Source organism: Anguilla rostrata, chromosome 7, assembly GCF_018555375.3.
Source record: "Anguilla rostrata isolate EN2019 chromosome 7, ASM1855537v3, whole genome shotgun sequence".
Lineage (NCBI taxonomy): Eukaryota > Metazoa > Chordata > Actinopteri > Anguilliformes > Anguillidae > Anguilla > Anguilla rostrata.
The window spans coordinates 2,808,642-3,027,143 of NC_057939.1; the positions used below are offsets into that span (position 1 = coordinate 2,808,642).

Sequence of the window (218,502 nt, forward strand, 5' to 3'; positions counted from 1 at the left end):
ATGTACACACACACATACACACACCTACCTCCCACCTGTACGTACACACACACATACACACACCTACCTCCCACCTGTACGTACACACACACATACACACACACACAAGCACATACGCACGCACACACACACACACATACATACACACGAACACGCACGCACGCGCACACACACATACATACACACGAACGCACACACAGACACATACATACACACGAACACACACACGCACACACACGAACGTGCACACACGCGCACACACGCACGCACACACACATACGCACTGATCTTCTTCTTTAGGCACCTTTGTTTTGCGGCCTTCCAGAAGGCCCACCGCCTTCGCGGACCTTCCGCCTCCTGCACAGTTCCGGTTATGTCCCCCTCGCTCTTTCCCTCCTCCCTGCCTTTCTCTTCCTTGCTGTCGTCCCCACCTTTCTGTTCTTCCTGCTCCCGCTCGTTCTCTGGATCGCGCTGACGCTGGGTCTCTCTGCCTGTCCTCTCACATGACCATGATCTTCTGCAGTTCAGTCAAGATCTCCTTGTGGTGCTCATATAGGGCCTTTCTCCAGCCCATCCATCCTCTTATCCATCAGCTGAATTCTTAGCAGGAACTGCGCTACCGTTTTCAGTAGATTAGCCTCCTGCTCTGTCCCAGTCTCCTAAGAACGGGATAATATGTACTGATGAGTACAGGGCATTTAGCCAATCTGGGCTACTGATCGAGTTTTGTAAGGTCTGCAAATGTAACCATTTTGCTGATAATTATGATTTATGTAAATTAATTTGGATCTATTTTCTTTTTTACTACAGCACTGAAAATAAATGTTTAGGATAACGGACTGTGTCTTGGGCAATCTGGATTTTCAAGAAGCCTTTTAGCTGCCATGTTGCATGTTAAAATATGCTACTTGCTGTTGAATCTCCACCCTTTCCTGATCTCCTGCCTTCCCCTCCGTCTCCATTTTTCTCTTTCGTATTTGTTTTGTATCTCTGATTTGTTAGTCTACTGTGTTCCCTTTAAGAACTGTGTGTAGTTCAAAATGGTTGGTGCAGTGGCCCTGTAGAAACTTCTGCCATTAGGTATAACATGCAATAGACGCATACTGCCCTCTTCTGGATCAAAAGGGAAATGAAACTTCATTACTGCCCGGTCAACACGCCAGGAGTGCTATAAAGCAGTAAAATGGCTGAATGATAACTGTACATTTGTTTGAAGGGTGCACGTGCAGCAGAAGTGGCAAGCTTGTGTCGTTGGTGAACTTTTGGTGCCTCCGCAGTGTCTCCTCGCTCAGTTAAGTACGCTGGCGTTTTACCACGGAAGACCAGCTGAGCTTGTCGGGGCACATTGCGGAAACTCCCCGGTCCTGCAGATACTCCCTTCACAACGTCAGTCAGATCCGCTCCTTCCTCACCCAAGAGGCCTCACAGCTGCGTATGCAAGCCCGTCCCTTACACAAAAAACCACATGTTCAAAAACCACATGTCCAAAAACCACATGTGAACACCCAACATGTCAAAAGCACACATGTGAACTATAAAAGCAATCCCACTTATGAAATGGGAGTGGGAAAAGGTAACCTGTGGTATTTCATGTCACATGTTTTGTTCTCACGTGTAAATAGCCAATCATTCCATGTGACATTTTGACAAACAAGTTTTATTCTGTGAAAGCAGTTGACTGCGTTCTTTTCATTAAGCTCCTTCAAAAATAGCTGATTTTAGATTAACTCATACGCACACAAGGCTTGATGGTTAACCTAGCTTGACTTGATCTACTGAAGCACCTGACAAGAGTGGTGAACGTGTAGGTTTCACCAAACATCGCCACATCGGCTGAGTATGTGGCCAAAAAGCCTCTGATGTCCTCCAACGCCTTACCCATCAGCCTTTGCAATGTTTCCGGAGCATCCTGAAGGCCCAAAGATAATCACAGTTAAGTCATTGAAGCCGAAGGGCGTTTGAAAGGCTGCGAGCTCATTGGCCTTCTCACTCCTTGGCATCCTTCACTGGGGTCCAGGGTGGAGATGAATTTGGCTCCCAGTCAGCTAACCTGTCAATCAGTAATTACATAATATTTACCTAAATGTTGTGTTTTATCTGCAATCTAATTTTGCATTTGTAAATTAGTAGGCCACATATTTCACTGCACACTGAGGGACAGTATAATCAGGGTACACACTTCAACAACATGAAATCATTTCTCGGTATATTACACTACCACCCATCACATGACATTACATACAATTTGCGATATTACTCACATTATCCTGGAACACGTGGATCTCTGCTAATATTGCCTTCTTCTGAGCCTACGTTCTGCAACACCGCTCAAAGTTGCACGTTGTCAGGAAGGGGAAGAGCATTGCATCTACTCAAAGGAAGAAAGTAATTCTATTTACTGTATTGCTGACATGTCAAACAACTGCCACACGGTGGCGACACAGTTCCACAATCTGGCTCTTTGTTCAGCAAATGGTCATGGAATTGGACTTCTTTTTAAAGAAGCGTAGAACAAATGCCCACGTCAGAAAATAAGTCATTTGAGCATCATATCCCACTCTTAATACCTTTTATTGTGTATTTCTTATCCATACAAAGGTTTACAATGGTAGGAATTCCCAAAGTTTTACATCAACCATAAAGATCATGCTACCAAAGTATTAAATTTGTACAAAAATACTTTACAGTTTGTAGTACTTGTTCATTATAAATAAAAATACAGTTTTGAGGGACTTGAATGTGATATTGATTTTTACCTTTATTGTACAATTTATATGGTACTTAGTTTCATTGGCAGTGCTAAAATCCAGTGAAATGTCTCAGTAGAAATGCGTATCTTATAGATAACAAATTAAGGTGCATTTGGTTGTACAGATATGTAAGCCATGTCACCACCAGTAAATGGTTAATACTTCAATAAATTATTTGTTAAAAAAAGTAAATGCAAAAAGCAGCAGTTGTGTGTGTAAACTAATGGCAAGTAATCAATTCATGAGTAGTCCTGGGTAAATAAGATAAGACAAATTACCTTAAATGTAAACAGGTGGGAATAAACGCATCGCAGCTAAAGTGGACCACAACTAAAGTGTCTTCAAATGGTAAAAATGGAATAATCACATTCCTCTGCAAGGCCTCCTACTCACTAGCAGTTTTAGTTCAGAAAAGGTTTCGATCGTTGCTCCGAGGGGTTTTAAACTAAAATGTTTTTTTTTTTTGCAAACCCCTGATAGTGCGGACTTGTCAGGTTTAGAGGAGCTGAAATGGTTTTTCGAAACAGGTTTTAATGCTAGTGCGTACGAGGCCCAGATCTGAATTGAAGCAGTCCCCTTGAAAGTAGGTGTGGATGAGAGGGATCCAGTTGATCCGTTACGGGTTTTAATGAAAGGGATCCAGTTGATCCGTTACGGGTTTTAATGAAAGGGATCCAGTTGATCCGTTACAGGGTTTTAATGAAAGGGATCCAGTTGATCCTTTACGGGTTTTAATGAAAGGGATCCAGTTGATCCGTTACGGGTTTTACTGTCTGCAATGAGGGCAGATGAATGGGTGTTGACAACAAGGATAACATCACTCACTGAAAGCCACTATTTTACACAAATGTGCTGGAGTGTTTGTTTTAAATTAGTTTTATTTTTTGTTTCCTTTGTGTGTTTTACTGCTGTAAAAACCTGTACGAAGAGTGAAATTATCCCAGATTCACGTTTAATTTTTATGCTTCAAATAAATTTTTTTGACAGTTCAGAAATTTTCCCCAACCCTGAATGCCAGTGAAAACACACAAGTGCCATTTTACAAATGACCCATATTTGTATAACAGCCTTTTGGGGCTCAGAAACACAATGAAACGTACAGAAACATACCTTTTTTTTTTCTTTTTTTTTTTTAAACAACGCCAGTTTCACATAGATTAGCATAATTGTCCATACCGTATTTACTCAAAGCAGGGGAAAAGTAGAAAGAAGAAAAGCAGAAATGTTTAGATTTAGGTTTTCATGTTCTGGTTGACTAGTTCATGCTTGTGTTGTTTTTTTTTTTTAAAGAGTTTTTGTGACAAGAATCAGAGGTTTGTTTTTCATTTCTTGATTTTCAGTGGGAACGTTGATCGGGATCACCACAATTGTTCGGGAAAGAAGTACAATAAACATGTGCACAGACGTCCTATTAGAAAATCTTCTGAGACACAGGGGTGTTCTGGGTAATTAGTGTCCGTTACATGCCCTTTTCCAGTCACCCCCTCGTCCCCCTGATTTAAAAAAAAAAAAAAAAAGACAAACTTGATTTGTTTTTCCTCTCTAAAGAGAAGCAGGCAGCACTTTTAGTGCATCAGTTTCAAGTCAACTCAACCTCCATATTCAGCGAGGGTTCACGTGTGTTTTCCACACCCTCCCTCGTTTTCATTTGAGATGAAGCTACTCGACCCTCAACGTAATGGGCCTTCCCCGTGCCCTTCGCCCTGACCCCTCGTTGGTTTGGGTAAGGCTGCCCCCCTCTCCTCTTGGCACCTTGACACCTCGACCGCAAGGTCACAAGATGGACGCACAGCATCCTGCAGATCTGCTGAAAGGACCCTGAGATTTCTAGCCAAGCAGCAGACCTCCAGTGCAGTGCATGCTGGGATTCCGCTGCCCGTGAACGCTGCGTTCTTTCCTGCATGTGCCATTTTTGTGCATCGCAGGAAAAATCGAAGCCTGAAGGACTGATTTTGACTTTTCATTTGAAGTCTTCTAGACTAACACAGATGGCTCACTTTTCTTTTCTTTTCTTTTTTAATTCACCAAAGTACATCACACAAGCTCCCCAGATCATTGTCCACATTGCATAAATATTGTCATTATTGTCACACAAATCTCTGGTCTATTCCTAAAAACTGAGCTCTTTGCAAACTTGGGATAAGGTGCAAAAGTACCAGTGCCACCTGCCCTGTCAGGAGTAACCAGAGAAAATGTAATAATATTTAATAAATTTAACCTACATTAAGCAGGGCCCGAGCACATCTCCAGTGCTGGAAAAATGGAGTCCGTATGGAAAGTAATTTGTGTAACTGTGTATTCGCTTCACACAATTCAATACATTTCATGATGTAACTGAAATACAAATTCAATTGTCTTCACATATAGCCAGAAAAAAAAAATCCTTCCGTTTCCCACACCTTTCAAAAGGAAAATAGCCCAATGTAATGATCATACATTATTCTGCCACCCTGTGATAAACCCTCTTATGGGTAGATTTGTCAGATGTAACGCATTTAAAAATGGGTGGAATCAGACCACAACATCACAGGCAACAGACCAGAGCAGGACCCGGACTGGATGGGTTTTTAATGCAGGTCACCTCCCAGGCATACACATATACGCAGTATTACCTTACATTACGTGTTGGCTTGTGTTTCAGGTTGCTATTTACACACATCTGATGTCATGTGTTTCCAGTCATACTTATGAGGTTTGGGAGTTATGTGCATCCAAAAAAAAAGTCTGCTTTGAGAGATTGATCGAACCTGGCAGTAATTATTGCAAGGTTGTGTAATTTTATGAAGTCTGAAAGCTAGGTTTTTAAGCATTGCAGTGATGCTGAGGCATAGAGGCATCTCACGGTCAGATATGCCTCTATGAAATAGGACAAGCCACGCTTATTCATAATAAGCTTATCACAAGCTTTTTTTCCCTTTTGGCCAGTATGCTGAGTTCATGTACAGGTAAGCCTGACAGAAACCATTTGCTAAGCTCGACTGGAACGAGGACGGCATTAAAAATGAGTTCCAATCCCAGGGTTTGACGTGCTACCGCGAGCCGTTAGCTGTGTCCCCCGCGTCCTTCCACAAAGCTTCTGACCGCTAGCGCACTTCAAACGTCAGCGTCACTGGCTGAATGAGAATCTGTGAAGTACTGCAGGTATTCTCACGAGCGCAGTAATCCACAGGCCCTCTCGTGAGCGTCAGTTACGGATTTAAGTTTGACTCGCTGAGAAGGAGGGAACGCAGCTCAGAAACGTGTCATCCTGTGTTACGTCCTGCGACTTGCATCTGAAAGAAACGGCGACAGATTCTCCCTGTCAGAACACAAGCGTCCTCAACCCCAGCCCCTGCACAGAAAACAGACTCACAGACCCACCCCCCCTCCCTAATCAGCACTCACAACCTCTTTCAGCATCTTTTTTTTTTGCACATTAACCGCCCGACATGATTGAGATTTCCGGCTGCAGATCGCGAGGCGTTTTCTTTCTCCCTGCGACTGCCCTCTCCCCTCGCTGAATGTGCACTACTGGCCACGACGACTCACCCGAAATGGCCCGACCAATTTAAACGGAAGGGAACTTGAAAACCGGCTGCCTGTGTGGTCGTCCTCATTGCCAGTGCTGAACATGCCTTGTGATAATGTGCTTATCGTGTGCTGTACTTTTCTGTCATTAGTGGGCGACAGACGGGCAACTCCTTCGTAAAGTAATGCCAAAGGAAAAGTATAAATTGGACCTCATCCTTCCGGAAGCCTTGTTCTCGGTAAAATGCTGTCCTCCCAAGCCTTTGCATTCTGGGGAATGCCTTGGGAAAGACTAACGGACACAGACTCACTCGTGGGGAAAGTGCTGGGCCGTTTCCTCCCGGTGACTGCTTTCGTTTTTCCTAAATTACTAAAAGGGACAGGATCAGGAATCGTTTACGTTCACAGGGATCCCTCTCTGTGTGCTCTCCTGGGGTGAGCTGGCAGCAGTACTCTTACACACCAGCAGCTAGCTGCACCTGCTCGGTCCCTTACGGGCAAGGGAAGGACACATTTCTCCCAATTAAGATTTCTCAGGTCTTGTGACATCCGTACCATATTCCTGCACATCAGACAAACGCACACACACACACACACACACACACGGACACACACAAAGCATGATTAGTCCAACGTCATATGCAAATGGATAATTCTCACATTTGCATTATTGTCCAGCCGTATGAAATAACTAATGATGGCACTGTTTGTTCCTCCCTTGTAGATTCTCCCAGAGGTCTTCCTCAGCTCTTCATCTCCTGAATGGTGGCTGGGGGGGGGGGGGGGGGGGACGACACCATTACAGGAAAGTGGGCGGGAAATGGGTCTCATTGGGTCATCAAGGGGAGGGGGAGGGGGGGGATCTCCATCACCATGGCTTGTTCTCTGGTGTTTTGGGGGTAAATTTGGTGAGTGTGCTCCAGCCCCCAATTATACCCAGAGAAACTGTGCCAGAGGGTTTATATTAGCACCATGGGGAACAGTCCTGGGGTGGGGGTGTTTTGTTTTAGGGGGGGGGGGTGGGGGGGTGTTTGGGTGCCTGTCCCACGGCTCCAGCCTGCACACACCCCCCCCTGCTATAAGGTCTTGGTGGAGTCTCTGACCTCCAGTTCCACTAGCCTGGAGTTCATCTGGCCGTTGCCATGGTTTCCGGCCTCGGGCCAGTCCACCAGGGCCTCTGTGGGGAGCTGGGACAGTTCTACAGCGGGCGGGGGTGCCACGGGGTCCCGGCTGATCACCAGGTCCAGCTGGTTCCCCGACTCCGCGATCAGCGGGATCACCAAGCAGGAGTCGAAGTCCCGGGTCCGGATGTGGTTCACCTGAGAAGGAAACGTGGAACGATTACACTTTTCTATTTTTATTGTTTTTCCCCAAATTTACTCATAGCACTGCATGTAATATCGCTTTATGATAAATGTATTTCTTAAATAGGACTGAATTCTCCTTCATATTTTATTTTCGATCCTGTCAGACAACTTGGGAAATAAACTCAATTTTAAGCCGTAGATTTTACGTAATTTATACCTGTATTTTTCCCAATTTGGAAATATCTTAATTTAAGTGTACTAATAACTAGATAGTAGTTAATTAGACCAGTATCAGCTAAACTTGAGAGTAGAAGACAATGATTTTTTAACTCATTATTACATGTGGCAGTAGTTCATCCGGAGGTATGGGGGATGACCTGAGTTTACACTCATTCTAGTGAACTCCTGGGACTTTCACGCAGTTCTATTAGCACCTTTCTGCAATTCCCCAAGACTTTTTCACTTCCTTTCGCACCCTTGCGACTGCGCAGGGCCTGCCATCCATTTGGAAACTTGTCAAGTTGTCAAAGAAAATACAAACAAAGTTTTAACAGTGCAATAACATTTACGTAAAACTGTAAGCATTGTGTATTTTAACATCTTGAAACGCAACGCATAGTGTTAGCAACTGTACTTTAGCTAATTATGTCATTTGCACCTAGTTGTAAACTCTGGTACTTTTCAAAACAAGGACAGACTGCTTTTAGCTTTTGTCCTCAAAAGATGACTACAAGTCTGCCTGTAATGGAAAAGAAGAAAGTCGCACGCCCAGGTTCCTCCTTGCTGTTTATATTAAACCAACATTTTGAGACTCGCCTTCATTTGAAATATTAATCTCTTGGCTTAAAAACATGCCATTATAAAATGTCCTTTTTGCATTGCTTTAATTGTGTTCATTTTTATTTGCATTTCACTTGACAAATTTTATTGAGGTCAAATTACTTTAGTGAAGTCTTCAATTAAATTATGAACTGTAGTTCCGTCACCTGGTAATACGTCACTAGAAGTATACACCATAAAGCCTGCACAACGCTGTTACAATCATCACATAACACCTGCCGTTATCAGCGCTGACAGCCAATTACAGCTTATAACAAGTGTCATACCACCGCCATAACGCATACAGCAAATTACATCCAGCAGGTTTCAAAATATGTGTTATTAAGTGATTGCGGTATACATTATGTCAGTGTAACAGCATTTTTGCGAGCTGTAATATGCTGTCAATGCTGTTTATGCTCAATATAGCATTTGTTTTCCAGCTTTTGGTAAATAAATAAATGGTAAATTGGAGCATAAAGAGAGAGCAGCGTTCTCTTTATTTGTAATAATCTGATCGTCAGTCAGTCGGCTCCTCCTGAGGTCACTGGGTGTGTGCCCTCTCTTTCTGCATGGTACGCGTCACACCGTGCTTATGACTGTGTAATGCTGGTGTGTAGTTACGCCATAAAGACACATTTTACTCAATCTGTATTTAAAGCAGGCGATGGTCATGGAAAATGTATCCCTCTTAAAGTGGATCACGCAGTTTCTTAAAAAAACACAAAAATGTTTTTTACAAGAGTAATCATAAGTCACTCCTCAATGGTAGAGGGCAATGTGAAATGTTAAAATGTTTTTATGTAACTGGTCGCATTTGTGTCAGACACATGATCAAAGCTTCCACTGAGATTCTTCTGGACTTGCTAAACCTAGGGAATGTGACACGTGATGCACACACAATTGCCTCAACAAGTAATATTGTGCCAAATAAGTCGCTAAGCTAGTCGTTATTAAAAAGTTTTTAAAACATTGTTCAAGCATACACAGCGCTCAAAGCACAGAGACCATTTGAGAAGCGTGTTCACACAGGAAGGCTGTTCTGACGGCAGCTGACAGAACCAGACGGGGAACTCTGCGTTCAGCTGCTGAGGCTCGTGTGAAGTTCAACGCTCATGCTAAAGGAGACGGACATTACACCCAGCACTGCTACATTGAAAGAAATGGCACATTCTTGCGAGACGGTTTAAATTTATTGCCTCGTTGTTTAATGCACCAGGGCTGAGTCAGACGACGTCGCAAGTGCCAGTGAGCATAAATATCGCCCTGTCACTCTTATCTTGCGCCTGATTAAGTGGTAATTGACTGACTGACAGAGACGATTGCCGTAATTAATTGAATGATTGTTTGACTTGTGGCCTGAAGCAGGGACTCTGTCAGCCCCCTGGTGACGCAGGACTAAAACACACCCAAGATCTCCTCTCGACACAGAGGAAGCTGCCGCAGTGTTGGATTCTGGGTAATGCAGTCGACGCTGACCGGCGAGCACCCAGGCGGGCGGTACCTGTAGCAGTCTGTCGAAGGCCTTGAGCCCGCCCACCTCGGCCGGTCCGCAGGGGCGGATGTTGTTGATGTAGACCCCCTTGTCCAGGAGCCCGTCGGACACGCTGAACCCAAAGTCCTCCACGTCCGTCTCTTTGAACAGCGTCACCTGGGGAGGGGACAGCCAGCGAGGGGAACGCGGTTGGGCTCAGTACAACCCGAGACAGCCACGCAGAGCCCCTGTCTCTCTAAAGCACTGAGCGTGACGTCGAGCCTCAGCCTACAGACAGTAAGGCCTCGGGAAGAACGGGAACCAAGCAACTGTTGCCATGGAAACCCCTCCCTCAGGAAAACAGCCCAACTGACAAACTGAGCACAGAGCCCATCCCAGCAGGTTTTGGCAGATGGACGTCGCCCTCTAGTGGCCGTGCCGAAATCGCAGGGACCCGACCTGGGTCCGGTTCTCCCCCCGCATGCCCCCCGCCCCCCGCCCCCACCCTTGCGTACCTTGTGCAGCTCCGTGGGCACGGGCGACAGCAGGTCCTTCATCTCCTGCCTCATCTTCCTCATGGCGAAGGACTTGCGGCCCACGTCGCTGGGCAGGGTGTTGCTGCGGCTGGCGGGGGCGCTGGGGGGGCGACTGGTGCTGCGCTCCTGGAAGCTGGACTGCCGGCCCAGGTGGCTGCGGGGGCGGGGCGCGGGGGGGTCGTGGTTCAGACTCAGGCTGCTGCCCGACATGATGGTGGCCTAAACGAGGGGGGGGCAGGGGGGGGGGGACAAAATGCTTACGCAGGCAACCACACACGCAGCCACACAAACCCTCCCTCTCAGAGCAAAAATTACATTATTTATATTTATTATTTAGCTATTATTATATTCTTATTTTAATTATCTTAATTGAAATTCGCTAAATGTCTTATTTAATATTTTTCATATTTCTATATTTTAATGTATTTTTTTATGTGTATTTTCTATTTTATCTATTCAGGGCACAATGCTCTCATGCACATTAAAAGGAAAATAAAAAAAAACCCTCTTGGTTCAGTGACAGCTGGCCCATAATAATTCTCTCATAAGCATTTGTTATTTTAATGTTGTAATATTTTTTTGTGTGGTGACTAAAGTTTTTTTTACTGGGGGCAGTAACTGTGGTGTGTGGATTTTATTACCATTCTTCAGAGCGTCTCTGTCTTGCACTAGCATTATTTATTTGGATGAGGGTGCATTTTGTTCTTTAGTATTTTAATGTTTGCACACAGCCACCGATTTATGGGTGTCGCAGACTTAAAGATAATCACGCGTGCTTTACTGCTGGCCAGAATGCAGCTTCGGGAGGAAAACTGGCTTATTAAATCATACCGTGCATTAAAATAAACAGCGCTATTAAAATAATTTTAGATGAACCCTGACCCAGCTACAGAGGAGATGTAGCTCCAGTTGTATATCAGTGAAAAGTGTGCCTCTCCGTTTAATGCTTACAGTTTTTAATCAGTGATTCAAAAAAAAGAGAACCTATGTCTTTTATAATAAAGAGTTTGAGAAGACATAAATTAGCATGTTACTTCCTGGTTCACATGCAGCGTCATAAAATTGGGCGTTAAATCTGAGGAACACATGACCTTTTTATTTGCAGTATTCCAAACCTATATTCACATGAACCACTGAACAGTAACCAATATGCAACAAATGGTGTGCGTGCCCTGCGATAGACTGGCAACCTGCCTAGAGGGTTAATTCCTGTCTCTCGCCCAATGCATACTGGGATAGGCTCCAGTCCCCCCACAACCCTGACCAGGAATAGGTGGGTTAGATAATGGATTGATTGATAGATATTGATGGATGGATTGGATGGTTGGATGGATGGATGGCAGTGGATGGATGGATTGATGATGGTGAGGATTTGATGATGGATGGATGATGGCAGGGGTTTGATATTGGATGGATGGATGGCAGGGGTTTGATATTGGATGGATGGATGGCAGGGGTTTGATATTGGACGGATGGATGGTTGGATGGATGGATGGAGGGAGGGATGGATGACGGGTTTGATGCACGCTACCTCCAGCTCCCTCAGGATCCCGGATTGGCCGCAGGTCTCCAGGTCCTCCAGCGCTTGTGACCAGAAGTTCTCCTCCTGGTCTGGTTCAGTCCCATCATGCCCCACGGTGAACCTGCGGGGTGGGGAGTGGGGGGGGGGGGGGGTGATTGAGAGGAGCGAGTTTAACATCACGGAAAGGCCGACGAGGGGCACCATACACTGATCAGGGCGACGTGGGGGGGGGGGGGGGGGTCAATGGTCAGCGCAGGCATTGATTGGTGGTGGGGTGCTGACACGCACACAGAGACACCTGGAGGGTTTGGACACACTGAGATGGATGCGCCATGCTGGGCAGAAGGCATCCCGGTGGAGGACTGGCTCTGAGACACTGAGAGGGGCTGTCTGCCGTTAGCACGTTAGCACGTTAGCAACGCCTCTGAACCTCACCTGCTATCTGTGATAAAGCCGGTGGGTAGCGATGTGGTTCTGCAGATGCCAAGGAAAGAGAGTCTTTGATCAACAACATCAAAGAGGCCAACCCAGAATAACCTCACAGACAGAGACACTGACCTCACGGGACTCCACAGGCCCACAAACCCGGAACACAACAATTCAGCAATAGCTACAGGAATTACCCTGGGAAGAAATGTTTCAAAAGGGATTGAATAGTATGGTGAATACGCTTATTTTTACTTCTTTTTTAACTATCCTTGTTAAAAGATAGACTCAGTTGTGGATGTTCTCAGGCTGATCACTGTACCCAGCAGGAGAATATATCTCTTTTAGAGGGTATACAGCAACAATGTTGAATGAATACACAAATAAATGGTTAACAACAAATTAAATTTCATTTTCTAGCAGACAGGAAAAGCAGTTTTTGTCACAGTTAAAAAAAACAAAACATTCCTATTTTTTGCAGAAAACAACCATTTGAGTTTAAAAAAAAATAAATTAATGCACACCTATTAGACATGCATTGACATGGACCATACAAAAAAAGTGTGTGTGTGTGTGTGTGTGTGTGTGTGTGAGCGTGTGTGTATGTGTGAGTGTGTGTGAGCGTGCAAGTGTGTGTGTGTGAGTGTGTGAGTGTCTGTGTGTCTGTGTGTGTGAGCGTGTGTGTGTGTGTGTGAAGCATGCAAGTGTGTGTGAGTGTGTGTGCGTGTGTGTGAGTGTATGTGAGCATGTGAGCGTGTGCGTGTGTGTGTGTGTGTGAGTGTATGTGAGCATGTGAGCATGTGTGTGTGTGTGTGTGTGTGAGAGAGAGTGTGTGTGTGTGTGTGTGTGAACCCCGCGGAGCAGGAAGCAGTGTGTAATTACACCTCTGACTGATTAATTAGGGCCCTGTCGGCTGACTGATGCAGCCGGAGGAGAGGTGTCAGCCCCCCCTTACCCCCCCCGCCATTGCATCTTGGGCTCATTACCATTAGGCTCCGCCCCCCCTTACCCCCCCGCCTTCATCTGGGCTCATCCATTAGGCTCCGCCCCCCCTTACCCCCCCCGCCTTCATCTGGGCTCATCCATTAGGCTCCGCCCCCTACCGCTTACCCACCTCTCCCCCTCCTTTCATCTGGGCTCATCCATTAGGCTCCGCCCTCCCTTACCCCCCCGCCTTCATCTGGGTTCATCCATTAGGCTCCCCCCTCCTTACCCCCCTTACGGCTCATCCATTAGCCGCCTTACCCCCTCATCTGGGCTCATCATTAGGCTCCGCCCCCCTTACCCCCCCCCGCCTTCATCTGGGCTCATCCATTAGGCTCCGCCCCCCTTACCCCCCTCCCCCGCCTTTATCTGGGCTCATCCATTAGGCCCCGCCCCCCCATTACTCTGCCTTCATCTGGGCTCATCCATTAGGCCCCGCCTCCACCCGTCGGCCAGAGAGCTACAGTCTTCAGAAGACGGCATGTGCAGCATACACACAGAGTAATAAAGCTACAGTGGAAGTAAATGCTTGTTCTTTAGGGAACAAATTCATCCAATGTGACCCTGAAAGTAGAATATTGTTCCATTTGGGTGCTAATACATACTTTTTACAAGCAAAAGTAAGGTACAACTGAATAATTTACTGCTGACTAGGGGTACAATTTTATGTGCCTATAGGGTACCAGCCCAGTGACCGGTGTTTGTACCTCTATAGTAACTTTCATAACTTTTTTTCTGAGAGTGTAGTTGTTTCTCGCCTCTATGTGCACAGACTACAAATTAACCATTTATCTGTCTTTATACCCATCCTGGCTTCTAACCATCCATCCATCCATCCATCCATCTATCCATCCATCCATCCATCCACAAAAGCCAGGATACAGACTTTTAAAAGGGTAAAGAGGTGGAATAAATGTTTCTGTGGCTGTAAAGCTAGGGCACACCAACATTCCACATTTAACTTCTAAACTTGCCCACTGCAGGCAGAGGGCACGGTGCTGGGGGTCTGCTGGTGCTGCTGCAGGTCAGGAAGGACCGCGCGGGGGGAGGGGTCAGGTCCAGCTCTTTTGGGGGGGGGGGGTGCACCCACGTACCCGCTGGCGATGGGGCGGTCCCAGTCATCGTCGCTCAGGCCCAGGTCCTGCAGGACGTTGCTGCTCCTCTGGAGGGCGCTGACGGGCGAGGGGCTGCTCCGGGCCTTGGCGCTTCTCCACTCGTGGCTGTGGAAGCTGTACCCCGAGGCCTGGTACCCCGGGACTGACCCCACACAGAGAGAACCCACACACTTAAACCCACAGACTGACCCCACACAGAGAGAACCCACACACTTAAACCCACAGAGAGAACCCACACACTTAAACCCACAGACATAAACCCACAGACAGAACCCACAGGCTTTACCCACAGAGAGAACCCACAAGTGTAAACACACAGAGAAGAGCCCCAGAGCATCTGCTCCACCAATCACTGGGCTGTGCTGTGGTGAACATCCCCAACCAAACACTTAACAAAGAAAACATGTTTTTCCCCACTTAGTGAGGACAGCAACTCCCATAAACGGACGGCAACAATGTATCTCGAATGCTCCTGCCTTATTGTTACATCAAAGTGAGCACATCTGAAGATACAACGTTGCAGTCCATTCGTGGGATCTGAAGTCCTCACTAAGTAGGGAAAACATGTTAATTGGATTTTTGGCATATCACGAAAACAGCACAGAAATGGAAACTGCAAGTAGACTTGGGCAAATCAGCATTACACAAAGTCAGGCTTCTCCAATTACAGAATTACAAGAAACTGATTACAGTGCACTTTTTAAGTTGGCTCAACTCAGGCTCTGTGGATTACAGATTCTAAGCTCTGGTGACGGGACTGTTATTCTGGCAGAGCCCCAGATTTCTACAGCGCAACACCGCCATTTCATCAAGGCCAGGAGCACGGGCCAGAACTCAGAGAGGCGCGGCAGGTTAGCCTAAGGCTTTCAAAGCAGGAGCATTCAAGCATTACTGGGAACACGAGACAGAGGGGAGAAATGGCCCAAAAAACAGTGCGGGGTCTGTTTACTGCAGACCTTACGCGTTAGCACAGAACAAAATAACGCACCGTAGGAGAGGCAGTACACCCTGTCGCCCACTAGGTGGTGTTCTGATCTTCTGTTCAGACTGGAAACACTCTGACAGCACAACCACCATATAGGCAAAAGGCTAATTTTAGGATATGCATTAGGGCACTTGAAACGTTACAAAACAATTTTGGTATTTTAAATCCTGTTGCTGTACCCTAGACATTTTGAGCCCGAAATTGTTTCAGGAAAATGATCAGTTAGCTATGGCAAAAGGATAGCAGCGATCGCTACCATTAGCGTAGCTTCCCCTGCAACCTCTTCCCCACATTGAACTGCCCATTCATGGAATTGAACTGACACTCATCATCAGAAACCCGTTTGGTTTCCTTCTTCCAACTCGATCTTAAAGAGGAACATCCACGGCCACCGTGAGCCGTGATTTTTTTTAACTACAATTGTTGTGCTTCAAAGCGCTCAGCCAATCACATTTGCTAAAAATAGCTGCGGGGGCGAGTATAAATGATTTATGCTGATATGCGTCGTCTCTCTCTCATCCGCTCGCTCGGCACACCTGTGAGAAGCGCTGACACGCGATGCCCCGGCTCCAGGACGGCTGCCCGGCCCTGTTCGTTACGGCCCCCGGCTTACTATGCCAGATATCATTCCACCGCGAACATGGCGGCAGCGTAAAGAACGGGTCTGACGCCAGTGGGGACCGCCAACGACTAGACGACGCGGCGCCATTTACCACGGGTGTGATGTGTGTGTGTGTGTGTGGGGGGGGGGGGGGAAGTCACTGTCATCCACATCACAATTCATAACCCAAAAACAAAACAAAACCAAACAAAAAAAAAAGGGCAGTGGTGTTGGAATTGTTGCCCGATGGCGGGAAGCTTCCTTTTGTTCGCCATGAGCACCGCGGCTTGCCACGACCGCCATCGCGGGGGGGAGGCGGGTTAGCATTCCGCGCGCGCCGCGGGGCTAGGGCCAGGGCCGCCGAACAGCAGGGGCCGCGGTCGCTCTCTAATCGCCCCCGGCAACGCAGCGGAACCGCTAAACGAGGCCAGGCGATTGGCTGAGTCAGCCCGCTGGGGAGTCAGGCGGAACCTGCGTCTCCGCGGGTTACGGGTGGGCGGGGTTTCATTTGCGGCCGCGATGGAGTGCGGGTGGACGATATTGTGACACTGCCATGATGGGGTGGAGGGGGGCGGGGGGGGGGGGGGGGCATGTAGTGGGGATAATGAGAAGAGAAGGGAGCAAAGGAGAGAGGGAAGGAGGGAGTGAGGCAGTGGGAGAATGTTCTGGAAAGGCCCCATTGGTCTAGTACAGGGGTCTGCAGCCCTGGTCCTGGAGAGCCACAGACTCTGCTGGTTTTCATTGTTACTCTGCACTTAATTACGCAATTAGAGAAGCTGATTACACAGTTACCTCACTTCACCTGGGTACTTGAGTCTGAATTTCTGAATTGAGTGCTGATTCTGAGGTGGAAACAAAAACCAGCAGAGCTCACGGCTCTCCAGGACCAGGGTAGCAGACCCCTGGTCTAGTGCGTGCGATATACACTGTAATACAGCTAAAAGAGGGTGTGGCTGCTGCAAGGGTTTTTGGGATGGGAGGGTAACGGACGTGATTAACGCTCGTTAGTTAACGCACAGGTTGCAGTTCGCTCAGAGACTCAGAGACTCAGAGACTCAGAGAGTCAGAGAGTCAGAGACTCAGAGAGTCAGAGAGTCAGAGACTCAGACACTCAGAGACTCAGAGAGTCAGAGACTCAGAGAGTCAGAGAGTCAAAGACTCAGAGACTCAGAGAGTCAGAGACTCAGAGACTCAGAGAGTCAGAGAGTCAGAGACTCAGAGACTCAGAGACTCAGAGACTCAGAGACTCAGAGAGTCAGAGACTCAGAGAGTCAGAGACTCAGAGACTCAGAGTCAGAGAGTCAGAGACTCAGAGACTCAGAGAGTCAGAGAGTCAGAGCGCAGCCTCACCCGGGTTACTGGCGGCAGCGTTGGCGGAGGAGCAGTCCCAGGACTCCACGGTGCTGTCCTCGCTGGCGATGCCGGCGGCGTAGAGGTCCGGCAGCTTCCCCGGCTTCGGCAGCGTCTGACCCTCGTCCTCCATGTCGTTCAGCTCGGACATGTGACCCGAACCAGAGGACGGCTTGGGGCTCGCGACTGCAGGGAAGAGAGGAGGGCGGTCGGGCGTGTGCTCATTAATGTGCACAAAAATGGGTGTCCTCACTTACCCACAGACTACCTTAAATAATCCCAGGTTCCATTTGAATATAAGATGAATGGGCTTGCCACATAATACATAGTCCTTATTGTACAATTACCTGATAGTACAACCTCCCTGATAAATATACTTTAATTTACACTGTCCCTGATAAATATTCCTGATTGTATGAGGTCCCTGATAAATATTCCTGATTGTATGAGGTCCCTGGTAAATATTCCTGATTGTATGAGGTCCCTGGTAAATATTCCTGATTGTATGAGGTCCCTGGTAAATATTCCTGATTGTATGAGGTCCCTGGTAAATAAGTAAGTTCTAAACTAACTTTCTCCGCTTATTCGTCCAGCTGAGAGAGAGGAAGCCCCAGAGGGCTCGACGCACACGCCCGCTCGAGCGTGTCAGCGGCACGGAGCGGAGATACAGAGCGGAGATACAGAGTGGCGGTACAGAGCGGAGATACAGAGCGGCGGTACAGAGTGGAGATACAGAGTGGAGATACAGAGTGGCGGTACAGAGCGGCGGTACAGAGCGGAGATACAGAGCGGAGGTACAGAGCGGAGGAACAGAGCGGCGGTACAGAGCGGAGGTACAGAGTGGCGGTATGGAGCGGTGGGACTCACGCTCGCCCTGCTTCTTGATCTTGAGCGTGACGGACTCTCCCGCCATCTGCAGCAGGTGGATGGCCTCGCTGAGCGGCTTGCCCTTCAGGCTGCTGCTGTTGATGGCCAGGATCCGGTCCCCAACGTGGATGGCGCCGGTCCTGCTCGCCGCGGTCAGAAAGAAAATTGGGGTCAATTACCGGGGCGTGAAACGCAACCTTTTGCACGCAAAACCCTCAGAGCGCGTGCGGCAAGAGCGGGAATAACACACAGAGGTGGAGATATGCACCCGCGATATGAAAACATAATTTTGTTATTTCTGTCGCTGACTGTCTGACTTCAAAGCGGCTGAATACCAAAAGGTTTAAAACAGTGAAGTCGATGCGCAGGATCAGTACTCAAAGCTGGATTCCGGATTGAGGCCGTTCTGCAGATTGTTGTGGGGATTTGTATTTCAGAGCCCGCCTGTCATATTTAAACACTGATAAATCTGTTTTCAGTGGTCCTGAGAGGCACATTCACATAGCAAACGAGAAGCAGGAACAGAACACCAGCCCTGAACTAGTCCCTGCTCTGTTTCTTACTTAGCCATTCTGAACAGGACGGCTGCTGCACACAACTCTAAGCACCCATCACACCGGCACTGTATTAGCGCACAGCTTCCATATTACACACAGCCCATCTGCTACTCCATGTAAATATTGTTCAGAGATATTCTCACGTCAAAATATTAGTGCCAGTCGGCCAGAACTGTCGCCTTTAGAGTCACGCAAGCACGAGGAATATGTCATCTGAGCCGTAAATTATCAAACCAGTTCAGCGTGAAGCGTTCACAAGCGTCAGGGTCCTGATTACTCTCAAGCACGCTGGAGTTACTGTCCATCTGCTAACCTCCGGTACATTTTTCAACCCCAAAGCTGCGCTACAGCCATCTTCCCAACCGAGGGACAGAGTTCTGTCACCGGTTCTATTTTTTCCCCTTAATTTTTCTTGCTTCATTTGTTTCCAGATATGATTTGCCATTGTAATAAAAACATTGTGGGAAGGTTATTTTTTGCGTGGTACTGATCAGTCGTAATGTCGTGCTCATTCGTAATGTTTGATTCGACCCTGTAATCAGACTCCCTGATGAAGGCTGTAATGTGGGCCTCCAGGCCTCCAGGGGGCCTCAGTGAGTCACCTCTCTGCCAGGCCGCCCTTGGTCAGGCTGGAGATGATGATGGGGTCGAAGGGCTCCTCCGTGCCGGAGATGGTGATGCCCAGCGGGCCGCCATAGCGCTTCAGCTCCACCGTGTAGATGATGGCGCCCGAGACTTCCTGTTCGTCTGCACAGAAACACAGGACACGCGTTACAGCGCTAACAACGCTAGCAACGCTAACAGTGAGAGACAGAGACTTCCTGTTTGTCTGCACACACACTGAGTTCATGGGTGGAAGAAACACACGGCAGGACTTTTACTCTCTGACCCCTGGATTTTCCATGTCTGCCTGCAAGTCATCCTAGATACAGGAGTCAGCTCAGCATATAAACAAATATAAATTAGGTTACATTTGAGCCGTTACAAATGTTGACATTAAAATACTTATTTTATATGAGTCACACTTCTTCAAATTAATTAGATATCCTTGAGCACTGCAAATAACTATACCCAATGGTGGGTAAAATCATTACCAGTACATAACACAATAACGGTAGAACACAATATATAACATGGTCTTTATTAATAAAGTTTACTTTTAAATTATGGCTACGGGGCTAAAAAAAAAAAAGGGCAAACAAAAAATGAATTCACAAGGACGTCGGACAAAGACGGACTAGCTCAGATGCATTCTGGTCCCCTAAGAGCAGACGTTGCTGTGTAAATCTGAGCAAATCACCTAATTAAGCTAATCACATAATTAAACAAATTAAGAAATCGATCGTATTGGCTAAACTCGTGCCCTCCAGCTCGCAGAAGGGAATGACAGGCTGACGTGCGTTTGGACTGATGCACTACCGGGCGTGCCAGACCCAAAAAATGCTGATTCTGGACGAGCATCCATTTTCTTAATATAACGGTTGCATTTAGGATTATGAATGCATATGGCTTATGCAGCATTAGCTGCTGGAGACAGAAATGCCAGGAATCAGGGTGGAAGTTTAGGACCAGAGAATAGACGTCATGGTTTCATTTTTCATCCTTTTGCAATGTTCATTTTTGACCTTGTTATAGGGCGGGGATTGGTGGTCGGGGGGGGGGATGGGGGGGCACAACACTTTCTTGTATCATCAGCAGTAAGGTCTGTGTGTCTTTTGGAAGCTGTCGTACTCTAGGCATGTCCCTTCACAAAGCGTATGATAATGGGGTGGCTTCGTAAAGGAGGGCTTCTGTTAATGAAGGGCTTTGTAAATTGGGGCTTCAGAGATCAGGCCTACCGGAGTTGTCCTCGTCCTTGCGGATCTTGAGCTTGACCAGGTCCTCGCACTGGTTGAGGATCTGCACGGCCTCCTCCATGGAGCAGTTGTCCAGGCGGATGTTGTCGATGGCCAGGAGCTTGTCCCCCAGCTCCAGGGTACCGGTCCTGTCACAGACCACCACAGAGAGACAGGCAGGGCTTTAGGGCACAGGCAGGGCGTTAGGGCATGAACATACACACACGTGCACACATACACATAAACACACACAGACATACATACTCACAGGCTCACACACACACACACACATTTTACAGACATACAATATAAAATGAATGTCTCAACATTAGAACAGAAATTTAGGGCAATGTTGGTAAGCATCTATTGCCATTACACTAATACTATGACTATATTGTCCTCTTCTGAGCTGCTCTGAATTATAGCCATCATTCTAAGCACATTTTCCCCCCCGTTAATGAATAATAAAAAAAAATTTAAAAACCAAAAGAAAAAGAAAGCTTTAATGAAGCGCATTCATATTGTTGTTGTTCTTGTCACGCCCGCGCCTCTGATCTCATCACTGTTCATGCGCTGCAGTGCGCTGGATCCCGCACGGCGGTGTGAAACCATACCTGTGTGCCACGCTGCCCTTCTTTATGTCTGAGATAATGAGCGCGTCCCCCGGCTTCCTGTTGGACGGGGCTGGGAGGAAGAGGGAGGAGGAGGAAGAGAGAGAGAGAGAGAGAGAGAAAGGAGAGGGAAATGTGACAAATGTGAGGCTCAAAATGGCCGCCTGCCTGCTGAGGGGAGAGTGTGGCTGCCTCGCGCTCTGTGGAGTTTGGCGCTCACACTGCTCACTGTGGACAGCCGAACAGCCTCTGGGGCGACTCTGTGTGCGCTGCTAACATCAATCACCACACCACGGACAGCACAGCACTTCGCCCCATTGAGACGTTCGGTATCGGCTTTTACGAAGCTTCGTTTTTTTTTTTTGTTTTGTTTTTTTCTTTCCTTCTTTTGCTCGAAAATTTGGACGGTCGAGTTGTTTTACGAGCCCGTTTTTAGTGCAGCGATATTTCCTGTGTCAGTTAGGGGGAGAGCGGACAGGTACACACATGCTCTCTCTCTCTCTCTCTCTCTCCCCTCTCTCTCTCTCTCTCTCTTTCTCACTCTCTCTCTCTCTCTCTCTCTCTCCCTCTCTCTCTCTCTCTCTCCTCTCTCTCTCTCTCTCTCTCTCTCTCTCTCTCTCTCTCTCTCTCTCTCTCTCTCTCTCTCTCTCTCTCTCTCTCTCTCTCTCCTCTCCTCTCTCTCTCTCTCTCCAGTCTCCAGGGCCCCTTGTGTTCGCTGAGGTCCACCTGGCCGAGCTGCGGGGTTATTGCACTCTGGGGGAGTAAATTTCACACACGGGCGGAGAGGGGGAGGAGGTCACTGGGGGGGAGGGGGTGGAGGAGGTCTCTGGGGGGGGGGAGGAGGTCTCTGGGGGGGAGGGTGGAGGAGGTCTCTGGGGGGAGGGGGTGGAGGAGGTTGCTGGGGCGTGACGACACACGGGCGACCCTAAAAGCTGAAATCCACCGAGGCACGGGACAGTCGCTTCCCGACGGGGGGGGTCGGCAGGAGAAAGCACAGCCCTCATTTGGACTGGAGACTGTGGGGGGGGGCTTCATGCTCTGGAACTGTGTCTTAGCAGGACATGCCACCCAGAAGTCCCGTGGATAAGGGAGAGGCATCTATTAAACAAATAAATGTTTTTAATGTTCAAATCAAACTATTTACCTAACGAACTGGAAAAAATAAATAAATCAAGAAATATCATGTTCAAACCATCAAAAGAATTCAAATGATCGTCTTTTTTCTTGGTTATAACAGCGAAAGCGGTCCAAACGGCAGCGAACGTTTCTGTGGGATCAGAGCGAGGGCCTGCACTATGACTGACGGGTGCTGTGTGCTGAAGCAGGAAGTGGGTACGTGCAGCTTCAGCAGACTGAAACGAGATCTGAGAGCTGCCAAGGACACCACCTGGGGCTGCTGTCAATCACTGTGCCGTCAATCAATGTTCTGTCAATCACTGCAACATTCATTCAACCAATCAGACTCTCAGAGGCCCGGGTGCGTAAGCTTGAGAACGCATCAGTCAGGAGAGCCACTGACTTTTAATCTGGATATGCACAGTCTGATGTTATCACATTGGGATTGGTTAAGCACAGTATGATGTTATCACATTGGGATTGGTTAAGCACAGTATGATGTTATCACATTGGGATTGGTTAAGCACAGTATGATGTTATCACATTGGGATTGGTTAAGCACAGTCTGATGTCACCGCCTTGGGATTGGTTAAGCACAGTATGATGCCACCGCCTTGGGATTGGTTAAGCACAGTCTGATGTTACCACATTGGGATTGGTTGAGCACAGCATGATGTCACCGCCTTGGGATTGGTTGAGCACAGACCGATGCCTCCACTTTAGGATTGGTTAATTGCAGACTTGCGTCATCACCCTGGGATACTTTAGAGGAGATGTAGTGAACTGTGACTAGTCATTGGTTTATTGTGGCAGCCAACACTACAGGCTGTTGGAGGACGAGGCAATAGCAGCAGAAGAAAGCTTTGTCGTCCCAGATAGCGTGTGTTCTGTTCTCTGCTCAGACCTGCTTCAGTGCAGGCCCACTGAATCAACAAATTATCAAATTCAGCCAATTCCCTCATCAGGCCAACACCGGTTTTTTGCGACACAGAAACGAGAACAAAGGGCCCCATTTTGTAAAACAAGAGCGCTTAATCTCCTCTATTGTCTGTGAAATCACTGGTGCCAAACACCTTGCTAGACTATGAGCTATGCTGCAGTCAGTATATATATATATATATATCACTGAGACATCTGTCATCTACTATGACTTCATTAGAGAGCTTTGTAGGCTGCTGGGTGGGTCATTTGCATAAGCGACTACTTTAACGCATGGGCGGACCCCAAGGGCCAGGTTTGAATCTGACTGTGCCAATGGCGGCTCTGTCTGGTAGCCCTGCAAGGGTGAAGGGTGGTAATTGGTGGCAGTGTTGCGTCGACTCAACTGACAAAATGAGACAATTGTAAAAGATGCTACAATAAGAACAAGAGACTTTGCAGTTATGGATCAACACACAAACAGGCAAGACCAAGACCATTATTCATGTTTAAACATGCACTTTCATAAGATACAGAAAACAGTGTTCAAATGCTGCATTTTGTGTTGGAGAGGAAGATGAAGAGCTGAAATTTTTACTTAAAATCCTCCAAGGTCAGGGGTACTTTTAAAAACTTGTAAGTTAAAATGGCAGCACCACACAAGCCTGTTTGCACATTAAATATTTTTGCCACTTCGGGAGGGGGGGGGGGGTTTCATTGTGTATATTTATGTTGCAAAAAGAGCATCTGCCAGGCTCACTGTGAGCCTGAACATTCTGGCTTTCTGGAGGAGTAACCAGACATTCACACATGCTGAAAAAGGAATCCAGGGGATAGACGTTGGACGCGAGTAGGCTCCAAACATCTGCCTGAGGGAATAGATCATTGCGATCGGCGACATTACGCCAGATCTTGGCCCCTTCCAGAGTAAACAGTGCAAGATTGCTTCCAAGGACAATGACTTTGCCGTGAAAGACTGAATTTGCATGACAGAAGAGCTGGAGTTGCCTCATGTATCTACTCACTACTCTAAGGCATTCTAACATGAATAAACAGTAACGGAAATTGAGTGGGAGGCACATGCTCAAATCACAATGGTTTTCACTCGTATGAAATCTACGATATGTTGGCTTACATCTACAAAGCAACTGCAACAGGAACTGTAAATCCCTGCAATGATGTTAACACCAAATGCAAACATTGAGTTAGATCACAGACAATTTCAAAGCACTTATTTCCCTTTACAAATTAATTCTAAGCACTTAATTTAGCTGATTGGACAGCCTCTGTGCCGGTCTGGCCCCCAGAGAGAGGAACAATATTGTCCCCTGCACTATCTTTCAGTTAGATACTCCAGGGTGGGGGCACGGGCCCAGAATGAAGTCACCTTTAGAAATCCTTTCTTACACAGCCTAGGACACAGGAGTTTTGTCAGTCTAGTCAGGGCATTAACCCTTTGAAGAGTAGGTCTTTATGGAATGTTTGTTTTTCCCCAAAATTCTAAGTCAGTGTTCTAGAACTTCCTTGCTTTCAGTCACCAGTAGTGATTGTGACATCAGCATTAGAACGTTCAGTTGAGAACAATCTCATCGCATGTTTGTGACCTCACACCTAAAAGGGTGACTGGTTCTGCAATGCTCCCTGTACGCCATGACAGGCATGCGCCTTCGGAACCCCAATGGTATAGTCGGGGCCCAGAATGTCCCATAATGGCTGAAAGGAAACCGATAAACCGATAAGCACACTCACAGCTGATGGTGATGCCCAGCTCAACTCCTGGCTTCTTCGGCAGCTTAACGTGGAAGGTTCCGCTGCTGGGGATGACGGACTCTGGAGGGCAGAAAGAGATGGAAGAGGGGGAATGGGGTAGTAAAAAAGAGAGGTACAGGGTTGGGCAGCCCTGACATAAACTATCCGCCGACAGGCACCTGGAGAAACAGGTGATTCTAGTCCACAAAATCAACGGCTCTAATTATGTCCTGAAAACCGTAGCAGGAAGGATTAGCAAACACAGCTTTCGAGGGGCGGGGCTGTACCTGCCACGTCAAACTCAATCTCCATGGTGACCTTGCTGGTGATGCTGGAGTCACGCAGCAGCTGATTGGTCTCCTCCAGAGTGCTGTCTTCGGTGGGGATGCCGTTGATGGACAGGATGCGGTCTCCGATCTGAAGGATCCCACACCTGGAAACATTACCTGGTCATTAAAACTGTCCAATCAGCTCAGGGGCACGTCGGTTACACAGGATCTGGGCTGTTTCCTCAAAGGCTTCTTCGCTTATCATCTTCTTCAAAGGCATCCTAACCATGGCGAGCTTGTCCAGGTCTCCTAGTCTACTCCAAAATGACCTCTTAAACTCCTCATCTGGACTCCAGAAGTACCTCTTCAGTACTCCAGAGTAACATCTCCCTGCAGGTACCCCCCCCACCCCCGCTGCTCCCTCACCTCTCCGCGGGACTGTCCGGGTCCATGTAGGCGATCAGCGGGGGGTTGCTCAGCGTCTCCGTGGCGAACACCCCCCCCTGCAGCTGGATGCCGAAGCCCATGATGGAGTCGCTGACCAGGGTGACCTGGGTGGTCTCGGTGTGGACCACCTGCCCGGACAGGCCCAGGGTGCTGGACGCCAGGGACACTGCAGGGTGAGAGAGAGCCAATGGGGGGGGCATTCAGTCTACTGCTGCTTCCCAGTAACAGAAACGGTTACAGAAACAGGCTACATTTTGCATTAATGTCCACCATTTAAAAAAAAAAAAAAAGTCTCAGCTGCATGATTTTGAGGGTAAACAGCATCTTCTAAATAACCCTGTTGAGTAGCAATGTGGCCAATACCGCACTGCAACCTAGATACACTTATACTTGTATCAGAGTATAAGAAACGGTGTGTCCTAATGTACTGGGTTGGACTGGGAGCAATATTCGTTAATGCGTCTGTGGCCTGAAGGGGAGTGGGATTTGGATTGCGACCCTGGCCCAAGTTTCCCAGGTGGGCCATGACTGTCCCACACATTAATGAATGACATTGAGAAAGAAGACCACAGCACCTCCCCGACCATTCTACACAGCACCTGGGCTTGTGCAATGTTACCAATGACCTCTCCAAAACCACAGTATCAAGGGAAAGCAACCTACTTTTTCCAAAACTCTTCAGAATCGATTTCTCTCAATCTTTGAAACCAATGCCTGCCAAATGAAAGAACATCTCCTGTGTAAATTTTATGTAAATATGGCATGTCCCCAAAAAGAACATTGCCAGGCAACATTCAAGGTCCCTCGAACGCAATCCTGTCTCACTACTTCACAATTTCTCACCTCCATTCTCCTCCAAGGATTCTGCATCAAACTGGTCGTAACAGACAGCGGCAATATGGATGGCTCAGTCATATCTATTTTCCTCCCAGTGCTGAATGAATCACAGTGAAACTTCTTATCCTCGGCGGGATAAGGACATCCTGAGCTCCAGAAATGAGTTCGTTGGAAGTGCAGTGCTCTCCACAAACGTAGGACGTGCGTAGGACGGGATTATAAATGTGTTACCAACAGTGCGGAGTCAAATTGCTACCTTTTTTTTCTCCATAGAAATCAAAGTAGGGAAAAGCTATCATGAAGACATTATTGCACCAACCAAATGAAATAAAATAAAAATCACTGTTGAAGTTCTCCCTGAGGCTTGAGCGGGCTGTGGGTAGCGCAGACGACCCAAGGGACCTGCGAGACGTTGATTTCCTTTGATGTGTTTTTTGCGCTCCGTCTGAATTTCTCTTCGGTAGAAAGAACCGCGTCCCCACCTGACGCTTAAATCGGGAATGACGTCATGTTGCGGTGAGCGGCAGTCGGCGCAACTGAAATATTAAACGCTGCCCTCGGGAGGGTACGCATCCTGACGGGGGTCTCAATCAGGACGCGAGCAAAATAAACAAAATAAACAAAGAATGAACTTGAGGTAGTGCTCCTGCAAAGCAGTGAAGATGACTCAAACGATAAGAGCGGGAGGGATTTAGGGAGCCAAAACAGGAAATGGCTGTGTCCTTGAAAGTCTCTTAAAAGTCCCAGCAGACTGTACTTTTTTACCAGGCCTGGCAAAGAAAACAAGCAGCATCACAGATAATCATGAATCTTTCTCAGGCCTGTGAGCCGGGAGGTTAGACTGCTGCTCTCTGTGGGCCAGAAGTAGAGGTCTCCAAAGGTGCCCCCCCAAAACTCAAATATGACCCTGGGACCTGACCCAGAACCCAAGCCGGAGTGGATTTAAAATTCAAACGTGTTTCTTGGGTATAGGTAATGTTGAATGAAATTGAATGAAAATTCAGTAAGACCCCTCAGGTCCAGGTAAGAAAATCAGGTATTAAATGGATCGAGTACAACTTTTTAGACCCATCAAGGCCACTCTGGTGAATTTTCAAACAAAATCATGTTTTTAAAAAGAATTATTTCATATTGCTTTGTTCCAGAACAGGAATATTGCATTGCCTAGGATTCACTTACAAACAAATTCAAGTGTGTTTTGTAGTCCACTGGCATCTGTGTGTGAACCATAATTCGATAAAAATGACAGAATGATTTCATATAGTCACAGGTTTCACATATTACTCCAAATCAACCGATCTGGACTTACTTTTGAATCAAAATGATTGAATGAAAAAGGTGAGTAACAGACAACCATTTTGAAACAATGGAGCCAATTAACACAGCAAGCGTGTGCATCGCCCCCTTCCACTCAATCCCTATGGGCCTATTGGAAACTGAGGCTGGGCAAACAGGAAGTGGACGTACAGCAGCTCTTGTGGTCCTTCTTCTTCAGCTTCCTCCTCATCATGGTGCCGCGGGGGCTGGTGGGGTACAGGTTGCGGGGCAGGGTGTTCACGTTGAGCGAGCTGAGGCTGTAGGCGCTCATGGAGGACGGAGAGAAGGAAGAGCCCAGAGCTGGAGAAGGAGAGAGGGAGAGGTGAGACACAGGGATGGGGACGGGGATGGAGGGTGAGGGGGGGCGGTACAGCACAGTGGCCAATGCCTGCCTGTCATCCAAACACAGCACTGTTCCCCCCTCACGTGAACGAGCACAACTGTCCCTCAGTGTGCCAGCACTGTGTCTCGTGATCGACATAAACCCTTTGAAGAGCGAAGTCTAAGTCAGTTTTCTAGAACTCCATCGAGTTTCAGTTACCAGCAGGGATTGTGACATCAGCGTTAGAATGTTCAGTTAAGCTGACTGAAACCCACCCATCCCTGGGCAATGCCAGCACACAACTGTGCATCACCCTGTGCCACTGCTGGCCACAGCTGGCACTGGAATGTCCCGGATTCCAAACCCGACCACGGGGCCCCATCCATGTACAAAAACGTCCTGGCGAAAGTTCCAGCTTCATTCCAGCATGCTTTTAAACTAGTCCAGCAAGCTTTGGAAATGGTTAAGCTGTAAGGCAACAAGATGGTGGGCCAGCTTGATTACAGACAATAAGACCATCACCAAATTCCAGATGGAGTCCACCTGGAGCAGAAGCTGGTCACAGGTAAGATTCCATCACCAGGTTCCAGCCGGAACTTCCCCCAGGGTGCTGCCCAAACAGGAAGAGCCACCCCACAACCTGGCCAGAAATTCGTATTTACACAAATCCATCAGAACTATTTATTTAACCTGCCACTTCACCCGCCTCTTGTGTTCTATTAAACTGCCTCAGCTCAGCTTACATTAATTGAGTTAATGCACTCATTTCATCTGAGTTCCGTTAATCCCACGAAGCCTCTGGGTGGTGCGCTCCTACGCTCACGTGCTAGGCTGCAGTCGAGCCGCAGAATGCAGCGAAACCTCAGACGGCTTCAGAATTAATTACCACAGTCTGGCGGCTTCCCAAACGGATCACAAACACGCCCACCCAAGATCACACCCCCTGAAAACACTCGTGCTCTGTGCTCGCTTGAGGAAATCAAATCCGAGGACATTTCTCGAAACGTTGTGAAGAACTGCGTGTGATGGGAAGACAATGGTGTTGTTTTTTTTACGGATGACTGGCAGTTAAGCAGCAAGCTGAGAGAACGGAGCAGCCATGGATTCTAAAGCACGAACAGAGCGACAGGCATTTTAATGGATCTCGAGCAAGCGAGCGTCGTCCTTGAAAAGCAGCGAGCTCCAGGGCAGGAAATCAATAAATGCAGAGGCCAGAACATACATACAGATATACACACGCAGGATGCAGAGATGGTGTGAGGTAAGAGAACACTCTGCATCTGCACAATCTTCCCCACACAGGACAGAGGGCTTTTAATTAATCTCAGTGGCTGACTGATGAATAAGGAATCAGGAGAGATATTTAATTTAATATTTTCATATTTTATATTTAATTTAGGCCCATAATCAATCCAAATTCAAGGTAATGTAAAAAAAAAAAATCTGTGCTTGATGTATGAATATAAATAATTTTTTAATGTAAAACAGATACCATACAATGTCTAAATCTGTAACCCAACAAGGCACTGGGATGGAACAAAAGCCTGACTTTACCTGCGGATGATGTACATACAGACTTTGCCTGTGGATGACACACACACATACAGTACGCACTCTATTTGACCCTCCTACCCACAGCGTTTCAAGGACAACACACAAGCCGCAAAACTCTCCACCGTTTCTTTTTCACCAGAAGAACCATATTTCTTCAAAAACGTAAAGTGGAAAAATAAAATAAATAAACGACCAAAGCAAATCAGCAAAGGAAAACGGACAGAGGCGGTACGGGATGAGCAGTGAGGAGGAGGAGGAGGAGGATGAGGATGATGAGGAGGAGGAAGAAAGGGAGGAACGTTACTAAAGCTGTTTGGAGAGGATTTCTGGTGTTTGGACGCCTGGCTCCGGGCGTCGGGGTGGTAGGTGTTATAGTGCTGGTAGGGGAGGAAGTTGCTGTTGCTGTTGGTGCAGGACTCCCAGGGAAGCGGCCTGTTGCTCCGCTGCACCTTGACTGGGGCCACAGGCCGACGGACGGACGGCAAGCGAGAGAGGACAAACCCAGGGACATGCAAAGGGAAAACACAACACACACACACACACACAGGCACATCGCACACACCACACACCACACACAACACACACACACAACACACACAACACACACACACAGGCACACCACACACCACACACACACACACACACACACACACACACACACCACACACCACACACACACACACACACGACACACACACACACACACACACACACACGCACAACACACACACACAGGCATAAAGAGTGAGAACCAGAGAGAAAGGAAAGGCAACTACAAGACCGGAATAAAAGGATAAAACACCAAGGCAGGAAAACTCCGCGGACAGGAAATGGAGTTCCCTGAAGGAGGGCAAGGGAAGGCTGACCATCATCACCAGAAACCTGACATGTACACATTTCATAGATACGAACACAAACACACCTAGTCCAGCTTTTCCCAAATTTGCAGCACACAAAATATTACAGTTTAGAGATTGCGGAAATAAATTGAAAACAATTCCATGACAAAGAACTCACATAAATGTATTTATTTATATTAAACTATATAAGTGTAGGGCAAAGTGGAGTGCAATTATTGATCATATTGACCTGAATGACAGTATGTCAGTATTCTGTTAGGGTCTCGGCTGCTGGTGCCAGGGAACATGGCCGTATTCCCGCCTGAATGAGCCCTAAATGCACAACACTGTCCCTCTCCGGGGTGCAGTAAACACACGCGTGCAGAGGGAAGGTCTCAGACGCGACCGTCCGCCCCGCTCCCGCGTCTCTCTCTCTGACAGCTCAGACAGGACAGAAGGGAAGAGCCCCAGACCCTGCAGCTCCATCGATCGCCGCGCTTCAGGGGGCTTCATTTCAGAAGCGCTTTTTACACGGCGGATGTTAACCGAGCGGAGGAGGCGCAGCGATATCCCAGCAGCCCCGTTTCCTGGTCTGCCCCGCCTGACCGCGGCTTTAGGAAGGCCGCGCCGGTGCTCTGGGGGTCCGCTGCGATTAGCGTCTGAACGGAAGGTTCTGGAAACCCTGAGGTAATGAGAACCTCGCCGGCGCCGCTAGCCTTCCCTCTGGGCTCGTACTGCTTTTAACGGCCGAGGTTTTTACAGCTGACGGGGGCGGGGGGGGGGGGGGGGGTATGGGAACTGAACGTCCCATTACTGCACTCATTCTACCCAAATCTTTTTTTTAAAAAACCAGGTTGTGAAAGATCGGCTGGAGTGTCGTGCGTGTGTGTGCAAATGCTTTATGGATGGTGTGTGTGTGTGTGTGTGTGTGTGCGTGGGTGTGTGTGTGCGTGTGTGCGTGTGTGTGCGTATGTGTGTGTATGTGTGTGTGTGCGTGTGTATGTGTGTGCGTGCGTGTGTGTGTATGTGTGTGTATGTGTGTGCGTGTGCATGCGTATGTGTGTGTATGTGTGTGTGTGCGTGTATGTGTGTATGTGTGTGTGTGTGTGCGTGCGTGTGTGTGTGTGTGTGCGTGCGTGTGTGTGTGTGTGTGCGTGCGTGTGTGTGTATGTGTGTGTATGTGTGTGCGTGTGCATGCGTATGTGTGTGTATGTGTGTGTGTGTGTGTATGTGTGTGTGTGCGTGTGTGCATGTGCGTGTGATCAGTACTGGCAAACAGGAAAAGCCCAATCACCCCAATCAGGCATTAAACTACCTGGCAGTGCACAGCCTGCAGTGTCTCTTATTCAGTATACCCCTCTGCTGGCACCACAGCAATTGGCCAAAGCAGCTCTGAAGATCACACTGGGTACTGGACTAGAGGCCTGACTAAGCACTTTCTATCAAACACTAGTCCAATAACCCCCTACCAAGGTCGACAAATCTGTCTGGTCGCGAGTACTCCAGTTCAGTTAGGAGTGTGGAACTTCGCCCAATCGGAGTTCCGTTCAGAAACCTCGGCTCTTGGCTCGTGCCCCTCAAACGGCCAAATTCACCATCCTGCGCGGCGTCCAAGCCCTCTGAACTGCCTCCATCGCATTATGATTTCATTTTGCGTTTTCGCGGCTTGAAGAACATTTGGAACGCGCTCGCAGGAGATCGATGCGGAGGTAGTCGAAGACTCAGTGACATCATCTCTTCGAGGAAATTAAGGCATCCCTAGCCTTCTAACCAATCACACAAAATGGAGCCATCAGATGCTTGACGTCAACTCAATCTTATCATAATATTATTGTCACTGGGACAGAACTATTTTCCGGTCTGACGTACCACTGTACTCGTATAAATTAAAACGCTTATACAACATTTTAAAACATGCTGCCATTTTTCACTGGTCACATTCCTTAGATTGTCCATTACGCTCTGTGTGTGAAATAGGTGAATAGCGAGTGATATTATACAGTTTTACAGTGAGTCTGCAGTTCTGGCCTCTGACCTGCGACCTGCGACCTGTGACCTTTGACCTTTGACCCGGGGGCGGGTGAGGGCGTACCTTGCTCGGAGCCCTTGAGGGCGAGCCGGGTCTGGTGGTGGGGCAGGATCTCCATCTTGACGTGCTCACAGGCGCTGGCCAGCAGCTGGGTGGCCTCTGCCAGGGTGCAGAACTCCATGCTGGTGCCGTCCACCGACAGGATGTGGTCACCAGCGTGCAGCGCCCCGCACCTGTAGAGACGGGGAACCCCACTTCCTGTCAACGCCCCGGCGAAGACACGCCTCTCCCAGGAGACCCGGGTTTGGGTTTCCTGGTCCCTGGTTACCTGTCGAGGGGGTGGAGGAATGCCTAGGGACTGGTTACCTGTCAGTGGGTGGGGGGTGGGGTGGGTGGGCAAGTCTGGACCCTGGGTACCGGTCGGGGGTGGGGGGGGCATGTCTGGGCCCTGTTACCTGTCGGGGGGGAGCGGAGTATGGGCACGTCTGGGCCCTGTTACCTGTCGGGGGGGGCATGTCGGGCCTGTTACCTGTCGGGCGGTGGGGGCATGTCTGGGCCCTGTTACCTGTCGGGGGGGCATGTCTGGTCCCTGGTTACCTGTCCGGGGGGGGAGCGGAGTATGGGCACGTCTGGTCCCTGGTTACCTGTCGGGGGGGGTGGGGGGGGGATGTCTGGGCCCTGTTACCTGTCGGGGGGGGCATGTCTGGGCCCTGTTACCTGTCGGGGGGGCATGTCTGGGCCCTGTTACCTGTCGGGGGGGGGGCATGTCTGGGCCCTGTTACCTGTCGGGGGGGGGAGCGGAGTATGGGCACGTCTGGGCCCTGTTACCTGTCGGGGGGGGGGGCACGTCTGGTCCCTGGTTACCTGTCGGCGATGCTGGCGGGCTTGACCTTCTCGATGATGACGACCTGCTTGTTGCAGTACACAGAGGTAGATAACGCCAGACCCAGGCTGGACCCCATGGACTTCACCACCTCCACCAGGAGAGGCCCAGAGGCCGTGGCTATCGAATCTGCGTTCACAAACCAAATCAGTTTTATTTTGGATAAAAAAATAAAAAAATAAAAACATCACAAAGACACTTTACAAAAGCAGCAAAACAAAAACCTGGAGCAGGTACATCCCCAGGCCCCCAATTTACTCAACGAGGTGGGGGGAATACCCTACCCTCCCGAAGCCCCCTCCCGGGATCGCTTGCCTGCGCGATCTTAGGAAATGACCCCTCTGCTCCTCCCCCCGCTGCGCAGCTGCAGCATCATGGGGACTGAGCTCCTCCCTCCGCTGCGCAGCTGCAGCATCATGGGGACTGAGCTCCTCCCTCCGCTGCGCAGCTGCAGCATCATGGGGACTGAGCTCCTCCCCCCGCTGCGCAGCTGCAGCATCATGGGGACTGAGCTCCTCCCCCGCTGCGCAGCTGCAGCATCATGGGGACTGAGCTCCTCCCCCCGCTGCGCAGCTGCAGCATCATGGGGACTGAGCTCCTCCCCCGCTGCGCAGCTGCAGCATCATGGGGACTGAGCTCCTCCCCCCGCTGCGCAGCTGCAGCACCATGGGGACTGAGCTCCTCCCCCCGCTGCGCAGCTGCAGCATCATGGGGACTGAGCTCCTCCCCCCGCTGCGCAGCTGCAGCATCATGGGGACTGAGCTCCTCCCCCGCTGCGCAGCTGCAGCATCATGGGGACTGAGCTCCTCCCCCCGCTGCGCAGCTGCAGCATCATGGGGACTGAGCTCCTCCCCCCGCTGCGCAGCTGCAGCATCATGGGGACTGAGCTCCTCCCCCCGCTGCGCAGCTGCAGCATCATGGGGACTGAGCTCCTCCCCCCGCTGCGCAGCTGCAGCATCATGGGGACTGAGCTCCTCCCCCCGCTGCGCAGCTGCAGCATCATGGGGACTGAGCTCCTCCCCCCGCTGCGCAGCTGCAGCATCATGGGGACTGAGCTCATAACGGCAGCACATGAATAAGAGAAAAGTAGCGGGAGCTCCCCCGGGTCCAGTAATGCCCCATAACCACGGCAACAACGGCAGTTACTGCTGCCCGGGCCAATTATCCTGCAGGACCACGAGGACCGTGTGGAGAACGGGCGATGCAGCGGTTGTAATGGGAAACTGCCAGCAGCGGGGCCCAGCACTGTATATTAGTGGGGAAATTAGGTGCTACGGGGGTGAAGAAAATGATCTTTAATAACCCCTCTGACTATTTACAAAAAAAATAAAAACAAATATTCTTTTGATTCATATTGTTTAGAAAAGCATACAGTCCCTCAGAGGCTTGTTAGCTAGAACAACAGGAGACAGTTTTTAACCTTTAACAGGATCTCAGCCTGTTTCTACTTCTACATAAACCGAGGAAATACTTTGCTGAATAGCCCAGTCCAATAAGCATTACTAATTACAATCAATTTTATTTTGTAGTAACATTTTATGAAACACACAATTATTCAGCATTTGCGAATTACACAGATTATTTGAATTTGTGATCCACTGACTGTTCTACGTGCCAGCATTCAGTAGATATTGATGGAAAGATCAATTAGTCTGATCTGCACATATCCTTTATTGAAGCTATTTTGAGCAGCATCAATACATTGCAGGTTATTTTGAGCATCAATATAGTGCAATAAAATATATTGTCAAGATTTCATTTTTGAAATATTTGGAAGGCTGTAGGTTTGAATCTTGGACGAGGAGGCTGTTGTACTCATGAAACTAAATGGGTGCACTTCGTTCTTTCCTGGATTATAAAGTGGTAAGGTCAGGCAGGCCAAGGCACATTGGCAGGGGAGTTTTGTTAGCTATCAGGCAGAGCCATATAATCGATTATCAACTAAATAATTGAACAAATAAATAAATATCCCCCCACACCAAACCTTTCACACCGAGGAGAGACAGATTAACACCCCCCCCCGCCCCCTCCCCCATAATCTAAAGCAGTGTCAATACACCTTATGAAAAATAAATCAGCCAGAGATTCATCATTACTTATTCATGAGGGAGGCTGCTTCAATCACAAGGACACCTCTGGAAGGAGGAAAATAAATAAATAAATAAATGAAACCCGGAGCTCCCTGATTTATACCCGCCAAGGTGTCCGTGTGAGAAACACTGCTGAGCGTTCACGTGGACAGCAGACCATCCGAGCGTTCACACAGACCATCCGAGCGTTCACACAGACAGCAGACCATCCGAGCGTTCACACAGACCATCCGAGCGTTCACACAGACAGCAGACCATCCGAGCATTCACACAGACCATCCGAGCGTTCACACAGACCATCCGAGCGTTCACACAGACCATCCGAGCGTTCACACAGACCACCGAGCGTTCACACAGACCACCCGAGCGTTCACACAGACCATCCGAGCGTTCACACAGACCATCCGAGCGTTCACACAGACCATCCGAGCGTTCACACAGACAGCAGACCATCCGAGCGTTCACACAGACAGCAGACCATCCGAGCGTTCACACAGACCATCCGAGCGTTCACACAGACCATCCGAGCGTTCACACAGACAGCAGACCATCCGAGCGTTCACACAGACCATCCGAGCGTTCACACAGACCATCCGAGCGTTCACACAGACCATCCGAGCGTTCACACAGACCATCCGAGCGTTCACACAGACAGCAGACCATCCGAGCGTTCACACAGACACAGACCATCCGAGCGTTCACACAGACCATCCGAGCGTTCACACAGACCACCGAGTGTTCACACAGACCATCCGAGCGTTCACACAGACCATCGAGCGTTCACACAGACCATCCCGAGCGTTCACACAGACCACGAGCGTTCACACAGACCATCGAGCGTTCAACAGACAGACCATCCGAGCGTTCAACAGACACAGACCATCCGAGCGTTCACACAGACCAGTCCACCAGCGTTCACACAGACACGCAGACCATCCGAGCGTTCACACAGACCATCCGAGCGTTCACACAGACCATCCGAGCGTTCACACAGACCATCCGAGCGTTCACACAGACTACCGAGCGTTCACACAGACCATCCGAGCGTTCACACAGACAGCAGACCATCCGAGCGTTCACACAGACAGCAGACCATCCATCTCCCCCCCCTCATCCTCAGTGTCTGCTGGGCCTACGCTGTGTTTGGGCTGCAGAGGCTAAGCTGTTTTTTTGGGGGGGGGGGGCAGCCGGACTGAGAACTTGGAGGCCTCTCAATCTTGATTTTTGTGACCGTATAATGGCTGCGTTTATTTGTTTTGCCTCTCTGGAAAGAAATGCCACATCTCCACTCGGGTTCCATTTAAACCCCCCCCCCCCCAAGGCCACATTTCTGTGCCATAACAGTGCAGGGAATTCAGCGCACCTGCGGACACTGAACGCAGTCCCTTTTACTTGTGTGACAAACAACCCGCCAATACAGGCGCTTCCAAATTGATTCTTTATTGGGATAAAAACCAACACACTGAATCGCTCAATCCACAGTGTCATGTCTACAGAACGAGCTGTGATCACGTGATTATTAAAAAAAAGCAGTCCAACCGTAACCAGGGAGGGAGGGAGGGAGGGGGGCAGGGGGCGGGGCCGGGGGCGGGGCGTACCCATGACGGACACGTCGTACTCGATGAGCAGCGTGGCCTCCTGCCCGCACTGCTTCAGGATGCTCATGGCCTCAGAGTGCGTGGCCCCGGGGAGCCGGATCCCGTCGATGCTCAGCACCCGGTCCCCCGGTTTGATGGTCCCTTCCCTGTTAGCGGAGACAGACGCACTGTAACACATATCACACGGATCGACCGCCTCTCTAAGGGATCCAGCCAGACATGTGGGTCCACTTCATTTTGACAGTTAAGAGGATAAACATGGATTGCACGTCTGAATACAATGTGGAATACAATGTTCAACTATTGATCAATAGTAAAAAAAAAAAAAGAAAAAGAAGTCAAGAAAATGAAGAAAAATGGTCTAAACAAATAAATGTGCTGTCTCATGACAAAACTGCAGAAGAGACCCAAAAACTTATGAGACCCAGCAAAACTGATTTGCTAATATTGTATATTTCAGCGCAGGTGCCCCTGGAGTAACGGCTCCAGCTCGGGGGGGGGGCAAACAATATTGTGTGCGGGGGACACCGAACTGCGAGGAGGGGGGGGGGGGGGACCGGAGGACTCCCACACAGAAAGAGAAATGAAATTACAATTCAGAAACATTAATAATGACAGAGCTTCACATACACAGCTGAAGAGAATCGATTTCACAGAAGCAGCGCAAACAAATCATATACTCAATTTGTGACTCTCGGATAGGAAACAGGCCAGAGATGGATCATTCACTGGGACTGATGACAGGAAATAAATTCCAGTACTGGAGCTAGAGTAGGGCTAAGTTACTCCAGGACTGGAGTTAGAGGAGGGCTAAATTACTCCAGAACTGGAGTTAGAGGAGGGCTAAGTTACTCCAGTGTTGAAACTAGAGTAGGGGTAAATTACCCCAGTTTTGGAGTCTGACGATGGCTAAATCACACCAGCATTGGAACTTGGCTAATTTCCTGCAGAACTGGAGTCAGAGGACTGAGATGATGGACATTTTATTCTAGTCCTTAAGTGAGACGGACTGTGGTATAGTGCAAAATGACCATTAAATGAGATGCCCATTTGTATTTTTAACTGAATAAGAATAATGTCATCGTGGTTCTCTTGTCAAACAGTTTTTATTTATTATTATCAGAGTGGCTGATGAGGGCTACAGGCTGCACCTGTGTGCTGTCCGTCATCCCAGCCTTCAGCTCACCTGTCCGCGGGGCCTCCTGGACGGACGGTCGATATGACGACGGGGCGGGACTTGTTCCTGTCCTCGTGGGACCCCCCTGCGGGGGAACAAGCAGAGTGGTGTCACCGTGGAGACCGTGCCCTTTACGAAAACAATCACGCACAATCTGCCTTTTTTATTTCAGTTTAAACTATTTCAAATGCCAACTACGATTTTCACGCGTGAAAACAAAACATGTGCCTTACTGTAAAATAGCATATGTTACCCTTTTCCCACTCATCTTATATTTGGGATTGTTTTCATAGCTCACATGTGTACTCTTCACATGTTGGGTGTTCACATGTGGTTACTGAACATGTGATTTTTTTTCGTAAGGGTAGGTAGACATCCCAGAATTATCCATCATATCGCACAGCATTACCACTACCTTTGCTTTTCAGTGATCGGTATCATGGGATATCCATGCTACGCTCATGACAAAAAATACAAGATGGCCAAGCAAACATTTGCAAAATGACCTTTATGAAGGTTAGCATGGAAGGCAAATAACTGACACCGGCTCGGAATGGATGGCAGTATAAATATTTGTGCAGTCCCAGCCTGCCGGGACGGCATCATTATTTCACTCATGCAGAAACAGCATGATGAATAAAACATGAGTAAAATATACTACTGTAATGAATTGATTTTAAAAAAAAATAAAAAAAACAGCTGTTGGCTATCTTTGACCTTCAAAATGCTTCTTTCCCTCTATCAAGAGACTTCTCTGCAGGTAGCGTTTAGGCTAGGTGTTTCATTTTAATGAAACGGATTCAGGTCAGGAGAAAGTGGCCAAACAGACGGAAACAAATGGAAATTTGGTGTAGAAATGCACAGGAAACAGATCTTTTTCCCCCAGATAATCCCCCTTCTTAAAGTCAGGAGGAAATTACAGTTTGTAAATGCTTCCTGCAGAAGCTCTCCTTAGCCTATCAGAACACCCCCCTGTGCATCTGCAGTGACAGAACCCCCCGCCCCATGCCCCCCCCCTCCCCCCGATGCGAGGCCTGCGTGTTCTACGCACCTCGCAGGACGAAGCCGAAGGAGTTGCCCTCTTTGTGCAGCGTGACCTCCACCGTTTTGAACACGACCCCGGAGCCTTGGAGAGCTGTAAGGAGAGCAGAGAGGCCCCGCATTAAGGGTCATCCGCCGCTCGGGCTCACACACCCCATAGCCAGTTACCCAGGGAAGGCACAGCTGTGCCTGAATACCACTCAGCTGCCAGAGAGAAACAAACAGTCAAAGCAAACTCTCACTCCCTTACAGACGCACCTGCTATAGACACAATGTACACTCACAGAGTCCCTCACAGATGCACCTGCTATAGACACAGTGCACAGTGTGCACTCACAGACAGTCCCTCACAGAGGGCAGAGGCACTCACAGACAGTCCCTCCAGAGGACAGAGGCACTCACAACAGAGTCCCTCACAGAGGACAGAGGCACTCACAGACAGTCCCTCACAGAGGACGGGCACTCACAGACAGTCCCTCACAGAGGACGTGGCACTCACAGACGTCCTCACAGAGGACAGAGGCACTCACAGACAGTCCCTCACAGAGGACAGAGGCACTCACAGACAGTCCCTCACAGAGGACAGAGGCACTCACAGACAGTCCCTCACAGAGGACGGCGGGCACTCACAGACAGTCCCTCACAGAGGACGGCAGGCACTCACAGACAGTCCCTCACAGAGGACAGAGGCACTCACAGACAGGCCCTCACAGAGGACAGAGGCACTCACAGACAGTCCCTCACAGAGGACAGAGGCACTCACAGACAGTCCCTCACAGAGGACAGAGGCACTCACAGACAGAGTCCCTCACAGAGGACGGCGGGCACTCACAGACAGTCCCTCACAGAGGACGGCGGGCACTCACAGACAGTCCCTCACAGAGGACGGCGGGCACTCACAGACAGAGTCCCTCACAGAGGACGGCGGGCACTCACAGACAGTCCCTCACAGAGGACGGCGGGCACTCACAGACAGGCGGCAGCTCGTACTCCACCTCCAGCACCACCCGCTCGCCCACGTTCTTCAGCAGGCTGATGATCTCGTCGTGGCGGAATTTGGCCAGGTTGATCCCGTTTACCGACTTAATGTAGTCCCCTACGTTCAGCTGGTCGCTCCTACGGGAGGGACGGGGGAGAGAGAGAGGGAAGGAGGGAGAGAGAGAGAGAGAGAGAGGGATTGGGTTGGAATGAGAGTTTAAGAATTGTGCTCTGATGAGGATGTTGCTTAAAGCATCAGTGTGCAGTGTGTGGGAGCGTTTGTGTGTGTACGTGTGTGCATGCATGAGTGCAGGTGTGTGTGTGTGTGTGTGTGTGTGTGTGTGCGCGTGTGTTTAAACTACGTGCACCCTACCTTATGGGCTAGCAAAATAAACACCCCAACCACGCTTTGCTGTCGAGCATGTATGTGTCTCATTGACAGGATCCTACACAAACTGGCCCAATTTGCATGAGAAATAACACCTCCACAGGACTGCATCTGCTCCGGGTCATAATATGTGAAAGCAGGCAGGAGTGATGCATGCTGGGAAGGCACAGTACACTTAGAGAATACAGAACCATTTTTTCAAGAGATTCCCAAGTTGTGAAGAAACAATCTGAAACATTGATTTAGGAGCTCCACCTGCAGCCAGAAGTTTGCAGGTGAGAATCCTGGCAGGTAAACCAGGATGATTTGGGTTCTGGCCTCACACTGTTCCTGGAACACCCTTAATTCAGCGCATATGAAATAAATCTAACAGAGAAAATGAATAATATGTGAAATATAAGCAATGCCTGACCAGATTATATCTGGTTTCAGCACTTTCAGAAGTGGTATCAAAGTGATTTTGTCATTCTAATGCCATTTCGCAGGCAGGGCAGCCTTATTAAATGAGTGTCACTTACAGATAAATGGCTCCAAATGAAATATAATTTTGTCCAATCAATAGGAAAAATCACTGGGCTGATAGCACTGACGCAGCAGCACTGACGCAGCAGCACTGACGCAGCAGCACGGACGCAGCAGCACTGACGCAGCAGCACGGACGCTGCAGCACTGACGCAGCAGCACTGACGCAGCAGCACGGACGCAGCAGCACTGACGCAGCAGCACTGACGCAGCAGCACGGACGCAGCAGCACGGACGCAGCAGCACGGACGCTACGTCGCAGGAAACTTTGCGTGAGCAGGCAGAAACGGTGCGAGCCTACGAAAAGACATCTTCGTGCAACCTCTGTGGTAACCTTGTGGTGCCCAATCACGTGCAGCGGAGGGCAGAGATTATGCAGATTTTTATTTTCCGACCAATCACGGCACCTGCTGATTTCACTAATTAGCTCCCTCCTCTCTGGCTGAAGGCGTGTTAATTAGCGAACTCAGCGGGTGTGCTGATTGGCTGGAGTGAAGCCCTGCGTACTCCCGGTGCCCGGTGGCACACGCTCGGGCACCGTGGCGCTGAAACGGCGCGCGGGGGCGGGGGCGGGGGCGGGTACCTGGCGGCGATGCCCCCCTGGCGCAGGTTGGACACGCGGGGCTTGCCGTCCTTGTCGATGCCGCCGGAGACGGTGAGCCCCAGCGTGGTGCCCTCCTTCTTCATCAGCTCCACCATGCAGGAGCCCCGGAACTCCTCTGTGGGGGGGGAGAGCCGGGGGTCAGGAGGCGCAAAGGACAAAGGTCAAACCGCCATCTTTCTGTCTCCACGTCCTGCCATGGCGACGGCAGCTCTGAGAGCGCCCTCTGGAGGGCAAGACTCATAGTGCCGTTTGGAGGTCTGCTCTCATACAGCCAATCAGAGGACAGCTCTCATACAGCCAATCAGAGGACAGCTCTCATACAGCCAATCAGAGGACAGCTCTCATACAGCTAATCAGAAGGCTGCTCTCATACAGCCAATCAGAGGACAGCTCTCATACAGCCAAATTGGAGACCTGCTCTCATACAGCCAGTCAGGGGGTGGCTATCATACAGCCAATCAGAAGGCTGCTCTCATACAGCCAAATCGGAGACCTGCTCTCATACAGCCAGTCAGGGGGTGGCTATCATACAGCCAATCAGAGGGCTGCTCTCATACAACCAGTCAGGGGGTGGCTATCATACAGCCAATCAAAGACCTGCTCTCACACAGCCAATCAGTGACCTGCTCTCATACAGCCATACAAAGACCTGCTCTTATACAGCCCCAATCAGCACCATTACACAATCTCCCTGCACCATTTCTGCCTGGCTTGCAGACTCATGTACAGGTTCACGCCACAGCTCTCAGCTGCACAGGATCCCCATGCTCTGGGTTTCTTCCTGTGTGCTGCTGCTTATTATGGATTTATTTATACATCAGGGACAGCATGATGCCAGAAACATTCATCCCATGCAGATGATCTGCACTGCACCCAAAGCAACAGGAGGCTAATTTCCATAGGCAGTCCAGGCTGACTGCATGGGACACTGCACATACAGTACGGAAGTATAAAATATTCACAAAACAACAAAACAAAAAAACTGAAAATAAGGACAGAAGCCATTACAGACAAATATTCCAAACAAGAAAAAAGAAAAAAAACCATTCCAAACATTCTGCATAGTGACAAGCACACTTGCACAGGAAGTCACACTGAAATTATAGTGCAGCAACAGGGGCCACAAGTGTCTTTTGTGTGGGAGCAGAAACTGAGCATCCTAATAGCAGTCCTCTGACACGCCTCCCTCCTGTAAGAGAGACAAACAGACAGCATCCCACCACACATACATATATACTGGGGAAGGAGGGGTGCAAGCGTAGCGCCGCAGATCCCAAACGAAGCCCCAGGGGCCCCCGTTAATCTCGGCGGGGGGTTTACGGAGCGACTCTGACTCCGCGTCCATTTCACCACCGGGCGGAGAGGGAGAAGGACAGCTCTGCACGCGCTCAGACCGCAGGAGGCAGCTCGGCACAGCGGGGTCGGGGCGCGGCTGTTCGAAAGAATCAGGGAATAGCGCTCTCATCTCGCAGCCAGACCCGCGTTCAAAGGGCCGCTTTGTGATTTCGGTTGGCCAGGGGCGGAGACCACTCTCCTGACAACGTACGCATTTCAGAAGCAATTCCAGTATGGCTGCGTAATACCTGAATCTGAAAATGACATCATACATTGTACTCAATATGTAATTCATACAAAACACAAGGGGGGGGGGGGGAGTCATTTTAGCCCCTTCTATTTCCTTAATGCATTTCAGCTGCAGTGTCTGTTCAGGACAGAGTGCTGTGTAAGCTGCAGTTTCAAGCCAAAGCGCTCGTAACGACGAAGTTTCCTCACCTTGGCAACACAACTGAAACGCACGGGAAAATTCTGCAAAAAAAAACCAAACAAAGAAAAAAAAAAAGAATAGGTCATCATGCATGAACGTACAGTTTAGTGCAAAAGTATTGGGACTGAGACAGTTTTTGTTGTTTTGGTTCTGTACTTGTGTACTCCAGCACATTTTAAACACAACCATGAATATGAGCTTAAAGTGCAGACCGCAGGCTTTGAGGGCCATATTTACAGCCGTATCAGGCAATCCCTGTAGGAATCACAGCCCTTTCACACACAGCCCCACAGTACAGGGGAGCCAGTGACAGCACGGGTGCACATTCTGCTGTTTCTCGCCCAGCTGAGTCTTTGCATCATTAGTTCACGCTCAGGAAAGCTAACAAAAGGCCTAAAGTTGATTCTAGGCGAGTAATTTGCATTTTGGAGTCTGTTGCTGTCGTCTCTCAACAGTAGCGTCTGGATATGAGCGTCTGCTAAATGCCTGTAATGTAATGCAATGTCAACACGAAGGCAAAATAAGCGTCAATGTTAGTAAAGCAGGCCATCACGCTACCTATGCATGCACGCACGCAGACATGCACACGCGCGCACACGTGCGCACACACGCTCACACACGTGCGCACACACACACACAGAACGCGCACGCACACGCTCACACACACGTGCGCACACACACACACAGTATGCGCACGCACACGCTCACACACACGTGCGCACACACACACACAGTACGCGCACGCACACGCTCACACACACGTGCGCACACACACACACACACGCATGCACGCACACACGCTCACACACACGCACGTTCGCACACACACACACAGAACGCGCACGCACACGCTCACGCTCACACACACACAGTACGCGTGATGCCACTTCCCCGAGGCCGCACACACTGAGCAGGGGGGCAATGCCGTTCACCCAGAACACAGCGACAGAGACAATGCAGAGGATCAAAAAAGCCATTAGCATCTGCTAATGAGTGTGTGTGTGAGGGGGGGGGGGGGCATAGGGGGGAGGAAGGGCTGGGTGCAATGCAGGACAACAGCATCCCGCTCAAAATTAAAGGAATAATTTAAAACCTGCATGAGGCTGACTGGTTTATTAATTTATAATAATTTATTAATATAGAACTACTTTGATACTACTTTCAAAATGATAATTTAATCTAATTGCAACATGGTAATTATAATATAACATTTATTGTATAAATCTATAGTGTAATAACTCAGGACCAAAATAACACTTATTATTCTGAAGCAAAATAACACAGCAGGTTATTTTAGTAAGGAATGCACAAGACATGGAAAATGAAAGCGTGTGCTCAAATTTATACCTGGACCTCTATCATGAATGTGCTTTTAGTGAAGACCATTTGAAAAATGGCACCTTTAATTATTCAAGGATTATGCAGAACGCTGGGGAAAAGGGAGACTCAATTAACGCTTTTTTTGGGAGTCAGTTGATGAGCAATTTTGGGAAGCGGCCAGAAAAGGTGTGTTTTCAGGTGCAGTAGCCACTGAGAAGACTGGAGTAATAGTGAAAAATGACGCTAGTAGCAGCTATCTGACAATGATGAAGAACCGACCGAATTGCCATTGGAGGAAAAAAAAGATGAAAACTTTATCAAGCTTAATCATGAAATAGCTATTCCTATTGTCTGAGAGTGTGTGTGTGTGTGTGTGTGTATGTGTGCGTGCGTGTGTGTGTTCATATCAAAAACGTTCACAAAGCCACTATATTTCATTATTGAAAACTTAAAATAAATGAAAGAAGCATGACTCAGCAGCAAAATGAAGATAAAACAATGTCAGGAGCTCCCAGCTGTAGCTAATGAGATCAATTATTCATAAGGCTTACAATTTACTCCAGTGTTTCAAATGCACACCGTATATATTAGTCAAAGGGAAGTAATACACAAGCATTTTATTACTGTTCCATCAAATCCGTATCCCAGCATGCCCCCTGTGCAGCTGGGCTCCTTCCGAACAGGAAGCTCTAAAAGCGGCGCTCAAGCGATCGTCTCTGGGGGGGGGAAGTCCTGCTACCTTCTGAGCAGGAAGAAATACGTTCTGTAAACACAGAATGACGGTCTGCCACGCTGGGATCACACAACCGGTTTTATGAATGAGCGCTTTGTCAAAGGCAAAGAAGACAACGTGTAAGAGACACAGTCGGAAACATTGTAAATGCTGCACAGCGTAATTGAACGAAGCGCTTCATGTCTACTACAGTATGAATGTAGGTCGGGATTTCTCACACCCTAGAAAAATTGGCAGTGAATTTCATTGACCGTGAGTACTTTCTGTCATTTGTATCATCTGTCAGTCACATGACTTAATTTGGGGGTGTGGCCTTTGAACATATAAATGTGCCCGCTTGGAATCTGCTACAGTTATCCAACATTGATTTACCCAATGAGCCACGAACTGCTATTCCAGCACCGTCCAGTGAGCCCTGTCCTATAAGCCTTACACTAATTCATTTTGTACTAATATATTTACATTCATCTGGAGGGTTTGACCAAAATTACATTTGTACTTTTGTAACAGTCTAAGAGTCTTTGATTCAGCCTGGTCTACAGTGTTGACACAGTCATCACATTATTAATTTTGAGACACTGTAACCATCAGCTTCCCCGTTAAACATTAGGCAACAGGAAAATAGGAGCAGTGCATCAAACGCATTTCCATTTTGGAGGCCCTGACTGAACTTTCAATCATTTCCCAGTCGTTTCTGCGCTGTAATTGAAAGCAGAATGGCACTTCCATTGCCACGGGCAAGTCAGGGCCTTGAGGAAGAGAGCGGAGTCCCATAGCGGGTTCACCCATGCATGACTACAGACTGAACTAATGGCTCGCGGACGTTCGTGGTGCTGCGGTTTGACACAAAATGGCGGAGGGCCTCACAGTTTCCTGCATATTCAAGACACCACAGAGACTGCGAGTCGAACCGAAGAGACAAACAAAGGAACCCCCACGGCATATATATCCGAGTACCCTTTAAATCCAACCGAACAGCCATTACGAAAACAGCGAGAATGATGCATGGAACAGTACGTTTGAGCACATTAGGAAAAACCTTTAACATCGCCAAGTGCTGCATCTGGAGGGGCTGCAAACCCCCGGGTATTTCAGTTCATTGGAAACTGAAGCAAGAGCAGCTTATTTTCAGGACTTGGTTTAAATGTGCCTCCTGTTGAAGACTAAATGAGCTAAGAGGTCCACTCATTCAGATGCTTTCCCTTGCTGTGTATTTTCAATGACTGTGTGTCAATGACTTCCTGGTCTGAGAGAACATTCTCCCGGTCTGATAGAAAGGTCCCACATGTCAGCACCCCTCGCCCTGCACCCCCCCCCCCCTTCCCCCACTCCCACACCCTCCCCTCTGGTCCAACAGCTCCCAATCTCATGCAGTATTACGCCCCCAGCTGCGTATGTTCAAGGGAAGTATTTTGACAAATACAAAAATCTGGCAACCCTACACTGCTTGCCTGTGGGGTGGGGAGGGGGGTTTGCTCTGATCTGGCACCCAGCGTTCGGGACATGCGCTCTGCGGAAGGCATTCTGTGGGGTGGGAGTGTGGAAAGCATCAGGTATGCAAACACACATGAGTGTAATCATGCCTGGAAAGGAACAGAGCCTTATGCTGCAGAGATCTTTATGCAAAATGATGATGGGCTGGCTTCTCCTGTATCGTTTAATTATGCCTTTCTCACACATCTGATTCTTGGATGAACCCCCTGCACCCCATCCCCTTCATCTTCTATCTTCCTCCAGCTTTGTTCTCCTGCTGGCGGCAATTAGTGCCCCAGTGATTAAAGAAAGCCTTCCTCCGCGTAACAATGGGCTTCGAAACGGGCAGCCGTGCGTTCTGCCGCTCTGCCAGCTTTTAAAATCAACGCTCCCTCCATTCCAGCTTCAGCAATCTGCACGATTCAACAGACACAACCTGCAATTATGCCTAATTACAAACTCACATCTCCTGTTTTGTGTTCGTCTTATAACTGCATCGACCGCATACAGAACAAATAAAACACACCCTGACAGAGAAAAGGGAAATCATCCACAAGATAATCAGCTCCTGTCTGCCAGTGTGACCCATGGTGGCACATCTTAGTAACTGAAGCAACCATTTCAGGCTTGCTTTAATTCTTGCACAGTTTGGGATAATCTTCTTCATAAATATCCCAGCCAAGGCCCTCTAACCACACTGAACTCACGGATAGGGCTTTCCACACCCGACCGTCACTGGTGCCGAAATTGTGAAAACAGGCCTCGCAGTACACGTTCTTACGAAGACGCGGCGCGTAATGCAAGTGTTGCCATCTTATAGTGGGTCTGATGATAGGCTGGATCACTTCACACATTTACAGGCTATTCCCAATGGTTCATTCACATGCATGTGTTTTACTGTGATGCTACACACTCAGGCCAGATAACGACTGAGTGATAGCCCAGAGCTGGCCCAGAGCTGGCCCACAACTGGCCCACGGATACCACCATAGAACGATGCCGACGGGCCCATCCGAATCTGGCTGCCAGAGCGCAGCCTTGATGCGACCCTGTCTCAGGTGAGATATGCACCTGGGCCGCATTTGGGCCAGAATCCAAACGCTGTAATGAACCCATAAATGTGTCTGGGTCCAGTTAGGCCGGCCCGTCGGCCCCAAACTGAAAGGCCGCTCCAGTCCTTAAATGTGATTGGTTGCATTTGGGCTCATCTTGGTGCCGCTTGCTGATGCCATAAAGGTCCCTTAAGTGCCTAAAATCAACCAAATTTGGCCCGGAATCATCTGCTATCTGCACTCAGCCAGAGTCACTGCTCTTGGCACTGAAGAGGGGGAAAAAAAAATGAAACTCCAGGGTGATTCACAATTTGAGAATTAGCTCAGGATCCACCCCGGTGATGGTCTGCATCAGATAAAGCCAAACAGTCAAAATCACACACTTCTCTCCATGCAGGTAAAAAGATTTTTTTTTTTTAATTTCGAAATCACCCAGATATCAGATTAGCTACAGAAGCCATGTTGTGCCGTACAGACGCACTGCGTTGAACTGCAGCACAAACGACACCGATTCCAGCGCCTAAAACCATCCCACTAACCCAGGAGACATGGCACTGGAACGCCTGTTTGGTACTGGGTTGCCAGAAGTCTGGTTTTCGACCACGTATATCTGGTTTTCAATTATTTCTACAGGTCCTGACAGGACAACGTAAGGTCCGGTTTGAGTAACAGATGGAAGGAATTGACCGGTAATTTATAACGAAGTAGCACGTCGTTGACTCCCCGGTCTGATAGAATAGCATCACCCGATCTGACATCCAGAACCGAAATAATATCCACCCCCCATGCCCCCTCACCCCCCTCACCAACCCCCCGCCCCCCCCCGACCACATTTGCAATTACACTTCCAGCTGTGAATGGCTGGTTTTGACTATTTCTAAATCTGGCAAACCCTATTCTGGTAAAATTGCTATGCATGACTCAGCTTTGATGAGTGATTAAACTAACTGCAGCCTTTAGGGTCTGGCCTCACAGTGCTTGAATGTGAGGGTCATGTTCGCATATTCACAGCACTAGAAGTCTTTGTGTTGCTTCTGAACTCACAGGGTGTCCCACGCTTCACTTGCCAGGCCTTAATTATTCTTAGGCCCGAGAACACTTGAATGGCTAGGGAACAGAATTAATAAGCAGCTTCATAATTTTGATTTGATTGTTTCGTGGTTGAGTTTGGGTCATTCAAATTAAGGACAAATGCCCAGGAGGACGAAAAACCACCAGCTTTTAAAAAATTGACAAAAGGACAAAGCACACCACATTTAGACTGAATTGAAATGCTGTAAAAGTTCAGACTGTGGGGTAAACTATAAAGGCTTGATGTGCTTCATGTCGTTGATGAAATTCACATTTCTCTGAGGTTAACAAGGAAAAAATGTATTTCAAAATTTCTTCGACACAGTATGAAAAACTCATTTTACAAAATGTATCTGAAATGCCGCACGACCGTATCAGCTGATGAATAACGTATTGAGAAAGAACACTACTCTACACATTTGCAGAGGGGGGGTTTGTTGACTTTGTACATCATTTTATTCATGATTCTGAAATAAGGCCAGAAGACACCTCCTGGGATGAACCTTTCACTAAAGGGGGTCCTTCCAGGTTGGGAGGACTTTCAACTGGTACCACTGGTTTAAAAATCATTACTCAGGAGAAAACCATACTAATCTGCTATAGGGCCACCCAAAATGGGCTTTAGAATGCAATGGAACAAGACACAAATACATTCACACGTGTGCCTGCAGCCTTTGAGTCCCTCAAAGGGGATCTTCAAAGCCACAGGGCTAAGGGCTGAGTCACAGAGGCAGCCAGAAATTCCATTTTTAAACGATATTTTCTTTGACACTGCAGTGTCGTGATTTATGTTCACTACTTTCTACCGTCAGGTGCTGAAATCGGACGAGCCTCGACACGAGAGCGCCGTTACGTAAAGGGTTGCCCCGGCTGACGAGAGTGGACAGAGCACCACAGGGAAAGGGTCAGGGGGTCAAAGGTCAGGGTTCAGAGGTCAGGGGTCAGGGGTCAGGTGTCCTTACCTGAGATACTCTGTCTCCTGACGGCCAGTGCCCCGTCTGACGGCCTGGAGAGGCTGGCGGATTTTGAGTACGGCCCCTCATCTGGAGAACGCAAGGGAACCAAATGTCAGCCATAGGAAGACCAGGCACACCACCCGATTACATCATCAGGCGTTTTCACCAATGACCACGGGCAGTCAGGGTTACAGCCTCCTTATGGCAGAGAGAGAGAGATGCTCCACATCTCCGTCTCCACAAATTCAGGTCACTTTTAATCTGCAAAGCGCTGTTCTGGTTTTTACAAAGACAGTCACAAAGAGGCTTTACAGAGGAAAGAGAGAAAAAGGAAAACAGGACAAAAAAATCAGATCTGAACCCCCAAAAATGAAATGAAAAAGTGAGGGAAAAAAAAAAAGAAAAAAATTCTCAAGAGGGAAGAAAAATATTCAAACATTGGCAAGAAAAAAGTCCCCAATGGGAAGAAAGCTTGTGAGGAGCCTGGCTATAGAGGGGTAGCCCTCCTCCACAGGCCTGGTGCCAATAGGAAAGCGAGGCTAATGACTTTAGGGTCATTATAACTGGAGGGAAAAGAGCCATCACTCACACCACTCACTGAGGTGGACAGGCACTCTGGTCATGGCAGTGTACTGAACTCAGTCTGTAGAGTGTGTGGACAGATATGAGTATGCAGAAGTCTGCAGTCATTCAGCACTTCCAAACACAGAGCTGAGGACGGAGATCTGCACATTTCTCACAGAGATAGTCATCTTGACAACACTTGCCTGAGGAGGCTTTTTTTTTTGAGGTGCCAGAAAAATACATGTGGTGACTCCATATCTCCTGGAAAGAGTACATCAGACCTGACAAAAACTGCCAGAGGCTATGGTCCTCCTGAGGCTATGGACTGGCTATAAAGAAACACAACCTCCACAATGACCACTTTATATAATGTATACCTCTTAACCCTTTAAAGGTGTAAGATCACAAATGTGTGATTAGAATGTGGTCTTAACTGAACATTCTAATGCTGATGTCACAATCACTGCTGGAAACTGAAAGCGATGGAGTTCTAGAACACTGACTCAGTGTTCTTTTTTGAAAAAGATTCCAAAAAAGTGGGTTAAATCAATCTCTTTTATAACTGTGCTGCAGGTCCACTACAGTCCCTCGACACAAAATTAGCGAAACTGAGTTGGACAAGTCATAATTTGCTACCCCCGCAGGTTACCACTAGAGTCTGACATTGCACCTTGTCTGTGAAAAATAGGGCCAATGATCTGAGGCTTTCTGAATCCCTGCAGGGTTAAAGAGTAGATCCCATTTAAGAAGTATGTCATACGGCGACACACTACCATCCACAGGGCTTAAGAATAGTTCACAACTATGCGTAGAACACATATATCCACATATTTCTCCATATGACACTGGCTCTGTCCGGCTTCAAGATCAATTGTGTGCTACAGTGGTGCCCAAAAGTGTAGTTATGGTACAGTGAAACTGGTTATTTTTGCAATATATTTGGATTTCAGATCAAAAGATGAAGATAATTTTAGATTTGAAAGACAAGAATATCCTTTTTGGGGAGCACTGTTGTCTTCTCAGTATTTAAAAGGGCTTGTCATCTTTGCACAAGCTTTTTAATGCCAAGTGCAAACCAACCTTAATGAAACCGTTAGTTTTTGAACCAAGGAGTTAAATCAAAGGAAGAAGCCTGGGCTCAGCATGCAGGTACACCCTGACACAGCACACCAGAACCACACGTACATCAGAAACTACCCTAATCATTTAATCAATGGCAGTCGTTTGATGTCGGAAGTAGGAGCACAACGTAGAATCCAAAGGTGGAGGAAGCCAAGGATCGGTGCTTCCTGTGAAGGCAAAGAAAATAAAATGGCCGAGCAGCAGGGTGGGTAAGCCTGGCGGCTCTGTTAACGAGCCCGCCCCAGGATGCAGTTAAAACACCGTCAAGCGCAGCGGCAGCTCAAGAGGAACTGAGGCGCCGGACAGCTGACGCGTTGCCGGAACATTCCAGGAAGGTCACACACCAGCGCTGTGAGGACCTCACACGACAGATCCGGCCCGTCTCACTAGGCTGTTCCAGCGGTGGAGCTGAGGCTGAGGGGGGTGGATGGGGGGGGGGGGGGTAGCGCTCTGCGACATCGTTGCCCTGTCCTGAGTCTCGGGGTGCTGCTGCATCTGACTGGGCTCGGCGTCAGTCAGCGTCCCAGCAGAAGACAGGACTCAGAGCCGTCTGGAGAGGGCAGTGAGTCAGCATTATTATGGCAGGCGCGAGCGAGAAAATAGACGTGCCCGGTGAATATGCTTCACAGGCTGTTCAGAGATCTCGGCTGACAGCTTTTTAAAACATTCAGTCAAGGTCAGTCATATTCGGTTTTTCTAAGGATTCTAAAATCAAGATAATGTACAGTACCCTACATGCTGGAGCATCCCAGTTTAGATAGTGACCTCTTCAGTATACCTGTATGCTATGGCTATAGAAAACGCACATGGATAAAACCATAGTGGAATGAATGCTTACTGTAAGATGTGCCCTAGCATTCTTATTCATGCTAACACAATTTCAATTCCTTTTTTTTTCTTCCATTTTCCACTTTCTCTAGAGCCGTGGAAATGTCCAAAATAGTGTATGTAACCTACATTTTTTAACTGCTAAATTTTACCTAAATGTGCTGAGGAGCCTTTGTGAAGAATGCTTTGAATGTTTATGAGAAGTAACTTCCATCAGAGGGAGGGGGACTGGGGGGGGGTGCTCATGCAGGATCACCCCTAAAGAGCCCGTCCTCCATCTGAGCAGCTGCACTCAGGGAGGTGGCATAAAAGCAGGCTAATGGAGGTGGGGGGGGGGGTTGCATGGACCCCCCAGGACACAGCACTGGCTGAATGCGACATGGAGAACATTCATGCATTAGCGCTGGGAGAGGAGGGGAAGAAAGTGTGTGTGTGTGGAAGAGAGAGAGAGAGAGAGAGAGAGAGAGGGAGGGAGGGAGAGAGAGGGAGAGAAGGGAGGAGAGAGAGAGAGAGAGGGGAGAAGGGCGAGAGAGAGAGAGAGAGAGAGAGAGAGGGGGAGAGAGAGGGAGAGAAGGGAGGAGAAAGAGAGCGAGAGGGAGAGAGAGGGAGAGAGAGAGAGAGAGAGAGAGAGAGAGAGAGAGAGAGCTCTGGGCTTTTTTCCCCCCACATCACTCTCTGGTGTGTTTCAGTCCCCTTTCAGAAAGTGTGTGTGTGTGGAGAACTCCTCCATCTCCATGATTCAGGGAAAAGCCCTGGGACACTGGGGTGGGGGAGGGGGGGGCGGATGGGGGGTCTGAGTGCTCGCTGCTGTACGGTGCAGGGGCCTGACAGGCCCCCGTTGGGGTTACGAGCGTTTTAAGCTCACGTGGGCGACGGGCCGGTGCTCTGTCTGCACGCCACACTGAGCACTAGGAGCGGAACAGAAGAGCACACGCTGTAACAGCTGAGGGGAGTGGGGAGTGAGACGCCAGTACAGGACTCATCCCGCCCTCTCAGGACTCATCCCATCCTCTCAGGACTCATCCCGCCCTCTCAGGACTCATCCCATCCCCTCAGGACTCATCCCGTCCTCTCAGGACTAATCCCATCCCCTCAGGACTCATCCCATCCCCTCAGGACTAATCCCATCCCCTCAGGACTCATCCCGTCCCCTCAGGACTAATCCCATCCCCTCAGGACTCATCCCGTCCCCTCAGGACACATCCTCGTTCCTCGATGGTGGAATACAAATAAAAACACAACTGGTACTTAAAATTCAAATTCACCTAGTTTTTAAACCAGACATACAAAACTTCACCTCCTTAAGTTTTACAATTGCTATGTTAATGCTTGTGATATAATACAAGATATATAATTCTTACCTACTTTCAAGAGTCTCCATTGACTTTATTGGAACTCCAGCTTCTATGAGACCTTATACTGACTTAATTCAGATGGATCAATTGATACAATTGTACATGCTAAGCGTCCGAAATACTGACATGCTCCAGGCATAATTACAGTTAATTACAGTAAATTCCCACAATAAAATCTCTGCTCCAATCCAAGATAAATTAAAGGGGAATAAAACAATGGGATGAAAAAAGCTTGGGGCGAAATATTCAACACAAACATAAAATATAATTCAGCATAACGTCAGAATCCCAACTGTTGAGTTACATTGCATTCCAGTTACAGAAGAACACCTATAAATCCTACCAATAATACTTGCGCGATGTGTGAAGCCAATACTGTCAGTACTGGGCCTGCATCTCTGCATTGGCTTACTGTACATAAATGGAAAAACTGCAATGGGCATCATAGTCACTGCAGATGAAGGTGCGTGCTGTTCACACTGGTGCATTGTGGGTAGGAAATGAGAGCATGGCTCGAGCCTTCTGGCTGACACCAGGAAATTAGGAAAGAATGATCCATGACTACTCTTAAATCAGCGAAGAACACCAGGAAGATGGAAGACGTGACAAAAGTGTCTCCTTGGTTCTGCAAGCCCTCAACCCATCGTTTGTCACATCGCGGGAGCCTGCATTAAAAATGTGCATGTTCAGTTTCGTTTTACACTTCCCCCCCCCCACAAGGACACGTCTCTCAGAGGCTTGCCTGTGGGGGAAACGGCCCCAGCGCTTGCAGGACAGGTGCAGCGGTTTTTAATGAGCTGCGGAGGACGGGGGCCCAATCGGAGCTCGCCCAGGTGGCCCGCGGATCGACCAAATCTCCGCTCCCTTTCATTGGGGTCAAGCAGCCCTCGGGGTGGGGCCGGTGCATTATTAAAAAGGAGGTGATGTACGAGGGCTTTAAGGGAAAAGGGAAGAGGACGTGGAGCACTTGCATACTGAGTACTGTTAAGAGCGTGCTGCAGGCGCACAGCAAGGGCCCTGCGTTTACAGCAGCCAATTACAGGACCCCAAACGCACGCGTCTGATGATGACATCAGGGAGACGATGCAATAATGCATCAATCGTTAATTCAGCACAGTCCTCCAAATATAATTACGAGTTTGACGTTAACACAGGGAACGGAACTGAAGAGTATTCTGGAGGTACATGTTGTCAGCAGCCTGTATGTGCCTCCAGTCTGCATGTACTCTCTGCCTATACCCCACTGTCTTACCTGCCGACTGTTCGCTAACACAGAAAGAAGGTCTTGGGTTAAAATCCACCAGGGAGCTTGCATGTTCTCCTCGTGTCCATGTGGGTTCCCTCCGGGTGCTCCGGTTTCTTCCCACAGTCCAAAGACATGCAGGTAGGCTAATCGGAGACTCTAAATTGCCCCTAGGTATGAGTGTGTGAGTGAATGGTGTGCGTGCCCTACGATAGATTGGTGGCCTGTCCAGAGTGCATTCCTCTCTCTCGCCCAATGCACTCTGGGATAGGCTCCAGCACCCCCCGTGACCCTGACCAGGAATAAGCGGGTATAGATAAAGGATGGATGGATTTTATTATTATAAAACCCACACATTATTTGTATGTCACAATACAATTTGATAAGATAATCCACTAGATGAGAATGATTTGTTTCCATATCACTGCAGCAGCTAATCATATCAGACTAAATGATAACATTTTCAAAATTGCCAGAGCTTGTTGGCTATCTTTCTGGAGTGACTTGTGCCTAAATTCTGTAAGGTGTTATTCTACTGGCTCATTAAAAATAGTACCATCCTGATCATATAAATGAAATGCACCATTCAATGGCTGCAGAAATGCCTTGCAGGAATAAAAACTGCTGATATGGACATTAAGTCCGGCAGTGAGCTGGCAGGACACTGAGAAAGGGCCAAGCCACAGACAAACTCTCCAACCACCAAATGACCCGCAATTATTCTCATTATGAACACGGTTTCATTAAAATAGCCGAAACATGGCTGTATGTACCACCCATTTGTTTTAATGAACGTATGAAAACATGGGCAGCTTTAGTTTCTGTGAAGTATATTGGAGCGTATTTCCCTCTATCTAGATACTGCTCACTAACAATAGTATAATATAACACATTACAGCAATTCCACGTGTAACTCTGGAATACTAATTCGCACAAAGAATGTAGAACCTTTTCCCAAATGAATTTATTTCCTCAGAGCAGTTTCCCCTCATTGGAATGGGCACCTTCACCCTGGATGGGTGCCTGGTGGAAAGTGGGGGGGGAGGTGTGGGGGGGGGGGCAGGCTGTAAAAGAGCGGTTTGATTCACTGCTGGAGCTCACGGCCCCCCATACATCATTCAGCCTGTCGTGCAGCGTCAGATCCCCAGGACCCCTAAATCTTCCCCCAGCCGTCAATCATGCGCATGCTCCTCCCCTTTTATGAGAGTTCTGCAGGCAGTCGGGTTGTTCTGTGAGGGGGGGGGGGCAGTGCGGATTAGAAATTCTGGCTGGGGTGGGCAATATGATCATCTTATATCTCCGCTGGTACAATTTCCCACTTTTCATTCAAATCCTGGACTTAAAACATTTATTAACAAGGGGGACTCTGGGTTAACAGAGTTGCTTGTTTTGAAAAGCCTTCAACGGCTGTAAACATATTTCAACCAGCGGCGATGAATTTCATCACTGTACTCAAGTAGGATGCAGTAAACTACATGTTATCCAGGATCTTATTCATATTCAGCATGAGAAAATACACTTTCAAAACAGATGTGTTAAAAACAGCACGTAACGTGTCTATGACACACCTCCATGTCTAGCTAGGCAAACACACTTTGCGTTAGGCTACCTTCCACATAGTCCGTGTTAGAAAGACTCCCTTTGCAAAAAGTTTCACTTATGACACAAAATGTGTTGAAAGTATCACAAAAGGAGTAACACATAAATTGTGTTGGACATTAACAAATCTTTTTTGAAAGTGTAGCGATGTGTCCGAGTGAATCAGCAGTAAATGATGCTGATACCTGCAGCACATTTATGTGCAAGTGTATCTGTAAACAATGCACAATACTGTGCTACAGTACACACACACACGCGCACACACACACTTCAATGGTCTTGTTTCCTGAACAGCATAATAAAGCATTTATTTCCGCTGGGTGCTTTTAAACAAAGGCGTTGTAGCTGAACGATATTTACTCAGATGCACTCCCATCTTCTATGCACACTATGCCATCAATACAATTTAACGAGTACATTTCAGCAATTCCAAACTGCTCCAAGTATGGACGACCAGAAATACACCTTTATTAACTCTTCGCAGTATTTCGCGTCAACATTTTGAAAGAGACAGCTACCATTCTCAAAAACAGCCCAAAAAGCGATGTTCTTGGAGGGATGTTTTCTGGACTGAGCGTGCGGGGATCCACGTTCGTCGCACAGGTAAAGGTGACCCCGCTGGCGAGCGAGGCGCTTTTTTGGGCGAGGACTGAAAGTGGCGCGGTGTCTGAAATCGGGTCTGAGAACAAGCGAGCAGACGCTCCGCTCTGCCGCTCCGCTCGTGCGAACAGATCAGCCGGCTGCGAACACAAATCACGTTTTATCTCCCATAAAAAAAAAAAAACTGCAGCGGATTGGAACGAAGGAGGAAGGCGCGAGAACTGGAGGAAACGAGCGAGAGGAATAACAAGTGAGCGAGCTCGTCGCAATCTCTCGCCGCTCCGCGCGGAAGATCCGGGGCCAGGGGACCGCAGACGTCCCTACGCGACGAGCCGTTATGGCTCTGTTTACTCCAGACAAACCGCTCGTCAACGGGAAATAAAACCCTCCTGATCCTGATTATGCAGCTGGCATTTTACTGCCTCGCATTATGAGGAACACAGATTTACAACGTGTAAGGCTGGAAACGCGCTCGGTTTAAATTGCGCGAACGCGCGTGTGCAAAATGGCCGTCGCGCGTATCCTGCCGTCATTCAGAGCCTCCTTCGGCCACGTCCTCAAAAATTCACGCTGCGCGTCCGCAAGGTGCAGTACCAGGGTTATCCACAGGGGCAGTGTACATTTTATGCCCAGTGACGTGACTGACGCTAGGAAGCCAGGAAGGATGGATCATTTGAAGACAAAGCCATGATTTTTCCCCTAGTGGACATACCTTTTAAACCTCCAGTCAGACAGAAAGTAAGCAGGCGAGTATGAGAACAACGTAGCCCGGGACGCGACCCCTAAACCTGCACGGAGCGCGTGATTACTCGAGTGTGTTTCCACCCTAAGCACACAAGGGTTAGAAACCGTGGTTTCCAGTTCCTTGTGAGCCACGGGAGTTTATGACCAGATGGGTTTTGTTTGTTCTTCGGATAAAGTATCAGAAGACAGGATGCAGTTTATCTCCTTCTTTTACCTTGTCCTCCATTACTCTTGCTACAGTATGTTTAATCAGCATTGCAGGCGTAGGCTACACGTGTCCTCCACTTCGTAAGTGACTGGATAAGAGGACCTGCTGAATTATGCAGCGTGAGGAATGGGGCCGTCGTACACAGGAGCAGCAGAGTCACTCCAGGATGGGCAATTTTAAGCACTCAGATGTTGCCGTGCAAATGCTTTAAGGCACCAACGAAACGTCCCATCTACTTAGCAGGGCAAGCAATAACTAAAAGCTTCCTTGAACAGAGCATTATTAAACATTGTGGATGAACATCTGACTTTATTGTTGTTGACTCCTGAACAGGAGCCTACGGATGCAGAATAGGAATGGAAAATAAGAATATTTAATAATTCATTTTCTTAACCGTCCTATTGTCCCCTCTGGGTCAAAAATGACAGCGATGAAAATCCCTCAGATTGATTTTTTTTAACTTTTCAGCATGCTTTGGAGGGGAACCACGGATGTCCACACTCTCCTGAATCAGCAGTGGGGTGCATGCAGGTAGGTTGCTGTGGTTGCAGATAATTCCAAATTAGAGAAGGGGTTGGACACGTGGGACCCTCATGGGCACCTAATTTATATTTTGAAGAATAAAAAAAATCATCGTCATTATTATACATTATTACATGAAATACCGTCCATCTTAATGTAGCAGGACAGCGGCTCACTAGCCAAAAAACAAACACAAACTCCAACCTGTACATAAACTTTTCAAAGCATGGGAATAAATGGCAAATCAACTTGGTCCTTGTGGAAATGACCACCATCTTGAAAAAGGCAGTGCAGGAAATGCATCACACCACTTTACAAAGACATCATAAATAGTTACAGAGCAGACACTGCGGCCTGTGACTGCATGGACTGACCTTCATTATTCATATAGAGCCGAACAATCATGTCACAGTCTAATACTTTCCACCTGAATCTAAAACCAGTCCATCTTAGACAAAGAGACCTTGTATTCTGTACTTCGAAAGTCTGTCAAGAGTAGAACTGCATTTTCCTGCCTTACATTGTCTTGTGCAGACCAGAGAAAAAGCATGCTAGTACCTGTAGATGGTGGGGTTTGAACAGGATCAGGTACAGGGCATCATTTGCATGCATAAGAATTCTACAGTATGTGACTAAATGCCCACTACAAAGGCCTAGGCAACAGCAGGCAGTAAAATTCGGAAATTACTCCAGAACCAAAACGGCAGCCTGTTAATTATTATCCACGATGATCATTAATCTAAAAAAAAAAAAAACTTGCACTGCAAAGTGTTTACTTTCTTGCAAGCTGCCATGTCAGCGACTCCCTAATGTAGTTGTGATTAAGGGCAGGTGCAAGATTAAAGCCCCAGCATTTCGTGAAATACAGCGATGCGCTCTCTTGCCAAGGAGGTATTTTAATCATATGGTAATAATTTCCGTCCACCATTTTATTCTAAATCAATTCCCGCCCTCACAGCTTTACCTATAAAATATATACGACGGAGTCTATCCGTTTCCCTTAATCCGTCATCTGGCCTCTCCACACTTTCACTTCGCCCAAACTAACTTCGGACATTCATTTAAGGGTTATTTTATTACCCGCTTATCTGGTTATTATGGGTATTGGTTCCGTTCAGTCAGCCACTGCAGGGATTTCAGGAATCAAACTTGAGGCACTTGCTATAACATCACCATGGAAACATATTTTTCACATTTAAAAATATGTTTCCATGTAAATGTAAATGTCATGTAATGTAACATTCATATGTACCTGTAAACTGGCCTCACCATGCTGTGTCAAACACAATATTGCCTACCTAAATATGTTTTACCTGGGCATATTCATCTATTTAGGGCAGATATACAGTAGAACTACATTTCTCAATCGCAGACAAACGCTGACATCCATATTCATTGACAACTGCAGGGCAATTAAAAAGGGGGCAGTTTAAAAATGTGGTAAACTTTATTTTTTTGTTCTTTGTGAGACTGGCTCACCTTACATTTGGCTTTGCCGAAAGAAAGCATGTCCTGAATATTCTGCTCTTCATGTGGCAGGTTCACGCATTTATTGTAAGTTCGTGTTTACGCAGATAAACACAAAGTGTGTAGGGGTGATGTCACACTATAAATCAACTTGAACTCAAACGTAATCATGTAAATACACACTGCACGCAGCGCTATCTGTGATAAGTTGGCGACCTGTCCAGGGTGCATTCCTGTCTCTCCCCCAATGCAGGCTGGGATAAACCCAGGATACAGTAAGTGTGATTAGGTAATGCATGGGTGGATGGACAGAGTGCTAATAGATACTGTATAATCGGAGTGGCCTTTATTAGGAATACCTATTGGTTAGGACCCCCTTTTGCCTCCAGAACAGCCTGAATTCAACACGGTGCTGGATGTTAACGTTAGGGCTAATCGGCTGAATTTTCTGTTTTAAGGCTTTTTTTTTAATCAAATATCACTTTTAAGGTAGTTTTTTGTGATTCATTTTAATATGAATGGCGGGGGGGAAATTATTAAGAATATAATGAGACTCGAGCGACCGTGAGTAGGCGACATTGTAAGGCTCAGCACGCAGCTTCCGCTCTCCCTGTGCACTCTGACGCAAGCGATTTCTGTGTCAATGGAACAAAGCAAACGGCAGAAATTTGTTTCAGCCTTAACGTGCTCTGGTGATAATACACCATAAGTATTTATTTATTTATTTATTTGTGTTCAGGCATTCATTGTCACAGCGAGCCTTTCGCTCTCGCTCTCTTTCTCTGTGTAAAAGCGACGTCAGCTCTACTCGAAGAGACGAAGAGACCTCTCCGCTCTGCACGCCACGAGATGTTACGAGCCGCAAACGTGCCAAGCAATTACGCTGCATCAGAGCAGCTTGAAATGAAGAAGCAATGAAGCGAAGTGACAGTGCTCTCGTGCTCCGCGTTAGAAGACGCAAACCGAAACTGCGCGTGCTCGAGGAGAAAATGCAAAGTGACTGTCCACGGTTTAATTCGATGGTTTTTCTGCTTGATTGTATGGGACTTAGCATGGCAGCACCTTCACCCGGATATTCCTAGTAGTGTGGCAACCGTGCTTGGATGCAGCGCAGCATGACTTTGATTGATAGCTCTGCAGTCAGTTCAGTGGCTCTGACTGGGCGCGTGCAGAGAGCAGCAGCAGCGGTGGGAGGGAAAAGAGAGGTTTGATGCGGCGAATCACATCACGGTCCAGCAGCACTGCCAGCGGCTCAGAAAGAGAGCACTTTCACTATCTATGATAACAAGAGAACGGATTAAACCAAGAGGCCCAGTGAAGATCAGGAGGAGAATGATTCTCACTTTCAGCATGAGTAGCACACTAACATTAGCTGGCTACAACCCTGAGATGGGCTACAGCAGTGTTTGGTTGAAGGAATAATAAAAAATAAGTAAATAAAATAACAGTAGCTTTAAAACAGGTGTATAGCAACCTTCATACAGTTAAATGCAGCTCGAAGTGATTTCCAAGCATAACACAATAAAATAAAATATAAAAGATAAAATATAGGTAGCACAGAATGACAACATTTTATATAATGCAATGTGACTGTGACTGCAGCTGTGAGCTAAACTGACATGTTTCGGGGCAATCTTTCAATGACCCTGCATTAAGGCATTAGCAGCTTATTACGTCCGTGCATGTTTTTTAACCGATGTAAAATTGTTAATCCATTCAGTGACTGAATGGGGTCATTACTGATATGAGTGGGTTAGACGGCTACTCTAAGCAACAGGCTGGGCTAAAGCGGTATGATATTGACAACACTGTTGTAGGAACATGTCCGCATACATAATCAAGCAAGCAGAACAAGCAGTATACACAGGAACCATGCTGACCCCCGTGCCCCTTTCTGCAGGAACAGTAGCAACAGTAGGTGTGTTTAGCATAGTCATAAAGGTCAATAATTCAGCTTGCCTCCTCCTGGTTTTACTGTAGGGGCATTACCATTCTGAGCTGAAGCCAAGCCATACTCTATCCCTCCATACTTTGGGAAGTCATGGGAAGTTCTTCTTCAGCAAACACCTGGATTTCCGGTCTTTTAAACCCAAATTTCACACACAGATTTTCACTTTTCAGTGTATGCCATAAAATGATGGGAGTGACTAAAGTACTGGAAAGGAGTCCTCTGCAGTGGTATGAGATCACAACAGATCACAAGAGATCACAAGTGATCACAAGAGATCGCAAGTGATCACGAGGAAGCCACCAGAGACCACATTTACAGTGCTCTCCCAAAGCCATTAAAACTTGTGCTGTCCTCCAGAAAGCACTTGTGCAGTAAAAAAAAAAAAAAAAATTGAGCAAGAAGCGGTTAACATGCAGAACTGCAGGATGGTAAATTAGCCGTTTCAAATAATAATAAAAAACATGAATAAAATCAATGCGGGATTTTACAGTACCATGTACTGCAATGTTTGTTACATTTTACTAGAGGTAAAAGAGCGTGCTGTTTGTGAAATGTAGCCGTCCGCTCCAGAATGCGACATCACCCCCGAAGCCCAGATAGCAGTGCTAATACTCCTGCTTCTCTCCGTCGCAGGACAGAAGCTCAGCGGGTAAGGTGAAGACTTTAAAGCAGAAGGCCATAGCAGACCTGTCCGTCCGTTGAAATGTAGACCGTCTAACTCAGCTGACAGTTTAGCTGTTCCACCTTTGACTGCTCAGCGTGGAATAAAGAATACACTAAAATACTCATTATGTGAACCGCAGTTTCACCAGTTATATTTTAACTGAACGAATGGCCTAAATGCAAATGCTTGAAATAACTAAAACATACTTTGTGCTATTGAAGCCTTATGAGTTAAAGGAAGACAGAAATCTGATGAGAAAAAAAATGTAACATTAACATACCATGCAATATAACATGTAGCAGAAATAGAGATATTTTAATCTAAAAATGTGTAATTTTTTTTATCCAGACAGCTTACCCTCTCAACTGTCAACTGAAATAAGTGCAGTTCAAAACAGCCTTTTCATCCAGAAGAAAATGTTTGATGAGACTGGGGCATGTAACTCATTTAATCCATAGAGCCATTTAAGTGGTGCAAGCTTCAAAGATCAAGGCTTGACCTACTAACTGACTATCTGTCCAAGTTATTATATGAACTAGTGAACATGATTAATAATAAATGTTTGCCAGTTATTATTTTAAATAGTGAATATCAGGTGATGCTATGTCCTTCAGGAACTGCATAATGAATCCTGTGTACCTAGGTTAATCAGTTCAATCACATTACTTTCTATACAACGTCCATACACAAGGCTACTGGATATACTGCCAAGAAGGTTTAAAAACAAGGCAAAGGGATTTTACCGACTATGAGAATGCTTCACTGTTGGTTGGTGGAATTTAAGCATTTAATCTTTTGAAAATGATAATATTGTGATGATCAAACGGGAAAGGTTAAGCAGGGGGGTGACTGTTGTGTCAGAGTGATCTAAGTCCTATCTACTGCAGTTTGAGATAAAAATTAATCCGCAAGACCCGATGTACACTGAAGCCTTATCGCGGCGGTGGCTAAGCCAGTAGCTTCGTCCGCGATGTCAGCGTCGATAAGGAATCACTCGCGCGTAGGCGAGGCGTCCACGACTGACGGGCAACAAGGTGAACTGAACCGCAACAAGCGGAACATATTCCTCCGAACCCACGTAGAATTCAGGGCAGATTTCTGTGTTACACAAAATCCATACGGTACCTAGCGAAGTACCATCAGGTCAATAATAGCGCAGGAGACGCGGTTCTAAGCCCCCGCACTTTAAATGGAAATCCAGACAGCGAGCCGAAATGAATGATTCAGCGCCACGGTCCCATCGACTTTCTGGAACGCGAAGATAAACACTTTCTAATTGGAAAGAATCTGGATATTTTTAGTTTCCTTTTATCTGACCGGCCGCGTCTGTGCTGTTACTCAGCTGAAGCTGGAATTCAACAGAACTGTCTTCCCTGCTATGGCAATGATACATTTCAGAACATTCGTAGTTTTTTTTTTATAAGAAAAAAAAAAAAAAAAAAACTATTTCAAGGGCACAAATTCTGTGTACAGAATCCTTATTTTTAATTAAACACAGCCAAACACAATTTGGTCAGTTAATTTGTGTGATTGCTGAATCTTGGTGGTGGTGAACATCAAGTCAAACTGTTGCTTGAATCCAGGCAAAAGTCTCCTCATAAATATGATTTTGCCATTTCAGAACTGAAAGAATATTGCTAGTATGGGGAAGCAGGCTATGCAGTAGAGAATAAATCACATACACAGCAGCGAGTAACCAACGCAAGGAAGCAGCCATGTATAGCCCTGTTGATTTCTTTCATAGCTGCAGCCTGCAGATTCTTTCACACACACACGTGTGCACACACACTCAAACACCTCTCCCACCAGTAGAAGTGGGTTAAAACCATCCCCGATTATGCATATTCAAAGGTGCCAGCCAGCACGTTTGAAGAGCAATGAAAGCAACTGTTCTGTATGAGGGTCTAATCTACAGCACATCTGTCAAACTGATCAGTGAGAAACAAGCATTTGCCAACCCCCTGTTTGCAGAAGACATTATTACCTACTATATTGTAATAAAGGCTTGCTTGAAATGGAAATAGCTTTCATTTGACACAAGTCCTTTTGAACAGCATGTGTGCTACATGTACACACGTGTAGCTGTTGATACACTGGGGGCAGCCAACTGTATTCCACCCCCCATTGCCTGAGCAGCACTGCACCATGGGAAATGGAGTCCAGGAAACAGACAGCAAACAGACCTATTATCAAATACCTATTTGTTTTGGATTAAAATCTAAAATAATTCTGTGTTCTTTTAATCATGCCTGGTGCACTTGAGCCTGCCAATAGGACGTAATGGCGGGGTTTGTACTTTTTCTGAGAGTGTTTCATAGGCTCAAATACACTAGACAAGATCAGTGAAGTGCAGAAAAGTATTTGAATCCAAAATAAACATGTGTTTGACCCCCGGTCTGTCAGAAACGGGCACGGGCGTGCCGCTGCTTGGTCTGTGCTGGGACACGGCCGTCCACACCCCACAAGGAAGGATAAAGACTTTCGCTTACCTGGAAACGGAGGGATTTGGGAACACCAACGTCAGCAGCATGGAAAGGAAAGAAGAGAGACCATTACTGACACGAAAAGGGAAAAATCACATTCAGCCTCTCCTCTCTTTCTGTCTGACGGACGACACGGCCATCGGCTAGCGTGCCTTTATCTACGCAGTAACAAACAGCGCTGTGAACGAACCGCAGCGAGCCCGTTTCTGAATAATGCAGAGGCATGCTGTGGCACCGGCCCATTGGAGACTGGCTGCGGTGCTACAGCACATTGGTGCAGTAACTGATTAAATAAATGGTGCCTGGGGTCACCAATATAAAAAAAACATTCAACGCTTTAACATGATATGATAGCTTAACATATCCCTCCCGCTTATTGGTGAGAATGAAGCTTGTTTTGGTGTTTGTGGCCGGGATGTTCACAGCACAAACAGTGTCGCACAAGATAACAAACTGATAACTGCTTGATGCAACACATCCTGCAGACCCACTGTATCTGCTTATAAGCCACAGGGTCCCCACGACTACAGTGTGTATTCCGCAGGCCTATTCGGGCCAGTACACAGTGTGGCGGTGGGGCCCGCCTCCGCAGACAACACTCGCCGTATCGCTCCTGACGCGGGTTCGCCGTGCTGAATACAAATAGAGAAATCGATGAAGTCTTCCGTAGTCGGTCCCGTCTGAGGGCATATTTATAACTGCCTTCCAAATGCTGGGCTGATGCCGGGTTTGCCAATAAAAATAAATAAATAAATAAATAAATAAATAAAAATAAACACCGTTAAGGCTCCAGTGACTGTGGTTAGAGGTAACGGAATCGCTGAATCGTCCTCCTGCGGTAATTTTGGCATCCCCACCCGCTATCTGCATATGCCAGCAACCCGAAAACACTATCAATCAGGACAGGATGCACAGGTGCAGAACGAATCTGGCCTCAGGTGATGAGCATTTCAGACTTCTGAAGCACGGACAGATTGGGGCGGTTATCTCTCTCGGCACAGCCCTCACTGCCGGAAGACAGAAGCCTGAGGCCTTCAGAGGCTGGGCGGGGCCTGTGAGGCCTTCAGAGGGTGGGCGGGGCCTGTGAGGCCTTCAGAGGGTGGGCGGGGCCAACACACGTTTCGTTTTACTACTTTTGTGTTACTTTCAGCACATCCTGTGTCGGAGTTACTGGCCGAGGCTTCCTTTCGGGTAAGAAGAGTGTCTACGGCACAGGTGTCTAACTCCAGTCCTGCAGGGCCACAGTGTCCTAATTGTTCCAAAACTGTCATGTGACCTCAAGAATCATAGTAAAAAACTGTCCTCATTGGTCAGCACAAGATCTTTTCAAACCCTTTCTGGGAGGTTGTATAGATATATAAAGACAAAGATATTCAATATATCAACTAGATAAACCCCCCTCTCACCTTTTATTCTTTTGTTAGATGTTTGTAAAGGTCAGTGGTAAAACTATTTGCAACAAAACTGCCATATTTGGATTCAGAGAGAATTTGTTCAAACCTCCTAGAATCGAGTGCTCTTTAGGGTTCACAATCCTCTGTCCTAAAGCCCACACAAAATCCTCCTCATCTGACAGAAACCGAACATGAACCCAGAACAAACTGAATCATTATTAGGCCTTTCAACAAAGAAACCTAACATGAACCCCAGAACAAACTGAATCATTATTAGGCCTTTCAACAAAGAAAGCAAACTGTGAGAGTTATTAGTTCGCTGGAGAACCAGGGGCAGATCAGGACTGAGCACAGGCTCAGCAGGCACACTACTGCAACTGAAAAAGGCTGACGCAAAAAAAAAAAAAAAATTATAATCCTGACTAAATGATTACACTGTGTATGATCACAGCAAGACAGCAGAGGTGGCTACAGAGAGATACTTCCTCCTACACCTTGGAAAAGATTTAAAAGGGAAGGATACAGGGAAACACCAAAAAATTGCTGAGAAGTTTTTTAAAAATGTATTTATTAAATGTGTCTGCAAAGCAACAATCTGGCTGGTATTTCACAAAACAGAATTGCTGTGTTGGCTGGATATCTGTACCGAGTAAAACCCGGAACAGCTCTTTTTACTTCAGTCCATGTTCCAGAATCGGGAGGGTTCCAGGTTTTACTCAGCGCAGACATCCGGCTTACTCAGTAATTATACTTCCTGAAACAGGGCCCTGGTTCATTATATATGACTTTATAGTAATATTTATTTGCAGAATTACTGTGAATTTCACAGCTGTATACTGAAAATAGTTTCTAGATTAAGGGCACAGTGAGAAAGGGAGACCAATGGCCTCCAGGTCACCAGAGAGGGAGATTTTATCACTAGTGAAGGGGAAAACCAACCAATGGGGCATGTGAACCGACTGATTGTAAACAGATCCAGTATTCGGAGCTGCATGAACCATGAGCTCCACATTGGCATCCGCACGTGAAAACAGATTAATTTTTTGTTGGTCTGAAAGTGCCGATTATTTCAGGTGGGTTGTGTGAGTCTGCATAACAAACAAGAAAATTATGTGTTTTCATCCTGATGCAACGCATTTCAAAAAGGTAATTTCCAAATTATCTATCATCAGTAAAATAACATGACTGAAACGTCCGCTAGCACATTGCACTGGCACATTTTTAGCATATTTGTATGAGAAATTCATACTTGTATATTTGCAAAACATCTTCGCATTTGTTTTCCTTCTGAGAATGCACCTCTAGTGTTAAGCAGTGCACGTATCATTTTTCCCTTCAATTTTGAAATATGATTTTTTTTTTTTTTGCAGCAACCAAACCACTATTCATGACTTGCTGGAAGGCGCAGTTTCGAGTATCCTCTCCTTCCTGAATAAAAATGTGAATTTAGTTTTCTGCCGTGCTTTACTGAGGAAATTGCACTCAGACACGTTGTGTCTCTGTCATTGCGCCATTCCAAATGCTACTGAGTTGTGGAAATATGATAAAAAGGGCAAATTATGGGTTCAAACTGCCGAAAACGTTGACACTACATCACCCGTATTTTTTCCACAAAGCAGGCTGTCATTAAATATTTCTGTTTTATGTGTTGTTATTAAAATGATTCATTTCTTCGAGTTTGAGTGTGAACGTGTGTGTGTGTGTGTGTGTGAGCATGTGTGTGTGTGAGAGAATGTACATTTTTTCTGAGGACCTCAGCAGGTTCCTCAGCTGTCTTGCTGATCTGTGAATGCAGCCCTCCGTGTCTCAGCAGAGCCACCAGCTGTTTTACCCACAGCCCCAGACTGGGGGGGGATTTGATGAAGGGGGCCACCTATGAGCTAGGTACGAGCTAGCTGCCAGATATGAGCCAGCTACCTTTTTTTGTCAAATATATATTTAGAAAGATAACTTTGTGGCTTCGGGTCGATCAGATTTATCCTAATTAAAACCATTTCTAAGAGAGTTACTCGGTGAGCACGCCTACGGAGAATAGGCGAGTTTAAATAGCTCACTCCATTGTGTTAGCGGGCTAGTTTACAGACTTCAGCCCAAGTGCTGTGTCTATGACACCAACCACAGTCAACGTTCTCCAATTAAAGTGTGTGCGCATTTGGTAGGCTGTGCATGCGTCAACCTTTTTTTTTTTTTTTTTAAGTGTTTTGACACTTTTGAACTTCCTCCTGTGTACAAACACTCCTATACCCTGGGCAATGATTCATAGTTTTGACATGATATCACTAACTCTGAGGACTGACTGCGGTGTATAATTTTGACACCTTCACAAGCTGAGGCAAAGATCGCATCACTTTGAACCTTGCCTTAGGAACACCTTCTTCGCTATCCTTCCATCTTCTATCCTTTTTTTACCTTTGCTTTCGTCTCAGCCCTCCTCTTCCCCCTCTCCTCCACCCACTCCTGCTGTCACTGTACACCGCAGACTGCAGAACTTTAAAGTCACAGTGAAATGGAAGTCAGAGCAGCTCCAGCTCTTGCGATATGACGTAAACGAGAGGGAAAGAAATCTTTCAGGAGGAATTTTTGAAGGGCAAGGAGAGACTGTCCTCCTTACAGTCAGTGAGGAGCTCCCCTCCACAAAGGTGGATTCTCACCACTCCTAAGTCTCATGGGGTGGGGGTTCAGGGGAGTTTTAAAATCCCTTAACTTTTTCAGCAGGTGTCCCCCAGGGTTCAGTCCTTAGTCCCCTCTTCTTCTGCCACTGCACTAAGTCTCTTGGTCCGGTTATGACCTCTGAGGGCCTGATACTCCAGCTCTGATACACAGGTGTCAGCGCGCATCTCTGCTTGCCTGAGAGACACTGTGCGAAAACCGTCGACCTAACGCCCGGAGTACACTGCAGGAACTTCAGCCAAAAATTTTCAGTTTTCGAGATCTTAAGAAAAGCCAAAGAAAATCCCCGGTCTGCGGTGGAGGCAGACGCGCCTCCTGCGGTCGTTTAATGTGAGTCAGGCAGAGACTCAGTCGCAGCTCTCCCGATCCAGCCTTCAGCTAGCCTGCGACTCTTGCAAGAATATCAAACGGATTTGACTTTATCACAGGTCTTCAGGCACGGCTCGTGTAGCGCGTGGCCCCCTCGCGACCATAGCCTGTGACTACGCGTGCTTTGCGAGCGTTTTATAGGATGGAAATACCAGCGATTTTTATAAGACGGTTGTTAAATGTAAGCTGCTCTCCGTTGTAAGGATCTGGTCGGGATTTTGAAGGTTGTGTAGCGACAACAAGGCTTAAAGCTGAACTAGGCCGAAACTGAGACGCTGTACTTCCCAAACATCTCCTCGCCCCTGCTTGACCTCTCACTCTCTTTGGGTGGCACTAAAATGTCACTCTCTATCTGATAGGAATAGTCTGAGAGGTGCTGGACAACAAACTGTCCCTCGAGAACAAAACCGCAGTGTTTCTGGCTTGCAGATTTGTCCTGCAGAAAATCTGGAGAGTCCACCCCTTCCTAACCACCTGCAGAGCTCTTTCTGAAGTGTTTCACTCTTCTACCAGAAGTGGATGCAAATAAATAGATAAAAATAGTAATTTCAGTGCAGGAAACCAAGAGAGAAATCCCCACTTTGGTGCAGCAAATATATATTTTCCCATCTGTGCAATCTTTATAAAATAAACACTACTACAGGGTCTACTACTGACACCCTGCTGTGAAAGACATCGCGGTTTCAAGTCTTCACATTTCCAGCATGTTAGGCATACACCAGGTTTCAAAAATACATCTTCATTGAATGTAACAGCCTACACAAAAAAGGGAAACATGACACAGTGAGCTACAGAGCTTAACAAGCTGCATGCTAACAACTAATTGCAGTCTCCAAACACCAGCAAATAATGCCACCAAGGATGCTCATTTGTCTGAACTCCGATGCACAGGCCATTACAAATACAGTATCACAAAGACAATGAAATTTCCTTACAATTCAAAGCAAATAAGCCATTACAACTGCACTGACATCGCACAGCAGTGAAGTGAGCCGATTCACTTGTTGAGTAGGTAATCAAATAATTAATTAGATCGTTGTCATTTTACAACAGATGTATAATAATGGCTCAGATGGCATGCCACAGATTTATCATTCTTCAGTTTTATTAATTTGAATATTCTCGATTACAAGTCAGCACCAAGTTAAACAGCAGCCCATAAAGAAATGGTGATGAACAGCGAATGCATTGAGTAGATTTTGAACCAATCAGAAGGCACCACTGCAGTGGAACAGTCAAAGTAAGAGAATGAGTAATTTTATTCCGCTGTTTTTATTTCATTTTTAGGCACTCCAGAGTCCAGCGTTGTGATATGTCAAACCCACACGCGTAACATGGGGGGGAAGGCGGGGGGTGTGCTGATGTAAATAACATTCTTAGTTCCACACTTCAAAACTCAGGATCATGAAACTCCTGCATTGCAAGTGTCAGCCCTGATTTCGCACTCTAAGCCAATCCTCCCCTCCCAATTATTCGCCCACTTTACCCCTCCATTTTAGGCGTCGCTTTCACTCTAATCTCCACAGCCTGTAGTCACGGAGACGGAAACGAGGGGGACTCTCACTGCGCTGGAGTTAATGTTCCCCCCGCCTGCCTGAATCCCACAATGCTTTGCACAGGAGCCCCTGATCGGCACGGCGCTTGCTGGGACGGCTTCTGAAGACGCTCAGGAGATTAAAGTCAGCGGGGACGACCCAAACCTGCGGGGGGGGGGGCGGGCTGTAACGGGCGTAAGTGGCTCACGCCATGGCCCGCGTTTGCCTCCCCGCTGCAAATTGTAAAATGTCGGCCTACATGTCCCTGTGTGTCTCCATGCATGACCTGTGTCTGCGTATGTGGCAGCGCATGCATGTGTGTGTGTGTGTGCGTGCGTGTGCGTGCGTGGTATGCCTGTGTGTGTGTGTGTGTGTGTGTGTGTGTCTATGTGTGCCTTTCGGAGCATGCGATGCGTCTGTGTGTGTGTGTGCGTGCGTGTGTGTTTGTGTGCGTCTGGGCGTGCGTACGTGCGTGTGTGTGTGTGTATGTGTGTGTGTGTGTGTGTGTGCGCGCGTGCGTGTGTGTGTGTGCGTGCATGTGTATGTGTGTGCGTGCGTGCGTGCGTGCGTGTGTGTGTGCATGCGTGTGTGTGCATTGCTCATCTTCAGTGATGAAGTGCCTCCGTGTCTTCGGGCTCTGGATCCAGTCTTGCGCTGAACTGCCTTATTAAACTATTTACTGTGCTAAATGAACCGTTTCGTTTTACTTTTCCCGGTTTTAAATATGTTTTAAAAAGAGATGTCAAAACATTTGGGGCCAAGGTGTAGAGTGCCCCTGGCGTGTCAGCACGGAATCCTTACGCAAAAATATACATCAAATCACAGATTCATGTCACGCGTACAGACATACTGCCACTCACTCAGGCCCTGGGCCTGGTCTTCTACAGAAACACTGAATGTTGCGTGAATAAATCACACTTTGTTCACTCCATGGGGTAATTCGTCCTCTGCATTTAACCCATCCTAGCTCCTTGGAGCAGTGGGCAGCCGCAGTGCAGTGCCCGGGGACCGACTCCAGTTCTGAGGCCAGTGCCTTGGTCAAGGGCAATGGCAGGAGTGTACCTAATGTATATGCAAAGTATGCATATCTTTTAGTGTGGGAGGAAACCGGAGAACCTGGAGGACACAAACCTCAAACCTCCTTCTTGCAAAGCAACAGCGCTAACCATACCATGTCATACATCATGCACACCGTGCTCATAAAAACAATCCTTGATGGGGATTCAAAAACAAATGAACAGCATGGCGTTGTGTTTCTCAAATCCTGAATACTGCACTGAACAAGACACTCTATTTGTACCCTAATATTTGGCTGGATTTATCATCGATATGTCAAGCACACTACATTATGCAACGCGTAAGAAGGATCCACATGGAAGAGCAAAGCACACGCTTATGGATGTGTGTCCCGGTTTCATGGCAGGGAAGGTAGAGGCTCATTAACCCAGCTCTTCCATGTCTTACTCAAAACATCAATTAGCTTTTATCGCCACGGGGAGGGTAACCCACCGAGAGGTTTGGGAAAATGAGGAGCTTCTTCATTAGTTGACACACACATGATCCAGATTTTCCCCATCAGATCCAAGTCATGCGTTTTTGGCTTTCAACTGTTGGCCATAATCCCTACCATAAACCTTCCCAGGAAATCAGTTCAGTTTTTAGCCTTTGATACTTTGCATTTGATCGCACACCAAGGAGCATATTAGCGCTCAAGCTAATGTGGTCTGTGTCAGCGTCGGAGGTGTACACACACAAAGTGTGCTGCTCAGAGATCAGAAATAATCTAATCCAGTTTCGAAAATGCTAATTTCCAAAAAAAATCTGGATAAACCAGGCGCATTCTGCAGGGCACCCAGGTGCATTCTGCACCAGGGGCAAACTTCACACAAACTCTTCTGAGGCACTGCTTGCCCTGTAAATACACAGCAGCCTGCGAAATCCCCATAATGCAAGAATTTCACGTCAGCTCCCATTAAGCCTGTAATTTAAATGTAAATTAGCTAGAACCTTTACCACAAGACGGACATGACATTTAAACATAGTTTATCCCCACGTTCGAGTCCATGGCTTCACACTAATTATCCCGGGGGGTGGTCTGTGAAGCGTAATCCCCAATCAATACATATACCTCATAAAGTCACCAGCGGCCTTGATGTGAAACGAAGGAAATATACCAACAGCTTTCTGTGTCAAAGCCCCAGCACAGCTGTATGCACTGCACTTTAATTCAATGAATCGCCATGTAGTAGGCATGTACAGCAGGCAAAACAAAAGTCTGTCTAAACATAAAAAAATCCTCAAGTTAATGATATACTGCAATGGCTTAAAGTACAGTCTAATACTGGATTCAGCATGTGGGGTAAATCAAAAAAAGGGCCAACTGTGGCTGAATAAGATCGCCCTCTAGTGGAGGGAAAAATGAGCAGGCATTACCAAGGAGACACTGCGGAGGGGGGTGGGGTAGGGGGTGGGGGAGGGCAAGGCAGATCCTCAGAAGGCCACATTCATAATTGTTCTTATTCAGTGACGTGAATTGAGCGTTTCTGAAAGTATGGTAGCATGAGGCCACACTCATACAGCCTTCGAGTATAACTCATTTGCCAGTGTTAAAAAAAACAAAAATAAAAAATAAAAGAACACACAACTATCAAACCGAGTGGCAGAAAGAGGGTTTGAGGGAAGAAAAAAAAAACTGCAAATATGTTGGCCCTCCAGGATTCAAGCATGACGTTTTCATCTAGAAACCCTGTTGCTAAGGTTACGGGCAGCCGTGCACAGATCTGCAGCAAAGACTGCGTGCTTCACGCAGACTCTGGCAGCCCAAAACGGTTTCCCACACTGGCGTCCCGCGGGAGCGACGAGAGCCTCCATGTGCCAGGCTGCTGCCCAGGGGAGTGCCCCGAAATGTGAAAGCACAGGTTCTGTTGGGGCAGCACAGGTTCTATGGGGTTCCACAGGTTCTATGGGGCAGCACAGGTTCTGCTGGAACAGCACAAGTTCTATAGGGTAACACAGGTTCTGTAGGGTTCCACCGGTTCTGCGGGGCCTCTTGCAAACACAGGTCCTTTACGCATTTGTGATGCTGTAAAAGGGGGGTAGGGGGGTCCCTACTTTGTACAGTTTCTAAAAATATTACTGAAATCACATTCTGCGTGCGTCTAACCAAAGAGGAGAAGAAAAGCCATCTAGAAAAAAAAGAATCAGGTCATTTATACAAGTTCCGTCTCTGAAGGCGTGAAGCCACTGTTCGAGCTGCTTCAGAGTCACTTATTTCCTTGTTTTAGCTGACAGGCCCATTGGTGGTGCTACACCAGCCTTTTTATAGCTGGCAGGCCATCAGACACCTCTGTAAATATCAAAAATATCCTTCATCACAAACAAAAACCGCCTGAGCCAGTGAATAAGATACACTAAAACTGAATATATACAGTATATATTTTTTTATTTTCACAAAAACAAAAACTGCATAGTGCAAAAAGTGCTCATACAATATTCTCAAATATGACTCTGCATAAAAGAGAGGCTATAACTTTGTGTCGCTCCAAGTGATTCTTGCTTTTTTGCTACTGATGCACTCAGCTCGCCATGATGCAGGCAAATAGTAGCAGGCTTTACCTGAAAGTTCCCAGAAGTCTAAGCCCTTTCTTCCCAAGAACAAGCCACTATCCTTACACAACACACGCAAAGTGCAAAGACTTTCAAAATTATACGATTTATCTAAAGTTTTGAAAACCCAGGCTCTGTGATTGGTGGTTTCGCTGATGCCATAAGTTCACCAGATCAGAAGTGAGCAGCCAGGGTGTAATTACTGGGACACTGTTTCACGACCCCTCATTAGCCGCTATTATCCGAGCCTCCCTCCGACGCACATAACCCGTGTTTAGGCAGCCGCTGGAGACGGAACAGATGTGACGACCAAAAAAAAAAAAAAGATAAAAAAAAAGAAACGGGAACGCCATAGTTATCACCCTCGGAATCTGGAGCATCCTGTCATCCGGGACAGTGAGGAATGCTAGGAGGGCGAGCCTACGCAACGAAAAAAAGAACGAACGACTGCCTGTCCGCGGAAAACCGCGCTCTGTTATTAGCCTCCAACGACACCTGCAACGGAACCGCATTCCGAGCGACGCATCTCTTCCGCTAAAGCGTCACGTCGGCGGCTTGATTAATGGTATTACGGTCTGCGGTGCCGGAACAAATTGCAGGACAAATATCAAACAGATCAGGGGGGCTGAGTGTTGATTTAAGTCAAAGATAGCAAAAAATTACAGGGCCAGTGTGCATTACACGTCTGCGTCTCTTAGGAGAGAAAAGCAGCGCACTTCATGTCACAACCAATAAGCAATTTAAGCCCTAAAGCTCAATTTAAACAGACACGGTAGGGCAACCAGAGGGTCTAACAGTCTCAACATCCATGGAAGCCTTGGCATTTCTAATAAAGAATTAAAGAAACTTAATGGAGATCTGTCTAATATGCTCTTTAACAATGTTGATATTTTCCATATTAGTAAAGCTATTAATAACTTCATTCTCCTGTTATTAACGCAATTGGTGATGTGTGTTTACGGTGAACGCTGGAACCGGATCTACAGTAGTTTATACATAAAGCTGAGCATATCTGCATACAAGTCAACACTGCATGTGGTTGGGTTTGAGCATATACAGACTGCAGGGTTTTGTGTTCTCAACAAATATCACAGTTTTTAATATTTTTAACATCCAACTATATTGCATCTCTGAGGGAAAAGTGACTATGTAAGCATAACCAATTGTATTTAATACTGAAATATTATTCATGAGAAACAAGTTACAGCAATACCGATCGTATATATATACAGTGTTTATCTTCTGTAAAGTCCTAAAGCTCTAGATGGGGAATTGAAAGCCATTTCGACTGTTCTTTGTAAAACATGACATTTCCTCTATTCACTGGTGCGAAGTGATTCATTGTGAGTTTGATGTAATTATGCCTCTTTGACAAATGGACTTACATCGCATCGCCGCAACGGCGGCCATTTTCTTAAGCCGTTAATCATGATATCACATCGACAAAGCGGGAATTTACACATAAAGGGAGGGACAGCATTCCCACACAACCCGGCCACCCCTGAGGGGATGATAAATCCAACGCAAGCCGAGAGCTTCGCAGGGGAGCACAGCGCTCCCAGTGTCCATTACATGACATTACAGGCATTTAGCAGACGCTCTTATCCAGAGCGACTTACACAACTTTTTACACAGCATTTGCCCACTGCATCCATTCATACAGCTGGATATACACTGAAGCGATGCAGGTTAAGTGCCATGCGCAAGGGTACAACAGCAGTGTCCTACCCGGGAATCAAACCCGTTAGGTCACAAGACCAGTTCCTTACCCACTACACTACACTGCCGTATCCCAGCTCTTGTAACGTCAGTGTTCTCAGTTGGGTCAGACAAATGATTAATTTTTAAAATAAACAAATCATGACACTTAACTAATGAGGTAAACAGTCTACACCTGCGTTCTGAAGCCCACCACCTCTGAGACCCTGCCTCTTGTTGGGGCTCGGGATCTATGACTGCAATCACAGAGATCCGAGCAACAGCCACGATTAGATCTCACTCGCATGTTTCAATTCATTTTAAAATGATTTTGCAGTTATTTGTGTCATTGTGTCATGAAGCCTTAATAACTGCATCACATTAGAAAGTGATGTGTAGTGAAATTCATCTTATATTGCCATATTTATGTTAGGAACATTCATAGAAAGCATTGCTGAACCTTCTTTGGACACAACGCACAAAGTCTGTTGTTGTTAATGGTTCGGAACTTCTATTAAACGTCCCTTCATAAGCACTACATGACACATTTATAATCACCGAGTAGACTTTCATAACGTTAATGTGAATAATCACCAGTTGGCATATGGTTTGTGTCACTTGCACTATCAATAATGACGTAGTATGCCTTATGCCCATTTCTAATAATCAGGGCTTGAATTACACAGTGACCATATGGCCACTGCCATTAATGCCCTTAATTTTGGCCTCAATGCCCTTTTATGTGGTGGCGGGGTCGTCTGGAGGAGAATGGGGAAAGGGTGCCTGTATCCGGCACTGATCCGGACCAGAGACCACTGAGTGTTAGTGATAAGAGTCCTTTGCTATGTTTTATTTAACAGAAAAGGATGATGGCTGTAGCTCTGTCAGGACCGAATGCGCTACACAGCTAATCACGCCAGTTAAACAGCCATTGGCCGTCCCACAAGTCAGCACTTTATCACAACGGTGGCCTTCAGCCAGTGAGACCCTAACCTAACCTAACCTAACCCTAACCTTACGTCCCCAAGTCAGCACATATACAACAGTAGCCTTGCCTCGTGACCTAACCTAACATACGTCCCCCAAGTCAGCACATATCACAACGGCAGCCTTCAGTCTCAGTGAGACCCTAACCCTAACCCTAACCCTAACCCTAACCCATTACCGTCCCCCAAGTCAGCACATATCACAACGGTAGCCTTCAGCCTCGGTGAGACCCTAACCCTAACCTAACCTACCTACGTCCAGTCAGCACATATCACAACGTCAGCCTTCAGCCTCAGTGAGACCCTAACCCTAACCCTAACCCATTACCATCACCCCAAGTCAGCACATATCACAACAGTAGCCTTCAGCCTCGGTGAGACCCTAACCCTAACCCTAACCCATTACCGTCCCCCAAGTCAGCACATATCACAACAGTAGCCTTCAGCCTCGGTGAGACCCTAACTCTAACCCTAACCCATTACCGTCCCCCCAAGTCAGCACATATCACAACAGTAGCTTCAGCCGGTGACCCTAACCCTAACCCATTACCGTCCCCCAAGTCAGCACATATCACAACGGTAGCCTTCAGCCTCGGTGAGACCCTAACTCTAACCCTAACCCTAACCCTATCCCCATTACCGTCCCCCCAAGTCAGCACATATCACAGCGGTAGGTTTAGGGTTAGGGTTAGGGCCTTCAGCCTCAGTGAGACCCTAACCGAACCGTGCCGAGACGCGTCTGATGGCTGGGGCATCGACCGCCTTTCTTACCGCGATTTAAAAAGGGCTGGTCACCCAACCGGAAAAAAAAAAACAAACAAAAAAAAAAAACAATTCCACAAAAAAGAAAAACAGGAGAACAACAAAGGGTAGTCCTGTGGAGAAAAATGTAGAGGACAGCAAATAATTGTATCATACTTCCTGCTTTTTCTTTCCTGCAAAGTGGATATTGACCCAAATAAAACACCGCCACCACAGTGACAGGAACAGAGCTCTTCCGTTCAGTAGAAATGTAAGCGTGGGTGTTGTAGTGTGCCTTTGTTGCGGATAGTTCCCTTCGTGAGATGACAAACAGCAGATTCTCTCAAATGTACGCAAAGTTACGTGGGAATTAGCCTGCAGACACACGCGGCACATAGCATAGCCGAGCATAGCCTTCCAGACACTTCCTGTATGTGTCGGGTCACAGATGAGCGAGGTGGTCCCCAACGCAGAGAACGACTCGAGATGGAGAATACGCCAGCAAGAAAACACTTTTCCTCAGACAAACTAAAGGACAAACAGGAGGGAACGCGAGACGGCGACACTGGGGAACAAGACCAGCAGCACGGGGGAGCGCACTCGGAGAAAGCCACCAAACACGGAAGACAAGAAACCAGGGATCACGAAGGAGCGCGGAACAAGGCCGGGGATTCACAGGAAGAGGACAAAAAAAAACCAAGCAAGACAGCGTGAACACGGCCAACTTAAATACAGAGCACAGTCGGGTGAGGCTAACGACTAACGACAAACAGGTGGGGGGAAACCTAATCAACCAATGAAACAATAATGGAAAGACTAACAAAGGAACAAGCGGATCAACCAGACACAAGGGAAACAGGTAAGGTAAGGACATAATAAGGAAGGGGAAGCTAAGTGGGGGAAAACAAGGTCAGGTCTAGGATGGGAGACCCACTGGTCTCTGGCCTCCCCGAGCCGTTTCGGTTTGCATCTTTTAATGCACGCAGAGGGCAAAAGAGAGCATGGAATGGAAAACAGGACCAGGTTAAAACCAAGTGTATGGCTGGACCTAACACACGTGATCCGGCCGACCAATGGCGTGACTACATAACTCGGCTGACCAATGGTGTAACTTCATCACTCAGCCAGTCAGTCGCAGACATTCACGTTTGTCGGGCTGGCCCCGCTGTTGCGGTCCAGCCAAAAGTATGAATCAGCAGTCAGGGAGCTGGGCTTGTGGTAAGTCAGATCCCGAACGGAATACAGCTATTCTACCAGACACCATGCTAGAATGTTTCTATCTCCGTACATGGGGAATGTCTCTCAGACAAGAGTATCTGATGCTCTGACGCGCGGAGGCTTTGCTGGGGGAAAAGGTCAAACTAACGGTAAAAATCAAAACACCATTCCTGGAGGGTGCTCTCTGAGTGACAGCTCAGAAGGGCGGGAACTCAAAAACCCCCTGATGTCTATCTCTGCCTGTGCCAGACCATCACGTCATGTAAAAAGCATATTATAAAGTAAATGGGGGGGGGGGTTTGCTTTTGTCAACTAAACCCCGAACACAAAGCAAATTTACCAATTCAACAACCGTGCAATGTTTTCATATTTTAATGCTCTGTGTGTTGTATCTTGTCTTGATTTCCATGTAAAGAGAACTTTATAAATAAAATGTAATATTATTATTATTATTATGAATGTTGTAATTATGGAGTGAGCTATTTGGAAGTATGACTGCTGTTTCTTGCCCTTCTAAGATGCCATCCTTATGTTTCACTCCCCCACTCCTGCCCATGACGCACGACTGGAGTCGAGATGCTGACGCAAACTCGTCATCGCCGAGCCGATCGCACAGCGCACAGGTAGTGACTAAGACCGCTCTCCAGAGCCAGGTGCTGCTTCCATAACGGAATTCTGGCAGTCAGTGACAGAAACAATGGTGGGTGGTGCTAGCGGAAGCTCCAGCTACATACTGCACACTACTCCCCTCCAATGAAGAGCGTGGACGACTGCAGTACAGTAACCTAGTAACCCTTTTAAGGGCATGTTTTTGGAATGTTTTTTTTCCCTCTAAATTCCAAATTCTAATTAGTAAGTCAGTGTTCTAGAATTCCAGGGCTGCTTTCAATTACCAGCGGTGACTGTTACATCATCATTGGAACGTTCAGTTAAGTTCACGTTCTAATCGCGTTTGTGTGATCTCGCACCACGAAGGGTTAAGGGGATGACGGAAGCTGTTCGGAGGTGACGAGAGGGTATGTGAATCTGAGAGAGCTTATTTTTGCCGTACTTTAACAATGCATAATTAACACTTCGTCAAATCACTTTTAATCCCCTAGCGCGGACAGCGGTGTCAGGCACAGCACATGCAGAGCCTGAGCAATTACACAGCTTTCCAGCGCCTCTTTCTCCGAGCGAAGCAGAGAAAGCGATCATTTAATGTTCCTTTAAACGAGTAAGATCACAAACACGCGATTAGAACGCCCTTGACGGAACATTCTAATGCCGATGCAACGATCGCGAATGATCAGTAATGTTAACGCCTCTCTCCATATCACCGGCTTTAAACAGCACCGTCCCTCACATCCTTTATTAAAACGCATTTCACCCATTAACAAATTTAACAATAGTCACTGATGTTTCTTCAGTCATTAATATTCATTGGATAATGGATGATTTTATTTATTTATTTATTGGCAAAGCCTTCTACATCATGCACTTCACGCAGTGACCTTTCACCATTGACCGATAGCTAGCCTCATAGGCAACACATTATGGCATTGAGAAGGACTGAGCATATCAGACGTATTTAGCCATGTTATTACCCATTTAGCCCCACCCCCATTGGTTTTACTTCTGTGGTGCCTGGCCATGTGTATGCGTGCATGGACAAAAGGTGGCTTTGTATTTTGTATTCGTTCAAGCCTGTCTAATTTAGAGCGAGCTCACCAGTGACAGGTTAACCACCCAGGTCAACAAGCACTTACAGTCACCATGGCAACAGTAACAGGCCCTTTCCGTGATGTACGTGAAACAGCAGCACAGACTGTAAACAAAGAATTCCCATTACAAAGCACAGAGAATACTGTACCACTGCCAGTACGGCTGCTTTCTGACAAACTCGTACGCACAACGGTCACATGCAGATTTAGCGACGACCATGAGCCCCCCCCCCCTGAGCAAACAGATAACAGAAAGGCCTAATGAATTATGACACATTAACCCACACCAGTCAACAGAGCATTCATAAAAAATAAAAAAAATAAAAACTCAGATCAGTGCGGATAAATATTTATGAGGAGGACAGGATATAAAATCAGGGAGCGTAATGACTTTGCTCTGTGTACCCTCAATTTCCCTTAATGGGTAAAAATGACTTTTTCCAAGGGGTATTCACTTTAGTACGGCACGGGCTTAAATTTCATTGATGGTCAATGATACCGGTCCTGCAGCGAGTTAAAAGGCTAATTAATATGCATGAGGCATGATTTGTTTTGATTGGTTGTGGTGCTGCCGCTTCACATACTTTTGGATTTGCAGTGGCACGCACAGACCGACTCGTTACTTTTCACACAGCTGGTCCACGGGGAACACGGGAAACCCACGGGAAGTAGATGTTTAAGCACCAGGAGGAGACCATGGGCGGCTAATTAAAGGAATTTATTTAAATTAAAAATTTTCCTCACAGGTACAGAAGTAGATTAACTTTAAAAACTCACAAGCTCTGCATGTCGACAGTGTGGCCTGAACACATGCACACACAGTTTCATTTTTAATCCAGTGTGCTGGAGTACAGAGCCAAAACAACAAAAATTGTGTCACTGTTCAAATATTTACAGATTGCACTGTGGAGAGAGAGAGAGAGAGAGAGAGACAGAGAGGGAGGGGGAGAGAAGGAGAGAGAGGGGGAGAGCAAGAGAAGCAGTACTTAGAGACCTGTGTCATTAAGTCATTTCAGAGGAACAGAATACAATAAAACCACTTGGTTGGGGTGGTTTCCATGGAGCCGGACGGTGACCTTGTGTGTGTGGGGGGGTGGGGGGGCAGAGAGAAAAGAGGACACGGCTGGGGGAGGGGGGACTAGCAACTCAAGTGCCCCCCACCCCTGCCCCCCCAAAGTGAAGGCCAACAGACTTCTGTGCAGAAATCAATGTTTGCTGGAGGGCAGCATCCGAACATGCCGGCGCTCTTGATTGCCTTTTTTTCTTTTCTTTTTAAAAAAATGGAGGCAGTGAAGGGTGAAGTGCACTAGCGCAGGAGGGGGCGCAGGTCCTGCTCCTGCACATGCTCAGTGCGGGCTCACACCGCACACGCTCAGTGCGGGCTCACACCGCACACGCTCAGTGCGGGCTCACACCGCACACGCTCAGTGTGGACTCACACCGCACGCGCTCAGTGCGGGCTCACACCGCACGCGCTCAGTGCAGACTCACATCCACAGGCTCACCAGCTGGGCTCCTGACCATTAGAGCTAATTCCTACCTGCCAGGGTCTGTGTCCCAGCCCGGCTTCCTCTAGGCCTCTCTAGCTGCTGCCCTGCCGGTTGCCACGGCGTTCTGATTGGACACGTGTTGACCTTCCCGAGTTCCTGCCTGCCCAGGCACTTGTTTGGGCGCTGAATATTCCTGTAACCCGCCTCGCTCCAGGTAATTACATCCGTCAGGCTACAGCTGAATTCATCTTTACTTCCAGCAGGTGTGACCCGCTTGGTTTGCTCAATCAAACGGACGCGCCGATCGAATACCTGATTCTGCTCAAGTTCAGGCTTATCTGAGCAGGAAGCAGCCGATGTTCACAGATACTGTCAGTCCGACTGTCTGACAGCTGGGGCAGCGGGAACTTTCATTAAGGATGAGGAGAAACGTTCTGGAAATGCCGTCTCCTGCACTGACATAGTGCTGGAAAGACTCTGTTAAACTTGCTACACGGAATAATAACTGTGTACTGAAATGTAACTTCTTTCCCTCGCCCCCAAATTAAAACACAATGCAGATATCAATGGGTTTTGTCAGGGGTTTTGATTTTAGGCTGATGCTGCACCATCAATTAAATGGGCAAGCAGAGTCTAAATGTAAGTATTTTGTCATTTGGTATATTATAATATAAAATGATTAATACCTAATTTTGTTAGCTATCCTGTTTAGGTGCTAGGTAGCTATCTGTTCCCACTCTTCAGTTAGGAAGGAGACTGCTTTTGTTTCAACGCATTACCACCTGACAACATATCCGGGCTAAACTGTGCAATCTAGCTTGCTGTAATTATACTGCAGATGTACTAGTAATTAACACATACAAAGCCCGTTGGGTCCCTTTGAGGTCAGGACTGGTTCTGTCTGACATATCCAAGAATATCTCTCCATTGGCACAAGCCGACATGTTTATTCAACATGTGCCTGAGCCTGTCAGTTGTAACTACTGGATGTATTTGATTGCATAGTAATCTCTCAACTCCTCAGTGTTATGTACCTAAATAAAAAAGGATACATGAATGCTATCTTGTTGGCTAACCTAAGCTAGCTAACCTCATCATAGTTCCACATAGCTAGCCAGGTGAGTATCCATTAAAAACAACCAATAAATAATAAATTCAGTAGCTTTATGGTTCCTAGACTTATCTTTCTTGGGTTTCACTCACAAAGAGATCCGCTGTGACTGCTGGACCCTCAGAAATGCAGCACATTTATTATCACTTCCAATGCCAGTGAATATTCATGAAAAAAAACAGGCTTCCAGATTTCTGAATTAGTGAATGTGCTTTACATTCATATTTTTATAGTTGAACAAAATTTTGTGGAAAAATACATATAGTATGGGACCCGTTACTCAAAAACACAAAACCATGGGAACGGGGACTTTAAAACGATCATCCGACTCAAATGATATGTGCATTATAATTTACGACCGCATCGCTCACTGTCCTAATCATTTAAAGCCCTCGATGACCTTCAGCTACGCCGCTTTTCCTTTTGTGCACAGTCAGCGGTAATCCACCGAACCTCTCAGTCACTACCATTATCAGCAGTTTCTAATGATGCGCACGCTGCTGGTCATCTTCTGGGCCAAGCACCCAGTGCCTGTGATCGGTGCCTCTGGGCCTTCTGCCTTTGCCGTGCGCTGACTGTGTTGGAACCGTGTCTTCAGTCCCCTCTCCAGCTCTTATTAACACATTTTATGCCTTTCTGAGTGTTGCCAGTTGAAACCGGTTAAGGTCTTCTGCTAGACGCGTGGTCGCATGGGGTGGTCGGTTAGAAGACTGATAATGGGTCCTCTGGAAGCTGTCATCCAATTAGGCCTGGAACCACTGTAAGGCGACAGTGCTATCCACTGCACCGCCAGGACGACGGAGCCTCTGCAGAGGCAGGACTGATTAAATGACGCAGCATAGCGTACGTAGCATGTAGCATCTGGGCTAAGTTAACACATTAAATCCGAACCACCTGCAGGCACACAACATATCTTTGAAACTCTAAAAGCTGCTATACTATTAACCGAGGAGAACCTCTGAGATACTCAAACCTTCCACAGCTCGAAAATGTCTGCAATTTTGAAAGTGAAGACAAAACACGCCAAATTTCATAATCTGAGTTCTTTCTCACATTGATAACTTGCTGCAATCTTTTGTCCCCCCCCCCCTTTTTTAAATGGTCTGCTCTCCTTTTGTAGCTATAAATATTATTTTAAGTTAATCCCCAATAATCCAACAAGCAGAGCATATTAGAACACCGTATACTTTTTAATGTCATCTGTCCAAAGAATAGTGTAGTAACTAGTCTATCTCTGTTCATAGTGTCCTGCTTCCTTTTCAAACATTCTGACTTTGTTGAGGAGGGCTGATGTCACCGCTGATGTTCCCATATTGTTTTCTTTAGCAATAGTGCTAACAGATGCCCAGTGTCTAATTTAGACGTTACACCTCTCAAGAGGAACGACTAGCCCCTGATAACTTGCGGTTTCAGATAACTTGCACCTGTCGAGTTGGCTCCAGATCTACTGTGCTGCTCCAATGTTGAAGCGTGGGCGTGATGCGATTAGCATACGCACAAAGCACAAGCCCGACTGTGCCCGAGTCTCACAACTGCAAGGGAAAAAAATAACACCGCCTGTCTGGGGCTCTCAAAAAAAAACAAAAAAAACATTACAAAGCGAGCTGAAGTGCCATGGGAAAGCCATAAATACAGCGGCGGGCTGAAGGTTCATTGCAAGCTGGAAACTATGGTGGCTGAGTTGTTTGTAAAAAAAAAAAAAAAAAAAAACAGTAAATGCAGCAGGTGCAAAAGTTTGTGCACCCTTCCAGTTGATCTGACTTGTTAGAGGCCTTCGATTAAGCCAAGTGAAGACAAGCTAGTTTTAACATTTAGTCACCCATTGGCTCACGCACATACTCAGCAACCATGGGCTTCTCTAAACCAATGACTAAGGATCTGAAATTAAAATAAACTCTTGCAAAGCAGGGGATGGCTGTAAGAAGATAGCTAAGTGCTTCCAGCTTGGAACTTCCACAGCTAGAAACATCATTATGAAATGGAAGGGGGGCTGTTGAAGTCAAGGCAAGGTCTGGAAGGCTGAGAGAAACAGGCTGGTCAGGCACATAAAGCAAAACCCACACGTCAGTGCGAAGGACCTGCAGAAAGCTTTAGCTGACACCGGTCCGCTGTGCAGTGTTGCTTACACAAACCTGATCTGCATGGAAGAGTCATCAGAAGGAAACTGCGATCTCATCACAACAGTTAAAAATGTCTGAAGTGTGCAACACAACACTTAGATAAGCCAGAGACTTTTTGGAAAATGAATATACATTTGGGGGGGGGGGGGGGGGAGAGAAGGGTTTGAAGAAGAGAACACCTTGCCACCTGTTAAGCATGGGAGTGAATTTATTATTCTTTGGGGCAGTGTGACAGGAAATAGTTTATGGTGGAAGGAAGAAGGGATTCGACTAAACATCAATACATCCTAGAGGCTAATGTCCCAGAGTCAATGAAGAACTTGACAATGATCTATAACATCAAAATCAAGCAAGAACAAGCAAAGAAATAAAAGTTAAAGGTTTTGGAACTGCCTTCACAGTCCTCAGATTTGAATCTTACTGAAAATCCGTGGGGAGATCTCAAACAAGAAGGCCTAAGAATCTTTCTGAACTAGAAGGCTTCTGCAAGAAAATGTTCCTGAAGCAAGAACGCAGAAAGCCGTCTCCGAGAAAGGTCTGGAAGCTGTGACTCTTTTCAAAGCAGGTGTTACTAAGCACTGGCTGACAGGGTAGCAAGAATTTTAAAATAGCAAATAAAAAATGAACCTCAAAACCACTAATCTGAAAGCCAGTGCAGGAGTATGAGAAAGCAATGTTGACTTGTTTGTTCAACTTGCATCAAATAAACCCAAGATTTTAACAAACTACTTCAACCCAGTGCCACTGGTTTTACTACATGGTAGCATGCTTGAAGCAACAAAATGGTGACTATTACATATTTAGCTAGCTTATGTTGCTTGCTAGTTAGTCAGATATTAGGTGATCTCAGAGATTCTAGATATAACACATTACTTGCTTACTTACTTGGCTAGTAGTGAACAAAACAAACTGATTAGCCGGCGAGCAATGTAGGTGATTACATTTCCAGTGCCTAGTTAGCACAAGAACAACTCATGAAGTCTGCCTCCCCAGCTCCCTATAAAACCTACCCAATCTGTCAGGAAGGCCGATTAATTGGCTGTCTTCCGCAAATATCTGAAAACTGACCTTCTCAGAATACACCTCAATGATTCGAGTTAATTAAAGGAAAGAAGAAAAAAAAAAAAGAAACAACAAGAGAAAGTCTCTCCCTTTATCGCACAGGCCCGGGGGCATGCGCTGATGTTGCTCCACTTACATGACTGTTGCTTAGCATATTTCTCGCTCTGGTGGCGTTTGCTTCGCGTGTGAAATTGCACTGTTGCAAGTCTCATTGGCTGAAAACGATTAAATCCGCAGAATTGATTAAACTGTAAATCGCGCGCACGTTGTCACGTGGAGCAGTGCAGCTCGCTGCTCGCTCCCTGTTCTCTCGCTTCCTTCCTGGTTCAGCACCTCCGTGGCGGACAGCACCCCGCAGCCCGGAGGGAAGCGTAAAAAAAGGCTCAGTCATTCCATTTTTACACGCCAGTCAGCATCGATCACGGGCAGCAGCTGCAAGGCATCAGGCGCTCGTCAGCATCCCTATTAGAGGCCATCTGCATCTTACAGGGGGAGCTCACGGAGGCTCAAACCGCCAACTAACGTGGCTGAGAACTAACGTTCTCTTCCGGAGAGATAGAGCCTGAGGACCAGTGACTGTGACAAGCGTGACCTCAGCTTCCTCCTCACTACCGCGAGCCCAATCTCCTCCACAACCCCGACCCCAACCCGTCCACAACCGTAAACCCAACCGCCTCCACAACCGTAACCCAACCTCCTCCACAACTGTAACCCAATCTCCTTTGCAACCCCTACCCCAACCCATCCACAACCGTAACCCAACCTCCTCCACAACCACGACCCCAACCTCCTCCACTACCGTAACCCAACCTCCTCCATAACCACGACCCCAACCTCCTCCACAACCACGACCCCAACCTCCTCCATAACCGCGACCCCAACCTCCTCCACTACCGCGACCCCAACCTCCCCCAGAACCGTAACCCAACCTCCTCCACTACCGCGACCCCAACCTCCTCCATTACTGACCAAACAGTAATGCAAGCTCACCTCCTACGTAGCGGCCCCACCCTCCTTGTTATAGTGAAAGCATTTATGAACAAACGCATCGTGGCACAGTCCACCATGACACTTGTATGAGTGTAGCGGTTCCTTGCAAGGCATCGTCGGCTCAGCCCGTGACATCCGAAGTGGTTTTTTCGCCCATTGTTCTCTTACTGATCTCACCCAGTCAATTTTTTACACTCCATCTCATTACATCGTCCCCACTGGTCCCCAGCAAGATAATCCGCTAAATTAGATGGAGATGCAAAGCAGTTGAAAGAGGGCAGTATGCGATCTACCAACTCGACAAAATGTTTTCAGGGGGTTTTCAGACTTCATTGTAATAACCGTGAGCTGTAGTCAGGAATGAAATTGGCTGTGCACGACCTCTTTCCCTATGAATAAGGCTAAGAGCAATTTTCCGCCACACCATGCTGAGATGCAAAGGAACAGAACTCTGTACAACACTACTAACTGCGAATGCTCATTATAAAATGAAAAGCAAGATCATTCAATGTGAAAATATTCAGCAACAAGCAAACTGAAGGGACTAACAAGCCTAATAACAAGTTATTTCACATATGAGTCAAGGCCAATATCAAGGGCTATTTTAACCTCTTGAGCGCTTGTGCACATGGCCGCACTGGTTTGTCAGTTCTGTTCTTACCATCGGCATGTGAGGACACATGGGTGTGTTTGGAATATCCGTAACTTAACATTCCGGATGATGATGTGACAATTGCTGCTTATATTAGTTGGCTAGTAAATAAGCCAGCTAACACTACAGAAAATGAACAACAAGAAGAACAAATAGCATTATACAACTCAAAATTATGGTATCACGAAAGCATCATATATCACTCATACCATATCATATATCTATTGTGCCATTTTGTTTTGCTTGACAAGACATGACAGCTAAGCTTAAAAGACAACACAGAGTTAATAATACTAAATTCAATATCCACATGAATCTCACATGTGTCAAACGCCAAAGATAAAGAACTAAGGAATCACTCAGCTGACCATAACCTTTGCATATTTCTGTTAATCTGTTGACAGAAAAAGAAGTAATGTGTGTGCTCTGAGGAAATGTCATGGGCTAACAGTTCTTTTTAAACTCATTCCAGAAAAAACTGACTCACCAAACAGCATTATTGTTTTTTAGGAACCTGTGCTCCAAAAGGTTAATGCACCATTAAGGAGTGAGAGTGGGTGGTAGTTCACTTGTAGAGGCAAATGAGGGCAGGGAAGCATGCTGTTCCACTGCCAAATAGTACCAGTTTGGTGGACTGAAATATCACACTAAATCAATAGTCCACCATTACATTGTTATCTTAGAATCTGTCTTTATGCAGGCTATATATATATATATATATGTCAATGTATACACCAGAAATACCTTCATATCTCAGGGGCTATAAATACTGCCAAAAAAGTCAGCCTATTTTATGACTCATTCACGGGCTCACAGTCCATTCCTTTTTGCAGCAAGTAATAGAAAAGCCACTTCTGTCAGTGCAATCCTTACAAGGTTGCATTTAATTCGATATACGGGCCCTTGTTGTGTCATCAGCTTCCCTCTTCAATCATCCTGAAAGAACATAATGGGAGAGCTTTTAAGAATATGGAGTGTATAAATTCAAGGAGGGGGGAATGTTTTAGTTTATTAAAAAGCGTACCTGTCCAGGGAAAGCCATTTGGCTTCATTTCTCTCTGGTGATTGGGCAACTTGCCATCAGATCTTTTGCTTTATTAATCCAGACCACCGGGCGAAGTCAATAGGAGAGCTCATAATCCCATTAATGCTGTATTCACATATTACACCTTCACTGTTGTCTTTTTTTTTAAATTTGGCGATTGGCATGCCGCCTCAAAGCTGATTTATATGGCCTATCACACTCTTTGATGGCTAACATTAACCCGTGCACTCTGGGTGGCTTTAAAAGTGAAACCTTCCAAGGTCAAATCCCTTCCGCCCTAAGGAAGGAAATGATGCTCTGACATAAAGCTGAAGTGGTGATACTGAGATATACCGAGACAGCGCAGGGAAATGCCCGGCCAGGCGAAACGTGCCACACACAATTACAGCAGGGTACTAAAGCATCCACTCACCAGACAAACGGCAGTGCGGTGTTTATACTGCGCATCAATCTCCAGTCCTAAATTATTTGAAAGGATCTTGAATAATTCAGGTTTAAGAACTTCCACGCACACGTGTCAAATCAGCCTGGGATGATTATAGATTCTGAATTATTTCCAAGCAATTTGCCGACAACAGAACAATAAAAAAATTTGCATAGCCTATCATATGTGTGTTAGTCTATTCCTCACTTACACAGGGCGCATTGTGTTTTGTGTATGACTAATACAGTACTGATTCTGCAACGGATAAAATTCTAATTAACACATTTACCCAACTGACAGCATATTACAGTGTGCTCTGCAACAGACTACTTAAACATCAAAAGGAAACACAGAACAGCAAATGCAATTTGAAAAAATTAATTGCACAGTGTCGGATCCGCAAAAAGTCTGAATCCGTGACATGAAAGGGCATGAAAGGCTGTAAAATGGTAAGTGGGAGCGAAGAAAATGTCTTCATCGGCTAAATTTGCAAATTATTATTTCAAAATTAACATGACGATAAAACTTGCATTCACCCTCTTGTTCTGAACTTGATGCTACTTACAGTTTTTTACTGGGAGAGCCACACTGTGAGCTTTTGTGGTCTGTATTTGTCTTTTACCTTCCCTTTTCTCCCAATTTCAAATACCAGGACTAACTAAGTAATCACGGTCTTCAATCAAGCCCGTGATACGTAGAATCACGTGTCTTTGCGCTGTGGCTAAAACAGAAAATTGCACCCACACCATCCCTTTTTGGATAAAATTGGACTCCCCTGCTGAGTGATGCCCTCCCTTTCCTGGATGATGTTGGCACCAGCTGTGCACCCCCTCTTGTGAGGCTGTTAGCCACAGTCAGCACTGACACGCTCCAGCTTTGAAGCCAGGCTGTGGGGCTTCTCATGCACTAGAACAGTGCTTTAACAGGGTGAGCCACCCAGAAGCCCCTTATCTGTCATTCTGTATGAGCGTATGAGCTTTGAGATGCACATTAAAAATTGAGGATATTTTGTAAATAGGATTCATTTCGTATTCCGTCTGATTCACTGCACTGTGATAGAAAAAAAAAGCCGCAATTAAGAATTAAATGGTAGAAATGGGAAATTTTCATGTGAAGTTGCATGTTCTTTGGTAATGTGATGTAATGGCAAAGTAATGTAGCTTAGAGTTCACCCATACCATAGCCATTTCTCAATATTTCAATGCTATTTCGATGCTTTTTAAAAAAAAAAATCCTTTAAGGAACATGTTTGCAGGAACATGGAGAAATCCAGTCTGGTAATGCGTCTGTGGCCTGTACTCTGTGCTCTAAGTTTGACATAAAATGAAATGTGACACAAATAGTGCAGTGAGTTCTGCGATTACCCAAAAAAAACTTTAAAAAATATATTTGAAAAAAAAAAAAACTTGCATTCATTTGTGAATGAATGTTAAGGACAAACGAAGATCTTTAATTTAGGCATGTTGTTTTTGAGCAGAAAAAAAACAACAAATTTCCAGGCAATATCTCATTCATATTTTATGTTAGGAAAAAATATTATTTGACTTGAACGTATAAAAATGGAACTGCCTGAACACATTGTAACTCTGGGGGAGGAGAGGTATTTTTGTTTTAATAATTTTTATGACTGATGAAAATAATCTTATAATTTATACTTTTGTTAAATCTTCCCGGCCTTTTTAACCACAGTGGCACTTCTGCACGGTACGACGATGCCTCTAGCTGAGCAGGGCTCTGATTTTAACGGACTAGATTTCCGTTATCTGATTTCTTATTGTGTACTACAGGAAGGCTGTGTGTGTAGATAACAGACAGTAGATGATTATATACATTTAAAAAATGCAAAGTGCACTTTAGATGTAGATTTTTATCGTACCAATCACAAAAAATGGTTCATATCCAAGACTAAACTGTGCATCCACCCCCCCCACCCCCACCCCCCATCCCCCCAGGGCATAGATTCCATCGGGGCCCTAAAGCCTGTCTTTGTTAAACACATCACCCGTACGCGATGTGGAGTAGCTGTGCGTGTAAGTGGGGCAGTTCTGCTCTGGGGGGGTCGTGGGGGGGGGGAAAGGGGGGGGGGCGGGGCTAAGCCCTCGCCGCGCTCCGTATAATTACTCTGCACACTGGTGCTGCTCTCGGCGGCCGGCACCATCGGTATAAATACGCACGGGCCGTCCAATCAGAGGAGCCCGCGCCGGGCCCCCACGCCGCAATGCCCCGGCCCGTCCTTCCTGTCGCATTAACCCCTCCCTCATTCTCCTCCTCAGTGCCTGGCTCCCGGGCAGACCGAATCCCCCCCCCCCCCCCCGCTCCTCCTGGGATTATCACATCAGCTGGAGGCAGGGAGGAGGCAAACAGCAGCCATTATCCCCCCCCCTGCCCCCCCCGCCCCCAGCCCGAACAACCTGGCCATTCGGTTCAGCAGGGATTCCACTCACCCCATCGGAGGCACCGCGGTGGGGGGGGTGGGCTAAAAGCAGAGCCATTACAGGACACCCTGCTGCTGAACGGCTGAAGGGAGGGCTGCCCAGCCTGGGAGCCTGATTGCAGAGGCCTTTTACAGCTCTCCGCTGCTGCAGATGGGGCTGGGGACTGGGCCACTGCTCCCTGTCTCACTCAGCCAGCCTCTTCCCCTCCTCGCTGAGTAGCAGCACTTTAGCAGGTCGTTTGAAAAGCAGCGCAGTCCCCTGGTCACAGAGAGAGCAGTGAGGACTGGAGGCGTGTCTTAGACAGACCACAAAGAGCGTCAAATTACACCCTGGACACACTTCTTTTTATTTATTTATTTATTTTTGGTTGTGTGAAAAATTTCACCAGACAAGAAATTTGCGCTATTTTGTATCACTTTTTTTTCCCCCCAAGGAGTGGTTTTCAGACCTGAAGGTCACTGACGCTGGCTGGAGAGCAGGAGCTGCTCTCTGCAGAGTGCCCGGGTTCCGGCTGGGCGGCGTGGCAGAGAGCGGGGTGCGGTGTGATTGGAAAGGCCTGGGGCTCATTCCACAGCTTTCAGCTCTCAGAGTTCTGCCTCCCGCTGCCTGCAGGAGCGCCACCCGTTCCCTTTGAGAAACACATTTCAGATACCCCTGTAAAATGTTAAGAGAGGCCGTGGATGCATTACAGCAGGCTGAGCCCAGCAGTTTTCCAGTTCGTGGATGTGCCCCACAGTCACTAGTGTCAAAATCTGGGCCGTGTCCCTGCCCTGCTCCTGTTGCCCTGTAATGCAGCTTTAGTGGCGGCTATTTGTAAAAAAAATAAAAATAAAAATAAAAAAAAAAAAAATTGATTCGGTTTGATTTGGGTTCGTTTGGCTGCAGCTGGGGCCGTTTGTGGATTTGGCCGGTAGCCCCCACAGGGTCTCAGACGGGCAATGAAGGAGCGAGGTTCAGATTTACTGCTAAACGATGCTAAATGAGACGGGGCGGCCGGTGTTCTGTTGCACCGTCCCGTTCCCCAGCACTTCCACCCCCCCCCCCCCAGATTTGTGGACCTGGAAATAGGACATCTCACCGAAACACTGCTGAGCTGGCAAAGCTGCCGGAGCTGTGTTGCGTGACCGAGGTTCACACAGGAACGTGGCGAGCCATTCGCTATTCGCTACTCACGGAACAGAGCGAAAGAGCATGAATTACTGGCTCCAAAGCCCCACAGCACAGTTAAATGAACAAATAAACTGCACTGATACTCAGGGATTTTTTTTGGAACGGGGGTGAAAAACTGTTCCATATACTGCACAGGAGGTCCAGTGACACTGGCCTGCTTTCACAAACTCTGTTGATGCAGAAAGATACATCTCTTCATATGGACGGGTTTACATTACGTGCTGCCAAAGAATGACAGAGAAGACAAATGTACCATGATCAAATGCGACAACAAAGTTTAAATCTTGTATTTTCATTCAATTTGAGATCACTGCCATTTTTAAGCCAGCACCACTGCAAATAATTTCAGCAAATACTCTTGCTACTCTGGCCCAACTATCTAAAATGGTGTTAAAAACAAGAAAGGAAAGAAACTGTCTGACCACCTGCAACCTACAACAGGAAAGTACCCACACAAAATTAAACAGACAGCAAAACATCTTAAAGGAGTCTGAAAAGGATTCTTAAAGGAGACTCAAAAGGAATCTCTCAAACTGCAGAGTTTTCAGGCTTTTAAACATTTGTGCTGTCAGGTGAACACACATCATCAGCCCTCAGGTAAAGTCCTCAATCAGCTCCACCAGCAGAACCCAGACACCACAGAACAAGAGCACATAACACAGTTTCCCCATCTGCAAACAACACAAGCACCCTAACAGGACCCAGACACAGGCACACAGACACCACAGAACAAGAGCACATAACACAGAGTTTCCCATCTGCAAACAACACAAGCGCCCTAACTGGACCCAGACACAGGCATGCACAGACACCACAGAACAAGAGCACATAACACAGAGTTTCCCATCTGCAAACAACACAAGCGCCCTAACTGGACCCAGACACAGGCATGCACAGACACCACAGAACAAGAGCACATAACACAGAGTTTCCCCATCTGCAAACAACACAAGCACCCTAACAGGACCCAGACACAGGCACACAGACACCACAGAACAAGAGCACATAACACAGAGTTTCCCCATCAGCAAACAACACAAGCACCCTAACAGGACCCAGACACAGGCACACAGACACCACAGAACAAGAGCACATAACACAGAGTTTCCCATCTGCAAACAACACAAGCACCCTAACAGGACCCAGACACAGGCACACAGACACCACAGAACAAGAGCACATAACACAGAGTTTCCCCATCTGCAAACAACACAAGCACCCTAACAGGACCCAGACACAGGCACACAGACACCACAGAACAAGAGCACATAACACAGAGTTTCCCATCTGCAAACAACACAAGCGCCTGCAGTCTTTGCATTCTGCTTGCTAACTGCACCTCTACAAGAAAATTCCATAAGGAGAACTGAGCTGAATTTTTATTCACAGACGGTCATTAAAAAGCAGCCCCCTGGTTAAGGCCTGTATCTCAAAATGTACGAGTCAAAGCTCTTCTCCTTCTCAGCGCCTTGACACACCGTTTCCATCCTATTTCCACAGTTTTTCAGAAAAAAAAAAAAAAACACATCAAAGAAAACGTGGAGAGTTTCCTGAGGTGGTCACAGCGGTAAAACCAGTAAGATTATGGCAAGATACAGAACTGAAAACAGCGCTAGGAAATTACGTAGCCTCATGACGCTAGCGGCCAGGGTCTGCGCATCCAAGCTGCACTAATGCCCGGTGATGCCTAAGCCATCAGGAGGTGTAGTCTGTCTGTACACACAGAGGGAAACTTTAAAGCAAGAGGATAACAACAGCAGTGGTTTAAACTGCAAAGATCGTTTAGATACTAATCTGTAGGTCTGGTCCCTGACTCGTCCCTGGTGGACCTGCCAATTCCGGTGCATTTTAAGGGGGAAATGATTGACAGATACACAGTAGATGTGCATGGCAGACAACTGCATGCCCTTGATTAGCCCAAGATGGAGGCAAGGTAAGGTCTTGAAAAGTGAATGCTGGAATCTCAACCACCCAGGAGCCATATGGATATTCACGTGATTAGATGTTCAACAACTGATTGTGACTGGATTTCGCAAAAGATCTCAAGCCGTCCGAAACAGAATATGACATTGCTGCTCTCTTAATGCTCTGCTATGACAAAAATCCAGAATGATTTAATTCTTAATCACGTTATATGTACATTGTTTTTTTTTTTTTTTGTTTTAATCACCCAAATGTAACAAATAACAGCTGCACATCAGTATGCACAGTGATCCGCAGTCACATGCAGTATATCATCAAATAGCATCTGTGCAAATCATCCTATTGGCTGTTGCGTAATCCTTCCAATCAGAGAGTGCGATGAATACTCTGCCTCAATGAATTGGTGCTCGATGAGGAAGTGGAAAAAAAAAAAATAAAATGTAATATGAATTTATCCTCAGCTGACGGCAACAGGAGCACAACTCTGATTTCCTGCTGCTGGTAATAAGAAGGGATAGAATGTGAAGGTTATGAGATGATAATGAGATTGGGGTGATTAATGCCATGTGCAGCTGCCTCAGTGGTGAAGGCACTGCTCTAGCTGCTGTGAAGCCCGGATGACTCAGACGGGCGCAAAGCAATGTTGGCATGGTGCGACTCCCAAACAAGGACCCCGGGGGGGCGGGTTGGGGGGGGGGGGGAACAGAGATCGGATCTGTACTTCACTTACAACCAAACGATGGGTCGGACCCTGACTTTACGGCTGGTGTAGACATCTGGCCTGATAAAGCCTTAGAACAACACAAGCATAAAACCAAATTTTAGTTTAAGGCTGTAGTGCCGTCAAGGCGAATCCTGGAACAAGCTTTGCTGGAAAATACTGTCCTTGGACAGCTGCTAGCCCACAGAGATCCTGGGCTCAGGCTAATGTGGCTAGGCTAAAGGCCCACAGAGATCCCGAGCTCAAGCTAATGTGGCTAGGCTAAAGGCCCACAGAGATCCTGGGCTCAGGCTAATGTGGCTAGGCTAAAGGCCCACAGAGATCCCGGGCTCAGGCTAATGTGGCTAGGCTAAAGGCCCACAGAGATCCTGGGCTCAGGCTAATGTGGCTAGGCTAAAGGCCCACAGAGATCCTGGGCTCAGGCTAATGTGGCTAGGCTAAAGGCCCACAGAGATCCCAGGCTCAGGCTAATGTGGCTAGGCTAAAGGCCCACTGAGATCCCGGGCTCAGGCTAATGTGGCTAGGCTAAAGGCCCACAGAGATCCTGGGCTCAGGCTAATGTGGCTAGGCTAAAGGCCCACAGAGATCCTGGGCTCAGGCTAATGTGGCTAGGCTAAAGGCCCAAAGAGATCCTGGGCTCAGGCTAATGTGGCTAGGCTAAAGGCCCACAGAGATCCTGGGCTCAGGCTAATGTGGCTAGGCTAAAGGCCCACAGAGATCCGGGCTCAGGCTAATGTGGCTAGGCTAAAGGCCCACAGAGATCCTGGGCTCAGGCTAATGTGGCTAGGCTAAAGGCCCACAGAGATCCTGGGCTCAGGCTAATGTGGCTAGGCTAAAGGCCCACAGAGATCCTGGGCTCAGGCTAATGTGGCTAGGCTAAAGGCCCACAGAGATCCTGGGCTCAGGCTAATGTGGCTAGGCTAAAGGCCCACAGAGATCCTGGGCTCAGGCTAATGTGGCTAGGCTAAAGGCCCACAGAGATCCTGGGCTCAGGCTAATGTGGCTAGGCTAAAGGCCCACAGAGATCCTGGGCTCAGGCTAATGTGGCTCGGCTACAGGGTCATTTTTGTGTTCCGCCTCACGCTGCTTCGGTGTCTCTTCTCTACATCGTTTACAGTGTTTTACAGCCCTAATGGATTACTGTGTGGCAGGAGCCCCCTGTCAGGGGACCCGTCCCGCCTCAGGGGAGCAGACGCTCCACTGCTCCTCTTGGCAGGGCCACGACATCACTTCCTGTGCTACGGTTTTGCCGCGTTGCTACGAGAGGCCCTCACATCTCTGAAGCACTGGCCGCCGCCCCAAGAAAATTTGTTGACCCCAATTTAACATCGGGCCGGGTCAACGTGGAAGCCCAGGCCCCGGGGAGCAGTCCAAACGCATTCGGTCGGGCTGAAGTGGCGCGTCGCTCGCGGGAGGGGGCGGGTGGGGGCGGGGGCCGGGGGGGGGGATACTCTGCTTCAGCGTAATTACCGTCTGAGGCATATTCCTCAGCAGCACAATCGACAGCAGACACGTACGCTTGCGGCTACTCTAAATGGGGGGGCTGTTCGGCGAAAATGCAATTTTTGCTGTTAGCAGACACCATTTCTGGCACAGTGGCTGGGATGGAGATCTATTGTGGTCGAGCAAAAATGGGTTGGGGAGGGGGGGGGGGGGAGGGGGAGGGGGGGCAGGGATGCAGACGCTGAAAACACACACTGCGCTTCGGGGGTGAATCGGTGCTGCGCTACGCTGAGCTGCGCTACGCTGAGCATCGCTACGCTGAGCTGCGCTACGCTGAGCATCGCTATTCAGCGCCGCCGCTCCAGGCCACAGACCTGGGGAGCTGAAAGAGTCGCCGCGATGGAAATAACGCTCTTAACACTGTAAACAACTCCGGGGAATCGGCCGAGGGAAATGGCCTCTTTACACGATGCATACAGTAACACGCTTTCCAGCGCTGAAATACAGCTGCGTGATTGGTGCTTTATGGTGCCAATCAATAACTGTGGATAACCACCTCAGATTTGTGAATGGTAGTACTCCACATTGTGATGTCATTGAGCTACCTGCATACGTGGGACACACGGATTCACTCACTCACTCAAGTAATGACTTACATCCCACAGTACAGACCACCCAGGACTATAAAGCAGGCAGGAGTGTTAGAGTTGCCAGATGTCTGGTTTTCAAATAATCTGTACAAGTCCCGTTTGTGGTCTTGACTGGACAATGTAATTGCTGATCCGAATAATCAATGGAAGAAGTTCTGCGTTAGCGTCTAATGAATTGGCGTATCATGACTGCCAATAACTAGCCACCTCATATGCGATTACGCTGCCAGCTGTGTGCATTTGTCCGGATGGCTGGAGCTAATGCAGCAGTAACCTGAGGAAACCTGACATAGACACGCCCACTCCGACCTAGACACACCCACCCTGACATAGACACGCCCACCCTGACCTAGACACGCCCACCCTGACCTAGACACACCCACCCTGACATAGACACGCCCACCCCAACCTAGACACGCCCATCTCCTGTGTGATGAAGCCAGAGGCCCATATCTCACCACTGAGGATTCCTCACTATCATTAGCTAAAGTCATAAAGCCAGGGTTTTGTCCACAGGGCCCAAGACCCATGATTTCAAAATAAGTACCCATCTTCTTAGGAATGTGGGCCATTTTAATACCCCAAATGAGATTTGTACAAATGCAATTCCTTTACTGCTTATAGTTTTTTTTTTTTTTTTTTAATCCCAACTGGCCACAACACGGTTTAGCAGTGATTTAAAAAGCAAACACGCTGCACCCAAATAAAAAACGAAACGCACCCCAATTAAAGGCGCTATCTTGGCTGCACTTGCAGCTGCGCCAGCGCGCCGTACATCATGTTTACTTTCTCATTTTTATTTGGGAACCGTGCCATTCCGGTGATTACGGGAGCGGTACCAAGACAATGTCCCACAGCCGCGGGGGGGGGATAAGGGGGGGGGGGGGTACCGCTCATTTTAGAGACGGAACGCTTTCTCTTTGGGAACCCCGAACGTTCGACGGCGTCAGTCCGCGCGCGCTGTGGGGAGAATCTGACCCGATTATAACACCCCCCCCCCATCGCCAGCTTTGGCGCTCAGTAGTTCAGCACCCGTAGCGCTTTTTTAAAGCTTTATAGCGCCTTTAACACAAACGTTTCACATCCATGCATTCTCCGTTTGAACAATTTCCCAGGAGCCCTTGCTGTGTACAGTCACAAAAGTCTAGCACTCCAGCGTCTTCTCTCTTTTTTTTAAATTAAAAAAATTTTTTTTTGCATAAGTTGGCAAATGTATAGTAACAATCTACGCAGTCTGGTTATGTACAGCAGCCCCCTCTGTAGGAGCAGAGTCAGTTCTCCAGGTGCTGAAACTCAAAGCTTGGTTTGTGACGCTCTCTCAGTCTCTTCCCTTCGCCCCGTTCCAGGCGTCCCTGCCGAGCGGGCCTCTTAATCGAGCCGCTGCCCCCGCTCTTCGGCCGGTCTTTAGGAGCGCTCTCGACTCCGGGGCGTGTAAAACGCGCCGCTGCGCTCTGCTGAAACGCGTCAGAATGGCGGAGTGGGCTCTGCACATTATCTGAGTCATTACGCTTTTACGACAGCGCCGGGCCGCAGACTCCACTCGGGTTAAAACCGCCATTCTTCCTTAATGTCATGAGCCTGCTTCATAAAGAGGAATGGAGAAGGATAATATTACCACTTAAAAAAAAAAAAATTTCGGTTAAGAGGAACAGTTTGATTTTGGGTCCCAGGCAGAAGAGGGGAAGATTAGGTTTGGGGGGGGGGGGAACAGACGCCGAACCTTAATTTTGGCTCACAGTTAAATTATAACATATTATTATATATTTATTTAAAAACACAGTTTGGTTTTTGTGCACAGGAAGTAAGTACATTGATTGTCAAAAAAAAAATTTTTCTTTAACTGTTAAAATTTGCAGGTAAAAATTGGCGGTGATTTTTGTTGCTATTTTCCAGCAGGCATTGCTGCTTTTCATTTTTTCTTTATTACATAACCTAAAATATGAAAAAAAAGACAAAAATAAATTTCACAGCTGGTTAAAATATATATATATATATTTCTTTCACAACTGAAAGGCTGCAGCGGAGCTTTGAGTGTTTATTAGAATCCAAGTAATTTGCATACGAAATATTAAATACATAAAATACGTTTGCGGGGTATTCCTGTAATACACCTCTGGGTTTGTTGAAGAAATCTATTGCAATGTCTACTCCAATGAAATATGACATATTGAGGCTATTGGTGACGCTGCATCAATTGTGACTATGCCACCTTGAAAAGATAATCAGGCCCTTCACCGTTGACCTTGCTCATAAAAGATTTTTTTTTTCTTTTTCATAACCTTTCCTGCCCCCAAAACAACCAGCACTGTTATCACTGCACATTTACAAAGGGGGAAAAAAGTCGCTATTGCCATTAGAATACCAGAGCCACAGACGCTCAATTATTAATAGATATTAAATATTAATATTAATATTATTCCATCACCAGTTTTCACAGAGCTCCTTGTCTTTGCCTCAAGCCTTCTGATTGGCTGAGGCCACATCACAGTAGAATGTCCAGTTTCTCAAAAGCAGTTCTTCTGATTGGCTGAAACCACATCACAGCAGAATGTCCAGTTTTTTTTTTCAAAAGCTGTTCTTCTGATTGGCTGAGGCCACATCAAAGTAGAATGTCCGGTTTCTCAAAAGCATGGAGAATGGGTAGGTATATATTCAAGTCCAACCTATCAAAATACAGCATGCGCTGCAGATGAAGCACGCTGCCTGCTAGGTGAAGAGGAAACACGGCTAAAACGCAGAACACGGACCTAACACAGCGATGGCCATTACTGGAGCCAGAACACTACCCGGCCCTCTGAATTATTCACCACCGACGCAGAGAGGGAGAGCACAGTGTCCACACAACGGTGCGTTTGACATTTTCAGGGTTCATCCCACTGGGAGAAAAATCTCGACAAGTTAATTAGCCCGAGGATCCCTTTCAATTTCTGCTGGAGAGGATTGAGACAGGCATGTTGGTTTACAACAACAACAACAACGAAAAAGAAAATAATAACAACATATTTTCTCATGAACGCTCAGAAAACGTCCAGGTGTAATTATGTGGTGAAATGCCATTGGCCTGCTCCAGGGGCGAGTCCTCGGGCCAGGGCGAATGGAAGGAGTGAGAGTGGGAGAAAAGGGTCATAATTAAGCCCGTTTGTAATGCGCATTTTCAGCGCGCCGTGTGCGTCTGCGTGCCCAGTGACTCACGCAAAACGACGCAGTCACGCAGGCAGTGACTCCGCGGGGGCCGAACCGCTCTTTCGCTTCTCCGTGTGAACTCAAGCTGCGCGATTTATGCGCCCGTGCACATGCATGCTAAAGTCTACAGTGGCGAGATTCTGGCTGCCGGGAGAGTGCGTGCGCACACGGTCTGTGCAACAGCCAACCATTTGTAGACAGACGGAGGGACAGAAACGACAGCCCGTAACCTCTGCTCATCCAATCACCGGTCCAGAATCTCTGACAGTGACATCACAGTGACACGCGGAACCCAGCTGAGTAGCCCACATGCTCATTCAAAAAAGCCCCTCGAATGACAGCCTTTCTTTAAACACGTTAAGAGCTGTAACCCTACAGAAATGACATCAGCAGCGCTGAGCGCTGAAATGCGCTGCAGAGGAGGCTGAGTGTGTGTCTGTGAGAGAGAGTGAGAGAGCGCTACGTCCGCGTGAGAGCCCGCGACGGACATCGAGCCGCCGTTAGCCCGGTTAGCGATCCTGGCGTCCGCTCGGCGCGGTCGTACCGCGGCTGCGCGGCGCGTTCGGGCGCTCGGGTCGGAGCACCGCGGCTCGGAGAGAGAGAGACGCGCGGCTCGGAGAGAGAGAGACGCGCGGCTCGGAGAGAGAGAGACACGCGGCTCCAGAGCGCGGCGTGAGGAAGGACAGCAGGGCAGCCCCAAATTTACACACCAGAACCCCCCCCCCCACCCCCACAGCCTCACAGTCTCTGTCCCGCGGTCTGCGGCAGGGTGGGAAGAGGGGGTGGGGGGGAGGGGAGGGTTGGGAACGCATAAGACGATCCCGCCAGGGTTCAGTGCCCCGCTAAATTATTAATGGTGGAAAGGCAGGCTCACTCTCACCTGCTCGCGCTCACCTGCCGCCGCCGCCATGCGGAACGTTCAGAGCGGGGGGGTGAGGCGGGGGGGTCCTGGCTTATCCAAAGAGGGCCAGCAGGGGTGCAGGTTTTTTTGTTTTAGCCACAGCACTACAATACCTGACTGTACCTATCCGGGTCGGGATCGATTGATCAGGACCAGGATTAGCACAAAACAATTCAGTCAGGTGCTGTAGTGCATGGGTTAAAACAGAAGCCTGCACCCCCACCAGCCGTTTCAGATAGGACTGGACCCCCCTGGTTTAGGGGGATGTGGGGATTCGGGTGGGGGGTCAGGGAGCCAGGACCGCCGCGGGGCTGTTGGCGGTACTTTGCAGGTCAGGCCTGCTGAAGAGGCTCCCAGAAGCCCCTGCGAGGACGAGGACCCGCGGACAAAGAGCTGAGAGCCAGACGGAAGGGTGGAGTTTCCACGCGGTGAGCGCTAGGTAGCACGCTCGCGCTACGCTAGCTCTGCTCACATGCGGGGGGGGGGGGGGAGGACGCTCTACACCTGTGGGCAGGAACGCCCCCGGCCCCCCCGGCTTAATTTGCCTGGACTGGACCGGGGCGCTGTCACGTGGGCGAGCGGAGCCCCTTCCCAAACCGCCGCGGAGAGCTGACCGCACCTCCCCTTTGTGGCGATCGCGAGCTCACACACACACACACGGCACACACACACACACGAGCGTCTGTCACACGGGCCAGGCTGCAGCTCGTATCAGCACACCCCCGACCGCCCCAACACGCCCAGATCTACGCCACAGCTGCCACGACACAAGAGGGTTTGCCAGGCAACCCCCCCCACTCTCCCAACTCTCCCGCTCCACCCTCACTCCACACCCTTTTCCCACCCTCCCCCCCCCCCTCTCCCCTCTCTCCCTCTCCCCACTCTCTCCCACTCCTCTCCTCTCTCCCCCTCTCCCACTCCTCTCCCTCTCTCCCTCCCTCATACTCACGGTGCGGTGCTGGGTGTAGTATCACTCTCCCCCTCCCCTCTCTCCTCTCCCCCCCCTCTCTCCCTCAGTACTCACGGTGCAGGTGCTGGAGTGTGTGTCCGTCCTCCCCCTCTCTCTCCCTCTCTCCCCCTCTCTCCCTCAGTACTCACGGTGCAGGTGCTGGGAGGTGTAGTAGTACACGTCCTCCCCCTCTCTCTCCCCCCCCCTCCCTCAGTACTCACGGTGCAGGTGCTGGGAGGTGTAGTAGTACACGTCCTCCCCCTCTCTCTCCCTCTCTCCCTCTCTCCCTCTCTCCCCCTCTCTCCCTCTCTCCCTCAGTACTCACGGTGCAGGTGCTGGGAGGTGTAGTAGTACACGTCCTCCCCCTCTCTCCCCCTCTCTCCCTCTCTCCCCCCTCTCTCCCTCAGTACTCACGGTGCAGGTGCTGGGAGGTGTAGTAGTACACGTCCTCGTAGCCCTCGTGGTAATCCTCCTCCGGTCGGTACTTCTTCCCCTTCCGCCGCCGAGACCACCTGATCTGCCTGACGAAGCCCAGGAAGCGCTCCATAGCGAGCGTCCGCGCGGTCCGGCGCCGCCGGAGGTTCTGCTGGCAGCGGCGGCGGAGCGGAGCGCAGACAGAGAGCGCGTGCGTCTGCGCGCGCGCGTGTGTGTGTGTGTGTGTCCGTCTCCTCCTCCCGGAGCTCTAGTCCACCCCCGGCGACGCACGCGGCGGCAGGGGAGCTGAGCGGACGGACGTGTCAGGTGTCCCCCCCCCTCCCCCCGCCCCCTCCCCCCCCACGCCGCCTCCTCTGACCCGCAGCTCCGGGGCGCAGCGCAGACGCCCGTGTTTCGCGCTCCGCCGCGATTCGCCGTGTCCTCACTTACACGCGCTGGTCCGTGTGAGCCGCCGCGCCGCTAGCCAGGCTACCGCTGAGCGCGGCAGGGTGGAGGAGAACCGGGCGGACGCAGCTTCTCTCCCCGCGCCGAACAGACGAAAGTTCAAAGGAGCTGGCAGCCAGAATCTCAGAGCTGGGCTTTTTACTACGAGAGCCGTGTGTGTGTGCGCGTGTCTGTGTGTGTGCGTGTTGGTCTTCCTCTACTCCTCCCTCTCTCTCTCTCTCTCTAGCTCGCTCTCTCTCTCTCTCTCTCTGACTCGCAGTCCTCCCTCCTTCACACAGTCATTCCATTCCAGAGGGGAAGGGAGGGGAGGAGGAGAAGGGGGGAGAGAGAGAGAGAGAGAGAGAGGAGAGGGGGAGAAGGAGAGAGAGAATGAAGAGGGGATGGAGTGCAGGGGAGGGGGTGGGGATGCTAACGCGTTTCTCGCTTCCAGAGGCAAATTGCAGAATTCCGAGGCTCTGCCTCATAATTCGATTGTAGTGGGGGGGTGCTGGGGGGGGGGGGGCAGTGTAAATCTCCCGCGAGTGCATCGGAGCGGAGCGCCTAACGGGTCAAATGCACCCCCCCACCCCCCCCCCCCCCGACACTGCAGCAGCACCGCAAGAAATGGTCTGATCTGCTAATAATGGTAATGGGCAGGAAATATGTGTTAGCTCAAGCGTCTGACACCGTAGCCTTTGAACTGCAATCATCTGCTCCGCTGAACCTCGATCAAGCCTCTGTCCGCCCCCAGAGCGCCCCTCCCCCCCCCCACACCCATCCCCCTCCCCATCCCCCCGCCCACCCTCGAAAACGACGAGGCCCTCAGGGAAAAAAGATAAACAAACCTGACAATGACAGCGAGCCTCACAGTCTGCTAATCCGTCCCGCCTCATTATGTCAGCTGCCAGTTATCAGGAGCACAAATAACACACACACACACACACATACGCACACACACACACATGCACACGCACCCGCACATGCACACACACACGCACACACACCCACGCACACAAGTGCACACACCTGCAGATTATGTTCAGATTTACGCGATTCGTTCTGATATGCAAGCTCGACAAGCCATTTCCTGGATCCCCCCCCCCGTTTCTGTTCTGAGAGGCAGGGGCTAATTGGCGCACGCTACGGCTAATTCAGAGAGAAAGCTGGAGCGTTTGAGAAACACATCCTCTAAACGTGTGGCGATCAAAAGCACGCATTGGCTTCGTCTTTCTCTGCGGTGCTCGTTCACCTCTCCACCGCCACGTAAATAAATACACACATAAATACACCCGTGCTTCCTTCCTTTGTCTGTCCCACATGCACATGTGGCTGTGCGTGGGGGGAGGAGGAGGAGGAGGAGGAGGAGGAGGAGGAGGGGGGGGGGGGTTAATCCCGGCTCTTGGAATGACAGTCTGACCAGCGAGCCGGAGGGGGTTCAGACAGCCCCAGACCTGTGGGTACGGGACGGGGGGAGAGGGCTGATATCGCTGGACCAGCAGAGCTCCGCTCGTCTGAAAGCCCCACAGACAGACGGCTGCCAGCCCCTCGCACCGGAACTGCCGTACCGAGGAGCGGCGCTCAAATCGATATTCCCTCTTCCTCCCCGCGCAGGAAGTGCCGGAAGGGGAGCGCGGAACGCATCGGGGCTGACAAACTGGCCCGTCTCCATGGAGACGGAGAGTCCTTTTTTTTTTTGTTCTTGTTTAAACAGCACGGAAAATCCAAACAAAAAGCGGCTGTTGCATGCAGCATATTAAAAAAAAAAAATAATAATAATATTTTTTTTTTTTTTTTTAAACCAAGTTTTATTTGCATAATTAGCCACAGTTGTTCATTCATTTATGCTACAAAAGCACGTTTTGAATTGTTTATTCAAAGAACAGCTTTGATGTCTGAGAGCTGAGCGGTGTCTGGATTTGGCGACTGGTGGCCAGGGAGAGGGATAAACGCAGCAGAGACGTATCCAGGGGAACGACGCGTGTCAGGTCAGAGGTCACCCATTGTTCGTTAGCGCTGGCTGTCGCTTGGCCACTGACCGCAATTCTGTCCAATCAGATGACTGTGTAATCACCTGTAGCCCCCACACAGCTGCGGTGTAGGGGTGGGCAATACAGAGCAAGGATTCCACGCATTATGATGTCACAGTAGTTTCCGCCTTCTTTTACATTATGGCTCTGTGCCACAGCAAAATGTTGCCTGGTTGCGTGGTCACACATCAAATTATTTTAAAACCAAAATTTACCGCAAAGCAAGACTTGATAAAGCAGAGGGAGGACAGCACATCAGGTCTTCATCGTTCAGCCAGAGCCTGCAAATGCAGCCACACTTTGTGAAGCCTGTTTGGCAAACTGGCTCAACATCCTTAAAACTATCATATTTACTATATTATAAAAGTATATCTAATGTAATCCTGACTAATATAGTCAGGGTTATATCAGATATAATCCTGACTAATAAAACCCTGTTAGCAAGGTGTGAAAGAAATAGTTTTATTTTACTATTTTACTTATTTTTTGTGTGTAGGCCACCTGAACTAAACGGATTTGGCAGTCAGGGCAGGTCGCTCAGGCCGCGGGTCCTCTCAGCCCCCCACAGCGTGTTCCAGCACGCCCCTGCGTCTCCACCTCCCTGGCAGTCCTCCAAAAAAACCCCAAACAAAAGCGTCCTCATACAGGGCGCGGGGCGACGTCACCCCGCTGCCACGCGTAGAAACAGCTCACCTGAGATTTCGGACGCGCTCCGTTCTCCCGCCAAACGCCTCACAGCGAGACAAAGAGCTCCGGAACAAAGGCTTCTGGGAGAAACTGAACGGAACAGATTAATTCCGCAGAGAGGGGCTCGGATAATGTCCAGGGAAGCGTCTGGTACTACTGGCGAAGCTTGTCCCAAGAGGCCGCTCACAAGCTTGCGTCACCATAAGGCAAAATATGGAACAGAAGGAGCAGGCCCCCGATTTGCATTTCAGCAATTAGAAATAATAATCTTAAATTTGAGGCAAGACTCAAGAATTTACACAGCTTGCTTTTGTGACCCTTTAACAAGAAGCAGTGCCCTGCGCTAGCCACTCCTCTGCCTCTCTGGGAGTGTGCAGAAGCTTCTGGAAATACACGCGTTGACACGGGGGAAACTGCCGCTCACAATCGACACCACCCCAAATTTCACAGGAATTTAACAGCTCCCAGAAAACTCCATTCTTCAAGCAGCGGGGGAAGAAGAAAAAGAGAAAGTAAGAGTCTTCATGAACACCTGCGGCGAGGCAGTACCACGCCAGCGCGTTTAATGATGCACACCGCAGCTCAGGGATCCAAACGGCAGCTCTCGCCAGGCGGACCTCGCGTTGAGCGCTGAACTTGGCACGCTCACGGTCTAGAGCTGGATCATATGGCACGTCTGCCCGTCTGCCCGCCAGTCTGCCCGCCTGCCTGCCCGCCACGGGGGCGCCGTGTTCGTGAGAGAGCCGCTAAACGCCGTCTGGACCGCTGCTCGTGCCCCCAGCGGGAGGAGCGTCTGGCTGGATCTTCACGGATGGCGGAACTCAGTGAGGTTCTAGAACATTCCAGACGGCCGTCCGCCCGTAGAGCTCCTGCCTGCGTGCGCTGCCCTTGCCTTAGCCTGATACAAACCAGAGCGAAGCCACTACAAAGACCAGGGGTACGTTCAGTAGGCAACTACAGCAGGGGTCGATGGGAGGTGGAGTCCACTTGCAAGCACACTTCAAAGTGAATTCCGTCAAATTAACTACGACTCACAAAAGTGTAATTTTTTTTCTTTGGTTTTGTGAACTTCCAGAATGACTAAAATACACAAACCCAAACCCCCACATAGTCACCTCTTGGTTTTTTTTTAAATCAGCACAGCACCAACATTATCCTTACATAAGAGATATCATATGTCATCTGAACCCAACTGAGCATCCGTGGGCTACTCTGGAATGAAAACCGAGACAGCGTTTCCACTTCGCATCAGATGAGCAAGAATCAATTGCCTTTCTCGAGGAAGAGCAGTGCTGTAGTTTTCATGCAGAATTTCAGACACAGGTTGACTCTGCTTTCACACATACAAGCCATGCTGCCCACCCATGGTGGCCCAACAGCCTTTAAGTCACTTATAATTAAGTAATGTACACATAATGTGCTGCTTGCATTTTTTTTTTGGCTCCCTGTCTGTAATCGTGTGATGGGGATTATAAGTTAAAAGCCCATCGATTTAATTGAGAATCCTGCAACTCTGGCAAATATTTAAGATATGTGTGGGATACACAACAGCCACCTTAGCAAAAAAACCCAACATCAAAAAAGTTTCACAACACTGCCAAGCAGTCTGCCAAGGCCCGAGAAACACATTACAAAATTAAAGATGAACCCACTCACTGCTGAACCATCAGTATAATTTCCCACTGCAGTGCAGGCAAGCTAGTTGCCCATTATTACATTCACCAGTGAGCTACAGGTCAGGAACCTTCGGCGCAATCACCATAATTCCACCGGAGACTCCGCTATCTTACGCCCCCTTCTCTCACTTCATGGACCTTTACTGCAGCGTTCCACTTCTTGGCGATTGTTAATGATGTCATAGAGCCTCTGCACCACAACAGCCTTTTCAGTTACGGGCCGACTTTAATCAAATTACGTCCAACCGCCATTTGGACGTGGCGCGTTCAATTAGACAACTGCCAACGTTTCCGAAAATTAGATTGTGGGTTCCGTTTCAGTTTAACGATCAGTTATTTTGGGCATTCGCTGCAGCGGGCGACGCTGGAACGCATCACTTCCTCTCTGAAAGACGACCGCAATCAGGATGAACTGCACAAGCAGCGAGCGTGGGAAAAACCCGCGGAGTAAAACTGCCGTGACTATCACGCGAGCTTCAAAGGAAACGTTTGAGGCCGGTCCCATTTGCAAGCAGGTTAAACTTAACCTGCACACCCTCTTCCGTGCAAAATGGCCCCATGGGACGATGCTCGAGAGGAGGTATCCCGGGAAAATAAGAGAAAACAAAAACGACACAGTCCGGAAATGTGAACGAACTGAATTTATGTGACCTCCGCATGACCTTTGACCTGTCGGGTGAGCTGCACCCGTCACCACCGTCAGTCACCGAGACCCTTCTGGGGCCACGTGGGCCGCTGTGTCAGAAACTGTTTGCTTCAGCAAGTCGTGAGCACGCGACCAGGCCTCAGCACATTCGGGCCAGGGTAAGTCCCCTGGAGCCCTGCTGCATCAAACTCTGACATCGTGTTTGGGGGGGGGGGGGGGGGCGTGGGGGGCATTAAGCTGCAAAGCAAGACAACAAAACATTCCAGAAGCTGGTGAAGTGCATCCTGGGTAGACTTCAGTGAATCATCTGTCTGGTAGAATTCAAAGCCCCCTCTTCCTGCTCTGTTCTTCCAGATTAAGTGTGTGTGTGTGCGCGCCATGCAGAATCAGTTGATTAAAATAAGGAGATCTGCGCTGTGCATATGGGGCTTCAGTAATCAGTCTCCAACTGAGAGAGGAACACTACTCCCTGCCCTACGTCCTTCATTTGATTGATCTGTCCAAATAGCAGTTATAATGTTTACCCTCACTGAATTCAGAAGAAGCTCCTCTTCACAGCGTAGCAGACGGATTCCATCCCCCAGCGCGACTCTAGATCACCCTTGATTATATTCCCCTTTAATATTCAGAGTTAGGGTTATGACCAAGCTAATTCTAGATCAGTTCTTGCGGGCTGAAAATACCAGAGTCCTTGCTTAGTTGTAGCGATAAACTCAGATAGGAGCTTGAAAGTTTTGTTAATCTGTAAAAAAAAAAGAAAAAAAGAAAAGTTGTGACCCTGCTACTGGATGCCTTTTTCGTCGATCGGCTTGAAGCAAGGCTCTCCCACACAAATGAGAAGCACTGACCAATGGCGTAAACTGAATTATTTTCTCTGAAGCTAAATCCAGCAGGGGTCTGGGCCATATGGAAAGACTCTCCCATGTTTGAAAGACAGGGAAACTAGTCAAATGCTCAATGCACCATGCCTGCATATAGCCCAAACTCAGAGAACCATAATGAAACTGGGATTAGAAATATATTACAATGTTTATTCGCTAGGGCAATGGCCACATCTAGAGTGCTTTAATTAGCTTAAAGGTGAATAATAACCCATTAAATCATCTGGGTATGGACTGAATTAATTCAGGCTGACCCTCATGTTCGAAGGTAAAATTGCAGTACGCAGTACATCCAAGATATAAGCCTGCATCTTGATTACAAGTAGATATTTCTGCCATTGTGGCAGTCATTTCTATAATAATTCACTTTTACACCCACACACAATTTTTTTTGTTGGTTAAGAGGCCAGTGTATACATTGAGTGCAGCAGGTTTTATTATATTATGTTCTTATAATAATTCCTCTATTTTCCATTTGTAAATTATGTGGAAATAATTGTTTCGTGTTTCAAAATGTCTTCTCTCTAATATACATTACATACATTATATATGTACAGTATATAGCCTACATATATATATATATATACACACACACACATGCATTACATTCATTTGGCAGACGTTTTATTCAAAGCGACGCACATTAAGTGCATAAATATGTGAGCTGTACTGATGAAAACAAACTCAAAGGTAGTGGAAGTGTCCAGTGTTCATGTTGATTCATTAACTTCCGCCCCGTTACTTGAAGAAACCGTTGATGCTGAAAATAATTCATGAGAAAGAGCCCACACTCCTACGTAAAAGTGGTGACCCTCGAGAGGCCTGGCGAGTCTTAAATGAGCCAGACCGAGATAACAAACCTGGCTTAAAATAACCGTTTGCTGAATAAATCTCATTATTTCATCCATCCTCCTTAGAGTGCAGGACATTTGCGATACATTTTCACGCTTTAAAATGTGCCTGTGGGTTGCTAAAAAAACCCAAACAGGGATAAAAACCTCATGATATGAAACTCACACCTCCTTTAATGTACCCATATATACGTGCGTATTTGCGCATAGGGCACCCATCATTTTTATTTAGTGTTTTCCCATTTCTGTAGCAGTGATTATGATGCCTGCACACACAGCGCAGACATGTAAAATGGCGTCCGGCGGGTGGGAGGAGAGCGGTGCAGTCACCTGTGCCTCTGCCCCGTGCGCATAATAATGCAGAATTGATTTCCTTTGTCAAGGTCACGGGACGGGGGGGCGGAGGGCTCTGCTCAAACCGGCCGTCTGCCTCCTCCGCTGTGATCTCCCGTTCACGGGCCAGTTCCCCTCAGAGCCCCGTGTAATCCGACCCGTCACAGCTGAGAGGGCCCTCCGGAGAAACCAATTACAGCCCTGCCCCCGGTCCCCGCCCCGCCCTCGATCCCTGCCCCGCCCCGCCCCCGGTCCCCGTCCCACTCCTGCTCCCCCAGCTCACACAAAACCTGTTCTCACAATGTTGTCCTGATGTTATAACATAGGGGGGGCGGGGGGGAAACAAACATTTCAGTAACACTGTAAGAACATTTTGACTTTGCTGGGCTCCCATTGTCAGCCTCGGACGTGAACATCCACCACCCAAAAAATGTCAATGTTGAGAAAGTGACTATGAATTTGCAGATGCTGGCTGCGTACACTGAGAGATAAATAAACTCAGAAGCAGTGAGATACAAACTGAATTATGGAATCCTGCCCTACACCTGTGATGGGACCACACAGGTGTAACTGACAGTCCTTAGACTGCCTGCCAATTATGATTCAGGTGTGTCGAATTAGGGTTGAACTGAAAACATACAGGACATCTACAGGAACAGGGCTGGACTGCCCTGCCTTTGGCAAACAGTGATCGTCACATTAAGACTGCGGAAACACCTCTGATGACATCATCTCTGCACACAGCATGCGCAGCCGACATCCTGCAGCAGCCAGGTGAGAAGCTGCGGTTATCCAGAGAACTCAGTAATCCTGCTCCATGACACAGGGCCCCACTTTGTGAAATCCCCCCCCGGGGCAATGATAGAGACCTTTGGACAATGACATGAAAACATTCCCTCACCATGCAGAGGGAGAGACCCTGGCACTGGGGCACGCAAACAAATCGCAACCCAAAAACCAGCCCAACAGCCAGAGCCAAGCGGCAGCCACCAGAACCAACAACACACAGGGAAGGACCTCAGTAACACTGGCTAAACATCCCCAGGCAGTAGCTACAGTTCAGCTGAGTCTTCACTGAGACTTATTAACGTGATCTTCTGCTTATATATTTGTTTGCTTTGCCGGTCATTTGGAATGCGTTATGTTTGTAACATTAATAATATCACCTGAATCGGCGTTATGTTTGTAACATTAATAATATCACCTGAATCGGCATTATGTTTGTAACATTAATAATATCACCTGAATCGGCGTTATGTTTGTAACATTAATAATATCACCTGAATCGGCGTTATGTTTGTAACATTAATAATATCACCTGAATCAGCGTTATGTTTGTAACATTAATAATATCACCTGAATCGGCGTTATGTTTGTAACATTAATAATATCACCTGAATCGGCGTTATGTTTGTAACATTAATAATATCACCTGAATCGGCTTGCCACGTCTCCTTTTCTTCCCTTCTCCCTTTTATAGCACCCAGGCATAACTAATGATCTAATATGTGATCTGTTTTCAGTGAATAAGCGGCCATTAGTTAATGCTTGCCGCTCGTGAGCTGAAGCTGAGCTTCCCTCTTCTGTGATGTGAGAGACGGCGCTCGCTGGAGTAGCTTATTCAGCTACGCTGATGCAGCTCAGCCTCCCACCTCCCTCTAACAGACAAAGGACACGTGTGCACGCGCTCACAAATGCAGACTCGCAAACAAACAACGGTCTTCAGATGTCACATAAACGTGAAAATCCGAGACTCACAAACTCAAAACTTCACATTACACTTTGATGTAATTCTATTTCTCAATTATATCGATCATTTTAATTATTAACGACAACCAATTCTACTAATTAGGCAATCGTGGTTTTCAATCAAGACCCTGACAAGTAGAATCAGGGGCATTAGTGCTGTGGCTAAAACAAAAACCTGCGCCCACACCGGCCCTTTTGGATAAGATCGGACGCGCCCGCTGGAAGGTCATAAGCTACAGAGCCTGCAGAACACATCAACTTTAGAAACAGATAATCTGATAAGATCGAATCTTGGAACGGAATCCTGCAGAATAAGCATCAGAACACCTTCTTTGAGAAGCAGAGCTGGCTCAGGGTTATCAGGGGCCGAGCATTCTGGGGAGGCGGCCATTTTAATTAACTCGGGTGTCAACCAGTGAGAAAGATGCAATGCCGGAGTTTCTGCAGCACCGGCGCTGAGAGGGGGGGTTGAGTAATGCCAGCCAGCCCCTCCCTCACTACGACCTCACCAGGAACGCGCGGCCAATTAGTCTCAGTGCGTCTCAATCAAGCCCCCCCGACCCACAGCGGGGGGAGGGACTTCTTAACCCCAATCAATGAAACGCTACGGACCCTCTATTTTACAAAACACGTTGCCAAGGTAACCTGGAGCACCCAGGAAAGGATGGCGGGTCGTGTGTTTCGGGGGCGCTGAACCGGCGGGGGAACAGCGAGGGACACGCGTTAGAGCGATGTTACTCTCGCTCAGACAAGAACCGCGGGATGAGAAGGATCAATCCCGGGGGGGGGGGCGTGATGGTGAGCCCCTCGCGGTTCCACATTAGCATTTCAACAAAAACCGCGGAGAAGAATGAGCGCGTCATCGTGAGACCCGCGAAAACTCGGGATCGATGCGGGATCAGACATTTAAAAAAACATCCCCCCAACGTGTCATAACTGTGAATGCAGAGGAATGGAGAACCAGACCCAAGGGCTCTGCAGGTGGATTCAATGCACAGAGCCATTAAGAAAGCGTGTACTGGGTGTGTGTGTGTGTGTGTCTGTGTGTGAGTGTGTATTAAGAGTGTGTGTGTATGTGTGTGTGTGTCTGTGTGTGTGTATTATGGGTGTGTGCGTATGTGTGTGTGTGTGCATGTGGGTGTGTGTGTGTCTGTGTGTGAGTGTGTATTAAGAGTGTGTGTCTGTGTGTGTGTATTATGGGTGTGTGTGTGTGTCTGTGTGTGTATTATGGGTGTGTGTGTGTGTCTGTGTGTGAGTGTGTATTAAGAGTGTGTGTGTATGTGTGTGTGTATTATGGGTGTGTGCGTATGTGTGTGTGTGTACATGTGGGTGTGTGTGTGACTGTGTGTCCTTGTTTGATTTAATTGTGTCATTGATTGCACAAACCGTACAATCCAATGACAAAGTAATTTCAAGGAGTTGTAAGTTATATTAAATTATATATTTAATATAATTACCACATTACAGTTAGTTGTCCAATTATGCAGCAAAGGTCAAAAGATGTAAAGAAAGGGCACTTGCCTTTGAAGAGATTAACAGTATGTATGTGTGTCACATTCGCCATTTTGAAGAAATGGCCAGTCCTTCATTTCAGAATCTATACAAATATCGAATTAAAAAAAAAATCATTTTAGGATCATTCCACACAAATCCATGAGAAAAGCAGAAAGCATCATGGGATATTGTCCAGTGGAAGTATTCTGTATATGGACCAAAAATGACATGATTAGTGTAAGAGCTGCTAACAGAAAATGGGTGGACATCAGACAATTGACAGCTACAGTATTAGGTTATCATTAAGGGATCCTAAAATTAAATCTATTGTCATTCCGTAGTATTACAAACATGAAGTTATATCTGTCCACATTTGTGTACAAAGTAGGCAGTGCAGTATGACATCATCCATTACATTATTACATTATAGGCATTTTAGCAGACGCTCTTATCCAGAGCGACTTACACAACTTTTTACATAGCACTTTACATTGTATCCATTTATACAGCTGGATATATACTGAAGCAATGCAGGTTAAGTACCTTGCTCAAGGGTACAACGGCAGTGTCCTTACCCGGGATTCGAACCTGCGACCTTTCGGTTACAAGCGCAGTTCCTTACCCACTGTGCCACACTCCGTCCTCCATCCCTCTCTGTTTTTCTTTTTAACACATTTTAACTTGACTCATTAATTTGTGGCAGTCAATTGCAATTGCCAACTACATTTCTTCTCTTTTTTGGTTTTTTTTTTCTTCTGCCTGGCCATGGCCACATTGATCCTTGAACTAAGCCCTATGTTAAAAAAACCGGCCTCTTCAGCAATCCAATTAATCAATCATTAGTAAGGAGGACACACCAGCACAGGAGACAGTAATTACTGTTCAGGCCCGGAGACTGCAGTCTCATTGAAAGGAGGGCACCCTGCACATTCAAAGTGAGAGCCTTCCTCCCTCCCCACCTTGGGGAAGACAGCCTTCAGGAGGAGTCCAGCACAGATTACTCACCTCTTATAAGATCGGAGCTCTTAGGAGGGATGATTTGTTCTCGTTAGAGCTCCCGGTGCATTGATCTGACGGGACGAAGGTGAGTTATGGCGCTAAGAGGTACCGCCCTGGCCGGGAGAACCGGCTCGGCACAGAATCCGCTGAGGAGCCCAGACGTGGGGGAACTTTCTTTCTTGTGCAAGTCGCATCAATTTCTCACAGGAACATTAGGCAGAGTAATGAATGGGATATGGATCTACTTCTGGAAATAAATGTAGCTTGGCCAGACTTGGTCGACAGCAGGAAAGAAAAAAAAACAACACAGACCCAAAATAGAGTGAAATGGCAGCGGACCATGCGTGGTGCAATAAGACACAGTTCTAGAACCTACGAGTAAAGAGGCAGAAGGGACTGCCAAAGACGGTCAAAATGTCAGGTTCCGCCGATGCCGGCAGTGAGACTGACCCCCCCACCGGGGAGTGGCCAAATCTGTTAAGAGGCAAACGGAGAGCACTTAAGGTAGTGCTGTTCATCGGCTGGCACTTCCCAAGGCATTTTACTGGCTGCGGCTTTGGGGTTTAATTGTACACATCCAGGGCTTACGCCACACACTGAGAGAGCAGATGGTGGCATCAACAGAGCCCATAACAGAGAGATACAGTTTGTCAGAGGTTTTCTTTCTTTCGTTTTTTCTCTCTCTTCTCTTTTTTTTTTTTTTTGATTGAGTAAGACCCAGTACCAAGAAAAATCACTTCCTGTGGAGAAACATGACCTTGAAGAACTGAGAGCTCTCCTACACCTGGCACAGGGGAATGCAGTTTTTTTTTCTTAATGTCTTTTCCTTTCAGTTTCCAGAAAATAACAGAGTTAAAAATCAATATGTCGGGCTCCCGAACTGGAAAAGGGTGATGTTATATTCACAAATGCAAAGAAGGCCACCGACAAATCTAAAGACACCAGCGCAGGAGGCAAATAAGTACTTGAGGACCCAGATGTCAACTTGAACACATGAGAACAGATCATTTTCAGCGATCCTGATTGTACTAATAGCACTGTTTTCAGGACGCTGAGACCAGCTGGCTGAGACTAACAACCGTCCTGCAAGCACAGTACCAATTTCACAAACCTCCTGTCTGCAATTAACAACAACAATTAGGACGATCACAAGGGCCCTGACTGAAAGGGGCCTTCAAAAAAAATTGTGCTTATATTTGTGCAGGGATGGGGTGGCTTGGGGGTGGTGGGGCCCAATGTGCGATCTTTTCATGGGACCCCAAATCCCTGGCAGGGCACCAGACTGTGTCTCCTGATCTTTTACAAAAAATTCTGGTCTAAATTACATTATTAATTAAGACCATATTAAAAAAGACTCAGTTGGAGTGTGGAGTGTGGTTCATATCTAATTTCCCTGATAATTAACATCAATGTAAAAACCCTGGCTAAAGTTTTCCTTTTATAATAATAATAATAATAATAATAATAATAATTGGAGTTGGCGATTCAAAGCTAGAACAATATCCAGTGGTGCTTCAGTAAACACAATAAAACTGGGAACAGTCCTTTCCCAGAGGGCCAGTGTGCACAGGTGTACACAGGTGAAAACACAGTGTGCACAGGTGTACACAGGTGAAAACACAGTGTGCACAGGTGTACACAGGTGAAAACACAGTGTGCACAGGTTTACACAGGTGAAAACACAGTGTGCACAGGTGTACACAGGTGAAAACACAGTGTGCACAGGTGTACACAGGTGAAAACAGTGTGCACAAGTTTTTGCACAAATTACTGCACCTCCGCACAGTTAGGTAAACAGCTAAATCACGGTTCACTGGTAGGTTAGACAGTAAAACAGAAACCATATCATGGGCACATACTGTAAGAAGTCCTCTGCAGTCATTCATGTGCTCATTAGGAAGTGCACCTTAAATGTCGCATTATGCTAATGTTTAGGTTAATTAAATAATTAAGAGCAAATGCTGCTACCCTGCTGACAGTTCCTCTTTTACCAGCCTAAACTTGTCGTGCAGGTTCAAGCCGTGTTTTCGACACGATTCGCTGGCCGACCGACCGTTCAGAACAGCATGTCAGAATCAACTACACTCTCAAAAAGGTTAAAGTGCAAAATAAGTGATTAAAAACAGATTATTTGAATTACTACTCTTGTGTTGCTTTCAACACAGTCTGGGTCAATTCATACAACTCGTGTGTTAAAAGGGAGATGTTTTTAACGCAGACCGTGTTGAAAGTAACGCAAAACGTGTCGTTCTTAAACCTCACACGGAGGCGTGTTTTAAAAAATGACGTGTCGTGTGTCGTTTTTAACACGTCAAGTTTTGAGAGCGTACAGTTACAAGCAGACGGAGGGAACAAATTATTTATCTGAATATTATCAGAAGAAAGGCGGCTGTGACACCCGAGGAGACGGGCGGGGTAACGCATGCACGCGCCACGGCGCCGGCTCGATGGGCCGCTTGCGTTCAAATTACCTTCCTGCTCACTGAACGCTTCCCCTCGCGCGAGGCAGCGAGCAGGGGGTTCAGCATCCTCGCTGCCATGGTTACCAGGTGAGAAGAGAGCAGCAGGCTCTGCTCTTCCCCGTTTCAGACAGAGAGCACGGTTAGGGAGTTTCGGGGGAAGGGGAAATGCACACATTTTTTTTTTTTTACTGCGGCTTAGAACAGCCTGACATTAGAGGAATGAGTTTAAACAGCACGACAGCCAGTCAAATGGGAAGCACCGACGGTCAACGGCTGCTTAATAGAGCAGGCGTGAAACGGGAGAAGATGGTACTCAGAAAAATGGGGGCGGGGGGTGAATTAAAGGTGATGCTCAGGGGCACTGTTGCTCAGGTGGTGGGAAAGAGTGAGGCCATCTTTGTCCGTGAGCCACTGTGAGCTACAGTATGTGCGAGGATCCAAGAGAGCTCGTGCTTAGACAAAATGTCAGCTTGACATTTCTCACCTCGAAAACAATGAGAAGAACAAGAACAGCTGCAGCAACACATGCTCCCACCTTTCCTGTCTCTATGGGGGTTTTACAGGTTTCATGTGCCCTGTACACCAGGGCTAGTCCCTTTAGCTTGAGCATGAAGTTTCCGTGTTTGTGCTTACTGATGGAAGCCCATGCTCATATCTTGTGGCATTTATTTTCCTCAGCTGACAGGTGTTAATACACTACTCACTACGCTGCTGGAGAACGTCTGAGGTGCAGTGACACTAAAATCAAATGTCCTGAGATTTCATAGGAACTACAATCCTGACCGAGCGTTCTTATAACTGCAATTTCCTTCCAACCACATTCGTTGGCATCATGATATTTGACATTACTCTTTCAGGCTCACTACACTAAATGGATTGTTGTTGTTTTTTTTTACTGTGAAATGTTGCATGTGTTTGTGTGGCCATTGCACAACAGGCTGTAACATGTCATAGCATGTTCTAGTGCAGCGCATACTTGCTCTCCATGCTAATCAGCAATACAATTTGCCTGCAGTCAAGTCATATGTGGCTAGCCTTAGCTTGTCATTCAAGTATACATCTGGTGCACGTGTGCATTCCCTAAAGTGAAATAATGCACGCGCACGGTCCAAGCAAACGGAGGCAGCTGGTTCAACGGCTCAGTCAGCACATGCTCGGCCTTTCCAAACACAGATGAGGGGAACAAGTAGGTGACACAAGCAACACTTCTGCCAGCGGTCTGAGCATGCTCATCTCAGTTAAGTGCCTGGTTATCAGACAGTAGCAGGAAAAAAACGCCCATTCCAAGCCAATAAGAGAGGGGAAAAACGCCCATTCCAAGCCAATAAGAGCGGGGAGAAACGCCCATTCCAAGCCAATAAGAGCGGGGAAAAACGCCCATTCCAAGCCAATAGAGCGGGAAAACGCCCATTCAAGCCAATAAGTGGGGAAAACGCCATTCCAAGCCAATAAGAGCGGGAAAAAAACGCCCATTCCAAGCCAATAAGAGCGGGGAGAAACGCCCATTCCAAGCCAATAAGAGAGGGGAAAAACGCCCATTCCAAGCCAATAAGAGCGGGGAGAAACGCCCATTCCAAGCCAATAAGAGCGGGGAGAAACGCCCATTCCAAGCCAATAAGAGAGGGGAAAAACGCCCATTCCAAGCCAATAAGAGCGGGAGAAACGCCCATTCCAAGCCAATAAGAGCGGAAAAAAACGCCCATTCCAAGCCAATAAGAGCGGAAAAAAACGCCCATTCCAAGCCAATAAGAGCGGGAAAAAAACGCCCATTCCAAGCCAATCAGAGACGTGGTTAGCCTCTCTGCTGAGGCGCTAACCGCCTCCCGCTGTTTGATCGCCGGCATTCCGGAACACTCCCGCTTCAACACCGTCCTCGTCGTCACGGCGACACGAGAGGGCGTCAGCTGGAGATCCCCCGAAAAGGGCTTACAGCAAAAAAAAAAAAAAAACTCTCCAACAAACCTTGGAGCTCAGAGACGGAAGCAGCTGACACGATGGAGCAGCGTTAGCAAATTAAACGAGAAATGCTGCTTATCTCAGGAAAGCGCCTTTTATGGTTCCCCCCCGCCACCCCCACCCCCAACCCCCCCACTCTATCAATTACAGCGGCACCAGGTTTTTATTGCTAGGTTATTTATAGTGTCTATTTATCGTCGTTCCAATCTACTTCCACAAATAGGCCGCGCAGATAATAGGTAACGAGCCATCAGCTGAGCATGTGTGTTTGCAATCAATGTCGGATTGCTTAATTAATAAGAGATCCATCACTGTCACGGATTCGTCTCTCTCTCTCTCTCTCTCTCTCTCCTGCGTTTCTGAAGGGCGGACAGGCTCCCGCTGCATTGTGGGATGCCCCCCTCGTGTACCACGTGACCAGAGGAGGAGGAGGAGGAGGACCCCCCCAGGGTCCAGGGGCAACGCTCGCTCTAAATTCGCTGTCTCTTCGAGAGAGAGACGCTGTTCCATTATTGCTGGCTCTGCAGACATGACACAAAGAGCCTGTGCATCAGGGCCAGAGGGCACAGGCTACATGGCACTGAAATGCAGCTCCGCAGTCCTGCCTCCACTGCATTCATTAAACCAAAGAAATAATGTACAACAGCAGGGCCAGCCCTATAAACGCGAATGTCTGTGACTGAGTGAGTGAGTGATGCAGTTACACCGCGCATGTCTGTGACTGAGTGACTGAGTGAGTGATGTAGTTATACCATGCATGTCTGTGACTGAGTGAGTGAGTGATGCAGTTACACCGCGCATGTCTGTGACTGAGTGACTGAGTGAGTGATGTAGTTATACCATGCATGTCTGTGACTGAGTGACTGAGTGAGTGATGCAGTTACACCGCGCATGTCTGTGACTGAGTGACTGAGTGAGTGATTTAGTTACACTGCGCATGTCTGTGACTGAGTGAGTGAAGTTACACTGCGCATGCCTGTGACTGAGTGACTGAGTGAGTGAGTGATGCAGTTACACCGTGCATGTCTGTGACTGAGTGACTGAGTGAGTGAGTGATGCAGTTACACCGTGCATGTCTGTGACTGAGTGAGTGAGTGAGTGATGCAGTTACACCGCGCATGTCTGTGACTGAGTGACTGAGTGAGTGATGAAGTTAAGGGATTGGTGGGCCAGTTCGGTTTTGACCTGGTCTTGTTTAAGGTAAGCACTACTCACGTCACTGCACTGTATTTGTTGGTTTTTGTCATAAAAACGACTTGTCAAGGACTCTTTGCAGGTGGTGAAGGTGAGTATATCTCAGCCTCTTCCTCTCCCGTTATAAACACACACACTTTCTCCTCCAGAAGCGTAGCGCAATGCAGAATCGTTTATTTTCAGTTTCTAATAAACTTCATCACAGGATTACAGCTGCTGGAAATCCCATTTAATGTGTCCCTGTCACTCTCTCTCTCTCACAGACACACACACCCACACACACACACACACTTTCTCTCTCTCACACACACACACCCACACACACACACACACACACAGAGCCCATTCCCCTCAAACCGAGACAGCCCATACTGAGACAGTTCAATAAAAGCCCAACAAAACACTTTTCTTGTGTGTTTCTGTCCATCATCCAGAAAATAATCATTCTAGCCATCCTTCACTATTCCCATCTCCGAACAGATTGTATAGTAGTGAAGTCATAGACGTGGTTAGTCGTTATTATCGAAAAACCTCGGGGGTCAAAGGTCGTCCCAGCACTGTTGGGTGAACCCAAAGCTGCAGTCTGGCGTCGCGTCCGTGTTCCAGTAGAAACCGGATCCGCTGGCTTGTGTGTGTACATGCTGGGGTGTTGTCTCCACGGCTGCGGTGAAACCCTATCTGTCCCGCAATGTGGAGTGAGGGGGCGTGGCTTTGAGCACCCTGGGGATGTGTTAAAGGGAAGGTTCACAGGATTCTGGAGTGAGGGGGCGTGGCTTTGAGTATCCAGGGGAAATATTAAAGGGATGGTTCACAGGATATTTCAGTTTCTAATGACCTACTGGCCTTGTATAACAGCTGGTATAGGGACATTAGGGACAGTTCTTGATCTAAAGAAAAATACGATATCAGTAACTGCTGAGTACCTTATACAACAATGTTTTGTCTCCAGAGGTTGTACACGTATATTGCCTGATTATTCATTACAAAAATTACTTTTAATCTGATTTTCCGCTGGAACTATTTTCTATGGCACATGCAGCCCAAGACTGGTAAATTGTTGCTTGGCTTCTAAAATATCAACGTTAATAAATGTGGAGTGAAGCAGATCAGAGCATTAAAGACCTCAAAACAACAGCAAGTCTACAGGACTGGACAGCTGTAGCTTTAAAATAATTTCGGTAATGAATGCATTTTCAAAACACAAGCCAGGAATATTACTGCGTTTTTGGCTGATTTCACCAGTGTTTGAAACAAACGACATTGATTTAAAAAAACAAGGGTAATTTATTGCTTCCCAATAATACATTAATTTTTTTGTAGTTGGTGTTGATTTGTGTCCTTCCAAACAAGGAAGAAGAAAGGAGTAGGACTCCACTAAAAAGGCCCAGGCGCAGACTCATTAGCTACATAGAATTCTTCTGATTTTATCTGTTCAATGGAAAAAAAACTCAGGCCATCGCATTAATATTTTGGCACAGTTAGACCTTCATCAGAAAATCAAATCAAATCAGCGAGCAACTCAGCTCATCAATCAACACCATTCAGCAGCAGTTCAGCAAAACTCTGTTTAATAGCTGGACATAACCGTGGCTTCAACTTCAGTCAGAAAGTAGCTTTTATAACTTGAGACATGCAACAACAGGCAGAGGAATAGCAGTAGATGGGGTAAATAAATGCGATGAAATTATAAGATTAATGCATTCATATGTACCATATGTACCTCTGAAAATATAACATTGCCGTACAAGCTGCTTTGGAAATGACTTCACACTGTCAGTTAGCAATCGAAGCATTTCTGGAAAAACCCCGCAACACCTTGTGGACCTGAAGCTGCTCTGGCATGTGACCAGCCGTCCGGACAGAGACGGGGCCCGGCCTTGTGGATCTGAAGCTGCTCTGGCATGTGACCAGCGATCCGGACAGAGACGGAGCCCGGCCTTGTGGATCTGAAGCTGCTCTGGCATGTGACCAGCCGTCCGGACCGAGACGGAGCCCGGCCTTGTGGATCTGAAGCTGCTCTGGCATGTGACCAGCCGTCCGGACAGAGACGGAGCCCGGCCTTGATTCCAGACGCCGCCTCCTCTCCCTGGTGAGGGAGCTTCACAGCCTGCGCAAAGACCGCTCGCATCATCGCTCGCATCACCGCTCGCATCACCGGCGAGTGCACAAGGAAGTAGCGACGCCGTGGCAACCAGACCATCTGTGTGTCCTCCACAGAGCCCCTACACCCCTCATTCCACATGCAGAAACACCCGGCTTTGAAGTAGAGGGGAATAATGCAGCGTGTCTGCCTGCTTTCTCCTCTCTCCCTCTGTTCTTCAAATACAGGCCGTCTCTGAGGGGGAAAAACGCACATGCTCACTGCTTCCCAAAACGCCCGCGCCTTCTGGGTTCCCGTTCAATAGACAGTTGATTGACAGGTGCTGAACGCATCGCTCAAAACCGCGTTTGTGTGCGATGTCATTATCACGGGTATGAAATCAATCTGGTTCATTACGAGCGATGCAAGACATTTTTTTGATTTCAGAGAGTTGGCAAACGTACCCCCAATCGAGGAAAATGCCAAAGATTCCTTTCTCGGATCGACCTTCAGAAAACCATCGCAAGCCGTCTATGTGCACCTACGCCCTGCTTTTCATTCAACTCTGAGGATGTCTTCAAGGTGACTTCTGAGTTCTTTCATTTATTTTTTCAGTTTCATTGATAGCACAAAGAACATTCAACGAGTCCTTGAGAGTCAAATGTCTACCACTTCTAACATCTGAAAGCAAAAATTTTATCAGACAACAAATTGTGCACGTTATACAGTAAAAATATTTTTTTTGTCTACGTGCAGATTTAGCCATCATATTTTAACAAAATATTAGAAAAGAACACACAAACACGAACAACATCTGTGTGTTCATATCTGACTTCAAGAATATGCTCATTTCCCACCATCGAGCATCAGTTTCGGTTTTAAAGCCATGGCTACAAATCATCACTTTTCGGATCCCTTGGACAGAGCATGGAGCCGGTCTGATTGGAGGAGGACATTTGTATTCCGCGCTCATTCTTGGCTAACGGCCAATCGGGCGACAGTCAAGGAGCGCGGATCCAGCGCCCAGTCCTGATAACCCAGTCCTGGATAACCACATCAGCCGTCAGCGTCCTCGCTGAAAGCCTCGGCCCGAGCCAATCAGAGACAGCCGGCGAGGGCCCGCAGCTGCATTAGATGGGCTTTGTCTGGCTTTCTAAAAACGTATTCACGAGCTGAAGAGCCATTTCCTCACGAGCTGAAGAGCCATTTCCTCTCCCCCCACACCCCCCCCCCCACCCCCCTTTAACATGCGTCTCCTGAGGCATGAGGTTGCACAGGTTTTTTAAATGTTTTAAATTAAAAGAATAATAATGAAAAGAATTATAATTAATAAAACAACAAATGACAATTCATCATAATTTATGAACATTGCGGGTCATAACAGGCCCTCGGGCTGTGACAGGTAGCTACATATTTTACAGCCAAATTTTGGCAGCACCTTTCCTCCCCCAGGGGAATTATCATTTTATGTGATTCAGGTAGGTTTGGGAAGTTTGGGGCTTGTTTTGTGAATTTGGGGAACAAATGTTTTTCTGTATTTCTCACATTTAATACGGAAGTACAGCTGTCTCTGCACAGCCTCCCTCCACATCTCTCTCTCTCTCTCTCACACTACTCACACGCACACACACACACGCACACACATACACACACGCACACACACACACACACACACACACACGCACAGACACACACACACGCACACGCACACACGCACACACACACACACACACACACACGCACAGACACACACACACACACGCATATGCACACACGCACACGCACACACACACACACACACACACACGCACAGACACACACACACACGCATACGCACACACGCATACGCACACACACACACACGCACACACACACGCGCACACTCAGATTCCCATGCACCTCTTCATAGTCTAATAAGCGTATGCACCCACCCACACACTCCCGCACACGCTCCACTCCACGCGGCACTTTGAAATCAAGGTCAGATCATTTTCAAGGGGAAGAGAGCTGAATAAAGCGATGATGATGGATGAGCGCATCCAAAAATGAACAATAAGGCTGGCGCACAGAGGTGAGGCTCGCGTCTGCGGCTGAATCACTGCATTCAGTGCAGGAAACGGTCAGTAAAAGCACTTTTATTTTTACCAGCGATAGATTCTCTAGGATTCTATGATTCAACAAGGCCTCTGCAATCAAGGCTCCGCAGCAAAGTCATTAAAAGACTAAACTAATAATGAGGCACCATTAGCAGAGCAGAGTGCGTCTCAATGAGCGGCACACACGAAATGCGCAGAGCAAGCAACCATGTGTTCTCATACTCAGCCAATCACAAGCTCACATCAGCGCATGTGCTCATACTCAACCAATCACAAGCTCACATCGGTACATGTGCTCATACTCAACCAATCACAAGCTCACATCAGCGCATGTGCTCAGACCCAGTATCTCACTTCACTCAATTGTAAACCCGCACACATTGCCTTCAACCCGTGTGTATGTTAAGTACGACTCAGTAGCAGAGAACCGGACCCGTTGCCAAGGTGGGCAAAGCCAATAATCCCCTTCAGACAGGAAAACAAAAAGAGCCTCGAACAATCAGGTTGGCATAACTTAAGCGTCTGGAGCAGACGCAAGCGTAGGCCGTTTTCCTCCTCAGATCGCTCCAGCTGTGAGCCGACTTCAGAAGGCGAGCTTTCAGAGCTGCGTTACTGACTCTCTGGACCCGCCAGGGACCAGTCCCAGGGGGCGGAGCCAATTACAGCCCCTTCCCTTCGCTCTGCGAAGCCGCGCTGTGCTACGCCGTGTCTGACGCAGTCCTGTCTCGACCGTTCCACTGCGGTTTTCTGACAACACACTCAACAATAAACGCCCAAACGCCCCCCCCCCCCCGTCCCCCTCCCCGTCCCCCAGTGCATTGACTCAAGGGGCCAAATGAAACAGCCAAGAGACATCTTTTTTTTTTTATTTGGAAGAAAGCCTTACAGCTTCCAAGAACCTGATCCTACAGGGTTGGGAAGTGTGTGATGCTCATTTAAATCCAACTGTCATCAGGATATTCTTTAGTTTCAGAGAGGACGACAGTGAGATGGACAGAGGTTTTGCCGACTGTAGTTTTAAAAAATTAGTTAAAATTTTCTGTCTTTTTGCTCACATATCTGGGAGAGGGCTTTCGGGGTTGGGGGGTCAGAAGGGGTGCGGTATGACAAGGCCCCTGTTGCAGGGATAAAAGACAGGGAAAGGTATTCCACCTTCCACACACCGCCTACTCCCTGCTTTCTAGTGACAAAGACAAGCCAGGGGCCCATCCATCAAAGCCAGCCTGCAGCTGAGGAGTATTTATGGTGATTTTCCTCATCTGGTGTTTTTTTATTTTGTGTGTGTCACGGGCATTACGTGTGCAGGACACGCGCCCTTGTGTGGGCCCTATCGATCCCGAAGCACGCGAGTAAATCTGCTTTAACGGCAAGCCCCGCCAGCACGTGTCACTGAACTAAACCCCCCCCCCCACCCCCCCCAACCCCCCCGAACCCCCCCCTCAGGCTGCGGAGATCCGTCCTGAAACGTCCAGCTTTCTAATCATCAGCAGGTCTGGGTTTGTGGTCCCGACCGGGCGATGTACACGCCCGGATTAAAGAAGTAATCTGGCCTGTATCGCTCATAAAAACATACACTACACGGTATCAATAACTCCAGTTAAAGCTCCTTCGCACTCACGCATACAGAGAGAGGGAATGCTCAAGAAAAAGCAGAATAGTGATGACCCCTGAAAGACGGCCACCTACAGCACGGCTTTGTCCTCCGTTAGCCTGGCGGGCACCGAGGAGCTGAAGGCCGCTATAAAAGCGGGTCGCACCGCTATTCATCCGTCATCCTCTGACTGCCCTTTACCGCCAAAAACTCCCCAGCGGAGCGCAAACTCGTACCGCCATTAGCCTGTTAGCCCAACGCCGCGACGGCTAGCAAACACGGCAGGGGACTCGTCCGCATCTGAACACAAACCCCCAACATTTGCAGCTGACGTTGGGGCATGAAACCTGTCACGGGCATTCAGACAACTCAAAATGTTCTCTCACTCACCTGGATTTGAGTTTTCCAGTCACAGGAGCGGACATCGGCCATGAAAAAGAAAGAAAGAAAGAAATACGTGTTTTAGTTCCATGTCCTGAACAAGCAACCAAACAGTTTTTAACCGCATGTTAACTGTTTTCAGTCACTGCGTGTGGGGTGTACAAATGAGTCATAATAGTTAATGTAATTATTGCACTCATCAGGATAGCAAGCCGGTTGGAATAATTTCATATGCTGTATAAAAACAAAATCAGAAACTAACTTTGTTTTAAATATTTGTGGAATTGCCACGGGGAGTTTTTAGGGATAGTGGGATGTTTTTCTTGGATGGAAACCTTTAGAAGAATTTCTTTAAGGACTATGGGACCTGTTTTTATTTTATTTTTTTATTTAACCTTTATTTACCCAGGGTAGGTTCGCTGAGCACAATGTTCTTTTCCAGGAACGCCCTGCTTCACACTCATACACATTCACACTTGGGAGCTGCCCAGTACAACCACAATCCTCTATTGTTGGCCACTGAGCAGCTCCACTGGAGGGAGAGGACATTTTTTAGCCAATGAATACTAGAACACAAATGGTCAAAAATGTAATATTGTTTTTGTGCAGAATCACATTCACAGCCTCACCTGAGAAATGCCTGAAACTCAAAACCCCAGAATGCACCTACAGCCCCCAAACAAGGGCCCGCAAAGATCTGTCACCTGCTGCAGTAGTTATTTTTCACCGCCATACACAGTTGCTCACATTTGACTGACACTTGTGGGGTTTCAGAGAGGAGTGCCTCCTCCTATTGTGTCAATTCACAACGGGAATCTTGTCACACACTGTATACTAATATTCAGACTGTTACACAAATTGTAATCACACTCTAATGCAGTGTGGAAGTGTGGGCACCAAGCCATATTCCACCTGATTCTTTTTTGTTGTTATTTGTTATGTTGTTATAAAATGCATAATGTTTAAAATCGCACATTATGAAGATGTTATATAACATTAATCATTAAAAATAAAAAAATACATTATAACATAACAATAGGTAATGAATTATTCTAACAAGTTGAGATTGTTTTAAACGTTGGAAGCTTTACTTTTGAAAGACGTTTCAATCAGTCTTCTTAACCATTTGGATGATGGTTTAATTCTGTTGGTATAGTTTACACATTCTATGGTATAGGTGGTACACATTCTATGGTATAGGTGGTACACATTCTATGGTATAGGTGGTACACATTCTATGGTATAGGTGGAACACATTCCATGGGACAGGCAATACACATTCAATGGTATAGGCTGTACACATTCTATGCTATAAGCGGTACATATTCTATGGTATAGGCCGTACACATTCTATGGTTTAGGTGGTACACATTCTATGGTATAGGCAGTACACATTCTATGGTATAAGCAGTACACATTCTATGGTATAGGCGGTTTCCAGAACACGTGTGAGATGTTTAGAATTATTCAAGGTGCCCCATCATGGGCCGGCATTGTTAAGCAAACGCATTCATACGGAGTCACAGGCGGTCCGGAGGGAAACGCCCAATCGGTACAGACATTCAGGCGGGGCGATTTCGCCGCCCTCGCCGCGATCCTGAACGGTGTGAGAGCTCTGGGTCGGCGGCGGATGAAAGCCGGGTTCGACTCGACTGCCATCAAAATCGATGTGTTTGCGCGCCATTGTGTGAGACTCCAGTGTGAGGATCTGCCTGCCACCAAAGGCCCGTGTGCACGCTAGCGCTAACGCTGAGGCTGCAAAAATCACCCCCTCCCCCCCCCCCCCCCCCTCGCCCCACCCTGGGACCGAATACGAAGCGTGAGCTCGGAGAGATGCCGCTCATTTCCATGTCCTTCTGACCCGTTTGCGGTCAGAACGTCCGAGCTTTTCCCCTGACGTCCTCCTCGTCTCTGTCTCCGCATATCAGGGTTTTTATTTCAGTAGCTTCCTCCTGGGGGGGCCAGGTTCATTTAAAAATCCGGTGCATATGGGCACAGTGTTTTCCACATGCTACCGCATGTATAAAATAGTCTGCATTGCACATGAATGTAAGCACTGTATATACTGTTTGATAACGAGCATAGCTTTTCCTCATTCTGCCACTAGGGGGAGCTATGCTGACAAGGCAGATTAAGACTTTTTTGATCCATTTTCCACTATTTTATTCTTCTCCATAATCAAACGATCATCTTCTCAGTGATCAAAGAGGGCGTCATCTTTGGGGGGTTGCCTTTGACCCCCAGTAGCATAGCCCCACTGTATTTAGTGACTCAACTACAGCAGACAACGTTTCACCCCTCTCTCTGGTATGCATGAAAAGGTGGCGGGTTGCCAAGGAGATGTTTCTAGGATGGATCGATTACTGCGGGAGAGGGAGGTAAGTGACGGGGTCTTTCTAAAACTTTAGGAAAATGAAGCTGGCTGATTTTTCATTGCGTTGAAAATCACTCGGACGCGCCGTCAAGCAGAAGCCAGGAGAAACTCCCTCCTTCTGCTCTCCTCATTGGAAGACACAGGTCCCATCTATTTCTCAGGTTTTTGGCGAGGCTGCTTATCTGTCAGATCTGATGTGATCCGAAATGGCCACTTACATCCTGCAGGTTTTCGCTCTCTGTGAAACCTGCGACCTTGTAAAGGAGTGGCACGTGGTCTTCAGGTTAACTGTGAGTAGAGCAACACCCACTGGAAGATGTTGTCCTTTTGCATGGGCGATGTTAGCTTCACCTTTGATAGTTGCATGTCTATTGAGTAGCACAGAAAAAGGACCCCAGACGGTCATCACAGACGGGGCTGAGTGCAAACTGTCTCTTGCACTCAGTAAAAGAGTCATCAGTCCCCACAAGCCTCTGCTGCACTTCAGTTAGCGTTAGTGCTACCCCCATCTCCGTGTAAAGTAGTCGTTAAACGCTATACAGAATTGAGGCTGATCACAGAACAGAGTGGTCAAAGTGCTGGCTTTTCATTTTGAGGTCAGGAGCGGCTTCAGAAAACACCTCAAAAAGCACAGACGCTCACTCAAAGAGCAAGATGGCTGAGCTCAAAATTCTCTCAAGTTAAGGTGGAAGGACGGATGTATTTCTCTTTCTTTCTTGCTTTCTTTCTTTCTTTCTTTCTTTCAAATCGCAAGATTCACCACAACTCCTAAAAGATGTACTATTAATCATACACATTATTCTTCATTATCATATTGTCCTTCCATTCAGTTCAAGTGAATAATAACAAAAGGCATTTTCATCTTCAGTAATATTGGCCTATACCACCATCTAGTGACTCAACTTTAGAATCACAGCAGGAATTGAAAACATTTTAAGGAAATGACAAAAGCAGTGAAATGAAGGTTCTGAATAACATAATTAGTCACCTGCCAAACATCAGCAGCAGAATTACTTAATTTTTTAAAAATTAAGTTGCCATGAATGTCAGTGTATGTGGGTGTCTGTACATTCACTTATATGTGTTCAATGACGTGCATTAGTTGCAAATTGTCACCACAGGGATAAAGGTGATGAAAATGATGTGATCACTCCTGAAATATAAATAAACGCAAATAATTTTTCCCCACATAGTGTCCAAGAAAAAAAATAGGACTAAGTCTTTTTCAGGCTGGATATAGCATAGATGCATAACCTAAAAAGCTGTGCTTTACTGCCATCTAGTGGCACATCTGTGTGTCACAGGCATCTTGTAGTTAAATCTGCTTACACACAGCACCACATAAAAGGTGAATTTAGTCTGCACGGAGAGACTGTGACACATCTGTCATGCTCTACGGGAGTGAGTCATCTCTGGACGTAGACCTTAAAGGCTGTGCGAGCTGAGGACACATCAAAGGGACCGGTTTTAAGTGATCTTATCACCGCTCTCAGGAAACAATCCACAACCGAACGCGAGGAACAGACGTGTTGTTTTTGGAGACCACTTCAGATGCGATGTTCCACACTTGAGCGGATAATGGCCGAGACCAATCAGCATCTGTCAGCACGCTATCCGAATCTCGCCAGCCAACCGGTCTTCGCTGGGCAGAGCGGCCACATTCATCCTCTGCATGAAACGGAAATTCAATCCTACTCCATACCCCAGATTGGCCACACTTTCTGCACCGCACCCCAAACACACTCCACCAATGAGGCCATGAGTCTAATTTTGAATGCAGCAGAATTACTCTCTGGATATTTAACTGACTATCAGCATGAAGCATCACTTACAGTAAAAGGGTGGCAGCGTAGCACAGTGGTAAGGAACTGGGCTGTACCGAAAGGTCGCAGGTTCGATTCCGGTAGGACACTGCCGTTGTACCCTTGAGCAAGGTACTTAACCGGAATTGCTTCAGTATATACCCAGCTGTATAAATGGATACAATGTAAAATGCTATGTAAAAGTTGTGTAAGTCGCTCTGGATAAGAGCGTCTGCTAAATGCCTGTAATGTAATGTAATGTAATATAAAATGATGAAAATTAATAGGAAGAATAAAATCGAGAAGAAGGAAGGAGAATAACAACATTGACCACAAGTGCAATTTCCACACTACCCATTACAGTCAACAGGACATACAGCGGATTAAATACAATATGGATGTTCTGCATGGCAATACAGCATGTGCAGATAACAACCAAGCAGTGATAGATAATAAATCAATAATTAATCAAATGAGACAATGTAGAACAACAGCCGAGCACATCAGAACATGTAACGTGCAAGCCTCAAAGGCCCAAGCTGAAGGTGAACACTGTTGTACGCTGGTAAAGAATAAAATAAAATATTTACCCCCAGGCTTGTGCCCTCTACTGTAACATTTACATCCTTAGACTTATCCTGGGGCTTCAGATAAATGAAGGAATGCTCATGTACCATAGGTATGCATTATATGAATGTGAACACAACCCGTTACCTCAATTTTTGGCTATCTAGAATATGTTTATCCATCCACCTATTATCTATACCTGCTTATCCTGGGCAGGGTCGCGAGGGGGGTTGCTGGAGCCTATCCCAGCATGCACTGGGGCGGGAGGCAGGAATACACCCTGGACGGCCTGCCAATCTATCTCAGGCCATAGAATAATGTCTAGCCACGCGCATAATCCAATTTACAAATCCCACTTAATACGAGGACAATAAAATTCCAGCGGTTATTGGCTGCATTCGATTCCAAACCCGCTATCTCTGCCTCCACCTTCCTCCTCTCAGCCTCCGCAAACCGAACTCAAATGGGCTTTCAATAAAAAAAACGCAGAAGCCTGCCTCATGAGTGAGAGGCATATCATCCATACCTATTCACAAATTATGAATTTATATGCAATTTCAGCAGCTGAAAAACTGGATAAAGCCAGTGTTGTCACACAAACATAATTCAGTTATGACATTCCTCCATTGCCATTCCTCTTAGGGGTATCTCAGCATTAGCAGCATCAATTATTATTATTTTTAAAAATACATTATTTTTCTCATCATTGAGCCCTAATTCAGTACTTATGGAATGCTTCACCTCTTTAAAATTTGAGGTTTCTAGCACTTTGTTTTGGTACATTGACCCTCTTTGAGCCTCATTGAGCAGTAATGTTTTTTTAGAATGAACCCCAGAAGTGAAGATTAGCCGTTGCTCGAGGCCTGACTCACACGCTGGCACAAACTCATGCCTTAAACTGTCACTCCTACGGTATGTGGGCCTGGGGCAGCGTCCATTATACACACTCACCTTATCAAAGCTATGATTTACCTCAGAGTATAGCAGCTGTACACTTATACAGTGATATTACAGGACAACCACGGCTCTCTAACAAGTAGTGTTATACTTTTATCAGGGATACCGGAGGGGGTGGGGGGTGGTACAGGCCTTATTTGCCACCTCATCACTGGGCTGCTTGAAGTACACCCTTAATTGGTTGAGGTAGACACATAATTGCTTGATGTAGACACTTAATGCCTTGCTATCGATTTCTCCCCCGAAGCACGTTATGTCAGCCTCTGCTTCTTATCACACCACAGTTAAGAAGTCAGGCTCGCACAGCCTTGAGATGGAGGGAGAGAATGTGTATGCAGCTCAACAGGTGGACCCGCGGCTGCCTGATTGCCCAGCAGGGGTCGCTGTTGTGCTATGATTTGCTGGTGTCCGGGCCATCTGAATCCCTCTAATCCCTGGGTGACGCTAGGGCTACTTTTGCCTCGCCCTGTGGCACTGCCAACCACAGGCACCGCAGATGCAGTCTGGAGTAGATACCAGATTGTGGGCCCATCCATGCGCTAGAACAGTGCCTTAACTGATACAGTACCAGACCGTGTGGCCCTTCCACACAGGGGAGCAGAGCCTTAACTGATACAGTACCAGACCATGTGGCCCTTCCACACAGGGGAGCAGAGCCTTAACTGATACAGTACCAGACCATGTGGCCCTTCCACACAGGGGAGCAGAGCCTTAACTGATACAGTACCAGACCGTGTGGCCCTTCCACACAGGGGAGCAGAGTCTTAACAGATACAGTACCAGACGTGTGCCCTTCACACAGGGAGCAGAGCCTTAACTGATACAGTACCAGACCATGTGGCCCTTCCACACAGGAGAGCAGAGCCTTAACTGATACAGTACCAGACCATGTGGCCCTTCCACACAGGAGAGCAGAGCCTAAACAGGAAGAGCGTGGCAGCAGCGCCGCAGGAGGAAATTGCTTCCTGTTTGTTTACGACTGGCACACAGACTTATTTTTCCTCCACGGCCCTGTGCTGCGGTTCCTAAATTTCAGACAGCAGCGCTCTCGACCCGGGGGAGGCAAGGGGAAACCCTGGGGCCTGCAGAAAGGAAATGGGCCGTTCCGCAAATATACACACACACACACAGACGTGCACACACACTCACACACACACACACACATACACACGCACACACGCACACACACACACACACACACATTCACACACATGCACACACACACACATATACATGCACGCACACACACACACGCACGCACACACACACACACACACGCACACACAAATGTGCACACACACACACACACACACACACAGATGTGCACACACACTCACACACACACGCACACACAGATGTGCACACACACACGCACACACAGACGTGCACACACACACACACACACACACTCACACACACACACACACACACACACACAGCGGCTCTATCAGTGCCGCCTCCGGCTCTGGGTTATCTCTCTCGGCACAGAAAGAGCTTAGTCGGCAGCAGGAAGAGAAGCAATTGTGGCGCAGCGGAGAAATGCATGGCACCCACTGCGGAGAAACGGCACTCATCCCAGCTTCGCGGGAGCCGGCCACTCAGTTACCCCAAAAGCTACGCTCAGCTTCAGCTCATTCCCAGCTTCAGCTTTACCGCAGAGTCAAGACGCTACCGCTAACACAGCTTCAGCTTTCCTACACAGCTTCAGCTTCAGCCTCATTGCAGAGTCATGGAGACAAGGTGCTACCGCCAGCACAGCTTCAGCTTCCCCACCCAGCTTCAGAACAGCTTCAGCGCAGAGTCATGGAGATAATGCGCTAGCGCTAACACAGCTTCAGCGCTGAGTCATGGAGATAAGGCGCTACTGCTAACATAGCTTCAGCTTCCCCACCCAGCTTCACTGCATCATTTGTATGGGAAGTAGTGTGATGGTAATGGTAACAGATCTGAGTTTGAAACTCGAAGTTGAGCGATTGATTCTCAGCTGGGGAATCCAAACTCCAACCAGAAAAGCCCTGGGCTGGGATTCGAACCCGGTGCCTTGCTGTGAGGCGACAGGGTAACCCACTGTTCCTCCCCTCAATCTGCATAACAGCATCTACTGAATGACAGAACGTAGCGCAGCGTGCCTGGAGCCTTCTTTAGCTGACTTGTTTGTAAAAAAGAAACGTTCTAAGACTGTTCGGGGAACATGTTTTTTTTTTTTGTCAGCTGGCTATAGCCCCACACCATGCATTAGCAGCTCCCCAAACAGCTGAACGGGCCGGGACTCTTCTCTGGAACGCATGCGGCTCTACGGGAAACCCTGGCGATCTGAGCTCAGGCGTGGGGGCGGAGCGACGTCCCTCCAATCGCGTCAGAGAGAACTTCCTTCAGGACATTTAAAGAGATGGACAAACGTGCGCTGTGGGCAGGGCCCTGAGTAAAGCTCTGTTCAATACGTTTCTCTTCTCTGTAGCTTTCTAACAAGCTCCACAGACAAAGCCAGGCCTTCGAGTATCATTAGGGAAGAGCCTTCATGAACCAGTGAGCTCATATAACAACTAGTTCCTTTCTACACAAAACATAAGATGGGAAGAGATAAATTCATTTCACCGCTTTTTCAATAAAATGGTTTCTTCTGCATCTGCTCAATCTTCCGTTGATTCGTTTGCCTTGTCATTTTTGTCAGTAGCCTGCTTCTGTGAAACCGGCTGCAAAAATAAATAAATAAACTATAGAAAATTGTTGCAGTTGTTTTGGGGTGACACTGGTGAGCAGTTATTTTGGGTATTTAAAGGATATTTTATTTGTTATTCTATTTTAATATTTAGGCATATCACCATACCTGTGCACATTAACCTAATTCAAGAAGTCATTCATATTTCAGGGCATTGCACTGTAATAATAATCATTGCAAGCCTTTCATTCCATTTGATGTATTTTTTCTAACCCTACCAATTTTCTTATTAATTTTGAGACAGTCGGTGACATTTTCAACAGTGCTCCCGGGGGGGGGGGGGGGTGTATTAAAACAGCACAAAAGGAGGATGTTATCGCCGCTGCTATGAGTAGAGCAGCGTGTGTAATGCAGGAAACAAAAAGGCCAGCGCTCCTCAGTCATCAGTCACGAGTTTAAAAAGGAGCCTGTGATGGCTTTATGGAGGGAACTCCCCCTACAGGGGTGAGTGCTCTCTGCTTCAGCACCTGGGACAGCAGCCAAGGACCTTTCAGGAGCTGAGCGCTGGTCAGGACCCTGGACAGCGCCCGACACCGAGCGCCTGCTCGTCACATCGAAGTACCTGCCCCATTACATTACATTACATTAGACTACACTACACTACATTACATTACACTACATTACATTACATTACACTACATTACATTACACTACACTACACTACATTACATTACATTACACTACATTACACTACACTACATTACATTACATTACACTACATTACACTACACTACATTACATTACACTACACTACATTACATTACATTACATTACACTACATTACACATTACATTACATTACACTACATTACATTACATTACATTACACTACATTACGGGCATTTAGCAGATGCTCCTATCCGGAGTGACATACGCAACTTCACTATTTTTTGTTTGCATAGCATTGACATTGCATCCATTTATACAGCTGGATATATACTGAAGTGATGCAGGTTAAGTACCTTGCTCAAGGGTACAACGGCAGTGTCCTACCCGGGAATCGAACCTGTGACCTCACCCAGTTCCATTCCCATTATGCCACACTGCCACCATATTAGCAATCAGCAGCTTCCCAGGTCATCCTACATCAAGGGTGTTGTCCGAAGACTAGGACGAATGCAGTTATACCACTACATTTCAATTGCTGAATTAATGCAACTAAAATACTGAGCTGATTAAGCATACACACATTAATCTTGATCCTGGACTAAATTGAGATTGTTTATGGAGTTTATCTACATTCAAAATTGAATTTAGTCTGGGACTAGGCTTAATATGTCCCTGCAAAACTGGCCCATATATTTAACTGCTCCTCTTACCACCCCCCTGTTTAGCATAATGCCTACTCATGTCGGATGGCTTTTTACTTCACCCCGGTCCCTGTTCCTGTTCCTCTGCCCTGCCTCAGCAGTTCAGCGGCTCTCAGCAGACCAGCTGCGGAAACAGCAGCACCGAACGCTCCGGAGAAATGCGCCCAAAACCGCGAGCGTTTCCAGCACCCCCAAAACCGCGAGCATTTCCAGTGCCGCGGACGTGACCGACGCAAGCGAGAAGACTGAAACGGCGCTAATTAGAGATCACAGACCGGATGAGCTGCAGAAACGCAGGCGCTTAACCTGATCTCACACAAACTGCTGACCTACAAGCTGCTCTGGCACCCAAAAGAGCGAGAGACGTTTTAATCATTTTCCCCAACAAGTCCTGAATTTGCTTCTCAGAGTCAGCATCCACAATGCGGGCTATATATTAATAAAAAAGGGTTGCTTTGGGCATTTTATAAGAGCTCTTTTTTGGTACTTTTAGAAACTACTTTTTCTTTGATTAATTGAAGCGTCTTAAAAGACACATACCTCAGCAAAAAACTTCAGACTGAAACAGGTACACAGAATATAAAGAAGGAACAAACATGGGTGGAAACGCACACACACACAGAGACACACACACACACACACACACAGACACACAAACACACACACGCACACGTACACACACGCGCACAGAAGCACGCGTACACACACGCGCACACACGTGCACACGCGCGCGCACACACACACACACATACAGACACACATACACATGCACACACACGCGTACACATGCACACACACACACACACACACACACACACACACACACACACACACATACATTTACAACAAGTTCACTGTATCTTATCATCTTAGGAAAATGATTCCAAAGCAGCGGTGTATAGCTTGAGAAAGCTCTGTCACAAAGAGTGCCTTTACATACATTAGGCGGTTAAATGACCGAAGTCGACACAATGCAGACTCATATCGGGGGTGAGCAGGATTAGCATCTCTGCTATTCATCAAGCAGTCAGGCAGTACAAAGCCTGAAAGATCTGCGGCATATTCCGGAATCTTATCCTAAGCTCTGCCGGAAGACAGAGCCAGGCCCCTCCCAGATATTCACTTTTTTTTTCTTTCTCCAAAGCAGTATTTTTTCTCCCCAGAATTTCGGCCCTTCCTCAGTAGGAGGTTAGTAGAGTCTTCTCTGATTGGTCTTCCACACTGCAGCCAGTTGCCACTTAAGGAAAACCGCCAGGAAATCCTCCCTGCGTTCAGGGTGCTTCAGTCAGAACCACCGTCGTCAAAGTCAGAATCTTTATTAACAATCTTAAAAGGCGACACGGTTGTTCTTAGCGGTATGGCTCTGTTCTGGAAGCCCTCCCACCCACCCACACAAGCATGCGTGGATAAGGCAGGGAGAGCAGCGGTATATTATCTGCAACCGCAGCCAAATTCATGTGCGGACCCCACCGATTCGGACGAGTGTGGACACCAGCAGTTCTCCTCCAAAACATGTGGTGTTACTAGCGGTCTTTTTATCCGCGTGACAGCTAACCTTGCATGGAGGGGAGTGAGAGGAAGGCCTGTCATACGAAGCTTTGACATGCAGTCTACGGGCCACCCTGATTGGCCAGTCGCTCGGTAGCGATGAAACACAGTCCCGTAACCGACTGAACCCTGGGCGACGCAGTCGGTGACGGTGCTGCGGGCCGCAGTCGGCACAGGCGCGGCCCGAATTCCCTCCCCCACCGCGGTGCTCATCCTCGCCCCACAGCCACGGCACGGCGCCTGACCCGAACGAGCCGCCCAGCAGCTTCGCTACCGAACTCAACCATCCGCAGCTTCGCTACCGAACCCAATCATCCGTCTGACATCCGCGGCTTCGCTACCGAACCCAACCATCCGTCTGACATCCGCGGCTTCGCTACCGAACTCAACCATCCGCCTGACATCCGCGGCTTCGCTACCGAACTCAACCATCCGCCTGACATCCGCGGCTTCGCTACCGAACTCAACCATCCGCCTGACATCCGCGGCTTCGCTACGAACTCAACCATCCGCCTGACATCCGCGGCTTCGCTACCGAACTCAACCATCCGCCTGACATCCGCGGCTTCGCTACCGAACCCAACCATCCGCCTGACATCCGCGGCTTCGCTACCGAACTCAACCATCCGTCTGACATCCGCGGCTTCGCTACCGAACCCAACCATCCGCCTGACATCCGCGGCTTCGCTACCGAACTCAACCATCCGTCTGACATCCGCGGCTTCGCTACCGAACTCAACCATCCGTCTGACATCCGCGGCTTCGCTACCGAACTCAACCATCCGTCTGACATCCGCGGCTTCGCTACCGAACTCAACCATCCGCCTGACATCCGCGGCTTCGCTACCGAACTCAACCATCCGCCTGACATCCGCGGCTTCGCTACCGAACTCAACCATCCGCCTGACATCCGCGGCTCCGCTACCGAACTCAACCATCCGCCTGACATCCGCGGCTTCGCTACCGAACTCAACCATCCGCCTGACATCCGCGGCTTCGCTACCGAACTCAACCATCCGCCTGACATCCGCGGAGGGGGAACGGAGCGGGGAAGAGTCGTTTTGCGTCGCGCAATTCCTGTAAAGCTTCTCTTTCCCGTGTGCTGGAACCCCCCCCTAACCCCCCCCCCACCACCCCCAGTGTCACTGCAGGGCTATTTTTTCTGTGCAAATGACAGTAATTAAGCAGTTCAGAAGAACAGGTCTACTCAAATCCTGGAATCGAGTCCGGGAGGCATTTTATCAATTCAAGTGAGCAGACTTGCTTGGGGTCAAAACCACTAAAAGCCTCAAGAAATTTGTGTGCTAGCTCAAAGAGACATATGTATGATATTTTTAAATATACATATCGAGGCTGTAATAACGTTGTCAGTTTGTCCGCAAACTTCTCGGAACATTTTGACACGTTCTACTTACAGTGTTGACGGTGCTGTGGGTCTGCCGATTAAATTTTAGTTATATAAACGCACATTTATCACACGTTCAATTTATTCTGGGCTCTCTCAAACCAGCAGGCCGTTTCAACAAGGCCTTTGCCAAGTTATGAGATTAATTTAAGCAACGCCCCGAAACTCCAGTCAAAAACACCAGCCCGAGCTGCACCAGCACAGCAGCCTTCAGTAAGACGTCCATCCCCAGGTTCGCGAATCCTCCTCCCCACGCTTGGGCGCAATTAAGCTTCCAGCCATGCAGTGTTGTTCAATTTTTAACAAGCCCGAATGCCGGGTTGCCAGATTGCAGCAGAGGTGGGCTAATAAGGCTATCTGCAGCGTTGGCTCTCCTGGGCTCTCCCAGGCCGGGCTGGAGGTCGGGGGGAATAACGCGGGTAACAGGCCACCAATGTGAAAACAGCCTCATGAAGCTAACAGGCTCCGGCTGAGCGATGCTGAGGGAGGGAGAGGAAACAGAGGAGCAGCAGAGCAGGATCCTGTCCTCCCAACGCAGGCGCAGCCAGCAGCTGTGGCCCGCAGGCCATGCCTGGATTACAGAAATATTAGCAGTCCTAATGTTAAAAACAAGCTGTCGTGTTTCTCTGTGCATGTATGCCTAAACCACAAGGGAAGACTGCTTAACAAGGAAAGGGGAAATGTAAAAGATGATCCTGCTCAGTGAACAGCTGACACTCTAAACCTGGAGAAAAAGAAGACAGAGAAGAAGATAAATAAAACTGACACGTTTTAACACTACTGCAGCTTCATCAGTCACATTTTATTTTAAAAACTTAAGTTTATATGTCTCTGATGAAGACACAGTAGCGTCAAGACGTGTCAGTTTTATTTCACACCATAAAAGGGCCGATTTTGCATCCGTGTGCTCCAGACTTTTTTAGTCTTATATTTTGGTTTGTCTGAGAAGCAGCAGATTGGCCTTTTGACTGGCCGATGTGAGGTGAGCTCCTTCTTTGCACTGTGCCGTGTGTTTACTGAGCAGGTCATTATCATCGCATTACAGCCGGGTTTGTGGTCCTCCATAAACCTTACACTGTCTGCGACTGTTGTTTACATCGGAATTGTAAAAATCTTCCGACTGTAAATTTCTTAATCGGGTCGTTTGCAGCTCTTGGCTGCATTCCATTTGCTTTACGGCAGCAGAGGAGGCTGCCTACTTGGGTAAAAAAGACAGGTCCCTCTGAAGACTGTTGTAGCCATGAAGTTATTCTATCCCAAATGGAACAGTCTATGAAGGCAGCATCTACGTCACACAGGCAAGGTATCTGCGGTTGTCCAATATTTGACAACTTCCACCATTTACCTAATGATCTGACTAATGACCTGATCAGAAGTTAGACAACAGTGTTCACCTGTGCCAAACAGGCAAATAAAAGACAGGTAAAAATGCATGTTTTTATCCATCACTTCCATGAGGCAGTGAGCTAACTAGCAAATGGAAGCACTTATGGCATGATAGCTAACGGTTAGCCAACTTTTCAGCTAGCAGGCTAGCAACCACTACATAGTTAATTCAAAAATAACATAACTTAAATCTTATTTGATAAACATTTTTATATGATACCATTTGAATACGAACTCCTCCAGTCAGTAAAATAAGTACATGACCAGAGTTAAGCACATCTCTTCAATAACCAAACGAATGTCCAGCTCTCTAATTTAGTTATTTTTTATTTAACCTTTATTAATACTCGGTAGGTTGACTGAGCACACATGCTCTTTCACAGCCATGCCCTGACAAAACCGCACCACCGTGCCACCCTTTTACAACCAAAAACACGTTCAAATAACATTTTCAGTGTAATTTTCATTAATCACCCAGCCCTAGTGATGAATCTAATCTGTCTGTGTGAAAGACACAGTCAACCCCGCTGACTGCCACTTGCTGTGTTAGGCTCAGCCAATCAGACTCCTGCGATCAGCCAGGCACCCCCAGCTGCCTGCCAACCAGATGAAGCCATCACAAATCTGCAGATGTGCTCGTTTACATAATTAATGAGCTGGGTGAAGAGGAAGGTGGAGTCCGTGGCAGGTGTTCTCGTTCTTTCCATTTAGTTACGCCCAAAAACCTCTTTTACTGACGCACTTCCACAGGCAGATCCACACACTTTAAACGGACAGTTAACTTTCTGGGTGTTTAAAATATTATTCAGTGTGTGCTTTCCATTTTGTGCAGGCAGTTTTTGTGCCTGACAAAGTTTAAGATATGTATTTTATTAGATAGTTATTTTAGAGGTTTCTTGCGAGCTGCTATCAGATGTAGCTTTTGTCTGACTGAGGACTCGGAACATGGAGGAAACCAGTGCATCACAATTATAAAAATGTTCAGAACTGTTGATCATGGACATCTAGTGTCTCAAAGGTACCTCCAAGGGTCCCGTTTCGCATGTAAAAAATAATTCCTGTGGGTCAAACATTATTTTAAACGCGTTTATCGCTTACTTACTATATTACAGATCTGGTTTTACTGCAGAGGCCAAGCGCGATGGACTGAACGCGCGCTGGAACACAAACACCGGAGAGACAGTCATGCAGGCGGCAGCAGCGGCAGCCGCGCTGAATATTAATATGGATCGCCAGAGACCGCTGGACAGCTGCGGACGCAGCTCTTAATCGCCCCGGGGACAAAGCCAGCGCGCTGCCATCATCAAATCCATCCTCCGCTCCTCCATAACTGCCCGGTTGCCCTCGGCAGCCAGGAGACACAGGAGACGTGGCCAGACCATAATACTCAACCTGCCCAAACCTCCACGACCTGTGTGTGTGTGTGTCTGTGTGTGGAGGGGTGTAGTTAGGACTTCTGGGCCCCCTGAAAGAATATTGCTCCGGGCCCCTTTTTCTTAATAAAACAAATGGAATTATTTTTGGCTGCGTCCCACCTCGCCCCAAAATTAAATCAAATTAAATCTGCACTTCAACCTCATATTCACTGTTTAATTTCAAATCCAATGTGGTGGAATACAGAGCCAAAACAACAATCGTTCAAAAAAATCGCCTCACTGTCCAAACGCTGACAGGCTGCACAGTTGCAGTTGGCCTCGTCTTCTGAAAAATTATGAATTTTCAGAAAATTTGATTTATGATAAATCACCTCCTCCTCCTGGGACATTTTCTTAAAAGAATTATGAGTATGTTTTTTTGTTGTTTTTTTGTGGAACAGGCATTAATAACAGATCTGAGTGGCGTCACTCCAGCAGACGTTAGCGGACGCGTCTTTATGAAGATGTACGAGCACAATTACCGGTTTGTCGCTGTGAGGATCCGTGCCAGTGTTTATGATTTAATTGCCTCCCGCCTGCGTGCGTACGCTTGTCTGTCTGATTTACTCTGCCTGCAGGAGCCGGAGGAGAACCGGAGGAGAACCGGAGAGGAGAGCCGGAGGAGAACTGGAGAAGAACCGGTGGAGAAAAGGAGGAGAATCGGAGGAGAACCAGGTAGGGTTTGTTACCAGTGGTCTATAGAAGTGGTTCCCAACCCTGTTCCTGGATATCTACCATCCTGCAGGTTGTCATTTCAACCCTACTTTGACACCTGATTCCACTAATTAGAAGCTCAATGTCTATAGCTGTTAGAGGTGTGCATTGTTGGGTTTGGAGTGATAACCTACAGGACGGTAGATCTCCAGGTGTAGGGTTGGTTACCACTGCTCTACACAGACACAGCTCAATTGAACCCCAGGACTTTAGGACCCTGAGGGAGCAGCATAACCCGCCGCGCTGCCACATTTGCAGTTAATCTTCTGGCTTCTCAGATGCCACATTAAAATGAAAACACAATGACATTTCACAGCCTTCCTGCGCTTCAGGATCCGGTGGATAAAATGCCTGTGCCGTCCTCCGATTTCCTGCGTATTAATCACCATCTGATGCGTCTACAGCGTATTCATACAGATGCAACTGTAGCAATTTGTGTCTCTTGCCACAAGCTTTTAGGACTGTGGCGTAAAGCATACTGACAAAACAGCAGGAGGGGAAGATGAACATTGTTATTCATAACCCAAGAAGAAGGACATAATGTTTTTCATCAACGCGACGCGACGCACGTCAGGAAAAGGAGCAGAGACAAAAGCGGCCTTAGTGCGCGGTGTCCCGAACGCGTCCTGAGCGCGTCCTGCGTGACTCAGGAGGAGGAACCGATCCATCACCTCAGGCAGCCACCGGAAAGCCAGCGGGAATATATTTATTTTCCGTGTTTCCTTATCTTCCACGTCTGTTTCACCATTCACATCGGTATGCCCGCCTAATCGCTGCTGTGTCCTCTGCAGAGGACAGACAGGTGCGCTCCACAAACAAGAACACAACAACAAACAGCAGCGCAGACGAGCGCCCTTCCTTCCGCAGGCTTGGTTTGCGTATGTGGTGCGCACCTCAACGGACTTCCTGACCGGACCTCCTGACCCAGCCCCTACAGGGCTCTCACCAGCCCCCCTTCAGCACCTCCAGCAAGCCGCCGCACTTCTGGGTTTTCACCCTCTCTGTCCAAATCCCCCCCCCCCCCCCCCCCAGCCAGGACAGCAGAGCCCCTCCCTACCTGCCCGGCATAACCTGAAGACCCACCCGTCCAGGAAGTACCTCTCCTGCCCTCCTTCCCCACCCTGAATCCAATTACCCTCTTCCATATCTTCGCCCTATCTACCCTATCCAGCCCAAAAAAACGTATTCTACTTCCCATAAACATATCAATTCTTGTGACAAAGGATTACCTATCGCCAGGGTGATATAGCCTGACCATTACACTCTCATTAATTGCCACTTGGGATGTTAATGATTCATGAATCTAGGCCTTTCTCTCTCTTTCTGTACACTCGTCGTAAGTCGCTGTGAATAAAAGCAACAGCTTAAAGGCCTAAGATGTACAGGAAAATTACTTTATAACGCAAATTAATTATAGTAATTTTGCCCGTTTCTGGCTTTAGTGGTGTTTGCTCACCATGTTAAATACAGCCTCTGTAAGTCACACTGGCTAAAAGCATCAGCCAGATGCCTGCGGTAAATGATAAATTACACATTCCGTTACGTCCACTCCGCAGACCAGCAGGGTCGGAGTGAACTTCAGCGGCATCGGCCGAGACGACCCCGCGCGTTCGATCTGTCCGTCCGCGGGTGACACCGCCGTCCATTTTGCATCACCTAATGAGGCCTACGCCGCCCCCACAGTCGGGGGTGGCACGGGCGAGGTTCGATACCAGACCGTGGGACGCGTCCCAAACGAAGAAGGACGAGCCAGCGACCCACGGGGGCTCGTTCTCTCCTGGTTTACTGGTTCTGTTTCTTCAGGTTCCTCCATGTAACGGTGGGCCCAGGCTGAGGAGCTTCACTCTAATGAGACAGAGAATTCATGGGAGAACTCAGAGAGAACCGCGTGGAGCACGAGCCGGGTTGCATTTAATCAGCCATCATCATCTTTAAACGATAACGAGGTTGGCAAAGCCTCTGATTCACAATTAGGGGCTTCTTGTTTTGGTCTCAACACACAAGCTCAATTATTATGTATGTTTAAACTGAGGCTGGCTGCTTGCTAATTGTTCGTGTGTGTTTGTGTGTGTGCATGTGCGTGTGCATGTGTGTACATGAGTATGTTTGTGTGTGCATGTATGTGTGTGTGTGTGTGTGTGTATGTGTACATTTGTGTGTACGTGTGTGTCCTTCCTGAATAGATCTGCGGCACCACGGCAGCTCTAGAAAGAGCAATGCACTCTGGGTAAACGTCTGCTGGAACAGGTGCGTCATCATCATCATCGCTCAGGACTTCCTGGAGACCCGGGGCGGCCGCGGCTGCGCTTGACACCGGACGCGTGCCGCGATGCCGTCGCCCGAGCCGCAGAGACGGGTGAAACGACACACCGAACAAAGCAAACCGCGGCTAAGAGCCCGTACCGCCAAACAGCCCGTACCGCCAAACAGCCCGTACTGCCAAACAGCCCGTCCCGGCAAACAGCCCGTACCGCCAAACAGCCCATACCGCCAAACAGCCCGTACCGCCAAACAGCCTGTACCACCAAACAGCCCGTACCGCCAAACAGAGAGGCTGCTGGGATGGAAAAGGGCAAGCATGGCAGCTCCTCGTTCTCTCCGTGTGTGTGCGTGTGTGTGTGCGTGCGTGCGTGCGTGTGTGCATGTGCGTGTGCGTGCGTGCGTGCGCGTGCATGTTGGGCCGGAGAACCCGTCTGACAGCCTAAAGCCGAGCGTAGCTCCGCCTTCCCACCACCAGAATTAAGATGTAGAGGGAGACAGGGGCGGGGGGAGGCATGGGGGCTGTGCCACAGTGACAGTCTCCCCTTCAGAGGCTGAACGGGTAGGAAATTTGGCACGGCGAGAGACAGGGGTCCTGGTGAACAGGGTGCCCATATGTCAAATTTGAGGGTAAAATTCAATTTCACTTTCTTGGCAGAGGGTGTGACATCCTTGCTGAGCGAGCCAAAAGGAAACAATGAAGGACCCCAAAACACTCTGGCCACTTGGGCAAGCCAGAGAGTAATCATGTGATAAATACACCAGCCTGCCTGCAAGTACCAAGAACAGAAGCATAATCGCAGACAGTGGGCGCTTACACTGGTGAGTGTGGACTATGCTGAGGAAACATCATCATTCTGAGCGTGTGGTGCACATTCTGGTTTGAGCAAACAGATGCCTGAATTGTGTTATCAGTGTGCAGAACAGAGTTTTGTACAGCTGAACAGTTTCGTGCAGGCTGAACAGAGTTTTGTACAGCCTGAACAGGGTATTGTACAGAGATTTGTGCAGTCTGAACAGTTTTGTGCAAGTTGGATAGAGTTTTGTGCAGATGAACAGAGTTACAAAGCTACCAGAGCCAGCATAAGAAGTGCGCTGCAGGGCACCAGATGGTACCAGAGAAACCCCATCGCTCTGAATTGTGCCCCATCCATGCTTGTATGAGGAAATGCAGGAGAAAAACACACCTGCCAAATATCGTATGAGTAGGAAGAAAAAGGGTAGGCCAGGCGTAACCCCCAGAGAGAGAGAGAGAGGAGTGGAAGGAGGAAGGGAGGGAGAGAGGGAGGCGGAAAGAAAGAAAGAGAGAGAGAGCGCGGGTGGGAGGGAAGGAGAAGGAGAGGGAGAGGGAGAGAGACTGCGGGAGGGAGGGAAGGAGGGAGAGAGAAAGAGAGAGAGAGAGAGAGAGAAGCTAAAAAATCAGTCCACACCTCTTAGCCCCCACAGGACAGCATGCAGAAACGATCTGCAGAAACAGCTGGCATCTCTGGAAGTTGCCAGGTGTAATTTTTCTAACGTGCCAAGAAAAGCAGAATTCTGCCAACCTCCAGTGTCCAGTTCATTCAGAGGTGCGACCACACAAAGCGTTTAAAAAGCTGTGCCCATAATGCACTGTGATCGATACATGATGCACAATACACGATACGCCATAACGTGTGCCATAACCTGGGCTATGTAGACACTAAATACAGCCAACAATGTTGTTGTTGCTAAAGCTAATGTGCATGTAGCAGCTTAATGAACATGGCATTGTTGCTAAAGCTAATGTGCATGTAACAGCTTAATGAAAATGGCATTGTTGCTAAAGCTAATGTGCATGTAACCTCTTACTTAACAGCAGTAAGCACTCCCTAAGGCATACATAAGCACTTTATTTCAGTTGATACTCAGCTTTTGGTTCAATTTCCTGTCACATGGTATGTCACATGACTTAACCCCTCATGTCATATCTGATTCACATGCGGGGATCGTAGAAATTTTGTGTGGCTGGTGTTTCAGTCCATGCCCCCAAGGCATCGCTCTCGTCTCATAAATTATTAGTTAAGCAGGTGTGCAGCCAATTACACCGGGATATGATTAATTAGCAAAAAAGCTGCATAAAGATGAACAGAGGCTGCTAAATGGCTCATCCTGTCAAGGTGCAGTTCGGGTGCATATACGGGTCTTATGGGCCAGTGCAGGGCTGGGGGCAGCAGGGGGCGGCAGTGTAGCTTAACGGGTAAGGAGCTGATCTTGTAACCTGAAGGCCACAGGTTCGATTCCCAGGTGTTGTGCCCTTGAGCTGGGTACTTAGCCTGCGTTGCTTCAGTATATATCCAGCTGTGTGAATGGATGCAATATAAAGAGATCTGAACGTGGATGTGGATAAGTGCCTGTAACGTGATGTGAGCTGGGCAGTTCTGGTCCGGTCCTGGAGAGCCGATGTGCTTCCAGGTTTTTTGTTTCCATCAATTACCCCCCCGGTTAAATGAGCCAACCGGCTGTGAACACCAGCACTGGTTCCCTGGCAGAAGACATCACAGTAAACCGTTTCATACAGGGACAGAAGGGTCTTCAGCTGACATTCATGTGCTTATCAAGGAATATAGCAAATATATATATATATATATATACAGTTCTTGCTGTTTTACCCTAAAGTGAAGTTGGGAATTCTTTTGTGATTTCTTCATCTTTTTCTTTCATTAAAAAATAATAAATGTAAAAAAACCCCAGGGCTGAAATTGTCTTGCATAACTTTTTTCTTAACCTTTTTTTAAATTGTCATTAAATGGGATTTTTTTTTATGATCAACATTTTTATTTCATTTTTGTGGCATTTACAAATAGGAAGAAAAATGCATTACATTAATTTTTAATTTGCAAAGCAAAACAGTCAATAAAACAAATTGTAGACATGAATATCTCATTTTAATTATTGCATTTGTAGTGCGCGCTTACCAATCCCATTCTTCACTGGAACAAATCCTTGAGAAAGTTATTCGGTTAAATTGGCTGGCAAATTATAACTCATTTTCTCAGCATTATAGCAGGCATGCTCACACTGCATAACTCATACTGAAAATATGCATCGCCAGTGACGCACACTATCCTCCATGGCATTTAAATGAAAATCAAAATGGCTTCCCTGGGCAGGGCGAGAGGAGCCGTTCAGATGCGAATCTAAATAAACCTTGGTCAGAATAATTAAGTGAAAACCTTGCACATGATCACGCCCGGGACAGCTCAAGCAAGAGCCCTGATGTACATACGGCCTTGCGCTCTGCTTGAAGGCTAATGGCCAATCGTTGCTGCTGTCACCCTTCGAAGAGCAGTTTTTTTTTGAAGAGCAGTCAGTGTTCTGGAACTCCATTGCTTTCCATTACCCGTAGTGATTGTGACATCATCATTACAATGTTCAGCTAAGAACATGAAGAGCAGTCAATGTTCTGGAACTCCATTGCTTTTCATTACCCGCAGTGATTGTGACATCATCATTAGAATGTCCAGCTAAGAACATTCTAATCACACATTTGTGACCTCACACTTTAAAGGGATAAAAACCGCAATGGAAGGCACACTTATTTGTCAACTGTCTGTATATGGCTGAATAGTGGTTGTGCTAGCCATTGACATGTTTCTCCTACCCGAACTCTGCCCTGTCAAGCACTGGACCCAAGGTGAGAACAGCACCGAGAAGCTTACGACTGCACCTCTGCTTGTGGGCGGGACCTTCAGCCTGTGCAGAGGGCTCATCCTGACCTCATTACATCCACCTGATTTTCATCAGTCAGTCGTCGTCGCGGTCACGGTTTCCTTTGCGGCTCCCACTTCAGCACTCAGAAACGCGGTGGCCTTCAGTCATGAGATAAAGCTGGCGGTCAAGGAGCTGAATGCAATGAGAAGCTAATGCTTCATAATGTGATTTTTTTTTTTAAATGTCTACAGCATATTCAAGTTGACAGTAGGCCAAATCAGAAAGAAGCCGTCAAGCTCAAGTGAATGAATCACAAAGCTCAAAAGCGCTTAAATGACTTATATTTAATACTTCGGGACACAAAGATACTTTGCAAGCGCAGTGAGACGTGATGCAGTCGTGCTTCTGAGTTTTCTTTCTCCCGGGCCTGTCTCACTCAGAGACGAGACAGCTCTCACACGGTGATGAATGAGAGGACAGCCCCTGACTCTCTCGCCGCTCCGCGAGCAAGGCGGTGCAGCGAGGTCTGGGTTCAGTCAGCATCTGTCAATAGAGCGTCTGCGTTTTCCCTCACAAACTCGGTTTTGGCAAGTTCATTTCGGAGATCGATGTGCTCAAACAGTTGCTTGAGAAGCCCGTAAAAGAAAAGAAAAAAACGAAATAACCACCTCCAAATCTAAACTTTATAACGTAGTAAAAATTTTGATTCAGTGAGTAGTTATTCACCTCAGCCTAACGGCAGCATTGTAAACGGCTGTAAATAACTTTCTGTGATGGAAATGGCCACGGCGTTCAAGCCCAGCCTCCTCCTGTTAAGACGCCTTGCGGTTGTGACAGGGTGTTCACCGGCTCGGTTGTGACAGGGTGTTCACCGGCTCGGTTGTGACAGGGTGTTCACCGGCTCGGTTGTGACAGGGAGTTCACCGGCTCGGTTGTGACAGGGTGTTCACCGGCTCGGTTGTGACAGGGTGTTCACCGGCTCGGTTGTGACAGGGAGTTCACCGGCTCGGTTGTGACAGGGTGTTCACCGGCTCGGTTGTGACAGGGTGTTCACCGGCTCGGTTGTGACAGGGGTTCACCGGCTCGGTTGTGACAGGGTGTTCACCGGCTCGGTTGTGACAGGAGTTCACCGGCTCGGTTGTGACAGGGTGTTCACCGGCTCGGTTGTGACAGGGTGTTCACCGGCTCGGTTGTGACAGGGAGTTCACCGGCTCGGTTGTGACAGGGTGTTCACCGGCTCGGTTGTGACAGGGTGTTCACCGGCTCGGTTGTGACAGGGTGTTCACCGGCTCGGTTGTGACAGGGTGTTCACCGGCTCGGTTGTGACAGGGTGTTCACCTGCTCGGTTGGAGATGGCGACAGCTCTCCACCGCGTGCGGTTCTGAGCCCGACGGCTGTCAGACTGGCCTCCTTTAGCCCGTCCTGTGAACTTCTCTGCTTTTTCTGGGCAATCGACGGCCCAATTAAAGCGAATCAGGGCCGGTGTGAAGATGACATTCGTTTTTTCCATTTTTGCGACTAGATCCAAAGAAGACCAGATCCAAACCCTGAATGGGCTTTTATTTCCATATTTTTCAGCAAATGAAGCTGTAGAACTCCATTTCCCAGACTGCAGACTGGTGCCTCTCATTGGTATGGGATTGAGAACTTTGGAGAAGCTTTGCTATGTGTGTATTTTTTGGGGGATGAACGGAAGAGGGTGAGCTTATTTGTTCCTTGAACGGAGAGATTCTGACTCAGCCACCATAATGTCTAATAAAGCTTAGTGCATCTCCACAACAAGTTACAAAAAAAAAAAAAAGCCAGCAACCGTTTCCCGGGAAACCAGAATTAGGCTGTCATTGAGGAGCGGATACACAAGGAAGTGATAAACAAATTCTGAATCTGCGCTGATTAGCCGGAGCGCTGCTCGTGGGGGCTTTGATTCATACTCAAATTAAGAGGATGTTTGCATTTAGATGGAACTGCTGGAAGGCATTTTAAGACGCAAAAACACAAACAGCAAATACTGGTCACAGCAGTACGAGCTGGCTAAAGTACACAGGACAAAGCAGAATATCAGAGAGCATCAGCAAACAAGGCCTTCAGTGAGGAAATGAGCGTAGCACAAAAAAAAACAATCATTCAACTATAACATGACAAATAACACAATTTAACCAAAAGCAAAAATACAAAAAAATGTACTAATTATGTAATAACTTCCAACCGTTTCAATAAAAGAAATCTATGAAGCTGGGGTGTCAAACTTCAGTCCTGCAGGGCGACGGTGTCTGCTGGCTTTCAGGATGTTCTGGCACCAGTCATTAATTTAAGTCACTGATTGGCTAGAGGAATCAAAACACCTTGTTTCCAAGGTTTTACATTGGCTGCTCATTCAAAGTAAAAAAAAAAACAAAAAAAAACCCAGAAGACACTGCGGCCCCCCAAGACGTGTGTTCGACACCCCTGCCAAACTGTAATTGCCACTGTCCATGGCCTAGGCCAACCCATGAAAGGATGCTATGAAAACTGTGTAGTTCAAATGAAATGTTCTTAGTTTGAAGTAAATGTTCTCTTAGTTCAAATGAAATGTTCTCTTAGTTTGAAGGAAATGTTCTCTTAGTTCAAATGAAAGATTCTCTTAGTTTGAAGGACGTGTTCTCTTAGTTCAAATGAAATGTTCTCTTACCTGAGACGGAATTTCCCACAGGTGGGTACAGCAGATAAAAAGAAAACAGCGCTTGTTAGGAACTGTGAGCTCCCGGTCTCGGCCCCAAACTGTGGAGAGCAGCACACCTTCAAGCACCTGGGCCGATTAGCTAACGCAGCCCAGGTGCGTGTGCTCTCTCCACCAGCCCGCAGACCGAATGCCACAGTAATATTATACAGTCACAGTTATACAGCAGTTTTCATTGAGCGCTTAATGCTTGTAGGGGAGGAGTCGAGGCAAAGCAGTTGCATGTGATTAAAACCTTTTTTTTCAAGGAAAAACGCAAAGTCATCGGCGTTTGGGAGAGGGAGGGTGGGGCGGGAAGGGGGGAGAAGAGGGAATAATGGAAAGTTTGCCTGGGTTAGAGGCAGAAGATTGAATTTTGGAGCGGAAGATAGCAGACTGGGGAGAGGACAGCGCAAGTGACAGGGAGACCAGGAGGTCGCGGAAGAGCGGCAGATCGTCAGGGGGATTTGGGTTTCTTCCATTTTCCTTCTCCAGCCCGATGTCTGGCTCTGTCTGCACGTATGCAGTCAGTTCACCAAGGACTGGGAGGGGACAGACGCATGCGTGTGTGTGCGTGTGTGTGTGTGTGTGTGTGCGTGCGTGTGTGCGTGCGTGCGCGTGCGTGTGCGTGCGTGTGCGTGCGTGTGCGTGTGCGTGCGTGTGCGTGCGTGTGTGTGTGCGTGCGTGCGCGTGCGTGTGCGTGCGTGTGTGCGTGCGTGCGTTTGCTTGTATGTGTGTGTGTGAGAGTGAAGGTGCATGAAGCTCCATGCCCCTGTGTTAATTGTTCATTACTATGGAAGGTAGAACAGAGAAAAATTTGCATAGGAGGCTCCCACATGCTCACACACACATACACATACACACACACACACACACACGCACGCACACACCAAAAAAGTGATACGTTGACAATGCAGCATCCCGATACAAGAATGCAAGCACAGACAGCAAGAACGTGCTGAACCCAGCACACCAACTGCCCGCAACACCGGCTAGAGGAGACACTCCCCACACACACCCTACCCCACACCCCGAGGAGACACACCCCAACACACACCCTACCCCACACCTCGAGGAGACACTCCCCAACACACACCCTTCCCCACACCCAGAGGAGACACCCCTAAAAAGGGTGCAGCTGTACTTGTATTCGGCACAAAACCCCGCCATCGTGGGCCTCCCGCACTCTCCACTCAACGGGGATTCGCACGACACGGTCAGCGATTCGTCATGCCTGGCTAATCCAGAGCAGGGCAGAGTGAGGCAGGCAGAGCCGTACCCGATCACAGAGCGAGGCCCTGTTCTAACCAGGCAGCTCCAGGCTGCCCTTTACCTCCTGTTATCTGGCTCAGAGTCCAGTCTGAAATAGGCCAGTAACAAACCACATGTCGCCATGTTGAGTTTTAAGGGGCCAGTTTATTCTGTCAGGAATAAACTCCAAAAAACGCATTTAGAAACAAAGCATTTTTAAACATATCCCCCCCGTTGTGTTCCTCTCCTGTTGTCTGCAGAATGCCGCCGGTGCTGGGACGCAGTGCTGTAGCGCAGAGGCACAGTTGTTCCTGTAATGACCTGCACCCCACAGGCCCCAATGGCAGCCCGCTGCAGGACCGCAGGCACTGACCGCAGGAAAGACTTATCGCCGCTGACGACCGGTGGCCAGGGGGCCGTGGGAGGAGGAACAATGCAGTGGGTAACCTGAGGGGACGCTCTGCTGCCTTAAACCTGTCCCGAGCCCTGGCTGCAGGAAGACAGCCCTGTCCCGTCTGCAAAATCATGGTTCTCCTTTTTGTAAATCATGAAGCCCAGGATCGGAAAGAGGAACCAGCCCCCGCCACAGGTGAGCCACCGCCCACAGGTGAGCCCCTGCCACAGGTGAGCCCCCGCCCACAGGTGAGCCCCTGCCACAGGTGAGCCCCCGCCCACAGGTGAGCCCCTGCCACAGGTGAGCCCCCGCCCACAGGTGAGCCCCTGCCACAGGTGAGCACCTGCCACAGGTGAGCCCCCGCCCACAGGTGAGCCCCTGCCACAGGTGAGCCCCCGCCCACAGGTGAGCCCCTGCCACAGGTGAGCACCTGCCACAGGTGAGCCCCTGTCACAGGTGAGCACCTGCCACAGGTGAGCCACCGCCCACAGGTGAGCACCTGCCACAGGTGACCCCCCGCCACAGGTGAGCCCTCGCCACAGGTGAGCCCCTTTACAGACTGAGCCCTTCCACTGTCCAAATGCAGTAAATACAGCCTAAAGAGCTAGTATGACTGGAAAACATTAAAAGTGAAAGCAAAAAAAAGCACACGCACTACTTTTATTTGCAGGAGGCATGAGGCTGTTTTTAAAAGTCAATATTTTTGTTACTCCAATTTTCAGAGTATAAAATACACAGGGCATCATCCAAAAGTTTAAAAAAAAGATCCTGCGACCTTTTCAAGATGTAATGACGCAGACGTGACTGTTCTGCTCGCGCCCTCCCGCCTGTGGACTGAGGGGCTTAATTAGCCCCAGGACACCTTTTTTGGAAAAATTGAGATGCTGTAGAACACAAAAGGGCATTGTGGGTAGACTGAACAGAGAGCGCAGTTATCTTCAGAGTATATGCCCCGAGAGTTACAATGCTCAAAAAAAGCAGCTGATTAATAAAAAACGACAGGTTTTCACAGAAGAGTCTCGGGTGCGCGGCATTCCGATGGTGTAAATAACCAAGTGCTGTGCAAACCAGGGCTCATAAACAAGCCCTACCCTGCACTGCACGCTTCTGACCAGGAGAAACACACAGCAGGCAGGGGAATATGCGCTCTGGCAGCACAGGCTGGGGAATACAAACAGAGGAACAAAATTTAAACTAAAAACTACTCCTTTGTCAGTGAACTCTTAAGTTCACTGAAATACCAGCAAAAGTAGACTGCACATGTGTGAACAACCAAGCTCAGAGCAGCATTCTTTATGTTAATATTCTTTATATTGCACATTTTTTTCTGAGTCACAAATTCTGCGTGGTTTTCCTCAGGTGGGCATCAGGAGCTGGCACGGGGCTCGCCTTGCCCCCCCCCCCCCCCCCGCCCCCCGCCCTCACCCAGGTACGACGTCAGGGCCCCCGGTTGAAGCTGTTGGCGCTGGCACGATGGTAAGCTTCTCCTCTGAAGAGCCCGGCTCTAAAAAAGCTGCTATCTTCCGTGCTCCAGGCACACGCACAGGAGGGGGGGGGGGGGGACCAGGGAAAAAGCGGAGCCCGACCTTTCAGGAAGGAACAAAACCCGACCCTTATCACATCCCGAGGAGACGGGACGTTGGGCTGGAGCTCGTTACCCCTGCTCCAGTACGAGCCGATCGAGACCGGGCGGAATAAAAACTTCATGGATAGTTTCCCCGCTGATAAAAATGGAGACTCACGCCTTTAGAAAGATGGAGTTACTGGGAGCTGAGTGCTGGGAGCCTGAAGGCTGAAATTGCCTGGAATGAGTTTGGCTGCTTTCCAAAGGGACGTCTCCTTTTCATGGGGAAAGAGAAAAGGTTTTAGCCGTAGGACTAACATGCAATCGCTCAGTCAAAGTCGACTCCGCTCTAATCTCAGACCGCGCGTTCTTTATTGCGATGAATGCAGGCTGTCAAGTTTTTTCCGAAGCAAATGATTTTTTTTTATTCATTTTTTTTTTTTTAATGGTGAAATTTCAAGAGCGACAAAACGAAAACGCTAATTTGCTAATCGCTGAGCTCTGAAGGATGTGTAAAGCGGGCGGCCCGCGGGATAATGGACACAAGCGCTTAACTCCGCGCCACGTTCACTGTGCCCCCCACAGAGCCACATTGTGCCGTGACACGTTAATGCGTTTCTGCTAGGAGGCCTCCATCCGAGCGCGCCACACAACCTCACTGGGAGGTGACTTCGCTGGCTGTGCAATGGATGGTGTGTGTGTGTGTGTGTGTGTGAGTGTGTGTGTGTGTGTGTGTGTGTGCGTGTGTGCGTGTGTGTGTGTGTGTGTGCGTGCGTGTGTGTGTGTGTGCGTGCGTGCATGCATGTGTGTGTGTGCGTGCGTGTGTGTGTGTGCGTGCGTGCATGTGTGTGTGTGTGTGTGTGTGTGCGTGCATGTGTGTGTGTGTGTGTGTTTTCCATTTTGCAGTGGACAACTTTTTTCTTACTTTAAATGTTTCTTTAAGAGTTCAGCAATTATTTCTTTTTCTTCCAGAGTTAAGCAATCCTTTTTCAAAATATTAACGTTGGGTTCAGTAACGCTCTCACGTTCAAATATCAGGAAGTGCACTCACCACTCAGTCACAAAACTGAAAACAAGGATGATAATTAAATGTAATAATGTGAATGATAAAAGGATGGTAAATAACAAAAAATCTAAAGTATTCTATAAGATGGCTGTCTTCAAGTCATATTTCATGAAGAAAACCATTGGGGTCAGAGTTATTTTGCCAATGCCTGTTTCTCTTGATCTCTCTATACTTATTAATTCCCTTCTTCCCCTCCTTATTCATTCCCTTCTTCTCTTCCCTTATTTGCCTTCCATCCACATCTCTCCATCTCTCTCCCCCCTTTTGTCTGTTTCCATTTCCTTCTCTCTGAGCCTGAGAAAGAGTACTTCCTCCTCAGCTCACAGCTGATTGGCTGAACACGAGTCACGTGACTCCAGCAAGCCCTGGTGACGCGGTGGGTCCTGCCAGTTAAATACTGTAACCCAGGTCTTGTAAAGTAGCCAATCAACATGCCGGTCGCTGCTTATAGGCTTTTCATTGCAACGTGAAATAGGGTGGGGGGGGGGGGAGGTTTGACGAGGGTTCCCACAAAATCAATGTTCAACAAATGTGTTGAGAAGCAGATTATTGCTGTTTGCTCTCAGATGCATGCGTGCACATCAGACACGCATTTATCTAGACTGGCATTACAAAACAGCAACACCAGAGGGAGCATTCTGTTTGTACACCTGTTAGCATGACAGTGCATGAAAAACTAGATCAACAAAGCCAGACCGTTACAAAAACAAGTTTCCCCCCACCCAAGGGTATGGGACTATTCCAAAATGAGCTGATATTTGAAGTGTTTGTTTTCTGTTTTTCAAACACTCAAATCCTCCAGATAGTATTTTCGCCTAAGGTGACAGAGTGAGACTTCTCACCAAAAACTGTTTTTTTTTTTTTTTTTTGGAAATTAGGCTAGAGGAGTTTACTCTGTGATGCGTCTTAGACTCTGACATCAGGATTCATATTCAGAAGGCAGCCAGTCTACGCGCCTGCTGTCTTGTTAGACTCGCTTGTGTGTTCAGGTTGTGGTTTTCAATCCTGGCTGCTGTAGCCTGAGTCAGACGGCCTCTACATGAGCGATTGTTTTCATATCGCTCGCATCCAGAAATGTGTCATAGCAAAGCCCTGTTCATATGAGATCTTGAGTTCCGTAATTGTCAACATTATTATTACTTATAATTATCTTATTCATTTCTTTACCCATTAAACACTGCTTAATATCTTTGTGTTTTTATCAATGAATGATAAAACTAAGCACAAAATGCATTAACCATTTCAAGACTGTATAAAGAGGCCTTACGTAACCAGGCACCATTAGCCTTCTCTCCGTGGATCTCTGAAGAGCAGATAATGCGTGATATATGTATATCTTTAAAATCACTTAAGCCACAGCCGTTTCAAACGTTAACGTCCAGCTTTATGAAGTGTCAGAGAAGCAACACGTAGGCTTTATTGCTTCTACTCAGAAGAGTGCCACCAAATCAATATGTACACCAGTATTCAGTAATTACAGCTTCATTCAGCCAAAGCAGGAAATCCTTTGCCTGTCAGCTAAATGAGTGCGCACGCCTATCTGGTGCGGAATGACTCCACAGGGACCTGATAGGGCATTAACCCTCCTGGGGCAACTAGAGTGAAGCATAAGAGACCCTCCATGTCCTAGCATCTAAATAATGATTAGCGTAGGGTACACTTTCATACATTACATCACTGCATTACGTTACGTTACAGTCGCTTGGTCTTGTGCGGAGTGACAAACTGCAGTGGAAAACGTCGGGGTCCAAAAATGCGCCATCGCAAAGATGGCACAGAGGCCCGTTTCACAATCACCAGGCGTAATGTTAACCTAACAAACGACAGCTTGCACTGTAACTAAAGAAGCTACGATTTAACAGACAAGCCATCTTTATTTACCTAGAACATTATCCAAGGGAAAAGATTGAAAAGGTAAAAAAAGAAAAAAAAGGATATCTAAAATGAGTCAGGGGAGCTATGGTGCAATCCGAAGAAATGACTCTTCAGTCTGTGACAGTGAATTCTACAAGTGAAATGTGATTGTCCAGCTTTTATTCAAAGTACTGCTTGACTTCTTTCACCTCTAATATTCTGCTTTTTTTGCTAATGATTATCTGCAGTGATACTTTGCCACTAAAAGTCAACTGCAGATCCACGGCCTTCAGATCTTCATTCAGTCCCAGATCTTGATGACCTGATTGAAGCCGCTGATTAGCAGGAGACTTTAATTACTCTTTCCAATCAGGGTTAATCAGACAGCCATCTGGGGAAGCCAACAGTCCTGATGAGAAGACACCGCTGCTGTCAGGTGAAGGTTCTCCGATTCTAAAATACGCTTGCTCCACATTCAGAACGTGAAATCCTGCCTGTCCTGAGAACAGCGACGTGTGTATACCAAAGGTTCTTGTCAGAGGCAGCACAGGAGCCTGTGTCGTGAAGCAGGATTGAGTTAGCTGGGTAACTGCACTGAGTAAAACCCACAACCCTCCCAAACCTGGAACATGGACTGAAGTAGAAGTAAAAAGTTATCCGGCTAACTCAGTAATCCTGCTCTGTGAAACCACCCAGGTTAGCGAAGTGTTAGCCAGTTAACCAGGAGATCAGCTAGGTAGGTGGTGTTTGCTAAAGAGAAAAAAAGCAAGCCTCCATCCTCTTCATCTCATATTTAAAAGCAATTGCATATTACTACAAATACCTTAGTCCTACAGTACAGCTCTGGGGGGGAAAAAACGAACACAGACCAACCCATATTACTCAAAAAAGAATCGGAGGTACTCCACAAAATATTGACAGTTGAACCGTGCATGAGTGAATTAATTAGCAACACCGTAAATGCCGAATAGCTCTTGTGAAACCATCATGCTTTAGTAATTTAAAAAAAATAAGGAATGTGGCAATAAGGAGGAGGGTTGTCCAGAGGCTGTTTTACAACAGCAGAAAAAAAGGCTTACACCAAAAGGAGAGCAGAATTGTACTGACCACCGAAGCACTTGTGGGCCTAAATATAGAATCTGGATTCTCCTCAACTGCCTTTTCTCGAGGGACTGTGTCGTCACCGTGGAAACACATACTGTAGTAGCGCCCTAGCAACCTGAATACCCACACCCCCCTGTTCTCCAGATCACAGGGTCCTTATACAGCCCGCCCTCAGCCGTTCTCTCCAAATCAAACTGACAAGCTAATTTTAAAAAGGAGCTTGAAATTAAATTCCAAGTAAGTACTGTACAAAGCACTGAACCTTTATACTGAATAAACCCCACAAGGGGATGTGTTTATTTTATGAACTGAGCACGCACCAAGCACAAAGCCAAGGTTAATTAGGCAATGTTTGTTATTCCCACCTGAAGGCTATGTCTATCTTTTTTCATCACAATCCAAGATACCTTTATGGTACCTTTATGTACTGAATTACCATCAGGGTAAAACAGGCAGCAGAAATTGGTTCTGAGATGAATAAGATTGATTTGATGCGATCATCCCACCTGGATGTGTAAATATCACCATTCCCCTGGAAAAAGGATGAGGTGTGGATTTAGACCTTGAAAGCTACGCTGGTCTGAAATGCTGCCGCCCCACCCTCTGTCAAGACCTGCAGTTATACACCATCCTGAGAGACTTATGGTCATTTACATAAGACGCTCAGATACAACATACAACTTTTTTAGATGTCATTCCGGCATGTTCTAGATTGACAGCAATATAATAATAATAATAATAATAAGTCATTTCTTTTGTTTATATCTCGTCATATTTTTGCTTTTAAATGTCAAAGCTGAATATGAGGAAAAAAATTCTCCTTTAAAAACCACTATTTTTTAATTATGAAAAGTAAACATATCTCAAGTTCACCAGCTGCTACCGCTAAGCACTGCAAACATCTCCGTTTGGCAGCAGCATCAAACCGTCCTATTAGAGCAGGAGCCCCAGGGCTTGCTCGCCCCCCCCTCACCCTCCCTCACCCTCCCCCCCCCCTCCCCCATGCACCTCATCAGATGGGGCTTCCTTCCAAAATGCCAGAGGCCTCTGCACTCAGACGATAAGGAAACAGGAAACAAGTCACCTATCGGGTGGGATTGTTCTGCATCCTATTTCAACTTTGGTGGTCTTTGTGGTCTTCGCGACCTTGGCAGCAACTACATGCAGGTGATGACCTTGAAGTAGCACTATGCAAACGACCAGAAAACGGGAGCTGTGGCCTGTTCATGACCCCTAGTCTGACCCCTGGTCTGGGGTCACCCGAAAGGAGACTTCCCATTCCCTAGCGTGACTTAGCATAGGTTAGGTCAGAGAGCAATGCCTACAGTGTGAACTGGACTTGTGTTCATGGCTATGAAGAACTGTTACATGGTGAGTATTTGTACCTTATCGGACCTGTTTTTTGTAGTTGTTCCAATGACCCAAGACTCATTACATGAACAGTGAATGGGGGGATCCAAAATAAAGTGACAGGTAAACATTTGGTATTCATACCTTTTTTGAAAGAGGGAAGATTGTTGATTCTATAGTGTGAAGTCAAAACACAGAGTTTGCTGGGCAGAAGGAAGTGGACGCATCCCTTACAGGGAGATATCCAGCAGAAAGCCCGCATTAACACACTCCAGTGTACCGCAGAGCGCACACAGAAAGCCCGCATTAACACACTCCAGTGTACCGCAGAGCGCACACAGAAAGCCCGCATTAACACACTCCAGTGTACCGCAGAGTGCACACAGAAAGCCCGCATTAACACACTCCAGTGTACCGCAGAGCGCACACAGAAAGCCCGCATTAACACACTCCAGTGTACCGCAGAGCGCGCACAGAAAGCCCGCATTAACACACTCCAGTGTACCGCAGAGTGCACACAGAAAGCCCGCATTAACACACTCCAGTGTACGCAGAGCGCACACAGAAAGCCGCATTAACACACTCCAGTGTACCGCAGAGCGCACACAGAAAGCCCGCATTAACACACTCCAGTGTACCGCAGAGCGCACACAGAAAGCCCGCATTAACACACTCCAGTGTACCGCAGAGCGCACACAGAAAGCCCGCATTAACACACTCCAGTGTACCGCAGAGCGCACACAGAAAGCCCGCATTAACACACTCCAGTGTACCGCAGAGCGCACACAGAAAGCCCGCATTAACACACTCCAGTGTACCGCAGAGCGCACACAGAAAGCCAGCATTAACACACTCCAGTGTACCGCAGAGCGCACACAGAAAGCCCGCATTAACACACTCCAGTGTACCGCAGAGCGCACACAGAAAGCCCGCATTAACACACTCCAGTGTACTGCAGAGCGCACACAGAAAGCCAGCATTAACACACTCCAGTGTACCGCAGAGCGCACACAGAAAGCCCGCATTAACACACTCCAGTGTACCGCAGAGCGCACACAGAAAGCCCGCATTAACACACTCCAGTGTACCGCAGAGCGCACACAGAAAGCCCGCATTAACACACTCCAGTGTACCGCAGAGCGCACACAGAAAGCCCGCATTAACACACTCCAGTGTACCGCAGAGCGCACACAGAAAGCCAGGATGGCTTGGAAAAAAGCAGGCAAAACATGGCTAGATCAAGCACAGACAGATTACAGCTTTCATTCGTGTTCAAAGCTTCGCCGTTTTTTTTTTGTTTTTTTTTCAGCCGTGGAGATTCTGAAGATGTTCTTTTGAAATCTTTTTCAGAGGTTCCTCTTTAGATATTGCAGTAGGGAGAATTAGATTTTTCTCCATGTGTGAAAGTAGGTTGCTATGATTGAGCAATTTCAAATATTACAGGTTATTTGCTACCATTTAAACCCCCAAACACAAAAATGAAAAGTGACTCATGTATAAAGACTGCATACAGCTAGGCTACTGATAGCTCAAAATACAACAAATTGAATCTACAAATTTTTTCCAGCACATAATGGGCTGCAGAATGATAAGCTGGGCTAATGTAGCCGGATTCAATTCAGTTTTATTGGTACAGAACTTTTACAGAGAATGTCACAAAGATGCTGTACAGAGGAAACGGAACAGAAAATTGGGCAAAAACCAGGCTTGAACCCCCAAAAAAGCAATGAAGTGAACACTGCACCCTGAACAGTTTTCTGACTTAAAAAAAAGTAGGACAAAAAAAAATGCTTATGGAAAAGAGCAGCGATGACACGAATTATCACAACCGATCTTAGCTGTCAAAACACAAACCTACAACATCGCACAAAGTGGCACGGAAGACACAAGGGAGAGAATACAGCACATTACATTCCATTTATTACATTCCAGACGCTTTTATCCAAAGCAACGTACAATAAGCGCATGCCGAAGGTCATTGGAACAACTACAAAACACAGGTCCGATAAGGTACAGCACTCATTATGTGACAGTTATTCATAGCCATGAACACATTAAGTCCAGTTCACACAGTAAGCATAGGCTAGGTCACAAAATTATGGTCAGACAAAATAAGAGGCATGACGACGAGATACAACACCTAGATAACGATACAAGTGGAACATAAGAGCTGGATGGAGACACGAGTGTAATATGAAAGGTAAATTAGAAGGACACAAGTGATGACAGTGATTCTGGATTGGGAGTGCCCTGCAGACTAGTGATAGTTAGTCCAGGTACAGTCTGAAGCGATGTGTCTTCAGACCACGGCGGATGATGGGCAATGACTGAGTGACGTAATGTAAACAGATGTAAACAGGCGTTTTTCTGTCTGCAGCGGAAGACAAACAGTGACTTGGCTGACCCTAACTATAGCTCGTCCACCCACAACCGGCAAACAGTGGGGGGGGGAGGCCGATGGAAGCAAACGTATGTCATTAACTAAAATTCAGAAACATGCAACACTGAAAATAAACTGACTAATTAGACCTGCCGTTATCAGGTATGACTGATAACCAGACAACCGCATCGAGACAGCAGATCCGCTATCTGCCAAGCTACAGGCTGGCAAGGGGGCGAACACACAAACCCGTACAGCGCAGAGTCTGGCGCTTTTAATTTGTAATCATTTTCCCCTCGCCTTGAGGAAACCACAGTCCCATCCCACGGAGGTGTCCCTTAATTCCGTTCCTTATTTTAGCAACAGCTGCCCACAGAGAATTCCAACTCTAGCCCTACTCATTCTCAAAATGGCTCCTATAAGGCGATCACATGACTTGGCCATGGCAAAGGAAAGTAGCTCACGGCCGCCAACGGCTAAATATTATGATGCACCTGTAGCGAACGCTGGAGCTGTTTGCTTAGTAGAGCCTTGGGCACGCTCTCATGTCTCCAAGCTGCACTTGAAGCTGGGAGACACCGCCAAACATCGATGAGGCAACATGTCGTCTGTAACTACCTTTATAATACGGGTTCCTCGTGTTTTTTTGAAGAAAATGGGAACAGAGATTTTCCGGGTTGTCACAGGATCACAGTTTTCAAAGTGATGCAGTTGTTTGGAAAAGTGAAAATAATCACCCAAATTTGTACAAGAACTTGCTATGAATAAAGATGTAATTGGGCCAATCTCCCATAGTTTCTGCATACACACCCACCCCCTGGCCTGCCAAACAGATAAGATGTTCATGAAGTACAATTCCCTCAAAAATGATCGATAATGATGTGAAAAAGGGCAGCATAAAATGAAAAACACAGATAATGAGCTACAATTGTGTGCTGAAAAATGGGGAAATTATATTTTCTTATACTAATACAATTGCTCAGAGCACTGGAAAAAAAGGATTGTTCCATGAGACAATGGTCCGAAGCATATCAAAACTGACCGTTTGTCAGTTTTGGAGGCTATGGTTATGATTTTTCATTGAACATCTCAGTTGATGAGAAATGTGTGGTTTGAACTGAAGAGGGCCATTCAAAGGAGCATAGAAGGATCTGAACCATTGTCAATGATTCTGCACAGAAGGACAGTTTCAACTACATTTCTAGATGAGCTTAAAAATGGAAGACTGTTCTTGTATCCTCATACGTGTGTGTGTGTGTGTGTGCGTGCGCGTGTGTACGTGTCGAGCCGCTCTGGAGTGGAGCAGTGGCGTTCTCCAAGTGTGTGTATGTGTGTGTGTGTGTGTGAGGGAGTGTGTGCGTGTGTGTGTGAGGGAGTGTGTGTGTGCGTGTGTGTGTGTGGGAGTGTGTGTATGTGTGTGTCTGTGAGGGAGTGTGTGCGTGTGTGTGTGTGTGTGTGTGAGGGAGTGTGTGCATGTGTGTGCGCCTGTCTGTGTGAGTGTGAGTGTGTGTATGTGTGTGTCTGTGAGGGAGTGTGTGCATGTGTGTGTGTGCGCCTGTCTGTGTGAGTGTGAGTGTGTGTGTGTGAGGGAGTGTGTGCATGTATGTGTGTGTGTGAGGGAGTGTGTGCATGTGTGTGTGTGTGTGTGAGGGAGAAAGAGAAAGAGAAAGGCTTGGAGTAGAGAGTAAATCAGGCTCATCCAGGGAAGGTGTGTTTTATATGGTAAAACGAGCCACAGAAGTGCACTCATATTGACTGTGTGATAGAAACTGGCCATTAAACAAAGTGTGTGAATAAGCAGAAAGATTCTGTACGCAGGAACCACTGTCCTTAAGACGCTCAGCTGGTTTGAGGTGCAGTCCGCTCTCTCTAAATTCATACATATATATTTGAAGTGGGAATACAATTTAATCAATATTACCATCAGTACAATTTTTCATTTCCTTGCGCCAAACACAGTACGAACACAAAGACATCATGGTCCTCTGACGCAGGTACAACACATTCACAATTCTAGAGAGAGAGACAAAAAAAAAAAAGATATTTTTGCAGAGTCCAGACAGAACGGTGAATACAGATATTTATTTTACAATCCGCCACAGAAAATACAAAGGCTGGCGGCTGGTCTACAATCTGAAAGGGAAAAAAAAATCAGGTGTGAAATGCTCCCCCACACTCTCCCCATACGTCGTAAACACTGGCAGACGACCCATAATGCACGTCAGCGCGCTGCTTCAGAGCTGGACCTGCGCGAGCGACCGCCGCTCCGCTCCTAAATTAGCCTGCTGCAATCAGCTGGCCCTTTTGTGTCCAGAAATCTCCTCTCCATTGTAGAAGAAAAAAAAACACACAAAAATGCAGAACAATTACGCCGAGGAAGATCGATTCGAACGTCTGCCAGCCTTTCTTCGAAAAAGAAAAGAGAACAGGGATATACAAAACGCAAAAATATAAATTGAACAAGCAAAGACAAGTTTACGATCCATGTAGCAGGGAAGGACTTATTACTCAGATGTGCTCATCAGTTATTGGACCAGTTGTTTTTGTTAACCATTAAAACAATAGCACTTGTCCATTAAAATATGGACCATATGCAAAGAATTTAACCATGTTTTGAATAATAATTACATCGGTGAACTACTAAAAAGACGTCACATCCCTATCTTACAGCAAGACATACTAACATACTGCATCGAAACGGTATTCTTTTCAGATTCTCAATTGTTGAAAATGACCTTGACCTTCTGAAAAATCAGCTCACGCCGATCTTCACACAACAAGTTCTGTATTATTTTCTTCAGAAAGAATGGCGGAAAACGGTGACATCATCCCTGAAAGACGCGCGGCGCGGACGCGCTCTGCGATGCACAGAACGGCAGCGTGAGGCATCGATACGAGCGCGTCACACAAGGAGACCCGAAACCCGAAGCGACTGCGCGTTTCTCAGAGCCCGAATCAATCCCACACATCTGCTGGCTGCACGTCTGCACTGACGGCCATTTTGTTTTCAGTGTGAGGTAAAACCTGAGTATCGCATTCTCCTCTATTACTCCAGGTCCCCAAGTTCACACAGACCACCGTGACTGCAGTGCACCCCTTACGAAAAAAATCGCATGTGAATTTAGCATCTTCACATGACTGCCTTTATTCACATGTGAATGAATGACATTTTCTACACGTGAAGAGGAAACGGGGAACATTTCACCTCAACGAATCGTCAAAAACGTGAACTGCAGTTTTCACGTGGACATGTAACGTGCGAGTTGAAATGGCGCAGGTTTCCTTTCTGCACGCGCTCTGTTATAAACGGGATTGCACACATGCTGGGTGTTCACGTGGGTTTTTGAAAAGGTGGTTTTTTGAACTCGTGTGATTCTTTCATAAGGATACCACCAGAGTGTGAAAGAGAGAGAGAGAGAGAGCAGGAGAGATAGAGAGACAGAGAGAGAGGAGAGAGAGAGAAAGAGAGAGAGAGAGAGAGAGAGAGAGAGATAGAGAGAGCGAGAGAGGCAGAGAGAGAGAGAGAGAGAGAGAGAGAGAGAGAGAGGTGAGGACTGGAGAGGGCACTGTGACAGACACACTAATCCGTGAAAATGGCGACCCAAGGGCGCACGCTGTCACCCCCGTGCGACTGGCCCCCCGGGGCCACGCATGAGTGACAGAGGGAGAGAGAACGTCCCTTTGACCCCCACGGCCCGTGGAGCTGAGCGACGTGCAGCGACCTCGCCTGAAACCGCTGCAGAGCTGGCGATGTCTCCGCCGTCCCGAATTATCGGCGCACCGGACGAGACCGCCACCGTATCCCCCTGACCCGGCGAGCCGCGCATCACAACATCACATCCTGTAACATCACATCCTGTAACATCACATCCTGTAACACGATATTCTACTGCGGATGAAAATGAATAGCCCTACAGGTACTCAGCGATTTCCTGATGGGCTGAATGGTTATTAAGGAGTTCAGTGTTTCAGCAGACGTCATACTGTGTGTACGGTACACGTGCTGCAGGGTGTGCTTGCTTAAATGCTTAGCCACGCTAGCTCACGTACAGTACGCTTCCTGGACGTCCAGTTTTTTTTTTTTTAATGTGTAAAAATGTGAATAATTTGAGAACTTTGAAGTGTAACTGAATATATTTTGGAGAATACATTTTAAAAAATATACAGGGAAAAAACAGATACTGTAATATACTGTACATACATACATATTTATTTCTGTAAAGGCTAAAACAGTCTGCACTCCCAGCATGAGCGGCATGTTAATAAAAGCTAAATTTGGTAACCACTTAGGAGCTTTGCATTAATGGACTACTTAAGCCCAGAACTTATCTGGGAGAGCAGCTCTTCTGTCCGCGTCTGCAACCTGTTCAGGGCTAATTCATTTAGCCTAGCTACACATCGCACCGCGTCGCGTCTGCAACCTGCGTATATCCATCAAAATCAGGCGAAGCAAGGCCACGACGTACGACATATCAGATACAGAGCGACACCATACTCTTAATCTGATCGACCTGATTGGATCAGAGTTGAGACGGGGGGAAACCTGATTGGATTAGAGTCGAGACAGGGGGGGAAATCAGAGCCTACGGTGGCATCGCTTGGGAAGATTTGATTGGCAGTCATCAGCAGGAGGAAGCTGTAGGAAACTCTACTCCTCGAACCGAGCACCTTGAGCTCATAACCGTCTGTGCGCAGGACGAATATCAAGAGATCACAGCGAGCGATTAAGAGGCAGGACAGACAAAAAGACAGTATCCCTCCTGGTGCTCTCGCACCCCACCTCCCCAGCCCTGAGTCAGGTGATCTGATTGGTTCAGAGTGCTTCCACAGCACACCACAAGCGCACGCAGCACAAAACATTATAGCTTCATCAATAATGCATGAATCTGGGCCTGAGATGACAGCATCTCATACATACAGTCTGTCAAGGCAAATAGACATAAGTGTATTAGCATAAAATATGTATCAACATATATGTATCGCATCTACCCCTACATAATTGTTTTTCACTTTCAGTAACACAGAAATAATAATCAGCTTATATGCAATAAGTGGACAAATTTAGGATTTAAGAACGGGCTTCATGTTTATCTGATAAAGAACACTGCCATGGAAGGCGAGACTGGTGAGGTCTGGTGCACATAAAGGGCTTTGCAATCAGTGTGGAAAGACCTCTGTTTGGTGTACTCTGTACTTCCTCTGTTTGGTGTACTCTGTACTTCCTCTGTTCGGTGTACTCTGTACTTCCTCTGTTCGGTGTACTCTGTACTTCCTCTGTTTGGTGTACGCTGGACTTCCTCTGTTCGGTGTACGCTGTACTTCCTCTGTTCGGTGTACTCTGTACTTCCTCTGTTCGGTGTACTCTGTACTTCCTCTGTTTGGTGTACTCTGTACTTCCTCTGTTCGGTGTACTCTGTACTTCCTCTGTTTGGTGTACTCTGTACTTCCTCTGTTTGGTGTACTCTGTACTTCCCCTGTTTGGTGTACTCTGTACTTCCTCTGTTTGGTGTACTCTGTACTTCCTCTGTTCGGTGTACGCTGTAATTCGTCTGTTTCGCGTACGCTGTACTTCCTGTTTGGTGTACTCTGTACTTCCTCTGTTCAGTATACGCTGTACTTGGTCTGTTTGGTGTACGCTGTAATTGGTCTGTTCGGTGTACGCTGTAATTGGTCTGTTCGGTGTACGCTGTAATTGGTCTGTTCGGTGTACGCTGTAATTCGTCTGTTCGGTGTACGCTGTAATTGGTCTGTTTTGCGTACGCTGTAATGCCTCTGTTCCCACCCTGTGCAGATCAGGAGCTGAGCCCCAGGGCCACAGCAGGATGTGTATCTCAGCGTGGAGGTGACTCTCCTGCAGAACACACGGGTTCAGCGTGGAGCAGACGCTCCTGCAGAACACACAAGCTCAGCGTGGAGCAGACGCTCCTGCAGAACACACGGGCTCAGCGTGGAGCAGACGCTCCTGCAGAACACACGAGCTCAGCGTGGAGCAGACGCTCCTGCAGAACACACGAGCTCAGCGTGGAGCAGACGCTCCTGCAGAACACACGGGCTCAGCGTGGAGGTGACGCTCCTGCAGAACACACGGGTTCAGCGTGGAGGTGACGCTCCTGCAGAACACACGAGCTCAGCGTGGAGATGACTCAGGCGAGACGGGCGGGTGGTTTGCCCACAGCGGACCCGACAACAGACACGCTGTAGCTTGACGGATTAACATCGCGGGGGACCTGGTTTCCCCATTCCTGAACCGCAGTGAGGTTTGTGACCCCCCACCCCCCGCACACCCACCGCCCACCCCACCCCAATGTAAGGGGGCTAAGCTTGGTCATGTGAAAGCCCTTGTGCCCCCTCCCACAAATTCTAAATAAAATTAAAAAAACTGTCACCTTTAGTTTAAATTTTTTTTTAAATGTATGTTTTTTTTTTTACCGATACAGCACCCACACACAGCAGATTTGGGCTACACAAACCCCCGCATGCGCCCAGGCCTGGGAACAGGATTAGTGATGCCGATCAGAACGTGGCGGAGGCTGTGGATACGCAAGCATTCACAATGTCATTCTGGAGGCACAAGCGAAAAAAACAGATCACAGGATAATACGCGTGGGTGAAAGAGACCAGGTGCATTTTAATTACCGAATGACGTCACCAGAAACTCAAAAAAAAAAAAAAAAAAAATTAGTCCGGTGGGTGACGAGCGCACTTGGGGCGTGGGGTTCTCTCACTGACGGCAAGTATACCTGCTCATCTTCATGGGCTGAAAACAGGAAGACAGGGAAGGAGGGGTTGTACCAGACAGATGTGAAGGTGAAAGGGTTAATGATCCACAGCTCTCTCTCTCTCTCTCTCTAGGCGAGGGTGCGCGTGGAGCAAGCTCGCCATGACAACTAAGGAAGGAGAGGGATCAGGTTAATCTCGAGGGGGAGGCGCAATTAGACGCCTGTCAGGCGGAGAGGGGGAAGCTGCAGGGGGGAGCGCTCAGCGCAGCGGTGGGGGGAGTCGTCTGACGGGAGGCCGTGGCTAAACGGCTATGAAAGGAGAGGAGAACACTGCTCAGCACATCACAATATACACCATTAAACAGCCTCGGCTGCCAAATATAAACAAAACCAGGCAAAAGTGAGGCAACTGTTTTAATTATCGCTTCCTGTAAAAGTTCAGTAAATGCTACGGCTACCTCGGGGAGAAGATTTTCCTTCCCTTCAAATGTTCTTATGAGGAGTTTCAGACAAGCTCTAAGCGTTTCTGTTATTATTATTATTATCAGATTATCCGATAACGATCTTAAAGAGACAACAAAATAACCGATATCTGGCTTGGCTAAGACGCGTTCAAACACGTCTCCGAGAAAATGGCTCGGAGAAAGAAGAAGCATTTCAAAATGTCGCATAATTCTGCTCTTTCAGCAAGATGGTGGGACACGGTTGCCCTGAGTGAGCGGGCCACGGGTCTGTCAGATTAGCACTGCGTTAGCGCTCCCCAATAACGTGAGATAAGCCGAGAGACTCGCTCTCCGTTTCCATCGCTGGGAGATACGCCTCTCTCCCGACGCTCGCTCTGCCGGAGTGCTCTGCGGCCTGTAATACGTTATATAGCCGTTGGCTCTGAGACAGCAACATCAGAGAGCTCTTCTCACAGGTGTACGTACCACAATGACCACCCAGGAGGCACATATACGGATATGGATGCGGGGAGGAATGTTACTGCTGGCGATCAATCCAGGACACGGCCAGAGAATGTCACTTTTCACTTCGAGATTGCTCTACGGACACACCTCAATGCTGAACACATCCCCTCACCTGGGCCTGTGTGTGTATACACAAGCTGAAATTAAACAGAACTGCCACTTTGTGAATGCAAATCAGTGCGGCGTATGCATCCAATGTGACAAGTGAATGTTTGATCAAAGGTAAATGTAATTGTGTTCAGACTATTTCACTATTTCAACATTAACCATTGTTATGCAGAGGAAACATTCACCAAGCCTAATTTTGGATGACAGTATCTTGAATGAAGCAGGTTGGCACCGTGTTGGTGGAAAATATTTTTGAGTACGTCTATTGCATCTGTTAATTGAAAAAAACACATAAGGCTCAAAATTATCTCGGGGGAAAAAATACAGAAAGTTTCTGAATCATTTCAGAAATGACAAGTCAGGCTCTCATTCTTTTAGGGTCAGGCCAGACAGACGAAGGGAAGGACTTCGGAAACAACGCCACAGATCCCTCTGGACTGGAAACGAGCTCGGCACCGATGGGACTTCGGTTACTCAGACACGCTCCGGCTACATGTGCATTACCGCTCGCCTCGCGAAGATAAAACACTGCCAGCGTCCAACGCGGTGGGTGCTCCAGAAGCAATGCGGACAGGGGGGGGCGCTGACCAGGCGACAGCAGACGTTCCTACTGCACCACCTCTGGGAACGCATCGCAAACACAGCGGAAATGCAGCGGAAACGCAGCAAAAACTCATCAGAAACGCAGTGAAAACTCATCAGAAACGCAGTGAAAACTCATCAGAAACGCAGTGAAAACTCATCAGAAACGCAGTGAAAACTCATCGGAAACGCAGCGAAAACACAGCGACAGCCATTCTTTGCGCACCCTCGCTCTGATGAGCATTAGTTTCAGATTCCAACTGATCGTTAATCGTGTTATGGATCCGCTGTCGATGCATGAGGGTGGGAACGTGTAAAAGGGGCTAAGTCTGGCCCCCTGGTTTGTTTGGGGTGGGGGGCGTGGTTGGGGGGGGGATCCCCTTGAATGGACCGCCCAGGTGTTCAGTCATGGGCGTCGCGAGGCTGGTACTGAGGGATTTACGAAGCTGACCCGCCATCGCAGATCACTCAGCGGCGACGGACGGTGTTGACAGGAAGCGCTGACTCAGCGCACAACGCAGCAGGGGAAACGCACAGCGACAAAAACGCCACTGCAGCCAAACAGCCTGACGGAACACAGCCTGACAGGCTGACGTGATGTCAGCACTCACGACAAAATCACAAGCATTCTGCTCTTCACCCGTCTGTCTCTCTCTCTCTCTCTCTGTCCGCACTCCCTCCATCTCCAAAGTGTTCTCGTTCACCCAGACATTTTACATGAAGCCATGAGATGAGTTATACTACGCAATAGCATATGTAGACTTCATACTAAAAGGGCTGTTATGATGAAAAGAAATATATTTTAAAATATATATTAGAATATAAATGGACTGCTCTTCAAAATTACTGTTGTTTTGCTATTTCTACTAAAATCATATGTTTGCATGCTTACGAGCTGCCCACAAGTAGTACTCATTGTTCTGAATGAATCTCCTCTTAGATGCTCCATAGTATTTGGTTTAATTTACTCAATTTCATTTTACCCTTGAACATGGTGTGGCTGAACACATAGGAAGAACATGGCAGGGTCATGTCAGGGTAAAATGTTCAGACACTCCCTCTGCTATGGGACACCTAGTGGTCATTAATTAAAACTGCAACCAGAACATCTCCGTGGCAATGCTGCTTTGGGAATATGACTTAACCAGTTTTGCCTTTAAAATGTTGGGCCTTGCTACATGTAAATGATATTCATGCAATAATGGCGTGGACAGAAACAAACGTTGGAAAGTCGACGTAAGTTCAGAATTAATGCTATTTACACTAAAACTGTTGCTAATAATTTACTAAAAATGGTTCATTTTTTGTATGGCCAGATGAGTGGTTCAGACTGTAGGGTGACTGACTTTCGATCCACAATGGCCCCCCTCGCCCCACCACCCCCCCACCCCCCCACACCAGCAGCGGTTTCGTCCTGGCTCATTCTCAGCTCTAATTCCTGCTCTCTCCGTTACGCCCTCTGCTCTCCACACACCTGAGTAAAGCACAGAGAAAGTGATTCATTAAAGGAGGTTGGACTGTCCATTCTTATTTTGGGGAAAAAGTTATTAGTTTACAATATACCACACAATAGATGACTGAGACCGAAGTGGGTATCCTGATGAGTGGAGTGATGATTGATGACTTTTTTCAGCAGACGTCACACATACAGTACAGGCACTGGGCGTGTGCCGTGTTACAGCAGTTTCCACGGGGTCCTGAAAGTCAATCGAGTCCAAACGCACACGCCGGGCATCGGAGAGCACGTTGCTTCCTTCTGCAGGGCTGTTCATTCTGGTGTCTCAAGCATTCTTCCATACGATGCAGCGCCACATAATAATAAAATGTATTTTTTTCCTTTGCGAGCTTCATTTCCATGCAGCATTAACCCAAAGACATTGCTCATAATTCAGCGACCTCGTACTGGGAATTAATAGAATGTTGATACATTATTTAACTTCAGCTTCTATATTACGCTACAGTGATAGGACACCTTTTTTTTTCCTTCTTCCGAGTTAACTTTGTAGGAATGAAACAGAAACCCAAGCATGTAGATTTATTTTAATCTTTATGACCTAAAGATTAAAAATAGTCTACAAAATTATTCCAGCTACTGAAATAGGATATATAGCCTGCTGTGAGCAAATTAAACCTTTGTTTCTCTTCAGCTCGGATAATTTAAAGCATTAGGATATATTTGCAATAAACACAAGTAGAGTCAACCTTGCCCTGGTGTTTTTTATGCGGTAAAATGAAACCAAGGAAACAAAATGAAAATCTTTGAACTCCTCAATTATAAATAGCAGAAAGTAATTTTTCTGTAATTTGACAGTATTTTCCCATGGTATTATATCCTCCTGTGATTCTAAATCTAGCACCTAATCATGACAATATGTCTCCTAATACAGAGATTTTATGACACATAGCGTGGGTGTCAATCATTCCATGTAAACTCATTTTAATTGGCTTAAAACTCTAATTTCCCGCCTCTTTCCTGAGATGAGGCTGAGGTAACTGAGATAAGACTGGAGGTTTTAACTGAATTGCATATTCCCTTAAGTCTAAAGCAGGGCTGCCCAACACTCTTCCAGGAGATCTGCCATCCTGTAGGTTTTCACTCCCATGTACTTTACCTGAACTGCTTTAGTGTATATCCAGCTGCATAAAGAGTGAAAAATGTGACTGACACCTGGGTGGACACTAGGTGACACATGCAGCTAATTCCCCACCTTAAAAACACTTAAAGTACTCATCATACCAAAAGTTTTGTAAAAATCTATAAACAGGAAAAAAAATCCAGGTTCCTTTTGATGTACAGTAAAGTATGTCACTTGTAAACAGGAGAGGTTAAAGCACAGGCTCTGTCTGTCCTGTCACAGTTATTCACTCCTGATTTGCAGCCCACTAAACAGAGTTATCGCTGATTGGTTAAAATATAAATCATCGGGTTGTAAATCAACATGTTTCTCACACCCAAGGCTGCCCCATAGAACGTATAACAAGGTACACACACAGGGAGTTCCATAATGGAGCCAAATCGTTTTTTTTTTTTATGATACCGATTCATTAACAAAATATAATACTGTCCAAAATCACAATATATCTCAGTAATGTTTTTGTTTTTTAAACTTTCCTTCATGACGGTTGAAATATTGGCTTCAGGTACCCGTCTTCTGTTGTTGCTCAGTGTATAGAGGCCTAGTGAGTCACCACCCCCGTCCCGCCCTCCCCAACACCGCCCCCCCCCCACCCACCACCCCTCGGTGACTGCTTGACGTCAAAGGAGATGTTTTTTTTTGTAGTGCCGATTAGCTAGGGCGGACATTTTAGCCACATGTCATGTGTGGTGCAGGCAGCCCATTTCAGCCCCCCCCCCCCCCCCCACCACCCCCACCCCCCCCCCCCCACATGTATCCTCATCACTTCTCCTATTGGATCTTCAGGAATGGCAATCTTTAGGAGTCAAAATGGCTAACATCACCAAAAGGCAATTACTTTTTGCTGATCACTCTCAATAAAGGTTTTTATTTTTTATGACAGCCCTTCCAAAAACGCTCATTGGAATGAAGTTGGCATCTGATGCGACATTTTGTGCTCCAAAGACGCTGCCAGGGTCTGCAGATCACAGACCGCGGCCTTTGGATTTTTCTTCGCCTCGCAAACCATCTGCTTCACTGTGCGGAGAGTAAATAAGTAAATTAAAATATTACTCCATGATACGAAATATTTTTCTCTGACCTGTATTTGTATAAAGGAATATACAGTACATTTCCCATTTTGGGCATATAATATACAGGTGAACAGTGATATGTTGGCCTGACAATTTATATACTGTGAGAAATCATAAATATGAACGTAATGTATCTACAGCACAAAGTCACATGACAACAGGGCGTGAGAAATGCTTCCCTCGTCTTCACACTCCCTCTATTAAATTCTACAGATTGGTAATCAATATAATGTGCAAAAAAAGTACACTTCCGATTGCTTAATCATTTCTATATTATACAGCATAAAGACTGACGCCAAGTGCAAGTAGGTCATCCTGTTTCCAAGCAAAATCCGTGACAGAAATCACTCCAAAAAACACCTCCCTGATTATTCTCATCTGAGTTTCGTTCTGCCCCCCCCCCCCCCCGTCCCTGGCCCCCCCGTCCCTGTGCCGCCGCCATTGTGGGGAGACTGAGACGAGGACCTGAGACCTGCGATTATCCCTCAAATAATCTCAAGTTGTTTTGTCCCATCGTGATTACAACATCATGGTAGAATATTTTCTTTCCTAAAATGTCATACAATTAAATGCAGAAGTATTGGGACAGTGGCTGTGTCCTCCAGCACAGTGGAAATGAATACAAGGTTAAAATGCAAACTGTCCGCTTTATTTTGACGGTATGTACATACACATCGAGCGATAAATTTTTGCTCCCCTAAAATGGAGGAACTATGTATAAAAAGGGCTGTAATTCCTACAGGGATGACCCGATATGCATGTATATCAATCTTTCTCACAGTAAGGAACATCAGGGACAGATAGAACGTGGGCAGGCTAATGCGGCTAGCCCACCGTAGGAACACATTTGCTTGCTACGCAAATTAAAAGGCATTCGCGCAGACGGAAGGCCAGGTTATGAGCCATGTAACACCACTGTGAGATGACGGTGGAGGAACGTCAGCTCTAGAGAGCGGTGCTTTCACTGTGGGGTCGCTGTCGCGGGTTTGGCAGGAACGCATTCCGCAGTCCGGAGACGTGCGACCCTGGACTTCACCCTCGAGTGACAGGGGGGCTGCCTGGCTGTCTCCTTGAGGCGTTTCCTGGGTGGTCACGGTCATGTGACCTTGTCGAGCCAATCAGACACCTCTCTGCGTCAATCCTGTCCCAGAATGCAGCAGATGGCGAGAGTGAGCTCAAAAACACCGCTATTCCCCCCCAATGCTTCTTATGCACACCCAGAACAGGTGCTCACAAGACAGCAGCACACAGTTTTTTTTTTTTGCTCTATTTCATGCAAGAAAGCAAAGCTGGAATTATCTACGGAGACAGAGGTGTGCGCTCCTGTGTCACGGATGGCGCTGGATTTCCGGTGTTGATTCTGCGCATCAAAAATTCTGAGTTGGATTTTAAAAAAAGGCCAAAATAAATGCAGCAAAACCTCTGGGTAAACACCCACTTTGAGGGCCGGAGAAACATCCCAGAATGCTCAGCAGCCTGAAGGAACGGCCAATGACGTCTGTCTGCGGGGAGGGAGATAGCGTTGCTTTGTCTGCACTAAAAATAGATGCGTAAACACATCTTTAATCTCTTCCGTTACAAAAAAAGAAAAGATTTAAAAAAAGATCCAAAAGATCCTCCAAAGAGGAAACGGGATGGAACAAAACACACTCCACAAAATAAATACTTGAATGAATGCATGAATGAATGAATGAATGAAGAGATAATCTGAAGTAAGAGTGGGCAGAGACGCAGGTAATGAAAAAGAGGTGACTTCTTTCATGGCTTGAAAGCGTTACACAGCCATTCCAGGGCAAAGCCGCCCCAAGCTTGCGTTTAATTCGGCTTGTACAATATGTGCATTACCAGAGGGGGCGAGACGTGCCGCTGGAATACCGACGCAGGGGACCGGAGAGCCTCCGCCTCACCCACGCTAGAACAGCGAGGCGGGGGGTCCCACTCCTCCACCTCACCCGGGCTAGAACAGCGGCGGGGGTCCCTCCACCCACCCAGCTAGAAAGCGGCGGGGGTCCCCTCCCCCTCACCCCCTCACCGCGTAGAACAGGGTGCGGCGGTCCTCCCTCACCCGGTGAACAGCGTGGCGGGTCCACCTCCCTGCATCAGTCAGGCAGTGGTTACTGGATCTGACCAGCATACCGGTTTTAACCAGGTTAAAGGGGGTCTGATGCTTCTAGCCCACTTAAGCAGTTTGTCCTCTGGTTGTGGTTTATCCTGTTTAATTAAATGGGAGCTTACAAATTTAATAACACACCCACGGGTACTTGAACATACACCCTGAAACTCGTATAATCTTCACAAAACGGAAACTTAACATCTTTAAAAAATGCTTGGCATGTCCAACAAAAGACTTTCCCTGGGTTTTTTTTATTTATTCCAACAGAATAATGACGGGTGCCATATGGTCTACGTTCTGAAAGGTTGTAACACCAACGTTCCACCTGGATTCACGCTCTGTTCCCCAAACAGCACCCCACAGCAACCCCACACAAATATTCATCTCATTTTCCATACGCACAATCAATATTTATTTTCTTTTTTTTTTTTTCACGGGACACGATTCATAAAACTTTCATAAAAGAAGATTTAATGTTCGGCTCTCTTTTTTAATATAAGCCACCGCCAACTTCTTCAGCGATGCATCATAAACTACTGGGTGTTCTTACACCATCTACAGGGCAGATAATGACTTTCCTGCAGTGATCCATAATGCTGTTTAAGGTTGAATTAACAACCATTCTAAATACGCCACATCAGTACCCGGCTAGTGAACATTTTTTGGCCGGACCAGCCCTATAAACACGAATGTCTGTGACTGAGTGACAAAGTTACACCATTGGTTGGCCGGATTAAGTGTGTTAGGTCCAGCCATATACTAGGTCTTTGACCTGGTCTTGTTTTTTTTTTTTTATATGTTTTTGGGGTTTTTCCTTTATTTGATAGAACAGTGTAGAGAGACAGGAAGAACTAGGAGGAGAAAGAGGGGGGAGAGATGTGTGACCAAGATCAGCGGTCAGATTCGAACCGCCGACGTCGCGGCTCGCATTGAGCATGTGGTTAGCGCTCTACGGGCCGCGCCACTCGAGGCCCTGCTAGTGAACGTTTTCGTGGTGAAAATTCGAGTTCGGGTTCAGGTGAAAACCCAGCTACATTTGGATGAAACAAGGAAGTTTTCAAGCCGACTAGGATGTAGCCAGGCTATATCCGCGTAAAAGCTCGTCTATATTGGGGTTAACCTAGATAATTTATGTCAAAACGAATCTCAAGCTAGATTTCCACCCTTCTAGATGTTATGATGCTCACTGGGAGGCCAAAACAATGTGGGATGATGCTGGGTTTAAAAAAAAAAAAAAAAACTGTTTTGCGTTTTATTTTCTGTCATTGTAACCCAAAGCTTCAGAAAACAAAACACCAAGGAACCATCTTCAAGCATGGAAGGCAAGGACGAAAATCCGTTTTGACATGAACAAACAGCTCAGAGAATACGCCTTATGAAAGACTTCCACAATACCCATGAATGCAAATAGTCTCTAGTCCTGCTAAAAAAAAAGAAGCATGCAGAATAGTTTAAGGCATTTGCTTTAGAACAATGCGGCTAATTAATGCGATTAGAGGATGTCACTTGTCCAACTCTCCGAAGGATTCCCAAGAAGGACTCGAGCAACTCACTGCCTCTTTAATGACCCCCAGCCCCGCCAAGGGCCACACAAACTCCCTCCCTCCATCCTGGCTGTAAAAACTCGAATTCCTCTCCGCAGTCAGGTTGGAACACGAGCGTTTCGTGAACACTGCATCATACGCAGTTTCCTCACGCAAACCAACCATATTCCGCAGCTACACAAAAACCCTGTGAATGGACTGGCACAGACCAACGTGAGTCAGGGATAAAGAGCATTTGTTCTCCCCGGCACAGGGCTCACAAAGCTTCGCATTCTCACTGATTCTCAGCAGCAGAGTTTCCTGGCCTTGGTTCAGAGACACACTGTAATGTGCACTGAGCTTTATAATGTGTTAGCAAGTCAGACGCAGTAGGTATCTTTCTATGACATTTTAACTGTACAGCTAAGTTTCATAGAGACAGCTACCCCACATTTATTTAGGGGCAAATGTTAAAGCCGTCGTGAATAATTACCTCTCCGTATGCATTCTTACAAGCGCAAATGTGCAATGTACTTCATTCACACAAGACTAATAGCTGATTAACTGTCAAGTGCCCAGTTGTACCTTATTAATTAAAACCCAGATAGCTGCACACACACACACACACACAGTGCCTTTAGGAGCAGTGTAGAGAAACGGTGCGGGGTGTACTGTGTGCTACTGCACGTCAATACCAGTCATGATGAGATAAGCATCCCCCGGGGCAACATCCCACGCTCTGAATGGACATATAAAATTCATAAGGCGGAGTTTACAAAGACGGTGGGTACCGCACTGCATTGACATGGCATCCACTGTATGAATGGCCCTTCTTTCAGTCGCTCCACAGTGTCAACGTCGGCCCGAGGACGAGCAGCAGCGACTGAGCAGGCGGCATTTTTCGCGACACACGGCGGTAAGCGAACGGCTGGGCAAGGCCGTTGGTGGAGTCGGTGCTGTTAGCAGGGTCAGGCCCCTCAGTGGGGGGCGTCTCCCACACAGACACGAAGAGAACATCCTCCTTTCCCAAGGCCGCGCTGGGACACTGTAAAACCTGCACGATTAACACGTGAGAGCATCTTACAAATTCAGTTTTCCGAATTTTAAACAGCTCCTGCTTTGAGCCTTCGTCACTCTGTCCACTGCCATCACACTCAGCGGGGTCCCGCTTCAGCGCTGAAATGAGCTGGTTGATTCACCTCGAAACTGGCACTTCATTTTGCAGAGTGTCAGTTCCACACAACGCTGTGTAACGGCCACACGCTTCCTGACCAGCTCCCCTGGTTCTGAACCGGAGCCGTCTCTCTATTGTATTTGGGCTGAAATTCCAATTAAACAAATGTGCACTAAATAATCAATGCGGAAGCTAAACGCACCGTTCAACGACGGTGCAGGTGGACTGCGATTCAGCCAGGAACGGAGCAGGAAGTGATTAATTAAAGCATTAACAGTGACATCTTCTCACTGCAGAGAGTGCGGTTTCCTCCAGCTGTCAGACCCCACCTTCCTCCAAATCCCGTAACTTCTGCCAAAAAGCCCCCGTCCAGGACCAGTAAAATAAAAGAGCTCTTGGCTGTTAGCTCCACCCTATACTGTACAGTCACTTCTATCGACTGGAGCCTTTTGTAGGAAGGTAAAGGTGGCTTCTTTTATCAAATAACGGCACAAAGACTCAAGCCCTCCAAGACAAAACAAGCATAACGTTTTTGAACTTCCCTTCATAGTTATTCAATTTCCACTTGAAATGGTGCTTTGGGCAATGAAATAATGAATTGCGAACTGACGAAGCGTCCTTTGCCATTTTCGAGTCCAGTCAACCAGGCAATTATAGGCATGGAGTAACTGTTAGCGTGCAGGGTAATCGCTGACAGACGGTGACAGAGAATATCATTGGCACACATACACTTTACAGTTGCCCCGTTTACAAAGTTAATCAGGAAGCATAAGAATCATCATTACAGTCTGCGTGTGAATGAAATCACACACACGTTACTCATCGCATTCTTTCCAGCATTCATTCTGAAAGCGCACCGCGCCTACGGTAATGAGCAGGGATCCAACATGGAGGCTGATAGTCATTAGTGCCCCTGCTGATTTCACACCTAGATTCCGCAGTCAATCCCCGTTCTGGCTGCACCGGATCCATCACGTTGGCCAGCTTTCCCAGCTTCATAATAAAAAAAATGTATTAAGCCAGTCAGCAGGAGACACCCATAAACTGATCTGAAAATACACTGGTTGTAAAAAGGCTGTTATTAGCCATTATTCACTTCCTCAGACTGTGAACTATTGGTGCCACACATTCTGTGAAGCACTCATTCGCACAGCATGCGCTCTACGAGTTCTGCCAGTTCCTTTTTTCAACAGTACAGTCATGATTGACAATTAAAAAGGCACTTTGAAAAAAGATTTCCCAGTAAAATGATTGTGTGGCTCCCAACACACAAGAAGACATAACGGGAAATGCAGCCACCCAAGGAATCCACAATGTCTGACCTAGAACAGAATGCACAATCGCCCATTAAATATGCTCTAAATTGGAAGGGAGGGAGGGAAAGATTTGGACGATTACTGGTTGAGTAGAAGTACCCTCCAGGTTGGAGAAGAAAGCTGCCATCATATATCACCATCACCATCATCATCATCATCATTATAGTCACAGTCAAACCTAAATATCCAACTAAAATACCCCAGAGCTAGCAATATAAAACAAAATGTGCGTATCTATGGAAATTACATTAAATGCGAAAACCGTGTAGTTAGCTGGCAGGCAAGATGGTTATAGTGTAGTAAAGGCAGCACATCTACTCGCTAATAAGCCTGCGTTTTCCTGCCATTTTCGACTGTAATCAAAATGAAAGCAAATACACAAAACGGCGTTGTCCGAAATAAAACGAATGATCTCATTTCATAAAACAAACCCGCAGAATCCATGCAGAGGGATGGAAAAATACACCTCAAAGGGATACGCCATTTCCATAATGAACAGCATAGTCTCATAATTTGCTGGTGCAAATGTAGTTATTTAAGATTGACTGATAGCGATTAACAGAGCTGGATAAGGACGGTTGATAAATAGCATGATAACCGTAATCCTCATTTGGCTGAAACTTATTCGACAGACTCCCCTAAGGAAGGCCTTTGCTTCTCGTATCGTCAAGGTCAAGTTCATACGTACAAAAGCTTGTTTCACTTCCACACATTTAATATATTTTCAGATAGTTCACTAAAGCCAGCGCTCACGTCCACATTAATTCACAAATATGTACCTGTGCCATCCAGTGGGCGCTGTGGTCCCACAACTCAGCTTTACCACAATCAAACATTACATTTCCTGCAAAACACTGTAACACAAACATACTGCAGGTCCGCAAAGGTCAAACACGATATGAAAGAATAAAGCCACTTTTCACTTAGCAACAGCTAAACCTTTATTTTACAGGTGACATAAAAAAGTAGCAATTGTTTATACTGTTGGGTCATACCAAACAGCAGATGTATATTCCATAAACTCTGCACAATGTATTTACTATCCAATGCCTTCACTAAAACAAGAATAGCAGACACATTATCAGTGACACGCTGTGGTACTCTTTAATGTGAAATATACGGGGCCATATTTTCATGACGACTAAAGCACAAACGTTGCCCGGGCACATTTGGAATTGCTAGTTTTGTCACCAGTTCTGCGGTTTTGGTAGTGCTGTGGTCTGTAACAAACCTGTTTGCATCAACATGGGGCGTGTCTATAAAAACATATTTCACAGTGCAAAGTTTGGTGGTCAATAACGTTTTTGCGTTTTAAACAAGCCCAGACCAGGGTTACACTCAAACGCAGCTTTTCATGGTGTTGAATGACATCTCTTCTTTTGGTCTGATGTCATGACTAGTGGTTCACAGAGAGGCTTTTAACAGAGCCTTGCATAACACACTTAACACACATAACACTTTGGCCATGAAAAATTAGTGCTCGGCTGAGTCACTAGCTGTTTATAAAGGGACAGAAATGGAGTGATCTGATTGCCAATAATGAAACCAAACGTCCATCACACCCTTAATTAGTTCATTCATTCCTATCTTACCAGCCTCTTTTACAACTTCACCGTGGTTGTGCTAAAGCTTGTGCCATAATTCTCCAGCGCCTAACATTTAACATTACACCTAACATTTCACAACGCTGCCTCGGCTGTTAAACAGATCCCAACATTACGCTACGGGTCAAACAAAAGATTCTTGAACAAATTCTCATCAATAATTTTCAATACACATTACAGAATTTTACCAAACACTTGACAAGTGTTTCATGAATAGGAATACACCCTTGGCGTAAAGTGCTAATCGGTATTCAGGTGGTCTGTGTTCACGTCAGACAGAAATCTGGAGCTGTCCCACACTGCTGCAAGGAACTGTCAAAACAACAGAGGAGAGGTTACTGTGGCTCTGGCTCCTCTTCAGTCCGTCACTACTCAGAAACTCTCAGCTCTGCACCAACGCCCGCTCAGTACTGTCAATCATAAACAGTCAGGCTGCGAACTCCCACAGCAGACTGATCCCGTTAAAACTGAAATGCACGAGACACTGAAAGCAGATGTGCAAAAAGGTGTACAACTGGGGCAGGGGTGAATAATCCTGTCGTTTCAGTCTGAAGACCACTTCATAAAACTACAATTAAAACTACTTTTACTAAATTTGAAATCTCTGGCAAATTGGAATAGTTTGCTTCAAAAATGAAAAAAAAAAAAAAAAACAAAAACAGAAGAAAGCTTAGCTCTGTCCAATCAACTAAAATAAGCTTTAAAAAAGTATAACAGCAGTGGGCATACTGGTTCCTGTCAGTGTTCTGTAAAGCCCAGAGGACACTGTTACCTGGACACCCCCCTACCCGGCCCACTCACTGCCCAAATAACCCCTGGGTCTGGACCGATAACTGATGCGACCCCCCGGGGCCAGCCACACCCCTGACCCACGTCACTGAGTCACTGGGGTCGGGCCCGCTGGCGTAGGAGGTCACCCTCAAAATGGCAGACGGGTCCCTGTGCTCACAGCTCACAGTGAGTGCACCAGCTGCTTCTGCTACACAGCAAGAGCTCCCAGTCGCCTCCAATCAACGTCAAATCCAGTTTATATCACAGGCATACAAACATCCCCTTATAAACAATAATATATGCAAAAAAAAAGAAAAAGACCAGAGATCTCACTTGGCATTTGCAGTGCTTAATCCATTTTTCCTCAGGACACATCCAAAAAACTGAATAAATCGCAAAAAGAATACGTACAGTATGACTCAAATATCTAAGAATCAATCAATCCAATGACAAACAATCTAAACGGGGTGTGAGCTGTGATATGAAATTCCATCTTGTGTAGAGAAAACGAAAAAAATGAAATGAAGGAGAAGTAGACAAAATGGCCGAGGTAAGACCTTCAGCTGATCATATCAACACAATCAAGCTGACACAGGAAACCGGACACATTGTCTTCCGCATTAAATGCATTACATTATTTCATGTATTATTTCATCATTCAAGTGTTGCATTTGTTTAGGTATTTATATATACTGTACATGACTTGCTATTTAAAGCTTTATGCATTATTCATGAAGGCTTTACGACATCCCACTTTTTGCGCGTTTTGACTAAATTACATTTATGTACACATTATATTTTTCTAGAGGTCCTTTATGAATTTCAAGCATCGGCTATACATTCTATGCTCATGAGCAGTAAGCCCAGCAGCCCCCTGTCACGATCCTTAATGAGAGTCGCCCTGACTTACTCCCACATACAGACTGAGAGACCGTAGCACCGTAGATGCAAATTACACTCTATGACAGAAGGCAAATTGGAATCCAATAACCAGGCCACAGTGTGGCGTGTTAGAGATCTGCAGAAGGGCGAAGCACCCCCCCATCCAGCTACCGCAGACAAGATTACGGGCCGGGCGGAGGAGGCCTCACCGGAACGATTTCGCTGGTCGCGCCAGGGCCGACATCCGATCGCCGAGCGAGGAGCTTCCGTCCGCGCCGTCGCTGGAGTTTAAAAATCACGCGATGCCGGCACTACCCCGGCTAGCTGGCAACAGCAGGATTTCCATCTGCGCCGCTCGAATCAGCTCCAGCTGATTTCAACGCTGGAAGTTATTTGCTGTAATATTTTGAAAAATGGTTTTTTGGTTTCATTAATTTGGAAAATTACTGTGTGTGTGCGCTGAGCGTGGAGTTGCAAACATCCTGTTTTCGAGTGGAGGTTTATCACCATTACCTTGCAAACTCAAACTGCAACGCTCAAAAAAAGTGCCAGTAACATTTTGTGTAATCTAGGCACTCCCTTGGCTGGGCCAGGGGGGAAGAGAGTATGTTTAACCATTCAGATTTTACCTTCTCAGACCCTACCGTGCACCAATCACAAACCCACTCCCAGAGTGTTCATACTCACTCTGCTCATACTGTACATCTGTCAATACCGTTCATACTGTATATACCTTAGCTTTTTCATATCTCCCATATTCTATATATATATTATACATATGTACATACACTTTACTGCTTCTTTTGCACATCTGGCTAGATGCTAACTGCATTTCGTTGTCCCAGTACTTGTACTCTGTGCAATGACAATAAAGTTGAATCTAATCTGATCTAATCTAAAACCTCCCCTGTAGCAGTGCTGAAATGCAGAGCACAGAGTGCATAATGGGCATTATCTCCCTATGTGGAAAGACTGAAAGTATTTATTAGCTCCACTAATAACAGACTGTAAATTCATCAAAATGAACAGCTTAACTACGGCCGGAAAAGCAATCAGGTTGTTATTTTGCACATAAAGGAATTCAGAGCTCCACCAACAATGGGTCAAAAAAAAAAAACATTGACAATATTTCAAGCCACGAGTCAAACAATCATTAAACTTTATGCGCCGATCGTCTCAGTTTGTCATTCAGTTACAACTTAATCAAGCACTTCAAAGCACCTCTTTTATTTCTCTTAACAATCATTACACTTTTGACTGTGGTAGAGCATCAAATAATGTCCACTCAGAGCATCTAATACAATCAAATCGGTGGCTGGTTGCAACTTGCTCTGCAGGGTTAAAATGTATTGTTAGGTTAAAGTATAGAATTTCATCCTCAACAATGGTCCCAATTAATCCCAATTACTCAGATCTGTAATATTTGAAGAGTCTTTCTGCTACATAATTGAATGTTTCAATACATTTATGGTTTCTTTTTCCTTTTGTGCTCAATATGCATCCATCCATCCATCATCTAACCCACTTATTCCTGGTCAGGGGGTGCTGTAGACTATCCCATAATGCACTGGGAAAATGAGAGGCAGGAATATGCCCAGTACTGGTGTTTCTAGCCAATGCTAAACTATTTTTCAAGAGTTGCTCCCAGAGTTAAGGTCCCACACCCACACCCAATTAATGAATTTCAATCAAATTGACTGGTATAATTACACTTGAATTGCAATTACAGACAGAAGACATCACCCAAAACACATAACCAAGCTATTCTGTCCATAAAGGGTGATGATGTTTGGGAAGGATCATTTCTGTGTGGCCTGGTGTCACATGGTTATGATTAATATGGAAATCAAAAATTTTCTGCTGCACAAAGTTTTTCACCTTGAGAGCTTTACTCCCCCTCCACTGAAAATGAAACAGAGGATTGCTCGACCTCATTTAATATAAGGATTGTAATATCATCTCTCGTCTTGTTAATAATGACCTTGCAGATCACATCGTACATATCCTACTGTGAGAGAAGGCATCAAACAGCATGGATTCTCCTATCAATGACTGCAGAACCATTACTCCTGGTTGGGGGGGGGTGGGGGGGGGGCTGAACCAAGAACACCTTCATCCAGATCTTAATCTGCACGGCACTGGCAGACTGCACAAGCTAAGAGCTCCACGTCCACAGCGAATCTCTTCTCGTTTTACAGAAGCGTTTTTAAGCCCGAAGGTCTCAGCTGCAGTCAGCCCCAGATGGGACACCTGTGACAAATGCAACGCCTTCTTCTGCCAAGCTTACAGCAGCAACACTAGCCAGAGAACTGCACCATGGGAAAGCTGGAGAAGGCCTAAGCCTCCCAGCTGCTGGGCAGCACAGAGCTGGGCCAAAGCCTGCAAGGACTGCCATGTAAATGGACTGAATTTATATAGCGCTTTTTTCCAAAGCGCTGTACAATTGTTCGCCTCTCATTCGCCAGAGCAGTTAGGGGTTAGGTGTCTTGCTCAGGAACACTTTGACACGCCCAGGGCGGGGATTGAACCGGCAACCCTCCGACTGCCAGACAACTGCTCTTACCTCCTGCGCTATGTCGCCCCTGAGAGCTGAGAGCGGACGCATTGTGCCATGTGACCTGAGAGCGGACGCATTGTGCCATGTGACCTGAGAGCGGACGCATTGTGCCATGTGACCACGAGGACTATGCAAGGGAGGAGGGAGTAGTATTCACGCCCACTCTAGACCTGCTCGAGATGCCAGACACCTTCCAGGTGGAAAAAGGCGGCAGAGTCATCCATGTTTCTGTGAGGGCAAGAAACTGGAGGGAGAGATGAGGGAGGTACAGGCGGGTGCATCTCCAGAGGGGAGAACAGACTGGGAATGGGAAGAAAGGACATGGGGTAGGAATGCAAGCAAGCAGTCCAGAGTCATTCCTACATATAGCAGTAGTCTTGTAGTACTCTGTGACTGGACTCCCACAGAGAGACTCCCCTGTCTTATACCAGCCAAGTCACCGTCCACACCAAGGATGCCATTACATTACCGCAGCCTCTTTACCGCTGCATTCCGCTCTAAATACTGCTCTTAATTACTAAATTACCATCACCATGATGGGCTGCCTTAGCGAATTAATAAGCCCACCGTAGCCGCTAATTGCTATGATTAACTAGCGCTGCTGAAATACGCAAAACACATATTGACTTCCCCCGTTCAATATGGGTCCCATGGAGACTGCCGGCATTAGAAGCCCTGCGCATAAAACACCGGTTTAGTGCTCCGATGCAAATGTGGGCGACTGGTTAAATGCAGATAAGCATCCTAGGAATCTATGGAAATTAACCGGCTGTTCTGATGGACGCGCAGGCCAGGAAGTAAACACTGTCCATGGCAATCGAACAAACTGTGCCGGCCAGGCTAGCTAGCTAGTTAGCTAGCTAGTCCACCACCACAGAATTTACACTCAATTCTAAGAAGATGGAAGAAGCGTTATTTGAATCTGCAGAAACATTAGCAAGCTGCTCCTGAGTGCTTGCTGAGCACACATACAGATTAGGGCACAGGTCTTTTTGAGCGGTGGGGAGGGAGCGGGGGCAGTGGAGGGGGGGGGGGGGGGGGTTGTGAAATAGAATTAATTATCTTTGTCTTAGTACGGTGTGCATTCACCCGGGTCGAATTTCAAATCTGTGCACAGTGATGATGGAGGTGCCGGGTGGTGTGGATCGGGGGGACAGAGGGCAAGGCCATCGGGGGCAATTGGAGTGTTCCTGAGGGGGGATGCCCACACTCCCGTACTGGAAGGCTGGCTGCACTGCCTGAAAGGGTGAATTTACGGGGAGGACACAAATCTGAGAGCGGCCGCATTGTGCCGCGTATGTCACTGTCGGAAACCACAGCTCTGTGTCGGAGACGGACATGATTTCGAGGCGCTCTCGTCCGGACGCTCGGCGTAAATCACCACGGAAACGGCCGTCCGCGCCTCAGGAGACGCCGCGAGGCTTCAGAGCGGGCCAGAGTCCAAGGCTGAATCAACCGGGAATGTCCGAGTCCCGAAATCCCCGATCACAGACCTTATCTGGGAATGCACGTGGGCACAACGAGCAAGCACACTGCTCCATACACCCCCCCCCCCCCACCGCCCCCAAGAAAAATAAAATTTCTTGAAAATCTCACCAGAGTGTCTGCTGTTCACATTTTTTCATCCCCACCAAAGAGCACTTCCCAGCAACCAAAAGCTCTTTTATTTTTTGCTGTGTACCCAACACGCGTTTTTATATTCGGCGTGTCTGTTTTTCCTGCGGACCGCAGAGGGAAGGTAGAGAGCCACAGGACCTGCTGTCTCTGGGTCAGTGGAAGGGAGCTTCGTGTAGCATGCTGCACCAGCCACAGCCATGAACCCCAGCAGGGGGGCAGTGCTAACAGAGCACGCTTCCAGGAAGCATGGCTAGAGGACGGCATTGCTTTTTTCTTTTATTTAGCGGGGTGGGGGGGGGGTGGAGGGGGGGGGTAGCTTAGGGGGGTTCTGGCACTCAAGCCCCAGGTGTTTTTCTGCCCATTAAATATTATCCAACTGTATGGCACACAGTCCGGTCAACACAAGCCCCCCACCACTCCCCGCCCCCCACCTCCCACAAGGAATACATGAATATTAAAGCTGCTTAGCTTCTGAACATTCCCTAGCCCACATACTCAAAGCTTTCCAAAGTGCTCGATGACCACACTGTACACAAACCACCTTTAACACTGGGCACGCACCTCAAAGAATACTGTTGCGACAGCAAGTGCTTGGTGCCAAATTACAAAATGAGTAAAAGTGAATTTATGTTTCAGACATTCAGTTGGCAACCGACCTGTCATACATTTAATAACCTGTGGTCCAACAACACAATATAAATTATTAACATTGGAGGTTGACATAAATTATGTCCACTTTATGTACCAATTAAGTGGACAGTGTGGCCATGTAGCCAATAAATTTATATGAAGTATAGATACAGCATCGCATTGTGGTTCGCTCGCGACAAATTCTCATTCCTAAAAAACAGACATGATTGTTTCTCTGAACGGTAGCCAACACGCCCGTATTGGCGTATTTCGTTAAAAGTTACGCCAAAAAATAACCCCGACTTTGCTCACTAATATTATGTTAATAAAATGTGCCTCCAAATTATGAATATATCTTCTTTAGACAAATTTGCATCTATTCAATTGAGTGCGTCTATGAATATACAGCACGTGAGAACAAAATCTTCGTGGATGGAAGTTCTTTTCACACGTGGGCTGCAGTCTACACCAGTCAAATTTCATGAATGATAGGACGTAATATACTAAGTAGACCAGGGCGGACAGACACAATAGGTTACAATATGTACTGCTGGGAGGAGAAGGTGTGTCCAGGTCACTATAATAGTGCTGAATGCACCCTTAAGGGGGATATCTAATATTATGGTGGGCGGCAGTGCAGTTTAATGGGTAAGCAAAGGTCACAGGTTCGATTGCCCGGTTAGACACTGTCGTTGTGCCCCTGAGCAGGGTACTTAACCTGCAGTGCTTCAGTATATATCCAGCTGTATAAATGGATACAATGTAAAAATGCTATGTAAAAAGTTGTGTAAGTCGCACTGGATAAGAGCGTCTGCTAAATGCCTGCAATGTAATGTAATATTTCTCAATCTGGATAATTTGGCATCTCTAAATGCCAATACTAATGTGTACTGATATGTAATAATGCTGGACTAAGAATGCATTTTTTGATGAAATTGGCAGCCGGGGGCCTTCCACAGGATAGGGGCTATCGGCAGATCAGCAGCCTTCTCAAAAAGAGGCCGAGCGCGTGCACCAAACACGCCGCAGCAGCCGCCGCAAATACAAACAACGGCCAGGCCAACTGGCAGCAGGCTGGCCTAATACATCACCTCAGAGCACGGCAGCAACAGCCTGGGACACGATATGAAGGCTCCGCGGCTGAGGAGGCAGAGCAGTCTGGTTTTTTATCATCACACTTCGCTGGATATGAGAACGGAGGGCGGGCAAACAAAGAGGACAAAGCTTTTTGAACCATTTTCGACGTTTTTTTTATTTTTTTTGGAAGATATGTCGATGATGAGCGTCAAAGTCTCGCTGACATGAGGACTTCCAAACATACCCACTGGCAAACAAAGTGGAACTTCTGAGATACGAACACTTTTGGGGAATGAGGGTTGTTCAAACCCTGAGATTCCTGTACTTTTGAATGTCTACATGCACCAATTTTAACTACTTGAATCCTCCATCCTGCATTACTGTATTAAATTAAGCCACTGTTACTCTGCAGCTATAAAGTTGAATTTATGTTAATAATCAACAACGAAACAAGTGGTAAGGGGGACCTCACTGGAGCATGTACTTCTGTATATACCAGCCGTCTAGAGGATAGGCTACATCTAGTCAGTAACCCACTGTCGCTGACCTCCTTTGATTTTGTTTTGAACCCTCTTTGTATCAACAACTTGACCTTCATTCAGAAATAGTGTTATAGAACAAGTCCATTGTCTAATTTTGAAAGTAGAATTCCCCCTTGGTAATTTGCTCGCTGATAACCTGGCACTCAATTTCCTGTGATGGAGCAGACCCAATGTGATAAACTATGCAATCAGCATAACAATCAACTACCTGTAGATTACAAAATTCTATCCGTTCTCGAAATGGAAAGCAGAAGGAACGGGAAAAGCTAAAGGAAAACAAGGAAGAGTGTATTTGTGTTGACAACAAAGCTGTCGACCGAGTAAAGCACGAGGCAGCAGAGTACATGGGCCGGACTGCGAGCTCAAAGCAAGCTAACGCTAACGATGGCTTTTTCTGTGTCATAAGAAAAATGGAGGGAACATGGGAAAGGTGACTTACTGATGAGCAGGCAACCTCTGACTGCCCAACTCTGCTCTACTAAAGAGCAATACTATCCATCAATGTGCTAAACAGCACGAGTCAATTGCAGTGTACTTAGCAGGAGTTTAAACCTCTAGACCACAGAGCTGCATAGCAACTGGAGCAGCTATCCGAAGCTGCGGGTGGAATGAGGATTAGCTATTCCAGTTGATATGCAGTTCTGTGGTCTAGAGGTTTAAACTCCAGTTAAGCACACTGCAGCGGACTCCATGAGCTCCCCTTGTGTGTCAGCAGACCCCATTGTTGCCGTCCCGTTGCACCACTCCCCCCCCCCCCCACCCCGTGCTTCAATAATGTTAAATGGGCCTGACACACGGTCGAGGAGGGTGAGGGCGTATTTCCAGTTTTAGTGAAAATCGAAATCTTTTCCATTTTATGCGCACCTTTTTTTCTTTCTTTCTTCTCCCAGACAACAATAATGGAACCCTACATCTTTTATAAAGCACTTGTAAATCCATAATTGCCTACGCCACTTCTGGGTGCAAACGCTGGGATCAAACGATGACTCCACAGATCTGCACAGTATGATAGTGGTTCATATGGTAGATAGTTACAGCATACAGCAATATGGAAAAAACAGGCTGAAATGAGAAGCTATCCTTGCCTTTTTTTTTAGTATTCTTGTATAAAGTAGAGAGGGGGGGAATGAATATGTGGGATCAAAGCAACAAGCTGATAAGCGCTACATCTGTGTAGCTCGAGGATGCGACAGTTCCTACTACAAACAGGTCCAGTCAGGACCTCTGACCTGTGAAAAAACTCTTTGATTGCTTGAACCTCCATGCCCAACTGTGAATGCAAAAGCATCTTTTGGACTGGTGGCAACAGGTTCAGAAGGAGTTCGACCCACAATCAAACAAACCCGGATTCAGCGGGGCACTGCTGCTGCCATTACAGGCATTTAGCAGACACTCTTATCCCAAGCGACTCACGTCGTATCCAGTTATACAGCTGGATATATACTGGAGCAAGGCAGGTTAAGTACCATGCTCAAGGGTACGACGGCAGTGTCCTACTGGGGAATCGAACCTGTGACCTTTAGGTTACAAGGCCAACTCCTTAGCCATTATACTACACTGCCGCCAGTAGGGGGTGACTGCATATTCTGTACATGCATGAACTGCATGTTCTTAACGCTGGATATACAACACACAGAGTGTTCTTAACGCTGGGTATACAACACATGTTTGCATGTCCGTAAAGCTGGATATTTCCATGTGGTTAGGTTTAATGCTGAAGGGTCCAAAAGCAGAGTACCTCAGACCTATTTTTTAAACCTAGAGTACGACCATCAAACAATTCAAGGCCCCTAATCACTTCACTAACAAGTACAGTTACGCTGTAGTCTACCATAAGGTAATGGCTCAGATCAAGGGAAATGTGTGATCTTAAAATTCCCCCAGCGAAAATATTTTAACAATAAAGTAAATCATAAATGATTCATGTTAAAATACACAACACTGTGCACATGTATATGCTTGTATCCCTGGAATTTTCCTCCTCTTTAAGACTCAAACCAGCCTTGACATTAAGGGAATTCACATATAATCCAAGTGATTTTTTATGGCACAACAAACAGATGAGTGTGACTAATTCACATAGACAGGCGGAAAAGCTTCTCTCTAAAGCAAAATCATTTTCTGTGGTTTTAGACCATGAAATGTGGAAATGATCCAGTTCATGCAAAAAAACCTTAAGCCTGAGCAAGTGCCCCATTCCTCTTCGCATAGCCTAAGAACTGAAGGCTGATGAAAGCTCAGTTCCACTAACGATGGCTAACGAAAGCAGAGCTCCGCTAACGATGGCTAACGAAAGCAGAGCTCCGCTAACGATGGCTAACGAAACCACAGCTCTGCTAACGATGGCTAATGAAAGCAGAGCTCTGCTAACGATGGCTAACGAAAGCAGAGCTCTGCTAACGATGGCTAACGAAAGCAGAGCTCTGCTAACGATGGCTAACGAAAGCAGAGCTCCGCTAACGATGGCTAACGAAAGCACAGCTCTGCTAACGATGGCTAACGAAAGCACAGCTCTGCCAAAAATGGTTAACAAAAGCAAAGAAAAGCATGACTCAACTAACGATGGCTAAAGAAAGCAGAGCTCCACTAACGATGGACAACAAAACCTAATGAAAGCATGACTCCACTAACGATGGCCATCAGAAGCTAACAAAAGCATGGACTCGACTAACAAAAGCTGACGAAAGCAGACCTCCGCTAATGAAAGCACAGCTTCGCTAAAAATTGTTAACAAAAGCACGACTCAACTAAGGATGCCTGACCAGAGCATGACTGCACTGATGATGGCTAACGAAAACACAGCTCCTCTAACGATGGCTAACGTAAGCACACCTCCATTACTACACCTGTCACAATCAGTGTGAAGCCAGGTGCATCCGTATTCGTCGTCACCATCATAAACACATACACCTCAGCGCACTACCTTCAGGCAGAAAATAAAAAAAACAACACAGCATATTCAAGTTAAAAATGCCATTTCAATGAATGCCTTCCCGACAATGGCATTTTCTAGAACGTGGAAAAAATAAATCTTGCATTAGCAGGCTCAGCATGGATATGGCCAATTCTCTTTGTTTGGCTGCCATTTACAGACGGGAAATTTGACAAATGGCCAGAGTAAGTCCAAACAAACGGGCACGGTAGGTACTAATTCCAATGAAAAGTGCTGGGCACTGCTCGACTCTCTAGGGCTAGAAAGGGATCCATTTAAATCCGTAGAGAGAGTGGTTTTATTCAGTCTTACTGAATGGCAGAATGCAGGTGGTACTTTCAAGGGGAAAAAAACTCAAAAGTACTCAGAAGAGGAGACGGCTGAAAGGCTGCTGCTAAGGCAGTGTGTTTGTGGTTTGGCCCCAGTCTGGCTATGAATACATGCTAGCAGCATTCACAAAGCTAACTAACCCTGCTTTTCAAGGTCAAGTAAAGCCTTTTAAACTACTGATAAGCAACTGCATTACAAGCGCTCTTCTCAAGAATACAGGCCATGCGTCTGCTGTTAGATGTTGTATAACAGCAGTGTAAGCCCCCCCTACCCCCACCCCAAATTGGCTGGTGCCTCCATTTTGTGACAGAACCATTTTGTGACTTCTTTAGGCTGCTTAAATGGGGACGTCCCCATTGCCACCACGCACTGGGTCGCTTGTGTCCCGATCGCAAGTTGCATCTCCCACTGATTGTCCCAATTCAGAAAGAGAGAGAACACGAGGGGGAGAAAGGGGGAGAAACAGAGAAAGAGTGAAGGGAGAGGGGGGAGAAACAGAGAGAGAGAGAGAGAGAGGAGAAAAGAGGGATATCAGTTTGAATCAGAGGGAGAATTGGGCCACTGAGAGTCTAACCACAAAAAGCTCCAAAATGAGGCTCAGGCCAACCACCGGAAAGACTATTATGCAAATAGCAGAGAAATAGGAGAGAGTCCCTGCAATGCAGTGATAATATAGGAGGAGGGCAGGATAAGAGGGCATTTTAATCTGGGTTAAAAAGAGAAAATAAATTCAAATATGAGAGGGGTTGTTCAAACCTGAATTGATATGTCAACATGCTCAGGGCCAGAGTATATGCTTACCATACGTCCTCCATTACCTTAAAAAAATGCCCTGTGCTCCTCACACTTGAAATTGCTTTTAACTGGGCAGGGATGTAAATGTAATGCATTAAACTGAATCTCCATTTTAATGTTTACAGTAAACATTTTCCCCCACAGCAAAAACAAACACAAAATGGGGGGGGGGGGGTGGGGCAACTCAGAGTGACTTAAGCCTCACCCCCCATCCCAGGCACATTTAAGCGCTCCGCATGAATCGCTACGTGGCGCTAACAGGCTCCCTCTCTCACTCGTTAAGAGGGCGGCCGGGGATTTTGCCTGAAGGACCCCGGCGACAAGCGGGCTGATTGGCCATCGGTGAGTCACACGGGCTGTCGTTCAATCGGGCCCCTCGGACCGCCGCGCTCCGCTTAGCGCCGTTTCCCAGGCGGATCAGGGGCGTGTCAGACCGGCGGGGGGGGGGGCGGGGGGCGGGGGGAGGGCAGGAAGTGGAAGCGTGGCTTCGCCGCTCGACCAAGCGACCAAAACTTACGCTCGACGATTACAAAAAAATATATATATAGTTTTTTTTAAATGCAGGCTGTCAATAAAGCTCTAGCTTTTGGATTTGAGGGGGATTAGCACTGTAGCCAACGGCTCTGATGCCACATCAATTCAGCGTCACTTTTCCCTCATTTCCCTCAGCGTTCGTGTAATACGCCACACGGACACTCCCAGAGAAGTTAGCGATCATCCGACGTATTCTACACGACCTCTAAAACCAAACAGGAAGTAAATAACCAGACGTTACACACAGGAGGTGTGTTATAAAGGCTTGAGAGTATGTCGTTGAACCGAGAGAGGAACATTGTGTACAAGCATTGTGTACAGGTTCACAGATGTAGGAGAAGTGGGGTAGGCATATGCGAGGAGTAGGCACAACTGTGGAGGATTAGCAGCTATACATGGCAACCCTTTCGGGCATTATGACTCCTCCGGTTAGACTGAAAGGGCTCAAAAGCAGGATAAGACTCAACGAGTCACCAAGTGCATTCAAAGAACCGCCACCCACACAAACCCATATTCTCTATTCTCTTCATTACAGGAGGGGGGGGGCTAGATAAGGGGGGGGGTGTTCTGGGAAATGCGGCAGTCGTTAAATAACTATAATTACAAAGAGCCAGTTGAGACAGCGATGTAAAAAGGCTGCCTCCCTGCAGACCCCCCCGCCCCCCCAAGAGAGCGCTCCAACGTTCTCACTGCGGACGGAGGAAGAGGAGGATGCCGTTAGTTTTCCCGCCGCGGAAATCCACGTGCCGTTAACTCCACAGCCGAGAAACAGCACCCCCCCCCCAACATACTGGTGAAATGCTGGGGCTAGTGAGCTTCTCATTAGCGCTCTATGTGAACCTCCAGGCCTAAATGGCCTTTTAATTGAGTGCGACACCGCCAGTGCACTGATTAGCTTATATGGGGGATATGATTGGCTTGTTAGCAGCTGGAATAAAGGCATCAGTGCAAGGCTGTAGCCATTAGCCTCACAAACATCACTGCTATGCCCCAGAACGGGGTCAATGGGGGGAGTGAGCCTGGTACAGAGCTTCTCCACCCTAGCTCCCCAGGGGTGGAGTGAACTCCCTGCTCCTCTACGAACCTCTCAGTCATTGGCCACTTTCCGCCGTGGTCTGAAGATGCATCTTTTCAGAATGTACCTGGACTAACTATCACCACTCCACAGGGCGCTCCCAGTCTAGGATCACACTTGTGTCCTTATGTTCTCATGAACAGTTTAAACTGCAGACTGAGATCTGGGCGACACTCAAAGGTACAGTACAACAGCAATGCCTCTATCTGGGATTTGAACCCGCACACCACAGTGTTAAAAGTCCCTTTCTGAAGCTGCCTCGCCACGCTGCAGCCAGACTGAGATAGGGCAGCACTCAAAGATACAACCGCAATGCCTCTATCTGGGATTTGAACCCGCACACCACAGTGTTAACTGTCCCTTTCTGAAGCTGCCTCGCCACGCTGCAGCCAGACTGAGATAGGGCTGCACTCAAAGATACAACAGCAATGCCTCTATCTGGGATTTGAACCCGCACACCACAGTGTTAAAAGTCCCTTTCTGAAGCTGCCTCGCCACGCTGCAGCCAGACTGAGATAGGGCAGCACTCAAAGATACAACAGCAATGCCTCTATCTGGGATTTGAACCCGCACACCACAGTGTTAACTGTCCCTTTCTGAAGCTGCCTCGCCACACTGCCGTGGCCGTTCTAAATATAGAGCGCCCGGAGCGGCGCGAGCCGTGACTGCGGCTGTCGCTCCGCGTTATTTCACACGCGCTGCGGCGAGGGCGAAGCCCGCCTCTCTCAGCTCACGCAGAAACCGGGGCCGATCCTCACAGGAAGTGACAGGACGGCGAGGGTGTGGCACACGCAGCGCCCCTAATCCCGCTCGCGCGGTCCGCACATCAAGGCCCTCGGCCTCTTTTATCCAGGCCCGGGCCGACCCCCACGGCCCCGCACAAACGCCCCCGAAAAACCCCTCCCACAAAGGCCCGGAGAAACAGGAATAAAACATGACGCTCATCACTGAGCCACTGAAGCGAGGGGCACAAATAAAATCACAAGAAACAAGGCGCATAAAAAAGAAAGAGAGAGAGAACACCGTGGGGCGAAGAAGGAAAATAAATGAGAGCACAATCGAGTCCACGGAGGGGCCCGGATTCATTAGCGGGCCGAGAGCAGCACCGTGGAGCCGCTCCGGACGGAAACACCAAAACCCAAAACTGATCAAAGCGAAGGAAAAAAGTGTGCCATCGGCACTGAGGCATATAGTGGGGGGGGGGGATTGAAACCTTCGCGTCCTCCTGAATGGACAGAGGCAAACGCTGTGCTTTCATTGGCTGGTTTGCTTCCCTGCCTGTGGCCAGCGTTCCGCTTTGCGTAGCGAGTTGAGCTTCGCTTTGTGTTCATTCGTTTGAAGGCATTTCCTCTGATGCAAATGCTTCAGGGAGCCCAGTCAGCGTATCCTTACATACTGTATGCATTATCATAGGCGGCACACTAAAGCCTCCTCTAAGACCGTATGGACAGTCAGACGGCACACACACACACACACACACACACACACACAAGCATGCGCACACACAGACACAGACACACACACACACACACACACACAACTACTGGAGCCTGACCAACATGGGATCTTTAAGACCGATACCAGCAGTGCTTGTGACATCAGAATTAGAATGTTCAGCTAAGAACATTCTAATCACATATTTGTGATCTCACACCTAAAAGGGTTAAAAATGGAACAGAAATTATTGGTCCTATATATCGGCCACATGTCTCCCTTTATTAACAATACAGCTAGAGTCCCAGTCAGCAGATATATCAGTCATACAATACATCGGTCAGCTCTAACACAAACACACATGCACACGCCGGTATGAATAGTTAGAGGTTTTAAAGCATTGAAGCACAAGTCAGAGGAATGCCCAGGACAGTTTTGTGACACTCGTGCCAGCCCCCATGGTGAGAGGACAGAGCCAGAGGCCTCATGTGGCCTAGAGATGGGGGGAGGGGGGTGAGAGGGCTGGGGTGGGGGGGAGGGGGTGTGAGAGGGTTGGGGTGGGGGGAGCGAGGGGTGGGGGGTGAGGTGGTACGAGGATGTTTCGGGAAGGTCAGCCAACTTCGCCTGGAGGCCCCATGTTTGCCACGGCTCTGTCACAAGAACTCAGCTTCTGTCTGTTTTCCCCGCTGACAGACAAGGGCTGACAGCACTACAGGGACATACTGGGACAGCAGAAGAGCTGTGGGCGGCGGCCAGGGCTTATCTGACCAATCACAGCACAGAACAACAAGGCCCTCATCTCACCTCTCACTGTGGATGACAAGAGTGTTTTTATCTCCTGTTTTTTTTTTTTTGTTGTTTTTTTTTTTTGGGAAGCCTAGTCACATCTTCAGGCCGAATGTATCTCCACGACATTCTCCATCAATCTTGCAGAGGTCGGGATAGACACGCAGGCTCTCTGAAGTGCTCCCGCGTTTACAGCTCTTCAGTCACCGCACACCCGCGGATTCTACTTCATGCCCAACTGCCACAGGCAGACAGTGGGAGGAGCCGCTCTTCTGTGACATAACGGGACAGACAGCCAATCAAAACCCTCCTGCCCTTGGGAACGAGCAGGCCTTCATGCAGGGTTGCCAGCCATCCACCATTCATATACTGACAATCGGTGCCCCCTACACCCCACAGTGGGACTGGATCACAATAAAATCCTGATTTAATGCGGCAGTGTAGTATAATGGCTAAGGAGTTGGCCTTGTAACCTAAAGGTCGCCGGTTCGATTCCCCGGTAGGACACTGCTGTTGTACCCCTGAGCAAGGTACTTAACCTGCATTGCTCCAGTATATATCCAGCTGTATAATTGGACACAATGTAAGTCGCTCTGGATAAGAGCGTCTGCTAAATGCCTGTAAACTAAATTTATAACCACTTGCACTGTAGCTGGATATGCTAACCAACAGCCCCATATTTGTTAACCATTTGATCAAAACCAACATGTAGTTATCAACATTTTCTTTTCTTTTATAGCAGCTGATAGCAGAAATGCACCAGCAGAGAACTTCAGGTCCAACGGGAATATCCAGTATTCACAACCATACACTCAGATGGTGGTATTTCAGGAAATTAAGGAAAATTCCCCAAAGTGTGCTGCTCCCCCACTTCCTTGTAACAGTGACATGAATGATGATGATAAACAGATTCAATACAGGAAATATATTATGGAATGTTAAATCTTTAATTAAGCTTCAAATGAGAACATTTGTATAATCTGTTCTCTGGGCTCGTCAGCTATTTATAGCGAGTTCATTAAAATAGATAAAATGGCACGGAACAAGCGCACAGACATTAGAAATAAGACAAATGACAGAACCCAAATATAACACTGAACTGTAACAGTAGATAAATTGTACTTCATCCATCTAGATCATGGGGACCTCTTCATTAATTTGGATATTTGGGGCTCGTTTCTAGAAAGCGATTTTTGAGGATTTCGCATCGCATTGCTTGTGATTAGCAAATAAAAGTGGGATCACTATAGGCCTCTCACACAGCCATTTTTTTCCCACAACACCCTCACATCCTCTTCCAAAATACAAATCCTGGCAAATGCCTCTTCCAGCGTCACCTGCAGAAATTCTGTCTCTGTCAAAAGGTACAGAACTAGGTCGAGTAACTCACGATGGAACCAGACATTTCTCCAGAGCTATGGCTCACAGGCTCGGAACCTAGCTGGGATATCAGCATGGGGCTCTTGAGAAAAGCAGTGCGCCCCATTTCCTCCAAAAAGAAAGAGAGCTGTACACCCGAGCGAACGAGGCGGCAGAGCGGGATGATGCGAAGCTGACTGACTGAGGAGGCCAGGCTCAGGCCGAGCTCTTCCTCATCACCCTCATCCTCCTTCACCTGATGTGTTCCTTTTCCCGTGTCCCCGGAATCGGAGGTGAAGGAGGAACGATAAAAACCATGACAACAGCCAAAGCCTGCGAGGAAGCGTCCTCTGCGGCCGGCCCGAGTCCGACAATGTTACCCAGAATGCATCAGAGAGAGACGATAGAGGAGGGGATGACGGGGGTGGAGGACGTCTAGTCATCCGTTTGGATGTGCCACCATTACAGCTCCTTCTCATTGGATGGTGTGCAGCAGCGAGCAGAGTTCTCTGGGGACCAGATAACAAGACGTGCCAGACAAACAGACTTCCACAAAAGGCTGAAAATGTGGCGCTCCACTTTAAAAAAACATGGCAAAGACAGATTCAAACCATCATGTACGTTAGTTTATTTGATCAGGTGCATCTCAGCTTTGTGACACTGTGACACCAATTACGTTCAAAGATTTTTCAAAATCTAGCCCTGTTAAGGTTCCAGCATTGTTCATCTTTTCTCTGATCATTCCAAGCAGGTTCACGTTTGGCTACAATACAACATTACAGAGTGGATGGTCCAAGCACATTAATAACATGTCGGAAAATTTCCAGAATCGTTGTGAAGTTACACGATAAATAACACGGAATGTTTTCAAACTGAAATGACGTTTTGTGAACGGCTGTGGGCGGGCTTTTCGTGTTCAGCAGGAGGTTTCTCCACCCTTTCTTACACAATTCCCACATGTGGCAAATTGTTAGTCCAACATAAGGTACTGTGCACATCCATCCATGTAAGGGATCTGGAACCATTGTTCTACATCCTCATTGGACTTATTAAAAGCACACAAGACAGAGCCCAACAGCTGTGGTGTTCAACCGTGTGATTTTGAAACCGCTCTGAGAGACCACAGCTACTCTCCACAGCATATGGAAAACGCTGAAAACGCTAGAGCACAAAGTTACTAAATTTGTGTTCATTCTCAGACATTTGAATACCTGTAATAACATGACACCACTTGTTTTTCGTTGGAGAAAGAACAGCACGTGTACTCAGTGCTCATACTCTGTCTCTGCTCATCATATGAACGCCAGCTGTGTTTTGAGGTTGAGTCCAAAGACATGCAGGTTAGGCTAATCGGAGACTCTAAATTTCCCCTACAGTAGGTATGAGTATGTGAGTGAACAGTGTGTGTGCCCTGCGATAGACTGACGACCCGTCCAGGATGTATTCCTGCATCTTGCCCAATGCATGCTGGGATAGGCTCCAGCACCTCCCGCGACCCTGACCAGGAATAAGCGGGTATAGATAATGGATGAATGGATGGACTGAGGCGAAGCAGGTGTGGATGGGAATAACTGGACAGATTAGCAGTTGGATGGGTGACCTGGGAGAACCAGGCTTGTCACTGGAACAGAGCTGTTGGGTGACCTGGGAGAACCAGGCTGTCACTGGAAGAGAGCTGGTGGGTGACCTGGAGAACGAGGCTGTCACTGGAACAGAGCTGTTGGGTGACCTGGGAGAACCAGGCTGTCACTGGAAGAGAGCTGGTGGGTGACCTGGGAGAACTAGGCTGTCACTGGAACAGAGCTGGTGAGTGACCTGGGAGAACCAGGCTGTCACTGGAACAGAGCTGGTGAGTGACCTGAGAGAACCAGGCTGTCACTGGAACACAGCTGGTGGGTGACCTGGAGAACCAGGCTGTCACTGGAAGAGAGCTGGTGAGTGACCTGAGAGAACCAGGCTGTCACTGGAAGAGAGCTGGTGGGTGACCTGGAGAACTAGGCTGTCACTGGAACAGGGCTGGTGGGTGACCTGGGAGAACCAGGCTGTCACTGGAAGAGAGCTGGTGAGTGACCTGAGAGAACCAGGCTGTCACTGGAAGAGAGCTGGTGGGTGGCAGGTGCCCTGTGCCGTAGAAGGTTCCGCCCTTTGACTGGGATGTGAAACCCAGGTCCGGTCTCAATGTGGCCACTAAAGACGCCATCTGGTCAAATTCCCACAAAGCTGGAGCCCTACATCTGGCTCACAAACCCGCCCCTGCGTTTGACTGGTACACAATCCTCTGCATTCGCTGCTGATTTAACACACGCACCCCCGCCCCACCTCCCCCAAAAGTCATCACTCAGCTGTCCTACCTGGTTGTAAAAGCATAAAATAAAATTTCTAAAAGCCAAAATAAATCAACATCCACATACTCTGTGTGCTACTGCACCCTCTGCCCCTTACAAAATGCTGCAGCTAGGATTCTGGTAAAAAAAAAAAACACATTACCCCATTAGACAAAATTAAACACCACTTCACTAGCTAGCAGTAAAATACGTTAAGCCATATATACAGGGTTGGTTAATTAGTTATTTGTCTGAGTTTAAAACAGAGCTTTTGCACAAACCCTCTCCCATTTGGTGCTGTTCAGCGAGACCCTCGTAGGCATGTGATTCATGACCTAATCTATCGATCGGCTGAGCGTAAAACCCGAGAAATAAATTAAGCACACACTCGTAGCGGGGCCTGCGGCCCGCGCGTGTGTACAGCCTGCCTTTGTGTGGTGTGTGTGACAGCACAGAATGCAGGAGCCGTCCTTGTTGTCACCGGGTTATTAATGGGCCCGTGGCGCCCCAGCCCCCCCCCCCCCCCCTCCCCGTCGGGGCAGGTTGGGCTCTTAATGGGGCAGGACAGCCGCAGATCACTCTCAGGGCTGTGTGCCTTACCCTCGCTGCTCACCTGCTTGGTATGCAGCTGCAGTATATCCCTGCCAAAGCAACAACGTGTGAGACAGCCCGCTTACATCCTGTGCTTAATTTTCCATGCCCTCCGATTCAATTCAACTCACCATCTCTCTCTCTCTCCGTCTCTCTCTCTCTCTCCCCCCTTTCTCTCTCTCTCTCTCTCTCTCTCCCTCAAATTCAAATAATTCAAACTCAAATAAGCTTTACTGGCATGACATATATACATATATATACACATATATATACACACACACATATATATATATACACATACATACATATTGCCAAAGCATGAGTACAACAAACAGTAAGCATATGAACAGAATACAACTTTGTATATGTGCGTGTGCGTGTGCGTGCGTGTGTGTGTGTGTGTTTGTGTGTGTGTGCGTGTGTGCGTGTGTGTGTGTGTGCGTGTGTGTGTGCGGTCTCGCTCCCTCTTCTCTCTCTCCTCCCTCTCTCACTCTCTCTTTCTCTCACACTCTCTATCTCTCTCTGATTCAATTTAAGTGGGCTTTATTGGCATGACCACACAAAGCAATAACAATAAAAATAATACAGCAATAACCATAAAGACTGCAATATAGACTAAGTTCAAACAGTCTCGGACAACGCACGACGGTGGAGTTGTCTCTCAGGTTGGCATGTCACCACACACCGTGCAGCCAGTGACGCTCCAGTAAGACTAAAACATTTTTTATTTCAATTCTGTATTTTTTTTTTAACAATGTAGGAGAAAGTGCGTCTGTGGTTCCACATCGTCAGTTTCACAGTGACCATGCAGCCTTTTCGTCCTTTTGGAAACCATGCCCATTCACCCTTCATAAAGGCCTTGGTCAATGGCCATGGCTGTGGTCATAGAGCTTGTGTTAGGTCAGGGTCTGTCCCTGCTTCACATCAGTGACAGTGAAGAGATACACAGCTAATGTGTAATCATATTTTAGGGCCCGATAGCTATCAGGTTTGTTTGACTTTTTTTTGCTTTGAGTTTTTGGTTGCGTTCATAATTTGGTTTATTCTGATCTGTGGTGGATTATTATCAGAGTTTATCTGATCCTTACGGGAAGCACTTTTGTTCAGCATTTTGTGAACATTTAACTGTGTGAAAATGCTCTTTGCCAAAAACATTCTGATTGATTGAATGCTTGCTCAAATGATTAGTGAGCGGACTAGCTGATTAGTTAATTAATTGTTTGACTTTTCCTGACTTCCCTGTGCTTCACCTGTACAGTTCTTTATGGATGACGTGTTTATGGAGAGTACAGTACAATAACCACAAATACTCTGTCTACCTGTCTACCTGTCCTGGCTCTCCGGCATTCCCCAGCATATCTACATTTCCACAGACCCCGGCACTGTTCAGATACACAGTCCGTGTTTCTGGAGTTATCGTCTCAGTTTGCTTGTCTTAATGGGCTCATCTCATTGTCTCAGCTCATTTTCGGGCCACTTGGATAGGGCGAGGATCAGAGAATCTGTGCAAAATTTATCCCCAAGGGTGCGAGGCCTCATACCAGCTCTTTATTTACACACAATTTCCCCCAAATCTCTAAGACTCCAGGAGTCTTTACCTAATGACCCCCCCACACACACACACACACACACACACAAACACACACACACACACACACACACTCACACACACACACACACACACACACACACACACACACTTTATTGGCAAGGCCATGCAGTGGGGAGGCTATTCAGGGCCTCTTTGCATGAAACAAAATTAAACAAAAATGTGTGAAGTCTCAACAGAATCCGTCCACTTCTGCCGGAACCTTCTGCAGTACAGCTTTTTCTAAAGACGGTCGTGGACGATGTGTTTCCGTCAGCGGCCCTCCAAGGGCATTCACTCATCAGATAAACGGACAGAAATAACGGAAATAACGGAAATAACGGCCGTGCTCTGAGGCGAACGCAGCGGTGCGTCAGCCGTCAGGCCGTGTTCGCTGAGTCAGCAGATATGAGGAACCTGAGAACTACAGCAGGGCCGGTCTGGGCACCGTACACTGCGCGTGTGTGTGTATGCGTGCGTGCGTGTGTGTGTGCGTGCGTGCGTGCGTGCGTGCGTGTCTGAGCATGTCCTCGGGTTATATAAGAGGAACTCTCAACCCTGCCTGGCCTAATTACCCCCCTCGTAGTTTTTTATCCCTCTTTAATGCCCGTTTAGGAATGTTCCAGCTCGCACATTTACTTCAGAATCACATTAAGACACATTGAAACCAGAGAGGAAAATAAATAGAACATCTAAATTTGTCGGTTGTACAAATTGATTGTAGTAATATGGTTGTAGTAAAAAGCTATAAAATCTGAAATTATCAACTTCTCATTAAAAATCTAAATTAGCTTGTAGCACAGAACATCCTGTATCTGAATAAAGTTTGCAACCTCAAGTCAATTACATGTCTTTTAAATCAAGCGGGATTCTGGGCTTAATCTTGAGTATGTGAGGTCCGGCGTCGATCGAACCGCAGAGCGATCCATTCCAGCTGTCTGTCACATGCCGTAATAACACCCGTGATAAATATTCGCATGGATCGGTCCTCCGCGTTCATTCTACAATGCCCTTTGAGCTACTCATGCCATCTGAATGGACAGGCACAAGCAAAAGGTCAAAGGTCAGAGACAATCAATAAAAGTGGCAAACTCACACACACAGGTTCAAATTTGAGCATGCAGCACCTGTGGCATGTGCCTCTAACACACATACCAACTGATATACCTTTGGATCCAGCACTTCAGGCCTCGATGCTTTTACATCGCCATGTAATCATCACATCACACTTCCCAACGCTGTTCCCAGAGCTTAGAGATCCACACACTTCCCAACACTGTTCCCAGAGCTTAGAGATCCACACACTTCCCAACACTGTTCCCAGAGCTTAGTCCTAGACCCAGGCCACAGATAAATCAGCTGAGCACAATAAATGCTGAAATTAAGTATGCATAAGTTTTCTGAGAACAAACAAACCTGCTATTCAGATGAAATAAAACCATGTTCGTTACTGCACGTTATTACACGCCATGAAATAGGGGATTATTTTGCAGGTTCTTTTATTTTGTTTTTTTCATTTCATTTGATTGCTTCCAGTGCGGACTCATTATTTATTTATACTTGAACAACAGCTCTGATGATTATCACAGCAACGCTGGGGTGAACCCAGATGAAAGGCTGCTACAGACCAGGGGTGTAATGAAGCATTGATGCAAACATCACGATACAACTGCATCAATGTGACACGTATGAATCGATCCGTATCGCGATGAATCCTTCATTTACATCACAAACTTTTATTAAGGCAAATTGAGGCACTACAGTTAATAAACACGCTTGTTAACTTTGAAAGTTAGACTGTTCAGTATTTCAACCGTCTCTTTGAGTATCAGTGGGGTGGGGAGAATCTGTCACATCTAATGGCCACATTCACATTCACAGCGAATCACATCGTACCATATATTGATTAATCGTCATTAATCGCATAATATCGTTATAAAATAAACAGAGAAGTCGTATTTTATCGTATTGCTACAGCCCTGCTAAAAGCAGTTTCTCTCATCTAGCTGTGGCACAGGGCAGAGCGGTGCCAGGCGGTGGTGTACCACTATGGCTGGGGAGCTGGGCATGCAACTCTAGGTTTATGGGTTTGATTGCTAGCCGGTGTTCTGCATAATGTAACTGTTTCCCATCAGTTGAATGTGATTGGAGTCCATTTGCATCAGGAGCGGAAGCTCGTCCCTTCAAAATCAATACGGTCTCTCCAGTTTTCCAGGAGAAAATTCTTCAGACCTCTCCCACATTTCATTGGGCAAGACCAGAAAGCGTACAGTGTATGCCTGTTAATACTATTGCTATTGAAATATATTAAATTCATTAAAATTTGAAATCTTATTTTAAATAAGCATTATGAATGAGAATAGTATTACAGACAAAAATTCTACATTAAGACCAACTCTAAAATAAAATGAGATATTCATGAATCTGGTCTGAAATATGGAGAGGATTTCAGCATACTATACAAATTAATTTTTTAATTTTTTTTTTAAACTACTGTTGAAAATTTGGAAACAAATGGTTTAACTAAACCGTTTTAAATGACCATTTCATGGAAAGTGAGTCTCTGGTGGCCAGTTTTTAAAGTTGTTTTTTTCCTGTGACCACAGACGGCGAGACTCCTGCTACCTACAGCCTGCTTTAATAACGATCTGAAGGACGATGAGAAACGCAGTAAACATTTCTCAAACGGCCATTTGATCTGTGCAGGAATGCACGGCCGACGCGCGCGCTGCCCAGGACGGGGTTAATGGAGCTTTCGAGCCACAGACGACGTAACGGAGCGGATATCTTCACAATCGCGACACGGAGGCCAGGCGTAAGCAGTTCTCCCGCTCTTCAGTGTGATTCCCAAGGTTCCACGGTGCCCTTCAGAAAACCCACAATGCACCGGGGCATTGCCTTACATCAGATTCACTTTCAGGGAAGTGGGGGGAGGGGGAGGGGGAGGGGGATGTTGTACAGGAAACAGGATTCAGTTTTCTCTCTAGCTGTACTATCTTTCATTCAGAAATGTTCAGATTTTTCTAAATACTTGTGTTTCATTAAGACTGACCAAAGCACAAAGTCGTGATTATGTGTGCAAAGCCGCTTGTGCCTTGAAAGGCCAAAATTTTATAGGCAAATCAGTAATTCCGAAATCAAATTTGACATACAACATCAAAGCAAAAAGGGCACGTTGAGGAAAGCACTTAATCTCATTCATGCAATAAAAAAGTGAAAAGAGATGGGAGCATACAAATAATAAATAAATGTTTATTTAGACCATGAAAAAAAATCAGTGCTCTGATTGATTTTAATAGCTTTTTTGTGACCAAACTTTTACATTTTGCCTCCACAGCAGGGAGGATATGGCAAAATGCAATTTAGGCAGTCAAATGCACTCAGAAGAACCAAAACACATATCGAGGGACGGGCGTAAAAATAGCACCGCCCTCCTCCCATCCTGCCCTCACCCTGCTCCCCAAGGGGGACCCCCGAGGGAGCCCACATGCACCCACACTTTGCAACAATAGTCTCCGCTCAGTCATGGCGTCTCTCCACAACCTTTTACCTGCAGCACAGTGAAAACTCACCAAAAAACCAAATCTGTTTATTTAAAACACAAAGTAAATACGGCAGGTACAGGCAGGTGTTCCGACTGGTTGATTTTAAACCCAAAACTGTTTCTTGAGGGTATACCACTGAAGAAATATCAGGAGCCAGGAAGTGGTCATATTTTTGCAACTGCTAAATTCTCAAATTGCGAGTAGGTGAGCGTGGATGATTTGGTTTTTCAGTGTCATGACATCCTGCTTTATTGGTGTTGACATTTCTTTTGTCCTCCTGTTTAGGGACAAGAGCTTCAAATGCACATGCCACTCCTAGAATCAACCCTACACCAACTGTTAGCTTTATTGTGACTAATGATTCAGCAACACGCAGCTGGCCAAGAAACAGCTGAGCAGCCAATTTTCCAATTACTTTTGGTCTGTAATTCCTACACGGTTCACCTGCTATGCAAATACCCTCAAATTAAAGCCGGCAGTCTGAACTTTAACCTCATATTCATCATTTTATTTCTGTTCCAACGTGCTGGAGTACAGAGCTGAGAGAACAGAAATTGTGTCACTGTCCGAATACTTATGGGCTGCACCGTATGTTCACACAGTGGCATGCACAAGCTTGGGCACCCCTGGTCAAATTCAATCTTTTCTTGCATCTTCAAATGAAAATTAGTTAACACAACATCTGCACAGGACAGACTTAAACGTGGCACATTTCATTTTAATGCACAATTACTTTTTTTATATGCTGAATTTAGCAGGTTGAATAAATTAAGTTTCAGCACTCCGTCAGACGCTACATAGTAACATGTCCTTTGGAAGAAATCACGGCTTCCAGACAGTTCCTGTAGCCGGCTATAACAGCCTTTCCACTTCTTGCTTTAGGGATTTTTTGCCCTCTTGTCCTTGCGGAACCCTTCTAGTTCATAAATATACTTAGCTCTTCTTGCCTGCACTGGATGTTTAAGATCTCCCCACAGATTTTCAGTAATATTCAAGTCTGGGAACTGTGAAGGCCATTCCGGAGCCTTAATCCTTCACTCCTTTAAGTAGTTGAATGTGATTTGGGTTTCGGATCATCGTCTTGTTGAAATACCCAGCCTCTTCTCAGCTTCAATTTTTTTCACAGACTCCGGGACATTGGGTTCTACAATTTGTTAATATCTATTTGAATCCATTTTCTCCTTCTGCTCGCACTACATTTTATTATTAACTGTAGTGATGAGATCGCAGTTTCCTCCTGGCAACTCTTCCATGCAGATCGTTTTTTTTGCAGAAGCAACACTGCACCGTGGACCGGAGCATCACCACTGTGTCAACTAAACCTTCCCGCAGGTCCTTAAGCACTGACATGCGGGTTTTAATTTTGCATGCCTGACCAGTCTACGAGCGGTTCTATCTCAGCTCTAACCTCTCGTTTTATCTCAGCCTTCCAGATCTTGCCTTGACTTCAACGGTTCCCCTCAACTTCCATTTCCTAATGGTGTTTCTAACTGTGGAAATTTCCAAGCCGGAGGCATGTAGATGTCCGCGTATAGCCTTCCCCTGCTTTATAAGAGTCAGTTATCTTTATTTTGAAGTCTTTGTGAGCTGTGTGGAGGTGTCCATGGGTGGGGAGTGAAAGCACAACACCCAGTGAGGTTAGAAGGCCCAGAGTTATTATGAAGCTCAGGAACTGCCATCACCTGGTCTAATTTAAGGTCTAACAGGTAAATCAAATACTAATGAATCACCCCAAAGAGGTGCCTAAACTTTTTCACATGCCGCATATACCATTGCTACGGTTACTGTAGATACTTTAGTTGTTATCCTTGCTATGATATTGTTTTCAAACCAGAACAAACATATGGCAGGTACCTGCAAGTTCTCATATTTCATGTTTATGTCTGTGTAGTACATATGTATAATAATATCTGTATTTATAGATAATGATCGACACTGAAAATGGGATGGCCTATATTAAAGGATTAGCCAATACTCACCATCATCCTGTAATGATAATCGGCTGTTGACATTTCTGACCACAGAAATTAACCACTATAGGAGGTGAAGTTAATCCATAGCACACATAGCAAAATGTCAATATATAATTTTCCATAATTCAGAGGAGCTGTACTGAGGACACCAAAGCCATAAAAGATCACGGTGATAAAATGTGATAAAAATAAAAAGAATTGTTGTAAAACTGTGATAAACATTAAACACAGCTGTGTGGGTTTCTATATTTTTGATTTCTTGCTGTCCCATGGAATCGATCTTGACCAAGTAACCTTCTAAAAGTTAAGCCATCTCGGGGAGGGGGGGGGGGGAAATGTAATTATCAAACTAAGATCTTTACTCCCAGGCCCGACTGAGCTTCAGCTTATTCATTACGCTTGTCATTTTCACGTTGCGCACACACTCGTCAAATAATTACCCTCTCTGATCAGAAAGCAAGTCGGTGCGTACTCATCGTGAATACAGTACGCTTGCGGACGAATCACACTGCAGCTCGCTTCCACCAATCGCTGATCGCCTTCCCCGATCCACAGTGGCTTACGGCAGGCATATGGATTTATTCCAGAACGCTGGACACCCTGATTATATTTAAATATCACTGAAAGACGGGTGTTCCATGCATCCTGCGAACAGACGAAATAAAGCTACAACCAACGTGCCTGAGAAACACAAGCAAACGGGCCAAGACTTGTTTTGTCACTGCACTGCACGTAAGCCTATGAACTCTGCAATAAATAACTGGATTTTAAAATCTCTAAAAAAAGGTTTAAAAAAAAGGCCATGATGTTAAATAATCACGTTCAAGTTAAACTGCGTATGACAGTGGGAGAACAGTGGAGATGAGGCTGTCCCCAGTGCCCCCTTTTTCCCAGCATGCTCTCTGCTGTGTCATGCGGTGGGGATCATTCCAGAAGCCCCTGCCATGACGACGATCTCGCCCCGAATCAATCAGCACTGGAATTAATAGGGTCCATTAAAAATGCAACACGAGAGGCATGTAGAGGAAAAGGGCCTTTAAATGGAAAAGGGGACGGAGCAATGAATTCACATTTTTTTGCCTGAACGCAGAAAATGCCATTTCTTTATTTTTTTTCCCTTACTTCCTTCCTTCCTTACTTCTAACACCCAGAGATAAACAACATTGTGCTGCATGTATATTTGTATTCTCCTTGCTCTGTTTTCTGCAAATAAATGTTAATTTCCCACTAACAAGCCACGTCCCAATACACCTTGGCATTTCAATTAGAGCTGTTTTATTAATATGATCTCATATTATTTTACGATTTTTCTCACTCGCACATAAATGTTAATGACTGCAACAGTGAACACAATATTTCCACATCCAACGAATTTCCATATGCAAGGTCGTGTGTTTTTGTGTGTGTTTGCTTCATATTTATGGACACAAAACAGACGGAATGAGATGAATGTTCCCTGTTTTCTGCTGTACAGCTGGAAGTGCACACTGAAGTCAAATCTGGCTTAACTATTTCCCTGCCTTATTCTGCAGCAACCAGCAGCCCACAGCTTATCGCTGTTAACCAATTTCGTTTTGGTTTTGTCTGTATTATGTGATCAGCTGTGGCGGGGTTCCGTTTCCCCCCCTTCACCTCCACATTAGGGTCTGCATGCTGTGCCAACGATTGTCTTTTCAGAGGCATCTTTAAAGATCGGCGTGGAAAGATTCTGCTTGTGACCGTGCCTCTTCAAAGTCCTGCAGCGTGCCTCAGAAGTCAGGTCTGAACAAAAACGCCCCCGAGCGTAAGACCGTGTGACACGGCCCCCCTCAGCCCAAAAACCGCGCGGCTCTGTCTAAACCAGATAATCACACAACCAGTTTGGGCCCCAGATACAATTCACAAAACAAAATTACTCCGGATACAGTGATCGGTCACGGAGTCAACATCACACCGCGTCGCCGTATTACGCCCTGCGAAGACGCCTTTGTTCCTCTTATCTGAGAGCGTTTGCTCAGGCTCCCTCCAGCCAAAGCAGAAAATTAACTTATTTAATTGGATTAGCATCAATGACTCTGCCAGAAATATGGGTAAAACGTGTACAGAATTGTAGCATACAGTTATTAAAGCAGCCCCCGCAGGCCGTCCTCTAAAATATCGTCCGTAAGTTTACCTCAACGTTATTGCTTAACACCTTAAAGCCGTGGCCCAGCTCAAATCGGAGGTCGAAAATAACTCTACGTTTACCAAAAAAAAAAAAAACAATTACAGTAAGCACATGAAACTGAACCTTTGCCACGGAAGATAGTGGGAGACATCTGTGTCCTGTAGGCAGCCTCTGTTTGTACATACATAATGCAGATATTACTATAAGTGCAGTGATTGAAAGTGTATAATACAATTATGGAACATTCAATAACATATCAGCTCAAGAAACGCATTCTATTATTTAACACTTATTGCTGAAAGATGAACTGATCGCGCTACTACAATATTTTCCTTCTGAGTGCAGTTTCCAAATGATCCCAAAGGTGTTGAATGTGGTTGAGGTCAGGACACTGTGCAGGCCAGTCAAGTTCTTCCACACCGTTCTCAACGAAACCACATCTATATGGACCTTGTGGTGTGTCTGGGGGCACTGTCATGCTGAAACAGACAAGGGCCTTCCCCAAACAGTAGGGGAAGCACAGAATCAGCCAGAATTTGATAGTATGCTGTAGCATTAAAATTTGCCTTCACTGGAACTAAGAGGCCTAGCCCAAACCATGAAAAACAGGCCCCAGACCACGGTTTGTCCAGATACTTTTGGTCATATCGCGTATACTGTTTTTAATTGTCACCATGGCAACACACAGGGGTCAGGAAGGCCTCATCCAGCTCAGGGGCTGAAATTTTCCCACATCCTGTTTGGGTGGACACACACACTTACATCAGGAGGTAGATTTTCCACTCTTAATGCGTGGACCAGCTCGCTGAGCCGAGTCGTACCAGCACAGACCCTTCTGGGGTACAACCAAGACCAGGCCTGTGTACACCTGGGACACCGCAGGCCAAACGCATTCTGAGCACTGACGATAGCCAACTGTTACAGATCTAACACGGAGAGGCGAGCAATCTCAGGTCATAATTAATTGCCGTACTGAAATTAAAAATTAAAGGGAACAAGGTCACTCTAAAGATGGAGAAAGTCAGTAGAAATTGAAAAGCCTTTCTGCCCCATGTTCCTGTGCTGGTGCTGCACGGAGTGTGAACGGGATTAGAGGGACACCCAAAGCCGTTCACCGCTGAGCCAATGAGAGCCGCCGAACCCCCCACACCCCCCACCCCACCCACCCCCACCCCCCCCACCCCGGAACGAACCTTAAATTTTACCTCCACGCGGCTTTATCCTACATACCCTCGAACCCATCTAATGGCGCATTTTCTGCCCCCCCCCCAAAACCCCCAGCGGCTGATCACTGCTGCTTCTTGCCCCCCCCCCCCCCAAAACCCCGCTGCAGCGCGCCAGATGAGAAACGCTGACCTGCCAGCCGACGGCGGGAATTTTTCAGAGCGCGTTCGATGCCCCCCCCCCCGGGGGTACGCCTGCCCCCTCCATCACGGCTGCCCTTTAACAAGACGAGAGCCACTGCTGACGCCGTTTATGTCGTCTACTCTATTTTAACGCACACCACTGCCACTGCACTTCCTTCGGCCACAATATCCACTAACTGCACGTTTTCCTTCTGCATTAAAACCAGGGGTATGTTTTTTTTATCTAAATGCCATTTCCCAGCTAGGGATTCAGCGTCGTATTCCGTTTGTAATCAGCACAGCTTGTCACGATTTGGTTACTGGATTGAAACACATCTGATTGAATACAGGGCGAGCCGTTTGCTCTGCTGTGATTGGATATATTGTCTGACTGCGTTACATATTCTATTCATACTCGGGCAGAGCCTGCCGAGATCCATACACATCTGCGCAGACTACGCCACCGTGCACATCGCGCCCAGACATCGCGCTGGCAGAAAACGCTTTAAGCATTTACATTTTTTTGACGTAATGTTTTGCCATAGTGGAATACGTTGTTCTTGAGTGAGTCCTGGGGACCTGGGAGGAAACGGCTCACCTGTGATTGGTTCCCTCGGCTCGGGCCCGACGGTCTTACACTCAGTGAGCTAAACACGTCTCTCGCTGTGACACGTAGACAGTGGGGACCAGGTTTAGGAGCTTGTGGTAGACCCGCTGCTATTGCACACGCATGCACGCATGCACGCACACACACACACACACACACACACAAGCATGCACACACACACATGAGCGAACAGACACACACACAAGCATGCATACACGCAACCAGACGCACACACAGACACACACGTACTCACACACAAGCATGCATGCACGCACACGCACACACACACACACACACAGTCTCTCTCTCCAAACCCACAGCAGAAACAAAATAAATGGAAACAAATGTATATCACACTACAATATGTACATAAAACATGAACATTTTTCGATTTGTGAATTCAATTACAGTTAATTTATTCTAAGTTGACTGAAATACAATTAAATGAATCCCAGCCCATACAGCTACATACAGAAAACACTTTCAGTGATTATATGAGGGGAGGAAACTATAAATCTGGACTGCTAGCCTCTGTACTCTTGTAGCAAGCAAAGAGAATCACAATAAGATAGTTATTAGTAGCCAGTATATTACCAAGCTAACTTACAAATATGGATACAGGTACCACTGCTAGTGAACATGGCAATATGTAGGCAATTGTTCTTTTCCTAACTCATTGCGTTACTGTACAATGGAGAAAATTGCAACTAGCTTGCCTGGTGCCGCAAATCCAGAACATAAACATGATTGATGTCAGCATGCATTTATTGAATCACTTCATTTCCAGACCTGACAAATCAAACAAGCTTTATGAGCTTATAACAAGGATGAAAGAACAACATGTTGCATATTTATTTATTCATTTATTTATTTTTAAACATTGTGAGTTTTAATGATAAAATTGCGGAGGTGCACATATTGATTGATTCTGTATGCCTGGTTCTGCAGATATGACGCGACATCGGGGGGACGGCAACGTTCTCAAGCGGCCTCAGTATGTTACAAAGCAATTTTCAACATTTTCCACGCCAGCGCCAGGTTAGGAAGAACACTAACACATATAGTATGACCTAATTAATGTGCTAACCGCAACTCTCTTGGCAGCAGAGAATGTGTACACGCGTGATGTCCTAAATCAAATGTTGATTTCTAAAGAAATGTAAAGAATTATTTTCCACTGGCGACTACCAAGTCCGCGTATATGAAGAAAGTATAATGGCACTTAAATGCGTTAACATATGCTAAACATAACGAACTTTTCAGGTTCTAACAGCTATTTTGGTGTTGCTGAAGTCTAAGATTCTGGTGTAGCACATTTTTTCCCACTGGTTTGGAAGTTACCGGCTGTACAGTGTTGCAGATCTGAACGTCTCCTTGAATTCCACAGACAGAATCAGAAGACACCATGACGCCCATATAGTGATATGAAATGATCAGTGCCTTGCATTTACGAAAATCTTAAGGCTATATAACTGAGTGAACCGTAGTTCGTGGTTTCACGGTGTTGACAGGTTTATGATTTGCGCGACTGGATGACTGGAATTCAAAATTTCAGTGAAATTTCGTCAGATTGCAACGCATGACCAACACATCAACTATGGAAGATTGCGTTCAAGAAGAAACCCAGTACCAAGCGCGAGCGTTCACAATTTCAAACGAATCTAGCCATAGTAATTACATCAAACGCTTACAACTTTGTTACCTCGACCAACACATGGAATCAAACGCATAAAGCATAACCCGAACCACCTTTACTGTTCGTGCATAAAAGCCAAATAGACCCGTGTATGAATAAGAGACAGTTCTTCCAATAGGCGCCGCCTGAGACAGGCGGTAAAACAGAGCGCCAGTACGCAACACTTGCTCAGCAGATACGCAAAAAGTTGCCATTGAATGAAACCAGCCAGGCGTCATCTTTCCTCGTGCATCACCACATAACATCCCGTATACCACACGAGATAATGCGCATGATTTCCAGTAATCCAGCGACAACTTTGGTCGCGGCGTTGAGCATATTGGCCGTGCACATCGCTGTGAGCGAATACCGCGCCTTCACCCGGCTGATTCGGTGGTAGCATCAGAACACTTCTACGGACACAAACGTCAAGAACAATGCGTTTCCTTACCTGTTTCCTCCTCTGCCTGAAGACAGGAGGGGATGTTCTTCTTCCAGCCCGGCATCTCCTCCGCAGTGAGCGCATTCAGACGGTTTCAAAGACTATCATTTGGCTCATTTCAACCAGCACAGCACAGGTTTCCTTCGCGTTTATCCTTCCGTTTGTCTCTCCTTTTCCCCTTTGCCGGCTGTAATCCAACGCCGTGTCTCCGAAAAGCCTCGTCGTGGAGAGAGCGAAGGACGCGGAAAGCCACAGGAAAACTACGAGACGGCGCCGAACGCGACGAGAGAGAGAGACCTCTCTGTTCAGCTCGAGACAGCACCGAACGCAGCGAGAGAGAGAGAGCGAGACCTCTCTGTTCAGCGCGAGACAGGATGCCTAAACAGATTTACGAAGTGACAAGTAAACTTGCAGTCCTTTTCCGTTTTAACACATCGTTTGTTGATCGTGTTTCCACAAGAGCAGGTGTATGTCCTTTTTCCTTCCTGTTCCCAGTACGGGTGGAAAGCGCAGTGCTATGGTTTGGGGAATGGTCTGGTCCACGTGATAAGACAGACCAGTACACCTTCAGTTTGACATATGGGCGTGTAATTTCCAACGAAGGTTAAATGCAGAAATACGTTTCACAGAACGAAGAAACTAAATAACGTGATATGCAGCTGGAAAATTAAAACTGATACGTCTATATGTTTCAAGTGACAAAATCCAATAACGCGTAGGATATTCTGAATCTCGCGTATAAAAGCTACTTCTGAATTTCACTGAATGCGCAGAAGAATGGTGCGGCTTTTTTTTCGCGGAAAGCGTATGGCCACCACATGGAACTGGAACCGGGTCATGCATCACATACAATACTGCAGTAAAGTCGCGACATACAATAATGCAGCACCTTCCATTTGTGTAAAAAGTCTCTAAATGACCACTACGTTTCAAAATACCACGAAACTTACTGAAGCGTTTTGTTGTGAGCATTGCGTAAAACGTGGACTATGTCATCCGCCAAAAAATTTATCTGGACGACACCAGTCTGATATCCCTTGATGCCACAAAATTCTCCTTAATTGTATAAATTATGGTTTTTTTTCCCCCAGCTGGTCCATTGAAAGGGAACAAAATGATCACCTGTACAGCGATCAGTGAGTTACCTCCAATGCCACCTGCTCAGGTGAATGTATGTACCGGGTAGGGCATGTTTTTGTTTGCACATGCTCAGTGAGGCCCTTCAGGCAGTGGGCCTCCATCCCACCAGCTTTATGGATATGCTCTTGCCCTTGAACAGAAGACAGCTGTGGGGAGTTCCGCCATACTCTCCACTGACACTGTGTCAGGCCCAGAGGGCTTTTTTCTAGATAATTCTATCACCTCCTGCTGCCCAACCCCCACCCCCCCTACACAGACACACACACATTCTGCCCTGGGGGGCTCACCCTCCTTCCACATTGGGGCTGGCGTACAGGACCCTGGGGTGAGTAGGGAAGGCTGTTCGGTGGAGGGAAGGTCTGAATGCACTTTCCCGCTCAGCTGCCCAGCCTCCCCGAAGGCCCAGTCT

General features: G+C 47.2%; 1 protein-coding gene across 13 annotated transcripts; it reads right to left on the minus strand.

The window, feature by feature from the left end:
- Positions 1 to 2,554: 2,554 nt before the first annotated feature.
- LOC135258779 (glutamate receptor-interacting protein 1-like) lies at positions 2,555 to 217,865 on the minus strand. 13 transcript variants are annotated; one of them, XM_064342351.1, is made up of 26 exons: positions 216,963 to 217,865; positions 50,301 to 50,381; positions 43,698 to 43,730; positions 41,904 to 42,039; positions 40,403 to 40,548; positions 39,443 to 39,526; positions 38,401 to 38,476; positions 37,215 to 37,360; positions 33,508 to 33,655; positions 32,707 to 32,876; positions 30,080 to 30,229; positions 28,050 to 28,199; positions 25,725 to 25,911; positions 25,317 to 25,462; positions 25,030 to 25,110; positions 21,250 to 21,319; positions 20,639 to 20,784; positions 19,403 to 19,547; positions 18,244 to 18,383; positions 17,377 to 17,562; positions 14,420 to 14,582; positions 12,351 to 12,389; positions 11,925 to 12,036; positions 10,373 to 10,612; positions 9,888 to 10,034; positions 2,555 to 7,576 (listed from the first exon to the last, which is right to left on the minus strand). In XM_064342351.1, the coding sequence occupies exons 1-26, from the start codon at positions 217,015 to 217,017 to the stop codon at positions 7,334 to 7,336; spliced, it is 3,420 nt and encodes a 1,139-aa protein (XP_064198421.1). In that variant the 5' UTR covers positions 217,018 to 217,865; the 3' UTR covers positions 2,555 to 7,333. The 13 variants fall into 13 exon arrangements, with proteins under 13 accessions (XP_064198421.1, XP_064198417.1, XP_064198422.1 ...); XM_064342347.1 differs by lacking the exon at positions 216,963 to 217,865 and adding an exon at positions 104,248 to 104,581; XM_064342352.1 differs by lacking the exon at positions 43,698 to 43,730 and having other exon boundaries at positions 216,963 to 217,863.
- Between the last annotated feature and the right edge of the window lie 637 nt (positions 217,866 to 218,502).

Bases quoted from the DNA above. Each gene is read 5' to 3' on its own strand.
- LOC135258779 (XM_064342347.1), bottom strand. From the start codon at position 104,380: ATGGAGCGCTTCCTGGGCTTCGTCAGGCAGATCAGGTGGTCTCGGCGG. The intron at 25,111-25,316 runs GTACAGCCCCGC...TCTGCCCTCCAG, and splicing joins GATTGAGTTTGACGTGGCAG to AGTCCGTCATCCCCAGCAGC. The intron at 17,563-18,243 runs GTGAGTCCCACC...TCTTCCCTGCAG, and splicing joins GATCAAGAAGCAGGGCGAGC to TCGCGAGCCCCAAGCCGTCC.